Here is a 288,358-nt window from a genome sequence, read left to right as displayed (position 1 = left end):
TCTTTGGTGTAATGGGGCGACGTTTGGTCTCTGGCTACTTCCTGCTGTACGGGGGCGCCGGAAGGGAGTCAGGCGGCCAACGGTCCGGAGGTTAGGGGAGGGCGGCAGCGGGGGGTTCTGTGGGTAGTAAGGTATATGGGTGGAGGAGCATCTGATTCACTGCCACCCAAGAGACTTCTTGTATGCGACTGCGGAGAAACCTGAGGAAACGGGGGGCAAGCATGAATAGGATGCAGATAAGGATTAAGGGGCCTAGGATTGGTGTCAGCCAGGACTGCCACCAGTCGGGGATGGGGGAGGTGGATTGTCGCTGCCTGCGTTGGAGTTCTTCTTTTAAGCATCGGAGAGCATCTACATTGTCTTCAACGACCCCTGTCTCGTTGATGTAGCAGCAGCACTCTTCCTGTAGGAAGAGGCGGGTACCTCCTTTGTCGGCTGTCAGAAGGTCCAGGGCGCATCGATTTTGGAGGGCAACTCGGGCTACTGAGGTGATCTGGCACTGGAGGGAGGTGATGGAGGCGGCAGAAGCCTCGATGGCTAGCTGGAGTTTCTGTTCTAGGTCGAGGGATGTTGAGACACTGTGTGTTAGGGCCCCTCCCCCAATGCCCGCAGCAACGGGAGAGGAGGCGAGGGAAATGACTGCGACCATAGGGAGAAAGATGGCCCTTTTTTGTCGGCCAAAAAGTTGTGTGGTAAGTGAGAGAAATTCGGCTTGGCCATATAATGTGAGTTGTGGAACAAGGGTGACGGGGATACATGGGAATGGGGAGGAAGAGTTGACCTCTTTTGTAAGGGAGCCATTACACCAAAAGAACAAGCCTGGTGAGGACCCCATTGGCATAGTTACAGGGAGGGATGAATTGCAAGGGAGTGCATCATTAGTTAAGTTTGGGCGGCTGCCATAGCAAATTGTGAGGTTCTTTTTTTCTAAATCAAGAAATATGAGGACTCTTAAAGGGGGAAAAGGTAAGTTTGGGGAGGAATTGAGGAGGGTAGAGGTGAAGGGCTGGTCGAGTGGGACAGCAGTTAATGGTGGTCTGCCAAGTGAGGAACATAGAAAGCAGTCAGAGATGTTGCCTATCCTGGTGTGACTAAGCATTTGCACCCCCTGGCAGATGAGGGCCAACCGAGAAAAAGGGTCCGTCTTGTGGTCAGGGTGGGGTAGTTGGCGTTCTAGGGCCTGTTCCATCTCCTGGACCATGGTGGCCTGCTCGCTTAAGTGCTGGATAATTTCAGGTATCACTCTGACGTATGGGCGGAAGACCCTGATAGAGCCCACAGGGTAGGCATCAGTTGCCCACTGGTAGATTTTTCCTTGTACCCCTTTTACCATCTTGTGTCCCAGGGATCTTTGAGGTTGATGAATAATTGACCCTTGCCATTTGTGGTGAGCAGGTGGGATTGTCGGAGCGAGCTCCTGGTATCTAGTTTTGCCACATGGATGTTACATGAGTGATAGGGGCACCCCCCATAGGTCTCATCCCACCATTGACAGTAGTCTCGGGTCTGATCATAAGTGAAGCAGACAGTGGGGGTGGACCATCCCAGGGGAACACCTTCTATGTTAGAGATGGGGATCTGGACTGTTACCAGGGCCTGGCACCCATCTGGTTGGCAGTCTCCTGTGCCCAGGACTCGGGCGTGGGTCCGACCTTTAGCTTGCCATGTCCCGTGGACATGGAAGTGCCATAGGGACATCTGGTGAGTCCTGGGTGGCCCAGAAAGGAGAGAATCTGGTCAGCTGTCTCTGGAGGTTGGAGGTCGCGGATGGCCTGGGTGCGGTCGGCTGTCAGGCTCTTTGTTGTGGGGGTAAGGTGGACTCCCAGGTAGGTTACTGAGGGTGTAGGCAGTTGGGCCTTGGTTGGAGAGACCCGATAGCCGCGAGAGCCGAGATAATTGAGGAGGTCAGCAGTGTGTTGTTTTGAGAGACTGAGAGATAGGCTACAGAGGAGGAGGTCATCCACGTATTGGAGGACTATACTGGGGGTGAGAGGGCAGGAAGCGAGGTCCCGCGCCAGAGCCTGGCCAAAGAGGTGGGGGCTGTCGCGGAAGCCCTGGGGAAGAACCGTCTAGGTAAGCTGGTGGGAAGCCTGGGTATCCGGATCTGTCCAGGTGAAAGCAAAAAGGAAGTAGGAATCAGGGTGTAGGGGGATAGAAAAGAAGGCGTCTTTGAGATCTAGGACCGTAAAACGGGTGGTGGACGGGGGAATATGGGAGAGCAAAGTGTATGGGTTTGGCACTACTGGGTGGAGGGGAGTTATCGCCTCATTGATCAGTCGGAGGTCCTGGACCAGGCGGTAATCTCCTGAGGCCTTGCGGACAGGCAGGATGGGGGTGTTGCAGGGAGAGTCCATGGGGACGAGGAACCCCTGGTCTAAGAGTCTGGTGATAATAGGCTGTAAGCCCCTTAGATGAGTCTCAGAGATGGGGAATTGGGGCCTGGATGGAAACTTGGAGGGGTCTTTTAGACAGATTAGGACGGGGGGTGGTGTGTTGCAATTAAGGGTTTTGATGTATCCCAGACCTGGGGGTCTATCCGGTTGGGGGAGATGGGTGGAGGAAGAGAGGAGGGAGAGGGCTCCGCTGCCAGACTGAGGAGGGGGAGCAGGAGTTGAGAGAAGGAGGCCTTAGGATCAAGTCTGGCAAGTTGGAGAGAGGCCCCTAAGTGGAAGAGAACATCACAACCTAGCAGAGGAACCGGTTAGGACGGTATGACTAAGAAAGAATGAGTGAAAGGGAGCCTCTTGATGTAACATGAGAGGGGCCCAGTCTGGAGCGGGAAGGACAGCTTACTGTCGATGCCCATAACCGAGATCTGGGAAGGAAAAACTGGCCCGGAATATGTAGGCAAGACCGAATAGGTAGCCCCCGTGTCCACCAGGAATGAGATGGACTTACCCGCTACCTGTAGCGTCACCCTGGGCTCGGCGAGGGTGATGGGAGTCTTCGAGTCCGGGTGATGTCAGTCATCAGCCAATCCCAGGAGTTCGAGTGGTAGAACCTTTGGGTCCGTTCGCCCTCCGCGTGGAGGCGCTGAGGAAGGGCCGGCCGTAGGGCAGTCACTCTTCCAATGGCCTGTTAGCCCGCAGCCAGGGCAGGGCTTGGAAGGAGGCCGGGGATTGGGACATTGGCGAGCCCAGTGCCCTTCTTTTCCGCATTTGAAGCAGGCCCCTAGTGGGGTTGCCTTTGGCGGGTCCCGTGGATGTTGTGCAAGGGAGATGGCCGGCCGCAGGGCGGCTACGAGGGCTTGGGTCTGGAGGGCCACCTTTTGGTGCGTCCGAGCCTGTCGGCTGGACTCGGCCAAATCTTCACGGGCATTGTAGACTTTAAAGGCTATTTTTACCAGGTCTCGGATGGGAGTCTGGGGGCCGTCCTCTGCCCGCTTAAGTTTTTTTCTGATATCAGGGGCTGATTGGGTGATAAAGTGGGTGGACAAGACCGTTGCGCCTGCGGGGGTGTCAGGGTCCAAGCGGGTGTAGAGAGTTAGGGCCTCTGTAAGGCAGTTGAGGAAAACGGCTGGATTTTCATTGGTCTCTTGGGTTATCTCTTTTAGCTTTTCGAAGTTGACAATCTTGTGGGAGGCAGCCCGCATACCAGCCAAGAGGCTTTGGATCGTTAGATCGCGTTTGCGGCGACCGTCTTGGCCGTCCTGATAACTGCAGCCCGGATCGGTGCCAGGAACGGCAGTGGCTCCGGCGGGCATAGAGTTATCAGTGAGGTGGACCTGATCTGCGTGGTTTTGGGCAGCAGTTTGAATTCTTTCCCTCTCGTCGGGGGTCAGAGTAGAAGATAGGATCACAAAGATGTCGTGCCAGGTTAGATCGTAAGTTTGAGAGAGGTAGCGAAATTCTTTGATGTAGCGGGAGGAGTCGGCAGAAAAGGAGCCTAATCACTTTTCTATTTGAGAGAGATCTTGGAGGGAAAAGGGAACATGAACCCTAACTAATCCTTCCGCTCCGGCCACCTCTCTTAAGGGACAGAGAAGGTTTGGGTCTTGGGAGTCGTGGTTGTGAGAGCGAGTGTGTGAGCTGATAGGCAAGGAGAGGGGCAGGAGAGAGAGGTGGAGGGGGAGGAAGCAGAGAAAGCAGAAGCCAAGGGGGAGGTTGCCGGGGGCAGCGGTGGGGGGCGCTGGGGTGGGCTCAGGAGGGAGAGGGGCCTCAGGGTAGGGTGGGGGTTGGAGAGGAGCTCTGGAGGGGGGAGAGGCGAGAGATTCGGGTGGGTCGGCTAGTGGAAGAGGGGTCATCGTCAAAGGAAATTAGGGGCTTGGATATAGGAGATGTCTGTTTGGCAAGAAGGATCTGGGAAGTGGAACAATCGATGCAGAGGGAAGGGCGGGAGCGTAAATACCAGAAGGCCTGGACGTAGGGTACCTCGGACCATTCACCCGTCCTGCGGCAGTAGTTATCTAAATCCCGGAGGATGTTGAAATCGAAAGTCCCTTCAGGAGGCCATTTAGATTGATTGTCTAGAGCGTACTGTGGCCAGACCTCGGTGGAATAAACTATGAGCCGCCTGCGGCGGAGATCTTGAGAAAAGCCGAGTTTTGTAAAGTTGGCCAGGAGACACCCCAGGGGTGCCTTAGGATCTGGTTTGGATTCTGAAGTCCCCATGACCTCCGGTCTGTCCCTGGGTGAACAGAGAAAGAGAGAGATGTCTCTGGTCGGTCACGGCGGATCGGAGAGCAGTCAGGCGGTTGGGACATCTCCACAATCGCCCAAGGCTCGGAGGGAGGATGGAGGAGTCCCTGACGCGGCCGCGGTTAAGGACAGGGAGTCCGGTGGGTAGGGACCCCGGGGGTCGAGGGGAACGAAGGAGGAACTTACCCCGCTTCTGCCGGATCGGGTGGGTGAGCAGAGGTCCCTAGTCGTCCCCTGAGGGTGGGGAGGGGTGGCCCCGCGGTAATTTGTGGGGCTGGGTACCCCTCTCGGGTTTCGGCACCAAATGTAAGGAACGGCACCAAAAACGGAGGAGAGCTTAAACAAGCTTTATTTGGGAACGCTCCCGGGCCAGCTTCACTGGTCCGAGAGAAAGGGGCCAGAGGAGTCGCGCCCGGGTGTGGGCACGAACAAAATTTATAGGGGTGGACGCAGGGGAGGCGCTTGCTGTGTGAAGCAGCCCCCTTTTTTGGTAATCTTTCGGGTGTTGTGGCAATGTCAGGTGTCGGTTGCATCAGCCTCAGAGCCGTTGGTTCCGCCCCTTGAGGAGAGGGAAGACCAGGGCCGAGTGGAAAGTCCCGGGTCTGTTTCCTGAGCAGGTGGAAAGTCCCAGGCTGATACCACTCGTGGGTTCGGCTGCATCAACCACCCTGGCGGGGGTTCCGTCTGACTCCCTGGGCCCTTCCCCGGACCTGCTGGCCTTACAGTGGTTCATACAAAAATCTGTTTGGCAACAATATTCTACCCAAGTATTTTAAGCCACTGAGGATGATTCCTAATTATCAAAACATTTTGATTAATGATCTGGACTTGATTTCTATTACAGCGGCCATGCTTACTGATTCTGGTGCTGTCATTTGTCCCTCTTTCTGCCTGAACAGTGGGAGAGAGAGATATCAAGGAATTGGCTTCCATGATTGGAGGGCTGGAAAGTCTGAGATCTGCAGGGCAGGCCAGCAGGCTGGCAACTCTCAAGCGGGAGCTAACTGCAGCCCATAGATGGAATTTCTTCTAACTCAGGGACACCTCAGTTTTGTTCTTTTTTACCCCAGTTTTATTAAGAATTAATTGACACACACCACTGTACAAGTTCCAGGTTCATGGCATCATGGTTTGATTTACATATATTGTGAAATGATTACCACAATAGATTCAGCTAACATCTGTCATCTCATGTAGATACAATAAAAAGAAGAGAAAGAATAAAGAAAAAAAATTCTCCTGTGATAATTGTTAGGATGACTCTCTTAACAACTTCCTGTATTATATCATACAGCAGTGTTAACTATAGTCATCATGTTGTACATTAAATTCCTAGTACTTATTTTTCTTATAACTGTACGTTTACCTTTTGACCACCTTCCTCCAATTCCCCTCCCCCAACCCTCAGCCTCTGGTAATGCCAAGTCTGACCTCTTTTTCTATGAGTTTGTTTTGTTTTTTATGTTTTTAAGATTCTGTATATGAGTTCATACACTATTTGTATTCTTTCTCTGGTTTATTCCACTTAGCATAATGTCATCAAGGTCTGTCCACACTGTAACAAATGGTAGGATGTCCTCATTTTTATATTCCATTGTGTATATATACAACTACTTTATCCATTCGTCCATTGGTGGATACTTAGGTAGTTTTCATGTCTTGGCTATTGTAAATATAATGCTGCTATGAACAGAGGGGTGCAGATATTTTCATGTTAGTGTTTTTGTGTTCTTTGGATATATACCCAGAAGTGGAATTGCTAAATTATACAGTATTTATGTTTAGGCATTTTTGAGAATCCTTCATATTATTTTCCATAGTGGCTGTACCAATTTATATTCCCACCAGTGGTACACAGGGTTCCCTTTTCTCCACATTCACGCCACCATTTGCTCTCTTTGTCTTTTTGGTGATGGCCATTCTAACAGGTGTGGTGGTTTTAATGTGCATTTCCCTAGTGACTAGGGATGTTGAGCATCTTTTAATGTACCTGTTTTCCATTTGTATGTCTTCTTTGGAAAAATGTCTATTCAGGTCCTTTGCCCATTTTTTTTTTTTTCCTTTACCCATTTTTAAGTTGGGTTGTTTTTTGCTTTTTTTTTGTTATTGAGTTATGTGAGTTTTTAAATATATTTTGAATATTAGCCCCTTATTGGATATATAGTTTGCAAATATTTTTTTCTCATTCTGTAGGTTGTCTTCTCACTTCGTTGATTATTTCCTTTTTTGTACAGAAGCTTTTTAGTTTGATGTAGTCCCACTTGTTTATATTTGATTTTGTTGTTTGTGCTTTGTGTCATATCCAAAAAAATCATTACCAAGACCCATATTGAGGAGCTTTATTCCTATGTTTTCTTCCAGGGGTTTTATGGTTTTAGGTCTTACATTTAAGTCTTTAGTCCATTTTAAGTTAATTGTGGTGCGTGGTTAAGATAGGGGTACAGTTTCATTCTTTTACATGTGAATATCCAACTATCCCAGTACCATTTATTGAAGAGACTATTTTCTTCATTGAGTACTCTTCGCTCCTTTGTCAAATATCTGTTGACTCTCTATGCTTGGTTTTATATTTTGGCCCTCAAATCTGTTTCATTGGTCTACTGTTTTGATGACTGTAGCTTTATAGTATAGCTTGAAATTAGGAAGTGTGATGCCTCTGGCTTTGTTCTTTCAGGATTTCTTTGGTTATTCAAGGTCTTTTCGGTTCCATATAAATTTTAGAAGTGTTTTTTCTACTTCTGTTAAAAAAATGTCATTGGAATCTTGATAGGGATTTCATGGAATCTATAGATAGCTTTTGATAGTATTGATATTTTAACAATGTCAATGAATAGGGGATAACTTTTCATTTGTTTCTGTCATCCTCAGTTTCTTTTATCAATGTCTTGTGTTTTCAGAGTAGAGATCTTTCACCTCCTAGGTTAAATTTATTCCTAAGTATTTTATTGTTTTTGATGCTATTGTAAGTTGGATCAATTTCTTTATTTTTCAGAAAATCTGTTGGTAGTGTATAGAAACACTACTGATTTTTGTATGTTAATTTTATCCTGAAACTTTAGTGAATTCATTGATTAGATCTAACAGTTTTCTGGTTGAGTTTTGGGGATTTTCTATATATAAAATTATGCCTTCTGCAATTCTGATGCCTTTTACAACTTTTTAATTCTTTTTATTTTGTTTTTTTCCCTAATTGCTCCAGCTAGGACTTCCAGTACCATGATGAATAGAAGTGGTGAGAGTGGGCACCCTTGTCTTGTTTGTGATCTTAAAGGAAAAGCTTGCAACCTTTCACCATTGAGTATGATGTTAGCTGTGGGCTTGGTTTGCCATTTATGGCCTTTATTATGTTGAAATATATGTCTAATATATGCCTAATTTGTGAAGAGTTTTTGTCATGGATGAATGTTGAATTTGAAAACTTCAAAAGCTTTTTCTGCATCTGTTGAGATGATCATATGATTATTTTATTTTACTAATGTGATGTATCATATTAATTGATTTTGCATATATCAAACCATCTTTGCATTTCAGGGATTAAGTCCCACTTGATCATGGTGAATGATTCTTTCAACGTGCTGCTGAATTTGGTTTGCTAGTATTTTGTTGAGGATTTTTGCATCTGTATTATCAGGAATATTGGCCTGTAGTTTTCTTTTCTAGTACTGTCCTTTTTGGTTTTGGTATCAGGACAGTGCTGGCCTCATAAAATAAACATTCCCTCCTCTTAGATATTTTGGAAGAGTTTTAGAAGGATTGGTGTTAGTTCCTCTTTAAGTGTTTGGTAAAATTCACCAGTGAAGCCATCTGGTCCTGGGCTTTTCTTTGTTAGGAGATTTTTGATTAGTGATTCAATCTCCTTACTAGTAATTGGTATATTCAGGTTTTTAATTTCATCTTCATTCAATCTTACTAAATTGTATGTTTCTAAGAATTTTTCCTTTTATTCTAAGTTGTCCAGTTTTTTGTAGTATAGTCATTCATAATGGCCTCCTGTGATTCTTTGCACTTCTTTGGTATCAGTTGTATCTTTTTTCATCCATAATTTTGTTGATTTGTGTTTTCTTTTTCCCTTGGTTAGTATAGCTAAGGGTTTGTCAATTTCATTTCTTTTTGAATAATCAACTCTTTTTAAAACATTTTTTTATTGGAGTATAGTTGCTTTACAATGTTGTGTTAGTTTCTGCTGTACAGCAAAGTGAATCAGCTATATGTATACATATATTCTCTCTTTTTGGGATTTCCTTCCCATTTTGGTCACCACAGAGCATTGAGTAGAGTTCCCTGTGCTGTACATTAGGTTGTCATAAGTTATCTGTCTTATACATAGTAGTGTATATATGTCAATCCCAATCTCCCAATTCATCCCCCCTTTCCCCTCTTGTTATCCATACATTTCTTCTCTATGTCTGTGTCTCTATTTCTGCTTTGCAAATAAGTTTCTATGTATCGTTTTTCTAGATTCCATATATAAGAGATATTATACGATATTTTTCTCTTTCTGACTTCACTCTGTATGACAGTCTCTAAGTCCATACACGTCTCTGCAGATGGCACAATTTCTTTCCTTCTTATGGCTGAGTAATATTCCATTGTATATATATGCCACATCTTTGTCCATTCCTCTGTTGATGGACATTTAGGTTGCTTCTATGTCCTGGCTTCAAATAACCAACTCTTAATTAATCTTATTTATTGTTCTTCTGTTCTCTATTTCACTTACTTCTACTCTAATCTGTAGTGTTTCCTTTATTTTGCTAACTTTGGGCTCAGTTTGTTCTTCTTTATCTAGTTCCTTAGGGCATAGAATTAGGTTGTTTATTTGGGAATTTTCTTCTTACTATGGATGTTTATTTCTCTGAACTTCCCTCTCAGTATTGCCTTTGGCTGTATCCCACAAGTTCTGGTGTGTTTTGTTTGTCTCAAGAAACTTTAGAATTCCCCCTTTAATTTCTCCTTTGATCCATTGGTTGTTCAGGAGAGTGTTAATTTCCATGTGTTCATGGTTTTCCCAGCTTTATTCTTGTTACTGATTCTTGGTTTCATGCTGCTGTGGTCAGAGAAGATACTTGGTATGATTTCAATTTTCTTGAATTTGCTAAGACTTGTTTTGTGGCCTAAAATATGATTTATTCTAGAAAATGTTCCATGTGTAGTTCAGAAGTGGGATAGAATGTTCTGATTATGTTTAGTCCATTAGATCCATTTGGTCTATAGTGTTATTCAAATCTACTGTTTCCTTACTGATTCTCTGTCTGGATGATCTGTCCATTGTTAAGAGTGGGTATTAAAGTTCCCCAACTAATACTGTATTACTATTTATTTCTCCTTTTAGCTCTGTTAGCTTTTGCTATGTATATTTAGGTGTTTTGATGTTGAACACATAAACATTTACATTGTTAAATCTTCTTGATGGATTGACCCCTTTATCATTATGTAATGACCTCTTCGTCTCTTTTTACTAGTTTTAGTTTAAAGTCTATTTTGTCTGATTATAAGTACAGCTACTCCTGCTTTTTTTGGTTACCATTTGCTTGAAACGACTTTTTCCATCCCTTCACTTTCAGTGTGTTTATGTCATTAAGGCTAACGTGAATCTCTTTTGTAGGTAGCATATCATTGGATCTTTTTATCCATTCAGCCATTCTATGTCTTTTGATTGGAGAATTTAACCTGTTTATATTTAAAGTAATTATTTATAGATAAGGACTTATTACTGCCATTTTGTTAATTGTTTTCTGGTTGTTTTGTAGATCCATTATTCCTTATTTTTTTAATATTTATATATGTATTTATTTGTGCCAGATCTTAGGTGTGGCATGTGGGATCTTTAGTTGCAGCATGCAGGCTCCTTTACTTGCAGCATGCAGGATCTAGTTCCCTGACCAGGGATTGAACCTGGACCCCCCTGCACTGGGAGCGTGGAGTCTTAACCATTGGACCACCAGGGAAGTTCCCATTATTCCGTATTTCTTATCTTGCAGTTCTTTTTTTTTTTTTTTTTTTTGATATCTTTTGGTACTGGAGTGCTTTGACTTCTTTATCACGTTCTCTTGTGTAGTTGCTACAGGTTTTCCCCCTGTGGTTACCATGAGACTTACATAAAATATCTTAAAATTATAACACTATTTTAAGCTAAAAAAACTTAACTTCAATAGAATTCCTAAACTTTACGCTTTTACTTCTTCTCATCCTCCTCATATTTTAGGTTACTTCTATTATTACAATATTCATATTTTTATGTTGTGTAATAAGATTATTGTTGTTATGGTTATTTTTACATTTATTTTCTTAACTTTTAAACTAGAGTTGTAAGTTAATTATGCTCCACCATTACCAATTTACAGAGTCTCACAATGACTATATTTACCATTACCAGTGAATTTTACACTACCTTTTCCTGTCTTTATTATGTTAATTGGTGTCCTTTTACTTTTACTCAAATAACTCCCCTTAGCATTTCTTCTAAGGCAGGTCTAGTGGTAATGAACTCCCTCAGCTTTTGTTTGTTCAGAAACGTCTTTATCTGTCCTTCATTTCAAAGGACAGCTTCACCAGGTGTAATATTCTTGGTTGACAGTTTTTTTCTTTCAATATTTTGAATATGTTATCCCATTATCTCCTGGCCTGAAATGTTTCTGTTGAAAACTCTGCTGCTAGTCTTGTAGAGGTTCCTTGTGTGCAATTTTTCTCTTTTGCTGCTTTTAAAATTCTTTCTTTGTCTTTGACAATTTAATTTTAATGCATCTCAGTATAGACCTATTCAGTTAAACCTGTTTTGGTCTTTTGGGGCCTCATGGATCTGGATGTCCATTTTTCTCCCCAGGTTTTCAGCCATTATTGCTTTATACATACTTTCTGTTCTTTTCTCTTCTCTTGGAATTCTCCAATGTAAATATTGTTTCTTCTTATTGTATTCTGTAAGTCTCATAGGTTTTCTTCATTCTTTTTTATTCTTTTTTCTTCTTGCGCCTCTGACTGGATTATTTCTAATGTCCTATTCTCCAGGTTGCTAATTCTTTCTTCTGCATGGTTGAGTCTGCTTTTGAAATTCTCTATTAAATTCTTCAGTTCAGGGCTTCCCTGGTGGTGCAGTGGTTGAGAGTCTGCCTGCTGATGCAGGGGACACGGGTTCGTGCCCCGGTCTGGGAAGATCCCACATGCCGTGGAGCGGCTAGGCCCATGAGCCATGGCTGCTGAGACTGCACGTCCGGAGCCTGTGCTCCACAACGGGAGAGGCCACAACAGTGAGAGGCCCGTGTACTGCAAAAAAAAAAAAAAAAATCTTCAGTTCGTTATTTTTCAGTGCTAGGATTTCTGTTGGGTATTTTGGGATGGTTTCTATTCTTTGTCCAACTTCTCATTTTGTTCATACATTGTTCACCTAATTTTTTTTAGTTGTCTGTCTGTGTTCTTGTAGTTCACTAAACATTTTTAAGAGGATTATTCTGAATGCTTTAACAGTACAGATCTCCGTTTCTTTGAGGTCAGTTATTAGAGCTTTATTAGTTTCCTTTGATGGCATTATATTTACCTGGTTTTTCATGATCCTGATTCCTTATGTTGGTATCTGTGTATTTGAGCAATTGGGTTCCTCTTCCATACTTTACAGGTTTGCTTTGACAGAGACAGATATTCACCAGGCAGCTTGGTGTGGGTTTCTGGGCGTGTCTGCTGGTAATGTTCTTTAGCAGGAGGGACCTGCTATTATGGTCTGTTTTGGGGGTGTGGCAACTGTTTAAGCTCTCAGGTTGGGGATAGGGGTGGGGCACTGGCTAAAAGCAGTTGGATAGGACTGCTAACTTGGTCCCCTACCTAAGTGAGGCCATAGCATGGGCTCCACAGTTGCCTGGATTCTCTGCTCAGGCTTACTAGATAACTGAGGGTGGGTACTATATTCAGTAGTAGATGGGGCTATGAATTAGCTTCCCTGCCCTGGCAGGACAGCAGGATAGTACTCAGGGCCTGTACGTCTCATTGTTTGGGAACCTGAATTAGGCAACAGTGTACACTTAATTCCCTGGTCAGATGAGACCACTGGTTTTGCTCTGCAGATACGGAAAGGCACGGGTTGTGCTGTTGAAGTGCTACTATAAGCAGCATTGTTGAACGGGCTACGCAGCTTCCCATGTGCTCTGGTTAGGTTCCCTGGTCATGTGGGCTGAGAGTGTATTCAGCTATGAATGTGGCTGTGAATTAGTTTCCTTGCATGGGAGCAGTGGGAGAAGCAACTTTAAAGCTGGTAAAGCTCTTTGCTGTCTTAAGCTGATCCATGCCCTAAGCTCCCTTGCCAAACAGGACCACTGGCTATGCTCTGTAAACCATTGACTCTGTCTTCCCTTTTCTTGGCTTGAGCACCCCCTGGGTGCACAGCTTCCAGGTGTTCTTGAGAGCCCTCTGGTCAAATGGGGCCAGGAGCCACAGGGAGTGGGGCTGTGTTTCAGCTCCCTTGTCTGGGTGGAAAGGGGAGGGTCCACTCTAGGCAACTCTCAATTTCCCAAACAGGTTCACCAGTTGGGAGGGGCTGAGTGCCAGCCTTAACTCAGCTATGTTGGTTAATTGGCTGTGAATTAACTCCCCTACCTATTCACAGCAGGGGAACTCTCCACGCTCAGTATTGACTGCTCTGGGAGCAGTCAGCTCTGCCTGCCCACCTCTTGGTATGAGGGTTACTGAAGTACAGAGCTTCCAGATGTTCCTGCCAGGCCCTCTAGTCAGATGTGACCTGGAGCCACTCTGCACAGCAGCTGGAGGTGTGATTCAGCTCCTTGCCCAAGGCATGGCAAAACCAGCCTCTAGGACCAGCAAAACTCCTTATTTGAGAATCCAACTCAGGCAGATCTGCACCCTGCTGAATTCCCTGACTCACAGTGTGCCACCAACTTGGTTTTGTGGATGAGCAAATCCTCTGGTTTGGATCTACTTAGGCACTGCAAGTGTGAGCTCTGTGTGCTGGTTTGTTGCAAGTCCCCTTCTCTATCCCCGTGAGATTCCTAGAGGCTGGGCTCCACAGATGCCCCTGCAATCCCCATGGTGAAAGATCAGAGTAGGGCCTCCCACAGGATAACCCACAGTGCTGGAGGGGGCTGATGTCTTTTCTCACTGGAGGAACCAGAGGCTCAAGGGAGACTTTTCTGCATGGTGCTGAGCTGGCCCGGCGGAGAGGCAATGCAGTCAACGTGTAGGCACTTCTCTTACCCATCTAATGCAGTATGTTTTAGACTCTGTGGTTCGGTGGGGGGTTCAGCCCTATCCCCGTGTTGTAGGATTCTTTCCGTGGTGTCTTGTTCTTTTTTTTTTTTTAACATCTTTATTGGAGTATAATTGCTTTACGATGGTGTGTTAGTTTCTGCTTTATAACAAAGTGAATCAGTTATACATATACATACGTTACCATATCTCTTCCCTCTTGCGTCTCCCTCCCTCCCTCCCATCCTCCCTATCCCACCCCTCTAGGTGGTAACAGAGCACCGAGCTGATCTCCCTGTGCTATGTGGCTGCTTCCCACTAGCTATCTATTTTACGTTTGGTAGTGTATATATGTCCATGCCACTCTCTCACTTTGTCCCACTTTACTCTTCTCCCTCCCCGTATCCTCAAGTCCATTCTCTAGTAAGTCTGTGTCTTTATTCCCATCTTTCCCCTAGATTCTTCATGACCTTTTTTTTTTTTTTAAGATTCCATATATATGTGTTAGCATACGGTATTTATTTTTCTCTTTCTAACTTACTTCACTCTGTATGACAGACTCTAGGTCCATCCACCTCACTACAAATAACTCAATTTCGTTTCATTTTATGGCTGAGTAATATTCCATTGTATATATGTGCCACATCTTCTTTATCCATTCATCTGTTGATGGACACTTAGGTTGCTTCCATGTCCTGGCTATTGTAAATAGAACTGCAATGAATATTTTGGTACATGACTCTTTTAGAATTACGGTTTTCTCAGGGTATATGCCCAGTAGTGGGATTGCTGGGTTGTATGGCAGTTCTATTTTTAGTTTTTTAAGGATGCTCCATACTGTTCTCCATAGTTGAGGTATCAATTTACATTCCCACCAACAGTACAAGAGGGTTCCCTTTTCTCCACACCCTCGCCAGCATTTATTGTTCGTAGATTTTTTGATGATGGCCATTCTGACCAGTGTGAGATGATATCTCATTGTAGTTTTGATATGCATTTCTCTGATGATTAAGGTGTTGAGTATTCTTTCATGTGTTTGTTGGCAATCTGTATAGCTTCTTTGGAAAAATGTCTATTAGGTCTTCTGCCCATTTCTGGATTGGGTTGTTTGTTTTTTTGATATTGAGCTGCATGAGCTGCTTGTAAATTTTGGAGATGAATCCATTGTCAGTTGCTTCATTTGCAAATATTTTCTCCCATTCTCAGGGTTGTCTTCTGGTCTTGTTTATGGGTTCCTCTGGTGTGGAAAAGCTTTTAAGTTTCATTAGGTCCAATTTGTTTATTTTTGTTTTTCTTTCCATTACTCTAGGAGGTGGGTCAAAAAGGATCTTGGTGTGATTTATGTCACAGAGTGTTCTGCCTATGTCTTCCTCTGAGAGTGTTGTAGTGTCTGGCCTTCCATTTAGGTCTTTAATCCATTTTGAGTTTATTTTTGTGTATGGTGTTAGGGAGTGTCCTAATTTCACTCTTTTATATGTAGCTGTCCAGTTTTCCCAGCACCACTTATTGAAGAGGCTGTCCTTTCTCCACTGTACATTCCTGCCTCCTTTATCAAAGATAAGGTGACCATATGTGCATGGGTTTATCTCTGGGTTTTCTATCCTGTTCCATTGATCTATCTTTCTGTTTTTGTGCCAGTACCAGACTGTCTTGATTACTGTAGCTTTGTAGTATAGTCTGAAGTCAGGGAGCCTGATTCCTCCAGCTCCGTTTTTCGTTCTCAAGATTGCTTTGGCTATTCGGGGTCTTTTGTGTTTCCATATAAATTGTGAAATTTTTTGTTCTAGTTTTGTGAAAAATGCTGGTGGTAGTTTGATAGGGATTGCATTAAATCTGTAGATTGCTTTGGGTAGTAGAGTCATTTTCACAATGTTGATTCTTCGAATCCAATAACATGGTATATCTCTCCATCTATTTGTATCATCTTTAATTTCTTTCATCAGTGTCTTATAATTTTCTGCATACAGGACTTTTGTCTCCTTAGGTAGGTTTATTCCTAGATATTTTATTCTTTTTGTTGCATTGGTAAATGGGAGTGTTTTCTTGATTACACTTTCAGATTTTTCATCATTAGTGTATAGGAATGCAAGAGATTTCTGTGCATTAATTTTGTATCCTGCAACTTTACCAAATTCATTGATTAGCTCTAGTAGTTTTCTGGAAGCATCTTTAGGATTCTCTATGTATAGTATCATGTCATCTGCAAACAGTGACAGCTCTACTTCTTCTTTTCCGATTTGGACTCCTTTTATTTCCCTTTCTTCTCTGCTTGCTGTGGCTAAAACTTCCAAAACTATGTTGAATAAGAGTGGTGAGAGTGGGCAACCTTGTCTTCTTCCTGATCTTAGTGGAAATGCTTTCAGTTTTTCACCATTGAGGATGATGTTGGCTGTGGGTTTGTCATATATGGCCTTTATTATGTTGAGGAAATTTCCCTCTGTGCCTACTTTCTGCAGGGCTTTTATCATAAATGGGTGTTGAATTTTGTCGAAAGCTTTCTCTGCATCTATTGAGATGATCATATGGTTTTTCTCCTTCAATTTGTTAATATGGTGTATCACACTGATTGATTTGCATATATTGAAGAATCCTTGCATTCCTGGAATAAACCCTACTTGATCATGGTGTATGATCGGTTTAATGTGCTGTTGGATTCTGTTTGCTAGTATTTTGTTGAGGATTTTTGCATCTATGTTCCTCAGTGATACTGACCTGTGATTTTCTTTCTTTGTGACATCTTTGTCGGGTTTTGGCATCAGGGTAATGATGGCCTTGTAGAATGAGTTTGGGAGTGTTCCTCCCACTGATATATTTTGGAAGAGTTTGAGAAGGATAGGTGTTAGCTCTTCTCTAAGTGTTTGATAGAATTCGCCTGTGAAGCCATCTGGTCCTGGGCTTTTGTTTGTTGGAAGATTTTTAATCACAGTTTCAATTTCAGTGCTTATGATTGGTCTGTTTATATATTCTTTTTCTGCCTGTTTCAGTCTTGGAAGGTTATACTTTTCTAAGGATTTGTCCATTTCTTCCAGGTTGCCTATTTTATTGGCATATAGTTCCTTGTAGTAATCTCTCTTGCTCCTTTGTATTTCTGCAGTGTCAGTTGTTATTTCTCCTTTTTCATTTCTAATACTGTTGATTTGAGTCTTCTCCCTTTTTTTCTTGATGAGTCTGGCTAATGGTTTATCAATTTTGTTTACCTTCTCAAAGAACCAGCTTTTAGTTTTATTGATTTTTGCTATTGTTTCCTTAATTTCTTTTTCATTTATTTCTGATCTGATCTTTATGTTTTCTTTCCTTCTGGTAACTTTGGGCAATTTTTGTTCCTCTTTCTCTAATTGCTTTAGGTGTAAGTTTAGCTTGTTTATTTGAGATGTTTCTTAAGGTAGGATTGTATTGCTATAAACTTCCCTCTTAGAACTGCTTTTGCTGCATCCCATAGGTTTTGGGTCATCATGTTTTCATTATCATTTGTTTCTAGGTATTTTTTGTTTTCCTCTTTGATTTCTTCAGTGATCTCTTGATTATTAAGTAGTGTATTGTTTAGACTCCATGTGTTTGTATTTTTTACAGATTTTTTTCTGTAACTGATATCTAGTCTCATAGTGTTGTTGTCAGAAAAGATAATTGATACAATTTCAATTTTCTTAAATTTACCAAGGCTTGATTTGTGGCCCAGGATATGATCTGTCCCGGAGAGTGTTCCATGAGAAGTTGAGAAGAATGTGTATTCTGTTGTCTTTGGATGGAATGTCCTATAAATATCACTTAATTCCATCTTGTTGAATGTATCATTTAAACCTTGTGTTTCCTTATTTATTTTCATTTTGGATGATCTGTCCACTGGTGAAAGTGGGGTGTTGAAGTCCCCTACTATGTTTGTTACTGTTGATTTCCCCTTTATGGATGTTAGTATTTGCCTTATGTATTGAGGTGCTCCTATGTTGGGTGCGTATATATTTACAATTGCTGTATCTTCTTCTTAGGTTAATTCCTTGATCATTATGTAGTGTCCTTCTTTGTCTCTTGTAATAGTCTTTGTTTTAAAGTTTATTTTGTCTGATATGGGAATTGCTACTCCAGCTTTCTTTGGATTTCTGTTTGCATGGGATATCTTTTTCTATCCCTCACTTTCAGTCTGTATGTGTCCCTAGGTCTGAGGTGGGTCTCTTGTAAACAGCATATATATGGGTCTTGTTTTTTTTTTTTCCAAATCAAGAAGTTTGTTGTTTTGGGAAGTTTTCAACTATAATCTCCAAATATTTTCTCAGTCCCTTTCTTTTTCTCTTCTTCTTCTGGGAACCCTATAATTCGAATTTTGGTGCATTTAATGCTGTCCCAGAGGTCTCTGAGACTGTCCTCAGTTCTTTTCATTCTTTTTTCTTTATTCTTCTCTGTGGCAGGTATTTCCACTATTTTATCTTCTAGGTCACTTATCCGTTGGTCTGCCTCAGTTATTCTGGTATTGATCCCTTCTAGAGAATTTTTAATTTCATTTATTGTGGTGTTCATCACTGTTTGTTTACACTTTACTTCTTTTAGGTCCTTGTTAAACGTTTCTTGTATTTTTTCCATTCTATTTCCAAGATTTTGGATCATCTTTACTATCATTATTCTGAATTCTTTTTCAGGTAGACTGCCTATTTCCTCTTCATTTGTTAGGTCTGGTGCGTTTTTATCTTGCTCCTCTGCTGTGTGTTTTTCTGTCTTCTCATTTTGCTTAACTTACTGTATTTGGGGTTTCCTTTTTGCAGGCTACAGGTTCATAGTTCCCATTATTTTGGTGTCTGCCCCCAGTGGCTAAGGTTGGTTCAGTGGGTTGTGTAGGCTTCTTGGTGGAGGGGAGTAATGCCTGTGTTCTGGTGGATGAGGCTGGACCTTGTCTTTCTGGTGGGCAGGTCCATGTGTGGTGGTGTGTTTTGGGGTGTCTGTGTCCTTAAGATTTTTAGGCAGCCTCTCTGCTAATGGATGGAGTTGTGTTCCTGTCTTGCTAGTTGTTTGGCATATGGTGTCCAGCACTGTAGCTTGCTGGTCGTTGAGTGGAGCTGGGTCTTGATGTTGAGATGGAGGTCTCTGGGAGATCTTCGCTGTTTGATATTGCGTGGAACTGGGAGGTCTCTTGTGGACCAGTGTCCTGAACTTAGCTCTCCCACCTCAGAGGCAGTACCCTGACGCCTGGCTGGAGCACCAAGAGCCTGTCATCCACACAGCTCAGAATGAAAGAGGAAAAAAAAGAAGGAAGATAAAATAAAAAAATAGAGTTGTTAAATAAAATAATTATTAAATGTTTTTTAGAAAGTAATAAAAAAATTAAAAAAAGAAAGAAGAGAGCAACCAAACCAAAAAAACAAATCCACCAATGATAACAAATGCTAAAAGTATATTTAAAAACAAACAAACAAAACCAACCAAAAAAAACGGGCAGACAGAACCCTAGGACAAATGGTAAAAGCAAAGCTATACAGACAAAATCACACACAGAAGCATATACATACACACTCTTAAAAAGAGAAAAAGGGGAAAAAAAAAATACATATATATATATATATATATACTTGCTCCCAAAGTCCACCTCCTCAATTTGGGATGACTCGTTGTCTATTCAGGTATTCCACAGATGCAGGATACATCAAGTTGATTGTGGAGATTTAAACAGCTGCTTCTGAGGCTGCTCGGAGAGATTTCCCTTTTTCTTCTTTGTTCGCACAGTTCGTGGGGTTCAGCTTTGGATTTGGACCCGCCTCTGCGTGTAGGTCACCTGAGGGTGTCTATTCTTCACTCAGACAGGACGGGGTTAAAGGAGCAGCTGATTTGGGGGCTCCAGCTCACTCAGGCCAGGGGCAGGGAGGGGTACGGAGTACGGGGCGAGCCTGCGGCAGCAAAGGCTGACATGATGTTGCACCACCCTGAGGTGCGCCGTGTATTATCCTGGAGAAGCTGTTCCTGGATCCCGGGACCCTGGCAGTGGCGGGCTGCACAGGATTCCCGGAAGAGGGTGTGGATAGTGACCTGTGCTCGCACATAGGCTTCTTGGTGGCGGCAGCAGCAGCCTTAGTGTCTCATGCCCGTCTCTGGGGTCCATGCTGTTAGTCGCGGCTCGCGCCCATCTCTGGAGCTCCTTTAAGCAGCGCTCTTAATCCGCTCTCCTCGCGCACCAGTAAACAAAGAGGCAAGAAAAAGTCTCTTGCCTCTTCGGCAGCTCCAGACCTTTTCCCGGACTCCCTCCCAGCTAGCTGTGGCGCACTAGCCCCCTTCAGGCTGTGTTCACACCCCCAGTCCTCTCCCTAGGATCCGACCTCTGAAGCACGAGCCTCAACTCGCAGCCCCGCCCGCTCCGGCGGGTGAGCAGACAAGCCTCTCGGGCTGGTGAGTGCAGGTCGGCACTGATCCTCTGTGCGGGAATCTCTCTGCTTTGCCCTCTGCACCCCTGTTGCTTCGCTCTCCTACGCGGCTCTGAAGCTTCCCCCCCCCCGCCCCCTCCCCGCCACCAACTGTCTCCACCCGCGAAGGGGCTTCCTAGCGTGTGAAAACCTTTTCTCCTTCACAGCTCCCTCCCACTGGTGCAGGTCCCATCCCTATCCTTTTGTCTCTGTTTATTTTTTCTTTTGCCCTACCCAGGTACGTGGGGACTTTCTTGCCTTTTGCGAGGTCTGAGGTCTTCTGCCAGCGTTCAGTAGGTGTTCTGTAGGAGTTGTTCCACGTGTAGATGTATTTCTGATGTATCTGTGGGGAGGAAGGTGATCTCCGCGTCTTTTCCGCCATCTTGAAGCTCCCCCCTGATGTCTTGTTCTTGAACAGTTATTAGTTCCTCTTCTTGTGAGGTAGAGTGAAGTCAGGAACAACCTATGTCACTGTATTGGTGATGTTGCTGTCCTCCAGTTTTGCTCTTAAGGCTTTCATCTGACTGGGTGAGGCTCACCCAGATAATCAGGATTAATCTCCTTCACTTAAAGTCAACTGATTATAGACATTAACTTCATGTACAAAATCACTCAGGAATAGTGTTTAATTGAATAACTGAGCACTATATCCTATCAAAACTGACACGTAAAAATAACTACCACATTTCTCTCTTGGGGATCCATCCACTCAGTGAAATAAGTCAGACCATGTAAATGGCAGCATTTACCACATTAATGCTGGCCTGTAAGGGACAGTGTCTACAGAGCTTTATGATAATCTGGTACTTCTCTCAGTTATGCATTTCTCAGTGCTTTGGTGAAGAGTGTGCTTTTTGGGTTCTCCTACAGACGTTAATTTCAGTTTGAATAAGTAAGCTATAGATAACAAATCTGCTCTATCATTCTTCTTAAATCTTTACATTCTTCTTTCTATAATACTGAGAATTTTCTGGAATGTATATTTCATTCTACATAAGCCAATCTTGAGTCAGAAGCACTCCCAGATGCTTGAACTAGCACACTGAATTACAAATCTCTGGAAAATGTACACACATTGACAAGTTAGACCTAACCTAAAAAATTGAAACTCTTTTCCTATTTAGGACCTCAGGAATCTATTCTTGAACAATTTTTTTTATATTGATGCCAAATAAATTAACAAAATCTAGAAAATGTTTGTTGTAAAGCTATCTCATCCCATGCTGGGTTTTGGTTTTGGTCCCTGGGTATGCAGAGTCTGACTATTCTAAGTCAAGAGGCAATGATTTTGTAGCTGTGTCATAAGGAGAGTGGGTGTTTGCTTACAAATTATCAATAACTGCCTCATGTGAGGACTTAACAGGATCTCCAAACAAAGTAGAATCAGCTTTATAAGACTGGAAGGAGAGGCTGTTTCTGCTGACATGGGAAGATGAGTAGGTTTGGAGGGCCAGAGAGCTCAGATTCCTTTGAATCCACCTAAGTATGTTCATTCCAAGTGGGAGAATTTTTTTTCTGAAAACTTGCGCTAAATTGTGTAAGAGAGTTGATGACACTGTACTTCAATATGTATTTTAATTTGGTAGCCTACATGGTCAGCTTGTGCCTTTGATTTTTAGCTGTATCATACTAATAAGGGATCATTTTGCAGCAGGCACAGACTTCTTGATAATACCATTACCTTGAGCAAAGAATTTAAAAATCTTGATTTTTGTCTTTTTCTTCAAAGCATCCTCCTTTTTCCCCTCTATCCTTTGTTCTGTCTCTCCCCGCCTCTCTTTTTCCTCCCTCCCTCCCTTCCCATTTTCCTCCTTCTCTTTCCCCTTCTCCTTAATCTATATCTGATGGAATTACGAACTGCCAGTCCAAATTACAGTCTCTGTATGCCTTTTTGTCTCTGTCACAGCCCATTTTAGACACCTATTGTTTTAACAAAGTCTAGTCTTTATTTCAGGTGACACTGTATACTAATTTCAGTAACTTTCTTGGTCATTCATGCACTTTATTTTGCACGTTCCCATTTTCCAATGACATCATGCCATTACTGCCTTTAATCCAAACCAGGTAAAATAATCGCAGATGATCATATTAAGTGTTAACTTCTTACTCCAAATATTTTATGTGTTGAAAAAAGAAACCACTTATATTCAGAAGAAGAAGTTTAATATAGAAAATTAGGTGGCTAGAACATCATTCAAAGGGCTTTAGGAGAAAGTTGTAGGTTTGGTCTATAGGCTGACTTTCAGATATATACAGGACTGACTCACAAAAGCATTATTTCACTAGAGGCCAATACTAGAGCTAAGAGTTCAAGAACACCCTTGGGGTTCTGATTCGGGCTTTGTAAAATTGGAAATAAGAAGCTGTCATGGAAACCCTACCTTAACATGGAGGAAGAAAGAGAATAGACACTTAAACATTGCTTCTTAACACTGCCTCTCTTAAGCCTTCCAAATATTAAACCAGTTCATATAACAGGATCTAAATCAGATAAAGAATCTAAGTTGCAACGGAGTCTGGAAAAGAGAGTTGACACCTTTCCAACCTAATAGGATGGTCGGTTAGAGGATGAGTAAGCCCTTATTCAATTTTTATCAGAAGTGGAAATCTGGATGTCACCAAGATGGTGACATAGGAGGTTCCTGAATTCCCTCCTCCCATGGACACATTGAATATACAGCTTCACACAGCAGTTCCTTCTGAGAGAAATCTGGAAACTAGCTAAGTGTCTCCTACACATCAGGCAACTGAGAAAAACCAGTATCAAAACAGGAAAGTCTGAGACACACTCTCAACAAAAACCCCACCCCAGTCACAGTGCCATAAAATTGGGAGGGAACTCCCAACTCCCAGCTTTTCCCTGAGGAGTGAAGGGTTTGGGCCATACATCTAAAGCCCCAACTTTTAATGCTTCCTCGACCCAAGAGATGGGCCCCCAAATCGCCTAAGTCTGAAAGCCAACAGGGCTTGCATTCATGAGTCCCATAGGACCATAGCAATCAAAGAAGCAGTTGTTAACAGGCATGGGTGCACTGGCCGTGGCTTTCCCCCCAGGGCTCAGTGCAGAGAGAGCAGGCAAAAACATCCATCTCCCAGTGTTTTTCTGGAAGGAATTTGATTACATACTTACCAGGCTGGTAACTGAGGGTTCAGCTTCTAATCAGACTTAATCTAGCTGCAGACTGTGATCCTTCCAGGAGCCCAGAGGAGTCAGTGTACACTTCCCCTGCCTTCCTCTGTCTCCCTTCTGTCTCACTCCAACCATAAAACCAAGACGTCACCTTCTCCCTGGAAGGAGCTTGTCCACACATTTGATGTTCCAACTTTTGAGGCAGCCACTCCACCGAGGCCTGCAAGTCACCAGCTCTGATAGCCAACAGGGCTCAGCCTTCACAAGCACTACAGGACCATATTAAACAAAATAAAGCAATTTTCAAATGGATAAACAGACACTTCCTGCAGCTGTCCACCCAGGGCTAAGCACAGAGGGAGCAGGCAAAAATATTCACCTCCCAGTTTGTCTTTGGAAGGGATTTGACTGCATACCTCCCCAGCTGCTGCTTGAGGTTCTGGCTTCTAATCGCTGCGTGTGCTACCTGGGATCCTCCAAGGAACCTGAGAGAGCTGGTGGGCACATCCCTTGATATTCCCCCCCAGCTTCCTCCAACTATAAAACCAAGTGTCCATTTTCTCCCTGGAAGGAGCTTATCCACATATGTAGCACCACAACTGTTATGGCTGTCACCCAACTCTTATTGACTCCCAAATCTAGCACTAGGAGCTGACAGGGATTGGCATTCGTGAGTCCCAAGGGACTACACAAAACAAAAAAGCAGTTCTGTTTGGGCACATAAACAATTCCAGAGACTATTCCCTCTGGCTCAGCACAGAGTGAATGGGCAAAATACCCACCTTCCAGTTTCTCCTTGTTAGAGGCTGGACTGCATATTTAACATCCTGACTTTCCCAGCTGCTGCCTGAAAGTCGAGCTTCCAGTTAGTCTGCATTGGGGAGCTGAAGGACCAAGCAATTATTAGTCATCCTGGAGCCTGAACAGGCATAAGGACATTTCCCACGCCTTTGGGAAACTGACAGGTCTTGGCATATCCTCAACTTCCGGGAGCCACTAATTACCAAGACGGTGCCTTAGATGATCACAGAGGTTTGAGAGGCAACAAGGAGCTCTGGTCTGGCTAATTGACAAGGTTCATCTACACAAGGCCAGTTTGACAAGATGGAGAGAAGTTCCTGTTTTATCTAATGTGCAGAAACCAACACAGAGTTAAGGAAAATGAAGAGACAGGGTTATATGTTCCAACCAAAAGAATAAGATAAATCTCCCCAAAACCAACCTTAATGAAACAGATAAGTCATTTACCCAATAAATAAGAATTTAGATAAGAGTTCAAATTAATAGTCATAAAGATGCCCACTGAGGTAAGGAGACCAATGCATGAGCAAAGTGAGAATTTCAACAAATATTATTTGAAATATAATTTCAAAAAATATTAAAAAGTACCAAATAGAAACCATAGAACTGACAAATACAATAACTGAACTGAAAAATTAAGTTAAGGGGTTCAATAACAGACTAGATCAAATTTAAGAAGATTTAAATCCTGTCATGCATCTTCTGCTATCACAAAAGTATGAAACCAGAAATCAATTACAAGAGAAAAACTGGAAAATACACAAATGTGGATATGAAACAGAATGGCTCCTGAACAACCAACCAATCAAAGAAGAAATCAAAGGGGAAATCAAAAAATAACTTGAGATAAATGAAAATGGAAACAAACATTCCAAACTTACAGGTTACAGCAAAAGCAGTTCTAAAAGGGAAGTTTATAGTAATAAATTAAGAAAAAAAGATACCAAATAAACAACCTAACTTTAAATCTCAAGGAACTAGAAGAACAAACTCAACCCAAAGTTAGTAGAAGGAAGAAAATAGCAAAGATCAGAGTAGAAATAAGTAGAGCCTAGAAAGACAATAGAAAAGATCAATGAAACTAGGAGCTGTTTTTTTTCTTTCCTTTTTTTTTTTGGAGAAAATAAATTGACAAATGTTTAGCTAGATGAACTAAGAGAAAAAGAGACAAATAAAATCAGAAATGAAAGAAGAGACATTACAATTGATAACAAGAAATACTAAGGATCATAAACTACTATGAATAATTATATGCCAACAAATTAGATGACCTGGAAGAGATGGGTACAGTCCAAGAAATGAACAATCTACCAAGACTGAATCATGAAGAAATAGAAAATCTGAACAGATCAATTACTAGTAAGGAGATTGAATCAGTAATCAAAAACCTCTCAACAAAAGTCCAGGACCAGATGGCTTCACTGTTGAATTCTACCAAAGATTTCAAGAATTAATGCCAATCCTTCTTAAATTCTTCCAAAAACTAGAAGAGGAGAAAATACATTCTCATTCATTTTATGAGGCCAGCATTATCATGTCACCAAAGCCAGACAAAGACACTAAAAAGGGAAGAAAATTACAGGTAAATATCCCTAATGAACATAGATGAAAAATGTCAACAAAATATTGCCAAAGTTCAACAGTACATTAGAAGGATCATACACCATGGTCAAGTAAGATTTATTCCTGGGGTGCAAGGGTGTTTCAACATAAGCAAATCAATAAATGTGATACATGACATCAACAAAATAAATAACAAATGTTATATGATCATCCCAATAGATGCAGAGAAAGCATTTGACATAATGAAGTATCCTTTCATGATAAAAACTCCCAACAGATTAGGTATAGGTAGAATGTGCCCCAACATAATAAAGACCATATGTGACAAGCCCACAGCTAACTTCGTACTCAAAGGTGTAAAGCTGAAAGCTTTCCCTCTAAGATTAGGAAAAAGATAAGAATGCCTACTCTTGCCATGTTTATTCAGCATAGTCCTAGCCAGAGCATTTGGGCTAGACAAAGAAATAAAAGGTATCCATATTGGAAAGGAAGAAGTAGAATTGTTTCTCTTTGCAGGCGACATGATATTTTATACATATATATATATATGTGTGTGTATGTGCGTGTGTGTGTGTGTATATATATATATATACACACACACACACACATATATAATTCTAAAGACTGCCAAAAAACTAATAAAAAAATTCAGTAAAGTTACAGGATACAAAATCAATACACAAAAATCAGTTGTATTTCTATACACTGACAAAGAACTATGAGAAAGAGAAATTACGAAAACAATCCCTTTTACAAAAACAACCAAAAGGAAAAAAAAAATTAGGAATAAATTTAACCAAGCAGGTGAAATATCTGTACATAGAAAACTATAAAGTATTGATGAAACTAATAATATATAAAGAAAGAAAGCAGAAATAAATGTGTTTATTGTGTTCATTGACTGGAAGAATTTATATTGCTTCAATGTCCATATTATTCAAAGTGATCTACAGATTCAATACAATGCCTATCAAAATTCCAGTGGCATTTTCCACAGAAGTAGAAAACAAACTTTTCTAACATTTGTGTGGAACCACAAAAGACCCCAAATAGCCAAAGCAGTCTTGAGAAAGAACAAAGCTGGAGACATCCCACTTCCTGATTTCAAACTATATTACAAAACTATGGTAATGAAAACAGTATGATATTGGCACAAAAACAGACACATAGATCAGTGAAATAGAGCAGACCACCCAGAATAAATCCATGCCTATATGGTCAGTTATCAACAAAGGCACCATGAATATACAATGGAGAAAGTATAGTCTCTTCAATAAATGGTGCTGAGAAAACTGAATATAGACATGTAAAAGAGTGAAACTGAACCCCTACCTCATACAACACACACACACACACACACACACACACACACACACTCAAAATAGATCTACTCTTGAATAAGACCCAATACCATAAAACTCCTAAAAGAAAACATGGGGTAAGAGTAAGATGCTTGCCATTAGTCTTGGCAGTGAATTTTTGGATTTGACACCAAAGCAAAGACAGTAAAGCAAAAATCAACATAAAAAGCTTCTGCACAGCAATGGAAACCACCAACAAAATGAAAAGGCAGCCTACCAAATGGGAGAAAATATTTGCAAATCACATATCCAATAAGTAGTTAATATCCAAGATAACAAGGAACTCATACAATTCAATTAAAAAAAAAACTATTTAAAAATGGGCAAAGGAGGACTTCCCTGGTGGTCCAGTGGTAAAGAATCTGCCTTCCAATGTAGGGGACGCAGGTTTGATTCCTGGTCGGGGAACTAAGATCCCACATGCCACAGGGCAACTAAGCCCACACCACAACTATAGCTCACATGCCTCAGTGAGAGAGCCCACGCTCTCTGGAGCTCACGTGCCACACCTAGAGAGAGAAAACTGCATGCCACAACTAGAGAGAAGCCCGAGCACCACAACGAAGAGCCCATGTGCTGTAATGAAAGATCCCACATGCCTTGATGAAGATCCCATGTTCTGCAACTAAGACCCGCTGCAGTCAAATAAATAAATAAGGAAAAATAAATATTTTTTAAAAAAATGTGCAAAGGACCTGAATAGACATTTTAACAAAGAATACATACAAATGACCAACAGGTACATGCAAAGGTACTCAACAACAGTAATCATCAGGGAAATGCATATCAAAACCACAAGACAGCACTTCACATTTGTTATGATGGCTTTTATCAAAAAGACGAGATAGCAAGTGTTGACATGGAGAGAAGGGAAATCTTTTGCACTGTTAGTGAGAGTATAAATTGGTACAGCCACTATGGAAAATAGTATGTAGGTTCCTCAAGAAATTAAAGATGGAACCACTATATGATCCAGCAGTCCCACTTCCAGGAATATATCCAAAGGAAATGAAATCATTATCTCAATGAGATATCTGTACTCTCATGTTCATTGCAGCATTATTACAATAACCAAGGTATGCAAACAACCTAGGTGTTCATTGTTCATTGATGGATGAATGGATAAAGAATATGTTATGTATATGTATGTATATATACATACATATATATGACACATACATACACACAGTTATAAATGCATACAATGTTATGTATATACACGGTGGTATGTATATCAGTATATATACACAGACATGATGTTATATGTATATATATGTATATACATGCAATGTTATGAATATTATGTATACATATACACACACAATGGAATATTATTCAGCCTTAAAAAAAATAGGGAAATCTTGCCATTTGGGACAACATGGATGAATCTGTAGTGCATTATGCTAAGTGAAGTAAGCCAGACAAAGACAAATACTGAATGGTATCACTAATATGTAGAATCAAAAAAAAAAAGTCATAGAAACAGTGAATGGTGGTTTCTGGGGCTGGGGCCAGGGCCAGGGGTGGGTGGGAGAATCAGGGAGATGTTGGTAAAAGGGTACAAACTTTCAGTTATAAGATGAATTCAGTGTGAGGATCTAATGTATAACATGGTGAGTATAGTTGTTAACACTGTTTTGCATAATTTAACCTTGCAGAGAGATTACAACTTACGTGTTCTCACAAAAAAAGTAGAAATTTATGCAGTGAAGACACGCCTTGTGAAGTTGTTTCGTTAAGGATTTGTCCTGCAGCCTTCAGTCACATGTGGAGTCATGTGTTGTTAAAATCCTACAATTTCTGTTGTAGATTACAGGATGCCTGGCCCTCATTCTGACAGTGATCCGGCTCTGTCTGTGCCCAGGAAGTAGGTGACCAGTAGACTGGAGACAGGACTGCTGTGAAGGGCACTGAGCTCATTCTCAGGACCTGTCTGATGTACCACCCAGATGATTAGCCTAGACAGGCCTCCCTATTTCATAGTAGGGATACTGACCATAGATCTGGCACATTAGTCATCCTATGCCTCATATATGACACAGGACCCTAAGACACTTAAAAAAATTGGGGGCACCTCTACAGTGGTGGGATGGTAAAATAACTCTGGGGTTGGAGGAGCCCTGATTTGTGCATTAAGTGTTTTCAGAATGTAAGTTCTCCCTCTGAGATCATGGCCAGCCGATGTGGAGCTACCAACATGATGCCATTGAAAATGGAAAGAGATGTGCATAATCAGCTCTTGAGGACCTTCCAGGGAGGGCTCCGGCACCTCAGCCTTCCTAGCAGAGTGGACGAAGTATTCACTTAGGTACAGCTTTGGCTTGCCCTGGAGGCAGACTGAGGCCTGTTAGGACACTTGCTCAGTGTGGTTCTGAAGCTATTACCACTACTGGGTAGTTTTGGAGTAAAGGGAGAGGGTTAGAAGGCTAGCAGTGGTGTTTGATTCAAGGTGTTTGGTACAATCTCTGTGACTTCTGTCTGAAGAGGGATAGAGGGTGTGTCAGTCTGGGGTTCCCAGACTGGCTGGTTGGGCCACCTTTAGAAAGCTGCTGAGTACACACCCGATGATCCTTAAATCTAGGACAGCTTCTTTCCTTCTCAGAATTTACGTCCGTTCATTATAGATATTCATTAGCATCTCTATCTGTGCAGTGCCTTTCCATGAAAGAGCCATGAATATTTGAACCCTATATGCTTTTGCTCGTTATTGTGTTCCCAATATCTAGTAGTGGCACCCGAGACCAGCACATAGTGGGAATTTCCAAATAAATATTTGTTGAATTAATGAAAAAGTAAAACTGTGCACATTTTGAATAGAAATAAAGTGATGTTTGACGTCTTTGAAAAGTATAAAATGGGCAGAGAAGTTCAGTTCTGTCTAAAAGCAGTCTACCAATTGCTTGATTCACTTACATGCCCATGAACTGCCCCCAGATGGTCCTGGATTATATTACAATAAAATAACTAAATTATCCTTTTGGATTCCTTGTGAGCAGTGTTCAAATACAGATATACTTTCCATTTGTTTTGATAAATAGACAAATGTGTACCTTTTAAATCTTCCTTATAAGTCAGGTGCCTTTATATCCCTCTTCTTCAGATATTGTGCAACCAAATATTGAATGCAAAGAAATCTATCCTGGGTCTCAATAAAGTAATATTCCTTTCTTTTATTTATGATAAAGACCTTCATATTATTCACATCTAAGAACACAGTAAAATCTCAGAAGAATGAATAGTGAGAATTAATAATAATAACTATTATTTATATAAATGAGAAGTATTTTGGGTAATTCTTCAATTGTGGAAGGATTCAGAGGTGCCTCTTAGTGAGACACTGAACTTGAGAAGATGAAATCTACTTCAATGACTTTCTGCCCCCATTTCTAAATCAACCTGCCAATTTCTTATCTACAACTGAGATCATTCATTCAAAAATGTGTTATATAACTACAGTCTCAACCTGCCAATTTCTTATCTACAACTGAGATCATTCATTCAAAAATGTGTTATATAACTACAGTCTCTGAAGTCCTCTTTGCCCACCTTTAAATTGCTGTGATGCATAGACGGCTATGAATTTCTTCAAGGGAGATAGAAAAGAAATCTAACCAAAAGATAAGTGAAAATTAATTTCTAAAACACTTAGTGCAAAGAGCCAAAACTAATAAAGAACTCTGGAACAGTAGATGACAACACCTTTTTGATTGATCACAATTTAAATATTTTAAGAAAAATTCAAAACAGTTTTGGAAAAAAATTTAGCCTTACACACTAGATCCATGCCACTCGTTTTGTGGTCTCAACAGTCTCTTTCTTGTGCTGTGTCCCCTACCAAAGATAGTAGTAATTGATTAAGAAACTTTTCAGCTGGAGAAAAACTGTCAAAACAGGTGAAAATCTTACAATAAAGGTTGACCTAAAATGGAAGCGAAGTTAAACTAAGGCTGGATTTCCACCAGACGGGAATATTGGGGCAATATTTTTACATATTAGATGAGGAGTTGATCTAAATGATTTATAAAGCACTCTTCCTCCCTAAAATTCTGTCTCCACATACAAAAATAAGTGATGGATGTTTCAGTCAGTGAACTGTATCATAGAACCCAAGTGTACCATAAAGTTACTTGTCTACATGTCGTGATGTCACTTTATAAGCTTCACAGAGTCATGGAATATCCAACCCTCTATTTAACAGATGAGGAAACTGTGCTTACTCCTGCTTTGTATCACCATAAAATAAAATACCTAGGAATAAACCTACCTAGGGAGACAAAAGACCTGTATGCAGAAATCTGTAAGACACTGATGAAAGAAATTAAAGATGCTACAATCAGATGGAGAGATATACATGTTCTTGGATTGGAAGAATCATTTTGTGAAAATGACTATACTACCCAAAGCAATCTACAGATTCAATGCAATCCCTATCAAATTACCAATGGCATTTTTTACAGAACTAGAAGAAAAAATCTTAAAATTTGTATGGAGACACAAAAGACCCCGAATAGCCAAAGCAGTCTTGAGGGGAAAAAAATGGAGCTGGAGGAATCAGATTCCCTGACCTCAGTCTATACTACAAAGCTACAGTAATCAAGACAATATGCTACTGGCACAAAAACAGAAATATAGATCAATGGAACAGGATAGAAAGCCCAGTGATAAACCCATGCACCTATTGTCAACTAATCTATGACAAAGGAGACAAGGATATACAATGGAGGATATACAATGGAGAAAAGTTTCTTCAATAAGTGGTGCTGGGAAAACTGGACAGCTACATATAAAAGAATGAAATGAGAATACTCCCTAAACTCTAAATGGATTAGAGACCTAAATGTAAGACCGGACACTATAAAACTCTTAGAGGAAAACATAGGAAGAACACTCTTTGACATAAATCACAGCAAGATCTTTTTTGATCCACCTCCTAGAGTAATGGTAATAAAAACAAAAATAAACAAATGGGACCTAATGAAACTTCAAAGCTTTTGCACAGCAAAGGAAACTACTAAGAAGATGAAAATACAACATTCCAAATGGGAGAAAATATTTGCAAATGAGTAAACGGACAAAGGACTAACCTGCAAAATATATAAACAGCTCATGCAGCTCAATATTAAAAAAACAAACAACCCAATCCAAAAATGGACAGAAGACCTAAATAGATATTTCTCCAAAGAAGACACTCAGATGGCCAAGAAGCACATGAAAAGCTGCTCAACATCACTAATCATTAGAGAAATGTAAATCAAAACTACAATGAAGTATCACCTCACACCGGTCATAATGGGCATCATCAGAAAATCTACAAACAACAAATGCTGGAGAGGGTGTGGAGAAAAGGGAACTTTCTTGCACTGTTGGTGAGAATGTAAATTAATACAGCCATTATGGAGAACAGTATGGAGTTTCCTTAAAAAAACTAGAGATAGAATTACCATATGACCTAGCAATGCCACTACTGGACATATACCCAGAGAAAAACATAATTCAAAAAGACACATGCACCCCAATGTTCATTGCAGCAGTATTTACAATAGCCAGGACATGGAAGCAACCTAAAAGCCCATTAACAGACTAATGGACAAAGAAGATGTGGTACATATATACAGTGGAATATTAATTAGCCACGAAAAGGAACGAAATTGGGTCATTTGTAGAGACGTGGATGGATCTAGAGACTCTCATACAGAGTGAAGCAAGTCAGAAAGAGAAAAACAATACTGTATATTAACACACATATGTGGAACCTAGAAAAATGGTACAGATGAACTAGTTTGCAGGGCAGAAATTGAGACCCAGATGTAGAGAACAAACGTACGGACACCAAGGGGGGAAAGCGGCGGTGGTGGTGGTGGAGGGATGAATTGGGAGATTGGGATTGACATATATACACTAATATGTATAAAATGGATAATAAGAACCTGCTGTATAAAAAAATAAATAAAATTTGAAAAAAAAATTGCTGTAGAATTTCCCCCTTGTTTTGAAAACTTCTGAGAGCAGTTTACAAAGTCTGCCAGTAGTTGAAAGATGCTCTTTAAATGCACTTAAAAAAATACAGTGCACTTAGAATTAAATCACCAGGCAGCTCCCAACTATACGGCAAATGAAACTACACATTGCATTTATAGGGTACATTGTATCCGGAGGAATCCCAGAGCACTTTATCACCTGCTTAGAAAACATCTAGGAATCAGCACACCTACAGTGCTGCCTGTGGGGCTATCTGGCAGCTCTTTAGCAAGACAGCCGAGCCACACTCAGACAGCGGCAAGGAGGCCCCAGCCTAACCAACCGCATGTCGATTCAGTGCTGTGAAGCTGGTATTACAAAGCATGGTCTTTACACTGGGACCAGCCATATGGGAAAGTATAGTATTTTTCTCTCATAGCACAATGAATAAAGCATGGGCTTTGGAGTCAGACCATCCTTGGAGCAGAACCCAGTTTGACCATTTTACTAGCTGTGTGACCTTGGGCAAGTTATGTAACTGCTCAAAATCTCAATTTCCATATATACATTACTTTATATAGTAAATGAGATGATATAAGACCTTAGCTCAGTGCTTGGGACATAGCAGATGTTCAACAAATCTTCATTTTCTTCTTTTGCTTACTGATTAGAAAAATCATCTTTTCCTTTTAAACAGTATTTTGTGCCTAAATTTGCTTTCTTATGCTCACCACCATTTTAGATACACCCATATACACACATAGTATATAATGTACATGTTATATGTATATCAGGATACTATTATTTTATTTTTTTAATTAATTTTTTTGGAGTATAGTTTCTTTACAACGTTGTGTTAGTTTCTACTGTACAGCAACGTGAATCAGCTATTCGTATACGTATATCCCCTCTTCTTTGGATTTCCTTCCCATTTAGGTCACCACAGAGCATTGAGTAGAGTTCCCTGTGCTCTACAGTAGGTTCTCATTAGTTATCTATTTTATACATAGTATCAATAGTGTATATATGTCAATCCCAATCTCCCAATATTTGAATTCATGTATATACATAAAATATGATGTGCAAATATGTACATGGAGAGACTTTCATTTGTTACTATTGCCCCGCACCCTGCCATTGTTAGAGGAAGGCCTGGAGAGAGAATGAAGCCAGCGAACGTGTAGAGGATGGCTTCCCTTAGGAGAAGGGGAGCCTTCTGCCTTGTCAGGTGAGGAAGCTGAGTGCAGGCGCTCATAGTGGGTGCATGTGGTAGTGGGAGTCTTAGAGAGTTTTTACTGATTGCTTCAATTGTCTAATTTTTTCAGTGAAGTGGAAGCAAAATCAGCTGAGAGTGAAGGTAGAAGGTTTGGGATGTTTGAGGAGAGAAGTGGGTAGAAGAATCTCCTAGACAACGGTGGGAATAAATGGCCAGGGTAGATATGGCAGGATTTCCGGCCAGGGTTATAGACTGTCTCGAGGTTCGTGGTCATGACTCTAAAGTGAGACCAGTCAGAATGTTTGTATTTCTCTTTTGCCATGTTCAGCTTCATCACTGCAAGCATGGAGTAGGCAGAGAACTTGATTTAACCTGGGCTTGAATTTAATCAGGGTTTAGTATGGCCAAAAAAATATGACAACAAGAGAGGAGCAAGGGAGTGGAGAGTGTGTGCAGGGATTATAATAATTGGCCTCGAATTTAAGCTGTGACAGGAGGGGAAAGAGGGCACCAAGCATATGAGGGAGAATGACTAGATGGCAGAGTCAGTAGATGGGAGTCACTGGTAGGGTTGAGGGGTCAGGAGTCAGGATCCTAGGGGAAGATAATGGTCAGATGCCTTGCTACATGAAGTTGAGAGTATCGAGGGTCGCAGTTTTAGCCCTGATGAGGTTTCGGGTATGCCCGTTGGAGTGAGTGGCTGAGATGGAATAGAAGACAAGATAATTGGAGGGGAGAGGGTCAAAGTGCTAGGACGCTACTCTGTTGGAAGGATTGTTAACTTATGTATTAAAATCACTAAGATTTACATCAGTAATAGTGTGAGAGAGAATTTTATGCATCTAGGACTTATATTAAGAAATGATGGGGAATGACCCAGGAGCTGGTAAAGGACTGCAACAGTAAGGGGGTGTCATCGATTTAATAAAATTCCATGAGAAGCAGAGCTTGTGGAATCTGATGGTCCTTCTTGACCTTTGTTGATGAAAATAAGGAGATCCGGGGGGAAATTAAGAATAACACATGATCTCACCACCCGGAGGTGATAGTATTTTAGAATCTGTTTCTGCAGATTCTTAAAGATACTTATCCATACTGAATGGAAGGAATACTAGAGTCAGTAACATAAAGAATCTGTGCGTCTGCTGCCCTGTTTATCTCACTGGAGGCATCTACTATTGATGTGAGGAAAACAGTTACGGAGTGATCAGATAGAAGAGGAGCAGGGAAGAAAGGTTAGGCCACCCTCTCCCTCAAGGAGTTAAACATGGAAACTCCAGAAAAATTCATCCACTTTCTTGGTGCAGGCACAAAAATTATGTTCTGGAGCCAGTCAGAGCACATAAATTGTGGGAATTTGGGACTAATGTCCCTAGATATGGACTGAATATTCTTCTGCTACCTGTGACTGCTGATATTATTCTGCGTTATCAGATTTAGGAATTTTATCTGTTGGAGCTTTCATTCCCCTCGCCCCAAGTTCCCCCCACAGAGGCGGAGACTATTCAGTCCACTATCTCACATGGTGGAGAGCAAACTGGCTGAGGAGTAAAGTCATGTTCCCCAGTCAGCTCTATCAGTAATAAAACCGATCTTTTGACCTCCATCTCATGAGCCTTATTCTGCAAATCGTTCTGAAAAGTGGGAAGGGAAAAGAGGGAAGTTATGTGTTTGTCCATCCATTGCACACACACACACACACACACACACACTTTCTCCCTTATGTTTTCTGGCTTTAATGTCTGGTTTCAAAAGGTCTTCCCCGGGACTTCCCTGGAAGTCCAGTGGTTAAGACTCAGCACTCCCACTGCAGGGGGCACGGGGTTTGATCCCTGGTCAGGGGAAGATCCGCATGTTGTGCAGCACGGCAAAAAAAAAAAAAAAAAAAAAAAAAAAAAGTCTTCCCCAAAAGGAGATAATATATTTTCCCACAATGTAGTCTAGCACATTTATGGTTTCATCTTTCATATGTAAGTCTCTAACCCAGCTCAAATTTCTTGTATGAGATAGCAACTTAAATTTATACTTTTAAAATCCCAAAGCCATTTTTGGTAGCCTGAATTTTCCCCACTGGTTCAAAATTACAACATACATAGCCCAAATATTAGAAAAGGTCACCTTATCTTTTGGACATCGAATGAAATGGTGTTGAACTGGAAACCTGGAATTCCTCTACTCTTTGGATATTCTTGAGGAAATTTCTGTTCTTCTAGTCATCTTGGGCTTAAATTGAATGGTGTCAGCTTTTGTTTGTCTAAAAGAAAATTGTATTTAGTTTTCTTTTTTTTTTTTTTGGAGGTTGCAGATTCTAGTTTGAGATTTTTTCTTTTATCACTTTAAAAATGTTATTTTTCTGTATGTAATATTTCTTTTTGGACAGGGAAGGAGCTACTGCTAAGATTTTTCTCTCAATATTTGTCTTTTGGAGTTGAAAATGTTGTGATTTGGTACGGTATTCCTAGTGTTTATGTTAGGATTTGTTGAACATCTTGAGTCAGTGTCTGTAGTATTTACCAAATTTCAAATTTTTCAAATAACATTTCTCCACGTATTTTTTTCTATGCCCCTCTCTCCTTTCCTCTTGATTCTTCAATCATATACATGTTAGAACATTTGGAATTAGATCACAGGTCAACTGATGCTCCTTCTTTTCCAGTCTATTTCTTTATGCCTCATTCGGATATATGTTGTTGATATTTCTCCAAATAATATGTTTAATTTGCTGTTAAGCCAGTTCAGTGATATTGTCACTTCGGACATTGTGGTTCTCATCTTTAGAAGTTCCTTTTATTTTTTAATATCTAACATTTCTCTATCTAATTTTATCCATGTCTTTCTTTAAATACTTAAATAATGTCATATATAAATTTGTGATATACTTTTATGTTTTTTCTGGCATTTCTGTATCTGATTCCATCAATTGAATTTTTTCCTGGTGATGAGTTACGTGTTCCTGCTTTTTGGCATATCTAGTAATTTTGACAGGATGCTGGACATTATGATGATCACTTTGTTGAAGGTCTAGATTTTATTGTCTAACTCGAAGGGCTGCTGGGCTTTCTTTTAACAAGTAATTAAGTTATTTACAGATGAGTTTGACCTTTTTGAAGTCTTTCTTTTAAGCTTTGTTAAAGTGGGTCCAGAATAGCCTACACTCTGGGAATAATTCTGTCCTACTGCTAAGGCATGATTTAGCTGGGTCTCCACTGAATGAGCTGATGACCACTGAGGACTTTCCACTCTGGTTGCAACTGAGATAACTCCCTACCCACTGTGAGCTCTGGGAATTGCTCTCCTTACAAGTCCCTCATCATTCTTCGTTTTATGTTGTTGAGTTTTACTGTATGCATGTGAGGCATAGTCCTTACCAAAGATTCAAGGAGAAGCCTGTGTAGATATCGGGGGCAATTTTTCTGCATACTTCTCTCTTTTTCTGGAACTCTGTCCACAAATTTCTCTTGCATTGGTCTCCCTTAACACTGACCTCCAACTGATCAACTCTATAAGATGCTACATACTGTTTAGTTTTTACCTCTTTCTGTCCCTGGTCTGGAAACTGCCTGTTGCTCAGTGTCTGAATACAGTTGTTTTTCAAACATTTTTCTGGTTAAGTCTTGTTCTTGTTATGTCTTCATTGCTGGAAAGAAGTCAGAACTTTTCTATTAGTCTGCTTATTTATTTGTGTGTGATCTTTCTGCTGTTTTTGCTTTTCAGCTTTCTAACATGGCCTTTAGGAATTTCACTATAATATATTAGATCCATCTTCTAGTTATTCATTCTTTATATCTAGGTGTTCTAATTGGTCCTTATTCAAATTTTTATTGTTTTTTCATCTTTATAATTTTTTCTTTACCACAGTAAATATTATTCATATTTATTTTGTGCTGTTTTTCACGTTATCAGTTTAAAGATGTTGTAATTTCAAGATGTAAATATGCAGGAGTTTTCAAAACTTAGCTCTCCAAATTTTCAAATGATACTTATTTTCTATCTATAGTCTAGGTCGATACAGGTAAGCTTCCTTTTCAGTTCCCTGGGTTTATGTGCAGAGTTTTTAATAATCTGCCTTTTGCTGAGTTTTTAGCCCTTTGAGATCCTAGCTTTATGTAGGAGTCTCAAGTTTTAGCTCCTACTTTGCAAGGGCCCACAGTGCTATCAACTCTCTTTGCATGAACTTTATACAATAAGTCCCTCCATGATTCATTACAGTAACAGCCGCTTGGGCAGCAACAACATGAATTCTCATAATTATTACCTTAGTTTTCAGTTCACTATTTTTTTCTTACACCTTGAGATTTTCTTTTCATCCTTGCAAGCCCTGTTATGAATTCCAAATTATTTTTATTTTATTGTGTTCAGCATCTCTACTTACTTTGAGGAGGAAATGTTTCAGTTCCACAGTCATGTTGCCTGACCAGAGATTCTATATTATTTTCTAAAGCATCAAAAATGAAAATTGCTTCTCAAGGAATCACATATAAAAATGAGAGCCAGGGGCTTCCCTGGTGGCGCAGTGGCTGAGAGTCCGCCTGCTGATGCAGGGGACACAGGTTCGTGCCCCGGTCCGGGAAGATCCCACATGCCGCGGAGCGGCTGGTCCCGTGAGCCATGGCGGCTGAGCCTGCGCGTCCGGAGCCTGTGCTCCGCAACGGGAGAGGCCAGAACAGTGAGAGGCCGGCGTACCGCAAAAAAAAAAAAAAAAAAAAGAGTCATAATGGTCAAGAAAGATTTCCTAGCTCTTCTTTATCTTTGGAATTATCTATTAATTTTATTGGGGGAGGAATATATTTCTTACCTTTTTTGACTTATAAAATATTTTACTGAAGTTGAACATGCAGGGGTGTTCTGTGTTCAGTTTTTGAATGGCACTGTGCGAATTAAGGAGTGATAAAATGTAATTCCTAGTTTGAAACAGTGGTTTGTAAACCTGGCTCTATGTTAGAAAAATTTTTAGAGCTTGGTGAACATAATCTGAGATTGTGATTCAGTAAATCTAGGGTGCAGCCATGTATAAATGGAATTAAGTCTTAATCCTACTTCAAACATGTCCTGAAACTCATGGCCTCAATAATCTTGTGCCCCACCGAGTCTAAAATGTAGCTAACCAGCATCCAACTAGCCCTAGAATTTGTTGATAGCAAACAGAAAAATAACCATAATATTTGAATCATAACATTTTTATTTAGGGCATGCAAACTAGTGTTTTCTGTCCTGCTACCCTATGTGGTGGTAAAGTGCAAGTTGGCATCATTTCATTTTTGGAAGATACAGAAATTTAAAATTTTTATCCTGCTGCTATCTGGAGCTAAATGTCCTGCTTGTTTGTTTTATTCACTTCAGCTTATTTTAAATGGAGAAAAGTTTAAGCTCAATATATACCTGCTGAGTTCTACTTTGTACTTCTTTCAGAAATCTTATTTTCTAAATTGCTGTATAGTGCTTGAATTTTTATTTACAATTTTCCATTTAATCTTTTTTTCTCAAGAATATTATAAACTTCTTGGGGGTCAAATACCACGAAATAAATAGCCTTCAGTTTTACCACTGTGTCTAGTAGAGGACTAATACACAAGTACTCCATACATGTTTGATTTCATGGTCTTTATTTGACGTCCATTTTTCACATAATTACCAACTCCCTACTCTCCTCTCATTTCACTTATTCACTTTTTCTCACTGTACACTTTCTTAAAACCCTAGATAAATGTCAAATCTGGGGGAGACCACACTAATATATTAAAAGTAGTAGCCCAGAAGTAAGTACCTGTTCTGTTTATGAGTGAGTAGTTGGTATTGGATCAACCCATTGGCCAATAAACAACAAATAAGAAATGGAGTGCGTGTGTGTGTATTTAATGGTACTGGAGAGGAACTAAGCAGGAGAATAGAGCACAAACCAAAACACTGATTTAAATGGGCTGAGGATACCCATATGAGGGCTGCCAGAGGGGTACAATCCTAGAGAAAGTGGAGCCGTAAAGAAGAGAGGATAAAAATTCGTGTATAATTTTACCTTAACTTACTCCTAAACTGCATAAACATAGAGAACGATTTTACAAAACCAAGAAAATAGCAGCAGCTGGTACTTGAAGAGTTTAGTGGAGATCTCAGTGCTATTCAGGGGATATACAGATGTATATTCAAATCCTGTCAAATCAGAGCGTCCCAGTAAACAGCCATCCCCTTGAGGCCCCAAAAGGTCATATCCTAGGGTTAAGAGCAAAACTGAAATAGTCCAGGCCTATCAAAGACTAAAACTAACCTTAAAATATTAAGTGATCCAAAAAAAAAGAAAGAAATATTAAGTGATCAACCTGAACTCCAAATACGTTTAAAAAATATTTTAATGTGGGGCTTCCCTAGTGGTGCAGTGGTTGAGAGTCCGCCTGCCGATGCAGGGGACACGGGTTCGTGCCCCGGTCCGGGAAGATCCCACATGCCGTGGAGCGGCTGGGCCTGTGAGCCATGCCGCTAAGCCTGCGCGTCCGGAGCCTGGGAAAGGCCAGGCTTTCCTGGCCAAGTTCCCTCCGCAACGGGAAAGGCCACAACAGTGAGAGGCCCGCGTACCGCAAAAAAAAAAAATTCTTTTTTGGAGAAAGAAAATATGAAGAGCCTCTACAGTTTCCCATCCACAATGTCTAGCTTCCAATCAGAATTATAAGCCAAAAGAAAAAAAAACCCTAATAGGAGATACAGATATGATTCAGATATTTATATTTTTCAGAAAAGGATTTTAAAATAAATGCAGTTAATATGTTCAAGAAAACAGAAATGTGTTTGTAGGTTCAGAATATTCTTGGATTTTATAACTGTAAGTCAAAGAGAAATTCAGTTTTAAAACAGAAAAACATAACTTTTGTAATTACCAAGAGAATGACTGTATCATTACAACGGAATAAAAAATTGGAATTATTTTTAAAAGTTTGATTTATGCAAAGGAAGGTGAAAAATGAAGAAACACACAAAAATATATGAAAACAAATAGCAAAACCATAGACTTAAACCCAAGTGTATGAGTAATTAATTGAAATTCTTTTGGTCCAAATACTCCAATTAAAAAACAAAGGTGAGTTTGCTGGCTAATAAGATAATTTTATATGTTTATGGGAAATAGACTTTAAATATGTAGAGAAGGAAATGTTGAAAGTAAAAGTATTGAAAAAAAATGTATCATGAACACATTAACCAAAACAAAATAGGTGTGGCTTTATTGTATAAGAAAAATAGGTTTTAAGGGGAAAATATTACCAGAGCTAGTGAGCGATATTTCATAATGACAAGTCAATTCAATAGGAATGTGTAACAGGTAAAATTTACATGCATCTAATACTATAGTTTCAAAACATATAAATAAGGTTAGTAAAACAAAAAAGGAAACAGAAAAAAACATAATTAACTAGATATTTTAATAATCAAAAGTGTAAATACATATAAGATGAAAAAAAACATGAGTAACCAACTTAATTGGCACCAGTTACGTTTATAGAACATTGTAGTATGCAATTGCAGGATAGACTGTTTTCAACTGTACATGGCATATTTATAAAAATTGGCTATACACTGGCATCAAAGCAAATATCAACAAATTTCAAAGGAGTAAAATAATTCACAGTATATTTTCTAACTACTTTAGAATTAAACTAGAAATAAAAGATAACTAGAAAATTTCATTTTTTGTAAATGAAGTAATATACTCCTAAATAACCAGTTCCACTCCAGAAAAATGAATGCATATGTTCATGAAGAGAATGTGTAAGAATGTACATAGCAGCTTTATTCATAATACCCCCAAACAAAAAATAACCCAAATGCCTTTCACTGGGTGAATGAACAAAATATGGTATATTCATACATACCAGTTAAAAAGAACAAACTACTGCAACATGGAACCTACCAGACAGATGGATTTTGTAGATATATTGTTGACTAAAAGAGGCCAGACACAAATGGGTACACACTGTGTAATTTCCTTTATATGAATTTCAAGGACAGGCAAAATTTATCTGTCATTATAGAAGTCAAAAATAGTGGTCACTTCTGGAAGAGGACATAGTAATGATTGGGACAGCACATGATAGAGCATTTGGAGTGAAGGAAAGATTTCTATATCATCTTCTAAGAGTTAGTCACAGATGTGTGTGTGTGTGTGTGTGTGTGTGTGTGTGTGTGTGTGTAAATTTACTGTAAGCATGTTATACCCTCTGTTATAGACTGAATTCCAGCAAAACTTCACATGTTGAAGTCTTAACACTCTCAGAATGTGACTGTATTTGGGGACAAGGTCTTGAAGAAGGTAATTATAGTTATATGAGGTCATATGAGTGGGCCCTAATCCATTCTAACCAGTATCCTTATTAGAAGAGGAAATTTGGACATGCAAAGAGGCACCGGGGTCATGTGTGCACAGAGGGAAGACCCTGTGAAGAGGTGGCAAGAGGGTGATCATTTGCAAACCAAGGAGACAGGTCTTAGGAGAAACCAACCATGATGGCATCTTGATCTTGGAGTTCCACCCTCCAGAACTGTGAGAAGATAAATTTTTGTTGTTTAAGCCATTCAGTCTGTGGTGTTTTGTTATGGCAACCTGGCAAACTAATACAATCCCCAAATAGAAAATAATAGCTAACATTTTAAGTGTTTACTAAATGCTCATTTAATCCTCTCAACTTTTCTATGAGATAAATACAATTACATATTATCTTTATTTTACAGAAAATACTTAGAAAGGATGAGTAACTTGTCAAAAATCATGAGGGTAGTAAGATGCAGTCCAGTGACTGGACTGTATGTTTCCTGACTCCAAGTCTATATGTTTAATTCCTAGATTATGGGTAAATTTCTAGATCACATTCCCAGATTACAATATGAAGTTTCTCTTATGTAGGTAAGTAGTAGACAGCAATGGTTCTACAGAAATTTCCAGGAATGTTCTTGGACATGGGTACCGTGGAAGAGAAAATTCCAGAGCACAGGGGATTGCCAAAAAGAAGTCAAATCAAAAAGACCTCTAGCACTGAGCTTGTGGGTGAGGATAGCTGCCCTGAGGGTACCCATCCTCTGGGTTAAGTGTCAGCAATAACGGAGAGACTGTTCACACTTGCAAGTAGATCCTTGATTCATTCCATTCTAACTCGTTATGAATGTTTCCCACCATATCCGCAGACCTTGAACTTGAAGTAAGGACTGTGTCTCATTTCCATTATCTTATATGGGACACTGGGTAGACGCTCAACAAATAAATGAATGTTGAATTAAATGGAAAGGGCTGACAAATCGTCCAAAATGACCTTGCCCTCCTTTACACTTTTTCCTTGAAACTAGTCCTACTCTCTCAAATCTCTCATGGTGGAAAATAAATCACAGGCTCACATCTTACTTCAAAAATTCTGATGTTTTATTTATTAATGCTCATTAAATATGCTAAATCTGCCAAAGGTGCCTGTTGAAAATAAAAGCGTGATTCAGTAGTGAATTTTTGGTGCCATATTTTCTCTGTCCTTCTAATATCTTTATTCTCCTTTAGAGCTTTGTTTTATCTCTGTGTCCTGCATTCCCTTGCTCCCTTTCTCTCTGTGCAGTTGTCTCCTTGTCTTTTTCTTCCAATTCTTTTGACTTACTCCCTTTTGGGGCGACTGTCACTGGTTCAGCAGCTAGAGATTGATAGTAATGTTTTGTTCCTGAACTGTAATTGCTATGTCAAGTCGGCAGGTGTAGCAGGTTGTCACAATTTTAACGCCGACTAGAGAGATTTGCTGTGTGCCGATTAATATGGGGGGTGGGTGGGAGGAGGGATGCCTCAAGTAAGGGTGTGACTGTCTCTCAAATGCCTCCTTCCCTCACTTTAAAGATGGACTCACTAACCATACACGAGCACACTTATTCACAATGGTCAAAGCAATGTATCCTTCATGATATTATTAATTGATTTTGAATAATCTTTTCAGAACTTTTCAAGATAATGCTTATTTAATTTTTACCAAGTTATTTTAAATGAATAAGGGGCTATAGTACTATTTTTCCTTATGGATAAGGAAACTAGGTCACAAATATTTTCAGTGATCTTTCTCATCATCGTGTAAAGAATCATGGCACAGCTAGTATTTCAGGGTATTTTCCATTAAATCAATTTCAGACTGTATATCCTTTCTCAACACACACACACACACACACACACACACACACACACACACACACACACAAACAGTTAATTGATGTAAAATTAATATAGAGAGGGGCTTCCCTGGTGGCACAGTGGTTGAGAGTCCGCCTGCCGATGCAGGGGACACGGGTTCGTGCCCTGGTCTGGGAAGATCCCACATGCCACGGAGCGGCTGGGCCCGTGAGCCATGGCCGCTGAGCCTGCGCATCCGGAGCCTGTGCTCCGCAACGGGATAGGCCACAACAGTGAGAGGCCCGTGTACCGCAAAAAAAATTAATATAGAGAGCTTACAATGATTTGGCTCTAATATTAAAGTTTGTCAATAAAGATCTTTAGTGTGGAATTTTCCGTTCCATTAGGCAGTGAGTCCCTAAGGTGGATATTTTTGAGTAAAGCACTGATAATATTTGACTTATAGGGAGCCAGAATATATATTTTAACCTAAGGGAAACTTAATTGTCTCTAAATATACTTTAAAAATTTACATATGACCAGAAGTTTGGGCAGTCTTGCAATATGTCAAGAATATGTCTTTGCTTTCAATTTACATAACTGAAAAATATTGTGAAGGCTATGAATTCCCTCTTAGAGTTGGAAGGAATGTTATGAAATGATCAAGAATAGCAAACAGCTCTTAGTCAGAAATCCAGGCAAGCTTGGGTCTGGATGGTACGTGGTGTGCATATCTCTTAAGATAACGAGGACAAAGCAATGATGTCGGGAAGTCCAACAGGATGAGCTCTTGAGGGCCCTTCCAGCTCCATCCATCTATGAATATAGCTTGTCAGTAATGCCTCAAATAAGTTCCCATTTAGCACATGGGCTTTAAAGATTTCTTCAAGTGGGTAGGTTTTGCAGTATGTGCTGTGGGTGTCTTAAGATAACATGAGAAAATGTAAAGCCCTCAGCCACTGCTTATCTCTAGGCTCCCAGAATGTAACACTTAGGGATTTATAGCAAGCCCACTGCCCTAATGGAACAAAAGTTCACTCATCTTGCTCAGAACTAAACCAGGAAGTGCTTAAAGTTAATCTCCCTAATAACATACCAGAGGTGAACTGAAAGCTGGTGCAGAAGTCTCCCAGCAGTTCTGCCTTAAATTGTGTTGGCTTCCAAATTCCTGAATTGCTGAAGTTCAAGGAAATATACCCTTGTCTAAAAAGCGTCATGCATATTGCTTGTGGATTATTATTCATGGAGGTCCCAACAATCAGATTAGGTGTCTATGACTCATGGGTCATTAAGCTAGCTCTACCAGTTCTCCAATGTCAAGGAAATACAAGTTTTCAAATTCAGAGAAATGTAAGATTTGATTGTCTTCACAGTCCTGATCAAGAGGTTAAGTAGTTTATATAGAATATTTTTGCCATATAGCTTTATTTTTTTGTGTGTCTATTTTTTAGCTTTATTGAAGTATAATTGACCAATAGAATTGTAATATATTTAAAGCATATATCGTGATGATTTGATGTACATAGACCTTGTGAAAGCATTCCCACATCAAGTTAATTAACACATCCATACTTCACATATTTACCTCTTTTTTTGGAGAAAACACATCTACTCTGATAGCAAATTTCAGTTATACAATACAATATTATCAACTATACTTACAGCCCTATTTAGCTTCTAACCAGAAGTTTGTACCCTTTTATCAATACCTTCACTCCTCAGGGAGAAGCTAGGAGTTGGGGGGGGGGGTCCCTCTGGGATTGAATGGTGCTGTGCTGGTGTGGGATTTATGGTAAGAGTGTGTATTAGCTTTTCTTACCTGTTTAGATGTGTTTAGATTTTGTCAATTGTCCAATGTGTAGGAGTCACTTAACTAGTTTCTGGATTTCTCTCAGAGAGAGATGATCTGTGTGTTGCTGTATACTCAGTACATCTGTGGGAGGTGGGACAATCAGGAGCCTCTTATGTTGCCATTTTAGTGATGTCCTCCTCCCCAAGTAGATTTAGATTTGAAAGAATCTGTAGAAAAAATTTAGTTCAAACTTGATGTGTTGCAGGCAAGGAAATGAGCCTGGAGAGATGACATGACTTGCTTAGTGGTTCAAAAACAAAATGGCGGTCACTGATCTGACTTCAGTGAGAGTAGAACATTTCTCCTGTGTCTTTATGTGACAAGAAAGTTAATAGTAGAATGAGATCATGGACTGATGACTTCTGAAGTTATGGATGAACAATGTTAGAGGCCACAACTCTTTCTGGGGGGTTTTCCCATTGAGACGACCAAGTTTCTAGAATTTCCCCCTAAGAACTGGGATGAGATGGAACAATACGTGGAGGCAGTATATTAGCGTGGTTGGGAAAAAGTAGTCTATAAACAACCAGTGAAACAGAGTTCTGGTTCCTGATCTTTGTAAAAAGTGTAAATGATGTAAGAATATATTCTTTCTTTCTCTATTTTATTTACTTATTTGGCTGCACCGGGTCTTAGTTGCAGCATGCGGGATTTAGTTTCCTGACCAGGGATTGAACCCAAGCCCCCCGCATTGGGAGCGCAGAGTCTTAACCATTGGACCCCCCAGGGAAGTCCCAAGAATATATTCTTTAAAAAATGTAGAGAGAATCACCAAATCCATTTAAAGTCTTTTAAACTTGCCCATAGATTTTTACGGTGTCTTGTGGCACATATTAACTCTTCTCTCTAGGTGAAGAAATGTGGACATGAAATAAAGTCTGAGGATGCTACAGTTTCACTTAGCTAAAGAACACAAAATGAGAGCATGAACACTGCTAAACTGTGCTGTGATTTAGCATTTTATCTGTGATGTTTTATCAAATCCCTGCCATTCTCATGAGTAAATGAAAGCTTGAGTCTCCTTACTGATATCAGAACAGATTTTAATCAACAGTGGAGGGTTTGAATACTTTTGAATTTTCCAGGTGGAGTGGTAGTGTGTGATCTCTAAAGGGAAGCAAGTGCTCTTGTAGCAGTCTTCAACTCCAAGTCAGTTTAATTTAAGGGGTTAATATCACAAAAGATTGAGAAGTCATGCGCTGAAGTAGTAGTGGTCCTCTGAGAAGATAACAAGAACATTGGTCTTCTCAAGGCGCTGAAGTGATGATGAGAGGCATAAGTGTCCTTACATGCTATTAATGTGAAAAGCAAAGTATATTTAAGCTGAATTTGCAGTGTCCTTAACATGACAAGTTTATAGCCTCTCAGAGATTAACAGCCTGGCGGCCAGAAGTGCTTCTGTGTTACACACTGGAGCTCCACAAATGAAACAGTTGCTTTTTTGATTTAACCTGTGAGAATGTTAATTTGTTCCCTTTCCCTGTTTATTGGCTTTTCACAGAATCAAGCAATTAACCATGTCTGCTGAGAAATGGCAGGATGTATCTTTTTCTCTGCCTCTTTTTAATATGCACAGTAAATTACTAACAAAATAAGTATTTTATACACATCGAAAATGGCTAGCTGGAATGACCCATAGTGCTAAGCCACTTTGGAATGCAGATTAAGTTCTGCACATTTTCAAGCTGCTAATCACTTTGCAGAATTTCCAGTGCACAGTGCAGCTTCAGCTATGTGATTCTGTTTACTTTGTTGATGGTGTTTACCAATTACCAAACTGTTCTTCATAAAAAAACAACTGGTCAGGAAGCTAACGTGTTTATCGTTCTGGCGCACACCTGCTGCAGGTACGAGGTGAAAGTAACTTGCTCATTTTTAGTTCCTTGTCCACAAAAGGATTGCTTAGATCTTTGCCGGATTGATTTTAGGTCTGTTTTTAATATCTAATGTGTAGATTGTTTTTAGGTCTGTTTTTAATATCTAATGTGTAGAGTGGGAATAATTGATGGATTATAACTCTAGCTCTTCTTGCGAATTGTCCAGTGACTCAGGGAAAGTTATTTTTGTTCTCTAGCTTATGAATTCTGTGTGCGAAGAGAAGATACCAAGTATATTGTACCCATTTCAACATAACCTTGAAAACAAAATATAAAATTTTCCCAAACCCAACGTGCTATGTAAATGTTTAATGATGTTAGCACTGATTAAAAAGCCCAATAGAGATACATTAGTCTTGCTTTTGACCATCTAGTCTGCCTTATTTTGCAAGAAATTCCAGATAAATAACATTGCCGATCGCTCTTGATTAGACATTTATACAAGTAAGTACCTTGGTACCGCTGTTTGTGATTCATGTCTGAGTAGCCTTAGGGCCTAGGTATCTGTGATTAATTTTCAGCAGAGATACCTTGTATATTACATTGGAACATTTCTTCAGGGAAACGTACGGTTCCTTTTGAGAGTAATTTCACCACAGTCACTGATATTCTGGGTAAGTTGCTGCCAGATGTTGCATTTCATGCCCCACATATTTACTCCATAAACAAGCTAACAAATGAGGTTTGAGTAGTTTACTGGGGGAGAAGGAGTGTCTACTGTGAAGGGAGATTTGGGGATGAGATTGGACCCTAAACTGTTGGGTGACAAAGAGGAGAGGATCTCTGATGAAGAGACTGTTGGGGATGGTGGCGGTTAGAGTTTGCAGCATGAGGGCTGGACAGATTCCAATTGCCAGGCAGGAAGTTTTTCTAGAGAAAGAAAATGGATCTGCCCAGCTCCCACAGCATCTTCCTAGAGAAGGATCCTCTAATGATGGCCACCTGCCTTTGAATACTTTTTTTTAAGTTAAGGACACCACCAAAGTCCATTTGAAATGAAATGATATTTGTTTTATCTTTAGTAACCCATTAACTGAACACTTTGAAACTAATAGTCTGCCAAGATAATAATGTATGATGTTTTTTCTCTAATCACTAGTTTTGATGATTGATTCTCTCTTTTTTTGTCTGGTCACCAGCATTCTAATTCAGTCTAACCTGTCCACTGTCTCCCAGCCCCGGCCAGGCTTCAACCTCAGGGCTAGGAGAAGAGAAGGTGTAAGATCTACTCTTTTCTACTACTCCTATTCACACTTATGTTTCTGATTCTTCAGGATTGGGACAGGGGAGGAAGAGTTGAAGGAAGCAAAATTATTTTTGCTTCACAAGTGCTATTGTAGTACATTTTTTATTTATTTCATCTGTGTGTTAAGTCCCTAAATGTAAACACTGTCATTGAGTTAATGTGTGTAAACACTGTCACTGGGTTATTGTCTTTTTTTTAATGGAGGTAGAGTTGACAATATTAGCTTTAGGCGTTTGACATAGTGATTTGATATTTTTATACATTACAAAATGATTACCACTATGAGTCTAATTACTGTCAGTATACCAAGTTATTATTCCCTATGCTGTACATTACATCTCTGTGACATTTCTTTTATAAATGGAAGTTTGCACCTCTTCATCTCCTTCACCTATTTTGCCCGTTCTTCCACCCCCATCCCCTCTGGTGACCACTAGTTTATTCTCTGTATCTGTGAGTCTGTTTCTGTTTTGTTATGTTTGTTTAGTGTATTAGATCCTACGTATAAGTTAAATCATATGGTATTTGTCTTTCTCTGTCTGACTTACTTCACTTAGCATAATACCCTCTAGGTCCATCCATGCTGGTGCAAATGGCAAGATTTCATTCTTTTTTTATGGCTGAGTAGTATTCCAGTGTGTGTGTGTGTACGTGTGTACACACACACACACACCCCACATCTTCTTTATCCATTCATTTATCAGTGGGCACTTAGGTTGCTTCCATACCTTGGCTATTGTGAATAATGCTGCAATGCACATGGGGGGATGCATATATATTTTTGAACTAGTGTTTTTGTATTCTTTGGAAAAATACCCAGAAGTGGAATTGCTGGATTGTGTGGTAGTTCTATTTTTAATTTTTTGAGGAGCCATCATACTGTTTTCCACAGTGGCTATACCAATTTGCAATCTCATCAGTAGTGCATGAGGGTTCCCTTTTTTCCACATCCTCAGCAACACTTGTTTCTTGTATTATGTATGAGGTGATATCTCATTGTGGTTTAGATTTGCATTTCCTTGATGAGTAGTGATGTTGAGCATCTTTTCATGTACCTGTTGGCCATTTGTAAGTCTTCTTTGGAAAAATGTCTATTCATATCCTCTGCCCATTTTTAATCAGATTTTTTTTTTGATTATTGAGTCATATGAGTGCTTTGTGTATTTTGGTTATTACCTCTTATGGGATATATCATTTGCAACTATCTTCTCCTATTCAGTAGGTTGCCTTTTTATTTTGTTGATGTTTTCCTTTGCTATGTAAAGGCTTTTTAGTTTGATGTGGTCCCATTTGTTTATTTTTGCTTTTGCTGCCCTTGCCTGGGGAGACAGATCCAAAAAAAATATTGCTAAGACCAGTGTCAAAGATCATACTGCCTATGTTTTCCTCTAGGAGTATTATGATTTCAGGTCTTACATTTAAGTGTTTAATTGATTTTGAATTTATTTCTGTATATGGTGTACAAATATGGTCTACATTCATTCTTTTACATGTACCTGTAGTTTTTCCTACACCATTTATTGAAGAGACTGTCTTTTCCTCATTGCATAGTCTTGCCTCCTTTGTCATAAAATAATTGACCACATAAGTGTGGGTTTACTTTTGGGTCTCTAGTCTGTTCCATTGATCTGTTTGTTTTGATACCATACTGCTTTGATTACTATAGCTTTGTAGTATAGTTTGAAATCTGGGCGTGTGATACCTTTTTTCTTCATTCTTTAGATTGCTTTGGCTATTTGGGGTCTTTTGCGATTACATTAAAATTTTAGGATTATTCTAGTTCTGTTAAAAATGCCTTGGGTATTTTGATAGGGATTGCACTGAATGTGTAGATTTCTTTGGGTAGTATGGGTATTTTTAAAATATTAATTCTTCTGATCCATGAGCATACTGTATCTTTCCATTTACTTGTTTGCCTTAAATTTCTTTCATTAATGTCTTATAGCTTTCAGAGTATAGGTCATTCACATCCTTGGTTAAATTTATTCCTAGGTATTTTATTCTTTTTGATGCAATTGTAAACGGATTTTTTCCCTAAATTTCTCTTTCTGATAGTTTGTTATTAGTGTATAAAAATGAAGAGATTTCAGTGTATTAATTTTGTGTACTACAGAGTTGCAATGTGGTAATTATTTTGTAATGTATACAAATATCAAATCACTATGTCAAATAAATGTTATTTATTCTAATAGTTTTTTTAGTGGAGTCTTTAGGGTGTTCTATATATAGTATCATGCCGTGTACCAATAGTGGCAGTTTTACTTCTTCCCTTCCAATTTGAATGGATTTTATTTCTTTTTCTTGTCTGATTATTGTGGCTAGAACTTCCAATACTGTGTTAAATAAAAGTAGTGAGAGTGAGCATCTTTGTTTTATTTCTGATATTAGGGAAAAAGCTTTCAGCTTTTCACCATTGAGTATGATGTTAGCTGTGAGTTTGTCATTTTGTTGTGTTAATGTGGTGTATCACATTGATTGATTTGTGAATATTGAATCATCCTTGGATCTCTGGAATAAATCCTACTTGATCATGGTGTATGATCTTTCTAATGTATTCTTGAATTCAGTTTGCTAATATTTTGTTGAGAATTTTTGCATCTATATTCATTAGGGATATTGGCCTATAATTCTTTTTGTGGTATCTTTGTCTGGTTTTGGTATCAGGGTAATGCTGATCTCTTAGAATGAGTTTGGAAGTGGTCCCTCCTTTACAGTTTTTTGGAACAGTTTGAGAAGGATAGGTATTAACTCCTCTTTAAATGTTTGGTAGAATTCCCCTGTGAAGCCATCTAATCCTGGACTTCTTTTCTTTTCTGGGAGTTTTTTGATTACTGATTCAATTTCATTACTAGTAATTGGTCTGGCCAGATTTTCTATTTTTTCTTGATTTAGTCGTGGCAGATTGTATGTCTCTAGGAATGTATCCATTTTTCTAGATTGTGCAGTTTGTTAGCATATCTGTGTAGTAGTTTCATGATTGTGCAATTGACTTTTGAAAAACACTGGTTTGAAATGCATGGGTTTACTTATATGTGAATTTTTTTCAGTAGTAAATACTACAGTACTACATGACCCACAGTTGGTTGAATTTGTGGATGTGGAACCACAGATATGGAGGAATCATGTATAAGGAGGGCCAACTATAAGTTGTACACAGATTTTTGATGATGTGGAAGGTCAGCACCCTAACTCTTGCAGTGTTCAAGGGTTAAATGTATTTCTGCAATATCAATTGGACCTTCTGCTCTTTTGTTTGTAATTTTATTTGGGCCCTCTCTTTTTTTTCTTGAAGAGTCTGTCTAAAGATTTGTCAGTTTTGTTTATCTTTTAAAAGAGCCACCTCTTTGATATTGTCTAATTTTTTTTGGTGTCTATTTCATTTATTTCCACTCTGATCTTTATTATTTCCTTGTTTCTACTAACTTTGGGGGATTATTTGTTCTTTTTCTAATTCCTTTAGGCATAAAGTTATGTTATTTGAGGTTTTTCTTATGTCTTGAGGTAGGTCTGCATCTCTGTGAACTTCCCTCTTAGAACTGCTTTTGCTGCATCTCAGATTTTCGAAAGTTGTGTTTCTATTTTCATTCATTTCGAGGTATTTTTTTCATTATTGTTTATTACAGGATATTGAATATAGTTCCCTGTGCTATATAGTAGGATTCAGTCATTTTTCTATTTTATATATAGTTGTTAGTATCTGCCAATCCCAAACTCATAATTTATCCCTCCCACCTCCTTTCCCCTTTGGTAACCATGTTTGTTTTCTATATCTGTGAGTCTGTTTCCGTTTTGTAAATAAGTTCATTTGTATCATATTTTAGATTGCACATATAAATGATACAATAATTTCCTTTCTCTTTCTGACTTACTTCCCTTAGTATGATAATCTCTAGGTCCATCCATGTTGCTGCAAATGACATTATTTCATTCTTTTTTAAGGTGGAGTAGTATTCCATTGTATGTGTGTGTGTGTGTGTGTGTGTATGTACACACACACACCACATCTTCTTTATCCACTCATCTGTCAATGGCCATTTAGGTTGCTTCCATGTCTTGGCTATTGAAAATAGTGCTGCTGTGAACATTGGGGTGCATGTATCTTTTCAAATTACAGTTTTCTCCAGATGTATGCCCAGGAATGGGGTTGCAGGATCATAGGGTAACTCTATTTTTAGTTTCTTAAGGAACCTCCATACTGTTTTCCATAGTGGCTGCACCAATTTACATTCCCACCAACAGTGTAGGAGGGTTCCCCGTTCACCACACCCTCTCCAACATTTATTATTTGTAGACTTTTTAGTGATGGCCATTCTGAGTGGTGTGAGGTGATATCTCATTGTAGTTTTGATTTGCATTTCTCTAATAATTAGCAATGTTGATTATCTTTTCATTTGCCTCTTGGCCATCTGTATGCCTTCTTTGGAGAAATATCTTATTTAGGTCTTCTGCCCATTTTTTGATTGGGTTTTTTTTTTTTTTTTTTTATTGAGTTGTATGGGCTGTTTGTGTGTTTTGGAAATTAAGCCCTTGTCAGTCGCATCATTTGCAAGTATTTTCTTGCATTCTGTGGGTTGTCTTTTTGTTTTGTTTATGGTTTCCTTTGCTGTGCAAAAACTTGTAAGTTTCATTAGGTCCCATTTGTTAATATTTGCTTGTATTTCTATTGCCTTGGGAGGCTAACCTAAGGAAACACTGCTACGATTTAAGTCAGAGAATGTTTTGCCTATATTCTCTTCTAGGAGTTTTATGGTGCCGTGTCTTATATTTAAGTCTTTAAGCCATTTTGAATTTATTTTTGTGTAGGGTGTGAGGAAGTGTTCAAACTTCATTGATTTACATGTGGCTGTCTAGCTTTCCCAATCACTTGCTGAAGAGATTCTTTTCTCCACTGTATATTCTTGCCTCCTTTGTCAAAGAGTAATTGACCACAGGTGTGAGAGTTTATTTCTAGGCTCTCTATTCTGTTCCATTGATCCATAGGTTTGTTTTTGTGCCAGTACCACACTGTTTTGATCATTGTGTCTTTGTAGTATTGTCTGAAGTCTGGGAGGGTTATGCCTCCAGCTTTGTTTTTTTTCCCCTCAGGATTGGTTTTGCAATTTCGGGTCTTTTATGGCTCCATATAAATTTTAGGATTATTTGTTCTAGTTCTGTGAGAAATGTCATGGGTAATTTGATAGGGATCACATTAAATCTGTAGATTGCTTTGGGTAGCATGGCCATTTTAACAGTATTAATTCTTTCAATTCAAGAGCATGGGATATATTTCCATTTCTTTGAATCATATTAAGTTTCCTTTATCAGTGTTTTATAGTTCTTAGCATATAAGTCTTTCACCTCCTTGGTCAGGTTTATTCCTAAGTATTTTGGTTTTTTGGATGCAATTTTAAAAGGGATTGTTTTTTACTTTCCCTTTCTGGTATTTCATTGTTAGTGTAAAGGAATGCAGCAGATTTCTGTAGGTTAATCTTGTATTCTGTTACCTTGCTGAATTCATTTATCAGTTCTAGTAGTTTTTGTGTGAAGGCTTTAGGGTTTTCTATATATAGTATCATTTCATCTGCACGTAATGACAGTTTTACCTCTTCGCTTCCAATTTGGATACCTTTTATTTCTTTTTCTTGTCTGATTGTTGTGGCTAGAACTTCCAATACTATGTTGAATAGAAGTGGTGAAAATGGGCATCCTTGTCTTTCTCCAGATTTTAGTGGGAAGGCTTTCAGGTTTTCATTGTTGAGTATTATGTTGGCTGTGGGCTTGTCATAAATTGCTTTTATTATGTTGGGATATGTTCCCTCTATACCCACTTTGGTGAGAGTTTTTATCATGAATGGATGTTGAATTTTATCAAATGCTTTTTCTGCATCTATTGAGATGATCATATGGTGTTTGTCTTTTTTTGATGTGATGTATCACACTGATTGATTTGCATACATAGAGCCATCCTTGTGACCCTGGAATGAATCCAACTTGATCACAGTGTATGATCATTTTTATGTGTTGTTGGATTCAGTTTGCTAATATCCTGTTGAGAATTTTTGCATCTTTATTCATCAAAGTTATTGGCCTGTAATGTTCTTTTGTTCTTTTGGTGGTATGTTTGTCTGGTTTTGGTATCAGTGTAATGGAGGCTTCATAGAATGACTTTGGGATGTTCCCTCCTCTTCAGTCTTTTAGAAGAATGAGAAAGATCAGTATAAGTTCTTCTTTGCATGTTTGGTAGAATTCTCCACTGAAGCCATCTGGTCCTGGACTTTTGTTTGCAGCAAGTGTGTGTGTAATATATATATATATATATGTATATATATATATATATATTTAAATTACAGATTCTATTTCACCTCTAGTGATCAGTCTGTTCAAATTATCTCTTTCTTCCTGATTCAGTTTTGGTAGGCTCTATGTTTCTAGAAATTTGTCCATTTCTTCTAGGTTGTCCAATTCTTTGGCGTTGTCCAATTCTTTGGCGTATAACTGTTCATAGTATTCTCATATAGTTTTTTGTACTTCTGTGGTATCTCTTGTTATTTCTCCTCTTTTACTTCTTATTTTGTTTCTTTGGGACTTCTCTCTTTTCTTTTTGGTGAGTCTGGCCAGATCTTTATCGATTTTGTTTACCCTTTCAAAGAATCATCTCTCGGCTTTAACGATTTTTCTATTGTTTTATTAATCTCTATTTATTTCTTCTCTGATCTTTATTATTTCCTTCCTTTCACTGACTTAGGTTTTTTGCTTTTGTTTCTTCTTTTTCTAATTCTTTTAGGTGGTAGGTTACATTGTTTATTTGAGATTTTTCATGATTTATGAGGAAGGCCTGTATTGCTATGAACTTCCCTCTAAGGACTGCTTGTGCTGCATCCAATAGATTTTGTATGGTTGTGTTTTTCAAGGTTTTTTAAAATTTCCTTTTCCATTTCTCCAGGGACTCATTGTTTTTTCAGTAGCATGTTGTTTAGTCTCTATGTGTTTTTGTCTTTTCCAGTATTATTCTTATAACTGATTTCTAGTTTCATACCATTGTGGTCTGAAAAGATGCTTGGTATGATTTCAGTCTTCTTAAATGTATTGATAATTATTTTGTGGCCTAGCATGTGATCTGTTATGAAGACTGTTCCATGTGTACTTGAAAAGAATGTGTGTATTCTACAGTTTTGGGGTGGAATGTTCCGTATATATACATATACATACATATATACATACATATATACACATATACATATATGTATACATATATATACATACATATATATATACACACACATGTACACACACACACATATATATATATATATATTTGCTCTAGTGTATCATTTAAGGTCAGTATTTCCTTATATACTGTCTGGATGATCTTTCCTTTGCTATATGTGGAGTGTTAAAATTCCCTATTACTGTATTACTGTCAATTTCTCCCTTTATGTCTGTTAACATTTGCTTTATATACTTAGGTGCTCCTGTGTTGGGTGCATAAATATTTCTGAATGTTATATCCTCTTCTTGGATTGACCCCTTTATCATTATGTAATGCTCTTCCTTGTATTTTCTTATAGTCTTTGTTTTGAAGTCTGTCTAATATAATATTGCTACCTCAGCATTCTTTTTGTTTTCATTTACATTGAATATCTGTTTCCATCTTTTCACTTTGTGTGTTTTTAAGTGAGTTGTAAAGTGAGTGAAATGAGTCTCTTGTAGGCAGCATATAGACGGGTCTTGTTTCTTTATCCATTCAGCCAACCTGTGTCTTTTGACTGGAGCATTTAGTCCATTGATATCTAAAGTGATTGTCAATAGGTATGTTCTTATTGCTGTTGTGTTCAATGTTTTCTGGTTGCTTTTGTAATTCTGTTCTTTTTTCTTCTTTAAATCTCTACTTTTGTGGTTTGATGACTCTCTTTAATGTTATATTTAGGTTCTTTTATCTTTATTTTTTAATGTATCTATGGTAGGTTTTTGCTTTGTGGTTACCATGAGGTTCACATCTGTTTGTTTTAAGCTGGTAGTCACTTAAGTCTAACATATTCTAAAAGCTCTAGGATTTTTTTATTTCCACCCCTCCAATATTTTACGTTTTTGACATATTTTATATCTTTTTTATTTTATATATCCCTTAAATTAACTATTTATTGTAGTGATAGCTGATTTTTTGAATTTGTCTTTTAACCTTCATACTAGCTGTTTAAGTGGTTGATCCACTGCCTTTACTATGTATTTGCCTATATCAGTGATATAGAGATTTTTAAAATATATTTTCTTATTTCTAGCTATATCCTTTTCTCTTTCCCTTAAAGAAGACCCTTTAACATTTCTTGTGAGGCTGGTTTAGTGGTGATGACTCTTAGTTTTTGCTTGTGTGGGAAATTCTGTCTTTCCTTCAGTTCTCAAGTGATAACCTTGCTAAATAGGGAATTCTTGGTTGTAGGTTTTATTTTCTTCTTTTTAGCACTTGAAGTATATCATGGCACTCCTACTGATCTGCACAATTTCTGCTGAAAAATAAGCCTTATGGGGGTTCCCTTGTATGGTTTTCTCTTGCTGCTTTTAAAATTTTCTCTTTTCACTGGATTACTATCTGACACAAAAGATATTCACTGGCAGGGTTCCCTCATGCCTGGTCCAGTGGCATACATCTAAAGTCTTTTAATGCTTGGCTTATTGTGCCTGAGAGGCAGCCTTCTTGTGTCAAGATGGCTTAAGGTCAGCTGCCTCAACAGGGGTCTGCTTGTCTTGTAAGAATGTGTGTCCTTGCCCTCCCAGTGGTGAGGCTGTTTCTCAGGTCATTCATTGCAAGTCCCTCTTGACCGTTTTGTTTTCACTCTGCTCAAATACTCCCAGATGGCACATCAGTCCACGGTGTAAGTAGGCATTCAGTAGAATAAAATGAGTTTCTTAATCTCTGTAATTGACTTTTTTCTGCAAATAACATTACTTGGATTAGGAGAGGTGGATTCAGTCCATAACATTCTCACCCATTACTCACTTCTCCCAGGTCAGTCATCTTCTGTGTATATATTTTGAAGGCTGTGGATGAGAGTTCTGCTACCAGCTTCTCAATGAGTCCTGCAGAAGTTCGCTGGGTGGGTTTGTAGAATATAGAGGCATTTAGTTAGTACCTGTGGTTTTCAGCATTGGGGCTATAGCCTCATTTTAGGGAAAATCTTCTTCTACCTCTGGTTTAGTATGAAGTGACTAAAGGAACCCAGTAGTTATGCCACTTTTCTCTGTATCGCAAAGACAAAATTATTTGTTGTGCTTGAACTAGATTTTAAACTTAAAAAAAAAAAGCTTTCATCTATTAATAAAATAGCTTCTGAGTATTTGGTCTAGGTGGTGGTCAATGCGGAAGAAAGCAGCTCTGGAGGAGCCCAGACTAACGTTGGTGATCTAGCCATCTCACCACCTCTAATCTCTACCTTCATTGTATTGGGCTTTGTGTAGCAACTACAGAAGAGTGCACGATGATAGTAAATGTTTTACATGAAAAACTCAACTTTGCAATTTGTCAGTAGAATGTGTAGCTCATTACCTTTCAAAGTTTTAAATTTTCTCAGTTTAGCCAGAACAAACTTGTTATACTGTTGTCTACCTTTTGCTATGTGAAATGAAAGGATAAATCTGACATGCTTTTCTTTGCCATCTACTCTGGGGGTCCTGGGAGATGAAATGTGGCTTAAGTTCTTTAGGGTATGTGGTAATTAGAGCTGCCATTTATTGAGCATTCAATGGTACTAGACATGTTCTAAGTTCTTTATCAGTATTCACTCACTGAGCCTCCTATAAATCCTTTACGGTGGGTTTGGTTGCTATTCTTATTTTACAGACGAGGTAACTGATGCACTAAGAGGTTAGGACACCTGTCTAAGGTCATATAACTTGGAAGGAGCAGATATAGGAATTGATCTTAGGCAGTCTGGCTCCAGAGCCTGCACTCTTAACCACTCTTACATTGCCATGGGAATATGTGAGCAGTAGTCTCTTGAACAGACATGTTTGTCATAACCTCTTTATGAAGAATTAAGTATTCTCTTAGCCTCTCAAGTTACTAAAAGGTAGAATAAATTAAAAAAAAAATCTTCAAATTTTAAAACCTCCTAGCTTTTACTTTGTGAATGATTTATTTTTGTTATGAAATAACTTTTGCTCCCCATCCAAACAGTGAAGAAAAACTAAGGCATCTACTGTAATCACATTAGTGAGTAGGCTTTTATATTTCCTAGTCCATGGGTGGAGAAAGACGAATCAAAGAGATGGCATTCCACACAGGTAGCTAGTTGCAGAGCTTTACTAAGCTTTCAGGACTGTTTCCACTGTTGGCTGCTTATGAGTGCCATTTTCGTTTATTCGAAACGTTTTATTAGTTACTATGTGCTAGGCTCTATATTAGGAGCTTGGGACACAGACATATATTAGACTAAAGAAGTTCAGTCTAGTTGGGGCCATCTGTAGAATGAAGTAATTGCAAAAACTACATGGTAAGCATTAGAATATTGGTGCCGTGTGAGATGTAGATGACATGCTCAACTTGACATGTGGGATAAGATAGGAAATGCTTCACAGAGGAAATGATTGAGCTGGGTTTTGAAGAATGAAGAGTCCAGGCTGGAAAAAGGGAAAGGAATATTCAGACGGACTAGCAAGTACAAAACATGGAGCTCATTTGGGCAGTTGCCAGCTCAGCAGAAGTGAAGAGGGTCTGGAGGGGGAGATGAGTAGAAAGAAGAATGCAGAGAAGGAATCCCTACCATAGAAAGTCATCAGGAGTTTTACATTGGCGTAACACTGGATTTGAATTTCAGAAACTTCATTCTGTCTTGCACTAGAGCCATAGAGGTCAATTACAGGCTATTTAAAATTCTAGGGCAGTCAAAATTCAGACCCAAAAGAGGGTGATGGCAGTAAGGATGAAAAAGAAGCAAAAATAGGTAGTTAAGAATACTGCCCAGATTCCCTTGAAAAAAATCAAACAAAAGAGGGACACGAAAGAAAGCCATGAAAATTAAATTCCCCTTAGTTTACTGCCTGATTATTTGATGTGGCAATTCCTGTTAGACACACCCTAATTTCTCTGGGCATTTTCATGGATATTAGCATCTCTGACCTCCAGCAAGTGATTTCTAATCCTATGGTTCCTAGGATCTGAGAGTGACTGGCATGGTCCTTCACCTTCAGACATCAGTATACCCTCCCTAGTCTCTTCTGTGTTCCGTAGGCCCTACTACTTTGCCTAAATAAGTGTTTTATCATGTGTGCTGTTCCTGTTTGAAAAGCTTTACCTCCAGGGTTCTTTCTTAACAGCAAAAACCTTGCTTCTCTTTCAGGCTGACGAAATGCTAATCAGCCTTATCATTTGTCTAGCTTACCAGAAGGAACTGCATCATACCCTGCTTTACTTTCACAGTCCTAGAAGAGGCATGTGGTAGTTGAAAGGATTAAATGCTTTATTTACTTTCTTTTTCTTGGTCTCCCTCCCTCCCACCCTCCCTATCCCACCCCTCTAGGTGGTCACAAAGCATTAAATGCTTTGATACTAAGTTCCTTGCATATGTTAAGGGCCCAGTATAGTTCTTCTGCACTTACCATGAGCACATAATGCCAGTACAATGTGATAACTTATGTACAGTACTTATTGTATTGGAATTAAGTGCTTGTATCTTCCATTTAATTATGTGTGCTTTGAAGCACTACTATGCATGAGTTTGCATGTACCAATGATTTTCACAACATTCTGCTATGGTTCCTGATATAAAAGCACTTATTAACATGGTTTATCGCCATTGTTCTCTCCCTAATATGTACTGGCCAGTAACAAATGATTAGAAAAATCAATGTAAAGAATAAATGTTACTGTTGGTTAAGAATGAACAATTATATGGTATGTCATCAGAAGACCGTCAGCCTTTCCCAGATATGATGTTTCTTACTCAGAACCTTAATATAACTTTGACTTTCAGTTCTAAGACATGGGAGTAGCTTATCTATGTGAAATATCTTTAAATGATATGTTTTTGGTATTTAATAACTAAATCATCTGGGATGGGTACTTTGTACCACTTTGGCCAGTTAGCTCTTAAGTCAAATGTCTTTTGCGTAACACGAAGAAAAAAAATACAACATAGAAGTGCTGTGAAAGAAATGTTTGCATTCATTTGAAAATAAAATACCAACTCTGCTTTTGTTAACATTCATTTTATAAAATACCTTAAAAGAACAGATAAAGTACTGGCGTTTACATAATAACCAGAATTGAAAAAGGATGAATAAAATATAAATTAATTGAACACATAACTATTTTGCCATATTAGACAAGTTTAAAAAAGGCATTAAAAAAATAAAATAGTAAATTGGGAAGAAAACCCTTCACTCAACTGCTGTCATTTTCTGGAAACTTTTCCTAGAAGCATTAAAATTCCAGGTCAACAGGCAGTACCTGTATTGTTGAAAACATACTGTAATTTGCTTCCAAATCTGTCAGCATAAGAGAAAGATTAAATTTTTAACCAGGTTAGATAATTCAGTGCAAATTAAAGCTTCAAGTTGAAGATCCGAGAGGAAAAATAATGTCCAAACTGTGGGAAATGCTTCTGGAACTGAAAGAGAAAAAATTCACATTACGAAAAAATCTTTGCAAGTGTTCTTGTGTGTGAAATATTGAGTTAACCAATGGGCCCTTTGAAGTTGCAGTTAGGGCTCTACTACTCTTTGCAATATAGGCAAGGGAATATGGATGGGGAGGGGCTCAAGGTCATCTTTGTGGAAGGAAGTTCAAGATCACCGTAAGCACTGCTGATTCAATTCTAGAAAATCTGGCTAGGATGGATATTACAGACATCAAGGGGAAAAAGAGATTGTGGAGATTAATTTACTGGACTGTCTTTGAGGATAAGTATTTCTACCCCCAGAATATGTTGGGGGACAGGGGAGAGCAGGTTAATGTTGGCCACAATCTGTTTTAATTATATGAATTATATATCATACTGGCTTTAAAAATAATCATATTACCAAGTCTTGAGACATGGGAGGAATGTCAAACTTCTTGGATCACAGTGAAACCAAACCTGGTTCATTTCCAACCATTAATGGCTAGTCACTTTTATAATTTAAAAATGTATTTTGGTTTAATTATTTCCTAAAAAAAAACTTTTGAGTTTGATAAGTCATAGGTAATAGGTAGCAATAGGTTTTTCATGATAATGTTTGATAGAAAGTTTCGCTCTTTCCATTCCATACAAAATTTTGATTCGTTCTTTTTAATGATAAAACTAATTGTTGCTATTGAGTACTAGATACAGAGAGATTTTGGTGGAGGCTAGTAAGTTTTCTTTGCAAAATAGATTTTTAAAAATTCAGGCCTAAATTTTCTATATTGTCACCAGTCTTCTTCTAATCCTCACTGGGAATTTTCACATTTTTGAGAATTGTTTGAATGAGAATATACTATACTTCCTAACATTCGTATTTTACATCCTTCCCTAATCTATTAAGAATGTTATAACAACATTATCACAATGAAGTGGCAACTTTTGGCTTTTAGACTGTACCTAAGATCAGCAAGTCATAAAAAAAAAGAACCACAGTGCTATTCCAACATGACATCAGAAACTAATAAATGAAAAATCATGATGACATAACATGGGGTTCATAAAGCAATGGAGAATTAGCCAATGCAGTTTTTAAAAGTGTAAAAAACTGCCCTCATATACCTACTTACAGGAAGAACATCTAAAGCAAATTAAAAATTCTCTTCCAGGGACATGAACCAGCTCAGAATCAGCTGAAGAAATTAAAATATAAGCACAAACTATCCAAGGCCTGTGACTCCTCAGGTACCTCATGTCAGGAGATCAAACTGTCAAGTAAGGGCACATGTCAGCTCACAAAGGAATGCGTTAGTTCCCTCCCCAGGTCAATGCAATGACTACACAAGTCTTGACTGTTAATTTCCTTTGGCTCTGCCACATGTTTGGTTACATGCTTTCAAATCCTGAAGGAAAGACTCACTATGAGATGCATCTTTTTACATCACACTGTGTGAAGTTAAAGGAGTGGCAGAAACGTGCACAAACCTGCAATCAGTCCACGTTTAGGAAGCCTTCTGTGGGTTCAAGCATTTAACACAGACCTGGTTTTGTCTAATTTCTTCACTAAATAAGAAAAAAAAAAAAGCAGATTGCCTGAAAATTCTAAAGCGCTGGTGGAACCCTTCCAGGCTTTGTCCAGCAGAGACACTTTCACCATCAAAAGGGCAGATAAAGGATAACAGAATATTACAATGGAATCAGTTTGTGACGGTTTGTGCTTTAAGAACACAGTGCCTGACAGCGTGGAGCACATCATAGATGCCCAATAAATATTTGTAGGTTTATTAAAAGTAATAACACGGTTTCTGAAGAACCAACCTCCATTTTGCAAAAAAGGCAAAACTATATAAATGTCTTATACCTGACTGGATGGAGCAATGTGGAGCAATGAATGAGAGAATCGAAAAATTAAATACGAACTCTAATTTGATGGGAGAGAGAAAATTACTAAGAATTTTGCAAAGGAAAAATAAACAGTGCCACAGTAGCATTAGCACTTAACAGTGCGTCAAAGATGTAACGTTTCCACTGCAATATGAACTGGTTCCTAAACTTTTTAGGTACCAGAGTGTAATCACTCAAACAGGAAATGAACTCTATTCCACTTCGGGAAAGGTATGGTGATAGTTTTATCTGAAAATTATTAATGTATTTCTGGGAGACGGCCCTCTTATTCAGCATGCCTCAAGGTAATGCGGCATAAATATCAGGGGACCTCATTATACAACTTCAATACGGCATTGTCATGCGCAAGCGTATTCTCCCACCTCTGCGGTAGTTGCTTTCTAATATTGTAGGTTTTTGTTTTTAGAGCCGTGACACCCCTGGGATGACAAAGATGAGAGTGTGGAAGATCACAAAACTTACACAAAAAGGGAAGCTCTTCTATATTATATGAAAACCCCTTATAAAAGGCATTCATTGACCAAAAAATGCTTTATACATTCAGATTTTTACCCATCTCTCAACAGTGATGGTTTCCAAAGAAAAGACTCAGTAGTGAAGGCCACACACTTTTTTTGCATTAATTTGATACGTTGAAAATCAGAACCTTTAAAGCATCTTGTAAATGGGAGAAATGGAACTGGACCTGGGTTTGGGGGTGGGTGGGTGGGATGGGAGCGATCAAAATGAATATGTGACTTAGCTGTTGACGCAGACAGCAAGGGAGTTGGTAGAAAATGTTACAGCAGACCTGACCACTGTACAGAGGGTCTATCAAGAACACAGTACAGGTATCAAAAAAGTCCCCAAACAAAACTAAAAAACAAACTGCAACTTTGCCAACTTGTAAACAAGGAAAAGCATTTCACAGATTCAAAGTTCAAGGGAAGTAAACGTCTTTAAATTATTTTTGTCAGTTCAACCCTGATTTAAAAGTATGGCTAGCAAAAATAAGGAAGCCGTGGCCATTGGCATCCTGAGCAAGAAGCTGTCTTCTGAGAAGCAGCACTTCCGAGCCTTTCTCTTCTCAAGATGCCACGTGAGGAGGAGACGTTCTCTCTTGAATTCCATCTCACTTTTCTCCTTTCCACACATCTGGAATATTCAGCAATTGCTTTGTGTTCTGGTGTTTACAGTCCTGGCTGCTATAGATTTAGACGTGGGGAGACGGGAGGGGGGAAGGCAAATTCTCGGAGGATGCTACGGGCCACTTCGACATTATTCTGGGCTATCTCTAAGGCTCTCTTAACTTCTTCAAAGGCATAACCCTCTCCCATGAGTTTTGCAATTTTTGCATCGACATTTTCCAATGCTGCCTCAGGCCCGTGGGGTTTTCTGTGGTGAATTTCTGGTGCAGTCCTGCGGGGTCGTGGTTTAGGAGGTCTGGCTGGTGCTTGTGAACCATCTGCATAGATTTTTAAAGAGATATTTAAATGATGAGCTAAAAATAAAGATATTATACATTAGTATGATCTCATTATTTTATATGAAAACAGTTTTTCATTGTTTCTACAAAAACCATTTTCCATTTTGTATATACTACGGTTGGATAGGTTATATTGTCCCCATTTTGAACGTCAAGAAAACTAAGGTAGGGTGTGTTGGAAATTTAACTGAGAAATTAACACAAAATTTTTCCCAATTCTACATATTGTTCTTTAAACCATATGAAATAAAAGATACAGAAGGAAAAAAAACAAAAATAACTGGAAAAGAAAAGCTTTCACTTTGGCAATGCAGCTCGCCCTTCTCTACTACGGTGGAGGCACTTCCTTGGGAAGTTTCTACCAGAGGAAACTGTTAGAAGCTCGTGGATACTCCTGGCAGAACATCCCCACCAGGCCCTACACCCCACCCATGTCAGAGCAAAACTCCTGAGAAATATGCTTTGTAGCATATTTTTCAAGTTAATAATGCTGTAAAGTGATACCTTGCTGATGCTAGGGGGGAAATAATGAAATAGTAGATGCTTTGAGTCTGCTATTAGTCCATAGGTTGGACAGAAGTAAACTCAGTGCTTTGCTGAAATACTTTATCCAGATTCCAATGTAGAACGCTTAGCCTGAGAAAAAGCAAAGCCAGCAGAAACATTAGTGGAGAACTCGGTTCCAGATCAGTCCCCTGATAATAGTTTCTCAAAGTTAAACCCAATGACACTGGTATCCATGAATGGAAAGTAATCTTATTAGGAGAAAAGAAAGTTAGTTAATAGACCACCATCCCATACAGATCACCAGGAGATGGGCTAGTAACTTGAGGTGGCACTTTTATCATGGATTTCCATTTATCTGTATCTGACTTAATATCAAAAGCCTAGATTTTTAAAAGAGGTTAAAAGTTGTCAAATTTATTCCATGAAACATTTATGGGTTTAAGATACAGTAGACGCCAACAGTTATTTAATGTTTTTCTTCTTAGACCACTGACAGGTGCCAAATTCAAGGACACAAATAAATGAAGAAGTGAGGCTAGAACCCTCTTGACTCCTGTCCTCATCCTGTCCCTCTGGGTCTCTGCTCCCTTGCCAACTTTCCTGATGGCCTATGGAAATATTATAAGATGATACTTTCAATAATAATCAAATGTAAATTATAAAGAATTATCTGATACATTATTTCATATTTTTCTCATAAGTATGATATTTTTCTCTGAGGAGGTAACTTGTAAAAAAAAATATATCATCCTGTTTGCAATTCTAGCAATATCAATATAACATACACAAAACAAAAGCCTCCAGGATGAAAATATTTAGTTCTACACAAAATTGGATGATAGTCTTATTTCTAATTGTTCCTTTCTTACAGAATGATATCCAGTTTGAAAAAAATATTATAGCTGTAGATAAAGCTTACTCTGGTCATACATAAGAACACACATTAGTTTCTGGTTCTTGCTAAAGTCTATACTGTTTTGTGTATCTGTAACTAAATATCGCAAATTATTATGGTCTAGTCAATTGCATTTCTTACTGTTTTGAGATTTCATTTATTTTTCTATTAAGTATTTCCATTATGTCATGCAGAGAGGGATAATAAATTATGCTTTGCTTCTAATTACTTCCAAAAACTATTAGAGATTCTAGCAAGCTTTCCTTTAATCAGTTACCACAGAATTTATACATTGAAATACTGTCTGTTCTGACTTACTTTTAGGTGAGAAGAGTATCTAGAATTAAACACAAGTTTAAATTCCTTGTATTCTACTGGTAATTGTCGAAGAACTTTTCTAATATTGTTATTTTGTTTCTGTCTGAATACTGAGAAGGGCACATAGCTGAAAAGTACAGCTATGAATACTACTAAACTGGGAAAGATGCTGTGGCAGCGAGAGACCCATCTAATAGCATAATTGGAAATTAAGTCTTAAGATTCAGAGCTTCTAGATGTAATAAACATGTGTCTTTGATCTTGGCAGATGGCACCTGTCACCAGGAAAACCCCCCAAGAAATCTATCCACTCTGTGAGGCTGCTATAATTAATACTGGCCAAATGCAATGGAATTTGCAGATGATAAATTTTATTTGAGAAAGCTATTCTTTTCTTGAAAAAAAATAAGTACTAAACATAATTCAGGAAGGCTAAGTTAGGTTAAACCAAATGTTAGGGAAAACACACACACACACACACACACACACACACAATGATTAAATCAAAATTATCTAGCTAGAGGAGTGAAGGTATCTCTGATCTATTTGTAATACCAACTAGAGGAAATGATTCAAACCATCTCTGGAAGGAATCACAATAGATTTTGAAGATATTTTCAGTAAAAAAAGAAAAAACTTTGAAGCAAAGATTAATTTTTCCAAAAGATAGATTTTTTTTCCTTTTAAACACAAAACTCATATATCCCAACTCATTTAATCCTAGTCCTCATTGCCCTAACTCAAAATCTGTTTCCCTGAAACAGTGCTGACATCTCTTTGGAATCTTACAAATGCCCAGAGTTGAACTGTATCATGTATTAGAGCCCACAAATGGAAGTAACGTGGAAGCTTTGTTGCAACTTTTTGCCACCTGTTATATACATTTCTATTTATTGCTGAATATTTATTCAATTTGGAACGTTTTAATTTTTTATTTGTTTTAATTGGATAGTGTAGCTCTGCACCAGGTAACTGACTGACAGCTACAACTTTTCAAGATGAGGATGTCGGTGACGAGCACCGAGGTTGGTTAGATGCATCTCAGTTTGGCCGCTAAGATTTTGAGTGACTTTGAGTTAAGCAGTTTACTTTCATAATTCTCACTCTCCAAATCTACTAAGTATTATTTGTAATGATAACCACTATACTACAGTGCTATAGAACAGCAGTTACTATGAATTAATAGGAATTCAAATGTGGAAGAGGACAAAAACCTGGAATTTGTAGTGAGTGCCTAGTTCTGTATGAAACTTTTAAGCAAGATATTAACAAGAAAGATCTGTTACAACCTGAACTAATAGTAAAAGCCGTTAAAAAAAACAGGCAATTTTCATGCTGATCATTACAGCAAAGCACTTAAAGCCAATCCCTCTTTCTAGACACCTCTTCTTAAAACTCATGAACAGCCTTCACTGTTTCCACTTCTTCTTTCTCACAATGTCTAAAAGAGGAGATACCAGGTCCTTATTCACTTTGTAATGTGTAGATGATGATGCAAAGGAGCAATGAAGCAGCAGATGAACCTCTCTCAGAGTTCTCCCAAAGCTGCTATGTTGTAGTTTTGGAGTACACTGGAATGACTATGAATTTTGCCAGCGCTATGGGGACTTCTGTACCTGAATACATGTCATCCTTAGAAATGTGATTGATTGATTGGAAGGACATGTTTTATTCTGGTGCTGCTGTCCGTGCTCATGGTATTTTTGAACTCCTATGAGCAAGGGCAACAACATCCAAATAAGTGCAAGAAGGTGTGGAGCCATAGGCTATAAACAGTACATCTTCCTGGAGCACTAATTCGACTCAAGGATATGAGAGAGTTAATATTTTTAAATATGAAAATAAATGTAGATATACCAAGTAAAATGCAAAATTTCTATAAATTGTTGAAATAATACAGACTTCGAAGCAATTTCCTGCATGTGATTGTCCACTTTTAGTTAAATCTCTAGTCCCCATGTCATTCGGAGTTAGTTAGCTCTTTGGTGCGGAGAAAGATTTGAGAAGCAATAGTTTGACAGCATATAAAAATGGACTATCATACAATAATTTAAAATGACGTTAAAAAAATTTAATGATGTGGTAAGAAACTTATGATACTATGTTGTACTGTGGAGTATGATCTCCACTGTGTGAACATGTGTATGGACAGATCATTAGAAAGAAGGACTCCAAAATGGCAATAATGTTCCTTACTGATGACAGGGTTCTAAGTGACTTTTCTTGTTTTTTTTTTAATTCTACTTTGTTCTCTAATGTGTATGTACCACTTTCATAACTTTAAAAAAAGCCTCAGATCCCATCTGTTGGTTTTACAGGTCTGAGCTGCTCAAGAATCTAAGAGATTGATTTTGCTGGTATAAAAAGTACAGAAAGTATGCAGTGGCTTCCTAAATTCATGTGAAAAATGATCACAATCCAGGTTTTGAAATCTCTACTACAATTTTAGAATTCTTAGTACCCTCTTCTATCACTACTCATTTGGTTTTATGATTGGCTATCTATCTCCAAACTCAGCTTAGCAATCACTGTTACATGAATGTGTGAGTTAAAGTTTTTCTTTTTTTTTTTGCCATACGCAGGCCTCTCCCGTTGCAGAGCACAGGCTCCGGATGCGCAGGCTCAGCGGCCATGGCTCACGGACCCGGCTGCTCCGCGGCATGTGGGATCTTCCCGGACTGGGGCACGAACCCGTGTCCCCTGCGTCGGCAGGCGGACTCTCAGCCACTGCGCCACCAGGGAAGCCCGTGAGTTAAGTTTTTAAACCTAATTTTTGGCCTGACTACTGGTGGGATTACAACATAAACTTGGCTAACAACAACGTAAATGGGTGCACAGCCTACTGATTCAAATCCTATCAATCAATCACTTACTAGCTGTGAGACCTTGGGTAAATTACTAAACTTTGTTGTGTCTCACTTACTTCTATAAATTGACATTAATAATACCTATTTCAGAGGGGTTGTGGGAAATAAAATTATGACTAGATCTGTATTGTATAGTAAATTTACATTTATTTATATTTTATATATAACATTACATTGTATTATATAAACTACTCAACATTAATATATAATATATAAACAATTATATAAAATGTTTTGTATGTGCAACTATAAATATAACAATGTTAGGTATTAAATTCTCTGTTGTCTATATTTAAAACTGTATGTAATATTTTTTAAAGTCTGAGACATAATCTCTAGTAATTCAATAATACTTGGGATGGACATCAAGACTCTTAGATTACAGATATGTTCAAGTATAACAATATCTGAGAATTAGACTACAGATATGTTCAAGTATAACAATATCTGAGAATTAAAAGAAAAAAATATTGGAAGAATCAATATTGTCAAAATGACCATACTACCCAAGGCAATCTACAGATTCAATGCAATCCCTATCAAATTACCAATGGCATTTTTCACAGAACTAGAAGAAAAAAATCTTAAAATTTGTATGGAGACACAAAAGACCCCGAATAGCCAAAGCAATCTTGGGAAAGAAGAACAGAGCTGGAGGAATCAGGCTCCCTGACTTCAGACTATACTACAAAGCTACAGTAATCAAGACAGTATGGTACTGGCACAAAAACAGAAATGCAGATCAATGGAACAGGATAGAAAGCTCAGAGATAAACCCACACATGGTCACCTTATTTTTGACAAAGGAGGCAAGAATATACAATGGAGAAAAGACAGCCTCTTCAATAAGTGGTGCTGGGAAAACTGGACAGCTACATGTAAAAGAATGAAATTAGAACACTCCCTAACACCATACACAAAAATAAACTCAAAATGGATTAGAGACCTAAATGTAAGGCTAGACACTATAAAACTCTTACAGTGTTCTGCCTATGTTTTCCTCTATGACATAAATCACAGCAAGATCCTTTTTGAGCCACCTCCTAGAGAAATAGAAACAAAAACAAAAATAAACAAATGGGACCTAATGAAACTTCAAAGCTTTTGCACAGCAAAGGAAACCATAAACAAGATGAAAAGACAACCCACAGAATGGGAGAAAATACTTGCAAACAATGTAACTGACAAGGGATTAATCTACAAAATTTACAAAGAGCTCATGCAGCTCAATATCCAAAAAACAAACAACCCAATCAAAAAATGGGCAGAAGACCTAAATAGACATTTCTCCAAAGAAAACATACAGATGCCAAGAGGAACATGAAAAGATGCTTAACATCACTAATTATTAGAGAAATGCTAATCAAAACTACAATGAGATATCACCTCACACGAGTCAGAATGGCCATCATGAAAAAGTCTACAAACAATAAATGCTGGAGAGAGTGTGGAGAAAAGGGAACCCTCCTACACTGTTGGTGGGAACGTGAATGGTTACAGCCACTAGGGAGAACAGTATGGAGGTTCCTTAAAAAGTTAAAAATAGAGCTACCATATGACCCTGCAATCCCACTCCTGGGCATATATCCAGAGAAAAACATGATCCGAAAAGCTATATGCACCCCAGTGTTCCTTGCAGCACTGTTAACAATAGCCAGACATGGAAGCAAACTACATGTCCATCGACAGAAGAATAAGATGTGGTACATATATACAATGGAATATTACTCAGTCATTAAAAAAGAATGGAATAATGCCATTTGCAGCAACATGGATGGACCTGGAGATTATCATACTAACTGAAGTAAGTCAGACAGAGAAAGACAAATATCATATGATATCACTTATATGTGGAATCTAAAAAAATGATACAAATGAACTTGTTTACAAAACAGAAACAGACTCAGAAAAAACTTATGGTTACCAGAGGGGAAGGGTTGGGGGAGAGGGATAGATTGGGAGTTTGGGATTGACATGTACACTCTGCTATATTTAAAATAGATAATCAACAAGGACCTACTGTATAGCACAGGGAACTCTGCTCAATACTCTGTAATAAACTAAATGGGAAAAGAATTTGAAAAAGAATAGATACATGTATATGTATAACTGAATCACTTCACAGTACACCTGAAACTAACACAACATTGTTAATCAACTATACTTCAATATAAAATAAAAAGTAAAAAAATATTTTTATTAGACCTGTATCTTATAGTAAATTTACATTTAAACTACTCAAAACATTAATATACAATATAGACACTATTACATAAAATATATTTTACATGTGCAACTATAAATATAATAATATATGTTATGTATTAAGTTATCTCTGTTATCTGTATTTAAAATACTTAGCATAACATTTGTCCCATAGTAAGTGCTTAACAAATTTTAAAAATGATTACTACATACAATTTGAGACATAATCTCTAAAATTATTTAGTAATTCATTGACTATACTTGGGATGGACATCAAGACTCTTAGACTACAGATTTTTTCAGATTTTTTCAAGTATAACAATATCTGAGAATTAAAAGAAAAAATATAAATTAACTTATCAAGGCATAAAAGAAATCTCATACACATCATCATTATGACTTTGCTACTCTCCTGTAAGTTGGAACAATTATTTCTGGAACTCATTTATGTAAACTTGAATTGCTTCCACTACAGATATACTATTTAATTTTAGAAGGACATGTTTTTATACTACTGAATTTTAGGACATGTTTTAATACACAGTTTTCACTAAATTACAAATAAAATATCTTCACATACACTAAGGTAGGTAATTATGATTGTAAGGGCCAAGGTTATGACATAACTTTTTTAATACATCCAGAAAATGGTTATAAAAGAACTACATTAGTATTAGATTTGTAAGAAAACTGACCCCATGTTCAGTGGTTTTAAAACTGAAGCTGTATGTAAGGAAAAACATTTTAGGTAGTTGAACTATGGTAAAACTCTGTAATGCAGCAATTTCCTTTGTTGAAACACAAAACAAAATCTTAAAAACACCGTTTATCTTAAAACATCACTTATAACAATACACAACTCCCACTCTTATGTGAAATGAAGCCGTGATTTCCAGTTGAGGTCTTAATATAAAATTCATTCAACATCTGGGCACTTTTCCTTTAAGCTAGTAAAGGAAAAGTAGTATTGGAATTAATTCCTTTTATGAGACCTCCTTTATTTTGTAGGTATACTTGGCAATATCTGTTACCAGTTATAAACACATTTAATACAAGTCATATTCTGAAATTCTAGTGTTATTTTTAAGTATTACCTTGAACGTCCTTTTAAATACTAAGAATATTAAAAAAAAATCTCAAGAGCTCAGCTGTACTTCATCAGCATGAGCACAAACACATCATCATTACGACTTTGTATTCTAATATAAGTTGGATTCCCTGGGTTTTTAAAGAATGGTATTCAAACTGTAGCACATTATATCTTACCACAAGAGAAAAGCAAACTTAAAAATGTCTAAAAACTCATGCATAGCTAGTACAGACATGAACCCTATGTGAAGAAATAAGCAGACTATTAGCAAAAACATTTGGCCCATATAAGGTATATGTAAGTTTAACACACGCCGGTAAAATCCACATATTCTGATTATCATTATGACATATTCATATCATTAAATATTGTTACATCTACAAACTTCAGAAAATTATAAACTTTTATGGGGGGAGGAATAAAACATTTGGAAGGCTCTTTGTATATGTAGACATACATTTACATGCACACATCCTTTTTAGAGAAAGGAAAATATTTTTAAATCAATTAAATTTTTTGAGTTATTTTCATAGAAAGCTTATATACATAAGTAAGTCACCATCAATTATTTACATCACCATAAAAAATAGGAGAAATGGAATTTATAAGATGTGGCAGTTATACCAGAATCCTCAACGATTGTCTTAAAAAAGCCTTAATATCAATAAAAACGTTACTGCAAAATAAGCACTATTAGTACCCCAAAGGCACACTGCATAGTCTTAAGTTTCTGATGGAAAGATCTAATCCAGAAGGCAAGCTGAGTCCCTCTCCTGGTGTGAAATAAACTAGTGGACAGCTTGGTAGCCCTGTGAAGCAGCATGTGAGCAAATATCTTGTTGGAAAAAAGTATCTTATTTTCTGTGGTTTGACTGTGTCTGTAAAGAGAGTTCAGGGAATAGGCTGAAATAGTTGATGTTACACCTAGCTGAGGCCCTCAGAGGTAATAATCAGGACTATTTTATCACTCAGGTAAAGCCAGTTTAGGTTTCTGGTAAATGCATATTTGGGGATGTTTCAACAGGGTTTGTGACTTAAAAGTTCTTCCTTGAAATTTCTAGTGTAATACTAACTGGAATTCCTACCAGTTGAAATCATATATGTGAATGATGTCCCTCTGGGCTCAACAATACCTGCATGTTACGGTGCAAACTGTAAAGAAGCTGTGAAAATAGAGCATTTAGGCCACAACTCTTCTCATAACTTGAGTATATGTTTCTGTTAATCCAGAGCTGGTGGTACTGAATGCTATTTTAAATCAGTCATGGCACTCTTCTCAAAGTTGTATTTTAATGTTATTTCCTTAAGGGATTTGCTTCCTTCTCCTATATTGTAAGGTACTGTCTCTCTCCTTCTTCTTGACTTTCACATTTTTTCATCATTCTGGAAATCTACCCTTTCAAATGGAAATACAGTGTTTCAGTGGGTACCCATGGATATATCTGAAATATTGGAATGACTAGAAGTAAATTGGTAAAAACAGCACAGACCAAAATTTGAAATGGTTAATAAAATTTTCTGTTTTTCTGAGTTATAGTCAAGTGTAAAAACTTACAAAACTGCAGAGGGATTTTTGCATCTCCCATGCATGTCATCAAGTACAGAACTACTGTGCTGATAATTCTCAAAGCAGCTAAATAATTATCTTGATTCAGAAGTTACAGAATGGACAGCTCTCACTATTAACAAATCTGTGAACTGAGGTTTGAGCTTAAAAGCAAACCAAATCCAGCAATACATAAAAAGGATCCTACACCATGATCAAGTGGGATTTATCCCAGGGTTGCAAGGATTGTTCAATATCCATAAATCAATCAACCATATTAAACTGAAGACTAAAAACCATATGATCATCTTAATAGATGAAAAAAAGATTTTGATAAAATTCAACATCATTTATGATAAAAAACTATCCAGAAAGTGGGCATATAGGGAACATAACCTAAACACAATAAAGACCATATAGGGCAAACCCACAACTAACATCATACTCAATGATGAAAAGTTGAAAGCATTCTCTCTAAGACCAGGAACAAGACAAGGATGCCACTCTCACCACTTTTATTCAACATAGTTTTGGAAGTCCTAGCCATGGCAATCAGAGAAGAAAAAAATAAAAAGAATCCAGGTTGGAAAGGAAGAAGTAAAACTGTCAGTTTGCAGACCACTTGCTACTATACACAGAAAATCCTAAAGATGCCACCAGCAAACTACTAGAGCTCATCAATGATTTCTGTAAATTTGCAGGATACAAAATTAATATACAGAAATCTGTCTCATTTCTATATATTAACAATGAAATATCAGAGAAATTAAGGAAACAATCCCATTTACCATCACATCAAAAAGAATACAATACCTAGGAATAAACCTACCTAAGGAGGCAAAAGACCTGTACTCTGAAAATTACAAGACACTGATGAAGGAAACTGAAGATGACACTAACAAATGGAAACCATGTTCTTAGATTGGAAGAATCAATATTGTTAAAATGACCATACTACCCAAGGCAATCTACAGATTCAATGCAAGCCCTATCAAATTACCAATGGCATTTTTCAGAGAACAAATAATTTTAAAATTTGTATTGAAACACAAAAGACCTTGAACAGTCGAAACAGAGAAAGAAGAACGGAGCTGAAGGAATCATGCTCCCTGACTTCAGACTGTACAAAGCTACAGTAATCAAAATAGTATGGTACTGGCACTAATATAGACACATACATCAATGAACAGGATAGAAAGCCCAGAAATAAACCCACACACTTATGGTCAATTAATATATTGGGTTGGCCAAAAAGTTCGTTCAGATTTTTCTGTAAATGTTATGGAAAAACTTGAACAAACGTTTTGGCCAACCCAATATAACAAAGTAGGCAAGAATATACGATGGAGAAAAGACAGTCTCTTCAATAAGTGGCACTGGGAAAACTGGATAGCTATATGTAAAAGAATGAAATTAGAACATTCTCTAACACCATATACAAAAATAAACTCAATGGATTTAAAAACGTAAATGTTTTTAAAACATTTTAAAACATAAAATGTTTTATAATGTTTTAAAACATAAAAAATGTTTTAAAACATAAATGTAAGATCAGATACTATAAAACTCCTAGAGGAAAACCTAGGCAGAATGCTCTTTGACATAAACCACAGCAATATTTTTTGGATCCATCTCAATGCTCCTTGACATAAACCACAGCAATATTTTTTGGATCCATCTCCTAGTGTAATGGATATAAGAGCAAAAAACCAAATGGGACCTAATTCCTGTGTTGTTGTTGTTTTTGTTTTTTTTGGCTGCACCACATGGCATGTGGAACTTCCCCAACCAGGGATTGAACCATGCCCCCTGCAGTGGAAGCACAGAGTCTTAATCACTGGACCACCAAGGAAGTCCAAATGGGACCTAATTAAACTTAAAAGATTCTGCACAGCACAGGAAATTATAAACAAAACAAAAAGACAACCTACAGAAGGGGAGAAAATCTTTGCAAATGATGTGATTAACAAAAAGGGATTAACTTCCAAAATATACAAACAACTCATACAGCTCAATATAAAAAAAAAAAAAACCCAATCAAAATATGGGCAGAAGACCTAAATAGACATTTCTCCAAAGATGACACACAGATGGCCAAGAGGCACATGGAAAGATGCTCAACACCGCTAACAGAGAAATGCAAATGAAAACTACAATGTGGTATCACCTCACACCAGTCAGAATGGCCATCATCAAAATGTCTACAAATAATAAATGCTGGAGAGAGTGTGGAGAAAAGGGGACCCTCCTACACTGTTGGTGGGAATGTAAATTGGTGCAGTCATTATGGAGAACAGTAGGAAGGTTCCTTAAAAAACTAAAAATTGAGTTACCATATGATCCAGCAATCCCATTCCTGGGCATATATCTGGAAAAGACAAACTAATTCGAAAAGACAGATGCACCTCAGTGTTCATAGCAGCACTGTTTACAACAGCCAAGACGTGGAAGCAACCTAGGTGTTCATCAACAGAAGAATGGATAAAGAAGATGTGGAGGACGAGGGGAAGATGGCGGAAGAGTAAGACGCGGAGATCACCTTCCTCCCCACAGATACACCAGAAATACATCTACATGTGGAACAACTCCTACAGAACACCTACTGAATGCTGGCAGAAGACGTCAGACCTCCCAAAAAGCAAGAAACTCCCCATGTACCTAGGTAGGGCAAAAGAAAAAAGAATAAACAGAGACAAAAGAATAGGGACGGGACCTGCACCAGTGAGAGGGAGCTGTGAAGGAGGAAAGGTTTCCACACACTAGGAAGCCCCTTCGTGGGCGGAGACTGCGGGTGGCGGAGGGGGTAGCTTCGAAGCCACGGAGGAGAGCGCAGCAACGGGTGCGGAGGGCAAAGTGGGGAGATTCCCGCACAGAGGATCGGTGCCGACCGGCACTCACCAGCCCAAGAGGCTTCTCTGTTCACCCGCCGGGGTGGGTGGGGCTGCGAGCTGAGGCTCGGGCTTTGGTCAGAGCTCAGGGAGAGGACTGGGGTTGGCGGCATGAACACAGCCTGAAAGGGTTAGTGCACCACGGCTACCCGGGAGGGAGTCCTGGAAAAGGTCTGGATCTATCAAAGAGGCAAGAGACTTTTACTTCCCTCTTTGTTTCCTGGTGTGCGAGGAGAGGGGATTAAGAGCGCTGCTTAAAGGAGCTCCAGAGATGGGCACGAGCCGCGGCTAAAAGCACAGACCCAAGAGACGGGCAGGAGACGCTAAGGCTGCTGCTGCCGCCACCAAGAAGCCTATGTGAGAGCACAGGTCACTATCCGCACGTCCCTTCTGGGGAGCCTGTGCAGCCGGCCACTGCCAGGTTCCCGGGATCCAGGGACAACTTCCGCAGGAGAACGCACGGCGAGCCTCAGGCTGGTGCAACACGTGCCGGCCTCTGCCACCACAGGCTCACCCCTCACTCCGTGCCCCTCCCTCCCCTTGGCCTGAGTGAGCCAGAACCCCCGAATCAGCAGCTCCTTTAACCTCGTCCTGTCTGAGCGAAAAACAGACAAGCTCCGGCGACCTACACGCAGAGGCAGGGCCAAATCCAAAGCTGAGCCCCTGGGAGCTGTGAGAACAAAGAAGAGAAAGGGAAATCTCTCCCAGCAGCCTCAGAAGCAGCGGATTAAAGCTCCAAATCAACTTGATGTACCTGCATCTGTGGAATACATCAATAGACGAATCATCCCAAATTGAGGACCGTGTGGATGAAAGGCTCTCGGTGCTGCAGCCAGGAGTCAGTGCTGTGCCTCTGAGGTGGGAGAGCCAACTTCAGGACACTGGCCAACAAGAGACTTCCCAGCTCCACATAATATCAAACGGCAAAAATCTCCCAGAGATCTCCATCTCAACACCAGCACCCAGCTTCACTCAACGACCAGCAAGCTACAGTGCTGGACACCCTATGCCAAACAACTAGCAAAACAGGAACACAACCCCACCCATTAGAAGAGAGGCTGCCTAAAATCATAATAAGTCCACAGACACACCAAAACACACCACCAGACGTGGACCTGCCCACCAGAGACACAAAATCCAGCCTCATCCACCAGAACACAGGCACTAGGCCCCTCCACCAGGAAACCTACACAACCCACTGAACCAACCTTACCACTGGGGACAGACACCAAAAACAACGGGAACTATGAACCTGCAGCCTGCAAATAGGAGACCCCAAACACAGTAAGATAAGCAAAATGAGAAGACAGAAAAACACAGCAGATGAAGGAGCAAGATAAAAACCCACCACACCTAACAAATGAAGAGGAAATAGGCAGTCTACGTGAAAAAGAATTCAGAATAATGATAGTAAAGATGATCTAAAATCTTGGAAATAGAATAGACAAAATGCAAGAAACATTTAACAAGGACCTAGAACTAAAGATGAAACAAACAACGATGAACAACAAAATAAATGAAATGAAAAATACTCTAGATGGGATCAATAGCAGAATAACTGAGGCAGAAGAACGGATAAGTGACCTGGAAGATAAAATAGTGGAAATAACTACTGCAGAGCAAAACAAAGAAAAAAGAATGAAAAGAACTGAGGACAGTCCCAGAGACCTCTGGGACAACATTAAACACACCAACATTTGAATTATAGGGGTTCCAGAAGAAGAAGAGAAAAAGAAAGGGACTGAGAAAATATTTGAAGAGATTATAGTTGAAAACTTCCCTAATATGGGAAAGGAAATAGTTAATCAAGTCCAGGAAGCACAGAGAGTCCCATACAGGATAAATCCAAGGAGAAATACGCCAAGACACATATTAATCAAACTGTCAAAAGTTAAATACAAAGAAAGCATATTAAAAGCAGCAAGGGAAAAACAACAAATAACACACAAGGGAATCCCCATAAGGTTAACAGCTGATCTCTCAGCAGAAACCCTACAAGCCAGAAGGGAGTGGCAGGACATACTGAAAGTGATGTAGGAGAAAAACCTGCAACCAAGATTACTCTACCCAGCAAGGATCTCATTCAGATTTGATGGAGAAATTAAAACCTTTACAGACAAGCAAAAGATGAGAGAGTTCAGCACCACCAAACCACCTTTACAACAAATGCTAAAGGAAATTCTCTAGGCAAGAAACAAAAGAGAAGGAAAAGACTACAATAACGAACCCAAAACAATTTAGAAAATGGGAATAGGAACATACATGTCGATAATTACCTTAAATGTAAATGGACTAAATGCTCCCACCAAAAGACACAGATTGGCTGAATGGATACAAAAACAAGACCCATATATTTGCTGTCTACAAGAGACCCACTTCAGACCTAGAGACACATACACTCTGAAAGTAAGGGGATGGAAAAAGATATTCCATGCAAATGGAAACCAAAAGAAAGCTGGAGTAGCAATTCTCATATCACACAAAATAGACTTTAAAATAAAGACTATTATAAGGGACAAAGAAGGACACTACATAATGATCAAGGGATCAATCCAAGAAGAAGATATAACAATTGTAAATATTTATGCACCCAACATAGGAGCACCTCAATACATAAGGCAAATACTAACAGCCATAAAAGGGGAAATCAACAGTAACACATTCATAGTAGGGGACTTTAACACCCCACTTTCACCCATGGACAGATCATCCAAAATGAAAATAAATAAGGAAACACAAGCTTTAAATGATACATTCAACAAGATGGACTTAATTGATATTTATAGGACACTCCATCCAAAAACAACAGAATACACATTTTTCTCAAGTGCTCATGGAACACTCTCCAGGATAGATCATATCTTGGGTCACAAATCAAGCCTTGGTAAATTTAAGAAAATTGAAATTGTATCAAGTATCTTTTCCAACCACAACACTATGAGACTAGATATCAATTACAGGAAAAGATCTGTAAAAAATACAAACACATGGAGGCTAAACAATACACTACTTAATAACGAAGTGATCACTGAAGAAATCAAAGAGGAAATCAAAAAATACCTAAAAACAAATGACAGTGGAGACACGACGACCCAAAACCTATGGGATGCAGCAAAAGCAGTTCTAAGAGGGACCTTTATAGCAATACAAGTTCACCTTAAGAAACAGGAAACATCTCGAATAAACAACCTAACCTTGAACCTAAAGCAATTAGAGAAAGAAGAACAAAAAAACCCCAAATTAGCAGAAGGAAAGAAATCATAAAAAGCACATCAGAAATAAATGAAAAAGAAATGAAGGAAACGATAGCAAAGATCAATAAAACTAAAAGCTGGTTCTTTGAGAAGATAAACAAAATTGATAAACCATTAGCCAGAGTCATCAAGAAAAAAAGGGAGAAGACTCAAATCAATACAATTAGAAATGAAAAAGGAGAAGTAACAACTGACACTGCAGAAACACAAAAGATCATGAGAGATTACTACAAGCAATTCTATGCCAATAAAATGGACAATCTGGAAGAAATGGACAAATGCTTAGAAATGCACAACCTGCCAGGACTGAATCAGGAAGAAATAGAAAATATGAACAGACCAATCACAAGCACTGAAATTGAAACTGTGATTAAAAATCTTCCAACAAACAAAAACCCAGGACCAGATGGCTTCACAGGCAAATTCTATCAAACATTTAGAGAAGAGCTAACACCTATCCTTCTCAAACTCTTCCAAAATATAGCAGAGGGAGGAACACTCCCAAACTCATTCTGCAAGGCCACCATCACCTTGATACCAGACAAGGATGTCACAAAGAAAGAAAGAAAACTACAGGCCAATATCACTGATGAACATAGATGCAAAAATCCTCAACAAAATACTAGGAAACAGAATCCAACAGCACATTAAAAGGATCATACACCATGATCAAGTGGGGTTTATTCCAGGAATGCAAGGATTCTTCAATATACGCAAATCAATCAATGTGATAAACCATATTAACAAACTGAAGGAGAAAAACCATATGATCATCTCAATAGATGCAGAGAAAGCTTTCAACAAAATTTAACACCCATTTATGATAAAAACCCTCCAGAAAGTAGGCACAGAGGGAACTTTCCTCAACATAATAAAGGCCATATATGACAAACCCACAGCCAACATCATCCTCAATGGTGAAAAACTGAAAGCATTTCCACTAAGATCAGGAACAAGACAAGGTTGCCCACTCTCACCACTCTTATTCAACATAGTTTTGGAAGTTTTAGCCACAGCAAGCAGAGAAGAAAAGGAAATAAAAGGAATCCAAATCGGAAAAGAAGAAGTAAAGCTGTCACTGTTTGCAGATGACACGATACTATACACAGAGAATCCTAAAGATGCTACCAGAAAACTACTAGAGCTAATCAATGAATTTGGTAAAGTAGCAGGATACAAAATTAATGCACAGAAATCTCTGGCATTCCTATACACTAATGATGAAAAATCTGAAAGTGAAACCAAGAAAACACTCCCATTTAGCATTGCAACGAAAAGAATAAAATATCTAGGAATAAACCTACCTAAGGAGACAAAAGACCTGTATGCAGAAAATTATAAGACACTGATGAAAGAAATTAAAGATGATACAAAAAGATGGAGAGATATACCATATTCTTGGATTGGAAGAATCAACATTGTGAAAATGACTCTACTACGCAAAGCAATCTACAGATTCAATGCAATCCGTATCAAACTACCACTGGTATTTTTCACAGAACTAGAACAAAAAATTTCACAATTTGTATGGAAACACAAAAGACCCCGAATGGCCAAAGCAATCTTGAGAACGAAAAAGGGAGCTGGAGGAATCAGGCTCCCTGACTTCAGACTATACTACAAAGCTACAGTAATCAAGACAGTATGGTACTGGCACAGAAACAGAAATATAGATCAATGGAACAGGATAGAAAGCCCAGAGATAAACCCATGCACATATGGTCACCTTATCTTTGATAAAGGAGGCAGGAATGTACAGTGGAGAAAGGACAGCCTCTTCAATAAGTGGTGCTGGGAACACTGGACAGGTACATGTAAAAGTATGAGATTAGATCACTCCCTAACACCATACACAAAAATAAGCTCAAAATGGATTAAAGACCTAAATGTAAGGCCAGAAACTATCAAACTCTTAGAGGAAAACATAGGCAGAACACTCTATGACATAAATCACAGCAAGATCCTTTTTGACCCACTTCCTAGAGAAATGGAAATAAAAACAAAAATAAACAAACGGGACCTAATGAAACTTCAAAGCTTTTGCATAGCAAAGGAAACCATAAAGAAGACCAAAAGACAACCCTCAGAATGGGAGAAAATATTTGCAAATGAAGCAACTGACAAAGGATTAATTTCCAAAATTTACAAGCAGCTCATGCAGCTCAATAACAAAAAAACAAACAACCCAATCCAAAAATGGGCAGAGGACCTAAATAGACATTTCTCCAAAGAAGATATACAGACTGCCAACTAACACATGAAAGAATGCTCAACATCATTAATCATTAGAGAAATGCAAATCAAAACTACAATGAGATATCATCTCACACCAGTCAGAATGGCAATCATCAAAAGATCTAGAAACAATAAATGCTGAAGAGGGTGTGGAGAAAAGGGAATACTCTTGCACTGCTGGTGGGAATGTGAATTGGTACAGCCACTATGGAGAACAGTATGGAGGTTCCTTAAAAAACTACAAATAGAACTACCATATGACCCAGCAATCTCAATACTGGGCATATACCCTGAGAAAACCATAATTCAAAAAGATTCATGTACCAAAATGTTCATTGCAGCTCTATTTACAATAGCCCAGAGATGGAAACAACGTAAGTGCCCATCATGGGATGAATGGATAAAGAAGATGTGGCACATATATACAATGGAATATTACTCAGCCATAAAAAGAAACGAAATTGAGCTATTTGTAATGAGGTGGATAGACCTAGAGTCTGTCATACAGAGTGAAGTAAGTCAGAAAGAGAAAAACAATTACCGTATGCTAACACATATATATGGAATTTAAGAAAAAAATATGTCATGAAGAACCTAGGAGTAAGACAGGAATAAAGACATAGACCTACTAGAGATTGGACTTGAGGATATGGGGAGGGGGAAGGGTGAGCTGTGACATAGCAAGAGAGTGGCATGGACATATATACACTACCAAACGTAAGGTAGATAGCTAGTGGGAAGCAGCCGCATAGCACAGGGAGATCAGCTCGGTGCTTTGTGACCGCCTGGAGGGGTGGGATAGGGAGGGTGGGAGGGAGGGAGACACAAGAGGGAAGAGATATGGGAACATATGTATATGTATAACTGATTCACTTTGTTGTAAAGCATAAACTAACACACCATTGTAAAGTAATTATATCCCAATAAAGATGTTAAAAAAAAAAGATGTGATATGTATGCAGAATGGAATATTACTCAGCCATAAAAACAAATGAAATAATGCCATTTGCAGCAACATGGATTGACCTAGAGATTATCATACTAAGTGAAGTAAATCAAAGACAAGTATCATATGCTATCACTTATATGTGGACTCTAAAAAAATGATACAAAGTTATTTACAAAACAGAAACAGACTCACAGACATAGAAAACAAACTTATAGTTACCACAGGAGAAAGGAGCAGGGAGGGATAAATTAGGAGTTTGGGATTAGCAGATACACACTACTATATATAAAATAAACAACAAGGACCTACTGTATAGCACAGGGAACTATATTCAATATCTTGTAATAACCTATAATGGAAAAGAATCTGAAGACGAATATATATATTCAGTTATATATATATATATATATATATATATCAGTTATATAACAATCACTTGGCTGTACCGCTGAAACTAAAACATCATTGTGAATCAACTATACCTCAAAAAAAGTCAAAATACAGTTAATGAAAAAAATACTGATATAGGACAAAAATCTACATAGGAAAAACTTCTGATGTTCATAATTATGAGACAAATGTATTTTTTCAGTTGCTCAAAATATGTGTATGTTCACCATAACACAGATATCGGCGACTCTTCCCTCCTCCCTTCTACCCCTCCACTCATCCAAGGAACATGTGCTAGGCCCTCTTCTAGACACTTGGGGATAAAGCAGTGAACCAAACCACGTGTGTATATTCAAAGCAGTACTCTAGCAGATGAGATAGACAAGCAAATAAATGAATGAAAGGTGCTATGAAGAAACATAAAGCAAAAGAGGGGGATAGAAAGTGACTGTGTCAAGTAGGGGGAGCTATTTTAGATATGGTGGTCGAGGAAGACCTCCCAAAGAAGCAAAGCAGCAACATTCCATTAATAATGGTTATGAGTACGACTTGTATTTACTAAAATGGAACAAGCTTCTACTTGATGACTGGCAGTAGAGCACTGCATGATAGCCCTAAATAAGCTATGAAAATGAATAGTTTGGTGCTAATACTAATTCTAAAGAGATTTCTTCCTTTAATGGAGAAATAAGAGAATGCAGCAGTTCGGTATATAAAGACCTCAATCCCATTTCTCATGTCTGATAAGGCAAAACAAAAGTTAGAGAATGAATAGATTTTGAATCACAGAACATGCTTTACTGACATATCAAAGTTAATATTAAGGCTTAATGTTTTCTTTTCCGTGAGACAATTTTGTAGGCATTCTTCTCATAATACATGCTTTATAAGCAAATGCAATGGTGATAAAAATACTTTCTTAGGCTGGCGGTGCTCAATTATACACTGAATAAAAAGGTGCTCCGAAAAGCACTGTACAAACATAAGGTATTATTATTACTATTATTAGCCAACTCACCTGAAGATGAAGGAAGCTGATCATAGTCCTGTGATGTTCTGTTGGATTTGACATTTTCACCTGGTAATCTCCTAGCAGGAGGCAAAGGAACCTGGCCACTTGCTGGATCAAAGAAGGGATCTTAAAAATAAAGATAATTTTCAGATTAAAACTATTATCTCTGCTAACTGGCTAAAGAAAAAAAATAGAAATTCTCTATAAAGATCAACTTTTGAAAATAAAACATTTCATGACTGATAGTACCACTTTCTAATTTGCATATTTTCTAATTTATTCATCACTTGCTCAAATATGCTTTTCCCATTTATTCCTAATTAATACACACTACTAACTTTGTAGTTTTCAGATCTCTTACTTGATGGTAAAATTGTTGATGGCAAAAACTGCTTCTAATTTTAATTTTCTGTCCCAGTCTGTCCTGTACAATGAATAGAAACTGTTGTCAAAGAAAAAAATGGGTTTTGAATTTTGCCTGTAAGAATATTATATCAGTTAATCTGTCTAAGCATTAGGAAGACATAATCTGTAAAATGGACCTGACATTTGGGATTTGTGAGGATTAAATGAATTCATGTCTATGAAATCTCCTGTACATATAATGTGCCTTTTAAAATACTACATTGAGGGCTTCCCTGGTGGTGCAGTGGTTGAGAGTCCGCCTGCCGATGCAGGGGACACGGGTCCGTGCCCCGGTCCGGGAAGATCCCACATGCCGTGGAGCGGCTGGGCCCGTGAGCCATGGCCGCTGAGCCTGCGTGTCCAGAGCCTGTGCTCCGCAACGGGAGAGGCCACAACAGTGATAGGCCCGAGTACCATAAAAAAAAAAAAAAAAAAAAAATACTACATTGGGCATCCTATGCAAAAAATTGTTAGTTGGCTCACTGGACAATAAATTCAATTATTAAAAATTATGCTATTATTAACATTAAGGTTTGTATAAGTAATAAAATGTGTTGTTTTTTTTTAACCACCTTGACAGAGAGGGGGAATCTGAAATAGTGAAAAATATGAATTGCAGACAAATTAAAAATTATTGTACTTCTTAATTATATTTATTAAAAAAAGAATAATGGCAGAAGCTAATGGCAGAGCTAATGGCAGAAAAAGATTGTATCAGTGCTACTATATTAAATCATTAGGACCATAAACCTACCTGGTTTAAAATTAGTAGTATATGAGTTTAAATCCATAGAACTGATTCATTTTCTGAGTAGATGAACATACCTCTGCAACCTTTGGTTCACTAATAATTTATCATCTGCCACCACTGCCATCTCGGGTTCCTCTGTTTCCCTCTCTCATAACACTTTCTTTTATGTCTGCCCGTATCTCCAAAAGTACTGTAAGTTCTTTTCAGGGCAGGGACCTTATCTTACTCAATTGTGTTTGAATTGTATCTCCTAATAGAAACACAGTACCAAGCATACGGCTTGGTAAATAGCCTGCACTTCACAAATATTTACCTTTAACTACCCAAATTAACTCATATTCAGATTTTTCATAAATTCAAATTCTGTGAAATCTGTATTGCTAACATAAGGCTAAAATTGTAACTATTAAAGAAGACCTGATAAATATTTCATTGTTTTAACTTCCATTTGAGTTTGATATTAAAAATATGTAACACTTTGATTATTTGAGAAGGAAATACATGCCTATTTATATTAATTTTGACTAGTTGAAGTCATTATTTCCTTCCCCCTATTTGCGTACAATAATTATCTCCAGCTTTACTGGAGACTTTTTATTTTTTAACCTAAGCAAGGCTACTTAATTTGCTTTCATTAATTTTGAGATTAAAGTAAGTCTTAGATTCTGAGTTTTCAATAATTGAAAAGTCAATGGTTCAGCCTCATTAATTTTGTTGAAACATTTTAGGAAGGAATAAGAAGATAAATTCCATGCAACAAATGTTAGTCTTTTGATTTGGAAGGCTAACCAAAGGAACCAAATGTGGTGATTTCTGCATAAATTTAGAAATTTCCCAAAGATTTACAGCTAAATTTTCAATAAAATTTACTTTCAATTCTTGTTTATTCTAAAACATCACTGATATAATATTAGGTCAGAGAAAAGACTGTCTTTTATAATTACACTTTTTTATTTCCTTAGGGGTAAATTTATAGGTTTGTTAGATATGCTATTTCTAATCATCTATTTATTTAAGAGTAAACATTAGATTCTGGATACATTATTGAGTCATAAATAGAGTACAAAATATACAGTTGTATGATATTGCTCCATTAATCTGTTGCACCTAAAAGGTCACTAGGTACGCTAAAAATATTACCAAAAATAGCACGAAATACTTAGTTCAGTTCTGAACCACTAAAATGCTTCATGTTAAGTTTGGCTACTGGTCAGGTATAGGGTAAACCGGGCTTCTGTAGCAAGTTATAAAGTTGGAAGCATTCCTGCTTCGATGGGAAAAGATATTATATATAATACAATTATTACAGAGAGTACAATAATTACCAAATTTGAAAATCAATAAAGTTTTTAAAAGTAAATTCTTCAAAAATTCCTTAAAGTAAAATTTTATATCCAGACTTAGGATTAAAACATACAAATTGAAAATGCCATAGCCAATGTACCATTTATATAGTAATACACGTTTGAGAAATGAATGAATGAATGAACACGATGGGTAGTCCACTCTAAAAAGCAAAGTACAAGTGCCTGTGATTTACAGTATGGTAATGCTAAGTTGAAAAATTTTAAGACTTATTTTAAGAGAGTATTAAAAACTAAGGAAACACTGGGAGGGAAAGGTTTGCTAACTATGAAAGAAGTGGGGAAATACGCATCAATCAAAATTATGCTGTGTAAGGAAACCTATCAAGTGGTTATCTCTGGGAAGAGGCATTATGGAATTTTCTTAATTCTTTTTTTTCCCCCACTATCTAAAACACTTCCAATTTTTTACTCAAGCATAGGAAAAGAGGCAAATAAAATTGAACAGTTAAAACAGTGGCGTATTTCCTCTGGGGCTGTCCAAAAGCCATCTGAAAGATTTATCAATTATTCTGAAAATTTTAAAAGAATATCAATGCTAGATCTAATTGATAGAAGAGGATTTGAAGACCTATTTAGGTGAGACAAAGCTCCTCACTCTTTAACTCACATTCATAACACCCCCATATGTAGTGATCTGGTCACTGATCAAGTCCTCAAGCGTTAGAGAACTCACTACCCCTCTGAGATATAAGAAGTATTAATAATCCAGGAAGCTTCTTAACAGGACTGAAATTTCCACTCCTAATTCTTCTCACTGGTCAGTCTTTCTTTGTCTCAGGAGACATGGAAGAAATCTAATCATTCTTTTACAAATACTGTGGTTGAAAGCAACTCTAATACATACTCAAGATCTTCTTTTCTGTCGGTTAAACATCCTCAGTTCCTTTAATCTACCATAGTTTACATGGTGTGATTTTACTTCCCTTTCCCATCCTGGCTGCAGTCCTCCAGATATAGCCTAGCCCTGGGTTTCTCCAACTTGAGCATGCATCAGAACCACCCCCAAAGGCTTATGAAAACACAGATTGCTGGGTCCTACTCCCAGAGTTTCTGATTTAGTAAGTCTTGGGTAGGTCTAAAGAATTGGCATTTTTAACAAATTTCTAGGTAGTGTTAATGCTGCTGGTCTCAAGACCACAATTTGAGAACCACGGCTCTACCCATCAATCCTTCAACACCTGAACACAGTAGTCTCCACACTGGCTGAGCCTGGGGGAGGACCTTGCCTCACTCGATCTCTGATTTGAACTCTGTGAGTGCAGCCCTCAGAGGGCATGAGAGTCCCTGGTAACTACGTCATGAGTGTGCTTCATAAAGGCCACAGTCAACCAAACCCCTAGAAACCCTTTCCAATAACTGCTACTAATGATGCAAGTTTTCTTTGTATTTTACTTATGCAACTGCATTTCTGGATCCCGTGGAAAACCTTCCTTCATCTCTAATAAAGTCAATCTGGCTAGCTTTTAGAGTTGAATTGTGACTTTAAGATTGGATAAGGACTTCAAAAGAGATTCCAGGTTAGAAATACAGTGAGAAAAAGGTTCAGTAAGGGCTGCCAAATACGTTGTGTATTTTGTGCACTGCACAAAGACATGCAGTAATGGGACTGAGCAGACTTAAATACAGCCTTGGCTTTGTTCCTGGAGCACTGGCCCTGGCACAAAGCAGAGGGAGGGGTGCCTATTTCAACCCACCAACACAAAAGAAATGCCTTTTTGTAATTCGGACAAAAGCACATATATGCTAGCAGTAGCCCTGGGTTTGGAGACAGTAAAGTGTAAAGCTTTTTTTGAGAACTCTTCAGGTTTTGTTAAGATATGACTGGCCTGTCCAGAGTAGATGGCTCATGTACAGCAGTGGGCATTACTATTTTGCCAAAAGAAATCTTGCATGAAGGCCTAAAATAGAAAACAGATAAAAGCAGCATCAGAGCTGTGCCCCTGCTTCGCTTCCCCCGCTTGATCATACAGGAGTCCTAAGGCTCCTTTGCAGAAACACAGGACCCTGTAGTTTGAAAACCACTACTATAGAGCAGCCACTGGGCTATAAGGCTGGGAAGGTGGACCCGACTCAGGTGTGCAGGGCACTGAATGCTGGAATAAAGAGGTAGGTTTGAGTAGGTATTTAATACAACATCATGGGGATATCCAACCTTTGTCTTTAATTAGGGATAATGACTTCCTCAAGGAAACCAAATCTTCATAATGCCAGAAAAGGCTTATCATTACACTGGACTAAAATTCTACAGATTAAACTATAGTGAAAATAATAGCAGTAAAGTGCTCATATAGTCCATTTAAATTTAGCAATCACCATTGTTTACCTTGTATGGTTCTACAGCTATTAAGTTAAACTTTTGTTTAGCATTTATAGAGTATTCTTTCATGAAGTTCAGTTCAGCATGAAGAACTGCTTTTGTAAATTTTCTATTACACTTCTTTAGACAGCGTAATGTGTTGAATACTTTGCAAAATGATACAGTCAGGTGCTTATTTAAAGCTGAAAGAAACTTTCATGTTCTACGATATCATTATGTTAAGAAGAATTAAAATATTTCTTTTGAAAAAGATGTGGTCTATACATGTGGCTTAAAATTGAATAAAAACAGTTGACTCATTGGATCTCATAAAGGATCTGACAACAGACTAGAAATTTGTCCAGTTAATTATATGAGACTGGAAAGGGGGGAAAAGTTGCCATTTGTTTCTCAGAAGTATTTATTATCGAGGGATATCAACATTACTTGAATGGAATTAGAGTACTTCCATGCATAAAAGGAGTTCAAGAGAGAGCCAACAGGTTCAAATGACCCTACTCTGGTCCCATGTTAGCCTCACACCACAGGTTAAGGATAACTGCTACTGAGCCTACCTGGCAGCCAAGCAAAGCTAAATATGAAATAAAACAGTTTATACAACTTTCATTCTAATAAAAGGGGGCCTTTTTATTTTGAAGTGACTTTTTTAGTAATCTTGAGAAAAAACTTTTTGAAGATGTTTACAAAAGCAATATGAACAATGAAATGATGATAAAGAACTGAAATATTTTACAATTAATTCATTTGATAAAAACAGGTTAAAGTGTGTGTTTGTGTAAAAAAGTGTAAGAATTAAGTCAAGCCTGGAAAGCTTGACTTAATTTTAAAAGAAGGCACTACATTTAACTTTCATTTAATGGGGCTTAAATTACATATATAAAAGGTGACAGGTACCTTATAGGAATCTGGCTAGAAATTATCCAGAAGTTTGCCTTGGGCAAGGTTAAGTTTACTAAGATTTAGAGAGATTAATTTTTTTAAAAAATTTTATTGGAGTATAGTTGCTTTACAATGTTGTGTTAGTTTCTGCTGTATATATTCATTTTTAAATGTTAATTAAAGTCCATGTATAAAACAAAGATTTGAATAAGTATAAGCGAAAAAGAGAGCAAAATGTTAGTGTGTATATGTAGCTGTATGAATAAGAGCCTAACAATTATCCATGCTTTCTGCTTGGATTAGAAGGGTTATGAACGTTGCTCTTTGATTGGTAGCATTCAGTGAATTAATCTGATCCATGAGGGCAGGGAGGCATCTCACAGGCATCTCACAGAGTGGGTGACACAGAGGACAATTCAATATTTACTGACGAAAAATTATTCCTTGAAGATAAACTACTTTTAGAAACTGAAGCTATATATTCCAAGTTATATGTCTATAATTTTGTGGGTCATATCTACAAACTGCCTCAAACTTCTGAATTATCAAACCAAATGGAAAAAAAATGAGAAAAATGTTAAAGGTGAATGATAATGGTTAAGATTCCTAAGTTTTCAAAGAAGCATGTAGGTGGCCAAAGGACAAAGTGAGCACTCTTAGAAGGCTTTCATGATTTATCTCATACACAAATGTAAAGCAGTTGTTTAAAAAAGAAAATCTTTACCCTATGTTTAACCAAACCAAGTCGAGGAGGCAGACATTTCAGAGTACAGATCACAGTATCACCAGTAGGACTGATGGGAACAATTAATATCAGCAGATTCAACATAACTGAATTTAGTTTTTCCTGATAATTCTGACTAGTGGAGTGGATGGTTTATTAAGTCTTTTTATTTCCACTCCTCACTTGAGTTCTTTTTTAAAAACTATTAATTTTTCCTTGAAGACCAATAATTTTAGTAGATACACTGAGGCATTAAAAATCAAAACAGTAACAAAACAATAAAATGCAGATATTTCAGAAAAACATATCTATTAATGTTACAACAATATAATTTACCAAGATATTACATTTTTGAATAAAATTATGACCCTAAAGCATATTTAGTAAAAATTTTTAAACACATTATTTGAAAAAAATATTGCACTCAGAATCAGGAGAAAGTCTAAATTTGTCCCCATCACTTTTAGCCCAAACACAGAGCACTTCTGGTTCTCACCTTTTGTAACATACAGGTGTTATTTGATAATCTCTTCAGCGCCATTTCTGAATTCTACGATTCCTTGTTGCTTTTGCCATTTTTGTAATCCTTTTGCCATTAAACCAAACAATTGACAGACAAACCTATCCAACTGCTGTTTTCCCCACCCAGGGATTTTTCAGCTTGGGAGCTAGAAACCAATGAATCACTAATGCTTATTTGACAGTATCATCTTAGAAATATTTTTGCTTTCAGTGAAAAGGTTTGCTTGGTTTTTCCCTCCTACCTGAAGGAAGGAGGAAAAGGTCCTGTCCTGAGGATGGTCGGCTACTGGAGCCAGGAGGTTTTGAATGTTCGATGAGACTATGCCTTGCGGGAGGTGGGGGAGGTGGGAGGGACGGGGGGAGGGCATCAAAAGCATCTTCACCTGCATTGAAAGAAAGGTCAGTTATCAACAGCAGAACTTCGTTAATCAAAACACAGTATCAGGCAAAAATAATGATTTTCTTTTGCTGCTTTATAAACAACTTCACCTCCAGTGTTTACCCAGCAGTTCACTGACTTTGTCAATGGGAGCTGATTATTTTCTAGGAGGTGTTTGGAGAGAAACACAGACACACAAACACACGTGTGTGCATACAGACTTTTTCGATCTCTCAGCCCTTTCTATTAAAAAGCAGTATTTCAGGTTATGAAACAGCTTATTATTCACTTGTAACCTTTATAATATTAAGACATTGGAGGTCTGAACTAAATATATTACAGATCACATCATCAAAACAGAATTTTTGTGTAACAATAAGAGTTCACAGCCTCTAATTAGAAAATCACACTATGCACAAAAATTTAATGTCACAGAATAGTTTAGATTATCTTTTAAAAGTTTGCTCCACGGCATTTTAATTCATTTAAACTAATGCTCCATATATTTCATTGTCAAAATATACAGAAAATGCACCTGCAGTAGAGGAATATGATCTTTTTCTACTTACCAGATATCTCTAGGGAGAAACAGTTAAATATATCAATAGAACTACCTCCTGTGGTGGTCGCAAAGCTAGTTATTTATATTTGCATAGTTCCCACCTTTAGTAGCTGTAGAATACTGCAGTATGCTTTTATGTCTACTTGTGTTTCCCCTGCCACGTCTTACTATCCTATTCATATTTTCCCTCATCTTGATTCTTTAAAAAATAAAATTTCAGTGTACGTATTTTTGTAAGCACTCACAAATACTTTGTGAATGAAACAGGGTATAAATACCTACATCTTCTAGTAATAAAAATTCTCATGGATTTAAATACATTGACTTAAATATAAAGGTATATTTAAATATAAATGGTTTCACCACTCATCCAGCTTGCCTTGCAAAAAGTATTCAAAATTTTTTCTCTAATGATCATCAATATTTTTCTAATGTAAAATATATGAAGGTATAGGAGAGAGAAAGAAAGAGCTTTGTTATCATTCCAACCTTCAGCTATTTCCTACATTATCTCATTTATTCAAATCCTTTATCAGCCCCTAAATGTCAGGCACCATGCTAGGCACATGGGTAATGTGAAGATCAAAATCATAAGTCCTTGACCCCGAGGAGCTTGGATTCCACAATGAGACCTAAGAAAAGTTCACAGAAGACTCACAGGTGAATAGGTCCCAGAGGGAGAGAGAGATGCATTGTAAGAGGGAAGAGGAATGCAGAAAGTGGCATTCAGCAAGGTATTACCAAGAACAGGAAGGCCTGGGATATCAGGGCCTCAAAAACGTTTGTTCATCAAATACAGGGATGGTGTCTACTAGGCAGAGTGAATAGCATAAATAAAATATGAGATGTACATGAAGAGCCAAAGGAAGGATGAGTTAAAAAGGTTGGAACATTTATCTGCATTGTCCAATATGGTAGTAACTATCCACATATAGCTATTTAGTTTAAATTTAAATTAACTAAAATTCAGTTCTACAGTCACACATATAGGTCTTTTATGTCACCACATAAAGTTCTATTGGATAGTGCTGATCTAGTCATAAAGACTTGGGTAATAGGTCAAAAACAGCATACAGGAAGAAGTGGAAGAGAAAAAGACTATAGGTAAAGAAGGAAGTTGGGAGGTGCTTGTAATCCACGGAGGTGAGAGTAAAGCACTGAACTGAATGTCTTGCTCCTGCAAGATATTCAACTGTATAACTGGAAACACCAGTTTATGGGGAAAAAAAATGGAGAGGTTCATTTCTAGTAGCCTAATGATTCAGATAAGCTTATAAATGAACCTTCATTATATATTATTTTATGCTATGGTGACTCATTATTGTGAAGCCTTAACTTGTGAAGGTTTCTTAATTGTCCTCCTCTAAAAATAGGGTGAGAAGCTTCCTGCCTAGAATTAATGAAATAAACAGACACCTGCACCGGCCAATTTTAACATAAATACACACCTGTGTGTACCTTCACACATGTACACATACACACACATTAAGTGTACTTCATGGTAAAATTTGAAACAAAGAAACTGAGATTCTTTGGATGTGTTCTAGTTGCAGTGATTATAAGACAATTTATTTTCAGCTCTCTACAATAAAATATATAATTTCCCATAATGTAATTAGCTAAGTGGAAGTGGGTCATTTTATATTGAAAGAAAAAGGAAGTACGCATTCATTAAGAATTACACTTAAAGAAAATCTCAGATGAATACTCCAAATCTACTAGAACGCAAGCACCTGGGGGAATGAACAATGCCCTCATAAGATTTTGTAGACTGCATTTAGTACATGAAGAGACAACTTGATAAATCCCTAACTGATGCCAGCTATTTACACCACTGCTTCAGTCATCTAAATGGAATAATGGTCACATGAACCGAGAGCCACTATCACCTGGAGATTCCATTCGAATTCAGACAGATTCATAACCTAGTGAGTCTACATTGCACTGAACTAAGAATTCTGATAATTCAGATATTAATTGGAAGAGGTGGCAGGGAGGCTTGCTTGAAATTGTTTGAAAGGTTTCGACCTAATGGAGGGATGAGAAGATCATAATCAGAGGGCGTCCTGTTGAGTGAAGAACCATGCTTTGGATTGTCCCGAGTTGGAGGCCTGGCAGGTGGTAATGGCACTGGATCAGAGGCTGAATCAAAAACATCTCCTAGAGGATAACACAAAATCTTAATGTATTTTCAGTACAACAATGGCATGGAATTTTGCCTTTAAATTCTGACCATTAAGACATAGACTACAAAGAGAATATGTCTTATACATACCCTTTAAATATATGCCTAACTCAGGGATGTTTGATTTCTTCATCTCTGAAGACGTACCGTGTGTTCCATTCAATATGCAGTGACCGTTATCACAAGACCTAAAGCAGAAATCAAAGGACAAAAATCATAAGGATAATTACTTTCCATTTAAAAGTCATTTGGGGGTGGGGAGATGATGGGAACTAGCAACGCTGCTCATGTAATAAAGTTAGGATATAAATATAATTAATTTCCTTTTCTAGAGAAAGTAAAGTAATATTATCTAGATACCTGAATACTTTTACAAAGCAGAAGTAACCATTCCATGGAAGACAAAGGTTTTTTTTCTTTTTTTAAGTGAAACTAAGAATCACAAGGGCCACAAAACTGCTGATACCCTAAACACACCTGTGGAATTAACATATCATTTTGGAAGATTTCAATATTACCTTATCAAGGTTTTGAAGAAGAAAATGTAATATGCAGGCAAAAAATATGTAAAAGTCCCAATGACATCATTACTGGTTAATGGTACTTAACAGTATATTTTTATTTCTGTAAGTTAAGCTTTCCTTATCATAAACTAGAGCCTGTCAAGGAAGGAGAATTATTAAATATTCAGAAAGTCCATTAAAATTCAGATAGGCATATTCAAAGACCTAGAGTCTGGAGTATAATTTCACCACTGCCATGAACAAAACTGGCACTTCTGACAACTGTGGAGAAATGACTTTAGCAAAGGCCTTGGGTACACAACAAATATTTTAATCTGGGTGTCCGTAAAAGGATAATACTAAAAAAAGTGTTTTTTTTTTTTTGCGGTACACGGGCCTTTCATTGTTGTGGCCTCTCCCGTTACGGAGCACAGGCTCCGGACGCGCAGGCTCAGCGGCCATGGCTCACAGGCCCAGCCGCTCTGCGGCATGTGGGATCCTCCCAGACCGGGGCACGAACCCGTGTCCCCTGCATCAGCAGGCGGACTCTCAACCACTGCGCCACCAGGGAAGCCCTAAAAAAAGTGTTTTTATTGTTGGTATTAATGCTTTCGAATCATACTATGAATGTAACGCACAAATCCGGGGCACAGGAAGGTAGCAGCAGGAAGAGAAGGCACGGAGCGTATTTTGTCTTCAGAATATAGCTGTGTAGCAACTGACTATCTGCTCACCAAGTTACTGTGCTCACAAAGAGCTACAGAAGGCAGAGTTTATATTTTACTTTCCCCTGATTTACTCTGAATTCTTGGGGCAAAGTAAAAGTACATACATAATGGAGGAGATATTGGACATTTGAATAGTTATTGCAAAGTGCTTCATCTGAAATTCATTTCCATTCTCTCTGGTGGCCACATCTCTTTAAGGGGCCAGAGATGGTTCATTTAAAAATAGTTATCATGTATTGAATTTTCATAGTAATGATGGACTTTTACTGAAATGGAATTATTCATCTATGAATAATATGGTTTATGAATCTATGAATAATATGGTTTAACTTTTTCCATATACTGACAATTTACTTCTCCTAATGTTCCAAAGAGAGGAAAAACACAGAAGGAAAGGATGTGTCTAAGTTTAAAGAGTGCTTTGTAGAGGACCTAAGAAGATACTTCATCCATTGACTTTCAAGAACAAATTAGACAGAAAATTCACTCCAATTAAGATTAGGGATTATCAACATTTATTACTTCTCTGTAACTGTAGAAAGATGGTAATGGTGGTCATAAATCAAATTTATTTTCAGGATTTCGGAGGCCTGCCACCAAAAATCTCATCCAGTATGATGTGACAATTAAAATTTAAAGTATTAAAATTATACCACTCACTTATCCAGTGGTGAAAAAAAATGAGAGCCCAAGGAGACCAAAAAAGCTCATCTTATTTCAGTTTTTTAAAATTACTACACATTTGTAAGAGCCAAGGGAACTGAAAATTGTAAGAATTTATACTTGATGTAAAGGAATAACTTTTTTCTCCAATAACAATAGTAGACATTTGGTTCTTCTAACATTACAAATTATTATCTCTCAGTTATTTCTCTGTCTTCTCAATGTTACCAACAAATGTCCTAAAGACCAGCAATCAGCAAAGAAAGGTTTGGTTCTTGCTTTGAAATATGAAGCCCTGGACAGCAAAGTGTTAATAACCATGGTTAATAATTCTGCATAGTGTTGATAATTCTAATCTTGTAACTCACTAAGGCAGATCTCTGGTTTAAATGGAGTTTTGCTTCTCTTTTCCAAGTACTGCAATACAATACTTGAAGAAAGGCATTAAAACATTTTTTAGACTTTTCATCTGAAAAGAAAGGAACACTCCACTCATAAAATGCTTTCTGTTGATTGACTTGACCTCAAAAGGAAATGGCACACTAAGTAAAGATGACATAGATGACTGAAGTGTTAAATAGCTCTCCTATTCCTCAGTCAGTAAAGAGATACTGAAAGGCAAGAAGGCTGGGCCACCAGCAGTAGCTGAGCCCTCTTCTGTATGTGCCAAGCAGAGCTCCAGGGATGTAATTAGACAAAGAAAACTGGAGCTCAGAAAATAAGTCTGAAACTGAGATTTGACTTACTGAGTACTTCATATATGTCAATTAGATTTAAAAAAACAAAAATAATATTAAATTATGATTTACTAATTCAATTATATAAACACAGAATTGTCCTTCTACTTAAAGACAAACTAATGTTTCAATACACAACACCCATTTTCAATAACTCCTATACTTCCATGGGGCTGCCACTTCAAAGACCAAGGATGTCTCCATAACAGTGAGAATAAACAACTGACAAGAAGAAAACAGAACACAATTCCTCACATTCTTGTTTGATCCAAGGAAAAGTAAAATAGTACCTGATAAAAATAGCTAAGGGAAATAATTTTTTTCAATTCTTCGAGATCTGAAAATCAATATAGATTATACTAGTCCTTACTTCATGAAGAACAATTCTAAGGAAGGTTGGTATAATACCTTATTTTCTAAGCACTAATTTTTCTTCATGAGATATGTGCTTAGAACTGATAAAATGCATTGAAAATAGCTTACTGAAAATTCATGAATTAATCACCACTATATGTAACCTACAGCAAAGTTTTACTACAGTACAATTTGTTTTTTGGGGAGAGGGGCAACAAATTATTCCATTAGACTTACCAGTCAACTAATTTAGTCAAAGGACTTCCTAGTTAAAAGAAATCTACATCTTTTCATTTTCTCTGAAAGGCCATGGAGGAAAATAGTATTATAGGTAGAGGAGGCTTTGAGTAAGAAATCAAGGGTTTTTATTAAACAGATGTGATTCAGTTGTTTAAAAACAAATGCCATAAATGATAATGCTTACTGCAGACGTGAGGTGATGATAAATGGCCCATATTCTTACCTAGGAGGAGGTTTTACATTATGACAATGAGATGGTTGTGAATTCAGGGAAACAGGATGGGATGAAGGAATCTTGTATTCATCGTCTTCTTCCTCTACTGGGTCTCTTGTTTTCTCTGAAAGGGAATTTGCTAATGGACCAGTACACCTACCAGAGGGGGAAAAAAAAAAAATCCAGTCTAGTTTTAGCATAATAATTCAGGACAGGCAAGTCTGATGTGACATATTCAAATCAAAGAAACTACTTTGTCACTTGTGTTCATTTTTCAATTACAGGGTAACATCAGAAGGGCTGTTCTTATACTAAATACAAATTAAAAGGACTTTTAAAACTCTTGATGAAATAAGAGTTTTCATACTTATAATTTTAAAATGGCACAATAAGAGAAGCTAGTAACCTGTCAAATAAAATAAAAAGGTCCTGGAGTTGTAAGTGAATGCATAAAATTATTTACACCAAAGCTATTAAAATATTAACATTTTGTTCCTATTTAACTTAAATTGGTAAATTAAGATGATACATATGCAAGGTTATTTTATATATTAATGAAGTATTTATAGAAAGTTCAACTGTCTCTTATGAATATAACTTATAGTTGAAAAAATCCAGTTAAGTGAAACAATTCTTTCTCCTGTGAAGTTACAATTCAGATAGTTGTTGTTGGGACAAAAATTAACAAAGATCTAAAAATGACTGGAACAATCAGAAGTAGATAATAAGAGAACTTTATAAGTCTTTAAGGTAGAGGCCATTATTTTTATGGCTTAAATTCCCTGGCTAAGTAAAAAAGAATGCAAATATGTAAAACAATTACCTAATATCAAAAGAAATTCCCAAGTATTTTACTCATCCATTGAGTAAACAGACAAAGCCAATTAATAACAAAACGACAAAAACGTACTTTTTTTTTTAACAGTTGTTGCTAATGGAGTTTATCCTAAGCTGATGCCACTGAGAAACACCAAAGTAGAAACACACAAACCTACCCTGACCAACTTTAGGACAACCAACCTGTTTGCAGGACACTGGAGGTACATATGGATCCAAACCTTTTTTTAAATCATGAACCTCAAGACAAATCTGTTTTGTTAAATTTTTTTTTTTTTAATATTTGTGACTGCAATTTTGAAGCACCTTCTGTAGAGGGAGCAAGAGGCCTTTGGTATATGAACCATCAAGACTGAAAAAACTTTTTCATTTTTATTTCTCCTAACTAGTTCGAATGAAAAGAACTTTAAGGGCTTTTCTCTGTGCCCACTGCAAGAAGACATTTTGAAAAACCTAAAGGTTTTCAAATTTCAACTATATATCTGAGTCTCTAGGAAGTTCAGAGATGAAAGAAAAAATCTCTCCTAAGATTTTTCAAGTGTGTTTTTATCTGTCTTTGAAGACTTTTTTCAATACCGATTTTTGAATTCTTGTTTGTTTGAATGACCTTGGAATTCAAATGACAGTTTATGGTGAAATGAAAGCACAACGATACAGTGACAGGAAGTCCACTGTCACCACCCAGAGCACAAGCTAATAACCTTATTAATAACTTAAGGGTTACACCTACCATGGTGTAACCTTGGAAGATGTACATCCCAAATGAAGGCCAGTGAGTACACGGACTGCAAAATGGTGATTTGATGGGAATTACAGCAGGGATTTCAAACATTACCTTTTCATAAATTCTTATAAACATGGATATAAATTTAGCTAACTCAAGGGCCAGAGTGGGTTCTGTTAGCAAAAGAAATGAGAAAAATACACATCCTTTCTATGTCCTACTATATTGTCATGTACAAGGAATTTTTTTTCCTTTGCAATTTAAGCATATACTGTATAAAAGAAAAAGACTTACTGACCAAATATTCAACAACCACATCAATGTCAGGAATGTTCTATCTGCCTGTTGCAGCTTAGTTCCAAAGATGTAAGAGTTTTCAAAGAAGCACTGCACTATGACACAAGAATGGGTGATTTGTGAAACCACATTTGTTCTGGCTGATTCTATATTTTATCTTCAATGATAAAGAATTTAATCAGGGTAGCTTCCCCCTACTCTTTAGCTTTGCTGCAAATCAACAGATGGAGTATCCTGAAGAAAATGAAAAGCAAAGCTTATCTAATATTTTATGGAATTATAGGGGCTTACTGCTAAAACTTACTAGTCGCAGGTAATTAGCTTAAATGGATTTTAGTGAATTATACTATAAGTGAAGAAAGCCTTCGAGTGGCATTTGTTGCCTATCTAAATCTGAAAAAAAAAAAGCCTAGATATCTTATCACCATTTTAATACAGTTCTAAAGAGTCATATTTTATCTTATTATATTTTAAAGCAAACTTTTTATATTAGTATAATATTCTAGTTAAAAATAAGCCAATTTATAAGAATCTCATTCCAGTGCACTTTATTCAATATTATATAAATTTTTATACAAAATTGATCTTATTCAATTCTGAAGGGAAAAATAAAAGCAATTTCTATCATGTAAAAAAGGGAATGTAAACTATGAACTTTGGGTGGTTATGTATAAATGTAGGTTCATCATTTTTAACAAATGTACCACTATGGTGGAGGATGGTGAAAATGAGGAAAGCTAGGCATGTATGGGAGCCAGGGGTATATGGGAAATATCTGTACCTTCTCCTCAATACTGCTATGAATCTAAAATGGCTCTAAAAAAAAAGTCTTAATAAAAAAATAATAAGGAAGGTACAAATAGATGAAGAATTTGTATATAAAATAGCAAAAGGGAAAACTCAATTTATGTAAATAATTACATTATTTGTAATTACATGCGGGATTTTTTTTTCCCCTTCACAAACTCATTCAAAAAGTAGGTTCAGTTTTACTTGCAACTAGATAAGTGGTAAAAACACAGAATTTTCATTAGCAATCATGTATGTTTACTTTTGGTAGTAGAGAAAATATCTCACGGGACATAGGAAAATGTTCAGTCATTGATTTAGCTCATGGGAAATTTTTAGGATACCAGAGGAATAAAATAGATCAATTTTATTTGGCTGGTTCCACGTTAAAACTGCCAAGTAAACCATCCCACCATTTACACCAGTACTTCATTCCCTTTATATTATCATCAGACATTCACAGAGTGTTCTGCACTGCGGCTGTCATTCCTGAATTAATACACTGGTAATGTAATGCACAAGGACACATAGTCTTAAAGATACACAGCCATCCTCCCCACAGCCTTCGCCTCTTGTTAAATTCAATGTGTGTTATTTAAACTTTAATGAGGAATACATCCACTATCTGCATGTGCACACTTGAAACAAACCAAGAATATATTTTCTAATGCTCTTCTTAATTAGTGATTTTTGCATTTTGAAGATGAAGGCTCACACATACAACCCTCTACAGCCTTCTACATTCCTGGTGTGAGAGGCATATGATCAGAGGCATGACCTTCTGCATATCCCACTGGCTTTTCCTACATAACATACCTCAAACATTACCCTTACCAAGTACTTTTCTTTCCCTCATTTGAGCAATTCCTGATACCTTGATTAGTTCAACTTTTCCAGAAATAAAGCAAAGTAGAAATATCCATCTTTACTGTCTATAGATGAACCTCCTGTGACATCCCACAAAACAGTAATTTTCTTTGAACTTTAATCTTTTATATGTATTTGGTAAGTGTTCATACATTGACATTGTGTTTTCTATATATTCATCTATGTCTTTCTTCTATTTCTGTCTAACTGCAAAATGCTTAAGGGCAGACCCTGAGTCAACCAAGGCCTGGCATGGTGTGTGTCCCACGGAGCACTCACAGCTTTTAGACAAAAAGAACAAGAGGCTATTAGAGAAATACATGACCAAACTGATATGGGAAAGAAAATCATTTTTAGGATACTTTCATAATGTAGAAAAATATTTAAAATATATTATGTTGCTTGCCTTCTACATGTAAAATCTTATTTAATAATCTCTGAAAGCAAGGCTTTGAAAAATATCTTTTATTAAAACTGAATCTTCAGAGCCTGCCATATACATTAGTCCATATTTCTTGTACTAACTATCCTAACAGGCAAAACACCCAACTTCGAGAAATCATAGCCCAGAGAAGTGGTAACAAAATCTAGCTGTATTTGAAATGAGGATTGCCCGTGTGCCACCTGTAAGCCATTTCCCCAGCATCTCAAGAGTGGGTTTTATAAATATACATACTAATTTTGAGGATTCTTTCATGACATCCAGAAGAATCAGGTGGTATATTATTAGGCTGAATATAAGCTTTAATTTTAAGTTTTCACTTTAAGTATAGTTTACACTTTAAGTATAGTTTTCACTGACTTGTTTTTAAGCTGGAGAAATAAATTTGAGGTTAATTTTTAAGTTAACTTATTCAAGGGCAATATTCATTTCTAACACTTTTAGGGGACTGCTTTAGAAATCAAAAAGATAGATGTCGAGGAAACTCTTTTTTTTTTGAGAATCTAATTTTCCAATACATGTTGAACATTAAAGACTTCACGGTGATATTAAATGTGGCAGTACTTATAATCGCCAATAATTGGACACAACCCAAATGTCCCTTAGCAGAGGGATGGATAAACAAACCATAGTGTGTTTTACAATGGAATACATACTCTGAGCAATAAAAAAGGAACAAACTATTGATACTCTTGACAACCTGGATGAATCTCAAATTCATTGTGCTAATAGAAAGAACCCAAACTCAAAAGGCTCTATACTATATGATTCTATTTATATGACCTTTGGGAAAAAGCAAAATTATATAACACAAATCAGATTGATAATTTCCAAGGGTTTAGGGTAAAACTGACACAGGCCTGGGGGGTGTTTTTGGAGTAAAGGAACCGTTTTCTATCTTGACAGTGGTCGTGAATACATGACTGTGCGTTTACCAAAACTCATAAAACTGTACATTAATAAAGCAGGGTGAATTTTACTGTATGAAAATTATGCTTTAATTTAACAACTGGAAAATTTTCATTTTAAGGTTGAAAATTCATTTTAACTCATTTAAGATACTGCAAATTATCATCTTTCACAAACAAATATGCTTAATATCCCTAGTGGCCTTCAAATAACTTATCTAATTCTAATTTGAGCCTACAGAGAAATGTGGACAGAAACAAGGAATGCTTGAATATGGTGGAATATGTCAAGATGCTCTCACTTAATGTGAAAATAGAATCTCATTCTAACTCTATGCATTTTCGATGAACAGATCAATATGTTCATGGAGAAGTGGAGAATATATAGCAAATTATGCCTCTATGGGACAAAAAAGAGACAGTATAAGGAATACAATTTAGATTGCGTATTTAAATAGAATCCAATGGCTCACAATTCTGTGTAAGGCTACCTAATTATTTGTGATCATAAATCAGTTGTTTGGTAAATTACAAGTAACAGATTTGTCAGACTACTGGGATTAGTGTTAATATCAGTATTCATCTTAGATTTTAGTCAGAGAAAATGAAAGATTAGTGGAATTAGTTGCATTCCCACACCCAGATTATAGCCATCTGCCAAATGCCATTTTCCCACAAATGATGAGAGAGGGATTCTATCTGAATTTAGAAATTATAATACTAAAATAAAAAGGAGAAAAATAATACCCATAGTATTTATTTTGTACACTTTCGACACACTATTTCTCTTTCTGTTGAGACTAGTTTAAAATGATATGCTTGCAGCCCTCAATTCTTGTCATCAGTGTGTCAACAAGCAGGTTCTAGGGATTTACCACAAGACGTTAGAAAACCTGCGTTAGGATGGTCAAGCTGCTTCACGGGAGATTTGAACAAAATTTATAAATCAATAAGAATATGCAGAAAAAATAAAGTCTGAGTTTCAAATACTGAGTCACATCAATAGGTCAAAACCAAATGCACAAACATTTCTACATGATACACAATGAGAGAAGAATGCCATAGTGATCATAATGAATAAACTGAAAAGATGGACCCATCCCACACTATCCCATACACATCATGTCAATTGTAACTTACAAAGGACTGCCATCTTCAATATTAGTTCACCTTTCTATCTACCCAAGGTAAAATAAGTAAAACTAGTGCAACATCCTGACAAATCTTGAAAATATTTTAAGGTATTTGAATGAAAGCTGGTTCAAAAAGTAACAAAAGAGCATCACTGTTCATTCACTAGGGTTAAGAAAAGAGTAGCTCTTAATTACAGCTTGATCTTCCATTTAAAGTTCTCTACCATATTTTCTTTAAATCAATGAAATTAATTTCTGATCATTGAACATAAACAGGATTAATGTAAAACTGAAGTGTGTATTGTCTATACAAACCCTCAGGTGAACAATAACAGAACATGTTACCCTGCTCTTTCGCCATTAAGCATAAACAATGAAGCCCGGTATGCACAGTATATAAGAGGAAAATTTTCCATCAAGCTTCTTTCTCTTAAGTTTTTAAAAATTACAATGTGATGTTTGCTTTAATAGCTCCTGTGGCATACTGCTTTTATCTCTTCTTTCTGTTTTTCACTCCCCAGTCAGTCAAAAACGAAGCAAAACAAAACAAAACTTCCCTTCTCCCATGAATTTGACCACCATTTCAGTCAAACTGGTCTAGTTTTGTCTTTTGCACTTTTCTATCTACAGACCATTTTGGCCACTATTTATTTAAAAACAACCACTCTCACATACACGCGGGCACAGATGCTGATGCTGTTTGGTGGTGTGGACCTCTTAGATCACTCACTGGAAGGTGGCAGTAGTTGAGGGTGCATTCACAAATCCACATTTCTAGTTTGTTTTAGATTATGATAATAATAGATAACGTTTATTATAATTTTTACCACACAGAAATGTTCTAAATACGTTTTCTACAATATCAACATTTCAGGGGTAAATGATATAGTTTTTTAAGGTGATATTTTCATATATAAGTTCCTATATTAGAAAAAAACTTCTAGGATTACATTTATATGTCTAAGAGTATAACGAATCTAATTAAATTTGGGCACTGGTCATGTAGAAATCATTTTATCAGCTTTAGATAGTACCTACTGAAGTATTTACTTGAATATAATATAAAGGTGAAAGCTTAGATGGTATGTCCGACTGTCCCCGCAACATCACTATTCGGATGTGTGTGTAATCGGCACCGAAACCCAACAGATCCTTAAGTCTTAATTTTACCACCCCTGCCCCCTTCCCACCCCTGCCCTTCTCCAATTTCCCTCCCTCTGGTAAATGGCACCAACCCATTCACCCAGTTTCGTTAAGCAAAAACCTATATAAAAATCAATCATCCCTATTTATTGTACCTCACAGACATCTGATTTATTGACAGGTACTGTTGGATCAAAATACAACCCAAAGTGGACTGTGTAACTCCATCACCATCACCCCAAAGCCCTGACCATCTCTTACTGGTTCACCACATCAGACGACTACACTCTCCATTGGTGTCACTTCAGCTGTCCTAAAGACAATTCATGTAGCAGCCAGTGACCCTCTTTAAAAACACAAACCAGCATCATGTCATCATGTTGATCAAAACCTTCGATGGCTCCTAAAACTAACCAAACCAAAGTTCTTATCATGGCCTTAAAGGCAATATATGATTTAGCTCCTATATACCTTATTCAACCCCAGGCCTACTGTCCCTCTTGCTGTTCTCCAGATAAGCCAAAGGGATTCACTTGCCTCACCGTCTAGCTTTTATGCTCTTCACCTAGGCAGTCTCATGGCTTGCTCCCTTCTTTCAGGTTTCTGTTCAACATTACCTTTCCTAATGACCTCATCTGAAGTATAAACCTCCCTATCACTGAGTATCCTTTTCCCTGCTTTACTTTTCCTTCTAGCACTTACCACTACCTGACAATATACTATGGTTATTTGTTTACTTGCTGTTCTCCTTACCTAGAGCACAAATTCCAATGAGGATGGGATTTTATCTTGTTCACTCTGACTCTCCAGTTAGTATGCAACTGAATGAAAACAGGATAGTTAGGCAAAACCTGGATACTCTATTCACTGAGCTTAAACTATTAGCACCTTATCTGTTTAGAAAAAAATCTATAACAATGATCAAGACCACCACCTCCAACAACAAAACACCCTTTTTACAAATATATTAAGTAATATTGATTCACATATATTTGAAAGTTTAAGATTAATATGTCAAAAGTACAAAAGGTCCATTTCTAAAAGACAAGGAACAAGAAAAATATTCTTCTAAAAAATGACATTCCTCTGCATTCCAGAACATTATCTTACCTGAAGTAATTATTCCATTATTAGAGTAATTCCTTTGCTTATTGGCCAACATCTTGTGTTAAGTAAAGTAAGTATTTTTAACTGTTTCAGGTTTCATTTAATTTTGAAAAATCAAATTATTTCAAGATAAAAATAATTTAGTGAAAACTGACACTACAATAAAAATAATCCACATAGATTTTTTCATTCTTCCCCTAAAAAAATTATGATTACCCATATTTCAAGCTTTTAAGAATTTATATTTATAGCTAAGTGTCAATCATCTTAAGTAGAAACCATTTAGGAAAAAAAATAAGTAAACCTATATGCACTAGTACAGTTTCAGCTTACTTTCATGACAGAATATGCTTTCAAAATAAATTCTATATTCTTCTAGGTCTCCAGATAAATTACACAATAAAAGTCATATAATTGCAGTCATACTGTTTTACAAGAAAGAAAACACTATCAGAGAGTAGCCTCTTCCACCAATTTAATGGGAATCAGAGTAACATCATATAATTTAACAATTATACTTCAGTAAATATTAATAACAACACAGTATAGCTTTAAAGGTAAATATTAGCTTTGACATTACTGAATTCAACACTGGGGCTCTCAACATTTGTGAGAACTATCAAAGTCTATGATGGGTAGCAATCTGTTATTTTGCTTTGGCCTAATTTTGAAACATGTACTAAGACGCTGACACGGAAACAATACACTTGAACATCCAACATCCCTATTTCCCTGAGTGACATTTTGCTAAGACCTGTATTCTATGCCTCTCCAGAGCTGAAGATCTATTCTCATTGTACTCTGGTTATACACTCTAATGAAGGTGAAGTAGACAAAACAAAAAAACAAACAAAAAACCCAGAGCAGTAATCCAAGTTATACTGGCTTCAAAAATGGGATGCAACCAACCAATTATAAATGAGCATTCAAGTTGCCAAGTATTCATATGTAATTAATACTACAAATGAGTACCCCTTAAAAAAACATTGCATGGAACCTAAAAGGTTGAAGCTCAAGAGAATTTTAGAGATCATTTAAGATAAACAGATCCCTTCATTTATCAGATGGAGAAAGTGAGGCCCAGAGAAGTTACCTTGTTCAAAGACAGACAAATATTAATACCGGAATCATGTCTGGGACCAAGTCTGATTTTATTTTAATGGTCACTTCAGAATTCCATGCTGGTTCCATGATAAATATAGTACAGCATAAATGATTAAGAAAAATGCTTATTAAAATATTAAGTGACAAAGGAGAGCATGAAATTATCTCTACAATGTAATCTAAATCATGTAAAAAAAAAAAAAAGGCTAAAAAGAAAAAAAAGTCAGAATGTTAAAACTCTGGGGAAAAACTGGACAGCTACATGTAAAAGAATGGAATCAGAACACTCCCTAACACCATGCACAAAAATAAACTCAAAATGGATTAGAGACCTAAATGTAAGACCAGACACTATAAAACTCTTGGAGGAAAACATAGGAAGAAAACTCTGACATAAGTCACAGCAAGATCTTTTTTGATCCACCTCCTAGAGTAATGGAAATAAAAACAAAAATAAACACATGGGACCTAATGAAACTTCAAAGCTTTTGCACAGCAAAGGAAACCATAAACAAGATGAAAAGACAACCCTCAGAATGGGAGAAAATATTTGCAAACGAATCAACGGACAAAGGATTAATCTCCAGAATATATAAACAGATCATGCATCTCAATATTAATAAAACAAACAACCCAATCCAAAAATGGGCAGAAGACCTAAACAGACATTTCTCCAAAGAAGACATACAGATGGCCAAGAAGCACATGAAAAGCTGCTCAACATCACTAATCATTAGAGAAACGCAAATCAAAACTACAATGAGGTATCAACTCACACCGGTTAGAATGGGCATCATCAGAAAATCTACAAACAACAAATGCTGGAGAGGGGGTGGAGAAAAGGGAACACTTTTGCACTGTTGGTGGGAATGTAAATTGATACAGCCGCTATGGAGAACAGTGTGGAGGTTCCTTAAAAAACTAAAAATAGAATTACCATATGATTCAGCAATCCCACTACTGGGCATATACCCAGAGAAAACCATAATTCAAAAAGACACATGCACCCCAACGTTTATTGCAGCACTATTTACAATAGCCAGGTCATGGAAGCAACCTAAATGCCCATCGACAGACGAATGGATAAAGATGATGTTGTACATATATACAATGGGATATTACTCAGCCATAAAAAGGAACGAAATTGGGTCATTTGTAGAGACGTGGACGGATCTAGAGACTGTCATACAGAGTGAAGTAAGTCAGAAAGAGAAAAACAAATATCGTATATTAACGCATATATGTGGAACCTAGAAAAATGGTATAGATGAACCGGTTTGAAAGGGCGGAAATAGAGACACAGATGTAGAGAACAAACGTATGGACACCAAGGGTGGAAAGCCGCAGTGGGGGTGGGGATGGTGGTGTGCTGAATTGGGCGATTGGGATTGACATGTATACACTGATGTGTGTAAAATGGATGACTAAGAACCTGCTGTATAAAAAAATAAAATAAAATTCAAAAATTCAAGAAAAACAAAACAGAACAAAAACTCTGGGCATTGATATCTGGGGTACGTAAACGCTTATATTTATGTATTTGTTTAATTTTTTTCTTTTATATATTTTCCATATTTTCTACAATGAACAACTGCTACCTATATGTCAGAATAAAAAACAAAATGGAGAGATAAACATGCCATTAAAAGCCAGCACTTGTAATTTTAACTATGGTTAATTTGCAGCATGCAAAATAGAAAACTAATTTGCTGTTAAGGATGCATTGTTAAAGTATTTCCCTGGTTAAGTAAAGCAACTGCATTGTTTGAGGGAAAATAATCAAGAGTAAATGGGGTGAAAGTATATCCAGGTACACATACAAACTGAAGTGTTAGAAAAATATCAATAGAAGGCATTTTACTATGAATTTGTTGTTCTTTATTTATAGAAAAACAAGCACTTAACACTAAATATAGATGAAGCAAATGGTGACCTCTGCCTTTTATCCCACTTGCCAATATGAATTTAATAAACAGAATGTAAAATTTTAATCTCTAATTAGCAAGATTTCATGTACTTCGTTTTTTGATGTTCTCTGAATTAGAGGTAATTGAGCTTAGATGTTTTAATCACATATACAAATATCCAGAGTTCATTTGGTGCTACAATATCATATGTTATTACTGATGTACAACCTACTACACAGAATATATATATTTGCTTCTAACTTCTAAGTCTGCTACATATCTGCCAGCTCCAAGAAAAGTGGCCACTAAAGAATGGTCCAATGCTTAGTTTCCCACTGCCCCCTAAATGATGTCAAATTTCATACTCATGCTTTTTCTCATGCACATCCCTTCCCAATTGTGCCCATCCTCCATGACTCAGGAAATTTCCGTCTTCTCTATAAGACATCCTTGACTTACAAAGTCTATAATAGTCTATTCTCCAAGCTTATATAAAAACTAACAAGTTAGATGCATACAGTTTAGTGCATAATGTTCTCTTGTGATTTCATGTACGTTAACTTTATTTTAAAGTAGATGGTAAATATCTTGGGAGCTGGTATCTAGCTTATGATTCTTTTGCATCCAGTGACCAGCAGAGGAAGGAGTGAAGATGCTCTAAGACTTTCAGTTAGAAATGAGGACCTTAGCAGATGATAAAGTCAATCCACCAAGCGACCAAGTACTATCAGTATACTCATTAAACAGCAAACAGTAAGGTGTTAAGGGAGAAGCAGAGATTACGAGAAAAGGTTTTTGCCCTTAAAACCTTATAATCTTTTTAATGTGGAGAGGCACTTTAGTATTAGAAAACAGTAGAGCAAAGTACATAATTAAATGTGTAGAAAATAAACTCTAGGAGGAGGAATGAGAATCAGTCTTACTACCATCATTATGACTGAAGTCACAGAAGTTTTCATACAGAAATAGAGCCTGAGACATGGATCTTCAGAATAAAGATTCTGAAAACTTGGTGCACAGGAGGGAACAGCATGAAAGACTCATAAAACCAGGAAAAAAATCAAGACAAGATTAGAGGGCAAGCATTAGAATTCCTGAATGATATTTTAATTGGGTAAAATTCTGTGGATCTTACTGATATAGCAGAAGAGCACAGAATTAATTTAGAAGGAAAGAAAGAACAATGTTGGGCTTTGAGTAGGAAAGTGATCTGGGGAAAGCAGAATTTAAATTAAATCAGCTACCTGAATAAAATATACTGGAGGAAAGACAGGTAGCCTGATTTAATATAGAGTAGGGAAATGGCCATCAGGAGACTTGGTTTTATCCAGGTTTGATTTGGATAGACACCATCCCTTAACTGTCTGATATGCTTCTTGTGTCCCCATTTTTTCAAATGAGACACCTAGTTTAACTCATTTTTCTAGCTTTAAAATCCATTGATATTCCATTCTGAGATCATATCGTATGATCAGGTAGAAGGCTCTTTCAGTTGTCCCGTTATAAGCCAGAACTAGGGCAATGGGGAAGATTAGCTGAATATGAAAAACTTTAAAAGAACAATCAACAGGACTTAGTGGCGGGATGGATTTGAGAGATGAGAAAACTGGAGGAACCAAAGATTATCTTATCATGTCAAACTGGGTAGTGGGATAAACGTGATACCTCTAAGGAAGAGACGTGAATTGGAAAGGAGAGCTCATTGTGCTACTTGAGCCTCTTCCTGGATGCAGGAAGACTTAGCTTTTTCTCTGTTGCTTTATGTGTAATCTCAGAGTGTAGGTAAGTCTCAAAAATGCTGTAGTTATCAGCAAAGAATCAGAAAGGATCTCGATTTCTGGTACTTTAGTTTAAAAATCCAGCTGGTTCATTTTTATTGATGCATATTCACCCCTGTACTTTCTGTACTAAGAACCTCAAAACTACTCTTTATAACAACTTTATGCATGGACAGTTGATCTCCAGATTCAGTAAAACTCACTTGATGCTGGGGAGAAGGGTGGCAGCTGGAGGGGGAGGAGAAAGCCGGGGAGGAACATCATATTCTTCACTTCCCAGGTGACCATTGGAAAAGACCTGAAAGGAAATCAAAGGGTTAGTTTAGAATTTAACTTCTGGAGGACCTTAAAACAGTAACAGTTCTTAGACAATCTATAATTTTGAAGAGAATATATAATTTCAGTTTATTTGAACAAGTGAAATACCATCTAATTTACTTAGGAGTTAGGAGCACCATCGTGATTATTTACCACCGCCCGAAAGTAGCACCATTTTTTATGTGAAAAAATAAAATACAACCTGATTCAACCTCTCTTATATTGAGAGGAGATGCTATAATTTCTATAAATCATATAGATAGCTAGGTAAATAGTAAAAGTCCCCAAACATGATCAGTTTTTATTGAAAAGCTAGCATTCTCTGTAAGGATTCAGTAAAGAAAAAAGCAGCACCGGTGCAATTCTTATTTCAATTCCTCCCAAATAAAAGTGTTCTAAATTATATCTCTCTGGGGTTAACAGAACATTTCTAAACTTCTTGATAAAACAATGCATGAGTATAATCAGAAACGCCTTTGTTCTTTGAAGGCCGAAGCTTTAGCACTACTGGTAACTAGAGACCTGGTCTGGCTTTCAGAGTGCAAGCAATTTTAAATATAATTTTTGGTGTGTGAACAACACAAACCAAAATTGTTACCTTGCTCATAAGGTACCATAGAGAGCCAGTGTTTACTCAGAATTCAGAAATTCTGGTTTCCAGATTACTCAGTTACATATGGGAACTGTCTAACAACTGCTCTTAACTAATCCAACAACTTGACATGACAGCAACTTAAAAGAAAAAAAGAGTAACTTTGCAAAGACAGATTAAACATATTTTAAGACCTTTAATCATTAGGGTTTTATCATGAAGCTCTTTCCCAAACTCTTTACTAGTTCATATTTAAGAGGTGTAGGCTGGTTTGTAGCAAAAAGGATGTGATGTAACTTGAATAGTTCTAGGTAACCCAATCAATGACCTACCAATTCTTTTTTCACCCCTCAGTTCTAAAATGGTGTTGAAGCTTTAGATAAAGTGCAAAATGGAAAAGGCCATACCCTTCCCTAGCAACTTAAGAAAAGGAACATGTTTAAAGAATCCATTTGAAATATATCAATGTTTGCAATTTAAAGCTACAAAATATAAATTTTATAGCATTAAAGTATCACTCTAAAAAAAAGTCCTGTGCTATATATAGCTTTGATTCCTCATTAGATTCAATACACTAGAGATACACTATGACAAAAATATCTCTTTGGGTTTCTGACTATGGACCGAATAACAGAACAAGGCAGAGTTTTTTCGATTTTGCTAGAGAAAAGAAATGTCTCAGTAGATATTAATTATTATACAGTTCAATGAAAACCCCTAACATAAAAAAATCCCTTGTAACCAACAAATACATGTGTCAAATCACAAGTGCTCATTGTATAATGGGCATATAAAGTCATCCTTAATTTGAGTCCTGTGCAATTGTTGCCAGAATGGATACAATGTATGATTTCTGCAATCAAATCTCCTTGATGTTTCTGTCATAAACACATTTAAAATTCATTCTGGGAAATGTAATATGGATTTATATGCAATTATTTGTTTTAATAGGAGCAAGTATCTAATGCACTGTTGATACCTAGTAAAATTTCAGCAATTATAAAATAAAAGGGAGCTATGGGAATAACAATTTCTGTTGTATTAGTTCTACGTGAATCTTTTTCAGGACAAAGACTCTGATTTCCTCATTTTATAGGACATTCCTTCAATGCTTTACACACAGTAGGGCTCAAATGAACATTGACTGCTGACTGACTTACATTACACTACATATGTGCATACACACGTTTGTAAAGGACCTAAAAATGCAGGTACTAAAATGACGTTCATGTTTCTGTTCATCTAAAGCGACTGGATGGCAAGATTTACGATTATTTCATTCTGAACTCCATGTTCCCACCTGCATCCGTTTCATTAGACAAAATCATTTTATCTAAAACTACTTTAGAGACTGCAGTAAGTCACAACTTTTTGAGCCAAAAATAAATATTTTACGTCCTCTGGAAATCTGCAAAGCCTTTTGCAAATAGGAGAAAACAGTAGTTCCTCAAATGTGTAGATTGATAGTATCAACTGAAGCAGTTCACACTGAAATCTCACTGATTCAGGCCTTCTTAAACTCTCAACTAAGGAAACATCTTTTTCTTCTGCCTTCCTAGTTCACTGTTGCAAATTTACCACAATTCCATCGGACATGCTACCAACTTAAATATTCTGATCCTATCATTCCTCTGCCAAAAAAGTTTTCAAAGCTCTTTTTTGTCTACCAAGTTAAAGATAACTTGGTATAGAATATGAGACACTCCACTCCGTAACTGCTTTCAGTTTATATTGCCATAGTTTTACCTACCATACTTACTCTCTCTGTATGCCCTAGAGTCTGTCCAAAATTGACTTCCTGCACTGTGCTTACCTTCCCACCTCCATGCTATTCCTTCCTGTCATGTCTACAACACCACCACCTACTGATCTTTTTTTTTTTTTTTTTTTTTTTTTTTAGCGGTACGCGGGCCTCTCACTGTTGTGGCCTCTCCCGTTGCGGAGCACAGGCTCCGGACGCGCAGGCTCAGCAGCCATGGCTCACGGGCCCAGCCGCTCCGCGGCATGTGAGATCCTCCCAGACCGGGGCACGAACCCGTGTCCCCTGCATTGGCAGGCGGACTCTCAACTGTTGCGCCACTAAGGAAGCCCTACCTACTGATCTTTTAATGTCTACAGATCCGTCTTGCACGAAGCTTTCTTTATTCCTTCTTTTACCCTGCATCTCAATTGGAATGTTTCTCCCCCTAGGGCATCCCACATTATATATTCTGGATGCTTCGCCTATGCCTCATCCCTTAATTATATACCTGTCTCATCCTCACTAGACTGTGCTTGATTCATTTTGTATTCGCCACAGTGTCTTGAACATCCTACTCGTTTAACTGAAAGAGGCTGAATGAATAAGAATACATTAAGGGGAATTTATACTACCTGTGGAAGAAGTATAATCTGAGTTATCACAAAATTTATTATAAACTCTAGGTTACTCTAGGTTACCCTGTATTAATATTTTTCACATGCCTCAAGATAACATTTCATCCTAATTCTTAAGTTTGAAATATCTTCCTATGATTCAGATATTGTCTAAAATTTAATGTTAAAGCATTTGGGACCCTTGAGATGTAGGGAAAACAAACACAATTGTGATAATCTTAGCCCAATTAAGAAAAACCTTTTTAATTACAAAACCCAAAACACAACCCCCTTCCCCCATCCCACACATGTAAGAGCACACATACACTACACCAAAAATATCACTGTAATTTATCCTTCAGAAACATTAGATTAAAAATGAAACCTGTGTACACAGAGGACTTATTTTCTGAAAGACAGCACCTGAGATTCACAGATAAGTTTAAGTTCATTCTTATAAACATGTGCCTCTCCACCAAAATAGCAAAAGCCACAATCTCAAAAAGAGGAATCATTCTATGTATTTATCTAGCAACATTTTCAACAGATTATTGTACACAAGGTCATTTTAGAATAATGTCACTTGAAGTAACATAAGTCAGAGATCGTTTTTATCACATAGGAAACAGTAGCATTCTTAATCTTTTAAGAGGAACAAATAAAGAGAGTTGGACACAGTGTTAGTATCTAGATATAAGGAGATACATTTCAAGTCTCCAATGATATTTTAAAACATTTTCGTGCAATAAAATAATTAAAACAAACAAACCAACAACAATAACTAAATATCTAGCCAACAAAGTATTAAGTAAGGAACAGGTTTATAATGTGGCTAGAATTTGAGGGAATGGAAACAGTCCTATAGGAAAGAAATCTCTTACCAATAAAATAAAACAAGGTAAATAAACGTAACAACTCTTAGCTTTCAGGTTCATGTTAAAAAGTAAAGTATTAATTTAGTTAACTTGATTATGCTAGGTGGGAGGGAGAAGAGAAATGGGAGTAAATTAAAGTCACAGAATTCTTACACTTCATTTTAATTATGAATTAGAGGGCTTTTTTCCTTAGAGCTCTTTACAGTTAGCAAATAGAGTAATTAGAATTTAATTTATCCTTGCTTCCCTTACCATTTATCTAGGAAAGATGCAAATAAAAAGGGCAAATGGTTCTAATGGATGATGGGAACTGGCACACTGACATAGGACACACAACAAAGGGCAGCAAGTCCTCACTCTATAGAATGTTTAGTTTCATGAATTCCCCTTATGGTGTTACATATGTACACTTACTGTTAAACTTTTAGTACTCATCTAAGTTTTCTTATCTTTAAAATGGGCAGATGATATTTAATTTGAGATATTTCCTTTAATGAAAACAAGTCTGAATGATAGTTGTTACTCTTTGACACAGAAATGTATTTGCTTACATTTGGAGAGACTGACGGGTTATGTGAAGATAACACATCAGCCTCCAAGTATCTAAATCCCTATACCCTTTATTCGCATGATAACATTTTTAAAAAAAAATTTTTAAAGACTGCACACTAGGTATGGAGGGTGAGAATATATTGTAACACTTACCATTTTCATTAATATACAAGTCTTTTTAAATCAAAATCATTTCCCCTTCTTCAACCCTTCTCCCTTGTTTCCCTCTTATTGTGAATATGTGATCTATCTATAGAAAATGACTACTTCTCTAAAAGAGTAAAAAATCCTATTTTAAACAAGAAAGTTACATTTTACCTTTGGCTGAAGGTGAGTGCTGGAAAAATACATTAAAAAAACTGTCTACGCTCCTAGTGTACCATAGACATCTTCTTCCTCCAAGTCCTTTCCTGCCCTACCCCTGCCCACCTCCAACCCCAGCATGCATATACTCTTTCCCCCTCTGTCATCAACCTAACTGTAATAACTCAGCAACCCAGTTATTGAGTGTTTGCTGAGAATTCATTAGCCACTATGCTAAATAAAAGCAGAGAGGAAGGGGAGAAAGAGATAATGATTTTGGTTTTAAATTAAAAAAAAATAAGGACAACTATTTTAAATGAAAATGAACTGTTACAACTTATACTAAGACTCCACATCTAGTTTGGTTTTATTCCATAACCAAGGGATATGGGGGCTTAGATATTTGGAGGGTAACTATTCTCCTAGAAAGTAGGTCCTATTATTATTTCATTTCATAAAGTAAGGGAAATAAGTGGAATTGGGGGCATAGATGTAGTAAGTTGCTTGCATCCACAAAGCCAGTGAATTCTAGAGCAGGAAGTAAAACTCAGGTCTGATTCCAGAGCCTGGTGGATCTATGTTGATCAGATTTTTAGTTTTGTTAAAATGCAGCTATCAGGTTTGCCTTATCATTTTTACTTCTGCCTAAAGGAGTTGAACAGTTCCTCTTCTATAAAAACATTTTGTTAAATTTGAAAGGGGAGAGAACATTGGGATTCTGGTTATCCTGAACACTAGGAGAGTCTTGTATGTAGAAAGTGCTTACAAATACGTAATTAAATCAATCTGGATTGAGGAACTACAGAGACGTAAGTTAAGAAACAAACTCCAGGGCTTCCCTGCTGGCGCAGTGGTTGAAAGTCCACCTGCCAATGCAGGGGACACGGGTTCGTGCCCCGGTCGGGGAAGCTCCCACATGCCGCGGAGCGGCTAGGCCCGTGAGCCATGGCCGCTGAGCCTGCGCGTCCGGAGCCTGTGCTCCACAACGGGAGAGGCCACAACAGTGAGAGGCCCGCGTACCGCCAAAAAAAAAAAAAAGAAAGAAAGAAAGAAAGAAAGAAACTCCAACCCAGGATCATGCAGAGACTGAGAATTACAGGATCCTAGATGGACACAGTTTTCCATCGGTTGAAGCTAGCCTCTAAGTCTCCCAACAGTGAAATAAGAGGAATTGGGCTTTTTCTACTTTATGTCAGTTGTGATATACCTTGTGGTCTACTGAAGTAGACCTTCAAAAGATAATAAAAGAGGAGAATAAGGGGAGACATGGTCTGTTTTATAGCATTTAATACATTATGTATGAATCCTTCTTTATAATCTGCCTTAAAAGTCAAACAACTATACTGAAATGAGAAATATTAGATGTCTAATTTTGGTAAAAATGTTAATCTAGTTGTAACTTGAAATTAACTTTGAGAATATAATCATTGCAATGCTAATACACACAACATATGAGATTAGACCTTCATGAATTTTAATGAGCCTAACTTAGATAGAGTTAAACAAATTCAGCTTTCAATAAGACATAAATTTTGTACTTTACTCAATGTTCTCTGGGATATTAACATGTATCAATGATCAAGACATGAAAGTTCACATAGAAAACATGTAAAGGAATCTTTATAACTTAAATCACTACTAATACTAATAACTTATATTATAGTTAATAAAAATAAAATTTCATACCTATAACCTAAGAAATTATAACCCCAATTTAAAACAACCACCATCCATACAAAAATTAATAGCCTGTATTCTAGGGCTTAGAAGGGCAGGTTTATTTAGTGCTAAGACTGTATAACATATTATCTAAGAAGAACCCTGAAACAAGAGGTCTTCAGTGAATTGCCCAAGATAATTATTATATTTTAAGTATTTCTAAGTCCATTCAGGAAATAAATTGTAATATGTTGCTAAGATATAACTATTCATGTCGGAGCTCTTCTGAACACTCTCCTTAAGGCAAGTGTGATCATGTATGAATGAAAAGTAATAGAGACTAAAGGGAAGAAAAAAATCACTGGAAAAAAAAAAGGCAGGTCCTTCTGATCAAGATTCTAAGTTGTAGAAACATACTTTTGAAGATAAGCTCTCCATTTTCAGAGAACATTATAAAAATGCTTTTATTAGTGCCTTCTCTTCCATTTACATCACCTTTGCATGACCTTGAAGAAAACCTTTACAGATCTTCATATTTATAATAGATGAAAGCCTGCAGGTACCAACAAGACACTAACAAAGAGTTACGGCAAACCACCACGACTCTTCCCCTGTGTTTTGAATGCCTGAGTAGACAATTTTGACTCTCGCTATCCTGGCTACCCTAGAATATCACGAATAATTAAATCTTATACAGAGTTTTCCTTCACACATGTGCACGCATGTGTGTACACACATACAGGAATTTAGTACATTAGTCATTCTTCACAGTTCTTTGTTTCTTGATTAACTCACCAACTACAAACTATTATTTTGAAGGAATAGTCTACTCCCCTAAAATAACAACTTAAGATCAAGAGAGATGGGAACACTTAAATATTACAGTCTTCAAAAGAGGCAAAGCCTCCTTCAGCTGAAGGAAGATGGTGATGATCTGATCTGAGTCAAAAATATCGTGGACACAAATACCAGAAAACATTACAGAACAGCTCTGCCAGGGGCCCACTGAGGGTTCGAAACTCAATGATTTCTGCTGCTGCCTCTTAGGTTCCCTGTATGCTTAAATTCTTTTCTGTACATATAAATGACAGTGGTAATATCCTTCATGTTAGAACTCAACATGTGTGACACTCTTTCAGTTTTATAGAGAAAGACCTTGCTTTCCAACAATGAACTGGACCTGGTATTTTTATGTATGTGAGAAGTTCATTCTACCTGGCTGCCTAAGGTGTGCTGTCCCAGGCAACAATAACTCCAATGACTGATTGATGATATGCTATAACCATACAACTTTCTTTTCAAATTAGATAGAAGTAGGAGAGTTAAATAAAAAAAGACTGCTGATTCTCCCATTGACAACATTAATAGGAAAAAAATTTGCAGATGAAATAAGGGAAGGTGAACTAAATCTCTGGCAAATTGTCTGGTGTCTTCATATGAAAATTAAATCATTACTTAGAGCCTTCTTCCTGACTTCTGTTAGGTTCAAATTTTAATGAGCTTCTGATTATTTACAATTTGCAGATAATTAAAGACCTGCAGGGAAGTGTCACACTAGGCGAAAAAAACACCACTCAACCTTTTATACTACCTCTTATCAGAAGACTATAAGCAGATTATTTAGCTTCAGCTTTGAGTATTTCTTACCTTGGCTCCTTCTAAAGGCAAATCATGGCGTCTGTGTTTCCGCATAAGCACTGGGTCAGAGCCCATTCTACTGTGCCTTCCATTTACATTTGAACTCGCTGTGATTCCAGGCTTTGGAGAGGCATCCCCTAGGAGGCGACATCCCACTGACTGATTAGTCCCAAGCACATCCCGAGGACACCAGGCTTCCAGAGGCATCGGCTGGTCTCTGGAAGGCACACTTTCCATGTGAAGGAAGTGACGACTCAGTCTATTGTCAGGGGGGATTGGGGGAGGTCTCTCAGGTGGAGGAGGAGGAGGGTCTCTTAAGGGAGGTGGTGGTGCTGGGAGTGGTTTGTCTTGTTTTCTCACCATGCAAGGAGAAGACTAAAGAAACACAAGAGGAAAAACATTAAAAGAGGTTCCATGCACTGAAATGACTTCCAGACTAGTATACTATTGCTTTTGTTTTCTAAGTCATAGTAGGGCTATATTAGATTCCTGTGCCATCGTTTAATGAGTTTATTTTATCACCAACTAATGAAAGTTTAAAATATTAATGAAAAACTCAAATATATTAAGATTTCTGTGTAGAAAATGAATACGTAAACTCAAATGTTAGGATTATAAGGACTACAGGGAAACGTAGCAGAATATCAAAATTATATGGTGATTTTGACTGGTTGACATTAAAATAATAATGTCATTAATTATTTTATTTGCACATTTCTGTGATTTAGGAGAAACAGCAGAAACCATCAAAGTTGTTGTTGTTTTACTTTTTAAAAGAGCACCTTGATTTGTAATATCTTTGGAAGACTGAAAATGTTGGTTTTGTTATTTTTGTGTTCACCTCTATAATACAGAGCAAGTGACAAGGGGGAAATGTGCTCCGGTTCTTTAATAGTTATTAGCAGAATAGTGAAAATTCGCAAATAATAGAGCAGCATTATTTACAGACCTTACTTGAGTTTTATGGATCTTAAAAAAAAAAAAAAATCAGTTTGATTCTTATGTGGAAATACGAAGGTATAAGCTCCTGAACTGAATCTATGTGACTTTCACAGTTTTTATTTTCATTTACATAGTTCATCTGATGAATGATTTGTCCTTTTATTGTTTGAAAATATTAGCAAAAAAATGTGTGTTTACATAATTCTGACTAAATAACATCCTAAAAAGTCTTAATATGATCTTAAAACCATGTTAATTATAATGTAGAAAAGTCTAATACCATTAAAATACTGTGCTTCCAAATAGTTTTAGACCGTAACACATATTACCGCATGGGATTAATATTTAAAATCTTATATTTAATAAAGCAAAATATTCCCTTTTCAAATTTGGAAAAAAATCTGCACAGAACTAAAACTGTGGGCTTAGATGTACAGATAGAATTATGTCTTTAATATTAAACAGTAATGCAATTAGTTTGCAAATACTGTAATTCTTTGTAATTAATTCCTTCAGGTGTAAAAGGTACATATAATTCCCTCTTCTGAGTCACCCTGAAACTTGGGTGATAATCTATCACATCTTAAGCCCTATGCAAATATACTCTCATAACATTTTTGTCAAGACACTATGAAAATGAGTGTAAAATATCATTTAATAAGAGCATGCAATTTATTTTAATACATGTAATGACCTTTTAAATCCATTTTACAGAATAACTATACTTACTTTGCTGTTTATTTTAGCAAATCAGGGGGCTGTTACAGACATGTGCCCTCTCTGAATAATTATGTAACTTTTATAGCAATAAAGCAAGGAATATGATAGTGGACTCACTATAAACAAAATGAGAGACCCATCAAATTTGTTCATAAACAAGAGCATAAGAAATATGAGTAACGGAATTTTAAAAACCTGAGCAATCAATAATCATCACATAAAATTATTATCTATGTTTCTAATAAAATTGATTTACCTTTGGTGAACCAGTTGGGCTGCCACAGGGAGACCGAACTACGCCTTTCTGAATTAGATCCAGGCGAGGAGGCACTGGTGGCAGGCTTAAATGTGGGATCTGGAGAGGGTCTGGATGTGGCTTTCTTCGCTGTGCAAGGGGAGAGGATCCCGGTGATGTGACTGGGGAATTCTGCCTGTCAGTGCACTAGAATATAAAAAGAGAATGATGTTTATTTGAGGTGTAAAGTACATACCTTTCAGTTCTTAAGACATTTGGTTTTGAGAATGTATCTGCCATTGCACATCTGTTAAAATAAACTCACTTAGTTTACTCTGATTAATAGATGGAAGGAGCTCACATTGTCCCTCAAGAGCAGTATTATGTAAAGAATAAGTGGATTAGTTTCTCCTACATATTGTAGAAAGGGTCTAGGAAAAAACCAGCAAAAGGGTAGTTTAAAAACAATCAAGGGCTTCCCTGGTGGCACAGTGGTTGAGAGTCCGCCTGCCGATGCAGGGGACAGGGGTTCGTGCCCCGGTCCGGGAGGATCCCACATGACGCAGAGCGGCTGGGCCCCTGAGCCATAGCCACTGAGCCTGCGTGTCCGGAGCCTGTGCTCCGCACGGGAGAGGCCACAACAGTGAGAGGCCCGCGTACCGCAAAAGCAACAACAAAAAACCAATCAAATGCAGGCATTCTTCTAGAAACCTGTCTACATTTTATAAGAAACATGCAGTGCAATAACGCACATTGCTCTTGGTTATCTGTATTATAGAATTTTCTTAGGTCTTTGGGTTTATAGTACATTCTAGAACTTAGAAATCATTTTGTTCCGTATAAAATACGTATCCAGTGCATAATCTACTTTCCTATAAACCAATTAAATCAGACAAGGAGTTTTAAAAATTTGTGTACTTAAAATAAACAGGTTTAAGACCAGATATTTTCCCCCAAGCCTTCACATGGAAAATAAATCCTCAAGTTAAATGTTCTTCTTTAAAAACAATTAAATCTAGGAAAGTCTGTACTTCTAAAACTGTGATAGATTTCTATGCTATTACAGGGTTTCCATGTTATCTGGTAGATAAAAGAGCACCAAAAAGCCATCAACAAGTACTTTGATTTGTACGTATGTGTGTAACCCTTTCTGTTTCAGAAGTGTGTGTGTGTGTGTGTGTGTGTGTGTGTTTGACATAACCTGATTCCTATTTGATATAAAAGCCATCCTAATTAACCAGATAGCCTCACTAGGACAACAATATTCTGTTCTGAAATATCAAGCAGTTTCCTTCTCAAGGCTAAGTTACTACCTACCTCTTTGGAGACCTAGGCTTAATTTTTATACCTACTACATTAATCTAGCATGCTTTGATATTCATCTATTTCCTAGTGCTAGTATTTATAAGGAGTTTTAAGCTTGTTTTTAAGCCATTTCCCCCTAACATTACTTACCTTTGTAAGAGTAGTCAATGTCAACTGACAATTTAATTTCAATTCTAGCAATAGTGAGAAAGATTTAGCCATTCTGTCCTTAACTGAGATGTGATAATAAATTTGTGTTCATGTCCACACTTAGTTACATCATGGAAGGTCTTTTTTTTTCTAATTTACTAAAATTGTGGTTTGTCTGATGTTTTTCTCATGATTAGACTAGCATTGTGTGTTTTTGGAAGGAAGGCCATGTTGGTAAAGTAACACTTTAACCACATCACATCAAGGGTCTACACTATCAATGGGATTCATCACTGTTGATGTTGACCTTGATTACCTGGCTGAGGCATTGACTGTCAAGGCTTCTACACTACAAAGCTACTTACTTTTTCTCCCATTTTCCTTACTGTACTCTTTGCCAGGAAGTTACCATGTGCAGCCCACACTGAAGGAGTGGGGACTTATGCTTCCCCTGGTAAAGGCTTTTTAAAAATAAATTTGAGTGTCTAAGCAGAAGCTTCTAGACCATACCTCAGGTATACTGGAATACTGCCATGACATTGCTAGACTGTCAATTCTTTGTCCCTCTCGATAGATGCCAAATAACTTAAAATAGGTCAATAAATTCAGATGCACTTTCACAGGTAAATTTTAAGACCCCTTTCTTATTAATTTCATGATTCTTTTTTATATCTCTTACCTACTTAATTTAAGGGGAAAAAGCAGAAACTGTAGAGTCATAAGCTGATTTTCATGCAGCCAGTATTCTTAATAAAATAACATGACTTTTACCCCAAAAGTCATGGAGCCTCACGTGGTCATGAATTTGAACCTTACGGAGTAATACCAATCCAAAAATGATCACGGACAGAATAGAAAAAACTCCTCGTGTCAAACTAAGTGCATCACAGTTCGTAGCAATCAGATCAGGAGATGTCACAGGACATCTAATTCTCCAAATTCCCATTAAGGGTAAGTTACATTCTCTGAGAACTAGAAAAAATGTTACCTGATAAAAATCCTTTATTGATCTGGTTATTATTCTTTACAAAAAAAGACTCAAGAAGCAAAGCTATCCACATGGTTCCTATCCTGTAAAGAAATAATTTTTACATAGATATACAGAGAATACATAGCACTTAATTGTTTCATTTACTTGCAGAGAAATTTTTCACTGCTTGTTGCATTTACTGCAAAGACCTATGCTCCTCCAAGCACTCCACAACTACCTGCCTGCTTCCCTAATTACCTGGAACAGGAAGGAGAATCCTGACAGATCCAGCAGCCCACCATCATCATTAGAACTTGACTTCTGGTTTAACTACTGATTTAATATTTAAGTAGTTACCATATTCCTAGTGTGTTTAAATAATGGGATGGACTTGATTTGAAGTGGGTGAACTGTTAAGATATTGAAAGGGTATATTGAAAATCTTTGGACAGACATCCAAACCACTGTGTGTGCTGCAGAAGTAACCCTGAACTTCTAGTTACCTCCAGACAAGCATACTCTCTACAGCTTTGTGAATGTAATCTGAAGCAGAACTTGCTTAAGAAAATTCATAATCCATCTGCCAATGCAGGGGACACGGGTTCGAGCCCTGGTCCGGGAAGATCCCACATGCCACAGAGCTATAAGCCCATGCGCCACAACTACTGAGCCTGCGCTGTAGAGCCCGTGAGCCACAACTACTGAAGCCCGTGTGCCTAGAGCCCGTGCTCCGAAACAAGAGAAGCCACCGCAATGAGAAGCCTGCGCACCGCAACAGAGTAGTCCTGCTCGCCGCAACTAGAGAAAGCCCACGCACAGCAACGAAGACCCAATGCAGCCAAAAATAAAATAAATAAAAAATATTTAAAAAAGAACAATTCATATTGCATTCTCAAGGTGATTTTATACTACCCTCCCGAAAGACTAATTCATTTTGAAGCATTACAGTAACTGTAAGTTGGCTTAGTCAGAAGGATTTTATGGAGAATAGGTGAAGAGTATGTGAAGAAACAAAAAATATTTTATCTTTATTATGTGGTCTAAATTCACCATAGCTTATTCACTTTCCAGAGTTCTCCTAAATTATAGTAAAATCCCCATGTAAGAGTAGATAATTTAACAGTGCCCTTTAGATAATAATGCATTTTTCTTTGCTGAAGCCTTTTTGTTGTCTCTGTGAACAATTCTGCAACTAGAATATTGAAACTTTGCATTAACCTTCATTGCTGGTAAAATGCAAATGCTAACTGTGAACATTTGTAAACATTTTTAGTAGATGGTCACATTAAAGGTCACTTTTAATTTATTTGAGTAATCACCAATTATATTTTTTCCCTTCCTATTTGAAAGTCTAAGGAGAAGAGAAGTCTCACACAATGCTTCACATGCCCACTCATGTTATGTTCTTTGTCCCATTATCTACCATATTCTTTTATTTACCCCTCATTGATTTGAAAGAGCTCTTTATATATCATGATAGTGAACCCCTATCTTTTTCATTTGTGGGGAATAATTTTTTCTCAGTTTGTCTTCACTACTGCTCTTCTGGTTTTAATCTTCTAGAGAATAAATACAATTAATTAGTATAATAAAAAGGCATATTAATCAAGGGATTCTTAAAAGGATCATACGCTTTTTGCCACTGCATTACATGAAATCCTTTCTTTGTCACTCCTTCATCTCTGTCTGTCCACTCTATTAGATTAGGACAAGGAAATGGAAAGCTAAGAAAAGATTACCTAGGAAAGCATAGGAAGCAGAAACTAGGATGTGGACACAGAATTAACTTTACAGAATTTATTGCACAATATAAAGAAAATCATTTATATAGAGGTAACCGCAAGAACTGGGAAGGATGGAATCATAGTTTCAAGTTATAGGATAGCTGATCTGAATAATTCCTTTATCTTGATTTTAGGTAATTCTCACTTTTTTCTAGTATTACACTTGCTCTCAGAACTTCAGAATATATGATCTTTTTTCGTTTCCGCACCTTTCAAAATACAAAAGCTGGGCGCCTTGATTCCTGCCTGTATTATCATCACACCAGCTTATCTGTCTAACTAACAATTTCTCTTAACTTCTTTAATGCTGGTTGTTGATAAGTAAGTTCAACAGGCTGAAATCCTGGTGCTCTAGAAATTTAAAGACCACATTTGATTCTTTTATGTCTACATATTCCCCAATTTTTCCAAACCCTTTGCTTCATGAAATGAATAAATGCTATTCTTTATTTTTTCTGACAAAATTTACAGAATTCTTTAGCATTTAGAATAGGAGGCGAATGACTACCATAAGGAATAGAGAAATCTGAATTTGCAATTTTAACAGAAAATCCTGAGAGAAAAGGCCCAAGAAGTAAGTAGTCAAAAGCTCATCTCAGCAGGCTCCGCAATTACCAATAATAATCAGGGACTCATTCTATTTTAGTCACTCTTCATTTTATCCATACCTTTTAAAGAGCGATTTTATAACAGCCTTAATAGGATCCATTATTATGGAAATGGAAAAACATTTGGTAAGAAACTTCAAACCCTGCCAGGCTATTATTAAAAACAGGACAAGAGAAAACCTCTCCAATTACTAATAAGATGAGAGTTCTGACAATCCCAGAGATAATCAAAGTCAATTTTATAATATTTCTAAGAAGATTTTTACTTAATGAATTTTCATATCTGAACAAGGTAGATACATGTATTATAAGGATGATGAAAAGGACGACATTTCTCTAAATGCGTGAAAATTAATGAAGGACACTGATAAAACTTTTATCACATAAAATATATTCTAAGTAAAACATTCTAATAAAATAGAATTAAAATAAAATATTCTAATATTTTGCTGCTACTAACTATCCTCTTGGTTCTTCTTCTGCTCATATCCATTTGTGAACATAACAAAATCAAAAGACTTTAAAATAATATCCTATGCAGAATATTATTCAGAAGGTATCCATTACAGAGCCATTTACATGTACACATATTCATGTGTAATTTGTAATATAAGTATAAATGATTTATGTTGTCTATTTTGGAGTACTGTACCATTGTTCCCTTTTAGATAACAAATGCTTATATGAGGAACATGGTGTAAGAGTAGTACAATCATTTCATACTTATCCACAGTCACACTTCAAGAAGTCTCAATATGTAGGAATTTAGGGAGAAGCTTGGAGTGAAAAAGAAAAGTTCTCCCAACTTAATCTACAGATTGAATGCAATCCTAATTAAAATTCCAGCAAGTTATTTTTTAGATATGGTCAAACTGATTCTAAAGTTTAGATGGAGACAAAAGACCCAGAATAGCCAAAAGGATAGTTAAGGAGAAGAACAAAGTTGGAAGACGGACACTACTTGACTTCAAGACCTACTATAAAGCTACACTAATCAAGATTCTGTGGTTTTGGCAGAAGAATAGACATATAATACATCAATGGAACAGAAACAGATCCCCCAAAATATAGTCAACTGATCTTTTGACAAAGGAGCAAAGGTACACAATGTAGTAAAGACAGTCTTCTCAACAAATGGTGCTGAAGAACTGGACTGGACATCCACATGCAAAAAAAAAAAATCTAGACACAGACGTTATACCCTTCACAAAATTAACTCAAAATGGACCACAAACCTAAATGTAAAATGCAAAATTATAAAACGCCTGGAAGATAATATAGGAGAAATCTAAAAAGTGACCACCAAACACAAGGTCTTCTAGATACAACACCAAAGGTGCCATCCATGAAAGAAATACTGGGCAAGCTGGACATCATTAAAATGAGAAATTTCTGTTCCGTGAAAGAAACTATCAAGAGAATAACAAAAATACAAGCCACAGACTAGAAGAAAATCTTTGGAAAATACACATATGAGAAAGAATTGTTCTCTAAAATATAAAAAGAACTCTTAAAATTCAACAATAAGAAAACTAACAATCAGATTTTAAAATGAGCCGAAGACCTTATCAGATACCTCACTAAAGATATACAGATGGAAAATCAATATATGAAAAGATGCTGCATATCATGTGTCATCAAGAAAATGTAAATTAAAACGAGATACCATTATACACCTTTTTGAATGGCCAAAATCCAGATCACTGACAACATCAAATGCTAATGAGGATGTGGAACAACAGAAACTCTTATTCATTGCTGGTGGAAATGCAAAATGCTACTGCCACTCTGGAAGAGTTTGGTGGTTTCTTACAAAACTAAACATACTCTTAACATACAATACAGCAATCATGCTCTTTGGTGTTTACCTAAAGAGCTGAAAACTTATGTTCACACAAAAAACTGCATACAGATGTTTATAACTGTTTTATTCACAACTGCCAAAACTCGTAAGCAACCAAGATGTCCTTCAGTAGGTGAATGGATAATAAATAAACTGTGGCACATCCAGACAATGGAATATTATTAGTGCTAAAAAGAAATGAGCTATCAAGTCAAGAAAAGACATGGAGGAACCTGAATGCATATTCCAAAGTGAAAGAAGCCAGTCTTAGAAGGCTGCATACTGTATGATTCCAACTATAGGACATTCTGGAAAAGGCAAAACTATGGAGAGAGTAAAAAGATCAATGGCTGCTGGGGGTTTTGGTGGGGGAGATGAATAGGCAGAACACAGAGGATGTTTAGGGCGGTGAAAATACTCTGCATGATACTATACATGTCACTATACACTTGTGCAAACCCACGAATGTACCACACCAAAAGTGAACCCTACCGTAAACTATGGACTTTAGACAATAATGATGTGTCAATGTAGGTTCATCAATTACGACAAATGTATCAGTCTGGTGGGGAATGTTGGTGATGGGGAGGCTACACGTGTGTGGAGGCAGGGGGTGCATGAGAAATCTCTGTACATTCCCCTCAATTTTTTCTGTGAACCTAAAACTGCTCTAACAGTCCTAGAAAACAAAACCAAAAAACCAACCAACCGAAAATAAAAAAAGAAAAGTCATCTCAATGGAAAAATTCTGCTGTATTTCTCCCTCTAGGAACAGTAACAAGGAATAAGCACCTTGCTAGCTTACTAAGAATATGGATATTAACTTTGTGTGTAAACTGAGGTTCATTATTTTAAATTATTATTATTGTTGACATTCCACTAATAACTTTGGTAAAATTTTTAGATACTACAAATTCGAAGCAATGAAGAGAAGGAAAATGGTTAGAAACTTACATACGGAGTAAGAGCTGACTGGAGTAAGAGCTCTCTTTGAGGTTTGACAGGGAGGTGGTCAATAAAACTGCAATAGGGTCTACTTTAAAGAACTGCAAACAGCCTCGCAAGTGGAATAACCCCAAGGGCCCTCTCCATTAAAATGTTAAACATTATTAGCTACATAGAGCTATACTGCTTTTCCCTGAAGTACCTTTTATAAGAGGGACATAATCTCCTAGCCTGTGACCAGCCTCTATAAACCCTGAAATTTCTTTTGAAGTTTCATATTTTACTTTAAACATTTATATGAGTTTTGCATTCTAATCCAAATATATATGTGATTTTAATTCAAAGTTATGTTTCCCCTGTCTGCATGCAACCTCCCCTTAAATTTTTTTTTTTTTTTTGCGGTACGCGGGCCTCTCACTGTTGTGGTCTCTCCTGTTGTGGAGCACAGGCTCCGGACACGCAGGCTCAGTGGCCATGGCTCATGGGCCCAGCCGCTCCGCGGCATGGGGGATCCTCCTGGACCGGGGCACAAACCCGTCTCCCCTGCATCGGCAGGCGGACTCTCAACCGCTGAGCCACCAGGGAAGCCCTGCCCTTAAATCTTGTAGCAAAACGTAAACCTGAAGAAGTATGTCACATTGATTATAGTGGCTTCTTATGCCCTTTGGTTCATTCAGCCGCATAACCAATTTTGAGAAGTCAGGGAAGAGTGACATATAATTTAGAAATATTTCCATAAAAATGGCTGAGAAACAAGAACATCCTGGGAATTAAGGGAATTATCTTTAGCCACTGAAAAATGCCCTCATGTGAAAGCCCTGTTGCTGGCAAAATACCAGTTACAGTAGCTTTGAACAATAAGCAATTGCTATTTAGTTACTTAGGTTCTTCACCCTACTTTAGAGAATATATACTTAATCATTTTTTAAATTAATTTTTATTGGAGTATAGTTGATATACATATATCCACTCTGTTTTAGATTCTTCTCCCATATAGGTCATTTACAGAGTATTGATTAGAGTTCCCTGTACTTAATCATTTTAATTTACTTATGTAGAAAATAAGACTATTGTAAGCTTATCTAAATTACATAGTCCTTAAAATAATATGCCAGCAGACATGTTGGCAATGTTGCATTTTCTCTGAGTTTTAAATCTATAAGATAGTTGTACAGTAAATTTAATGTGGTCATGTAATGTAATCATAATTATGTATACATTAATACAGTAAAGAAACACAACCAATTCTTGCCAAACCAATCCAGTTGTGGTGTCTATTTCTTCCTAAACAATGACAGGTAATAGTACCTAAAAGAAAAAAATACTTCCATAGACATCTCAAAAATACTGATATTTAATTCTCAGAAGCAGAGCAATATTGTAGGAGTCTTAAATAACACTATATAAAAATAATGCTAATAACAACTGATACTTAACATTTACTATGTACCAGCACTGTTCCAATGGCTTTACATTCATTAACTCATTTAACCTCAACTCTCAGAGGTAGGGTTTCACAGACAAGGTCCCTGAGGCACAGAGAGTTAAATAACCAATGCAGGCACATAGATACTAAGTAGCAAAACTAGAACATGAACTCAGGTTGCTAGACTCTGGGGACCATAGCTCTCTGAAGAATAGTACAGTTAAGAACAGTGTCACCACTGATCATTCAATGAAAAAAAAGAAAAACAAAACTTTCTCAATGGCATATAACATAGGTCAGGCACTATGCAAGTCTCTGAGGAAGAGCAAGGCCCACCATGAGCTCACAGTCTACACCACAGGAGGCCAACCCAAAACTAAGTACAAGAGTTCAAGTGCTAGCTTCTCCTAAACTACTACATATTCAAACTATTTTTGAGGAATATGTGACAGTGTCTTCAAGGTCCCCTATATCAGGGGTCCCCAACCCCTGGGCCGTGGACCGGTACCAGTCCATGGCCTGTTAGGAACTGGACCCCACAGCAGGACGTGAGCAGTGGGCAAGTGAGTGAAGCTTCATCTGCCGTTCCCCATCGCTCGCAGTACCACCTGAAACCATGAACGCCCCTGGCCCCGGTCCGTGGAAAAATTGTCTTCCACGAAACTGGTCCCTGGTGCCAAAAAGGTTGGGGACCGCTGCCCTATATCATCACATTGCACTTGGACAAGGTGGTTTTGTTTTTTTTTTTTTGATATTCACGTACTAATATAGAAAATGCTACTATTCTGCATGGAGAACTTTAAGAAAATCAGTAAACAAAATGCAATTAAATGGCAAACAATGAACCTGTGACTTTGGATTGCTCACTGTCATCCACGACTCTGCCCGTGTTGCACAGCGGGAGAGGTGAGGACCGTTGACATGTGGTCCGAATAATTCTTCTTAGGTGGGACTGTCCCACGGTTGCAGGATGTTTTGCATCTCTGACCCCATCCACTAAATATCAGTGGTTCCCTCGACCCTTCAGTCACTGTGCCAACAAAATATGTCCCCACATATTTCTGAATACCCTCAGGAGGTAGAACTGCCCATACTTGAGAACCATGTTCTACATTTCAAATGCCTTGTTATTATTTTCGAACTTCACTTTTGTTGTAGATTTTGTCCTTACTGCTCCAGCATGTACTTGAGCCCTGTGGTTGGAATCTAAGTCACGTTAAAAAGGTAACAGTCGCCTAAGAACACTGCAAAAACACTGTGATCTATACACATGAATTCCTTCCTCAGGATCAGGAGTACTACGGATCCTTTCCTCACACATTATTAGGAAAAGCAAGAATTAGATGATATATTGTTTTCAATCAGCAATATGTATTTTAATTGGTGATGGCAGCATTAGGAGAATGTATAAAAAAAGATAAAGGAAGGGGCTTCCCTGGTGGTGCAGTGGTTGAGAGTCCGCCTGCCGATGCAGGGGATGCGGGTTCGTGCCCCGGTCCGGGAAGATCCCACGTGCCGCGGAGCGGCTGGGCCCGTGAGCCATGGCCGCTGAACCTGCGTGTCCGGAGCCTGTGCTCCGCAACGGGAGAGGCCACAACAGTGAGAGGCCCGCGTACCGGAAAAAAAAAAAAGATAAAGGAAGAATAATTCCTTTGACCTCTGGTCACACCTGTTTTTCCTCTTATATGGTCATTCATTAAAATTTTAAATATTGTTTTAAGAGCAAAGGAATTATTGTTTAAGAGCAAAGGAATTAATCTCAGTTCATACACTAGATCAGCCTGTCAACACATCTTGTATCAAATCTTCATTTGTTTGTAATTTATGTGTTTCATGAATAACATTTTCTATCAAAGTAATTGCTAAGGAACTGCTGAGATTCTGTACACCTTTGGCAAAATGAAACAAAATTCTGAATAGCAATAGACATGTTTTCTTAGCTTTGATCTGACTGAAGTCAAAGAGAAGGATGTGATCTTATTGATCACACCCTGGACTTCCTCTAAGGGCTCACTCAGATCCAATTATCCTAGCAATTCTGACAGCTTGAGAACTCAGGCAATGGTACAATTTCAAGCAAAACCTGCAACACCTTCTAGTGAAACTCATAAAATAGCCTATATCTAGAAAGGCAACCAATACACTGTATTATGGATGTATAGGTTCTATTTGCTTCTGTATGATTAGCATTACTAAATAAACTTATAAAACAATAAAACTACATTCTATATGTTCAGTATGCTACTATTTATAAACTCCAGCTGCAGGACCTCCCCATGGCAACAGGAATATACAAACAGCTCAGTTCTCTATGCTATGATGGAAGCATTACTAATTTAAAGAATGCAATATGCTTAAGACAGACTGAAACAATTTCACAATATAGTCATCAACCTGCTCATAAAAGAGGAGAAAGATAGAGATGAGTATTTGACATGGCAGATAAAAGAAAACTGATTCCTTTTGCTGGACCATGACTGACAGTCACTCGTGGAGTTGAGAGAATGAAATGTTTTTAAAATGAATGAATGAATGAGGCAACAGAATCACTGAAAAAAACAGAATGGAAGAAAATCAGGTAGAAGAGCTACTGTGTCAAAGTGATCTGTGATATTTGTTCATAGCCTCATCTATAAGACAGAACTGAATAGAATCTATAATTTGGTATTTTGTAACAGATATACTCAGTCTTCAGATTGGAGTGAAAAAGATGCACAAAATCAGGCCACTGCCCTCACAGACCATGTGAACATGCATGTGCATTTGTTATTTCACTTAATAAATGCTAGGTACCAAGAAACACAAAGATAAATAAGATATTGGCACTGGCCTTAAGAATTAATAGTCTAATGGAGAAGACAGTCCTCTAAATGAAACGTAACAAGTTAGTGTAACTCCTGAAGTAGAAGTACCTATAGAGTATTATGGGAGCATAATACCATAGCAATGTTTTTCCCAATTATTCAGAAAGAATTGATGCTTGTATCTACAGTAAAATTTAGGTTTTATTGAAAGTTAAGTGGCAGTGATTTACAAAATATTATAAAATTCACAATCTGTTTAGAATTGTCTAGAGGCAGATCAGTGCACATAAATACATTTAACTGAAATATGATCCCTCAACTTAAATGATTACAGGTTCTTTAAATTTCTCCAATCTCTAACTGTCATAAGAAAGTATGGAAATGACACTGACTCGAGTGAAAGCTCTGTTAAATGACACTGCTGACTGCTGGGACAATAATGTCTGAGAGCAGCACCAGCCTTCTCCTTTTTGGGTAAACTAAAGAGAAGATCGTTGTCAAAACCTCTCAGCTCCCTCAAAAACAAGCTCACCAGTGTGCCAGAGGGAACACAACATGCATGGTTTGAGAGTGCGTGAAAGATCAGGGAAAACCACCAGTCACCTTTGAATGTTGTGTGTTCATTTTATGTTACCAGTGATTGCCTTCAATTGTCAGCGCTACTACTGAAGCAAAGCTCAAGCTTCAACTTAAGTCAGTGGAAATCAGGCTGAAACTGCAACCTTTCCCAAACTCATATAGAGTAAACTCCATTTTCCCCAAAGCAGTAAGGTGTACCAAGTTCTTGAAAGAATTACTCTTAAGGCCCGGCTCCCCGTCCCCTGACAGCAATCACTGAAGGAAGAAAGCCCATTTAGTAAAGAAAATTGAAATGCTTTTTTCCTAGCTATAAAACATTACCACCTCATTCACTGGAACTACCTGAGCTGTTGTATGTTTCTCAGAGACTTTTCTGTCATTCCCTATTATCCATGCATTCAATAAGCATTCTTTAAATGCTTTAAGGTGCCCTAGACATGAGGACTGAAATGTTTTTCTTCAAGGGCCAGATAGTAAATATTTAAGGCTTTGCAAGCCAAGATGCAAAATCAAGGGAATTATGTAGGTACTTAAAAAATCAGTTAAATATATAACCATTTAAAATGTAAAATTATCATTAGCTCACAGAAAAACAAAAACAGGGCACAGATTGCTGATTTTAGTGCTAGATCACAGTCAAATATTCAGACCAAGCTAAGACTATTAGGTTACTACATTAAAAGAAAAGGTTTTTTGCAACAAAACCTAGCTGCTTCTAGTAAGAACCTGCAGGAATGATCTAATAACGCTCTGTCCAATATAATTATCTACTGGATATTAGTTATTTCTATTATATCTATCTATACTAGATATTTCAATACCTACAGAAAATGTTCCACATCTGTACAGTTCAACAGGGTAGCCACTAGACACAAGGGGCTGTTGAGCATTTCAAATATGTTGAATGGACTAAAGAATAGAATTTTAAAATTTTATTAAATCTTAGTTATTTAAAATTTACATTTAAATAGCCACATACAGCTAGTATATGGAAAAACAGATGTAATAGTTTTTTTAATATCTCAATTAGCAGGGCCTAATTGAATTTGCTTGGGTTTTTGGTGACCAATTAGGGCATAAATATCTTTACAGGTTAATACCAACAGATCACAGTTCAAATTGTTCTTAACTTCTGGTTAACATCTCATTGGGAGTTGGTAACTATTCGTGATGTACATTATATTACAGAACTGAAAGGACCTTCAGAGAACACAGACTTGTACTCTATGAAGTACAATGTGTGCAGCATGTTCCAAAGAGGGCAAAAGAGGTGTATTGCATGACGGCTCATAACTACAGTTTTGAAGTTAGGAAAAAAGCACCAGTTCTGCTTCAGAGTAGTACTGGGATCTTAGGCAAGTTATTTTACCCCTTTCTTCTTCAATTTCCTCCATTGTAAAACAGGACAGTAATAGGAGCTTCTCTACTGGATTGGTGGCAAGATTAAATGAGATCAAGGACTTAAGAACACAGAACACTGCCAGCTCACTGAAATCATAAACGTTACTACTTTATTAAAATAACGTTATATGACAAGTATTTTGGGATACAGTCCACAATCTGACTTGGTAGAAACCATTTCATCACTCAGCATGTAAGGAAGCTACATATGGAGTGTTGGATATATCACTGTTATTTTTATCCAGCAGACACAACTCTGAATTCTGGCTTTACAACCTCCTAATGTAGCCATGTCACATGACTAGTCTGAGCCTCATTTCCTTATCTGAAAATGAGAAGAATATTTACCTCTTCAAGTTGAGAGAATAAAATGTGAGTTTTGCTCATATACATATTAATGTTGGTTACTGATTGAGTTCATCTTAAAATCAAGTCTCAATTCTCTGTTTCAATTTGAGATTTTTTTTTCTTGTTCATCCTTTAGGGTTACTGAGGGATAACTACTTCCTTTCTTCCATCTCTTGGGCCAAAGGGATCACAAACTTCAAAAGTAAAAACTGAATGTAGCTGTCAGCATTAGAGGTTAGAATCGAGAGTAGTTTCTCTTGAGAGAAACTATGACTATGAGAGTTAAATTATGACATTTATAAAAAAACCAATGAGGTGAATAATAAAAATCACCCCAGACCAAAGTAGAATTTGAGAGTAGCCATGTTGGTGGTATTAATATATCTCCATATGTAGAAATTTGTTAATTAAAAATCCTAAGGATAAGTACCTGGTGAGCATGGAACACTGGAACACAGAAGATGCAGGAGGCCAAGAAGTAAATTTTGACACAGCCGTAGAGAATGGGTAACCCCCAAATCACCTCATCTGTTTCCTGCACCAAGTGTTTCCCTACCACAGAGATGGACGCATATGGCAAATACAATCTTCTGCCATTACACTTTATCATCGTTCCGCCTAGATGGCAAATAGGCTGCATGTTACCTGCCAAATCCTAATGAATTGCAGTGGGGGTTCTATAAGGCTGTGCAGGCCACGTCTGAACTCAGCAGGAATGAGAACCATGATTGATTAGCCATGCCTGCCGTCAGAAGGAAGGGGGGGGCCCCTTCATACTGTGTGTGCAGATGCTTTCATAACACTCGCTGCCATTTCTCTGATTTTAGGAGCAAAAAACTTCTGAGTGTAATCTGAATTTCATGTATCTTTTTGTACAGAGAATAGTCTGACAGCTTAGAGTCCAGCTCTCTTGATTATTATGTTTCTGGTTCGTTAATTACTCAACTGGCATTCTGGTTCATTGACTAGTCTCTTGTGGGCTTGGTTGCATAAACTCCAACTGGGCAGCGGCATCCATTCCCAGTGAACTGACAAAGTTAATTTTTTGAGTCTGCAATATTGATAAGCAAACCCCAGACTATGGTAAATTCATAAAGGTAAATCTTATGTGACATCTTAATAGCCAAACAGAAGGCTGGCTTTCCTGATAAGAAGAAGAACTATCAGACACTTCTTTTAGACTTCAACAAAGACTATTTTTCATCAGTTTCATCACTGTTAATTTTAATAATTTTCTTTCTTAAATTTTTCTTTACAGATGTGCTATTGCTAGTCTCAGATGATGTTTTTCTCTATACGAAAGCTCTCACCATCTCTCATTTTGGAGTTTAAAACCAGCGAAAGCACTCTGATTAGTCTAGTTCTTTCTCAGCCTATGATTCCATCAGCCTTTCAACATTACTTATATCTTCACCTTTCTTTTGATTCCAGAATCTTTCTTTCCCAAACCCACACGCCGTCAAACCCAACTTGCGACAGCATCATTTCTTTTTCATGTCCACACAACAAGTGAAAAAATCCTATGTTTTCTAGTTTTACCTTTCGAACATTTGCCAACCGATTCATCATCAAGGACTCCTCTCGGTCATCATCATCATCCAAGTCCAGCATCGGCATTCCGAAGGGGTCGATGATGCTACAGCACCTGGAACCTTCATCTCTTGGATCAAAGGGGTCCACGATTATGGGCTCCGTTCCTTTTATTTCGCAGCGACAGAAGGGGCAGCCCTGGCCATCTGACTCCTGAACAAACATAAAAATTGTGCTGATTGGTCTTTGTTCAAATAAAACACTACTGAGAGGGGCCAAAGTTCTACAATAAAAAGAAGTTGCAAAAAATAGGTTTTCAGGTAGGCAGTAGGGGTGGAGGAAGATCTGCCTTGAAGGTGGTAGAGTAGAATGGGGAACCAACAAAATATATGTTCAGTATTTAAAATTTCAAATTTTTTAAGAAAAATTTCTTTACAAAAACCTTTGATTTAGGATAAATCAAAAAGTTAGGAGCTTAACTTTATTTTACTGAATGTTCATTTACAATTTTAATGTATCAAAACTTTAGAGTCCTGCAGAAAACTGGAAATTAAATGTCCCTCTTTACCAAAAGGCACCAGTGCTAATTAAACATTCTATAAAAAGGACATTTTGATAAAAATTCATTATAAATAAAGTAATAGTATCAATTAGAACAATCCATTTCAAAATCAATTCTGGAAAAGTTCCTGTGCACATAACTATGGCTACATATTTCCATTTTAATTGCCTAGGTCTTTTAAAGCCTTGGTTTATAAGCAATCAGTGGGAAAAAATAAGTTTATTTTCAGAAATCATCATCTATCCTGAGAGCCTGTCATCCTGACACAGCTCATATGGAATGTAATAATATGTGAGATACCAAGTTTTGCACCTCATCTTGCTTTCAAACTAGATACTGCAAAGGGATTTGTGCAAATACTTTTGGGCCAGAAATTCATTTACTGGTAATTACTGAAGTTTTCTGAAAATCTCCCAATTCTATTTCTCAAAAACTAACTACATTAAGAATTCACAGTTGGGAGGGAAACAGGACAAGACTGTTTTCTTGCCCTGCAGATAAAGCTGACTTTTAGAGATAGATGGTATATGACATTCACCACCATATTTTTGTTTCTCCATTATACCCTGACTTTACTAGTATGTTATTTTAAAAAATTATAAAACTTATAAGATCATTTTAAGGCAGAAATCGCATGAGAGCATCATTTTTAGAGATGAGACTATGAATGAAAAGAGCTAACATCTTTAAAGAAACCATTCAGTACTTAAGATTGTCCCATGCACTTGGTACGACGGGAACGAGGTGATCTACCTGCCCTCCAGCGACACTCTGATCAGTGGTGGAGTAACACTCTCCTTTCACTGGACAATTACTTAGCATACACTCTGTGGCAGATTCTGTGGTACGTAGTTTATTCTTTCCCAAGCATCACTCTGATTAACAAAGTGAACATCTCCTTTGCCAAACAAATTGTCAAAAAAAGAAAAACAAATGCTTTCTGGATTGGTTAATGAAAAGAAACTGCAACAATTCCTTATTCATCGACTGCTACATAATTTGGGAAAGAAACTTGGAATGGTAAAATAGTTGAACTAAGGTGGTATGAAGAGATACAGACAGGCTAGTACAAAATCCTTTGATGTTTACTGCCACGTGTGCTCAAGTCTGGTGAGCTTCAAGGCAACTCAAGTATTTGCTCCATCATTTTACAGATGATAAAACTGATACTTAATTCTCCCATCTTACACTGATATTTTCTAACACAGTAGCAAATATTTAAGGAAAGTTAAACCTTTCTCCTATCTTTGATAACAAGAACATTAAATGTAAGTACATTTTCAATATAGGTTGTCATCCACGTAAAATCCCCTTATTATAAAAGTCAAAATGGACCCATACTGTGTGTCTGCAGTGAATTTTCCTACGGATCTACATAAGATAATTTCAAACAGATAGTTTTAATATATAAGAGCAAGATGAGAAAGAACCAATGTACCCTGCATCTTTAATGCATGAAGAATAGAAAGTGGTATTCGTGGCCCTAAGCAGAGCAATAACAAAGCTATAGTAATTAAAACAGTATGGAACTGGCACAAAAAGAGACACAGATCAATGGAACAGAATAGAGAGCCTAGAAATGAACCCAAGGATATATGGTCAATTAATTTACAACAAAGGAGCCAAGAATATACAATGGGGAAAGGACAGTCTCTTCAATAAATGGTGTTGGGAAAATTAGACAACCACATGGCAATAAATAAATAAATAAATAAACTGGACCATTATCTTACACCATACACAAACATTAGCTTAAAATGGATTAAACACTTGAAAGTAAGAACTGAAACCATAAAACTTCTAGAAGAAAATATAGGTGGTAAGCTCCTTGACATAGGTCTTGGCAAGATTTTTTGAACCTGACACCAAAATCAAAAGCAACAAAAGCAAAAATAAACAAGTGGGATTATATCAAACTAAAAAGTTTCTGCATAGCAAAGGAAACCATCAACAAAATGAAAAGACAACCTGCTGAATGGGAGAAAATACTTCCAAATCACAGACCTGATAACAGGCCAATATCCAAAATACATAAAGAACTCAGACAACTCAACAGCAAAAACAAAAACAAAATAACAATCTGATTAAAAAATGGACAGATCTGAATAGACATTTTTCCAAAGATACATATATGGCAAACAGTTACATAAAAAGATGTTCAACATCACTAATTATCAGGGAAATGCAAATCAAAACCAAAGTGAAATTATCACCTCATACCTATTAGAATGACTATTATCAAAAAGACTAGAAATAACAAGTGTTGGTGAGGATGTGGACAAAGAAGACCCTTGTGTACTGTTGGTGGGTATGTAAATTGGTGCAGGCAGTATGGAAAACATTATGGAGGTTCCTCAAAAAATTAAAAAGAACTACCATAAAATCCAGCAATTCCACTTCTGGATATTTACCTGAAGAAAATGAAAACACTAATTAGAAAAGATATATGCACACCCCATGTTCACTGCAGCATTATTTCCAGTAGCCAAGATATGGAAACAACCTAAGTGTCCATCAGTGGATAAATGGATAAAAAATTGTGGTACATATATACAATGGAGTATTATTCAGCCATAAAAAAGAATGAAATCTTGCCATTTGCCACAACATGGATGGACCTCAAGGGCATTATGTAAGTGAAATAAGGCAGAGAAAGACAGATAGATACCATATGATCTCTCTTACATGTGCAATCTAAAAATTAACTCAAAACAAAAATAAGTTCAGATACAGAGAACAGATTGATGGTTGCCAGAGGTGTGGGAGTGGGTGGTGGGAGAAATGGGTGTACAGTTTTTTTCTTCAGTTTTAGTAAGTTGAATGCCACTAAGTAAAAAATTAAAATGTAAAAGAGCTGATGTTCCCTGTGTCTTTAATGCATGAAGGATGGAAAGCTGTACTCTGGGCCCTAAGTAGACACTTCATGCATTTATACATTTTTTTAAAATTATTACATAAATTTTCAAACATAAACAAAAGCAGAGAAAAAAGTGTAATGAATCTGCATGTACCTATCTCCCAACTTCAACAATTATCAATTCACACCCAATTTTTTTTGAATTTTATTTATTTTTTTTATACAGCAGGTTATTAGTTATCCATTTTATACATATTAGTGTATATATGTCAATCCCAATCTCCCAATTCATCACACTGCCCCCGCCAATTCACACCCAATCTTGTTTCAGCTATATGTTTACTTGTTCCCTCCGTCCCTGGATAATTTTGAAGTACATCCTACACATTGCATAAATTCATCTGTAAACATTTTAGTATGTGTACCTAAAAACCAGAAAATCTTTTAAGACCTAAGTATAATACAGTTATCATAACTACAATTAATCTATTCAATCTAAATAATTAAAGTCATATTATTTTTGAGTACAGTGGCTAGAATGCATAAGCAACTGTATTCCCCTTCAAAGACTTCCTTAGAACCTCCAGGGTCAGTTTGCATGTTGTTTGGTTAAGGATAACTTCTGGTTTATGTGATCTATTTCCTGATAAGGGGTAACTGAAAAGACTGTGTTTGGAAAGGGAAGGAGGTGAAAGGCAATAATAGCATCTTGATGGTACAAGAAAAAGACTGGGAACGGTTCATCTAAAACTGAATTTAGGTTTTTCGCCATCTCTCCTACCTTAAAGTTTAATGCTATACAAATTACTGATGTGAGAGTAGCTGCTTTATGAGTATATGTCACAAAATATATTTTCTGTTAAGCTTTATCTTTGTTGAGCGTTTACATTACTTACTAGGATCAAAATCCAGCTGCAATGTACTTCCATTCTGATTTGCAAACAGAGATCACACAACATGCCTCCTCTAATATGACTTCACCCACCACTTTCTCTGTAAACTATTGTCATATGCAAATTAAGTTTGACCATATTGTCAAATTTGGTACTCATAATCTCAAATTTTGGTGCTGTTTTGGTACTCCACCTCATTTCTGTCAGATAGTTGATTAAACACATATGAAGAATGTCTTCGATAGATACCTAACTCTTCAGGATTGTGCCTCAATAATTAAAATAATGTTTCTGTCAATATACACTTAACGCAAGATCACAGAACATATGTTAATGAAGAAGAAGGACCAATACATAATTCCTTCTCTAGTCCCCAACATATTCACATTCTGAGAAAGTTAAGAGGAAGTACTTGGACTCCATCTGTTCTAATTCACTCAGTAGACTTCACTTCCTCAAATAAATCCTCCCAAACCAAATGAGACAGAAGTTATCAGTGCGTTCTACACCATCTGAAACTTAACTATGTAATATGCTCATGATAAAACTACTCAGACTCATTTGGCAACCATAAATACTGCAAGTTAATGATATTAAATATAACTTTAGGTAACCTGAGAACAAATTAATATTGACAGAGAAATAGAAAAAAAAAATTAAGTTCCCCCCAAAATTCCCATTCCCCAATAACACCCTATGTAAAAATCCAAATAAATATTGTCACTATCATCTCATCATCATCATCATCATCATGTATCAGTCACCTTCCATAGTATTTCTGTTTAAATGTTGTCCAGATCAATATTATCTCTTAAATACTTTCTTTTAATGTTTTAAAAGATAAACATCATATATAGTACAATTTCTTTTGCTCCCAAGATGATTAATTATTTGAAGGCACACTTTAAGTTCAATCATTTCATGCCTTCCCACAAATACAATATAAATGGAGGGCCCTAGAGAATACATAAGACTTCATGAGTCTCATATACTCATTTCATGAGTATATTTTTACTATAGGTGTGTTTCCCATCTCAGTAACTTCTAATGTACATTACCTTGCTATACTTCACACAGATTTGAAGTTACCATAAATCTCTTTTTCTAAACATGAAACAATTATAGATAAATAACTAGATAGATACATATACACATACATATACTGAGAGTAGCTTGGGTCCATACTAGGCATTTTCAGAGCACAATATATCCCACAAAAACTTAGTAAATTCTTGCTATAAAGAATGAATGATGATAGTTAATAGTGATCTTAGAATAAGTAACAGAGAGAGAGATCTTTGGTTTTGATGTTCTTTTATGGTGGGCAAGGGAAGATGACATTGACAAATTTAGACTCTTCTAGTTTTAATTTGGAAGGACCATGAAAACAGTGAATCAGGAAAGAAGCATAAACATTCTGAATCTGGAAGCTTCGATTGGAATCCTATACCCACCAATTGCAGCTGTGTGACACTGGGTAAGCCATTTCATCTTCTTTGTAGGGTATAATGAGAGAATGCACATTTTAAGGGATATCTTAAAGATAAAGTGAGATAAATTAATTCAAAGCCTTCCAAAGTGCTACTTAAATTCCAGTTGGTATAATTACTACAAAAATAGTCTCAAGAACAAAGAAAAGAAGTAAGATAGCTGAGGAAACATACCATAGCCCTTACACGACTCTCAAAGTGAAAGAGGAGCTCCAACACTTTATCACATTTATACAAAAAGACATAACATATAATCAAGGACAAATACTAATTTATAACATTCTTAAAGGCAAATATTTTTTTATTTGTAGTACTAAGGTTATGAAGCTTCACTGAGGCTAGAAATTTAAAGGCTGGTTGCTTTTGAAAACAGATATATTAAGATTACTTCTTAGTGCCTTGAATGCGATTCTTTGAGCTGGCTTCTCACCTCTCTTAGACAGTTACACATGTCTTCCCCAGTCATGCTCTCTAAATATGGTACACCTATAATCTCTTTAATCACATGTCATATTAAAATCCGAGCTTATTAATTTTCATCTGCTGACTTTTTGCTAAGTATTTTGAATACTCCAATATCTTTCCTTTAAGTTATTTTGAAAAAATATGCAGGAGGAATAATCAGAGGAAAATTAGCTTTGCCTTTAATTGAATTTGAAAGTCCTTGGCAATAATTCAAACAAAGGCTGCATATCCAATTGGCATATGTGTATCCATTTTTATTTTAGAAGAAAGATTTGAAGAACACAGTTTAGAGTCTGTATGCAGCAGATATTTTCTAGATTCCTGGAAAGAAAGAACAAAAACAGTTCCTTACTTTACACCTTATGTGATCACCCTGCAATATCACTGATGCATAATATGTTATTACAGAAAAGGAGACATGGAGGAAGTAAAGAAGAACATGTTTTATTAATATTCATGGAATAGTGTGGAAGTGAAAGAAAACTCTCCAAGGATTGCATTGCCAAGGATGGAACAGAAATGCCGAACCCAGACTTCCCTGGTGGCGCACTGGTTAAGAATCCGCCTGCCAATGCAGGGGACATGGGTTCTAGCCCTGGTCCGGTAAGATCCCACATGCCATGGAGGAACTAAGCCCGTGCGCCACAACTACTGAGCCCGCGTGCCACAACCACTGAAGCCCGTGCACCTAGAGCCCGTGCTCCACAACAAGAGAAGCTACCACAATGAGAAGCCCGTGCACCGCAACAAAGAGTAGCGCCCGCTTGACGCAACTAAAGAAAGCCCACGCGCAGCAACGAAGACCCAATGCAGCCAAAAATAAATTTATTTTTTTAAAAAAAGAAAGAAATGCCGAACCCAGAGTGATACTACTTCAAAGAATGCCTCTAGAGAGGTGATTACTCATTTTACTTAGTATTCTGTGCAAACTCAGACTTGCCAGTTCAATTTATTAAATAACAGTTTCAGAAGAAGAAAAAAGTATCTGACACCTCTTCAGAGGCATGACTAAATGGGCCATTATGACAGCAATTAAAGAGTAACCACTTGCAGCCCATAATAACTAACTGACACCTCTACTGTGCATTTCTTAGGGTTTCCGTTAATTACAAAGTTTAAGTCTCCAACGAATTTCAATTAAACCAAAGTAGGGCATCAAATGGAAGGAAAAGTTGGTGAAGAACTACTTGCTAAAAATGCACAATGGTTGAACATATAATATGTTACAGTCAGGGTTTAATATTTCCTATTGGACCTGATTTATCAGAGCTTCTTGGCAGACATGCAGCCTTTAAAATCCTTTTCATATCAGCATGCCCAACCAAAGTAGTCGAAAGTAACAAAAATGTTTCACATCCATAATTAAATTTGAAAGATAACAGGATATTCATTTCAAGTGATTATTAGTACCATGCCCCTCGATAAAATTTTTAGATTTAATTTTAACTTCTTGAGGGTAGGGACTGTGTCTTTAGTACAGAACCTGGGAAACAGAAGCTGCTTAAAGAATGTTTGCTAAATAAATGAAAACGAATGGATTTGAGATCTTGGAGCCTGACGGATGAAATATTCTATGTCAGCTTCTACCAAGCCAGTTAAGGGAAACCAAATTATCCTTGTGCACAATTACGTTTGAAAACTCAATTTTTTCTCTGATAGAAAAAACAAGCAAGCATATAAAAACAAAAACACTGGCTTTAAAGTTAGAAAACAGACTCTAGCCTTTTACCATTTTGAATAAGGAAGAAGTTGGAAAAAAAAGACACATATTACTACATGTACTCATATCCAGAGACTTACTACTCACATAACATTTCCAATTACATCTACAAGCTTAGATACAATGTTTGACAATACAGTGCAGAACTATGGAAATGTTCCATAATTTTGTTTCTTTTTGTCCTCATATTGACCAACAATTAGGTTAAGTCCAGTGAGCAGCTCATTGGGGCTACGATGTGAGGTTTTTAGTATAGCTAATGTTTGTTAACTGTATTTTAAATGGATTAATAATTTCATAAGACTTATTTTTATTCAATAACAGGGGCATTTTGCAATAACGTATTTCAATGACTGTCAAATACTGCTGTTTGTACAAAAATATGAAAACTGCCAAAACAGATCTGTTGGTTGGCAGGAGGCAGCACAGTGTGAAATCTATATGAAAATGTAGAAATATTCAGTTTATCCAAAAGCAGAAATGTTCAAAAGTTGAAGCTTCTCTAACCACTAAAATCCCATTGAGATGTAGAGACTATGGAACATCACTTAGAAATTCTCAAACACTGACCTAACAATTTTTTTCAGGGTAGAGAAAACTTGAATCAGGGATCACTGTGCATGTTTCTCAGTGTAAAAAAGCAATAAATAGAAACTTGGTCTTCCTGCCTGTAGGTTAGTGCCAGTAATATTGCAAGGAATTAAAAAAAAAAAAGTGCAAAAAAACCAAAATGTGAAAAGTTGAAGGGAATCACCCAGCAGCTACTAAATGGAACAAATGGATCTGAGGTTTAAAATTCTCAGGAATCATTCTCGGATCTTAAACATGATAAAAGGTCTTTGAAAAGTCCACTGATACTTTGCAGAGGAGAAATGGACAGAACTGAGACATTACAAGGGCTTTTCTCAATTGATCCATAATATCAGTGTCTTTTTATTTGTCGTACTCTTAGCCCTATTCTTCTCTTTCCTTTACATTATCTAGTACACGGTCTACAGATATTTACCGAATAACTACCAACGTGCAGGTAGCATGCTAGGGGAGAGGAATTCTAAAACAGGTAAAGCAATCCACATCCTAGAGGCAAAAGAGGTAAATATGTATTGTAAATGCTTATAATACAAATACAAGGAGGTAAGAGCTTACAGGGACATACACAAGATGTATCAGAAAAATATTTACTGATCATGAACTGTCTTGTGTGAGAAGAATTTTAAAGAGGCTGAAATAATGCCTTTGCATATTTTTCATTAACTTATATGCCAAATTCTATGATTACATTAGGATAATAACATTATTCACTAGTGACATGAGTGTGATTTATTTTGATTATTTCAACCTTCTAAGCACTTCTGAATTTGTCAGTTTTTTACTACTTAACTTGGTCAACTATTACTCTAGTACTACTTTCTCAGACAGCTTCTCCTAAAATTTTACTCACAGACAGTTCTTAGCACTTGGCAATTTATGCACTTCCTCAATCTCTAAAAGTAAAACTAAGAAGTACTGTACCTCAGACTAAAAAAGAGAAAGAAAGAAATCGCAAATGTTAATTTACAAATATGACTGGACACTATCTTAATATAAGGCCATTAGATCAACATGAAAAATCATGAAGAGAATCAAGGAATTGTTTAGCTACAGGCAAGAGAAACTGCACCATTTGGAGACTACAGAGTAATATATAGAAAACCTGTGGTGATGTAAAGGGCAAAGGGTTAATAACATAGCCATGACAACTGGGAAATACTCCTGTGTGTTTTGCACATACCATACCTATTGCAAATAGTTCACAGACTTATTACTAAATTAAATATATAGCACTGGCCCTAAAGTTTTAAAAGATAAATTTCATTTAAGAAGTATACAGAAAGTAAAACCTCCTTGCTTTACATTCAGCCTTACTCTTTCACTCACCCTGAGCTACAAGGTAAACGACTACTTTGTATGACACTATAAACAATAATCTTTACTAATCAAAGGTTCTGCCAACCAAATGGGAGCTTCCGACTTTTAACCCTCTTAACTTCCAAATGCTAGGTAAGTTTCAAGTTGAAGATGCCAAGTCCTGCAATATGTATGTATTTGTATGCTCCAAGCCGGGGGCCCCCAGAGAAGGGGCTGAAATACACAGGCCATGTACGGAGGTAGAGTCCTGGAAGTCTGTACCAGCCTAAAATTCTGGTTTTCTTTAGGGAGAAAAGCAAACTTTTAGTTTCTTCATATCTGTGAGAACCATACTACCACACTGAGGACATAAGTCAATCTAAATGGGTGACATACACATTTGGCCCCTATCAGTTTAATATTTACCCTGAAATAGTTAATGGGTTTCAGGTACAACAAATCATCCTAGAGTAGTCCCCTCCCAGTCAGCCAGGCACTGAGTCAATAACATCTCTATAATACTTTCTACTGATACATTTGAAACCCACTTGCAAACCGACAGTTTTGTCTTCTATCAGCGTAACTAAATTTATTGAAACTCATTTATAAAAAGACACTGCTACATATGCAGTACTATTATTGCTAAGGTAACTTAAATAGCAATCACGTGATTATGCTGAGAGTTTGCTGATGCCATACTTAGCATCCCTTTTCCTCCAACTTGTGTAGTACAACTCCCTGTACTACACAAAATTCACAAGCATCATGAAGGGATAAAGGGAAATTAGGGCAAGGATAACAAGGAAAACCTCAGGTAAAATATAAACCAAATGCATACTGAAAGAGAGAAGTGTAGGGATGTTGAGCAAGTTTTAGCGAGGTAGCAGAGATGTCTGGGAGTACAGAAATGACTCTGAAAATGTAAATCAATTGTAATTCATTTCCTAGTTCTTCCCCTTTTTTTTCATCCATTTTTAAAATGTCCCCAAAGGAAAAAAGAGGCCCTCTTTATAAGACTGTGAAAATGTGAAAATCATTAACATTTTATTACCAAGTAATGAGCTCAACAAACATCAATGCTCCTATGAGTCTGCATTGCCCCTTTGTGATCCTCTGAAGCCATCCTTCCTCAGGCAATGCACAGGTTCTGGGTTGGAGAGAGGCTCAGGAATATGGTAGGGATGCCGATGATACGCTCAACTGAAAATTTTTTAAAAGGCTTGAAATTTTAATTATTTGTTTTCTAAACCCAATCAGCAATACTGACTTCAATACTGACTGTGTTAAACAGAGCAATTTAAAAATGACTTAGGGCTTCCCTGGTGGCGCAGTGGTTGAGAGTGCGCCTGCCGATGCAGGGGACGCGGGTTCGTGCCCCGGTCCGGGAGGATCCCGCGTGCCGCGGAGCGGCTGGGGCCGTGAGCCATGGCCGCTGGGCCTGCGTGTCCGGAGCCTGTGCTCCGCAACACAGAGGAGGCCACAACAGTGAGAGGCCCGCGTGCCGCAAAAACAAAAAACAACAACAACAAAAAAATGACTTGAGCAAAATATTCTGTGAATCCTCTAAATATTCAAAACTAGAAATCTGTCCAAAGATCTATTTTTAAATCTCCAAACTTTATTACAGATAAAGAAATATTTAAAAAAAAATAAGCCCTTGGGGAAACCAATTATTCCCTAGGTGTTAATTTAAAACCTCAAATCAATTTATATTTATTGAATGCCTACAGAGTGGAAGGCAGCTCACCTTAAATTCTGCTTCTGTAAATTGGAAAATTTAGTGCCTGTTTCTGTGGGAACTAAAGGTATTTGGGAAACTTTTTCTGTCTGATTCTATTTTAGCCTTACAGAGCAACTGTAGACCCCCATATGTGAGACAGAAGGCACATCTTCTCAGGAGAAGAGAGGTGTTGAAACATCAACGTAAGATTTATCTACTAGGGTTTATTGCTTGAAAATCTGACCTACTATAAATAGAATCTGACCTATGATAAATAATATAAATATGGTTAGTTGGTAACACTGATAAGTTACATTCTGAAATCAACAGTGTTACAGAAGTAGAACTACTTACGATTAATATCATAAAATTAAGTTATACATGCAAAGCAAACATAAAAACAAAAAGAAATCAAATCATATAAATGAAAGATTCAAACATGAGATTTTTTTCTAACAACCATTCAAACAAAGCACTTATCAGTATTACTTCCTGAATCATTAAGATGAAGAAAACTGAAAAGAGAAATATTCACAGGGAATATAAGGAAGACATCAACGTTGCTAATTAAATCTTGATTATACCTGCCAGGCTGTAAGGCAAGAGGTACACATCAAATGCCCACAAGGCTCAATCTTGACATCTTTGTCGTTCTCAGCACAAATTTTACAGAGCTGAAAAGTGGAACCCATTTCACAATATAATTCATATTGTTCCTGGAATTTGGGGGAGAGAAAAGGCAATGTTAATGTATTTTTAGTATGAAGTGATAATACTGAATTTTCTTAAATACAATGACTTACAGTAAATTCCTCACACTTGATCCTGTCAGATCATGTTGCCATTTAAGACATGTTTTAAATTGGTCATCACAATTTGGTCTACAAAATTAAACAGATTTTATCAGCAATTGCATAAGCTTTTTGAATACTTTGGATTATTTAACATTTTGTACTGTTCCTTTAGGAAGGTACCTGCATCAACAGAGTGATTTAAGAGACACAACTTATGGTTTTAAAAGGCAATAATAAATAACTTTATTTTCTTTGTAAATGCCACATACTCATCTAATTTTAATGTCAAATTGCAATATGGCTGATCATTAATTTTATTTCTTAGATAGCTATCTGTAGAAATTCCAGAATGGAAGTAAAGCAGCATTTGCCAAGGCCTTTCTGCATGCTAGGTACTGTCGTCCACATTTATTATGTCATATAATCTCCAAAGTATAATAAGGTACACTGAATTTTAAGAAAAACAAGTAAAAATGAGGGTAAGTTTAAATTATTTCCTTCAAATTCTATAATAAATCTCTAATTCGCATACTCTTTTCCCAGTCTAACACCATCAAGAAATCTCATCATTTCGGCAACCAAAAATTGTTTTATTCAACATTCTCTTGATTTGCTAGTTTAGAAGCTTTTGGCACAGTAAAACTTTCAGTGGTCAGATAATGAAAAGATCTATGTCACAAAGAAGATACAAACATATTGGTAAGAATTTAAAAAGTATGAAAAAATAGTGTTATTTAATAGGGATACAAAGAAAAGGAAATATAGAAATAAAAATTTGTTTAAATAAGGCAATGTTTTAGTCTAGTAAGTACCTACTACATGCACGGCCCTGGATAGGATGAATAAATGACAATATTTAATCCTTAACCTAATGAAAGATCTTACAATCTCGAGAAAAAAGTATATCTATAAACACATACACAGATACACATACACACATATACCCACACATTCACATATAAATTGTGTCTACCATGATATATGTATGTGTGACTATATAAATAATCTTAAAATAAATTAAGGAAAAAGACAAGAAAATGGATCAAGATGGAAAAGAAGTCTAACGTAATCCAAAATAAATTATATATCACTGAAATCCCTAAAATAATAGACAAGTATCTATATTGGTTATGAAATCCAAAGGGCCAATTTATAATTATAAAAAAATTAAAATAGGTTAAAATCACAGCTGCAGAATTCAATACAACCTAAGATGTAAGCTAATCAAATATTTATGAGTAATTTAAGAGAATGATGCTACTCCTGAATATGAATTTTTAAACAATTTAAAAAAAACAATGGATTTATAATGAGGAATTACCTCGTGTCTTTTTACATATATTAGAAAATAGAGAATCACTAAATACTTTTTTAAATGGCTTTCATATATTAAATTTTAAAAACTGCCCACACACAGTACCCATGTCAGGAAGTGTGTTTCACCTAATAATATCAAGACCACTGAGACTGAAATCTGGAGAACCAGAAATAAAATTAAAAATTATCTGTTGTCTTCCCCAAAACGTATTATTTATTTTTATTACAGTCTTATTATTATACAAAGCACAAAATATCTAAATTATAAAAATTTTTAAACTTAACTACATGTAAAATAAAATATTCAAGTTCTCTCTCAGTTAAAGACTGTTGCCAGATTGGTGTTTTTCTATTTTTATTCTTTAAAAGCACATTCATATGTTCATATATGGTAATTTCTTATTTATTTACAAAATTGAACTTAAGTAATATAATTTTACAAAATAAAATGTTACATAATTAAGCTTTACATAACTTTTTCACATAAGATGCAGAAGTTCCCATGTGAATAAGTAGAGCTACCTTCCTCCTGTTAAAGACTTTATGGTATATGCAGTATGAGTATACAATGGTATTTAACCTATGACTGAATATTTTGGTATATTGTAATATTTCATTTTTATGAAAAATGCTAAAGTAAACATCCTGGTGTATAGATCTTCTTGTGTATATGCAAGTGATATGCATATGGAATCTAGAGTCAAAGATCTTTAGATTTTGATAATTATTGAATATCACCCTCAAGAAAGGCTTTACCAAGTTATACTCCCACTCATAACCTATGAGGCTGCCAACAATGGATTTATAAGAATATAATTATTGTCTACAATAGGCTTCAATTACTCATTTGACTCTAAAAACTAATGCATATAATTAACCTAATCTTCTTTGGAGTTTTCTAAAACTATAGCTCTCCCCTCATATCCATCTACCTACCTATGGGTTTATTTATCTATCTCCCCACATAAATGCCAATATTATATTGGAAGCAAGAATATTAAAAGCAGAACCTTTTATCAAAAAAATGCAGAAAGTAATGTAATTTCTTTTCAAACACTCTTAAAATTCCTTAAATATCTTTTGCATTAAATACCTGCACATGATTTTACCTATAGTATAAGAATCTTATTTATTTCAAAGTCATCATAGATACTTATTTTTTTTTGGAGATACTTATTAATTATAAATATGTCTCCAGAAATTGTCCTTACCTGTGTAACTTTTATATGATCATGGGGTGTAGGTTCACATAATCCAGTTAAATCAGGATTATAACTCCTCCCATCAGGATAAAGATAGCTGGGTTATAAACAGAAATTTTATTAACATAAATATACAAGTCTTAATTGCATTTAAAGTTATTTAATCAGATTCTTCTATATTCAAACAGACATTTGGATGTTTCCTTTTTATGTAACTTACATCAAGAACTTATTCTATCACTGTTTCCATAATACTACAAGTTATTTTTAGGACAGTTAAAATCTAGGAATCTTTTTCATAAAGGAAATATACAATGAATATGGACTCAGCCATTAAGCAATCATTTTCAATTAAATACCTTTACTATATGTATAGGTAAGTTAAAAATTTATTTTCCTGGTTACTCATATTCTATTCCAAAATACTTTGAATATACACCTATTTGCAATTATTACGTCTTTCATCTGAAGCACAGTTAACATTAACTGTATCATTTTACACAATGCTTAGTACCACCAGGAAAGAAAAATAGAATTAAAGCCCACAATTTTCCAACAAAAGTTATTCAAACACTTCCGTGGTGTTTTCTTTCTCCAGTTTCCCATCCTCTTTCTTTCTGTTTCACCTTCCACTTATCCTGACACATATACACATGCGCACACACACATACACGTTTACTGCAGAAATTTAAAAATGTTACAATTCCATGTTTCACTTACTTCAAATCAAGGTACAAACAGAATGGTTTATAAACATAAGGTTCCATTATTAGAGAGAATTAAAATAAGAACTAAAAGTTATAGTGCTGTCTTGCTGTACTAAACCAGCTTTTACTCATTCAGAAATTCATTAAAAAATGAAGTTTACTGTGTTGGCAAACACATATTTTAGATTAAGAAAGCAGTAATATTACTGCTGGATTTCATCAATTTATTAAGTTACAGTTGGTTTTGTTTACTATCTTTCTGTTCTAGATTTTTGAATGAAAAATTAAGAACATAATACTACAGTGGTGAATATTTTAAAGGGCATAACTATACTAAAACTATTCTGTGAAGTAACAAAAACTATCTATCCTTAAATAAAGAGTCTATAAGAATGTTAGTAAGTATTTTAAATTACACAAGTGAACCAGGAAAAAATGAACCTAGAGGATAGATAATTCTCACATGGTAAGGAGCATATCAGTGACTGTCTTTTTTTTTTTTTTTTTTTTTTTTTAAGATTTAGGAAAAGGAGTTGACTACATCTGACTATGATACAAATTTAGAATGTCATTATAGGGTTGCGATACAATTCTACAAATATTGAGTGATAAGCAAAAGTTGGTAACTCTTTTTTTATACCCTAAAATGGCCAGTTTTAAATATTATTATGTATTTTGTTCATCACACTTCAAAAACGTAGAATTCTAGGAAGAACTCAGAAATGAAAGATTACAAAATGACAATAAGGTTACTAGAGGAAAGGTTAAATGGTTCTATTTAACGTATAAGGAGCATTTCAGTGATTACTGTCCCCAGTACACTGGGGTGCTACTGCTGAGCCCTTTCCAATGGCAGTGAAGGAATAAGGAATCTTGGCTAGTTATCAAAGTAAACTTCTTGATCACCTATGTCCTACAATATCAGATTAACTATACGGAAAGGAGAGCTGTCCCTGATAGTTGGACCAGATGATATCCTGTGTTTTTACTGATCTTAAGGAAAAAAAGCTAACAAACAAAAAACCTATCTAATTAAAATCCTAATATTTTAATCTAATCTAAAACCTAATCTGATCAGATTTTAATGTAATCTATCATTAAATTTCAAATTCAACTAGCTAAACCCCTCTGAAGATGTGTGTTGTGTGTGTGTTTGTGTAAATATTAACAGGTAATTTGCACAGGAGTTTGGAGGCTAGACTACTGATTATGATATTATAATCTGTTAATTTTGATTGACTTTTGAAAAATAGATGTAAAGCATTATAACAATATAAATAAGCTATATCACTAATCATTAGAGAAATGCAAATCAAAACTACAATGAGGTATCACCTCACACCAGTCAGAATGGCCATGATCAAACAATCTACAAACAATAAATGCTGGAGAGGGCATGGAGAAAAGGGAACCCTCTTGCACTGTTGGTGGGAATGTAAATTGATATAGCCACTATGGAGGTTCCTTAAAAAACTAAAAATAGAACTACCATACGACCCAGCAATCCCACTACTGGGCATATACCCTGAGAAAACCATAATTCAGAAAGAGTCATGTACCACAATGTCCATTGCAGCACTATTTACAATAGCCAGGACATGGAAGCAACCTAGGTGTCCATCGACAGATGAACAGATAAAGAAGATGTGACACATATATACAATGGAATATTATTACTCAGCCATAAAAAGAAATGAAATTCAGTTATTTGTAGTGAGGTGGATGGACCTAGAGTCTATCATACAGAGTGAAGTAAGTCAGAAAGAGAAAAACAAACACCATATGCTAACATATATATATATGGAATCTAAAGAAAAAAAATGGTTCTAAAGAACCTAGGGGCAGGACAGGAATAAAGACGCAGACGTAGAGATGGACTTGAGGACATGTGGAGGGGGAAGGGTAAGCTGGGATGACATAAGAGAGTGGCACTGACATATACACACTACCAAATGTAAAATAGCTAGCTAGTGGGAAGCAGCCACATAGCACAGAGAGATCACCTCGGTGGGTGCTTTGTGACCACCTAGAGGGGTGGGATAGGGAGGGTGGGAGGGAGACACAAGAGGGAGGAGATATGGGGATACATGTATACATATAGCTGATTCACTTTGTTATACAGAAGAAACTAACACAACATTGTAAAGCAATTATACTCCAATAAAGATGTTTAAAAAAAAAAGCTATATCAAAATTACTCCATTTACAGATATACTCACTCATAACCTCTTTTTTATAAATTAAAACTCTGAAGCACATTTTCTTCAAAACAAAAGTCCTCTTATCATAGTGAATAGAAAGCTACACATATGAATCTTTGATGCACCAGAGGTAAGGTATAAATGACAGAATAGCAAATTTATGATCATTTAAAAAAAAGAGAGAAATAGACATTTGGTACCAGTTTGCCATACAATTCTTATGTAACTATTTCTTGAAAATTCACAACTTTTATCTCTTCACATAGATCTCATCACGTTTTCTTCTTTCTGTTTTTGCAATTACTTTGGAAAAGTAAAACTTTTTGCTATTGGAAAATTTAAACTATTTGCTCTTTCTGGTGGACTTTCTCTTGCTAGGCTTCTATCACAGTCCATGCCGCAGCAAGTAGGAGCAGCACATATATCTCTAAGTTACTCAGCAAGGCAAAGGACAAGAAAAGTCGGTGAGATGGAGATGACACTGAAAATACCACAAAAGGGTGAAGGGAATGGCATATGACTAAAATGAATGAAAGACATATTTACTATGAAGGGACCCATCAGATTGTCTAAACTTTATGTATGGAGAAGAAAGGCAATCTTAACCTAAAAAACAAAGGAGAATTTATCTATTTCTAAATTTAAAAAAAAACAGCTTAAGATAAACTGAACTTAGCTATTAACATACAATTCTGGAATATGGATTTATTATTGATGTGAGTAAAAGAAGGGAGACATGAAGAGAAGGGAAGGGAAGGGATGAGAAAAGGATAAGAAGAAGAAAAAGAAAATGTGGTATTACCAGTGAACATAAAAAGTAGAACTAGCAATTTAAGGGTTACATGAGGCAATAGGAGTCAATTATTTTAAAGAATTATCCCAATATATACCGTTTTACATCTAATTTTAAACTACCTTTAGTTAATAAGTTCTTTTCCTGTGAAAGATACAAAAACTCATTGTAATTTGATGTTGGAATTTATTTGCTATGTTATACACTTAAATTCAATGATAGCAACTATAGGTGGAATCTAAGAAATACAACAAACTAGTGAATATAACAAAAAAGAAACAGACTCCCAATACAGAGAACAATCCAGTGGTTACCAATGGGGAGAGGGAAGGGGGGAGGTGCAATATAGGGGAAGAGGAGTAAGAGGTATAAAATAAGCTACAAGGATACATTGTACAGCACAGGTAATATAGCCAATATTTTATAGTAACTATAAATGGAGTATAACCTTAAAAAATTGTGAATCACTATACTGTACACCTGTAACATATAATATTGTACATCAACTAGACTTCAATTTAAAAAACAACAATAACACAAAAAAAACAAAGAACAGAAAGGACGAAAGAGAGGGAGCAACAGAGGGAGGAAGGCGGAGAGAAGGAAGACACGTTTCAGTGACACACCAGCACGGTGCTCCCCGTGGAAATGAAGTCCCAGGCCCATTTAATAACCAGTTGTATTTTTCTGAGAGAGAAGAGCTGATGGATGGCTCTTTGGGGGGTTGCTTTTGTGAGCTGTCTGCAGCAACCCCATAAACAGGGGAACCCTTTGCAACTTCACCAATGGCCCCAAAACAGAGCCTGTCAGAATCTGCTCATGATCCCAACAGGATTCAGAGGCCCTACACTGACTGGGAGTGCAATTTGGGAGCACAGGAGCAGAGCTAGGTAGGGAACAATCAAATAATCATTCCACTGAGTCCATTCTCCAACTGTACCTATACAACTGTATACTTCTAATATTTGTAAGACAATATTGAGACCCGAAGATTGTTTAGACCATGCTAGAAAAAAATATATCAAATAATTAGGTTACCTTAAAATGACTATTTTAAGAGATGAACAATAAAAACTAAGGAACATCCATTTCTTAGTCTTGAAATAAAAACCAGCCTGAACATCAGCCTCACTACCCATTCCCTCCATCGCAAAGCGGTCTCTATCTTCCACGTCTGTGAATAATAAGCACCCCCAACTCCCATGTCTCATACTTACAATCCTTCCCTGCTGCCGTCGATCAGGGCTTGAAATAAGGGCTTATTGTGCGGTATGGTCTGTAAGATATTTCCATCCCCTGTCACATAGCCGATGGCCCACTGTCCCAACCTAGTGCAGCTTAACCGGAAAATGTAGCTGTGAAACATAAGAAAATTACGTTTAATCACATTCAAAATGTAAGCTGACTACTACCAAACAATCTGTTAGATTTTTCTTAAGTGAAAGAATAAACAGAATCATTTAGAATTTCTATCTTCAAACTTATTTTTACACCATTTTCCTTCTCCATTTTTTCATCTGTAAAACAAGCAATGATAATAATTCCATTTAAGTGGTTTCATCCTTGAAGAAAACTGGGTTTTTAAAGAAAGGAAGAAGTTGTGATTTTTTTTTGTAAATAAATTTAGTTATTTTATTTATTTTTGGCTGCTTTGGGTCTCCGTTGCTGCATGTGGGCTTTCTCTAGTGGCGAGGAGCGGGGGTTACTCTTTGTTGTGGTGCACGGGCTTCTCATCATGGTGGCTTCTCTTGTTGCAGAGCACGGGCTCTAGGCGCACGGGCTTCAGTAGTTGTGGCACGTGGGCTCAGTAGTTGTGGCTAATGGGCTCTAGAGCGCAGGCTCAGTAGTTGTGGCGCACGGGCTTAGTTGCTCCACGCCATGTGGGATCTTCCCACACCAGGGATTGAACCCGTGTCCCCCGCATTGGTGGGCGGATTCTTAACCACTGTGCCACCAGGGAAGTCCCAGAAGTTATGATTTTTAAATATTAAGAACTTCATATTGGTTTTGGAAATTTTGGAAAGGACTTTTCAAGAAACTCTAAAAACATATTCTCCTAGAAAGCCGGAAAATAAATATCAACCTGTCCCTTATTAGGATCCTTAATCGTAATCACACAAATTCCACACAGACTTATTATGACTATCAGTTGGATCCCAAATAAAGTACATCCTGAAGAACTCAAATGTCCTTGTAATAGACCCAACTATTTTCTTTACCATGAAGCCAAAGAGATGAACCACTTTCCAAGAGAAAGGACCACTTAAACACATATCCAGCAAATATTTGTCAAAATCATTTGATTTGTTCACTGAGTATTCCTAAACACCCCATCATACCTTACCTGTAACAGTTTACCACAGTCTAATCATTTTATCTTTAACTACCTAAAACTTAGAAGAAATCATTGTTACAGGGCAAGAAGGGAAGGAAAGGAAAACATCCTTTCAGAGGGTACTATCTTAAGAGAACTATTCCAATAGCAATGAGACCTGGCTTTTACTTCCAACACTGCCATTAATTATCTCCATGACCTTGAACAAGAGAACACAAAAGGGATTCAGTTACTTTATTTATTTAGAATTGGACAAGATAATTTCCCAAATGACGTCTGTGTTAAATTTGCATGATTCCGTGATTCCAACCACATTACATCTTTCAAATCATACTCCAGAAGCAAGAAGATACTTTGATGCCAGTGAAGGGTGTAAAAGTTATGGAAAAATCTGGTTATGAGAGATCCCTGAATGAAACAAAGTGACTCACCTAAGCCACTGTCAATGTGCACAATATCTGGCCTGCTCTTGTGGTCACAATGAGAACCAGCTCTCAGTCTAAACCAACGACTCCACAGGAGCCACACTCTTTTCTGTACCCATTACCTCCTTCTAATATACCATATAAATTTTTAAAAATAAAAAAGGTGGAAATTTTTCATTATGGCAGAGAAGAAAGGAATCATCAATAACTGACTGTACTCAAAAAGACTTTGCTAAAGGACAAATGACATTTGCACTACAAATCAAATAAAACGATATTAGAAGAAAAAGGTAGATTTAAAAAACCACCGAATTCATTCCTAAAATGAAATGACCCGTATGTGAAAGTCAGTGCACTCACAAACACTGGGATGGTGTCTCCTACTAAAACATGAGAGTGAAGGAGGGCAGATCTCCACTGTCATTAGTGTCGCACCCAGCACACTGCTTGCCACAGCACGAATGTCTACTATGTGCCTGGTGCATTTCTAGACCGCATGTGGGGAAAATGCCTGCACGACGGGAGAGACAGACTTTCTCCCGCCCAGATTCACCATTAATAAAGTGTGCTCTCTCGGTCAAAGCCAGAGGGGCTGATCACACAGCCAAGCTCTGAGTTTCACTCAATTTCAACATCAAGCATGAGGTCTTATGGAAGACGTTCTCAAGGACATGAAACTGGTTTGGATTGTTAACAATGGGCTTATATGTCTATGTACTTACATGTGTTTATCATGCATGTATATGTACACTTATATGTACTTGCATGCATTAATATGTATTTATATGTAATTATGTGATTATCATAGAACCAAATTGAATGTCTTGAAAAAATACCTTAAAATAATGAACATGAAACTGATTTATTTTGTCATTAGCACAATATTCAAGTATTTAAATATACACATCTAATTTTATACATAAACATGTGTCATGAAAACAGTTAATATGCTAATATCCTACTCCAATTTGAAACTCTGAGACTTACTCTCTAAATTCATCAAATTACATACTACCATATCCTCTTTCACTTTATGAACACTAAATTTCAGAACAAGCATAACGTACCAACTTAAAGAACTGAATTAAGAAGCACTGTTTTGGTCTATTAGCATTTCCCTCCCCTCATCCCCGTGGGTGTTACTGATTTACTTAGGAATGAACCACAGAGGACTTTTCATCTTTACAGATATCACATAATATTACTGCCAAAAAGTCTTACCTTCCGGGTTTAGTGCTGTACTTCTGTAGCCGTGCTTTTACTTCATCGTACGTGAGAAATGCCATGTAACCCGGATGTGTTACAGCTAAGAAATTCCAATTCCGTAAAATAGAGCCCCAAGGCTAAAAATATAAATAAATTAAAAGATTACCTAGAGAATATCAACTATCAATTACACAGCAACCCATCATTTAATACACATACTAAAATTCTCCTGGATATTTTTTAAGTGAATATGAGCTTACGGGGTTTAGGCCAAATTCTAGTACCTAACAGCAAACATGCAATTATATATTTTCTTTTTGGAGAAATATGATTATGCAGAAAACAGATTTCTTAGGAATAAAATACAGAAAGCAAAAAGGAAAACCACATAGTCTCTTCTCTACAAATTCAATTCCCAATACAGCAGTTGTGATCAGTTTGAAACATAAACCACATCAACTCTTCTGTTCAAAACTCTCTAACTTTGAGTAAAAGCCAAAGTCCTTATAAATGGCCTAGAAAGACCTTTGCAGGGTTGAGCCCCAGTTCCCTTTGTGTCCCCATCTGCTGTGACTCTCCCACTTTCTGCCTTTCCTCTAGACACGCGGGCCTTGTTGCCTGCTGGCCTGAACGTAATTATATTCTCTCACCTCAGAGCCTTCGAACTTGCTGATCCCTATACCTGAATTCTTTCTCCAAATATCCATGTGACTGCTTCCTCTCCAAATGTCATTTCCTCAATGTGGCCTTCTCAGACCACCCTATTTAAAACCACTAACTCTCATCTCATGCCTCATCTCCCTGTGTGTCTGTTTTGTTCACTACTCTGCATTTAGACATCTCACTTTGTAGAACAAAAAACTCCATCATGGAATGTAAGTGATTTGGCCAAGTCTACACATTGGCCATAAGCTACGTGAGAACAAGGAACACGCCTGTCTTGCTTCCCAAAGGGAGACCAGGCACTAATGCACAGTGTCAGAGCATAGTGATCAGGCTGGGGGAAGAGCTGAAGAGGTCCTCTACTGAGTGACTTGTCTGCGAGGCCTCGACTCCCACGGTAACAGACTACTGTACTCACATTTGGTTTATCCGTGTACAATCACAAACTCAGAAAAGTTTATGGTTTAGAGGTGAGCTCTGTAAAAATCTTTTGCAGAAATAAACACAAACACACATGCACGCACACATAAAGGGTTTGTATCGTTGTCTCTTTAATAGGATTAGTTGTCCCTCCAGTTACCATGGCAAGAGAAAAAAGGCAGTCAGTAATAGACAACTTTGCTTGAGGGTGTGAATGAATCATCTCTGCCATATCTTTAAGGCTGAAGCTACATTTGTCCAAAGGAATTGGCAGCATACTCTATCTGATGTGCCAGATTATTAACTCAAATCTTCTACATAAAGGAAAAAAAAAAGGTATTTTGTGTTGCCAAGTGATAGTTGTTGAAATAGTCATCCTAGACATGATTATTGGTGGAGGGCTCCTGCTTTTGTCTGTTTTGAGACTTGTTCCTTGTGATTGTTAAGCAAGTTTCACATTTACAAGGCGCAATTCTTTAAGGATTGTATCCCTTGAGATGAGGATAACAAAGGAAAGAATGATTTTGTAATGAAGAGTTTAACCTTTTCCAAAATAACAAGAAAAATCTTTAGGGTATTTCCCCACCACACTAAAATACCTAACTGGGGAAAAATGAGCTCTGGAGACACTTATTATGAGAGGTTCTGTCTATGTACTTGAAAAAAACAAAAACAAAAAACATGTTTTTAATTTTCTTCTTAAGGGATGACTAAAAATTACATAAACAATACTTGGAAGAGTATTAGCATACGTTTAGAAAAACCGAAAAATTACTATTATAGTCACTGAGTTTTGTTTTGTTTTGTTCTGTTCTACTTCCTCATCTACAAAGGACAAGGATGAAAAAAATACAAATATTTGGGTCACTTCCATTAAAATCCACACAAATTAATGAAAGAGTTGTTTTACAAAACGCTGAACTTTATAGAGAGCCAATGCACAGATCAAATACAAGCGAAAAAAAAAATGAAACTGGTGTTTGGAGCCAAATGCTGCAGTATTTAGCAACCATTTCTTAGTAATAATCCAGAGGGCCAGATTCTAACTGCAACAATATTTATGTAATAGAAAGAGTCTGTGTACTATTTTTCTTAAGAATGCAACCCACAGTCAGAAACACCTGTGTTTAAAGTATTTTGCCAACTAATGGCTTAAAGGAGGCAAAACAAAGTGATGGGAGAATGGTTGTTTTCACAGTTTGTTTTTAGGTTATAGGAAATCTTTTCTCACACACCAACACCAAGTTATTTGGAGATTCTTAAATGACTACAGAAATTAATAAAGTGAATTAAGAAGACCAGTCCCTCCATTCTCCCAAAAGCCACTGTGTTCACCATTTACCGACTTACAACCTACATTGGAAGTAGGGCCTCAGTTGGTCTGCCCAGATACTCTCTTAATCCTCACTACAATAGATGAGTTTCTTATTCTTCTTTTTCTCCCTGTTCCACAATGCTATATATTCCACAGTCAATAGTACATTGCCCCAAACCACTCATTCCTTATCCTGCACCTACTCATCCCATTTACTGCCCCATTTCTCAACAACCCAGTCTTCTCTTACAGTGGGGAAATGGAAGGAGAAGGGAGCAGCAGCCCCAGGGAGACGGAAGAGGAAAGCAAAAGCCCTGTCTTTCCATTCCAGGACTTGAGCACTTGCCGATCCCAGCATCTCTGAACTACGTGGAGGGGAGAGAGATAAGGTTTAATGTAGACAGAGGAAGGTGGCCATGCAAGACCTTTCCAGTGACTCCCAGCACTTGTTCAAGTTCTGGCAAAACATGAGGATGAGGGAAGACAGGAAAAAGGGGAAACCAGAATCCACCAGCTTCTTGATTTCATTTCCTAGGCAAGTCTCAACTTCATCTCCTCACCTCCACCGACACCTTCTGCAAACCCTTAAGCTAGTTTTCTATGTCAAACCTCAATCCTGATGGTGTACCCTGCCCTCTTTCAGATGCCGCTCTGTTAAATACCCTATTCCCAACGATTTAATGCTAGAAGGAGTCACTACCAATTAACCACCAATATCACAGCTGCAGCAGAATATATGTTCATGCAGTTACAGTAGCTACAAAACTTACATCTTTCATATAGAATACACAACTATAACAAGAAAATATTATTCAATTGTTAAAGTTATGTAAAAGTAAAAGATCAGTAAAAGTTAATACATGTACTTTCTGTGCACACAACCAATTTTATTGTATTTTAAAGCACATATATGATTACAGTCTAAGCATAATGAAATCAGGAGAGGTGAAGAATCTGAGAAACACACAGGGGCTAACAAAAGTTCTTTAGCTACTGCTGTAATTATGAGTTTTAAAAGACACTAGGCATTCTTTGGTCCGCTAGTAAGGTTTTGGTTTTGTTATCTAATACTTTTCATAGTAGCTCTACTTAAAAGATTCTTTTCCTCTCCCATCCCCATGAGCATAAAGAAGATATATGTGCCTTAGAGTGCTGAGATTACTTGGGCTGTTTTAAAGTGAAACAGCTTATAAGAAAATATGTACACATATTAAGCAGCTGTTTGGGTAAGTGCTTAACCAACATTAAGCTGCCCTCATACCTTTGATATATAACTCTGAGGCGTTCTAGTATTTAACATCCTCACTAAAAAGTCATCTAGGCTCCCCACAGAAAATACACTCTTCCTAGAATAAACAGCTAGGCTTAATGTATGAAAATAACTTTTGTTCTCTTCCTTCTCAAGGGGAAGAAGCAAACCATCTACTATTAGACTGTCTTGGTATCATGTTAAATAAATTAAGTATTTGTAAAATTATCAGAAATTTTTTTTTTTTTTTTTGGCTGTACGCAGGCCTCTCACTGTTGTGGCCTCTCCCGTTGCGGAGCACAGGCTCTGGACGCGCAGGCTCAGCGGCCATGGCGCATGGGCCTAGCCGCTCCGCGGCATGTGGGATCTTCCCGGACCGGGGCACGAACCCGTGTCCCCTGCATCGGCAGGCGGACTCTCAACCACTGCAACACCAGGGAAGCCCTATCAGAAACTTTTAAAGAAAGGAGAGGTTCCATTATAAAATAATCAGTATCAGATAACACAACCTTTTCCTAAAATGTATCCTAAAGTCATTTGAAAAACATTAACTGACAACGTACATATACCAAGGGAATAATAATGAAACTACTGTAAACTGAAAATATCCAAAAGCATACTTCCTGCAGTCATTTGTCTCATTTCCTATTCTATACGTCTAGGTAGAATTATGATTATAAAGTTGTAATAAAGTAAAATGTATTCTATAAGTATTGTTGGCCAGAGTTAATTTGCCCTATGTTAATGGATTCTTTCATAAATTAAAAGTTAATCCCATGCAATCTTGTTTTCTTAACATAATTCAGTTACCCGATCTTTGCGGGTGAGTACCAAGCAGGGTCATAAATCAGAGAAGCAAAATTCTTACAACATGAGAAACATGAAAACCAATATTATACTCTAACATTTGTTGAAAGCCTGTTTCAAACAGAATAAATTTTACTGAAGACTAAAATAATAAAAAAAATTGTCAGAATATAAGCAAGCCTGGTTTTTGATCAATTAACATCACTTGCTATATAATTGATATTATTAGAATCATAAAGATTTTAGGTGGGGTTCTCACTTTGTGACTACTTGAAATGAATCTCATAGATGATATGCAATTTAGTGGCAGAGGCAAATTCAAAGCATATTTCAAGTCTTCATGTTTAGGGTAATTCTATCAACACATACAAAAATACAAAATAATGGCACCCAGCTTTTATTATGTGACACCTGCTTCTGAATAGCTATGTGAAGACAATTATAAAAGAATGATTAAAACCCAAAAACAATAAACAGGACAAGAAGGTTAATCTCAAAGTCATTTATATTAGGGGAAAAAAAACCAGGAAAACAAATCTAAATTTCCCAAGTGAGAGATTTGCTAAATTAATGACAGACTATTTTGATGGAATATTCAGTAGCAACTGAAAATTGAAAATTATATTGATGAAAATACTTACTGACACGGAAAAATGTTTGTGATATACAGATCAAAGAGCAAAGCAAGCTGTAAAAACAGTACACATCACAGTAATCTCCTATACAGAAAAGGATGAGTTTGCTATTTATTTCCAGGTTCACTATTTTCCCTTCTCACCTAATGAATGTGGGAGGCAAAGGGGAGAAGAAGTTGGGATACAACCTCAGCAAATGCCCACCTATAAAACCTGCATTCTGGGCTTCCCTGGTGGCACAGTGGTTGAGAGTCCGCCTGCCGATGCAGGGGACACGGGTTCATGCCCCGGTCCTGGAAGATCCCACATGCCGCTGAGCGGCTGGGCCCGTGAGCCATGGCCGTTGAGCCTGCGCGTCCAGAGCCTGCGCTCCACCAATGGGAGAGGCCACAGCGGTGAGAGGCCCGCGTACCGCAAAAAAAAAAAAAAAAAAAAAAAACCTGCATTCTATCAGTTACTGGGCTAAAATGAACAACAAAGTAAAGTGAGAAACCAAATAGGGACTTTAAAGCTCCTTTACATCATTCTTCTCAAAGCTAATAAGCAATCTCCAGGCTCGGAACACCAGATCCTCCAAACTCTAACTCTAAACTTACAGCAATGACCAAAAAAACTTGCTTTAAAATTGCAGACTACCAAAAATGAGACCATTTCCCATATATTTGTATGTATGCATGTGTGTGTGAAAAAGAGACACATACACACACACAGAAGGGAGGGAAGTGGAAGAGAGGGCAGGATTAAGCAAATACAAAGCTTACCTGAAATAGCCTGGTAAAAATATCAAATTCAAAAACTGAAATGTAATCATTACAAGTTAAATCAATTGTTGATTTTAGAGCCATTGCTTCCAGACCAGAGCTAATTTGATGGACCTCGTGAAGGCACTGTCTGAATACTTTCCATGGTACAATAGTTCTGTGCAAGAGAAGAAGAAAAAAAAAAATTGAATCAACTGTCATTTAAGACATACCTTCCATTGAAACAGCACAATTCAATCATACCATTAATATAATTGCATTTGTACTAAAAGACAAACAGTTGAGAATACTGTTCATAATTCAGAACATATGTAATGGGTTTTGCTAACCAGATTATTTTCCATTTGCTAAGAATGTGACAAAAATGTAAATCAATTTTTCTCTCCTTGCCTATCAAGATACTTCTAAAAGTACTTCAGAAGAAGGTATTAGATCAATGTCCTGTAGGTCTGACCTCTTCATTTGTGTATGCAAGGTTATGTAACTTTGAATCAAGTTAAATTCTTCCCCTCCATTTATTTTCTTAAAATAATAACAAGATGATGGATTCATGTAACAGTAAGAATTCTTTGTTCACTGCATAAGAAAGTTCAGGTGGAAAGTCATTAAGACATTTCTGCCACCACCCCAATAATGTTCTACAGAGATGGAAAGCCATTTTATCTAACCTTTCATATTAATGCAAAGGGAAATTTTAATAACTTTTAACAAACCCCACTGGCTATCATATGGAAACTTCTTTATTCAACTTATTCATTAATTTAATCTTATTAAATACCCCATATCAGCATTTTACTACATAATGCACTTACAGGGTTCAAAAATTTAGAAGAGCATAGAATGGTACCCAGGGGAAAGTCTTCCAACCCATCCTCTACCTGACCAGTTTCCAACATTCACCCACCTCTTCCCCACCATGAAAATGAGTAACATCCATTATTCGTTCCTTACTTTTCCTCCTTTTGGAATGTTAAATGCCTATTCCTGAACAGGTGGAAGAAAGCAATCATTTCATATTTTAAACACTTTAAGCTGCAGTTTTCATAGTAGGACAACATAAAAGCTATATACACCCTCTTCTAAGGTTGCAAATATTTAAATCTTAGGTTTTTCTTTACTTGTATCTCTTGAGAAATAAAACTCAGGCTGAATGGACAAAATTGGCCCCATCTGATACTAATCCTCCCAGTGAAGCAGCACCATAAATGTAAAACTTTCAGATTCATTCAATAATTATCTGCTGCAGTGGCTGTCAAACTTGAGCATGCATCAGAATCACTGAAGGGCTTGTTAGCACAGAAATTTCTGATCCTCAACCCAAGATGGCCTGATTCAGCATGACTGGGGTGGGGCCTTGGAACTTACAGTCCTAACAAGTTCCCAGGTGATGCTGATGTGGCTGGGCTGGGGGCAACTCACTGAGCGTCACCAGTCTATGTGATGTATTCATTGCTAAGGCAGGACACTGTGGAGAAATACAATTATGGATATACGAGATACTATCTCTGCCCTTGAAGAACACACTCTTTCAGGGCAGAAATGAGAACTGTGATGCTAAAGAATACAGAAAGGTATCTAAGGAAGTGCTGGAGGAATTCCAGAGAAAGAGTGATCTGTGGCAAGATGAATAAATGAATGGTGAAACAGGCTTACAATGCTGTGCTGTATATATAAGAAAGTTTGTGTTTGATATGCTATTAAAAGAAAAAGATTATGAGGCTGAATACATCAAAAGGCTTTTCTGTATGTATGAAAAAAACAGGAAACCACAGAGAACCGAAGAGAGACACCACATCAGAAGCCATTTAGAAGAAACACACATCAGGCTCTGATTAAGGTTAACAAGATGCTGCTGTTTTAAAGTAACAATGAAAACTTTTGATAACATTAGAAGGCTATTGATTTATGGCAAAGTGTAGATATGCAATTATGTCCAGCTTCATTATAGTTACCTTGGAAGTAGTGCCTAAGAAGCAGTTGGCTTTTCCAAATTAAAATTTCAAATATTCAATACACAAAAGAGACATGAACCATAAAACTCAAAGTAAAAAAGAAAACCCAGTAAACAAAGAACTACTGATTTAAGAAGGGTGTTTTCTCTTTTGTATAGAAATGTTTAGAGAATTTTGTCTTGTGCATATATTAGAAAAAGTAAACAGACTGGCTAAACAGACACCTTTCGATACCCATTACCATAAAAATTACCCTCATCCTAATATTTAAGGTGCATGCAGATCAAAAGTCTTCTGAATAACCAGTGATTTCCCTGAGCAAATTATTAAAAAATGAACAAACTTCTAAAGTTGTAGTCTAATTTAACACTTTGGAACGACAGTTTACAAAGGGCAAGCTACATTTGCACAGTCCTTGTGCAAATAAGACTTTCCCCCAGTTCCCTTGTGATAAACCTAACGTCCAAACAGAACCTTAATTAAGGGTAGTAACAGGGATTAAAAAGAAAGGGCATTATTTGGTTAACTTACTATATATAAAACTTTGTACAACAGATACCCTTCCCTTGATCAGCTGAGCCAAATACCCACCATGGGAAGAAGGTGGGAGCAACGGTGGGGCAGGCAGGTTCATGAGTGAAGAAGAGAAATAGAGTACAATTATTTCTGGAAAAAAAAAAAAGTTCTACAACTGTTGCACTAAGGATCTAACTTTTTAAAGAGGATTTCAAGTTGCTACCACATACTTTCCTGAGGTTTGTGGGTGGAGGAGGAAAGGCAGAGGATGACTGTTCACACCTTTAACTAACTGTAGCAACACCACAGAGTGGTGGTTTCTATAAGCTCTTCCCCTAGATATGAACCTAGTGAGAGAAAACGTTAATGGCAAATTGTTTTACAAATATGTAGGAACTTCAGTGTGCTGGCAGAGATCTAGGAAAAGGAAAGAGGCAGAGAAAGAAAAGGAATAGAACATAAAAGGTCCAACTAAGCTTCAAGCTCCCACCAATCCAGAAGTATTTTAATTTTTCCTTTTGCCACTTACAATTATAAATCACTTTAATTACATGTTGAATTAACTTTAAAATCCAGTGAAAAGCTCAAGTAGCCATCAATCCACAAAGAATTGAATAAAAGACCAATGGGTAGCCTGGCACCTATAACAATAATGTGAGTTCAGGATCTTTAGACTTCCAATAGGAAAAAAAAATGAGAGCCGCCATTTATTGATGACTTACATCTGCCAATCACCAAATTAAGTACCGAGTTTGTCATAATAACAGTGTGAGGCAGATAATATTTTTATCCTCAAGATAGAGATGGGGAAACTGAGGCTTAACGAGGTTAAGTGATTCACCCAAGAAAGGCCGTATATGTGCCAGGCATTGTACTAGTTTCAGAACAAAAATCTAAATAAAGCCACAGTCTAATAAGTGGAAAGATTTGTAAATAACTTATGTTGTGTCATGTGCTCAGGTTATCACAGAAAAAGATTCATGTGCTATGGGAACCCAAGGGGATGGAGATCCTTGCAAACAGGGACTATCTTATTCATCTTTGCAACTAAAATTTGTGTAATTAAACTCTGTCTAGGGAAGGCAAGGGAGTGTTTCACAGAGGAGGAACCTAGAAATTTGAGTGTACTACCACTTTCCTACTAAACAGAAATGGTTTGATGACTTAAAAAAAAAGCGATAGTGTATTCACACAATGTCAGGAGAGATAACAACTTGCTAAATTTTAAAACCCTGCAGTTTTAACACAAAAGAATAAGGAATTGAAGACAAAAATGTAAGGCAATTGATACTCAAAAAAAGGGCAAAACATTTCCATGAAACCACAAGTTCTCATGAAATGCTATATAGGTTTTATTTTTAACTCATATGCAAAAAGAATCCATATAATAAAGGTGTGAATCTCAACAAAGGCTAGGATGTTTGGAAACAGGAACTTTTGTGTACTTCTGGTGTGAATGAAAATTTACACACTTCTAGAAGGCAATTTGGCAGCAAGTTTCAAAAACTATACATTTTAACCCAGAAAGAGCTTACTTCTAGGGATTTCAACAAGGAAATTATGTCAAAAAAAAAAAAAAAACAACACAGCAATGCAAAGACTCATCTATGTCTCTTCAACAGTGTTGTTCATAAAAGCAAAAAATTAAAACAAATGTTTGATAGTAATAATGACATATCTATAGATTAGAATATTTTACAGCAATTAACAATTGTATACGGAAAAAATGTTTGTCATGGAAAAGTGTCCATGGCATTAAATGGCATTTTTAAAATTGTATGTCCTTGGGAACTCCCTGGCTGTCCAGTGGTTAGGACTCCGTGCCTTCACTCCCAAGGGCCCCGGGGACCCTGGTTCAATCCCTGGTTGGGGAACTGTATCTCACAAGCCGCGTAGCGTGGCTAAAAACAAAAGAAAAATTGTATGTCCTTTATGATCCAATGCTGAAAACTATCTGGAATGTCTGGAGAGATCAACACAAATTTTAATTGATGACATCTAGATCTTGGTAGGATTACAAGCAATTGCTTTCAGAATATTTCTAATATGCTCTAGTGGCTTAAAGGAGTAAAAGACATACTAAAACTGTTTCAAGTATATTTTGCAATCACAGAAATAACCAATTAAAAACAAAAATTAGAATAGTATTTGCGTATGAAATGGTTTTCTATCTAGGAAATACAAAAAGATTTACAGATTAAACTATGAGAAGAAAAGAGAATTCAACATGGCTGCTAAAGACAAAATATGCAAAAATCAGTTGTAGTTCTATATATAAGCAATACATAATTAGAAAATAAAACTTAAAAAATTTACAATAGCATCTGAAAATATCAAATAAATGGGAATAAAGCTAACAAAACACAAGCAAAAACACAACATAAACACACAGACATACTTGATCAGAGATGTAGAAGACATAAAGTGATATAACGCTTTAAGGGACTGGCAGACTCAATATGGTAAAGGTGTCAATTCTCTCCAAATTGATTCTTAGATTTATTACAACCCCAATCAAATATTCCAGCAGACATTTTCATAGTAGGAACTGATAGGCTGATTCTGAACTTCATAGGGAAATGCCAAGAGCCAAGAATAATCAAGCCGAACTTCAATAAGAAAAACACTGACAAAGTTATACTCTTCACATCAGTTAAGACAGTGTGGTATTGGCACAAGGAGAGACAAATAGACAATAGAATAAAACAAATTTTGGAAACAAATGCAATCATATCTGGACACTGGTTATGTAACAACTATATATAAACAGCAGTAGGGAATGGATGATGTTTTCAATAAATGCTGCTGGGTCAAATGAATATACATATGGAAGAAAATGAATCTTGACCCTGAACTAATACCATATGCAAATCAATTTTAGATGAACCTTTTAGATGACCTAAATATGGAAGATAAAGCAATAAAGTTTTTTGGAAGAAACAGAAGAGAATACCTGCATTACAGGCAAATAATTAAAACAGGACCCCAAATGTTCAAAGGATAAAGGAAAAAATAAATTAAAAACCTGTGTTCATGAAACAATGTTATTAACAAAGTGAAAAAGAAAGCCACATATTGGGAGAAACCATTCACATAAATATAATCAACAAAAAATTCACATCTATAATATATAAAAACTTCTAAATATTAATAATTACTACTCAAAAATTGGGCAAATAATTTTCACACTCACACAAAAAATCAAAATATTCAATAAACACACAAATATACACTCAACTTCATTTGTCATCATGGAAATGTAACTTAAGAACAAAATGAGATTCCACTCATCCCCACCAGAGGGGCTTATTAACAAGTTTTAAAATGACAAATGATACATAAAATGTTGGGAAGGATATGGAAAACAGGAACCTTCAGGCACTCCTCATAGGTGATTAAATTGGCAAACCACTTTGGAAAACTCTTTGGTGGTTTACTAAAAGCTACTAAAGCTAAAACTATGCATAAACTAGGAGCCAGCAATACCACTCCTAGATATACATACAACAGAAATGTATACATATGTCTTTTTTTAAATGTACAAAAAGTGTTCATAGCAGCACCACTGATAAAAATCCAAAGGAGGAAGAATCCAATGTCCATCACCAATGGAATGAATATGTAAATTGTGGTATAGCCATACAATGGGGCAAGGAGAATGAACAAACTATTGTTATATGCAAGAACATGGATGAATTTCATAAACATAATAGTGAAAAAAGCCAGATTTTTTTCAGAGTATAATTATATGATTTTAATTATGTATGATTTCATGATACTAGAAGTTAGGATACTCAGATTAAACAAGATTAGTAAGTTATACACCCTAAAATTAGAAAGTTCTGCCACACATCCTCCTTTTAGCATTAAGAGCCCAGCCTGTCCTACAAATTAAAATGTCTGTAATAAAAGAAAATTCCCCAGAAATCTCTCTACATAGGTCAATTACATTAACAAGCAATGGGTGAAGTCTGCTAGATATGTAAGTTAAATTAAGGCAAAAAAAATATACAATTTCCAATAACTAAAGCCTCACAGGAGAAACTACGTACATACTATTTTGCATAAGTAGATCCCCCAAAATTCCTTTTTATTAAGAGAAACTACTGATGACTGCAGATAAACAAGGCAAAAACAAAGCTACAAAGAAAAACAATTATTGTCATTTCCTACTGATAATCAACATTCAGAATAAGGAAAACAGGAAGATGAAGCATTAGCAGTCTATTAATGAAAAATAAATCCTAAATATTAATTTTATGAAGCTTTATTTACTTTGCTTTTAAGTCACAATTTCTCCACCAGCAGAACATGTTTCTAAAGAACTGTGAAAATCTGAGATTCTACCCTATTTGCAAGCTAACAAGTTAGCCTATCACAGTTGCATGGATGCTGGCAGAAGACAGAGTATTTGTGGGTCAGGGCATCAAAGCCAAAGGACTTCGTTACTCACAGGAAGCAGTGGTCAGAGTAACACCATTTTCTTGGAACTTGTTCCCTGAGCTCTAATTCCCACAGGATGATGCAAAGAGCGTCAGGTGACACCTACACACACAGTGACTTTTGTAACTGTAGAGGAATGTAGGGCTTAGGGAACCCAAATATTTTATAATGGTAAGTATGCTTGTCCTTGGATATGCAGAGAAATACTATCTTTACATTACAGGGTTGTAAACAAGCATAGTCTTTGCTTCAGAAGGAGGAAGTGCCTCTCTTCACCTACCAAGGTAGAAACATCCCACAGAGAAAGGAACAAACGTGCTTTGATTCCAGGGGCACGTTATTAAATACTTAATAAGAAAATAATTATTTCTCTGAATACAATATAAGAACTTCTGAGAATGGGAATATAAGTGGCTTAAAAACTGTTTTAATTAATTAAATCAAACTGATCAGCTGACTAGAACTAAGAGATGGAGAAATGTGAAGTCTGCTTTTTAAAAAAAAACAGGGCTCTGCACAGGAGAACTTTTTAAATGATATTTTAGAAACACAATTTCTGGAAGTTTTAGTGATTGGCTTAACATTCCAAATTATTTAAAAAACATTAATGGTCTCAAGAAGTAGCATGAAAGTATTTTCCTCATTTGGTAGAGTAGCTAAAATAAAACAAAACAAAAACCAATTACTTCTCAAGATGGGGAAGTAAAATAAGTAGCCAAAATCTGGATACAAACAGGTTAAACTTTAGAGGACAAGATCAGAATTTTATCTTATCATTAGGGAGCTTAGAAACTTCAAAACAAGAAAAGATATTCTCAGACTACCACCTAGATGGCTGGTTATAATGCACCACAAGTCTTGGTGGAAGGCCAGACACCTTAATGTACCTACTCAGTGTACAGCAAAATCCAACGCACCTATGCAGGGTACACCAAAAACTCAACACATCTATTCAGTGCAACGTGTGGAGCCTATTAAGACTGGTTATAAAGGAGACTTTCAGAATGTTAAAGAGAAAATAAACTAAGTTATGAAAGCCTGTTGTACCACATCTGATGAAATCTTTTAAGTCTTTATCTAATTGATCTTTCAATACTATATTCTGATTCATCTCCCTCTTTCTTTAAATCCTATCTTCCTTTAGCAACTATAATACCACACTCGCCAGGTTTTATGCCTACTTCCCTGGTGATGCCTCCATTCCTTAAATTTCCTCTGTGCATACATCATTCATCAGAATTCTTTAAGGATCTGTCCCCTTTGTTCTCCCTGCACATTCTCCATGGTCTACATCAATCAGTCCAATGGCTTCACACAGCTTTTAGAGATTACAAACTCAGATATCTGGAGACCAGGCAGATAATGTATATGAGTAAAGAGGTCCAGGTAAGGACTGCAATCAATTGGAGGGGACACATCTAAACTGGGCAGCTGGCACCCAGGTCTAGCCAACTGTCGCCATGTCAGAGTTCATATCTAGTGTTGCCATCACTTCCAATTTCTCAATGAAATTCAATACAATATTTTTGTGTAAAAATCAATAATTTTAAAAGTTACCAGCTAATTTTTTAACGTAAATACTGTCTGAGGCCAAGGAAAACATTCTACAGGCTGTCAATCTGCAAACTCATAAATGTACTGTCAATCTCTGTCTTTAATTCTATATTCTTTTCCTCAAGGTTGTATATCTAATCTACTAATAAATATCACCACATGGATTTGTCTGGACCCACCAAACTGAACATATGCCAAACTGAATTCATCTGACTGCCAAATCTCTTCTTCCTACTTTTCCTGTCTCAGTAAATCGTACCCAGTTGTTCAAATCCCAGATTGAGGCATCACATTTGGCTCACTTTTTGTACCTCATATACCTTAATAATCAAGTACAGTTAATTTTATCTTCATATAATTCTCAAATTCACGTACTTCTATTTATTTATTTATTTAATTTATTATTATCTTCACCTAGTTTTCTATAACAGCCTCCTATCTCTCTCCTATTTCTCTCCTAATTTATCAGTTTCTAAAGTGGGAAGTGGAATGGGGGGGGTGGGGGGCAGGGCAGTCACAGACCCCGGGGGTATACAAGATGACCCTATTTAGGATGAGAAGAAAGCACTGAAATTCTACTTGCATTTTTAATTCAATTTTAAAAATTTGTATTATAATGTGTCCTTTATATTATATATGAGAATACACATTATTTGTATAGTAATATGTATTTTATACATGAGTATGTAGATGATATACATAGATGATGTATGCTCAAAAAGTAGTTAGTAATAAGGTAGTAATAAGGAATATGATTGAATGGGTTTAGAAACCACTGCTCAAGTTCATTATCCATACTTCAGCAAGAGTAGCCCACCTATGATCCAAGTGTGACCACTTCCCTACTTAAAACCCATCATGGGCTCCCATTGTTCTCAGGGCTCCAAAGAACAGAGTTTTAAAAGTACAACTTTGCATATGGAAAAAGAAAGTCCAAATGGCCAAAAATGGACAGAGCTTTCAAAGCATAGTCCAAGAGAGAGAATAACAATTGTAAGTACTTTGGTCCTTGAGGCAGGGGAATTCCTATAGTGGGTCATAAACCACCACCCCATATTTAGATTCCATGTTCACTAAGGAATGTTCTGGATATGGTATAGCTCCACATATAATTTACCTAACAGTGACGAGAGCATTCCCATCTGCTTGACAGTAGCATTAATCATTGTGAATTAATAAAACCACTATTCTGGATTATAGATCAGTTTGTGAGCTCAGTAAAGTACGCTCAGTCTCTAAACATATGGCTCTAATGAAATCAGGTTTCAAGGCTGAGAACCAGGACCTAATTCACGGTGATTTCACTGAAGTAAATGTCACTTACTGAGGAGTTCAACGTGAAGAAAAGAAGGAAAAAGAGAACAAGAACAAAAAAAAAAAATGCCATTTATGGAACCTTGAAGTTACTCTGCATCTTTCTTTGGAAAGACAGCAGACGCCATGAGAATTCCATCCCTCTCACAGTATTCTCCCCTGTGTACTCCTTATTAACACATGTGCAACCCATACAAAATACCAATTCCTCCATGCAGCCTGAGTGTTCCTCTGATGGCCCTAGTAAATAATTCACTTACTATTTGTGACATTCCTTAAGCACTTCTGTAATGGGACAGAACTGATTTTAAATATTTATCATCTTTGTATATACTGCCCTCCCCAAATTGAATACATACTGCTTAGAGGTAGAAAATTATAATTTCACATCTTATTTGCTTTTTCTGTCTTGGATCTTGTTGCAGTGAGTTGAACAAAATAGCCCTGTCATTTTATTTTCCTTATGAAATAAAGATACTTTGCTTTTTCGAAACAGGCAGTAATAAGAGTTGACTAAATAACAGAAATATTAAATGGTAATTTTTTTAGTTCTATTTCAGTTCTTTTTTTTCTTTCTCTCTAGATCTCCTGCTGCACATTTTTCTTATAAATGTTCTTCATTTCTATTGTGCATCCTTTAATTAAATATGACTAAGTTGCCTTTTCTTTGATTAGAGGGAAAACTGATCTAGCTAATATGCTAAAAAAAAATGTATGTTACTCACTGCAAAGGTAAAGAAACCACTGGCCTTTGTTTCTTATTAAAAGTGAAAACACAGGAAACCTAAAAAGGTCCCTACCACTTCCCCAGGAAATCAAAGGTAGATGTAATGAACTGAATTTTAAACAGATCATTTTTTTCCCCCCATGGTCAGCAGGACAGTTTCTTATATTCCACCTCACTTTTACATAGGGATATACACAATTTTAGAAAACTTTTATTAACTTTTTCTGGATTTTGCTTTTAGATTTCTAGGGACCGTGGAACCTCTATCATGCAAAGTTGAATATTAATGATATTATTTGTAGAATTAATAATAAATATATTCATGGGGCTTTGAGCAAGATTAAAGGTTTAAACTGGTTAATTATTCCACAACACAGAGTGCATACAAAGTGCCAGACACTGTCTTACCTGCCTGAAATGTAGATTTTAGCTCTTTTAACCTTTGCAACAACCCTACACAGTAGGTATTCTTGTTATTACCATCCACATTTTACAGATGAAGAAACTGATGCATGAAGAAAGCACGGAGCTTGCCCAAAGTCACAGAGCTAGTAAATGTTGCAGTCAGAACCTGAACACAGATGACCCGCCTGCGAAACTGCACTAAGCATGCTGCCCCCAGAACAAGCAAGCAAGCAAACGCTGTACACGTCCCACGTGCGCACACTCACACACATGCCTCTGCTGCTCAACTCATTTGAATTAAATGAGCAACAGTTCCTGAAAGTCTCCAAATGAGACACTGTGCTGATCCACCTTGGGAAACACAAAGATTGATTAAATAAGCCTGATTTCATGGGGCTTATAGTCTAATGGAAAGATAGCTAGACAAATAACTTTAAAAATCAATGAAAACTAATAAATATGGAGGATGAGCAAGAGCTTATGGGAGTTTAAGAACTAAAAGATTCAGTATAATAATAAGGGCCAGAATCAAGAGCAAGATGAACGTTGAGGGATTAGTGAGAATTTTTTTTTTTTTTTGCGCTACGCAGGCCTCTCACTGCTGTGGCCTCTCCCGTTGCGGAGCACAGGCTCCGGACGCACAGGCTCAGCGGCCATGGCTCACGGGCCCAGCCGCTCCGCGGCATGTGGGATCTTCCCAGACTAGGGCACGAACCCGTGTCCCCTGCATCGGCAGGCGGACTCTCAACCACTGCGCCACCAGGGAAGCCCTAGTGAGAACTTTTATACCAGAGATAAAAATCTTCAAGTGGAAGGAACAATGTGGGCAAAGACATAGAAACCTGTAGCTGCTAAGGTGTCAGGAAAGAGCCAAATAATCCCACTTGCCTGAAGAACAGGACATAAGTAAAAGAAAAGAGGACTAAAATGGTAGAAAAATACATCATGAACTCAACCAATAATTACTGAGTGTCTGTTATGTATACAGTACCCAAAGGACTCATCTGATAGCCATTTAAAGAATAATGTTCAAACTTCGTACTGAAAATGGAGCTAATCTATGTGAAAGCATTTGACATATAATAACTCTAATAAATGTACCTGTTTTTACTAATTTTTGGATAAAAAGTCAACAGGAGCTTTATTTTTGAGCAGGAAAGACCCACGTAATAAATACATTTGATAATATAAATATATTTAAAATACAACATAAACACAAAACATGGGGTAAAGTTGAACATGTGGGAGGGTATATATTAGAACCCAGAAAAGAAGACTTCTGAACTAGACTTAAAGGAAGGGTGCCAAGATTCTGGGACTGTAGAAAAGAAAGAGGAGGGAAGAGGGGCATGCCAGGGAGAACTGTAGGAACTGATGACAAAAAAAAAATCAATTTGTAGATAATAAGTTATTGAAAATTTTGAGCAGACAATAGACATCATCCATCCACTCACCCATCCATCCAATTATTCATCCAGTCTGTTAACACTTGTTAGAGCTCACATATTCCAAGAAACACACCAGGCTCTGAGAAATAAAAATCAAGGAAGCTTTCTAGTCCACTGGGAAACGCAAGCATGTCAGCAGTTCACTGCAGTCTAGTGTGCGAGATGTGAGCTCAGGTACTTGGAAGAATAGAGCAGGCATGCCCACCTTAGGTTAGGGTTACTGAGGAACGCCTCCAAAGTGGCAACACTGGGTAGGGTGTGACACTGGGTAGGGTGTGGGTAACCGGTTTCCCAAGAGGAGGGTGCAGTTTAGGGAAACAAAGACAATGAGGTGTGGAAATAAAAAGCATACTAGGAAAGAAGTACAGACTATGAGGAGGTTGTTTCTTTGAGGATGAGTTGAATAGAGAGATGAAGCTAGAAAAAAAGTTCCTGAAGCTTGTCATATTAATGGGGTTATAGACTTTAACCCAGATTCGGTAATGATGCATAGAATGCACAGCGTCTCAGGCAGAAAAAATAAATAGAGTAAAGAGTTCTGCTTTTTGGAGCTCACTGGCCTCCTCAAGAAAATCGATGGGATAGGCTGTTATTGAAGGTAGGGAGACCAGACAGAAAGCTGTTGCAGTAGTCCAGGGAAGAATCTGAACTCGAACATGAACTGATGAATAGAACTGGAAGTAAAGTAAGGATGGGGAGAAGGGACATACAAAGATTCAGGAGTTAGAATGGTTCTTGTTGAATTATAATTTGGTTGGAAACACATGTCTAAATCTCCTCAACATCAAGAAATGCTTAGTACAAGGAGCCTAGAAACTGCTACCTGACTTGCTGATTAGAAAAATGACTGTCACCGAGTCTAATCACATGAATGGGTCTTTTTTGAACAGTTAATAATACATTCTTTGAGCCTCATGCTTGAAGTTTCTGGATTATAAACTTCACCCTCTAACCCAGAGTTTGGTATTGGTCTCATTCGGCAGAATTTACGTAGACACATTCACTCAAAAATGCCACTCCTCTTTTCCACATATTTCTACCATCTCCTGGTCAACAGACTAAGAAAGCAAAAGCAGAACTCAACTATTAAAACATTCAATAACGTCTCATAAAAATCTACCAACTACAGGACTTCCCCAAATCTAACAACTACAGAACTTCCCAACCAGTTTACCCTGGCACATGATATGTTATTGATCCCCTAAGGCTCCAGACAGGCAGAACCTCCTTCGCAACTGGGCTTGGGCCTTGAGCAGAGGCTGGCCCTGCCATGACTTCAAAAAGGTTGAGAAGCACAGAAAGGAAGCATTAGTCACATGACACCTAAAGATTTTTGTCTGCTGCCTGTTCTTTAGGTCTGAATCCTAAGATTGCCTTTAGGAGTTTTATAAAGTCCTTTGAACGATAACTATTTCCCAATTTTAACTCAATACTAATATTTTTTTCTTACTGACAGTTCTTTTTGGGAAAAATATCACAATACTACTCCTTATGTTAAAACCTGCTTTATAAAAATCATAATCTGTTTGGCTGTTTTTAGAACTAACCGCTCAATGGTTCTGTTTTTGGAAACAATAATGCATTCAAGTTTAAAGTCACCGGTTAGGTCACATGAAAGCATTCTCATATGCCCTCAATATGTAGATAAATAACAGGAATACTTCTGTATGAGAACTCAGTTATGCAAAAATGCAAACTAGTATGAGTATAAGGAAGAGAAAAAAATTCAACCTTTTAAAAGGCTACATCATTCGTCCATTCATTCAATAAAATACTATGGAACTATAAGGTGAAAACCCACAGAGAATATAAAGATGGTTTCTCCAGTGATCTAATAAAAGAAGCATTACTTTTGATGACTACAGAAATATGTCTGAGTTCCAGAGGGAGCTTTACCTTTGGCTCTCATCCCCAAAATAAAAATCTGAAAGACCAATTAAGAAGCCTTCTCAAGTAAGCAAAGACAGCAGACAAGGGTACAAGGGTTTAGGAGGTAGGGAGAGCGTTTAATCAGAATTTCAAGAATCCCCCATTTGATTTAGTAGTGGTTTCACTCACGTAGCAGTTGGACAGAAATTTCAGCCCCTTAATGTCTATGGTTATAAATAAAGGGAAGTAACGATGTCTCAAATGCATAATTCTCTGTGGTTTGAGGTGCCGGCAAAACAAACTCCTCTCTTGAAAAACATGTGAGCAATCTTTTGTCAAAAGGTCCATTTTTTACTGACCTTTTGACAAGCAAGCAATTTTTAACTCACCAGAATTTTCAGTTTTCAAAAAGAAATACTGCAAGCAACTTCTCTGATAGATTTTCTTAAACTTTTAAGATAGTTTATTTTGAAGGTTACCAACTCTTTGCATTAGGCTCAGAGTGTTAATATATGAGCTGTAGCTTCAAGACATCCTCAGCTGTTACTCCCGGAACTCTGCGGTCCCTTTCTGCTTTCTACTATTCACAAATATTTAATCCGTACACTCCTGGCTGTTAGTCTAATTCAGATGAGGATGAACCTTTTCTTTTTTTAAGTCCTCATTTGTGAATAGATATAGGAGCATTACAAAGAGCTAGATTTCTGGAACACAGAATGTCTTGTGTTAAAAGCAATAACAGTATTTCCTCCTGTAGTGCCTAAAAATAATTAAGAATACATTTTATTTAAGAAGTGGGAAAAAGGCTTTAACATTTTTGAAGTAAAATAATCATGCATCTGGGCTTCCCTGGTGGCGCAGTGGTTGAGAGTCCACCTGCCGATGCAGGGGACATGGGTTCGTGCCCCAGTCCAGGAAGATCCCACATGCCACGTAGCGGTTGGGTCCATGAGCCATGGCTGCTGAGCCTGCGCGTCCGGAGTCTGTGCTCCGCAACGGGAGAGGCCACAACAGTCAGAGGCCGCGTACCTCAAAAAATATATATATATATATGCATCTAATCAAATGTGCATTGCTCTGTGTATGTCCTAGTCATGTGGTAGCTATAGATAAACACAGCACGTCATAGAGAAAAAAAAAAAAAACGGGAAACCCAACATTACAGTTAATTCACCAGTGTCAAAGGACTCCAGATCACTGAAAGTGTGTGCCAACATTTTACATCGTATTTCATCAGCTAATGTATAAATATAGAATTTAACTACAGGATGAAAACAATAATCTGTGTGTAAGCAATCACTCCTCCTTAATTCTTAGCTACAGTTCTGCCTACATTCAAGGACATTCTGAGGGTGCTCTCTCATCAAAGGGGACCCTTAAAAGGAACTGAAGAAACCATCTGCCGCCTGATGCTCAGTTCTTAAGCATCTTACTAAGAGATTCCTGATAAAAGTTTTGCACGTTTTATTTAAGTTATGCAGACTTCAGATATTTAGTTCCTATTATTTGCCAAGCTCACCTGGGTTTGTGTCTGGATAGGAAATACCTAAGGAAAACATCTTTAGCTATTTTTGTGAGATAATGCAACTCTGTGATAACATTACCCTCCTTTCTGTATCTTGTTTACACGTGCATACTTTCTGTGCAATGACACAGAGAAAACCTGAATGCCAGTACTGAGGCTTTTTCCCACTTCAATTTCAGATCTTCGTCAAGCTTATACTCTACCTCCTAGTATAGAAAGCAGTCTCCGATGCCTGCAGTCCTCAAGTAAGTGTCCCCCCTCTGGACTGTCAGAACAATTTATTTAGGCCAATTTTTAAAGTGTCTTCCCCTTTCTGCCTTTTATTTTCTATATGTGTTTTATGTGTACACTAAGTTATAAAAAGTTATGGGCTTCTCATGTATACTCTTACATACATCTGCTTCTTAGAGCTAACTATTTAACTCAATGAATGCTTACCAAATAAATAAATGTCATATAATATTTACTTGGTAACAACAAAATTATTCAGTTACTGAGATATACTTCTGGTGGCTAAATAGAAAAAATAGCAATCAAAACACTTATCAAAAACACTGCAGTATATTCTCAAAATACTCAGGTAAAATCTACACCATATGGAACTGGAGGCAGGTCTAAGCCATTCTTCAAACATGGATCCAAATTTGTACTTACTTGTCTCCAAAAAACTTTCTCCAGAATTCAGCAGCATCTGCTTTCGTGATACGAAAGTTATCTCCCTGGAATTGCCCATTGGGAAAGATAGCTTTGATTTCTGCCAACATGTGACTGAAGATAAGGGAGAGTTTTGTAAGATTTCGTCTGTAGATACAAACAGGGAAAAATGAAGGAAAAAGTAAATATAAGGCATGTAAGATTTAATGGGAATATACTATGAAAAATGAAATTATCAACCTAGGTCAACTCAATAAAGCCCTTAAAAACAATGTTCATAAAAACTGTACATTTAAATTCCTAACAGGGATTCTATTAGTCGTCCATGTACTCATTTAATATAAACGTGAACAAGATGAATTACATGAGGTTTAATGGGGGAGACGGACACCTAAAAAACTCATAATCAAATATAAATGTTAAACAAAAAAAACAGAGTGCTTATTTCTACACGGGGAATAAGGAAAGATGTGTCATTTAAGGCGAATCTAGCAAGATAAGCAGTTGTTCAACAGACGAAAGACTTAGAGTGGAGAGGAGGGGAAGGAGGAGAGGTTAGGAATAGAACTATTTGGATAATATCTAGATTTAGCATGGCTAGAGAAGAGCAGAAAGAGAGTGGAGGAAACGGCTTGAGACAAGATGAGAAAGTTTGGTTGGGACATGACAAAAAGAGGCATCTGAACCAATGAACAAAGTTTTTGCCAAATACACTTGTCACTTCTATCTAAAAATCAGAGTTTCTGATAAGTCTCAGATATGTGCATATTTTAGAAGCTCCCTGGGTAATTCTAATGTAGTCCATAAAAAGCCACTGCAATAAGGAATGGGAAGCCAAAATGGACTAAAAAGATTAAGGAAATGATCAAATCTCGGTTTTAGAAAGAAAAAGTTATGGCAGTATGAAAACAATGGTTTGGAAGGGAAGGAAATGTAGGTGTTGTCTCTATTCTAATTTCCATGTTAAGTTCTGGGAATTCTGACATGATTTAGAACAGGCTTCAAACCATGACTAATACTTTAACAGTATCATCTACATTCCTTCTTAGCTTTTCATAAGTTTACAACATTAATTATGTTAATCAGCCCAAAACTCTTAGTGATAGATAGTAAGGAAGCAACTGGAAGATAAAATACTACAGAACTTTTCAGTTTTGAGGTGATCTTGTCTCTTTATATTCCTGCTTATTCAGAATCACCAGAACACAGCAGGCACATACCTACTATGGTTCCATTTTGAAGTCTTAACTGCTTTGTGTGTGTGTTGAGGGGTCAGGGCTGGGGCTGGGGAGGAGGCACTTGAATTAGCACTCAAAGTAAATACAGAGGAAAACTAAAGAAAGCCATCAAATCTGCAATGCATATAACACCATACAATGTTTCAGCAGGACTTTGACACTGAAAGTTGTGTTTATTTGCCTTTTTTTTTTTACTCATGTATCTGGGTTTAATGACTCTCAAATAACAAGCAAAAAAACATGTTAGGTACCAAAAAGATCATAAAACATGCACCTCTCCGTAAAGTCACTGAAAGGAAACATGTAACTTCCTATATTATATGAATACGTAATAAATAAGGTACTTGTGATAAAAAGTGGGAAAAACAGGAATGAACAGAAAGCAATAAAGTATAAAGTAACTGACATCTCAAAAAATTCATCTCTACTAGAAAACCAAAAAGTCCCAATTTCCATAACCTTTATTATCCATGAGAAGATTTATGGGAAAGAAGGGTCAGAACTTAGGCCTTATTTTAGTGCTTGACTGGCAACAACAAACAATCTCATTATGGTTAGGTTATGCAAAATGTTTCATCATCTTCTTAGATTCAGCCACACTTCTGCACAACTCAGCGTAATTCCAAGGTAAAACTTCTTTAATTAGCTGAATCTTTGATCTTCTCATTTATGTCAACACATCCTCATTTAGGTGATGGTAGATTTAAGAAATCCAGTCTTAGGAAATGAAAAGTAAACTGATGAACTATATCCAAGGAAAGAATTGCAGCCAATACAAACTGCAACTGACTTTTGAAATCTGAGTTTAAGGAAAAACATAAAGTCACTTTTGAAAATCTGCAACGAATTTATTTCTATAATTAGGCAAACAAGTTAATTTTCTACCAAACTTCCAATTGATACATACAGAAGAAAAAAGAAAAGAAGATGGCTGTAATTAGGGAAAACCAACTGTTCCTTATTTTCTGAATTGGTTGCTCTCCATCCCCTTGTTTCTCTGTTCTTTAATCATATCCAAATGTTTTTCATTTTTATTTGTTAGATCTAAAGCCTGAAGCACAATACCAGTGATTACCCATCTTGGATTTTTGATCCATTGGCTATGTAGGCACTAAACTTTAAAACAGAAATAGTAACATTTTATCTTTATAATTTACAGTCTAGAAGCTCTAATAATCACTATATAACTAATCACTGTTAAATTATAAACTGTGTGTATAGTCCAATTTTCTTGTTCCTACAAACAGATCACCATATTTTTATTCAACTTTTTGCATAAACTAAGGCAATGAAAAGATTTATTTTGCCTTTAGTCTTTAAAGAAACACAAATTCAAGTTGTTAAAAACATGTGAATGCAACAGTTTTGTGTTACTTTATTTTTCACATATACCAGACGCATATTTATATTTATTTTATATCTAATTTTTAAAAACACACACCATACATATGTAAATGATTATTTTGGAAACACTTTACCTGAAATATCGATTTACAGAGGTTGCAATCCACAACAAGAAATGAAAAGAACTTATAGCTAATTCTATTTCTCTGATGTCATTTAAATTTACTGTCATAGCAAATAGGTTTGTTTTTTATATGACTGTGTGGGAGTTTTTTGTTTACTATATTTTGCTTTACATCAAGCTTTAGTTCCCCACCCCACTCTGCACTCTTAGATACCCATTTTAAAAATAAATAACCTCCAATTTTGAAAATAAAATCCAAGGATACAGTCATCTCTAATCATCTAGACATAGAGGGAAGAAAGGCAACAACTCCACATCTTCTTTGTAGATGAATTTTTTTTTTCCTATCTTGATATTTTTCCATACTTTGCCAATTTTCCCTAAGCCCACCTGATTGCCGCTCATCATAAGACCAAAAATGATGACTGGACTGCTTAATAAAGGATTTGAAGCATCCTATATTAAGATATGTATCTATTACTAAATGCCCTACCCCAGAACTAAGGAAATAAAATTTATCTACAAAGACTCAATAACCTTAAACATAACTTAAATTTACAAGAAATTTTCCAATACTTTCAATAAAGGTATACTTTATTTTGACTAATTACTATCACATTATCTCCCATTAACCATCAAAAGCTAAGCCATTTTAAAAATTTGTTTTGTGTGAGATTTTGTTTATAAGAAATAATTTTGGAGTAAAAGTATTCTGATACACCAGGTAAGCAAAAAGTAACTTCTAGATGTCAATACTGGGTAAACCAGTAAAGATGTTAATATATAGAGGAGCCTTGAGAAGGGGGAGGCAGAGAGGAGCAAAGACAAAGGAGAGGGAGAAGATGAGAAGGAAAACTATCTGCATTTAAAAAAAAAAAAGTGTAATGAATGCATCAGCAATGTCAAGAATATCACCTAAGAAGCAAGGTGCCTCTTTTATCCTGAATTTGATCACCTAAAACTGTCCTTCTTTAAAACGGTATGAATCAATTTCTCCAAAATTCAAGTTACATTACTGCACAGAATGTGAGGTCAGAATGATGGAGCATCACTCTTTACGAATAAGTCTTAGTAGCTTAAGTGGCTATAGCCAGCATCATCAGGAGGCTGAAGGTACACAAGATTTGACGTAGGATGACACAATCCTACCCTTAATAAATTTATCACATAGTAGGGGAGAAAAAGACATGACTACATTATTATCATACAATATAGTGGGGGCAATGCACCAACGATAGCCATCTTGAGATGAGGAATTTGAAAAATGAATAAAAAATACATCAAGACTTGATTAGTAGCCTTCACTAAATGTAGGAGACACACAAAGAGAATAATCTAATTAGATCGTATGGAGTCCTTGACTTTTCTCACTTCAAGAAACAGCTGTGTCATATATCAAGGAGGAAATAAAAAGCTTTAAGTGCTGAATTAGTGAAAAACTTTAAATGACACTTCATATCAGTGAGTTCCAAAGTTTCTGAGAATGTACTGCTTCTGGTAGAAGCAATGGGAGCCCATTTTTTATCCAAAAACTATTAATAATTCAATTTTTACATTTAAAAGCTAGAACATGTGCTTCTTAATCTTTACAAGGTGGAACAAATTCAACATAAAGAGAAAGGCAGAACACGAAGAATATAAACAGTGGCACTGAAAATGAGACTCACGTCCAGTTAAAGAGCAATTACCATTCACTCTATTTCTGATGTAGTGCCTTCCAAGATGGGTTTAGGGCGTTACTTCACACTGTTTTTGACCTTGGGAACATTCTGATTCCTAAGAAAGTGAGGATACTAGGCTGATGCAAGCCTTGCCTTTCATTTCCCCCTCTTGGGAATAGAGACTATTATTAAGATGACTCCTGGGAGTCTCAAATAAAACTGGATCTTCTCCATTCTCTTGTCTAAGTGCTTTAAAGTTTTCCATACATCTAAGGGGAATACGAGGCAGATTTTTTTTTCAACTGAAGTATAGCTGATTTACAATATTGTGTTAGTTTCTGGTGTACAGCAAACTGATTCAGTTATACATATATATACACATCCTTTTTCATACTCTTTTCCATTATGGTTTATGACAGGATATTGAATCTAGTTCCCTGTGCTATATATACAGTAGGACCTTGTTGTTCATCTATTTTATATATAGTAGCTTGTATATGCTAATTCCAAACTCTAGTTTATCCCTCCCCAACCCCCTTTCCCCTTTGGTAACCGTAAGTTTGTTTTCTACGTCTGTCAGTCTGTTTCTGTTTTGTAAATAAGTTCATTTGTGCCATATCTACTTTTTTTTTTTTTTTTTTTTGGCAGAACGCGAGCCTCTCACTGCTGTGGCCTCTCCCATTGCGGAGCACAGGCTCCGGATGCGCAGGCTCAGCGGCATGGCTCACGGGCTCAGCCGCTCCGCGGCATGTGGGATCCTCCCAGACCGGGGCACAAACCCGTGTCCCCTGCATCGGCAGGCGGACTCTCAACAACTGCGCCACCAGGGAAGCCCTGTGCCATATTTTAGATTCCACATATACGTGATATCATATGGTATTTGTCTTTCTCTGACTTACTTCACTTAGTATGATAATTTCTACTGCAAATAGCAAATAGCATTGTTTCATTCTTTTCTATGGCTGAGTAATATTCCATTGTGTATATGTACCACATCTTCTTTATCCCTTCATCTGTTGATGGACATTTAGGTTGCTTCCATGTCTTGGCTATTGTCAACAGTGTTGCAATGAACACTGGGGTACATGTATCTTTTCGAATTATGGTTTTCTCCAGATATATGCCCAGGAGTGGGATTGCTGGATCATATGGCAACTCTATTTTTAGTTTTTTAAGGAAACTCCAAACTATTTTCCATAGTGTCTGCACCAATTTACAAGGAATAAGAAGCAGATCTTAAAAGTCCAAATCCCAATGAAGACTCAGAGTCTACCCCAAGTCATAAGAGAAGTAAAGTGTGAACAGAAACATTCTAACCTGAGACACAGGCAGCAGGACAATTTTTTAAGCTGCTCCATGTTACTCCATTGAACTGCTCACTTTAAAAGAATTTAGGAAACTATGTCAGTCCAAAAGCTGCACTAAAATAGGTAACCAAGGAAGGTCTTTTTCCTTTCTTAAAGGACAAATCATCCACCACTAACAAGGCTAGGGAGACCAAGTGCAAAATTGGGTCTGGGAAAGATGAACCCTGGGCATCCTTTGATCTCTGCAGTATACTCTCAAACGTGTTGCCCACAACGGTCTATTAAGAGCAGCAGGCCATCTTACAAAATAAGAACGATGCACTCAGGGTAAATAAATTTGCTTTCTAAAATAAACAGTTTTGAATGGACAATTTACAAATGACTTACCTAAACACAACTAAAACATGAAATATTCCTATCACATTCAAATGTAATATCCTTTGACAAGTTCCCAGAAGATATTCAAAAGATATTCTGCCTAATTCTTCAACTGTTGTGTATTAAAGAGATTGGCCCTGACATTTGATAGTACATATTGGGTTCATATCCTTACTCTGCTGGTAGTCTTGAACAAGTTACTAAACCTCTCTCTCTGAATCAGTTTCCTCATCTCTAAAAGTTTTAAATAGAAATGCCTGTCTCACTAAGTTGATGTGAGGAGTAAATAAGATATGAAGGTAAGAGCCTAACACAACTAATTTTTAAAACTCTCAATAAATAAGAGTTATTATTAACTCTACCTGCCACTTCTGTTTAAAAGTATAAATATCCTAGTAGTCTTTCTTCGTTTCCCCATATAATACTATTGTTACTTAAACTGATGGCCATCTTAAGGCCATCATTCTCACCTTATTATCATCAATTGTCATGGTGCCCTCTTAAAATTCCACAGCAAACAATGGGCGAATATTTGATTAATCCATTCATTTATTCTGCATACCTTGACTGAGTGTCTACTAGACTATGTCTAGGTAGGCACTGATGATACAAAGGTGAAGATGACACAATCCTACTCTTAATGAATTTAAGGGGCTTAGGGATTGCCAAAGGTGTAGAACAACATAGTGGGAATAAAACTGAGATAGAAGCAGAACAAAGGTGGTAATCAGTGAGAGAGACAGAGGAGTCTACAATTTTGGGGGTGATGGATGCAGTTCTGACCAGAATATGGCCCTGCAACGGGTAGGAACAGTACAGTGAAGATGAATTAGGTGAGGAATTAAAAAACTCCAAGGGTGAATGGGGTCCTTCAAGTGGATTTTGAAATTTCCTACGATTATGACAGCAGTTTGGATGAAAAAAAGGACTACAATAAGCCTTATCTCAGTACATTCAATAAAACTTCCCAAATAATCTTTTTAAATGTTAGCTATTTAAACTTTGCAGCAATGCAGAGTAGGATTATCCCTTTGATGATTTCAACAATTTTTTTTTACATCTTTATTGGAGTATAGTTGCTTTACAATGGTGTGTTAGTTTCTGCTTTATAACAAAGTGAATCAGTTATACATATACATATGTTCCCATATCTCTTCCCTCTTGCGTCTCCCTCCCTCCCACCCTCCCTACAACAAATAATTTTATATGGAAAATTTATTATGAGAAACTACGACAGTATGATATGATCACTTGTACTTTCATCTGGTTTAAAAGTTTAACAATATCTACTTCAATAAAGAAAACACTTTTGTCTTCAGTGTTGGACTTCTTTTGATTTTTAAACCTAATCTGTAACAAGTATCCTCTTATAAAATAAACCTTAAAAATGTAGACCAGTCTATTACTTGAGAGAGAAAAGAAAAAACTATTCCTGCATTCCTGTTTAAGATAAAATATCAATACAATAAAAATTCTGTGAACCATGTGGAAAGTTGCCATTGCAATGATTCAAATAGAAGCAGCCAGAAGTAATCATAGTAGAACTTGGTTTTCTTTGAGTTTCTTTGATAGGTTCTTTTTCAAAAGAAAAAGAAACACTGGAAGTTTAAACTATACTTTTATGACCCGGGGTACTTTGATAAAAGAAGAGTCTCTTCATCAAATAGACAAACTTGACCCTGAAACAATTTTTTTTAATCTAGATTCATTTTTGTTCTTTGCAATTCCCAGTAGATCGCCATAAGAAAAATTACAGTGAAGTAGCAATCTGAATTATGTCAATTAAGTCAGTACTTATTGCTTCTAATGAAAATTCTTAATTATTTTTACTTGCTACATTCCCTAGTCCACTATTTTTATTTTTTGTCACATTTACACTTCAGAGATAGCTTTTACTTCTACTCATTAGAATATAGTTCAAATTTTTCCTACAGTATTTTCTTCGAGGATTTCTCCTGTCCATGGGACCAAGCTACCTTGCACCATTTCTCACACCACTTCTCTGTTCTCTCCTCGAGCATTTGAATGGCCTCTTCCTGACCTCTCCTGCTCTTAACCTCAGGTTAAGCCACATCTCCCTCCTTACTGATTCAAAGTTCCAATGTCTCAGCCTGTTGAACTTTCACCTGCACCAGTTTTATGTCAAAGCACGGCCATGGTATCTTTTCCATCCCCCTTCCTGGATGTCATCTATCAGGCTATTAAATGCCACCACTTCACATTACCTGCAGTGGCAGGAAGTTTTTTCTGAAGAGTACCACAGCTATTGTATAAACATATCGCACTTCACCTCAATCAGAGCAAAAGTCTTTGTTGGGGAAGAAAAAGTCTTATTATACCTGTAACAGCTTCTTACACATAATAGATACCCAATAAATGTTAATGTCAATGACCATGAAAATATTTAAAGAATAAACACATAAGAATTTCCTGACCCGAACAGTGCTAATAAACAGATCGATAGGAGCAGTACATAAAACCAGTTTACAGAAACACTACATAGTGAGGCATCAACTTTCCAAACTTTGATGAAAAGGAATTTTACCAAAAGCTGCTTTAAGAGAGAAGTAAAAATCTAGTGTTTGACTCTAAATAAGAAAAAACAAAAATCTTTGCTCTGTGAGTTGTAGTATCTTTTCTCTCCCTATCTATTTTTTCTTTGTTAACTGCAAAATATAACGACAGCAATGAAAGGAAATTAATGCTGTATGCCCCGTGTGAAGTTTCCAGAATCTCAGTAAACTGAACACATTTGTCATACTTTCTGAGGAAGCATAAACATAGTTTCCATCACATTACCTGTTCCCTGACAGTTACTTCCTCCTTTTGACTCTGGAAATTTTCCTCATTGATACCTTTGTCCCACTTCAACCCTGCTCCCCAGGAATGGAACAAGTGAAAAACAAATGAACCACAGAGCAAAGAGATAGCTCAGCTCTCTGGTGCTCATGTTCTGCATTACTGACAAGAAAACTAAAATCATGACATTTATTCCACCTCTTCCCTGGGGTTAAAATTACTTTATTCAAACGGTTGAGGCAAATATAAAAATAAACATAATTTGGCCAAGCAACTCTCATTTATTTTTGGTATAATGGACATGGATGCCACATTATAACATAGAGAGTGTGTGTGTGTGTGTGCATGCACACACACAAACGTGCTCAATAAAAGTGTGAAGTGAAAAAGGCAAGACAATAAATAGTATGCCCAGTACTGTCTTAGTTCTATTAAAAAGCTAAATATCACACTACAGACAAATAGAAACCAAATACAGGATATACACAAAAAGACATAAACAGTAGTAATCTCTGGATAGTTTATAAATGGTTTTTCTATTTTTTTCTTTAAATATTCCTATTTTCAAAAATAGTATTGACAAGCCATCATACTGACCTTCTCAGGCAAACCTGCAATGTGCCTGAAGGAGAGAGAGTGACTAGATTTCCACACCCACTGCAACAGCCCATCCTCTGACAGGCCCCAGTGGCACCCAGGTTCCCAAGCTTGGCTTTCGAGTCCAGAAGGCATTTCTGGTGCAGTCACCCCAAACCTTTTACTTGACCACTGAGTCCCAATTTTCTACAAAGCAGTAGCCCTTCCACCATAGAACATTCACCGATGGCACAGAGTATAGTTTCACTTTTTTAGGATATAAAGCAGGGAATACAAAGGTCAAAGAGTCCAGTAACTGATAAACTGAATGAGGAACCATCTCATTCTGCTTACACCTCATTATCCTTAAAGCTAGTTGGTGACATTATCTCCTACCGTTACAATAATCTCCTAAAAAAAAAACACACAATTAAATTGAATTATTTTTAGGAACAAGAGAGTCCCTGATAGTTATTATAGATAAATTAGCACATCACATGTATTCTTTGTCATACAACAGCATAAAAGAAATGTATAGTGACACATGACCAGAGTAACCCACATTTTCCCTTCAGCATACCAGATACAGATATGACATATGATAATGGGTTCAAGACAAGTGGGCTAATTTAGATGTCTGCAGCCTCAGAAAGAAATGCTAGGTTTTTTTAAGCAGTAAAGACTTACTTTTCTTTCAAAATTGGGATTTTATTTTTCTTTCAAAATAAAAAAAAGGTAAAATAATCATAAGAAAACATGGCTGTAATAGTTGTTAGCAGTACAATTTCCCTGGACCACTAGAAACTTCTTAAACTTTCTGAATGTAGCAACAACAGGTATATTTTTTAAATTTGAAAAAAGGTCTAAGATTTGCTTAAACTGGCTAAAGTTAAACTGGATGTAGCTTATTCTGTAGCCGAGTGGTGGCGGCAGGACCTTGTAGACAATTGGTTTCTCCATTTCCCATATCAAGCCTCATGAAGGAAGTACTGGGATATGGTGGAGGAAAGCATGGCACCGGGAACACAGGGGTCTAGACACAGTTCTGCCTGTCTTATTACTCCATGATAAGAAAAGAGCCGAAAGCTTCTCTTATCCAAAGTTTTGTCCTCTATAAAATGAGGAGACTGTGGGTACATAATTTGAGGTCCCATAACATTCCATGAAGCTGTCATCACTTTTATTTCTGGCTGGTAGGAGGTGACTAGACAGCTCAGGCACTAAAAAGCCCATATGCTTTAGGGAAAAATTATGAATCCATTTCACAACCTAAAAATCAATATGAAGTAAAAGGTGCTATAAAATATTTTCAGTGTACAGACTTTCCTCAATATACCTCAATCTGAGACTGCAGAAATCCTTAAGTCAGGATAGAAAAATCTAACATTGAAAATTGAAATTACAGTAAGTATAAAAATTCATTAGTATATTTGGAAGCCTTAATTTTTATTTTGTTTATTACCATAAAGGCATCTCAGACTTTTTCTTTCCTTTTCAACAAAGGAAAATCCCTGAATAACACTCTTTCAAATCAAAACCACAAAGCAGCAGAAATAACAAAAAAGTAATAAAAGGCAACTTAAAAACTCTGTTTTTCGTGTTAATGAAAAGTAAACACTAGAACATATGAAAAACGTAGACTACTAAAGCAAAGTATGCTCAGTGGGAAATCTATGGTTTAAAAAGTTGATTTTATTTATTTGTCCTTGGTAAGGAAATGTGCTAATAGTAAGCATAGGACATTATCACATCTAAGAGTGTTAACTTTCATCTCAACTGAGAGTTTAGAAATATCTTAATTTAGGGAGACTGTAATGTTTACCACATGATGGCTGATCAATAACATGAATCAAATCCCTTTACTATTTTAGTCTGATTGCAAATGATATAAGCTGCACATCAATAAAACCACCCTTAGACACTGGCTTTGGAGTAGAAAGACAAACATATCTAATCTGCCCACACACTCAAGGCCAAATATTTCAAGTTAAAACTCCAGCGCTAGAGTCAAATTAATCTAAACTTGAGCTTAAACCACTTAGTAACTGAATGACTTTAGGTACTAAATTACCCTCTAAGCCATAGTTCCCTCATCCCCAAAACATGAATTACAACAGTACTTAAAGAATTCGTGGAGGATTAGAGATGGCCAAAAATTCTTTGCCACTCTTCCCATCATGCAGTGGAGTCTATTCCCCCTCCGCCTGTACCTGGGCTAGGCTGTGCGTTGCTTTGACCAGTAGAATGTGGTAGAAATTATACCGCATAAATTCTGAGGCTAGGCCCTAAGAGATCTGTGCTCTCTGCCTTTGCACCTTGGAAAATGATCTTGGAATTTAGTGGTCATGCTGTGAGGAAGCCCAAGCAGTCATGCAGAAAGGCCCTAGTGGGTCCCCAGCTGCAAGGGAGCAACAAGCGCTAGGCATGCGAGGGAGGCCCAACACCCCAGCCAATACAACATAAAATAGAAGCCAACCCACAAAATCATAGCAAATAATAGTTGTTGGTAAATTAAGCCTCTAAGTTTTATGTGGTTTGATACACAGCAGTAAATAATTGGCTTGGGAAATTGACACACAGCAAGCATCTGATAAATTTGTATCATTATTACCAGTATTATTAGTGCTACTAGCTTACTATTATTATCATTATTGTCATCAACAGTAGCAGCTGAAAGGCTAGGGCCCTCTTCTCTCTGTCAATATGAATAAGTAAATAACTTATGGATAAAGGATCAAACACTATTTAAAACTACTCTTCCTACTTAAAGCATTTTTACACTGGAAATTATAAAATTTACATCTTCTGTATTTTCTCTGATACTAAAACAAACTAACCAAAAGAGGTTTTTAGGAGAAATCTGGACTATACTAGCTGGAAAGTAGTCTAACTCAGATTTGCGTCAGAAGGAATTTAACTTCCAAAACATACTTATTTAGATAAGCATACAATGAACTGAACTGTGAAAATACCATTAGGTTAATCCACTGAGAAATGCAAATCAAAACTACAATGAGATATCACCGCATACCAGTCAGAATGGCCATCATCAAAAAATCTACAAACAATAAATGCTGGAGAGGGTGTGGAGAAAAGGGAACCCTCTTGCACTGTTGATGGGAATGTAAACTGATACAGCCACTATGTAGAACAGTATGGAGGTTCCTTAAAAAACTACAAATAGAACTACCATATGACCCAGCAATCCCAATACCGGGCATATACCCTGAGAAAACCATAATTCAAAAAAGTCATATACCACAATGTTCATCGCATCACTATTTACAATAACCAAGACATGGAAGCAATCTAAGTGTCCATCAACAGATGACTGGATAAAGAAGATGTGGCACATATTACAATGGAATATTACTCAGCCATAAAAAGAAACGAAATTGATTATTTGCAGTGAGGTGGATGGACCTAGAGACTGTGATACAGAGTGAAGTAAGTCAGAAAAAGAAAAATACCGTATGCTAACACATATATATGGAATCTAAAAAAAAAAAAAAAAAGGTTCTGAAGAACCTAGGAGCAGGACAGGAATAAAGACGCAGACATAGAGAATGGACTTGAGGACACGGGGACGGGGAACTGTAAGCTGGGACGAAGTGAGAGAGTAGCATTGACATATGTACACTATAAAATGTAAAATAGCTAGTGCGAAGCAGCTGCATAGCACAGGGAGATCAGCTTGGTGCTTTGTGTCCCCCTAGAGGGGTGGGAGAGGAAGGGTGGGAGGGACACACAAGAGGGAGGGGATATGGGGATATATATACATACAGCTGATTCACTTTGTTATACAGCAGAAACTAACACACAATCGTAAAGCAAATAAAGATGTTTAAAAAAGATATTAAAAAAAATCCACTGATTTATACCGACAACAGACTTAATTTCTACAAGTCTTAAATGCTCAAAGGTAGAGAATACCCTTAATATTATATGTACATAAAATGTAAGCAAAGACCTGAAATGTTTATAGACTGTATAGCAGTCTTTTAATTGAGCTGCCATTTATATCACATTTTCTAAATACGACTTAACGTAACTAGATTTGAAATATGTCTAGATAAGAAATCCTGGATTTTGGCTTGTCTATTTCTATTCACTGAGGACTCTGTTTAAAAGTCAATTGCTTTGGGTAGTATAGTCATTTTCAAAATATTAACTCTTTCAATCTAAGAACATGGTATATTTCTCCACCTGTTTATGTCATCTTTGATTTCTTTCATCAGTGTTTTATAGTTTTCTGAGTACAAGTCTTTTGCCTCCTTAGGCAGGTTTATTCCTAGGCATTTTATTCTTTTTGTTGTAATGGTAAATGGGAGTGTTTCCTTAATTTTTTTTTCTGATTTTTCATTGTTGGTGTCTAGGAATGCCAGATTTAGATGCATTAATTCTGTATCCTGCAACCTTACCAAATTCACTGATTAGTTCTCGTAGTTTTCTGGTTGCATCTTTAGGATTTTCTATATATAGTATCATGTCATCTGCAAACAGTGACAGTTTTACTTCTTTTCCTATTTGTATTCCTCTTATTTCTTTTTTTTCTCTGACTGCCGTGGCTAAGACTTCCAAAACTATGCAGAATAAGAATGGCGAGAGTGGACATCCTTGTCTTGTTCCTGATCTTAGTGGAAATGCTTTCAGTTTTGCACCACTGAGTATGATGCTTGCTGTGGGTTTGTCATATAAGGCCTTTATTATGTTGAGGTAGGTTCTCTCTATGCCCATTTTCTGAAGGGTGTTTATCATAAATGGGTGTTGAATTTTGTAAAAAGCTTTCTCTGCATCTATTGAGATGATCATATGGTTTTTCTCCTTCAATTTGTTTATATGGTGTATCACATTGATTGATTTGCGTATATTGAAGAATCCTTGCATCCCTGGGATAAATCCCACTTGGTCATGATGTATGATCCTTTTAATGTATTGTTGGATTCTGTTTGCTAGTATTTTGTTCAGGATTTTTGCATCTATGTTCATCAGTGATATTGGTCTACAATTTTCTTTTTTTGTGATATCTTTTTCTGGTTTTGGTACCAGGGTGACGGCGGCTTCGTAGAATGAATTTGGGAGTGTTTCTCCCTCTGCAATTTTCTGGAAGAGTTTGAGAAGTATTGGTGTTAGCTCTTCTCTAAATGTTTGATAGAATTCACCTGTGAAGGCTTCTGGCCCTGGACTTTTGTCTGTTGGAAGATTTTTAATTACGGTTTCAATTTCATTACTTGTGATAGGTCTGTTTATATTTCTTAATTCTTCCTGGTTCAGTCTAGGAAAATTGTACCTAACCCTACAATTCGTATGGAAACACAAAAGACCCCTAATAGCCAAAGCAATCTTGAAAAAGAAAAACAGAGTTGGAGGAATCAGGCTCCCCAACTTCAAACTATGCCACAAAGCTACAGTAATCAAGACAGTATGGTACTGGCACAAAAACAGATATATAGATCAATGGTACAGGATAGAAAGCCCAGAGATAAACCCACACACATATGGTCACCTAATTTATGACAAAAGAGGCAAGAACACACAATGGAGAAAAGACAGCCTCTTCAGTAAGTGGTGCTGGGAAAACTGGACAGCTACATGTAAAAGAATGAAATTAGGACACTACCTAACACCTTACACAAATATAAACTCCAAATGGATTAAAGACTAAATGTAAGACCAGACTCTATAAAACTCTTAGAGGAGGGCTTCCCTGGTGGCGCAGTGGTTGAGAGTCCGCCTGCCAATGCAGGGGACACGGGTTCGTGCCCCGGTCTGGGAGGATCCCACATGCCGAGGAGCGGCTGGGCCCGTGAGCCATGGCCGCTGGGCCTGCGCGTCCGGAGCTTGTGCTCCGCAGTGGGAGAGGCCACAGCGGTGAGAGGCCCGCGTACCGCAAAAAAAAAAAAAAAAAAAAAACTCTTAGAGGAAAACATAGGAAAAACACTCTTTGACATAAACCACAGCAAGATCTTTTGTGACCCACCTCCTAGAGTAACAGAAATAAAAATAAACAAATGGGACTTAATTAAACTTAAAAGCTCTTGCATAGCAAAGGAAACCGTAAACAAGACAAAAAGACAACCCTCAGAATGGGAAAAATATTTGCAAATGAAACAACAGACAAAGGATTAATCGCCAAAATATACAAATAGCTCATGGAGCTCAATATCAAAAAACCAAACAATCCAATTAAAAAATGGGCGGAAGACCTAAATAGACATTTCACCAAGGAAGACATACAGATGACCAAGAGGCACATGAAAAGATGCTCAACATCACTAATTATTAGAGAAATGCAAATCAAAACTACAATGAGGTATCACCTCATGCAGGTCAGAATGGCCATTATCAAAAAATCTAGAAACAATAAATGCTGGAAAGGGTGTGGTGAAAAAGGAACTCTCCTGCACTGTTGGTGGTAATGTAAATTGATACAGCAACTATGGAAAACAGTATGAAGATTTCTTAAAAAACTAAAAGTAGAACTACCATATGACCCAGCAATCCCACTACTGGGCATAGACCCTGAGAAAACCATAATTCAAAAAGAGACATGTACCACAATGTTCACTGCAGCACTATTTACAATAGCCAGGACATGGAAAGCAACCTCCGTGTTCATCAACAGATGACTGGATAAAGAAGATGTGGCACATATTACAATGTAATATTACTCAGCCATAAAAAGAAATGAAATTGAGTTATTTGTAGTGAGGCGGATGGACCTAAAGCCTGTCATACAGAGTGAACTAAGTCAGAAAGAGAAAAACAAATACCATATGATAATGTATATATATGGAATCTTAAAAGAAAAAAATGGTACTGATGAACCTAGTTGCAGGGCAGGAATAAAGATGTAGACATAGAGAATAGACTTGAGGACACGGGGTGGGCGGGGGAAGCTGGGGAGAAGTGAGAGTAGCATTGACATATATATACTACCGAATGTAAAATAGATAGCCAGTGGGAAGCAGCTGTATAGCACAGGGAGATCAGCTCGGTGCTTTGCGATGACCTAGAGGAGTGGGATAGAGAGGATGGGAGGGAGGCTCAAGACGGAGGGGATATGGGGACATATGTATACATATGGCTGATTCACTTTGGTGTACAACAGAAACTAACACAATATTGTGAAGCAATTTACTCCATTAAAGATCTATTAAAAGAAAAAAAGTCAAGAACTATTAATAATCCCTTACTTATCAACACTGAAGTGTACACACTGATTTTTTTTTTAAGCATAATTCTTTTGGCTTCCAGCTGTACCTATACCATCACTATAATAATCTTGAGAAGACATTTAAAGGTACTGTTGATTATTGTACCTGTCTATCCATGTAAATAAATTTACTGAAATGGTTATTCAACAGATATATTGCTATACCCGAGACTTGTAAGATTCAATTTATACACTTAGCATGAGAATCAATCATTATTCCTCTCCTGGTGATACCTATCATTTAAAGCTTAATAGAAATAAGAAAACCCAAATATTTAAAAAGAAACCATTTTTAATATTTCAGTTAAATTTTAGAATGATGAGCGAAGGATCATTATTAACTTATGAAAATTTTATTTCCTGCTTATTTCCTGCTTAATGAAGTATTTCTTAAGAAATCAAATACTAAGAGAGAAAAAAAAGCTACAAATAATCCACAAAGATCAGACTGTAAGAGCAGCACCAATTAATCTTTTCACTTTCTGGCATATCTTACTTATGATGGAGCTCGCGGCTTTTCTAAAAGTCTAGCTTACTTGCACAAAAGTCAGTTCTCCCTGTTTTTCAGAATAATTTCATATGCATAGAAATTGTGATCTGCATATATGAAGTTCCAGTGACTTTAAAATAAAGTTTATTCACTCAGTAAATATTTCTTGAGGTTCTGTTATGATCTGCCACTACACTAGGCAATGGGGATAATGAGATGAAAACCAGCTACGTCCCTGCCCTCCAGGCGTTTATAATCTAAGTGGGTAATCAGATATAAAAACACACAGCTACAATGCAGTGTTAACTGTACAAATGAAGTACATTCAAGGTGCTTCAGCAACACAGGCGCCCAGGGGGAGAATGTATTCAACTCTGGGCCTCTTAAAAGGCGTTCAGACAAGCAGGGTAAAGGGAAAAGAGCATGCCAGATAAAAGCAGCAAGGCTGGTAGACACAAGTATGTGGGTGTAGATCAGCCTGGCCATATGACAGACTGCAGGGTCAGAAGTGATCTGTATTCACGGAAGAGACCGCAAGGGCAGCAAGACCACACTGCAGACACTAAATCGCCTCGCTCTGCAGGCCTGCCCATTATACCAGCACAGTCCCACCACCTACTCAGGCTGCTCAAGGATGCAGAAGCTTAACATACCCAGCCATGACTCCACAAGGGAGCACGATCTCCAGGGGGAGTTTGAAAAAGAAAACCAGTTTCAGTAAAATGCATCACAAGCTATAGCTGAATAACTAGGAGTTCTTAGATCTTCATCCAAATTTAAAAGCTTTCACTGAAGACTTCTCTGTTGTAAGATAGTAATTGAATTTTGAGGGTTTCTTCCTTGTGTCCTTAATAGAATATAATCTAGATTTAACAAATTGAGAAAACAAGCAAAAGAAAAGCTCTCAGAGAGGAATGCTCTAGAAGCCTATGTCTTAGAAGCAGATGTTCTCCTTTGGCAAGCTCTCTGCCCCTGGTGTATTACCATTTGAAACCCACTCAGAGATCACGTTGCGAATGTACATCTGAAAAGATGTGCTTCCATTTCAAAATACCACGGTAATTCCCTCACTTCCAGAAATGATTCAGCAGATAAATATTTAGTGTAGTAAAGAAATATATCCTTTTTCCATGATCTAAAGTAGAAAACTGAGCTGACCAACTCCAACCCCAAACACAACATTATCAATAACCCATCAAGGACCATCACCAGGTGACATTCTCAGAGTGAATTCTCTGGCTAGGGAGACTGCCAAGGCTCTCAAGTATAAGACCCATTTGATTCCACTGAAAGCACTGCAATCCGTTCTTTAAAAATGGACTGTAAAAAAAAATAAAAAAGGACTGTAGTTAAGCAATACATTTTTCCATTAAGTTTTATGGAGCCTGACGCGTTTCCTGTGTCAAAATCTGTCACAAAAATCTGTTTCTCAGGCATCTGTTTGGTACAACACACATGTGAATATGGTACTGCATGGAGATGTCTGCAAATAGCAATGCGTAGCCTAGCATTTGGTTTCTGATCAGAAAGAATTTCCAGTAGGTTGGTTGGTGGATTTAATTTGGATCCTATTAATATCTATTATTAATCACTGTTCTTCCCGTAATACACATATTATACATACCACCGGGAATAATAAAGTATTATCTTCTTCACTGTGAATAGCATTTTCATAGTCAACTGTAAAGGAAGACTAAACATGAAGAAGAATTAATGATAATAGTGAGCCTTAGATTTCAGTTCCGCAGTCAAGACCCAGGGCAAGAGCAAAAATAAATATTGCTATCTAACAATTATACTCAAAACCCAGTCCTCGGACCAGCAGCTTAAAAACGTCACCCCACAGCTTGTCAAAAATGCGAACCCTCAGGCCCCACCCCAGAACTGCTGACTCAGAATCTGCACTTTGATAAGCTCCCCAGGTGATTCACGTGCATGTTTAATATCTGAAAAGCACAGGGTTATTAGCAGGAAACTCAAGAGGTACTTTATTTTTCATTGTTCTGCCTCTAGGTAAAACTGCATCTAAGGCAGCCTCAAGATCTAAATACGTTTTTAAAGTGGAATCTGCAAAAGAGATTCCACTCTGTTGTCCCACACCACATACTATCCATCAGTCCCTCGCCTGATGCTGCCAACACGCTGGGAGTCACAGTCATCATTACTGGGCTGGAACATCATTGTTTAAGAGTGATTTAGCTTCTCTTCCAGGACAGACATCAAGGTTAATTGCTGATGGGACTTTTCATTTCTCATCCCTCTTGCTCAATAACCCTAAAGAACTCACCCCTAAGTCCTTGATGGCCCCAACCTGGGACAGCCTGTACTTTTCACATTTGTAAATATCAACATCAGACTGATAATCACCTCATCACCATACCCCAGCTCACCCCCCCTCATCTCTACCCTGGGAGAAGAACTAAATTCTTCTGATTGGTTAACACACTGTCAGAGGTCAGGGAGTGGGCTTGCTTCCTCCTACTACAGGAAATAGAAGACGACCGCACACATCACTGGTTCAGCCTAAGTGTGGCTCACCTATGCCTACTCTGAGAAAGAGCAGTTCTCCCTTCAATAATCTCCCTCTATCACCAGTAAACTTTGAGATCCCTAAATGCAAGAAATTCACCTGCTATGTTTGGTTCGACCTCCTTAAGAACAGCAAGGGGGGGGGCGGGGAGTAAGACCCACCAGCTGAGAAATAACAAATATCTTCTCCAAATGCCACTAAGGTGCTATTTCCTCCTAGAACTTAGTTTTCCCACTGCTATATATCTCCTTGTAACTTAATAATTAAAGAGCAATCAGGGCCTGCCTGCCTACCCACCAGCATAAATATCCCTGGAAAACGTCAGTCAAGCCCGGCTAACTAATGTTATCATGAGAACCTCTAATCAGGAAGAGAAATATCTTGGCACAGCCTGTGGTGGAGTGATGAACGCAACACCAGAGGCTGAAACAAGGCCAGGAGTGTCGGAATTTGAAAGGAGCAGCTGCGGAAGCCTAAGGGTGATGCTGCTCCATTCTGGCACCTGAGAAAAGGAAAGTGAAAGGCAGAGAGAGACTCTCAGTAGAGCACGTTAGCGTGCCCAGCACCCTTGAGAGGCCAGTGAGGAGTAATAAATCAAGGATAAAGTTAACGAAGGGGCTCTGAAAAACTGATACAGAGAAGCTGGCCTTCTCAATATAAAAGGGTTGATGGAGGAAGGTGTTCTATAAATGGTTGGTTCCTAGATGCTTTTATTTAAAAGAATAAATTTTCTTGAAATGTTTAAACTGAAATGTTTAACAACGCTCAACAACAAAAATAGGGGAAACTAACCTCGGATTCCTATTTATTTCACCAAAAGGGTATTACCACCAAACCTATCATCCTTTTGACATTAAAAAATATTTTCACACCACAAGAACGAGAGGGGCATAATTTCAGAACAAAAAGAGTATTCCTTTAAACTGGATAAATTTAACTTCCTGAAAGACTCACTGAAATGCCTGCTATACCTTCCAGTTCCACAGGTAAGTCTGAGGAACCCTGTCAGGAGCGGTCCAATCATGAAGAGTGTAAAGGTTTCACCCCATTGTACCTCCACATGGCTCTAATCACAGCTGAAGAACTGAGCTGGGGACACACTACAAGCTTTGAAAAAAAAATGAAACAAAAAGTGAAAAAGAAGCTTCTCATAAAAATGAATATGGACTGCTAATAAGTAGTTATTATTCACCTATAAAATATTAGCTGATTTTTTTTCCAACTCTGGACATGACTCGCAAATACAGATTACACATGGGAAAAGGCCATGAGGAAAATGAATGGACTATTAAAATACACAAAGCCAACCTTAAAAGTAAGACTGAAGACAACCATTCCCATTTAAGTCATTTGATTTGAATGAAAGTTTAACATAAAATACAAAGATTCTATGGACATGAAATTCCAGGTTATCAAATTATTTGGAGTAAAATTTAGTGCTGTAAGTTAATTTCAATTATTCTGTTAAGCTTTGTGATAACTGTTACCATGTTAAACTAATGATTTTTCTTCCTTCACATGGGTCTTATGTGAATCACACAGGCGTCCCCAACCCCCAGGCCATGGACTGGTACCAGTCTGTGGCCTCTTAGGAGCCAGGCCACACAGCAGGTGGTGAGTGGTGGGCAAGCGAGCAAAGCTTCATCTGTATTTACAGCCGCTCCCCATCGTTCGCATTACCACCTGAGCTCTGCCTCCTGTCAGCATTATGGTGAGTTGCATAATTATTTTATTACATATTACAATGTAATGATAATAGAAATAAAGTGCACAATAAATGTAATGCGCTTGAATCATCCCGAAGCCATCTCCCCCACCCTGGTCCATGGAAAAACTGTCTTCCACAAAAAGGCTGGGGACTGCTGAATTAAGACTATTACTGAAAGTCATCCCTGCTTACTAAAAAACCCAAATAGATTTCTGCATATCCCAATACTACTTAAGTGTTGTGAAAATGATATAATCAGACATTAACCTTACTGGGTAGTTTGTTTTTTTCTGCCTGAGTTAGCAGCTATCACAAAAGCACACCTATATAACAGTCTTTTAGGACATTTCAAAATAATCACAGATATGTAGAGATGAAGGTACCTTAGAAATCATATAATTATTTCTACCTTCTCATTTATAGAAATGGAATTGCAACTTGAAAAGTCTGTGACAGGCCCAATGTCACAGACCAATTAGGGGCTAGAACCGAATCTTCAAACTCCTAGCTAAATGAAACCACACATACATTTTCCCCCAATATAAATAGGCAATACTTTCTTGTGAACTAACCAATTAATCAGCCATAACTCATTTTTAAATGACCAAAAAAGTTAATAACAGCTACCACATAAATATATTAAAATATGTTAAAAATATACACATAGGGCTTCCCTGGTGGCGCAGTGGTTGAGAGTCTGCCTGCCAATGCAGGGGACACGGGTTCGTGCCCCGGTCCGGGAAGATCCCATGTGCCGCGGAGCGGCTGGGCCCGTGAGCCATGGCTGCTGAGCCTGCGCATCCGGAGCCTGTGCTCCGCAATGGGAGAGGCCACAACAGTGACAGGCCCACGTACCGCAAAAAAAAAAAAAAAATACACATATATTCTACTAAGACAGAATTCATGCATACCCTATGACTCTGCAATTTCACTCTTTGGTATGTGTATCCATCAGAAATACATGCATATGGTACACCAAAAGACATGTTCTAGAACCTTCACAGCATTACACTAAAGCCAAAACTACTCAAAGGACCATTAATAGCAGAATGGATAAAGTGTGAAACAGTCGTAAAATGGAACACTAAGCAGTAATGAAAATGAACAAACTGCAGCGACATGTAGTAATAAGGACGACTCTCACTCATAATGTTGAGCCAAAGCAACCAGACCCGAAAGTATCTACCATAAGATTTCACTTCTTAATATTTACTTATTTAGATTATATAGGGATATATTACCAACTAAGGGATATAGCTATCCATAAATATGTGAATAGATATGTGTTGTGTATGTAAAAAATATATATCTATATATCCCCCCCCTCCGTTCTCTGCGTAAAGGAGAAAGAGACTTCTGCTCTTTTCTTTACATTCACTCCCTGAAATGTAAGTTTATAACCTCCCCACTGGCTACTTTCCAGTCCAAGCTTACCCCCTGTTAAAAACAAGACAACAGGCCCAAAGTGGAGTCACTTATGCTAAATTCCAGGTCATCAAACTGAGACAATTACAGTTTTTGGCTCTCCCAGGAATGGAATCTTAAACCAGTCAATCAGGAATCACCTGATCAGCATTAGTTAGGTCCTCTGCCTGGTAGACCCCTGCCATCCCTTAAAGGAAAGTAACCTTGCAATAACCAACTCACTTTTTTTTACCTAGTATAACTTCCTTGTTCCTGCTCCCATCTGCCTGTAGAAGTCCTTCCTTCTGAACAGCTCCCTGGAGCTCCTTTCTTTCTGCTAGATTGGATGCTGCCAGATTCGGATTGATTTTGCTCAAATCAACTCTCATAAATTTTAGTATGCCTCAGGTTATCTTTCAACACCCCTCAAGCTAACTATGGAACTGCCAGAGTCCATAAACTGAGGCTAATATCAGAAAGAAAGCTGTCTCACCATTTTTTCAACCTGTTATTGGGGGTATCATAATACTTTTGTCTATTTGTTTATGACAAATCTTCCTTCCATTGGAAAACCCAACCACCAATTTCACATAATAAATTCAAGATTTCAATAAAAATTCAGTTTTCCCATAAAATGTTTTTGAATTTCTAATATAAATAGGCAAAACACTATAGGTAAACTTAGGCCTAATTTAAGTTTCTAATTTATAAATTCAGATATCAGGACAACTGGATTTTCTTGGTATGAATCCTTCCTCAGGTATCCCCTAACGCTGTACATTGAAGCCGAAAAAATAATGCAGAGTGGAAGCCTTTTCCTTTTCATCAAGCTATTGAAGCTCGAGCAAGGCAGTTCCCCGGTTGTACCCACTGCAATGGGAAAAGTGCAGCAAGGGCTAATTGTGGAGCTGTGCTCAGGTGCCCGCTCAAAAGCAGATCCAGACCACCTCATTTTGGTTGTTCCAAATTTTAAGGTGACACCATTATCAGGAGCAGGCACACATTCAGTTTTTGTAAGATACAAGCTAACCTCCAGAGTAATCTCAGGAAATTATAAAACATTTCCTTCTCAAAAATGTGAATTTAAACTAGTTATATCAAACAAAGAGATGTAAAGTGCTAGTTAAAATTTTTTAAAAAGTGGAGTTTTCAAAATACACAGATATTCCATAGCACTGTTTGAAATCTATTCATGTGAATGTGTTACCTATTCAAAAGTTAAGATACATTAAAAAATAAAAATAAAATGCCTTCAGATGAATTAAACATGTCTGGTTTTTGTTGTCTGTAAAACAAGACAGAAGCACATGGAGTTCAACAATAATTTCTTTCCTTCAAAGTTTCACTAAAGGATGATTAAATTTAACCCTATCCAGAGATCTGAAATGTTGGCATGTTACATTATAAACACTCAGAGAAATAAGGTGTTAGGCAAAACCTTCAGATCTCCCGTTACAAGTCATTAACCAAAACATCTGACCCTACAGATCACAATAAAAATAGAAATGTTATCACAAATCAAACTGCTTGGGGGTTAAGAGCAGGCTGAATGGGGAGTTAAGTCTCTTTTTTTTTTCCCCCATCTGTAGTCAGAACCAAATGTTAGAGATTGAGATTAGGGCTAAGGAAGGAAACTTCCCCTTTTAACCCAAGAACTACCCTTCCTCCCATCCCCGCCCCCACCCTGTACTGCTTATTTTGAGTGACATGAGTTTATGCAAACATACAAGGTTTCAAATGAAAAGTTGCAGCCTAGATGTCAAAACTTCCTAACTGTTAGTGAATGTGTGTATGTACGGAGGTCAGGAATTTAAGGAGGCATTTATGGTTTGATTTCGTTTTGTTTGGGGGATGGTAGGGCATCACAAGAAAGCCGAAAATTGATTAAGCTGGACTCCTCAAAAGAGTACCACATAGTGGTAGGGCTAAGCAGCAAGGAAGCACCCACTTCCTTTAAAAAACAAATATATATATATATATATATATATATATATATATGTGTGTGTGTGTAAGATTTTATATATATATATATATATATATATATATATATAGTAAAAGATAAAATGAGAACTCCAGGGTGATTATTTGTTGCTACTCTGTCAAGGTCTAATAAACAACATGACTAGATGGAAAAATGAAATGTATAAAAATGACCAGAGTAATAAAGATGGAAAAGTAGGAAAGAAGAACAGCAGTGGGAGAGAGAACACGTGACAATGAGCAAGAACAAAGAAAGAAAACAGTCCCTGCAACTGAGACATTGAAAAAATAGGAAAAACACCAAAAAGGAATTGACAAAATAAACACAATAAAGGGTAGGGAAAAACAAACAAGGATTTAATGTAGAAGTTATCAAAGAGAACATTTAAGCATGAAAAAGCTAACTCTTGACGGTCTTTCCATTTTTATTAGCTACGTAAAATAGGCATATTGGTACCCATTTGTTAAATAGATGAGGCAATAGTTGCATCATGAAGCTTTAGTATCTTATACAGACTAGTCTCATCCACAATTAAAACACGTGAATAATCAAAAAAATAAAAGGCATTTCAGCGTTTGATCACAAATAACATTTGTGTTCTGTTATCTCTGGGTCGTAAGATTACATACACGTGATTTTATTTTGTTTTGTTTATACTCACATTACCAAATTTTCTATAATGAGTATGTATTCACCCTATAATCCAAACAAGAATCAAATATACTTTCAAACGTTCAGTTCCGACGTCTGAGGTGGCACCACATGAAAAAACGTTCTCTTAGCAACTGAGACTTTACTACATACCTTGAATTGGTGTCTACACCAATCACCCCTCCCCTCAACCAACTTGGAATCAGGTGCATATAGTCTTAAGGCTATTGTTATGACTGATAAACCTACTCCAAGGAAGATCCTCACCAAGACTCCAAAATGCACATCCATATAATCATATTTTTAAAAGAAAAGAAGTATGCTATATTGAAATATTTCAAAATATGAACCTGACATTTATTGTACCCATTGTTCTTACAGATCCACAAGTTTTTAAAATGATGTCCACAAGACCTTATTTCTGTAGAAGGCAGGAATAAAACAGTTCTCCATTATAAAAAGAGCAAGATGCTAACAAATAATCACAAATTCTTCTAAAATGTCCTTTTTGCTTTCAAAGTATATCTATCTTGTACCTTTAGACCATTAATAATCCATTAAGATTAATAAGACCATTAATATAAATAAGAATGTTAGTAATAACATTACTAACTAAATATTTACTGAATTACAAAGCAGCTACAAATTCCTCATTCCGATATGCATGTACCTTTGTGATGCGACCACTCCTTCCACAAGAGGGGAAATCTTTTCCTCCACCCCCTTTTTTGGTTGTTGTTGTTTTGGGTTTTTTTTTGCGGTACGCGGGCCTCTCACTGCCGTGGCCTCTCCCGTTGCGGAGCACAGGCTCCGGACGCGCAGGCTCTGCGGCCATGGTTCACGGGCCCAGCCGCTCCGCGGCATGTAGGATCTTCCCGGACCGGGGCAGAAACCCGTGTCCCCTGCATCGGCAGACGGACTCTCAACCACTGCACCACCAGGGAAGCCCTCCTCCACCCCTTTAACAAGGCTTGGTCATGTGACTTGCTTAGGCCAATGAGCCATTAGTAAATGCAACAGGGCTGTAAGCTCCTGTGAATTGGTGGGTCCCTTCTGTTGATGCTGGGAACCATTATGCAATCATGTGATCATGCCCAGGCTATCCTCCTTGAGGATGAAAGACACATGAAAAGAAGCTCCAGCCATCCAGCTGAGGCCCCAGACACACAAAGGGAGGCCATCCTAGGCCATCTAGCCTCAGCCAAGTAGCCCAGACCACAGGAGTCATCCAGCCAAGCCTAAGAGTCATGAGAAATAATAATCATTCTCTTAAGCCACTAGATTCTCTACGCAGCAAAAAGCAAACCGATAGAGCTACTAAGTACTGAACACCCTAATAATATCTATAAAGCATCTAACATAGTACCTGGCATCTATGATTGCTTTACAAATGCTACCATCTTATTCTTTATTCTAGGTCCTTCCAAGAATACAAAAAGGTTTGGTAATCCTCACCACATAACGGGGAACTTCAGAAAATCTGGAGGCTTCTTAAATCACTGATGACTGAACTCCACTTCCAGAGTCTCTGATTCAGTAACTCTGTGGTAGAGACTGAAAATCTGCCTTTCCAGCAGGCTTCCCAAGAGCTGATGCTAATTCTGCATGTCTGCAGATCACATTTTGCAAAACACCACCCTAAGAATTTACAGTCTCCAACATTCATTTAACAAATACTTCTTAAACACACCCTATGATCATGGAGGTGCTAGGCTACAGACTACAGAAAGACAACAAGTGTAATAAGTAAAGGAAGGTACAGGTGTCATGGGGGCTACAGGTGCACCCAGTGAAAGGCTTGTTTGTGTGTTTGGCAGGTAACTAGATGTGGGCCAAAGAGTAACAGCCACCTTAACACCCTCCCTCTGCCCTAAGAGTACCAAATACACATGTGTTTCTCAAATATATGAGACTATACAGTTAGCCTATATTTTGCCAATATTTCTTTTTCCCTTCTGTGACGTTCTGAAAATTATATTTCTAAACCACTGCTCTAATCTTTACCTTTGCTATTAACATTACTAACAAAGTACCCTTCGTAATGTATATTGTAGTTGTAACTCCAACCATACAGGCCTGCACAACCTTCTCTTAAAGAATGACTCATGTTATAAACACAATTATCTATACCTCCTGCTACAGCAATAATGACATGGGGTTAACCTGGCCTAAAGCATTTTCTGTTGGATTATCTCTTTGCCTAATTTCCTTCCAGATAATGTGCACAAGTTCTAGGATACATGAATGTGTCTAATTCTTAGCTCTTCATTTCTCTTATGGCATAACTGAGGTAATGACTGAAGCTTGGCTATGAACTTCCACATTTCCAGTGTTAAAATAGAGAAAATATTTGTCATTTTCTGGACTAATTAGCCAAGGCACATAATTTTGTGGGTACTTCTGACATACCAAAAACTACACTTCCATAAAAATATGGGATGTCCTGGAAAAAACATTTGACTCCAAGTCCAAAGATCAGAATTCTGGTTCTGTCCTGTGGATCTTGGACAAGTTACTTAATCACTTTGGTATGAGCCTCAGATTCCTCATCTGAAAAAAACGAAAAAAGGAGTTGGTGATCAACGGTTTGCATTGTGCCTTTGTGTTACAATCACCTGGCTGTTTTATAAAAGCCCATGCCCCAGGCAATATCCTAGGACAAATCAAAACTTCTGGGGGTGGGACCCGTATATCAGAGTTGCTTAGGGCTCCCCAAGTGACATCGATGTGCAGCCAAGGCTGAAAACCACTGAGTAGGAGGCTCTCGAGGTGCCTTCTAACACTCAGTGGTTCCCAAGGTGAGCTGCACATCAGAATCACCTGAGAAGCTCGTAAAGCCTGCCTCTGCCAGGGCCCACTCCAGGCCAAGCCAATCAGAGCCTCAGAGAATATCAGGCACTGGTGCCGCTTTTAAAGCCCTGCAAATGATTCTGATGGATCACAGCGGTTGGGATTCACTGTCAAGACTCACACTTTTAATTTACAGAAAAATTAGCTCTAGAATTCTTTAAATGGCAAGCTCTCATCTGATGATAACAGGTGTGTGGATAAAAACCTCGAATTACGTAAAACTTCTAGGAAAAGAAAATATACATAAAACCACTAACCCCAATCTGAAACTATGAGCCAAGTAATATCCTTTGGACATCTACTGGTCATTCTGAAAGAAATCCCTGATACGATCTGACTTACTGGGAAATTACAATTATAGCATATTGGCCTAGAAACAAAAAGAGCAAGTAATTTGGCTTTAGAAATAATTTGGGCTTTAGAAAACTGCTGCACAAATCAAATTTAGTAAATATATACAAAAACAACTTGTGAAAGACAGTCAAATGCATACTTTATGAGAAAATAATGTTGACCCATTTGGCTTATTCAACGAGAGAGAGAGAGAGAGAATGCTACCTCAACATGTTAAAAAAAATCCTGGGAAGAGATTTAAAACATTTAGACTTCCTGAATGTGTGACTAATGAGTTTTCATGAAAAAAAAATTGTTTTAATCACTCATGACTTGAGCAGGTTAAAAGCTAAATTTTAGAGAGGATTACCCTCTCTTTGGCACTGAAATATTGGGTTATTAATAAAAGTAATCTTTAAAACACCCAGGCAAATAACATAAGAAGAAGCAGCAGCCAGTATTAACGCATAAAAAGTCTGTAACTTTAATAGCTTGCAAAGCCCAGGTACAGGAGACTAAATGATATTCAATCACTGTATTAAATACCATATTTATAAAAGGGGAAAAAGTTATTTTTAATGAGAAAGCATATCATATTTTTAATACTTCAGTGTATTACAGACATTTAAAATATGTTTAGCTACTTAAAGGATAATGAACTCAAAGGTTAAAAATGAGTAATCCTTTAACAAATGGCTAGTCAAATTAGTCAGTTAGCCTTTTAACTACTTATTAAACATTAAGACAGGTCTGAACAATTCTAATTTTCATTTTATAAAGAACTGTGTTGTGCTTAACCACATCACTTAGTTCATTTACATGAAATGGTCTTCTTCCTCTACCCCATGTAGTACGGTGAAGAGCCAGGGGACTTCCTAAGACAGGCTGGGCCTGGCCCACTGCTCGTCTTGAAGGTGCCTTTGCGGTGTGTTGTTGTTCGGGAATAGCTAGACACAACTCTAAGTTAACCTAGTGCTAATGACAACAACAACTTGTTAAAACTCCTAAAGGTAAGAATTAAAAATAGCATTTACTCAAAAACATGTTTCAGAATGACAACAAGCTCAGGACTCCACCTCTGTCAGCAAGACACCTTAAAGCTGTAACCGAGAACAGAATCCTGAAAGATGCCAGGGATGTCTGGAATAAGATGAGGAGGTTGCCTGGGTTGTAAGAGGGAATAGAAACAGTTTTCTTCAAATATATAAAGGGAAACATACATATCTGAATCAGAGATGATAAAAAAAGCAATTTGCCAAAAATAACTAGCTGAATCATATTAAGAATTTTCAAGATAATCCTGTAAGCAAGCCACTAATGTGATACAACACCTCAAGGAGAAACTCCCACACCCACAGACGCCCACATCAGACTGGATGTCAGATTCCTGCTTGTCATTGTTTGGCCCCTGACTCTAGCCTCATTCTTCACCACAACCCACACACACACAGACACACACACACACACGCACGCACACGATTTGCAGTCATCTAAATGGTTCTGTTTCCTTCTCACATCCAGTCCTCTCCAGCTGAAACAGTTCTCAGTTTGCTTCTTAGTCTCACTAATTCCTCCTTGGCCTTATGCAAAATTGTTCATGAGCTTATATCCAGCTTTGGGGGAAAAAAAAAAGAATCCACAGGTCTCTACTAGAGTTTTAAAGGTGTCTGTGAGCCAAAAGAGGTTAGGAACCAGTGCTCTTCAGAGCTGTCAACTAAAAAGTTAAAAAGTTTTATTATGTTCAGGTGCCAAAATACCAAATTAAAGTCCCAGATTTTAATGTTAATGTCTGTCACCAGTGTAGGTCCCACAGAATTTCCAAGAGGCTCACAGCCAGGACTAAAAGATGAAAAAAATGTTCAAATCCCAACAGTCTACCAATAAAAATCATTCCCCTGTCCTTCTGTTTTGGGAGGGAAGGTCAGAGAGAGGCAAGAGGGAGATGGTTAGCTGTCTCCATGTAGACATACCTTCAATCACACTCCAGGACGCATTTGGCCCAGCTGAAGTAGCTCAGACGTTTTATAGTATCAGTGGATTTTACTATTAAATCACTTGCTTCCTAAAACATTTAGAAGACACTAAAGTTTGCGTTTAATAATGGAAAAAAATTAATGAAGGTAGCAAGTATTAACAGATGAATGAAGAAGTTAATATTTTCTTGGAATTTATAAATATATATGCATATATTTTAATATAGTATTTGATGTCACCAATTTAACTGCTTTATTCTAAAAACAAGACAATTCATTGGCTTAGATACTCAGGCAGGTTACATTTAAACCTGTAGTGCTGATGAAAATTAAATTAGAGAAATCAGCAAAGTCTTCACATCAGCCAATGCTAGCAAGCCCTCCATTGTAAGTAGCACTCACGCATAGTCATTTGATGTACAAATTTCGGTTACTGAAGATACTCACTGAGCAAGCAATTCCAGGTAATTTGCTAGTTGTGATTATTGCAATGTGTAAGTTTTAGTTGTGATAATTACCCAAGAGATTTAGAATACACAATTTGTAGAATAATTATGGAACCTCTATTTATTCCTTTAGGCTCAGCATTTGAGGAGAGAAAATTTGAGGCCTGAGATTTATTTTTCAAGCCCCCACTGCGATACCTCTGTATGTCAGTATGTATGTCTCTTGACTCTCCCCGCTAACTGCTATTTGTTGTTAAATACAGCTACTTTCAAAGTTCCAAGGTACCATAAAGACATTCAGAGTTTATTTTCATGCAGTGAACCACCTCCTCAAGCTTCTCAAAGCTCGGAATAAAGGAGCCCACCTCAAAGCACTCTGTTCACACCTTCTATCTTTCTGGAGTGGAAGGTCAAGTGGCCCACAGTGGACTTGTGGCTCAGCTGTGCCCTCCTCAGCTGAGTCCTAGAATTCTTTCAAGTGCTACTTTTTATTACTTGTTCTCTTATTCCAGTGGGTTGGGGGTGGGGAGCAGTGGATTCTCGGTGGAAAATAAAATTAAAATAATCCGGAAGTTGATTTATACGACAAAGTTAGTATTAAGTTGGGTATATATTCTTAAAGATAATGGAATAAACTTAAATTTATGATGTTATACCCCTCGAAGTGGCCACTTATTTTCTCATTATACTTTTTATTAAAGTTACATTTTCCCCTGAAAAACATATTGCTGATCCCACTACTGGGCATATACCCTGAGAAAACCATAATTCAAAGAGTCATGCACCCCAATGTTCATTGCAGCACTATTTACGATAGCCAGAACATGGAAGCAACGTAAGTGTCCATCAAAAGATGAATGGATAAAGAAGATGTGGCACATATATACGGTGGAATATTATTCAGCCATATAAAGAAACGAAATTGAGTTATTTGTCATGCGGTAGATGGACCTAGAGTCTGTCATACAGAGTGAAGTAAGTCAGAAAGAGAAAAATAAATACCGTATGCTAACACATATATATGGAATCTAAAAAAAGAAAAAAAAAGGTTCTGAAGAACCTAGAGGCAGGAGAGGAACAAAGATGCAGATGTAGAGAATGGACTTGAGGACACAGGGAGGGGGAAGGGTAAGCTGGGAGGAAGTGAGAGAGTGGCATGGACATATATACACAACCACATGTAAAATAGCTAGCTAGTGGGAAGCAGCCACATAGCACAGGGAGATCAGCTGGTGCTTTGTGACCACCTAGAGGGGTGGGATAGGGAGGGTGGGAGGGAGACCCAAGAGGGAGGAGATATGGGGACATATGTATAGCTGATTCACTTTGTTATAAAGCAGAAACTAACACACACTTGTAAAGCAATTATACTCCAATAAAGATGTTAGAAAAAAAAAAAGCAAAAACTGGAAACAACCTCCCCCACAAAAAAAAAGCATTGCTGGCTTTAAAATATTTGAACCCAGGAATAGTTACTGGAACTAGCAAGATATTCAATTACAGGAGTACTTTTTAGGTTCATGCTGGAAGTTTCTTCCCTTCATCCAAGAACCACTGTTTTTTCTCTTAAGTTAAACTTTACTCCATTATATTAATTATTAATTAGAAACGAGCAGTTCTCACATAGCACTCTGGTCGCACACTTTAAGTCCCTGCCTCCAATATTGTTAATATGTATAAATTGCAGATGACTTAAAAAAAAAAAAAAAAGGGTTTCCTAAACTTTCTCTATCCTATGGGGACAGTCAACTAGGCACACATGCTATTCAGCACTTCAGGTGTGGTTAGTCTAAATTGGGATCTGCTGTAAGTGCAAATATGTACACACTGGATTTCCAAGAATTAGTATGAAAAAAAGAATGTAAAATATTAAGAATCTGTTATATTGATTACATGTTGAAATGATAATATTTTAGGTTAAGCCAACTGTATTTTTTAAATTAACTTTATCTTCCTTTTACTTTTTTAAATATAGCTACTAGATAACTTAAAATTACACATGCCTTGCATTATATTTCTATTGGACAGTGCCGTCCTTTGAACTCATCTGCTCCCACCTTTTGTTATATCTATTGCTTTGTTTCCATTTTTCTTTAGTTTTCATCTAAGAGTCTTTGAATCCACTTAGATATTCCTCTACTATAGAACAGCTGTTCCTCTATCCTCACTCCATAGTGAGAGAGCGTTTCATCTCTAATACCCTTTCACTTCCAATACCTAAAAAAATCACCACCACTATATTCGTCAGCTGGGCGTCCTCACCACACCGTAACTTCCATATCCACCACCACAATGGTTCTTCAGAGGTCAGACATCTCAACTCTCATCCAAACGACAGTCATGTACCCACTGGTTCCCCTGCCTCCAATCTACCCCCTCTGGTACATTTGCATACTTTCCCCATGATTATCTTTCTAAAGCACAGGTCAGATCACTTCATTCACCTCCTGGAATAAATGTCAACCTTATGATTTTTATTTATTTTTTGCGGTATGCGGGCCTCTCACTGTTGTGGCCTCTCCCGTTGAGGAGCACAGGCTCCAGACGCGCAGGCTCAGTGGCCATGGCTCACGGGCCCAGCCGCTCTGCGGCATGTGGGATCTTCCCGGACCGGGACACGAACCCACGTCCTCTGCATCGGCAGGCGGACTCTCAACCACTGCACCACCAGGGAAGCCCCAACCTTATGGTTTTTATAAAGTCCACATTTCTGAGCATGACATTCATTCTCTCTAGCCTGAATGGACAATCCTAGCCCCATTTTTCATTACATCTCTTCTTAAAATATTTGACTGAATTTTTTATATTATTACTTAGAATTCCCTGGAGTACCAGGTACATTCAAAACCCCTTATCTTTACACAAACTTCAGTCTGCAAGACCCTTCCCTCACATGGGTGCTGAAAAATCCCACTCATCCCTTAGTGAAGCTATCTCCAGTGCCCAAAGCTGTACTTAATCACTCTACACTCTAAAGCCCCATACCCCTTTGCTAGTATAAACAGTACAGCATTTATAATTTTTCTTCCCTTGAATTATATTCACGTATCTGTCTCCTCTGCTGTGAGTCTTTAAAAAAAAAAAAAAGAAGAAGAAAAGAATAAAACAGAGGGAGGAAAGGAGGGAGAGAGAGGGGAAAAAAAGAAAGAAAAAAACGATTATGAAGGATAGGAAGCAGGTCATGTCAACCACTATGTTCCTATAGTACCTATTCCTATGATCTGCACATAGCAGGGACACAATAGGATAAATGTTTGCTAAATGAAGAACAATATGAATGAAATTTCTGATTTTAAAAACTTAGAAATTCGAAGAGATTTTGAATTCTCACTTTAACGTGGCATTCTCTACAGCATGTGTTGAGTCAATGAATAAATAAATTAGCTTCTCTATACGCTCAGGTAGACAGACACCTTGTACCTAGAAAGGTTTCAACAAACATAACCATGTTTACTGCACAAATGAAATTTTAGGACAATGAACACAGTCCTCCAAGGGAAGCTACCTATATTCTCAAATATCCACCAACTCCACTTCAAAGTAGAACTTGATACTTTATTCATATGGTCTAATGAACTGACTCATTAAAACATCTCACAGAAGGCAGAGATAGAAAGTCTGAGATCCCTATCTGTTATCAGCAAGCGGATATTCTTTTTAAAGGTCATAAAGATGTGATAAGCCTTAAAACCCTCACTAAGTTTTGCCAAATAGCTGGCTAAAAAGCAACTCAAAAAAAAAAAGATATGCCACAGGAAATAGCACATGTTATACCAGGGTGTTTTTAAGTTAAAAATTAATGGGTAGAAATTTCCAAAAAAGAGATGCAGGAAAAAAAAAAAACCTCAAAACTGTTTAAATATAAATCAATAATACAGAATTGTTTAGAAACTACATCTTAATTTACCAGAAGTAAAGAAACTAAATATGGATTTGTGTAAAACATTCAGTCATCTTCCCCAAAAATTTTTTAAAACCCTATTTTGAAGCAGCTCATGTTCATTACAAACCTACAAGTGGAACCATATGAATTACTAAGCTACTTTTTGAGCGACTCAGAGACACAAATCCAGATTCTTTTAAGCTTACTCACTAACTACAACGATGAATTACTTTGGTTAAAACAAATACCGAACTAAACATTTAAGTTAATTAATACTTAGAACAGTCCATCATACATGTATCTAATAGAATACCATTATACAAAGAGAAGCTTTACCTTTTCTAAGTAAATTTCTATTGATACATCTAAATTTCACTGAAATAAATTTCACCAGATCAAATTTTACGGAAAGATTAGTCACTTTTTTGTCCTAAAGATTCTACTTTTCATTAACAAATTATGAAGGGTAAAATATTTTCCATTATCAGTAATTCAATTATTGTGCTAACTTGCAACATAATCTTATAAAGAATCCTGAGGATCTGGCATATGTTCAGTAAGCATTTTTAATAGTTCAATATATAGTTTTATTTATGAAATAACAGTGTTCAGAGAAACACATAAAATTAAGGGAAAACAAAGTATAGATAGATAAATAGATTGCACAAAGCATAATAAAATTTACAACAAAGACAAAAAATCGTATTTGTTTAAAAAAAATTCGCAGGATTTTTTTTCTCAGGATTATGCTGTTAATTCAAAGATTATTCGGAATAACTGCTTCTGACTTAGACTATAATAAATCAATATCGATCTGGAAAGGATTTTGGAGATCATGTGGTACAACTCCATGATATAGATAAGTAAAAGGGCCAAGGACACTTGCCTGACATCACACAACTACTTGAACTGGAATGCGAATCTCAAAACAGCTCAGTCAGTACTTGTTCATTATACTTTCACTGTGGATATAATAAATATGCCACTGCTTTATGTAGTAAAATCAGAAAACAAGTCCCCAGGAAGGAATCTCTGTTTATAAAACTTTTCCCAAAAGAGATTATTGATCCTTTGGTCTGTTTGACCAGTTTGGCTATTTAGGTTTCTGTACTAACATCTTTCTTCTACTGAGTCTTCTAAAACCAATAGGAAAAGGATTTTTCATACAAATTTAAAAAGAAAAAATTTAATTTTCCGTCCCTTCTACAAAAATTATTAAAATTTCCATCTAAAATGGTGTTTTTGTTAAATTCTTAAGAACCCTAAAAAAGAAAATTTATTTAAACGACCTTACCTTAACATGAAAACTATAAAAGACTAAGCTAAATTACTAATTTTATTCTCCCCACCTCAGCTTTATGTCCTGCCCAATCCCTGTCTCATACGCTTTAGAAACACTTGTTTCTCTGAGGATCAGTATGTGCATTTGTCTTGCAGTTTATTTTGGTGGTAAATTGTTCAAGTAATCATTCATTCACCAGAGATCACATTAGGGCAAACTTTGTGTTTTCATAATATAAACTTTGCATCAGTTTCACGGTGTACCCTATCCGACTATACTCCGAAGTTTCATGAAGGAGTCATAATCTCCATTTCTTTTGTTTTGCCCCACATGCTTTGTACGGGGTAAATGCGCACTAGCTGTTCTTAGTGAAAAGTAACAGTCTATGACTTAGATTGTACTCTTTGGGCCACCAACAATAACCCATTAGTTTAAAGTACTTTAAAGGTAAGAACAGCATTAGTAGACATTACTCATTGCCAATATTTCCAAATATTAAATTATTATTATTTGTGGCTATTTATTTCGTTTTATTTTCTTTAAAGAAGTTAGTAACTATCGATGCAAATGCTTTCATGTAACAATTTAAAAAATCATTTTAGGACAAATTCAAGACTAAACTATACTCCAATACTAGGCTCACTGAAAATAGGCTAAGAAAAATTCCTAAAACTAAGTAACGTATTAGCTAATGTAACTGTAGCTTTTAGACTATAAGATCAGAATCAATCCTATCTGCCAGCAGATAAATGAAAACACAAAATAACCCACCATTTAAGTAGATTCTTTGACTCACTCATCAAATATTTACTGAGTTTGGCCATCTGCCAAGCACACTTCTGGGCAATAGTGATATAGCAGTGAAAGTACATAAGATAATTGGATAAATGAATGAATGGAGAGTCAGATGAAAACAGACAAATAAAACATAATTTTGGTTTTATTATACTGCTACAACAAAATCAGAGGTAGTTAAAAAAAGAAATATATAAGTAACACATATCCATCTACAAAGAGCTCAGGACACAAATATATACAAAACATGAATTCAATTATAGGAGATTATTAATATAGCTGGATGACATGAACAGAGTACTGTTACTTGAAAACTATTACTTGTGTCAATAGTCATCTGACTTCTCTGTGAAAGCATAAAGGCTGACAGCGTTAGCAGGAGACCATACAACCAGCTCAGTACCATGTTTCTGTTGCATAGCCATTCGTAAGCCTATGTACAGTGCGTTCTGACTTTTTCTTATTTTTAAGCATACACGTAGTCTGTCAAGAATAACAAGGCAAAAAAATCACCTATGGCAAAACTATGGAAACAGTAAGAGATCAGTGGTTACGGGCTTCCCTGGTGGCGCAAGTGGTTGAGAGTCCGCCTGCCGATGCAGGGGACGCGGGTTCGTGCCCTGGTCCGGGAAGATCCCACATGCCACGGAGCGGCTGGGCCCGTGAGCCATGGCTGCTGAGCCTGCGCGTCCGGAGCCTGTGCTCCGCAACGGGAGAGGCCACAACATTGAGAGGCCCGTATACCGCAAAATATATATATATATATATAAAAATAAAAAGAATAAAAAGATCAGTGGTTGCTAGGGATCTAGGGGTTGGCGGCCCAGGAGTGGCGGTGGAAGAGGGGATGAGTAGGCAGAGCACAGATTTTTAGGGCAGTGAAAATACCCTGTATGGTATCATAATAATGGATACATGTCATTATACATTTGTCCAAACCCAGAGAATGTACACACCAAGAGTGAACTATAGAATATAAACTATGATCTTTGGCTGATTATGACATGTCAATGTAGGTTCATCAGTTAAAAAATTGTGCCACTCTGGTGGGAGATGTTGATAATGGGGGAGGCTGTGCATCTGATAGACAGGGGATACAGGGGAAATCTCTGTAACTTCCCCTCATTTCTGCTGTGAACCTACAAAAGTACAGTCAATCAAAAAAATAATAACCTCACCACTGTCTTGTATATTTTTTAATTCCAACACATTTAATTAAAAGGTCTGTTTTATGCTCACTGTTGTTTACAGTTACTAGAGTCATAAAATCAAGGACTGGGAGATAGGAATGTGTACAAATCCCAGGCAGACCCAGCAAACTGCCAAACACTGTTCTTATTGTTTTCTTTGCAAATCCTGGGTGGTTAACTGCTTTCTCAAACAGATGAGGGGTCAGGTGGGGCAAAGGCCACATACACTGTTTAATGGTTTGTAGCAAAACAATAAAGCAATAGTAAACTACACATGTGATTTTAATGCCTCATTGTTATGCACCTGAAATGAAGAGATTCAGTAAAAAAATGAAGACGGGACATTTAGAGACGGAACCAACTGTCCCTAATAGCAAAGCATAAGCTAGCATATCAAAAATAGCAAGTCTAAAATTCCTAAAGAAACATGTTTGTAGATATTTGAAGAAAAAAGAAACTTTTAAAACTTGCACTCGCTTCAAGAAGAAGACATATGTGCTAATGCTACACCAAGTACAGAAAGCATACACCCAGAAATATACTTTAAGTCTTGCTGGGAGCTCTACAAATTAAGCAACACTGGTTTTGCTATAGATTTACGCCCATTTAAAATCAATGATTGCCTGGAAATAGTGTCAATCCAAAGACATTTTCTTTTCGGAAATGTTTTTCCCTCATTTTTATTCAATGAAATTAATGATACAGTATATATTTCTAATTATATTCACTATAGCATTCTCTATTTTATTACTAAAATAAAAGTTTCTTAGCCCAAAATCTTTAAAATGTTTTTCTTATAAAAAAGTAAAACATTCAGTTAAAACACCCAGAATTATTTTTTTATGAATCAATTTAAAGCAGTTTAATATTTTTATTTTAAATTCGTAAGAATCATACATTTAAAAAGACAAGCTGTATTCTATAGTCCACGAAGGAACCCATCCTAGTGAAATTACAAAAACAAATCAGAAGCTATTGTACAGGTGTAACTTGAACTTAGGGGAGAAATAACCAAACCTGGTAAAACTTTATTTCTAAACCTCAAAATTGAAAATCAGGGGAAGCTTAAACATTGTGTCTATCATACCAAATGGCTGAAAACTTAACTACCCTAATCAAAGATATTCCAGTTTGACAAAATAATTCATAGTTATAAGCCGTTGTTTTTTTTCTATAATCATAAAATGTAGAAAGGATTAAATAGAATTGCTTGCAACACTGGAAGAAATTTGATTTTATATCAGATTCCAACACCAAATCAAACTCATATTCATTTCTTTATACTTCCTGTTAGGATTAAAGACCTGCTACTTCCAGGAAATGCTGAGGTTGCCCACTGATCAATTTTAAAAATTAAGCACTTCACAGGTATAAGTTTAAAACACTGCTTAATGCATTAAATATGTATTTTCTATAAAATATATAGTTCAGAAACCACATGTTTAAAACCCATTAAGCCTCCACTTTGATTACTACTTTATATTATCAAAGCAATTAGTTACCAGAAGAAAAGCTTTAGCAGATATGTCTGTGATTAAAAACATTTTTTTATTCTAATCCAAATGATTAAAAAGTAGTTTGAGGAAACCTTCATTAGGCCTTTCCCTGAATATTAGAGGACTCCTGCTGGGCAAAAATAAGAGTAGGACTTTAATTCCAATTTTTGACATAGACCCAAGTTGATAAAACTAAATGTTTTGAGTCTGTGTGAATATAGTTGGCTAAGAGGCATAGTTAATATCTTTCAATATAGGAAGATTAGTCCAATTCTGGCACTAATGCTAATGAACAATCCTGATACTTTGCAGAATTCTATGACAGAACTCATAACCTGGTGGATGGATAGCAACATGGAGTTTAAGAATTATTTTGTCTCCTGGCTTGGTGACCTTGAGCAAGTCACTGAAACAAGTCTATAAACTCCTATTTTCTCATGTTAAAAATGACTTGCCTCTGCATGTGCATGCATACGCATGCACAGACACGCACACACACACTCGAATGAGTGTGTGCGTAAGTGAAGAAATTTGAATGAGCTCCATGGATGATGCCAATTTCCTGCTATTGATATTGTGCTGCAGTTATGCAAAATGTTAACATTGGGGAAGACTGGATGAAGCTTCAAAATAAAAATTTGGAAAAAAAAATTTGCCTAGATAAATTCCAATATTCTACTTAGCTCTGAAATTCTGTAACCTTGCAAAAACCACTTCCTTTTTTTTCTACTTGGTTGCCCTCCCTTTCTTCCATTCCCCTTTCTTAAACTTGTTTGTTTGTTTGTTTGCTGTTTTAACTTAAGCCTACCAGTAATATCTATACTACTACTTTGCTGCTAGTGGCACCCAGAGTAAAATAGGACAGTAGGTAAAAGCAGAAACTGACAAAGATGACTCGTTGATGATAAATGTTAAAAGACTGTGGTGGGGCTTCCCTGGTGGCGCAGTGGTTGAGAGTCCGCCTGCCGATGCAGGGGACACGGGTTCGTGCCCCGGTCCGGGAAGATCCCACATGCCGCAGAGCGGCTAGGCCCGTGAGCCATGGCCGCAGAGCCTGCGCGTCCGGAGCCTGTGCTCCTCAACGAGAGAGGCCACGACAGTGAGAGGCCCACATAACGCAAAAAAAAAAAAAAAAAAAAGACTGTGGTGGAAATAATTTCATAAACCCATCCACTCATCCAACAAATACTTACTGAGCACCCTTTATGTCTCAATGTCTGTGCTAGTCAATGCAGTGTAGGAACAGACCTAGACATATCACAGTCTTCAAAGAACTAACAGATCAGTATAAGAAAGGCAGGAGTCAAACTATCAGGCAAATGAAACTAACTCTGCAACCACACCAAGGACTATTCAAAGGAATTCGACCTAGTGAAGTCTGAAACATCTTTCCTGAGAAAGATCAGATCTGAGGAAAAAATTGGAGTTACTGATACTGAAAGGAAAAAATGACTGCTCCAGGGAGACATGAAAGCTCTGTGGTAAAAGGGAACAGAGCAATTCCAAGGGACTAGACAAAAGGGTCGGTGTGGATGCAGCAAAGAAACAAGGGAAAAGCTGGTGCGAGATGAAGCTAGAGGGGTAACAAGGGCCAGACTTGGGAGGCCCTTACAGGTTATGTTTAAGATTTGAGACCTATCAAAGCCCTTGAGAGCCCTTCTTCCTCTTTGTTCTTCCTATTCCTATAAAAATTTTATGTAGAAGACTGCTAAGCTTCCCCTTGACAACTGGTTTAAATAAAATCAATATCTTAATTTCAGAGTCCTAATCTCAACTTAGTTATCTTACGCAGGTCACTTAAACAGTCTATCAATTTTCCTATCTATAAAATGTAAATAAAGTCACCAAGCCCATTTATGTCTCAGAGATACTGAGAGAATTAAATGGAAAATTGCACTTTAAAGGATGAAGCAAAGAATAAAGTAGTGTACGAATTCAAAAATATTTCAAATACTATTAAAACTAACCTACCGGGCTTCCCTGGTGGCACAGTGGTTGAGAGTCCGCCTGCCAATGCAGGGAACACGGGTTCGTGCCCCGGTCCGGGAAGATCCCACATGCGGAGGGGCTGGGCCCATGAGCCATGGCCGCTAAGCCTGAGCGTCCGGAGGCTGTGCTCCGCAACGGGAGAGGCCACAACAGTGAGAGGCCCGCATACCGCAAAAAAAACCCCAAAAAACAAAAAAAACTAACCTACCAAAACAATATTTTTAAATGGGTAAAACTCAGCTAACTCAGCAAATTCAAGAAGGAAACAATGGTAGGTCATTTTCTATGGAAGGAAGAAGGATGATAAAATGATTAAGAAAAAACTCTAGAGAATATTTCACTATATAATAACACATTCTTTCTGAGTAACAGATATAAACATAAAACAGGAAAAAGTCAAATTAATTAGATCAAACAAAATCCCCAACATGGATATCTTGGGGCTTATCTCTGTTGGCTTGTTTCATGGGGGAAAATACTTTAAAATATTGGTAATGACAGTTATGGGAACAAAGGAAAACTTGCAGACGATACCTATTGATTTTTCTGAGTTTTTACTAAATACAAGGTAAGTTCTCCTTAACCACTTTATTACATTTACAACATAATTTTTATGCAGAGATTTCCTGAGTAAAATTATAAAAAGCCATCATTTCTCCTCCTCCCAAACATTAGCATCTTGACTATGAAAATATTAGTCCAAATAACAATTACAAACTTGTCTTTCAAGGTCTGTAAGGTTGTGTCCCCAAGGGCCAAAAGCAATATTGCATTTATAGTTTATCATAGAAATATTAGAGAATACATAATTTTGTGAAGAAAGACTCACATCTGAGGCACAAGTAAGCTGCTATACATACAGAACCAATTATTGGAGGATAATTGGTAAGCCTATATCAAAAAAATTCAATAACGAGAACTCCAAGTTGGGTATTACTCAACTACTTTTAGAAAACTGTAACTGTTTGCTTGTCTTCCCCACTCCTGGGAAATATGTTTTTTTCCTCCTTCTCATCAATGGCAGCATCTCAGTAAAGAAAATCTGCCTTATATGCTGACTGCAAAGCCTATTAGACTCCCCCATGAAGAAAGATCCTAGAATAGAAAAAGCTGATTGATGGCATATTGAAACTTAAATGCAGTTTGGCTTAAAATGCAGTTCAAAGAAGGACTTTTTATTTTTTTTTTAATTCTCTCTAATGAAAATGAAAAGAAAGATCATCTGGATTTCAACTCAAACAGTCATACCCCAGAATTTGAAAAATAAAGGAGTGAGACTCAAAATCAGAATAGGGTTTTGGACAGGATTAAATTCTCTCAACCAAAGCTTTTATGTGCTTTATATGTTCATAAAAATAATAAGAAAAATGTAATTTGATAAAAAACAAAACATTAGATAGAACACAGATATGAGGACTTGTCAATATATCTAAATCAATTAACAAGCATCATGGAGGTTAAGTAAACTGTTGGTTTCATTTAGTTTTGTTTTATGCAAAGTAGCATATTTAATTTGATTTAAAATTTTTAACAAATCTGATCTAAGTTACTTATCATGAGACTAAACAGACTTTGATGCTATTAGTATAATCTTTTAATCAATGAATTATCTTCCACCACTGGCCACATTTGAGGAGAACAGTATAAATGTATAATACGTGCTGAAAAGCCTAAATACTTTTATGGAAGCGTAAAGGGATGTGGCAGCAAATTTCGCTGATTTGTCTGAAATCACTCTTGTGCCCATTCCTTCTTTACCGAATATTCTCATTGCCACTATTGTAAATTTAGGCTTCAATTATGTCTTATTTGTACTACCACCAACACTGTCTATAAATGTGCTGATTACCAATTTCATCAACTCAATGTATTCTGCACAATGGTGTCAAATCTTCATAAACACACCTCTGGTAATGTCCCTGCTCTTCAATTATTCCTCACGTCCTAATGAATATGAGACGTCTTTCTTAGTCTAAGATTCAGGGACCTCCAAGATTTGGTATCAGCCACCTGCAGAGCCAAATTTCTTACCCCTCCCCACAGGACCACCACAAACCTTGTTTCTGCTGCACTTGTGCCCTGCACAGTTCAGTCCCTCCATCTCCCATTCTCTACCCACTAATATCCCATCTGTTTCTGAAGATGAAATCAAATGCTCTCCACAAAACTCTCCATGATCAGGCCAGCCTAGCACAAGAAATCTGTCCTTCTTCAGGAGTTCTTTATTTATATTTCTTTCAAATCCATCTCCAGCACCCTTCTCCACAAAATCATAATATCTCTTGTATACCTACATTATTTCCCTGATTTGATAACTCCTTCAGGGCAGTCTGAGCTTTAAATTTAGGGAGAATGCCTCACACACCCAGAGGCACCTATGCCTTTATTGAATGATTGAGAAAAATATCCTTTTTCGCTTTGAGTGTAGTAGTGAAAAGAGAGATAAATAAAAGCATCCATCTCATTCAAAGGATGACAAGAAATACCACAGGAAGAAAGGCTATTAATGGATTTATATTAAAATGGAATATCAATGCTAACTTTTATCAGTTCCACTGAAACATAAAAAGGTTGCATGGTGTCATCTGACTTAGTCTTGGTTTCCACTTTGCTAAACTATAAAATTAAAAAGAGCAAGCTGACTGTCTCAAAGCTACTTGAAGCAAACCTGTCAATTAATTTCATCTAAACCGTTGAGACAACTAAGTAGGTTTGCCAGATCTTCATATTTAGCACTTAAGCTTTTCTTCCTTCAAAATGTAATTTGCTATGTTAAGCTCCTTAGTACACCTAAGGTTCCAAGTGCATTAACGGAACTCTTACAAATACTATTCATTATTCCCTATGCTAAAAAACACATTTAAAAAATATAAAGGCACTCCAGAAAGTGGTCTTCAAAAAAAAAAAAGAAGAGGAAAGTATCTTTTAGAAGTAGAGAAGTATATTGTGCATAAATTGAATTCTACTTGTATGTGTTTGCACATGGGCTGTTACCCAATGTCAAGCTAAGTGCTTTTAAGAAGCAAAGTCTGTATTTGAATGTTGAATAATCACCTCCTTAATCAATTCAATCAACCATCAAGTTTACTGAGTACCAAAATATGGACCCAGTACTACTGAAGGGGATACCAAAAATAAATGATGTTCTCCAAAGGGATCCAAATTTCAGTTGAAGTGACAAGTCTACCACAACTGCAAGCAATGTAAAACAAGGTATACTTTGGCAAACATCAGTATCCAGCTTTTAAGAGCTAAAACTGTTTCAGAAAAAGGAGAAATCAGAAGGGTCTAAAGACTCAAGGAAGAGTTGGAACAGGAACGGGGTGGGTATGATGAAGAGATTCCAGATGGGTGGGAAGGGAAATCATGACCAAAGGGATGGAGACAAAAATTAGCATGACATGTTTCTAGGATCATGAGCAAATGAAAAAGAGATGGAGACAAGTCTGAAGTAGTGAGAAATGAGATAGGATATGTAAAGTAAACCAGCTTACAAAGAAGATGTTTAATCTTCTGCAACAAAGGCAAATGACTCCAATGGGGAATGAAGTGTTAAAAAAGACTTCTTTAGCTTTAGCGCAATGGAGGAACAAGATATTGGAAGGCCAGCCATCAACAGTGATCTAGCCATGAGTGAAGGAAGGCTGAAATAGCTGCAAGAATAGGGAACAAGAAGCAGCAGCAAAGAGTATTTTTAAAAGAGAGGATTCAATAGAACTCGGGACTACATGAAGAGGGGAAATAGATGAAAAGGATTAGTAGTCATAGATGACGTGAAGCTTGGTAACACTAACAGAAGCAAGGATGTCAGGGTGTAAGAGGAGGAGTTCAGGCCCATTCATTTGAGATAATCTTATGATTTCCAAGCATACATGTTCATAGGCAATATGGAACTAGAGCTAAGTTGAACAGAAAGAGTGAGAGACAAAAGACCCATAAGCATGACAAAGGTGGTTGAGAGTTAAATGAAATCACCAAGAAAAGGGTAGATTCGAGTCAAAGACTGAGCCTTGGGGAGTACCAGCATTTAGGAACCCAACAAAAGGAATTGCAGATGGAATAGTTTAGAGTTAAGAAAGGAATTGAGACAGATAAACATTACTGAAAACCAGAGACGTGAATATTTCAAAAAGCAGTAGGAGGTGCTGCAGAGGCCAAGCCACTGAGTTGAACCATAAGGTCAAAGGAAATCTTAGAACAAGTTCTGAAAATGGGAATATACCGAAGCCCAAATCCAAGAAATAACAGAAGACATTGTTTACGAAAAATTAAAGAGTTGTGTGCACCACTAGTTTGGCAATAAAGGCAGGCAGAAACGTGACTAATGCAAGTTTTCAGGTTGATGTGAGAAAGAAAGTGGTATTTAATAAGCATTGTGGATGTCTGAGGTACTACATAAATATACATAAAGCAAGGAACACAGTCACAGCCAATAAAAATCTAATTTGCCTTATTAAAGTTTTATGTCTATCAGTTTATCATTTTAAGTTATTATGCTGAAACTTGTTTCCAGGAATAAAAATACACTTGTGAAAATAAACAATTATTATTTCAAAAGGTTTAATTAAATTATCTCTTGTTTAAATATTCTGGTTTCCAGAAATCCATGGGCTTTCATTTAAATATGTCACAATACTACTAAAGTGGCTTTTTAAAAAATACCACAAACTTTGTCAGAATTAGCGAAAACTTGTTCTGAAAAAACTTCAGACGATAATTATTCCAAAGAATGGCAACTAATAAATTGGTAATAATAAAAATGTATTTACAGGTATAATCTTGTAAAATCAGACCCTAGACTTAAACAAACACTTAATTCCATAATAATTCAATACAGAAAATAAGCCATTAATTTTAACAGTTCACCATCATCATCATTTATTAAGATTATATTCCCATACTGACAAAAGTATGGCTGAGACATAAAATCTCCAGGTATTTACAATGTAGTTAGGGAAATTGGAAAGACATTAAAAAGGTAATGGAATGCATTCATGATAATAGTATTCCTTATTGAAAGAAAGCAATTTAAAAATAAAGCACAATGATTACACAGTTTTTGTACATCATAAAAATGCTGAGAAACAGCACTGACATTTTTGAAATTAAGGCAATAAATTAAAAGTCAGATTTAAATTAAAAGCAAAAAAAATTAAGTATGATTTTGATTACTGTTGATAATAAATATACCATAAATTCAACTGTGCATTACCACTGAATTTAATGCAAATACTGTTTAAATAATTCTAAACACAACAGAAACTAAGAATTCTTTAATAAATTAAAATATGAAAAGCCTATAGAAGTTTAGAAAAATGGATAATTGTGAAGGTTAGTTTTATTTAAACAATTATAAACAATGAAGTATACAGCTATTTTAAGCTACTCTATCCCTTTAAGAGCTTTAGTAGTTCATGAAGGATAGGGTAAGGTATAGAAAAATTAAAGACTAGAGCTTTAGATTTAGAAAAGTGAGGATCAGCCCGGTGCTACTGACTTGTAAAAAAAAATTCTCAGAGAAACCTGTTATGTTCGTGAGCAAAAGGAAAATGAAAAAGTTTGTTTCAACTTAGCTCTGACTTAACTTCATAACTGCACCTGTCAATCTGCAAAACAGGAATCCTTCTACTTACATGTAACCAGTAACTCCATTATGCTTTCAACATACTGGGCAAAATGTTAGATATAACTTGACTAAGTCTAGACTCATATATCAGCTAAATACAGTCAGCCATTATGAAAACCACTTGAAAAGTATAAATTTAAATATTTAAAGTAGAGGCATGAAGTTTCTCAGAAAGTCAAATTAATAGACTCAAAAATACATAACGGGGTGAAAGTAGGTAATACTACTTGGTTTCTACACTCCTGAGGGGTTTTACAACTCAACTTCAGAACTAATCAACAGTATAGTTTTTTGTTGTTGTGTTTCTTGTGTCTTTGTTTCCTTGCTCCTGAAAAGTTTCAACTTTCATTTCTAGAAATACAAGGTCATTTTCACTAAACGGCTATACTGCAAAATTCTTTAAATGGATACCATGTTACCTTTCAGTTTTACTCACCCTACCTATAGAATAGCAAACAATTCCAAAATTCTGTTGATACACTATTTTCCTATTATTACATAGAAAAAATATTCCTAAAATGAAAATGTTATCTTTATACATGAAATCCACTGATGCTAACTATCTTAGGGTTCAGAAAGAAGCAGCCAGCAGAAAAAGTTTAAAGTAGTAGAAGCAAGATTGGTGAGGGGGGGGTGGGAAAAGTGACATTTAATTTGACTCTAAGAAAAAAAACTGTCATATATAAACGCATGCTTAAGATATCAAAGTTCATCGTCATCAATCAGCAGTTAGTTCTCTCCGCGATGCCCCGACTCACCCCCTTCTTTGGTCTTGCAGTAATGCAGGAAAACAACCTACTCCAGCTTATAGAGAGAACATCAACGCATTTGTTCTAAATCTGTCATCATAACTAAGCTATATGACTCTCACACATACATAAAATTTAAAAATGTGAAACCTCAACAAGTACAGAAAGAAATTCTTTAGGATAATTTTAAAGAATTTTGTACCATAAAAATCAAGAAAATACATACAGAAAAACCAGACTTTGCCCCACTAAGAAACTCAACAGAACTGATAAGATGAATATTCATATGGCTTAAAAAGTCCCAGAAGGTTTGTTTTCCATCTTTGTTACTCCCCATTCCATTTTGTTCTTTAATAGGGGAAGAGAAATTTTAACTTCAGAAAACCAATAATCCAACTATTTTAATAGAGGTTCATAAGATCCGGGTTAAAGTTTACCTATTCCTTAAAGGTAGGACATGAAGTGATCACCAGCATTTAAATTTTTATACAAATGCCAAATAAGAAACTAAATATTCCATTGTTTCTATTTTCTTAATTTTATGGGATTCAGAAAATTGATCTGGGTAGTCATTCTGTCCCTTACATACAAACACAAAATAATTTAGGTGCCTCGTTAACATTATTCAAAATCCTAGTCCCTTAAAGATCAGTGACACATAACCTACTATTCAAATACTAGATATCTGCCTAAGAGATCCGTCAATATTTCAGAGCCAAACAGTTCAAAGGTTTACACATTCACCTTCCTAAAAGCCAAACGCCAGAGAAAATGACTAGCCAATAAGCCCTTTCTAGTTTTACCAATAGGCAGTATCCTATCCCAAAGAACAATCTATAGACAGGATGCTGAAATTTCACAGAGTACAGATTCATATAAATGTTACTGCAAAGGAAGAAAAGAAAATTTCTGCAAGGCAGGTAGAAAAAGAAACTGATTTACAAAGGTCAGTAGCACTTCAGCATGCTAGTATGTGTTTGTACTCTCCTCCGTGAACATATGAGAAGGTGCTGCAATCATCTACCTGATGACACTGTTTTCTCTAGATTCCCAGGAATTAAAATGTGCATTAAAAAAAAATATATATATATACACACACACACACAGAGACACAGGATTTGTACTAACTTCCCTTCTTTTATTCCTCAACTAATTTTTCAGTATTTCAGTATTTCTCTATCTTTACTCGACTTCTTCTTCCCTCCTAACTCAGAGGAAGAAACAGAGCTTCTCATTTCCATCCCTTCTCACCTCTTTTCATGGGCCAAATATAAAGAAGCATAGATGTGAACCTGTCTGTCTGTATACATATTCCTGATCATATCACATCACCATACTAAACACATTTGTCTGCATCTTGTTTCATTTTCTTTTTATTTCTGTAAAACCTTTAAAAATTGTTCTATACCAGCAAATATAGATACAACTCTATTTTTTATAAACATAAATTTCCATCGTATTGACGGATAATTTCTTTAACTGCTTCCTTGTCATGTGCTACTATAAATTACAATTACAACTTTTATTTATAATTGTTTTTATTTGCATGCATTTACATATGAATAGTGTGTGCGCAGGCACGTAGTCACAGGTGTTTGACCTATTTAACAACAAATTACACTTTTGAATGGGATAACGTAAAATATTTCTAAACGCAAGAGGCACAGGAAAACTGCTCAAGAAAAGCTGGTAAATACGAAAGAAATAAAATGCCTTAAGAGTTCTCAGGCCTACTAATTCTTTAACAGCTCCAATAGCTCAGGTCCTACGCTCAGGATGAGCATGTGACCAGGCAAAGATGCTAAGTCTTTCCATGGTTAATTTTGGAATGAACTGGGACTCTCAATTTTGGGTACCCTGAATATCTCCTCCCCTTGAGAGTGAACTAAAATAATGTTCTCACTCAGTTACATTTGCTGGGGGGGGTGGTATCTCTTCAAGGCACACTCAGAGCCAAAGTAAACAAACAAATTAAATCTAAAATAGAGGGAGAGGGTAAGAGTAGGACGCTTTCAGAGGAGGATGGAAAAATAAACCTCCCATGCGATAGGATTTAAAATTCTCTTCAGAGTCTCCTCTGCTATTCTTAGTACCCAAACAATTCTATCCATTTTGTTTTGCCTCTCCATCTTGTGGTTTCTTTAAAAAGCAACATGTGTTTAATCGACCTCTAATATTTTTCATATATCATCACCCCGAAGCACTGTCTGGAGACCTGACTAATGGTGGTTAGGTACCTCGGCATTTTCTGATTTATAACTTCACTGCTCCTTAAATCAAAGACAACAGAGCTGCTTCCCCAGACTGGAGCAAGGAAAGCTCTCCTGCCTTGTGGCTCTCCTCACATCCCCTGTCTTGCTGACATGCTCTGTTTGTGCTGCTTGTGTTCCTGTTTATGGCTCAGAAATGTACTTGTTTATAGAACCCGTTCAATGCCCTATTCATCTCCAGAAGCTAAGTGTGTTGAAATTAAAAGGCTGTGCTTGAATTTGATAAGTGAAATGATAGAGGACAGAAGGTCTAAACAGCTTTATCTTAGGCCCTTATAAAATGCCCTAAAATTCAAACATCGCCTCTGACATTCTTCCTGCTTCTACCAAAAATAGATGGCGAGTTTGAACTTCACTGAAACAGCTGTTTCTGGCTATGATCAGTGTCACTGACAAATAAAGCCACACAGAACAGAAGGCTCCCTGGCCTGATCTCATCTCTGCTTCTCTTGGAGACCTTCCATTCACACCACAAAGGGAAAAGGGCGAGAAGGACGGTTTCCCCTCCAGACAGAACCACTAGGATTTGCATTTCTCTTGCTACCCCAGGCCCCCTTCCAGGCCACAGGAGTTCAATACAGACATTTTCAGATCCACAAACTACTTTTACGTTACAAGAAAATCTTGAGTTCAAAGTAATCAGTTTAAGAAACACATGGAAGGTTTCATGTTACGTGATTAGCTCGTATCCTACTTCCAAATCAGTCAGTCTGTTCCAAATCCCCCCATTCAGCTGCCTGCACACTTTGATAAACAGGTTATTACTGCCTTTCCTACTGGGTTACTCTTTCACTGCCCAACACGGAGTGAGCCATGAACCTCAGTGATCTTGACCTTTGAAAGGAGGATGCTTTTCTGTCTTGGTCACAATTACCCTCTTTGTTTCAAGTTGCAACTAATCTCCTCCTGTGCTGAGCTCGATAACTTGCCAAGGTCTCCTAAACTCTGAGTCCAGAAATTCTCCCCAGCTCAGGGTGAAAAGCACCCTGCAGGGTGCCCTTGAACTTCCACACTCATCATTTCTCTATTATTCACCTTCTTCAGTGCCTCCCCCACCCCAAATCTGGCCCTACTACTAATTCTAAATAGCTGGCTCTCCATCTCCCCACCAGGCTTCACTTTCTTCTTTAAAAAGAAACAAGTAAGCTTCTTTCTCCCCATTTCTCCCCATATGGTCTCTGTTCCTACTTTACCTTTTGAACTCAGAGGTTCCCTGAAACTTCCCCTCTTTCATAACTCTCCTCCCCATCATCAGTCTTCAGAGGAGTATGCAGTTAATTGGGAATCTGAAAACTTAAGCCTACAGGTGTTTTCTTCCTGTGTTCCCCAAACTCCAGATTTGCGGGTTGTCAAATCCACTGGAACTCCCTCTACAGTCCTGCTCACTCTTCAGGGATGAATGTGAAGTAGCTCCGATCTTCTCTCTTTAAAAGGCAAGTTTATGTGTAAGGGGCCTTGCAAAGGGTACAATTTGTGGAGGCTGTAACCACAGCCTTGAATTCAAATGTCAAACACCTCCCTGCCTATGCCTGTACAATGGACAACAGGCTGGTGTTCTGCTATCCAAGCAAGGCTACTGTAGTTAACAAACATGTATCTAGAACCTAAACCATGCTGTACAGCAGGGACTGGCACAATATTGTAAATCAACTATTCTTCAATAAATAAATAAATAGAAACTAAACCAACTGCCACATATTTCTGTCACCTTAAGAGGGTTTAATAGCACAAACACAGCCTTGGCTCAGGGCAACTGTGAAGTAGACTCAGGCTGTCTTTAGTGAATTCCACCCTCCACTCTCTGGGCCCCTTTCTTCTTTGTACCCTTCCCTGCTGCCCATCACCCAGCCCATTCTTACTCACAACTGGCTTAAGGTAATAACAATTTAAAAGAGGATTTTTATACCAACTGTGGACGTCCAGGTGGTGGAAATGGAGAAGCTGACAGCTCAGTCTGATACAGTAACCCTGATGGGGTAGCAAGGGCACTGAGAGCAGGGGCAGCCTCCAATGTCCTTGCACTTCACACCACCCCTGAGAGGGAGATTTCACTCTTCTACCTTCTCCCTCTCAGACTCACAAGAAGAGGACCTATCCCTACACTGGGGAAAATGTTAGGAAATGACAGAGCCACGCCCACAATCCTAGAGTATAACCATCTAGCCCCTTATCCTAGAGATTACTCTTCTTCACACAACGTACCCCTAACTGAGATTCTAGCATGTTATGTGTGTTGATTTCGTGATCTGCCTCCCCCACTAGAATGTCTACTCCACGAGGATGGGAGCCACAATCGGTTTGTTCACCAGTGAATCCTAGTGCCTGGAATAACGGGTGCCCTGAGAGCCCTCACCAGGCAAGAGCTGGATGAAGGGACCAATCTAGTCATGGTCATCTCTTCATTTCAGTTTTGCAGATAATGGCTTATCAGACACTATGCCGAGATTCAAACTCATGGCGGGAAAATAGTTTACTTAAATCAATCTTCCACTCCAAGTTCCCATCTCCTCATCTCCTTGAACCCTGAGATGGGGAAGAAGGGAGGAATTGAGATGGAAAGGAGAAAGAGAAGAAGAGGGCAAAGGGAAGAAGGAAGAGGAGAAGAAAAAAACATTCAAAGCAAAATGCAGATACAGTTTAGTTTTCTAGGTATTTTTCTGTCTACTGTCTAATCCATATGGAAGAGGAATCAGGCTCAACAATTCATAATTATCCTGTGTAACTAAAACAGGGCCAGGACAGAGAAGGCGCTCAACAAATGGCATTGAAGGAACCAATGAGTAAATAAATGAATTCATAAAAGTTTGAGAGTAAGGTAAATTAACAACAGCAGATTTTACTGCCATGTATCAACTCAGTTTTCAAATTAAAAACAACTCCTTAGTAAAGTGTTTTAAAGGTACAAAGTACTTGCCATTAGTTAAAATTCTTATCTGTTTCTCACTGACTGTTCCTGATGAAAATGTGTGAAGACAACAGTATAAGAAGGTATGTCACTAATCCCAGGCTGATGCGAGGCATTCACTCTCCAGTATAATAAACCATGTACCACATCATCAAGGGAACCCCCATCTTTCCACTCATATTTCATTTCAAATCGGAATGGCACCATTGAGAGTATTTTGGTAACATATAAATTCATAGAAATTAGACAAGATCAATTTAATAAGACTGAAATTCCTGAGGAGACTGCTTCGATTTAGCACCTAAACAACAAATCCAAATGCTTTGGAAATTTAAAGCCAAGCACTTTGGGCTTTTAAATGGCTCCAGCATGACCTGTCCCCAGTTGTATCTATGGAGACTCAAGTTCATCGTACAACTCAATTAGGGCAACAAGAGAGTAGATACTTCGAAAGAAATCCGTTATCTCCTTGACTACAGAAATAGACTCACATTTACTGCACGTGTAAAATGGTCTCTACTAAGTCATTCATAAAGAAGTAATAAAGCCACGTGGTACAAAAGGTAACAATACAGTATAAAACATGATCTAAATTTTAAAAAGATAAAGTATGAAACAAGATACACTAACCTGGAAACGTCACAGCTCCAGTATACAATCCAACAAATTGCCTACTCTGTTCTCTGGTCTTCATCACAATCACACAGACTGTTCTGGAGTGACCTTTCACATGAATTTTAAATGGTGCCACGTCACTGCTGAAGAACCTACAATAGTTCTCCACAGCGTTTGTAAAATCAAATCTATATTCCTTCACTCTCCGTTATTTTGTCCCCAACTTCATTCAGCTTTTCATCAGCTTTTATCATTCTCTCAAATAATATTAAAGATAAAAGCAGCCCACATTAAAAACAACTAATGGCCTTGAACTATATTAGGCAACTAACCAACATTTTTCTATCTATACACTATACTTTCAACCACTCCACAAGATGGATATTATAATATCCTTCTTACAAGTAAGAATATTGAGAGACAGATAAGTTAGGTAAATTATGTAAGTTACACAATTAGTAACTTGGAGAGCTAGAGTTTGAACTCATATCTGTCTGGCTAATGATTAGTGGAATCCAAAACGGGTATGGAAATGAATGAAGCCTGAAGACAATCAAGAGACCAGAGAATGCAGTAGGAGTAACAGAGAATACGAGTGAAATTTAAGAGCAGATTTCATGGGGGTGTGCTTGCAGAATGAGATTTTGGAATTAAGGATTCCTGAGGGTAGCATGACTTGGCCAGGGGTACACATGGCTGAGTGGACTAATGATAAGAGCGCCTGAGAATGAAGTCAACCAGGTGAGAATTACAGCTGCCTAGAATGAAGGTAACATCTGAAGTGCAAACAAGATTATGGGGCAAAGTTCCCTTTAAACAGTGTGGAGTACGCTATGAAGACGGATATTGACATCTCCAAGGCTGTGCCTTCAATGGAAGACTGCGGAAGCCTTGACAGGAAACCTGTTTGAAAGTAAAAAGCGCAATGGTCTGTAAGTGGCTCCAGAGAAACAAGAGGTTTTCAATATTGCTCCAAGGATCAGGATATAGACTATAGTACGTGAAGGTTTTTATAGATTGATATGGAAGGAAATGTTCCTTCTTTTCCATTCACATATAAAATGAATTCCAAAATGTGAATGAATCATAGGCAAGTAAGATAACATGTGGCCATTCCCTGGTTTTCTTTAAAATGCAAGATGCCTGGTATTTGCATGCAGTTATAGATACGCATACAGAATGCGATGGAATCTGGCACGGCCATAAATATAGAGACTGGAAAGGACATTGGCAGAAGGACTTGGGTCGTTCTTATAATATAACACTGCCCTCCTTTCAGCTTTGCCCACCTAGAACTTCACACGTAATTTATGATGATTCTGCACGGACAGAGTATTTTAACATAATGAAACATAACTAAATTGCTTGAGACTGAACCAGATCATTCAGTGAAGCTATATCACATCCCCAGTAAGAGGATGTAAGTTGCCTTTTGGACTGAAAATGACAAACCAAACAATGCTTTCTGAAAATTTCTCACTCATCATTTTGAAACTTTTTTTCCTAGTACTCATCTCCCACACAGAAGGTGGTTCCTATAACATTGACAATTTCTTGTAAGTGGTATTATTTAGTCTAAAAGGTTGTAAAGCACGGGGCACTTTTCCATCCATCACAGTATAAGCCTGCAAACCCCCCAAGCAAGTAACTGAATTTCACCAAGGTGTGTGTGTTCAGAAATAGGGCCAGGCACCTGGTCTCTATTAAGATCCTACAGCTCTAGTGAACTTGGCCAGGCAGAGCTGCACCAGAGCCTCCCCGGACACCAGCCAAATGGAGAAGGGGAAGAGAAAGACTTGGGGACACAGATAAAGGAAGGAAGGTATAGTAAAGCAGACGCAAAGACAGAAACACAGGAAATCTGGACCATCGACAGACAATATCCTGTTTAAACCTCAATGCGTCATAAAACCCAACACAAGGATGGTCATAAATTCGTTTAACATACAATAGAGTAAATATATAATATAAATCACAACAATATAACATTAAAGAGTCTTATTAGCATGAATCCAGCGCTTGCTTTTAACTAAGCAAAGCACAGTTAATAAAGCTTTATTTCAAATGGCCATGACTTCACTTATTACTATTAAACAAATTTGGAACTTAAATCTCAAAGTAATGCGGCAGAAACAGTGAACACTTTCAGCACGGAGGTGACTCTTAGCATACAGTTTTGGCTGGGTGTGACAGAGATACAGAATAGTAGCAGCTTCCACTGATGTTCCTCTCCCTCTCACCTAAAAGTATAGCAGCTCTAGTCTACGAGGTGGTGAATGACTGAGGCTCCTTTTTTCTTGGAGTTCGGCCATTCCTATGCCATAGCTCTCCTCCCCGTGGCCCAAGATGACTCATAACCACTGCAGTCAGCAGGGAGCAGGAAAAGCGGGGAAAGGAGGGCATGTGGCCTCCCTTTAAGGACATGATCTAGAAGCCTCACTTCTATTCACATCCAATAAGTCAGAACTTACTCACAAGGCCGCATCAGGTCCACATGAGCCCAGGAAATACTCTTTACTATGGGTGGATAAAAATGGGGGAACATACAACGAGAGAAAGGAGCAAAATGAATTTTCGGAACACTTAACAGTCTTAAATAGAGATGACAATGGAAACTACAAAATGATTTTCATTAGATATTAATTGAAGTTTCACTGAGTGAATTAAGCCAAATTAGAACATCTTTCCTTAAAGGAAAAAAAATATTAACAGAGATGCCAAACTACATTAAAGGTAGGATTGTATGAAACACTAAACATCTTTTAAAACTAAACATCTTTTAAAACCACCAAAATGGATATTTTCCCATTTTATTTTCAAGCTCTTTTTAGCATAGGATAGAAAATATACAAATATGCATCAATAAGCTTAAATAACATTACTCTTGACCCCGGGGGCGAAATACCCTCTACCTTTCTTTCCGTGATAAATTTAGAAGCAAAAGATGATTATACATAATACATAAATTGAAGTTTCTTAAATAAACTTTCTCATCTGAACACAACCTACGTGGATCTTTAAAAATAAGCAGCAGGTCTAAGGTATCTTAGCCCTGAGTCCAGAAAAGGTCAAAGGAAGTTTTACACCACTTTCTCCAGGCACATTTCAAGATCTCACCTACATCAGCAGTAATGAGGTAGTTCAAAAAGGTGAGAAAACATTTCAACCACAATGGAACAGAAGCTTCTAGGGAACTTCTATGCCAAATTTCTAGACCAGAAAATTTAACATGAACAACGTGCTGCAATTCTTTTTAAGTTATAGTCTTCCTGCAAACAAAGAACAATTTAAGTAACAATTTTTTCTCCTATCCCCCTATATAGTAACTGCTAAAGAGACATTGTCATATCCTCTAACGTAATGATAAAATAATGTTTTAAAACATCATTTTTATAAAGCTCATGAAATATGCCTACTTCAGGAAACAGAGGTAACTTTTTCAATCTGGTTCTGGAGCTTATGACAAACTTTAGCATCAAATACTCAGGTGAAATAGATATAATGAATACTGTTTGTCTACACGGTTGTTTTCTCATAGTGAAGGCAGAAGATCAACTCCTACACACAAAACTGCAGCTGTCTTCATGATATGGAAGATATCCTTCTAAAATCAAAATTCTTTATCTCTTTCTTCTCCATTTCTGTGGGAATAAGACCCAATATCAGTAGTAATTCCTAACCCTGTGTCACTTCACAATTCTCCCAACTATCTTTAGGGTGAAACTAAATTCTAAAAAGAAAAATCCTTTCAAAGTTAGTTAGCATTTACTTTAGTTTAAAACTTCCTGTCACTTAGTCTAGCATAGTACATAAAAATTTTTAAGATACATTATTATGATTTTGGCAATATTTCTTCACATTTATTGATCGTCCCCCTGTAGGAGAAATTCCTGCTATTGAAAGCCGTTACAAGAAGGGCAAATTATTTATTACTGCTGAAAATTTAAATCAATGCAGCCCTAATAACAGTATTTGAAATGCTATCTTCAAATACTGACATTTTTGACTTAAAGGGATATCTCCTTTCATATGTAATTATGTAGTTAGCACACCTGTAAACCCAAGAACCCTAACAATCAAATGTAGTTGACTTGCCTCCATTTTCACTGGAACACTTACTCAGGAATTCTACTGCTTTAGATGTTAAGAAACAAATAAGAGAGCAACAGTTTACAGTTATAATCTGTACTTTCTACGCCTCCGCCATAATGCATTGTTGTCAATATCAAAACAACTTTTAAGACTGACTGTGGTATGATCACTGTATAATTCGTCAAAAATCATGATGGGAAAGCCTTCTAATAAAGCCATTGAGGGCTTCCCTGGTGGTGCAGTGCTTAAGAATCCTCCTGCCAATGCAGGGGACATGGGTTCGAGCCCTGGTCCAGGAAGATCCCACATGCTGCGGAGCAACTAAGCCCGTGCGCCACAGCTACTGAGCCTGCACTCTAGAGCCCATGAGCCACAACTACTGAGCCCGCGTGCCACAACTACTGGAGCCCACGCACCTAGAGCCCGTGCTCCGCAACAAGAGAAGCCACCACAGTGAGAAGCCCGTGCAGCGCAACGAAGAGTAGCCCCCGCCCGCCACAACTAGAGAAAGCCCACACGCAGCAAAAACACCCAGCACAGCCAAAAATAAATAAATAAATTTATTAAAAATAAATAAATAAAGCCATTGAATACGTGTCCAAAATTGCCTAATAAGGTTGGCCCTTGTCTATATGACAGACATTTAGATCCTTGTACTTCATTTCCTAGAGGAAGCAAATTTCCTATCAAAGGCTTTTCCTCTGTATGTAATACCTCCTCTGAATCAGCAATACAAGGATCTGGATGTTTTTCTTCTGAGAGGGAATGTGATGGTAACCTTGATACAGCATCAATCATATGAAGCATCACGTAATAATAAGAAAGATCAATCAGATCTTGATGAGAGAGAGAGAGGACACAGATAAGAGCTACATTTTTTTTCTTTTAAGGAACGATCTCTGTCACTAAAAGTTTGTTTCAAAACAAACAAGAAAACAACCCTGCAGTCTAAGATTAAATTTTAATGTTGAAGTTATAAGACAGTAAAATACCTGATTATATCATTTCAGAGACAAAATCATGTTAGGGTAGCAAAGTAAGACACACACCTGCATATAATCAAACACTTATCTCAGGAGCAGCCTAATGGGAAGTGCAACGTCTACTGGACATTCAATTAGGGAACAATGAAGAAAACTCACCAAACTTAAAAGTCAAACTCTGTTCTCAAAATCTGGGTCGATTCTTTTAGGTGTTCATTGAGTGCCCAGTGTGCATATGGCATGTGCTCTAGTACAAAGCTAAAACAAGTGAAGCACCAAACGTACTAATCAGTAGCACCAAACTTCAAAATGAACAGCTAACAGTGAATATCCAAAATGCAAAACGTAGTCATTTAAATATGAAATTGTATGGTACACTACTAATTTCCATTCTTTCTTTTCTTATTGATGTATACTCTCCCCTCTCCCCCTCATCAGAAACATAACCGTGATAACGGTTGAAAAATCAGAAGAGAAAAAGAAAAGTATAAAAACTTAACCAAAATCACCAGGTTCCCACCCTGCTGAGATACCTAATACCTCAGAACCCCAACACAATATGCTTTCTCACACTCTCAGCTAGGTGTGACCTCCCACTCCTTTAAAATGTCTTCCATGACACACTCGCCCTGCCTGTATCTAACTGCTACTCCTACATAACTCTCCACCCTAGTCTTCCCTGACCCCTAAGTCAGCTCAGTGCCCTCCTGTGAGTCCAGAGGACCCTAAATGTCCCTCAACTAGATACAGTACATTGAAGAACCAAGACAGAACTCTGCTTCTCCATTACCAACTACCATGTTCTGACAAACAGTAAAAGCTTCTTCAAAAAACTCAAATTCTAGCACTCAATTATTCAGAAAATGCTTCAGGATTAAGAACTTCAATTATACCTTGAAAGATAGGTAACACACTTGGGAAAAGAAAGAAACCATCAGCAAACATTCAAAATACTAATTGGGTGAGAAAACCTATTTTAGATTGGGTAGGCAAATAAGACCCATCTAAGGAGGTGATACTTACACTTGGATCTTTGCCCCTCCTCTAAAAATGTGAAGACTCAGAGGAAGAGCTCTTCAGGAAGTGGAAGCAACTTGAAGAGGCAACAAAGTAGGAAAGATCTTGGCACAATCCAGGAATTGAAATCAGACAGTAAGCCTGAAGTTTAAATGTTATTCAAGAGTAAGCAAGAGAGTAACATGATTTTCTTTTTAAACTGTTTCAAATTAAGAGAACCAAATAAACAAAATTATAAAGAGGGAATACTGTATGAGATACTGAGTAATGGTTGGAGGTACAAGAATATGGTTCAGAAAACTAGGAGGAAACTAAAAAGCTAGTCAAAGTGTTTCAGGTTGATATACCTGGAAACAAGGAACCGGTAAAAAAAAAAATATATTAAAAAAATAATCTGGCATGATATAATTATTTTCTTAAAAGATGGCAATTCTTTCAAAAAGGTATAAAGTAACACTTGAATACTATTCACGTGTTTCATGAAGAGAGGTGTGTGCCAAAGACTCCTGTATATATTCATAATATTATGTTCATTAACTTCAGAGTTATAACCAAGAAATTACCCCATAGTGCTTTTGTCACAGGGATTTTGAAATTTTATTTAATTTGCATTAAGAAGAAACATAACATGGATGCATCAGGTTCCAGTTTCATGCTTCTCAGTAAAACTTTTAAATATGCTAATTTTAAGCAGTAAAGTACAACAAATAATTAAATATGTGGAAAGTGGTTTCACTTGTAAATCTGATGTTTTTGTGCTATTTGGATCTATGCTAAAACAGATTCTGGACCCTGGTTCTAATTATGGATCAACAGGCAAAAAGAGTGATGCATGTGGCTCCAAGGCCCTTTTCATCATTTCTAGAATGTCACATGAAAATATAATCCTCAACTGATTAAAAGAAATATTTCTGGACCATACAAGATTAACAAGCCCAATTTAATTCAATTTCTCCAGCTTAATAACTATTAAATTTCTCCTTCCATTACCAGAAAGAAAATAAAACTAGATAGAATAACAACAATAAAAACCAATGCCAAGGGCTTCCCTGGTGGCGCAGTGGCTAAGAATCTGCCTGCCAATGCAGGGGACATGGGTTCGAGCCCTGGCCTGGGAAGATGTCACATGCCACGGAGCAACTAAGCCCGTGCGCCATAACTACTGAGACTGTGCTCTAGAGCCCGCAAGCCACAACTACTGAGCCCACGTGCCACAACTACTGAAACCTGTGCACCTAGAGCCCATGCTCTACAACGAGAAGCCATGACAATGAGAAGCCCCCGCACAGCAACAAAGAGTAGCCCATGCTCACCGCAACGAGAGAAAGCCCACGCGCAGCAACGAAGACCCAACACAGCCAAAAATAAATAAATAAATAAATGTATTTTAAAAAAAAAAAAAAAAAAAACCAATGACAGCTCCTGTCTGAGTATAGGTTTAATGATGCCTGCAAGTTTCATAATGCTGCTTAAATAGCATATAGGTTGAGATTAGTGTACATTCACCCCTCATTCCTTTAATACACAGGTATTGAGTACCTACTATGTGTAGGAACTGGAGTAGGCACCAGGGAGAGAGTGGTGAAGAAAAGAAAGAACCTTATACATAGTTTATGATAGGATCTGGAAAGAAGAGAATAGAGAACCATGACAGAAAATAATGTACAGAATAATTTAGAGTGATCAGTCAAGGAAGGCCTCTCTGAGGAAATGACATTTAAGTTACAATCTAAAGGATGAGCAAGAGTTAGACAGATAGTGGAAACCATTTCAGGCAGATGAAGCTGTGGATGTGGAGCCTCTACAGGCCTGAAACACTGAAAAATGGTAAGTGGCCAGAGCAAAAAGACCTGAGGGAGACTGATTTGAGATGGGGCTAGAAAAGCAAAGGATGAAGAAATATAAAAGATAAACCACTCATATGAATAAACAGTGCTTTGCGTAGTGTTATTACTCAAGGTTATAGCCATCAGTTTCCATTCATTTCCACCAGACACTCTTGTATAATGAGAATAGATTTTGAGGCCAGCTAATAAAAACGACAACTCATTCAGCATGATGGTTCTGGAGAACGTTCCAGACTCTTGCTTCAAGAAGAATAGTGAAAGCAGAGCAAACACCTTTCTCTGGGACAAATAGGCTTATTAACTTCCATGACCAGTTAAAACTAAAGACAAAATTGGAAACTTTAATGCAAGATAAAAATTAGTGATTTTTACTCCTTTTACAACTAATTTGGCTTTCAAACACTCAGTAGGATATTTTCTTTCTGCTTATAACCAATATCGTTTCCTAAATAAGAAATGCTGTTAAGATCTGTTTTCGGTATTGTAAGTATATATGTTTGAGTTTAATTCTGATTTTTAAAAAAAGTAAGACACATTCTTAGCATTTTCCTTACAATTCAAGTAAGTTTATTATTCATCAAAATTTCAAAAATCTGATATGTTTCTCTTTTAAATCTACTGACATCAGTAATGAACAACTCAGAGATAAGTTTTCTTTTTAAATCTTGGAGCAGCATAAATTTTAAAATGAAAATTCTACGCTTTATATAAGTTTCCTCTGAAATAGTTAAACACTCACTAAAGACCAGTATCCCAAAAGAATTACAACTTGATAATTAAGTGAAACCTTTAATTAAAAAAAAAACTGAAAAGTTACTATTTTTCTAGATCTTAAGATTACCAGGTCCAGAATAAACGGGCTTCCTCAAATTACCCATTAAAATAGTCTTTCTGGTTTACTACTGATTTTTTCTCTTTTTTATCACAAAAGAGGTCTTTAACTCTACTTCATCATAAACTATATCAACCAAAACACCCTCATTGTACATTAAAATGAGCTCAAAAATTTGAAAACAAAACGTTAAGGACTGGGTTAACCTCTAATGATAAAAGAACAGACTACATAGGGAACATCAAGCCTAGAATGTCAGGACTCCGCACTTCTTTTACTGTATTGACTTCATCTGGAGAAATAGTTCTTAAAACTCCTTAGTATGCAATGGTACAGCGGACCTTCTGATGGTAATTTTCCAAGGCTTTCACTCAGAATCCAAGCCACTATTTCCTACATAGTCGTACACAGTAGGTGACACTATTCAGATAAGCAATGTTAAGTGCTACTTAAATCGACAAAAGAGCTGAAGGAAGCATAAATATATTCCTAGCAATTGAAGAGAAACCAGGAGGTTAATATAACTAAATGGGAGGGGGGTGCTACATAATATTGATATCATGCTGTATTTACAACAAACTTTAGCACAAGATTCTCTATATAAATTAATTACAAACCCAAAATGAGAAGGAAACAAAAAGGACTCAATCATGTTAAAAAACAAAACAAAACATATAATGTATGCAGTCTTTTTCAAAATTCTTATGTTTTCTCTAAGTGTATACCAATTAAAGAAAGTCACTTTTCAGTTTTAACTTTACTACTACCATATCAAGAGAGGCTCTACATTCTTCAGAAATGCTGTCCTCTTGAGGGGAAGTCATCTACTGGACCTTTCATTGGAAGCTTTTCTTACTCACCAAACTGAATACTTGCTCTCCCCAGAGCTGGTGAGTTGTACACTTTGTAACATTTTGCAACTTAAGGACAGTCTGCCTTCTGCATATCACTTGTTAACCTCTTTGAACTATCAGCACCAGCTCTTTATTTTTATTTTAATGGTGAGAAGCAAATGTTTATCCAAGATCTTCATATTATTTGTACAGATGAAAAGAAATAGGTAATTCTACAAAGAATAACCTAAAAAGGCATCATATATGAATTTATTTTCCTATACCATGAATAGCTCTAAAAACTAGCTTCAATCTAAAAAAAAAAACCTCTTTAGTCACATTTCACAGAAATTCTTTGTGAAAACTGAAGAACTGAATTTTGAATTATCTGTAACAACTACTATCTCATAGTGAAGAAAATCTCCAGTAGAGCTATGGGAAATTAAAAATAATCACCATGGGGACCTCCCTGGTGGTCCAATGGTTGAGACTTCGCCTTCCAATGCAGAAGATGTGGGTTCGATCCCTGGTCAGGGAGCTAAGATCCCACATGCCTCAGGGCCAAAACACCAAAACATAAAACAGAAGCAATATTGTAACAAATTCAATAAAGACTTTAAAAATGGTCCACATAAATAAATAAATAAAACAACCTGTTTTAAAAAATAATGATAATCACCATGAAGAAAAATGAACATGAGCTTACTAAAAAAGGAGAGATAAGATATCAGTAGGAATTTTAAAATGTTTAAACCAACTTAATTCTGAACCCCAACTAGGAATTTTAAATAATATTATTTAAAATTACATAGAAAAATAGTTTTATTCTAAGGCACACTGGGACCCAGAAAACTTTTCACACTCTTAAAAATATAACCTACTAATTCCCCATGAACTCTCAACTACATGCAGTAGATTCTGCTTCTGTCAAAGCTTCAATGACCTGTAGTGAATTGGAAACTTCCTAAAATAACATATAGTTAAAATTCTTTACAGTAGTCTGAGATTGTAATACAGCAAATAAAGTCCCGTTCTCACCTTGTTTACTTGCCATCTGTCTCTTTCTTAAATGTCAAGTACTGAAAATACGAAAGAATTCTACTTATTTTACTCCCACATAAATGACAATTTACAATAAATGCATACTAAGAAGACATTAACTTGCTGTGGGAACGATGCCACACGTATAGCAGAGGAAGTAAATAAAGAGCAGTTACATAATGGAAAGTTGTCAGGGACAAAAGACATCCACACTGATCTTTAAATGTAATGGGTACTTTGGGTGACTAGAGGAAAATATTGTTTGCCTTTTGTGTCTCATCTACAAAACTTTTCCTTCCAACCATAAAGTCCTGCCAAAGATGTACTAGGACCACCATGTTGCACAACTTCCTGGAGTGCCATTTCTCTAAGGAGACAGTAAAAGGGTCAAGACACATCTGCCTAGGCCACCTTCCCTCTGTCAATGGTTTCTGAAGTCAGAAGACCCATTCAGATGCTACCAAAGACTTCCTCATCCCCGATCAAAAAGATCTACTGTGGTTATCTGTGGCTAAAACCACCTCCCTGGAAATGAAACGTAGATTTGGGAGTGTCCCCAATCTTGCCAAAATAAATAACATTAAATTTTATTATGTAAGAAGAACTATTAAGATAAATTGAAAAGAACAACTCAAGGAGGGAGGTTCCCAAATTAGTTTGGGGAGATATCATGAAGACATGACAGAGGCAACACGAAACAAAAAAGAGGATATAATCTTAAGGACCGGGTTTTGACCTCCACAGTTATAGGAAGAGGAAAATTATTTGGCAAAGATTTCCGGGCAGGTTTCAGCATTAAAATATGGCCCGAGAAATGGCTGGATCATGGCCAATCAAAATGGTAAAGTTGAGATTACTGACATCCCACACTAGTTAACTTACAAAAACACACAAAACCACCCCCACCTTGGTTTAGTGAGTCAAAACAAACTGCTGACAAATCCTCACAGCTATGTGAGGGGGTGTAACAATGATACACAGTGAGAACACACATGTCTCTGTTTTCCTTTAAAGTCTGTTTCTAAGTCTGTATGGTTGATGTAAGAGAACAGCAATTCCTTTCTTTAAAATCCCTGTCTACATATTCAAAATGTCTCAGATGTCCCTCAGAGCTGGTATGCTCGTGCCCCGCCCCCCCCCAAAAAAAGTTAAAAAAGCTTTCAGCTTTACAGCAAGAATACCAGATCTAACTGTCCAACCCTGTCTTTTAAAAGGGAAGAAAAAAAGATGGCGGTTAAGGAAATACACAAATACCAAAAAAAAAAAAAAAAAAAAAAATCTTAGCTAAAAATTGAAAACGAATTTTCAAGTTTGAAAATCCTTATCTGTAACAGGGAACTCCATCAGTAACAACACAAGATGATCACCATAATGAGACGTTTTTTCATTTGTGCACACGTATCTATACACTCCCTGAAGAGTCATGAAACGATATAATGACGATCTGCTGCACAGAAAGTAATGAAGACGACGAAGCACTTCTGTCAATAATATATACCAAACGAAACTGGACTATTCATGTCGAAAGCATAGAGTTTTGGAGGATTCCCCAGTTGCTGAAAAGTTCTGTGCATTCAGGGTCATAAATACAACACAGCATAAAAACAAAAGCAGTCTTTGAAGAAATGTTAAAACAAGAGGAAGTGAAAACATTCAGAAGAGCTCAGATGGAAAGCTAGTATGTCAATAGGAAAGCTGCAAAATATGTTCACTGCCGTGTGTGGTTTGTAGGAACAGGCAGCATGGTGGCACTATGAGTTTTTCAGGGGGTTATTTCATAGGTACGAAGGATAGCCATAAGGACACTCCATTAAAGTGATTCCAAATCGGAGTAATTTCACCAACTTTATCCAGAAATGTCACTACATTAAGGATATTCTGCATACACAAAGAATTAAAAATTGGGAATTCCCTGGCGGTCCAGTGGTTAGGACTCCACGCTTCCACTGCAAGGTGCACGCATTCAATCCCTGGTCAGGGAACTAAGATCCCACAGGCCAGCCAAAAAAAAAAAAAATTAAGAATTCCTGTAAAATATAACCATCCTATGATCAATCATAGTGGTATTACTGTGCTTATGGACATTTTTTTCCTTCTAAAATCAATGGCACTTATTCCCAAATCTGAAAAAGTTGATATTCAGAGTTTATCTACAAATTCTAAAAGCTAATAAGCCTTTGGACACTTCACCAGACACTTTCCCATGTAACGCTTTCATTTTCTCGTGTTTCTAGGCCTTAGTAGCTCCTAAACGAGGAATAAATCAGAATTTTCAAATAATCCTACAGTAATTCTAGAGGAACAATCCTATATTCTCGTGAGTGTTGGCCACCTCTGAAGCACTGTTCTTGATACTGTGGGAGATACAAAGAAGTGATTTTTGCCTTTAAACAACGTACAATGAGACATTTAAAAATGACCTGTCTTATCACCATTTTAAGAAGATGGCAATATCTGACAATATACAGTTGGTTAAGGGTCACTAGAAAGGTCTTGATAAATGTCAGAGGGAAAAGAGATATTTTGGCTGGAGTGATCAGAAAATGCTGAAATTACATATGAATGGAGCAGAGTGGGAGCTTCAGCTATACCAATAATAGGAAAGAGGGTCTGCTAAATGGGGAGGAGGGGACATGGGAAGATGAAGGGGAAATGGCAGGCTGAAAGGTTGGCATGCAAAGGTAAATTCTAAGGATAGTGATTAGGCCAATCTGAAAAGAATATAAAAAAGAATTTCATTCCTTCTTTTCCAACAAAATTCTTCCAAAAGCCTTTCAGAAACTTATCTGTCTTGGGATCCTTTAAAATGACTTACAACTGGGAGTGGTCACCTACCTACAGTGGTGATAAAGGAAGCTTAGAAAAATGAAAAGAGTTCTGAACAGATCTGGGCTTTCTAGCCTCACCGGTGCCATTTCAATGATCCGAGGTGACTGTATACATAAAATGAGATGATTTGACTTGCGGATTTTAAGAGCAGGCAGGACAGCAGAAACAGCTAGGGTACTTTTAAAAACGTGGAAACTCACATCCCAACTGGTAAAGGCAGAGGTATTGTAGGAAGTCAGGGACCTATACTTAACCATTCTAGAGGGTTAGAACGCATCATTTGGTCCATGGGCTATGTACAGAAGCCCTTAGATTAGATGATTGTCAAAGACATTAATGACATATTTTGTTTACCTTGTGTTTAAAAAAAAAACCCTACAAAAAAAGTTTAAATTTATCACACTTTAAAATTATATACAAATTAAATACATCATACTGACACAAGGTAGAAAATAGGGGTCTAATAAAGATTTAGCTCTCAATCATTGACTCCGTGCCATTAACATTTTATTGTCCTCAGAAGATCACAATGATCAGTAACTCATAAAGCATCACTAGCAGAACAGAATAGAAAATCAACAGGAAGAAAATGTTTATGTTAAAAATGCCAAGTTTCTAAGACTGCCATAGAAGATTATATCAATAATGCAGGGGTCAGTAAACTTTTTCAATAAAGGCTCACATAGTAAATATTTCCAGCTTTGTGGGCCATATAGTCTCTGTGGCGACTACTGACGTCTGTCACTGTGGCCACAGAAAGACATGTCCAAGTACCACTGAAATTTTATTTACAGAAAGAAGCACAGGCTGGATCTGGCTTACAGGCTGTAGTTTACCAAATACTGGTAAAGTGGGTGAAAGATTGTGATAAATTACCAACTTTACGGCTTCAGTTGCTTTATAAAAACAAAATTTTTACATATCCAACTCTGTGGAGAATAAACTAAAATTAGAATTATACAGGGGAAAAAAAATTGGTAAGGAGAATTCTCTGTTTCTTAGGACTTGAATCCGTGCAAACCTACTTTAATCGGATAAATGAGATCTGGCTGACAAGAATAGAGATCTTTAGTCAAATTAAATTTTTCTCGAAAAGAATAAACTTGACAGCTCCACATGCTGTTACAACCATAGAAAATCAATATACCCCATAAAAAACCTTTAGAACAAAAACTGAAATGTTCGCAGTATCTGCAAGATGAGTTAAATTTTATTTTCGTTAATATATCTCAGCAAGGAAATACTTAGGTAACCTCTCCCATTTCCTCAAAGGAAAAGACTTTGCTCACCTGGAGAAATTAAAAGTTTTAAAACTCTCTCTCTCAAACACACATGTAAATACAACAAAAAAGCATGTTTCAGATAAACAGTCCTGAACTTAACTAATATAAGCTGTCTTGCAAAAAAAACAAAAGTTCCTTTTACTGACCATCTGACATACGATATCAATACTGGTTTAATGAAGATGAGAAAACACCTCATTTTCACAAGTATAAAACAGGCTAATTGCTCGAATGAGTCTTCCTGAGACAATAGCCTTCAGCTGCCAACAGCCGCAGGCTCACACATGCCGACTGGTAAGAAGACATCATTTAGAAATACATCACACGTGATATATAAAATTCCTGTCAAGTCATGTAACCTCCAATTTAGCTTCTCCAGATAGAAAATGGAACTGGAATACCTACCACACATTTCTGAGGTATGTTTGATAACAAAGATAATAATACAAGGCTTATAAAACATAATTTCAATCTTCCTTACCTATTGAAACTAATTATTTGCTTTCAATTACTTGGGTCTGAACATAAGTTTCCAGTCATCAAAGTTTAAGAGAATGAGGTATTATTCAATGAAAAAAGGAAACAGAATTGTTTTCTCTTTTAAAAGATAATGAGTTCAAGATGAAACTGTCTCAGTAAATTTGTTCCTTCTTTTAATTTTAAATATTTTTCCCTAGAAAGCCAACAAGAATAGAAAAAATTTATATCTAAATGTTTTCACTATTGTTCTGGATATCACACTTTTCACGCCTAAAAAGACCTAAGAGAATCTGCTGGAGGGAACAAGTTGGTAGAAAGGTTCCTGGACAGCTTTTTGATCAATAATATAAAGAGGACAGGCATACATAACTGTTGCCCTTCTCTCCTCAGTCTTGTAGCCTTAAAAAAATATGGACCTGCAGCAGGAATTCTACAGACATTAGGTGACTAGAGTGAGGACAAACCCAACACACTAAGGAAGGACATTACAAAGTCAGAAAGAGCTTAGTCTCTGACAGCACTGCTGAGAATTATATATCCCTATATATGTAAACTACAGTTGCTCAGGTATTATTACTTTTATCCAGACACATTCCTAGTTTATGCAATTTATATACTCAGCCCATGTTGATAAAACACTTTTAAAATTGTACTGTCCAAAATTTAGATGAATACTTTAAGGCAACAGTTGGCAAACCACAGCCCCCAGGCCAAATTTAGTCTACCACAATGTTTTTCTAAATAAAGTTTTATTAGAACACAGCCATTCCAATTTATTTACATACTGTCTATGTCTGCTTTCCTACTATAAAGGCAGAGCTGACTAGTTACCAGGGACCTGGCAAAGTCTAAAATATTTACTGTCTAGCTCTGTACAGTTTGCTGACCCCTAGTTTAAGCCACTCAACATGCCATGTTCAGAAATAATTTACTCTTGTTTTCTAAAACCCTTGGGTTGATTCTCTAAAATCTTAATTTGAAATCATACTTATAATACTTTATATCTTAATAGTAAAGACACAAAGTGAACGTGAAGTGTAGTCTCCTCTATGCCACCAACATGGAAAATACCTCCCACATTTTTTTTTTAATTTGCAATACAGAAAACTTTGTAAACATAGATTTAATGATGATGATGTAAGTCGTAATTAACTATTTTAATTAATCATCCAGAGCTTATCACAAAAATAAAAGAATAAAACAGGGATTCTTAATCAAAGGGTAATCAGGGCTACTAGTAATATTGTAAATTAATTAAATATACATATTCATAGTACTAATAATTTCTAAAGAGATGGCATTTTATAATTTTATACATTGAAATCAGTAAGAATGTTATAACAAGATACTTATAAATTCATTTATTTCAATTTATATAAAAATTTTATTATTGATGAAAGTCAATTTCACCATGCTTTTCAATATATGTGTAAAATTTAACCAATAAATTAATTCATCGAGCTTTTTATTATAAACCTGAGAAAAAAAACTACAAAATTATTTGAGCTACAGACCCTTCAAAAAATAATTTTAGGTAATTTGTTTAGCATTATCTTCTACTGAGCAAAGTTTTTCACACTTTCATGACATATACTCTATTGAGTTTCAATTTTCTTTCCCTTCCATAGTATAAATTGTGCTGTATTCAGTCACTGTTATGGGTGAACTGTGCCCCCTAAAAAGATATGTTGAAATCCTAACCTTAACCCTACCTAGGAATGTAACCTTATTTAGAAATAGGGTCTCTGTAGATGTCATAAAGGTAAGATAGGGTCATTAGGTTAGGCCCTGAGTCATTATGACTGGTGCTCTCCTAAGAGGTAAATCTGGACACACACACAGAGGAGAACATCAGGTGATGACAGAGGCAGAGATTGAAGTTATGCTGCCACAAGCCAAGGAGTGCCTGGAGCTATCTATCAGAAGCTACAAGAGTCCTGAAAGCATCCTGCCCTGGAGAGCTGGAGGCAGCATGGCCCTGCTGACATCTTATTTCAGACTTCTAGGCTCCAGAAGTGTGAGAGAATCAACTTAAGACAACATAAACTTCAGGTTTGTGGTAATTTGTTACAGCAGTCCTAGGAAACTCATAGTCACACATCTATGATTACATGTGATTACATCACATGATCAGATGTTCAAAGTAACACATTTCAAAAATAAATCTAAATTGTCTCTCAGTTTAATCTGTTCCTCAGTGATTCTACCAAATAAGACAGGCAGCCTCGATCTCTCTTTATGATTTAAATCTATAAATGGGTACTTTCTGTAATGACCTATGCGTATCCTCCTATAATTAACACATCTATAAACAACTCATGTATAAATGCAAACTCGAATAAGAACTCATGCTCTGACAATAATGAGCTTAAAGAGACAAAGATTAATATTAAAATGGGTTTAGAAAACTGAATATTCCTGAAGCACTTTATTTCAAAACTGTGAGATATGAGTACTATTTTATGACCTACCCAATTAGTGCTGGATGCTAATCTGTTTGGATTCCAGGAAACTCCACTTCTATGTTAAATCACCAGGAAAAAAAGATGCTTCTTGGACTAGATTTCCAAGCATTCCTCAGGCTATAGAATTATCACTGCAGCTTGTCTGTTTTATAAACAAACTTCAATTTAGATTCGTAAAAATCTGCCAAAGGAGCTCTCTTTAACTAAATAACAAATCTGCCACTTGAAAGACATCATTCATCAACCTTCTTTGTGGGAGTATTGTTATTATGAAACTGAAAACAGGCATTCTTTCTTGAGTGCTTCAGGATTTTAATTATCAAATTTGAATGTCACCAGATATTTACTGAAAGGAAAACATCAATTTTAATAAACTGCCTTAAGACTGAAAAACATAAAAGGTATTCAACCATAAAGTGCACTTGAGTCTTGTGAGTTGGCTTACTGTCTTATGATACAATGGTTACCACTCAGCAATTTATGAACCTTTAATCAACTCTCAACTGCAAGGAAAAAAATTCTCCAATTTTAAAATCAAAATATCACGTGTATATAATACATATTTTGACCTGGAAGGAATTTAAATGAATTGCAATAAAAGTTTTAATACTTAATAAACCAGGTGTTAGAGACTGAATGGTATTAACACAGGGTTGGGGAAAAAAAGTAAATAAACAGCAAATAAATGGATTAACTGTAAACACTTTATTTAAAACTTAAAAACAGGGGACAGTGGATTTAGTCTTAAATCTGAATATCTGAATAGCAGAATAATTTGTGTTCTTTCATATTTTGAAAATATATCCCAAAGAGGAAACTGCTAGAGAAACCCTTCACTTTTGACTTACATGAAAATCAACACATAAATTACTTTGTATCCAGTTAGCAAAGCAGCATGGATGTAGTTGGCCAAAGTCCTTAAGAGTCAAAGATTCTGCAAGCTCTCACCTGCCCACTCTGACAGACTCCCTTTGTTTAACTTTGAAAACATTTGTCTAGAAAACTTTCTTGTGGCCTCTACTCTCATAGTGTGTTAAAGAAATAAGCCCCTTCATTTCCAAACTTTAGAAAAGTATATTCACATCTCTCAGATGCTTTAAATATGAATGAAAGCATTCTTATCAAGACTAAATAAACTTTCTATTCATTCGTGATAAATTAATCTCAGGAAGATATTCACTTTTCCTAGAGAAAATTCCATTTCCTACTTGGCAGACATATTTCTACTTAAAAGGATTGATTACTATTTTCCTCTGAATCCAAATTATATATTATCATTTTAAAATGTCACAAATTAATCTTCCACTTCCTCTGTTCTTCCACTGAAAAGAAAAAAAAATGCCTAGAATGCAGATACATATAGAAAAAATTAAATAGCAACTGAGTATGTTTATATTAAAATAGTTGTGTTCAAACCTATCAGTAACCTATTTTGACTTACTTAGAAATCATATTTTTCTACTTGCAACTTGTCCCTTGTCCTCATGAAATGCAAAAGAACTGCAATTTTCACCATTAGTAAATAAAAAGAGAAATAGAAAGATTAGGTTAATATTTAAAATATAAAATTGTTTTTTTAAAGGAGTATAAACCATTCCTTCTCTTGCATCATTAAACAACAGATACTTCATAGAATAAATGCAATGCATTCAATACTGTACAAATTATTTATAGATAACATAACTTCCCTAAGATTAATTCTCCTGCAAATGGTTACTGTAATAATAAAAAAAAAAAAGTATTTTTACTAGAAACTACTATTAGATTTGCAAAACTATTTAACAGACTGATGGAGCAACAGTAACATTTAGTCTGAAACAAACAACATCTTCATTTGTTGATGCTGAAATGTCTTAGCCAACAAATATTGTGAATATCCAGAAAATAAGTTAAAGACTGAAAAAACACTACTGGAGTCAGGAAACCACCAAGGTTACAAAGAAACCTTGGAGGAGAAATGGCATCACACCACCAGATTCCTGCACTCTTTCTTCATGTCCTTCTCACAATGTACAGGGCTGCCCAGGAGAAAATGTGGAACTTGATGTGGGATTATAAACAAGGCCATTAACCTGTGAGATCCCATAATAATTAAAACTATTCCACAGAACCCAAACTGTGTACACAGGTCAATCTCTTCCTATGGTTAAACTGAAAACCCACAAGGAATTTCAAAACTGCTTCCATGACCATGTAATCAACAAGTACTCATGTTTATACCAATTTAAACATTTCAATTAATGCATTACTCTTTGGCCAAAGCAATGTTGTCATACAGCGGTATGAGGAATGCAAGCAGGTTGGTTTGCAGCTTTGTGTTTTGTTGTTGCCCTTACTGTTATTATTGTTGTAGCTGATGTTGTTTTGTTTCAACTTTTAACTTAACCATTTCTCTTTAGTATATCAGTTTCAAAATGTTCTTGGTACACTATCTCATGAATGACAACACAGGCATAAACAGCAAGTAGAGTGATTTGTAGCTCTTTAGAGGGAAAGGCACTTCATTAATGTAGCAGGCTATACGTTTATCTTTGTTCAGCCAAAATAGTCAATAAAGAAAAAGATTTTGCCTGATGCTCCTGAAGGATTTTAAATAAAGGCTAGCATCTTCTAGAACTAATTTTTTAATGTCAAAATACTTTTTTTAAAATAATATCATTTAGAATGAGTATTATTATACAGGCTATGTACACTATGATTTGTTTTCTACAACACATGTGCATAAAGAATGGTCCAGGGGCTTTCAAATGATATTAATAATAAGACAACATCTGTGTATTACTCTTTGTCATGAATTTTTTAAAAGCCTTTATTTTTTTCACAGATAGGTTATCAAACTCAGAGCTATTTTTCCACCTCAGTTGACTTCTGGTTTTGTTCCAGTGATTGCAAACCGGAGTGTGGGAGGGAAAAATGGGTTGTAGCACTCTGGTTCACTGAAGCAGTTCTAAAATAGGGAAAATCTGATTATCGTTATGCCATCACCTCTGGGTGCTCTAAAAAAACAGTGTCCAACACCAGGGCTTGAAGAACAGGAGATTAATACATAACTTTTTATATAAAAGAGTAAATATTGTTCTATTAAAATGGTCAACTGACGAAACTGCCAGCCACATCACTGAGGAAAGGCATCTCCTGTCAATTTCATATTTGTCACCTGTAACTACCTTCACACCCACTTTGACTTTTGCCACTAAAAATTTAAGCAATATGTTATAAAGTTTCTCCTCTTCTCTGTGCATGAAACTATAAATTGTCCCTTCTCTACATGATTCCTGAAGCCCACTCCACACATTCACTTGAAAACGTTATGTGTGCCAGAAATCACTGAATTACTCTTCCCAGAAATACCAGCTCAGAATGGTTTAGACACTGCTGGAGAAGCACCAACTCAGTGTGAGGTTCAGCTGTTTGGGGGGGAGGGGGAACTGGGGAAAAAGTGATACTGGAGAAGGAAGAGGTTTACTATAAACGTCAAGCGAGGCATGCAGGCTGCCTCTACCAGAAATCATTATTCCACCCATTCTCAAAGCAAAAGGCTTGCATTACGCACTCTTAATATCTATTTCCACAGCAAATAAACTTACCTAACTATAATTTCTACCTTTCACCCGCTACACAGGGAATACACTGCATGCCACTTGCTATATCTATTTATTTTTCTATTTATTATATTTATCACATTTGTGTGAAATTGCCTTAAAAATTCGGGCTACTCATATTTTAGCAATCAATCGAAGAACAGCTAGTTCAAAACTGATGCCTGATTTTTTTCCCACTTGCCCTTACATTTAAAACAAAGAAGTTTATTTTTGATACAAGAACATTAAAATAAACATTTTGATTCATGTACTCATAAGGTACAGAATCAGGGAAATGCTGGTTTAGTCAATGAACTCCAAATTACTATTTCTAGTATTACTGTCCTTCATTTTCAGCTTAAAAATACTAATGTCCCGGGCTTCCCTGGTGTCGCAGTGGTTGAGACTCCGCCTGCCTATGCAGGGAACACGGTTTCGTGTCCCGGTCCGGGAGGATCCCACATGCCGCGGAGCGGCTGGGCCCGTGAGCCATGGCCGCTGAGCCTGCGCATCGGAGCCTGTGCTCTGCAACAGGAGAGGCCACAGCAGTTAGAGGCCCGCGTACCGCGCAAAAAAACAAACAAAAAATACTAATGTCCCTAGTGACATTATATACAGAATAAAAAAAAAAAAGATTGTTCAGAGAATTTATAATATTCCCAATTATCAGTGTGTAATACATGTTAGATAAGAGTCATACTACTAAAAAGAATATTCAATTGCTTACCAACCCTGAGAACATTCTAAGGAGTTTCTTTTATATTCTATACAGCAAAACATCCAGAGTTCCGTGTACAGTGACACGTTTTAGCCTCAGTTACATTTGGAAATCTAAGGGAACACAGAAGTGAACGTTTAAAAATATATTCCTAGGGCTTCCCTGGTGGCGCAGTGGTTAAGAGTCTGCCTGCTGATGCAGGGGACACGGGTTCGTGCCCCGGTCCGGGAAGATCCCACATACCGCGGAGTGGCTAGGCCCGTGAGCCATGGCCGCTGAGCCTGCGCGTCCGGAGCTTGTGCTCCGCAACGGGAGAAGCCACAACAGTGAGAGGCCCGCGTACCGCAAAAAAAAAAAAAAAATATATATATATATATATATATATATATATTCCTACTAAAAGAAACATAAGTCAGAAACATAAATCAAAAATTTATGTCTTGTTACAGTGTACCAAGAATAGTACATTATTATGAATTATGATCATTTATCGAATGTAAGTTTTGCATAAACACAGTGGCCACTGAACATTATCAGAAAATTGAACATGGATGAAAGAAAAATCCAATTAGAAATATGCTATACCATCACAGAAGCTAATAAACTTTATTTTACAATTGAATTTAGGACAGTGACAAAATTTACTTGGACACTTAAAACAGAGTTGCCTCATTGTGATCAGTTAGCATTATGCAGTCTGTCATCATCTATGGAAATCTACACACAACCAAAATTTATAAAGATTCCACCATGATATGCTCCCACACAAAAAGCCAAAAAAATCTGAATTTATTTATGAAATGGTAGTTATAAGACATTTCCTGAGTTAGAAATGTTTCAAGTGTCTAAAAAAGATGTAAAAGTGAGATACAAGTTTACCCCATCATATATTACTACATCCAATTGAAACACACGACTCAAATTCCTAGTCCTAGAAGTTACACACCTTCTCACTGATCTAATAAGCTAAAAAGTAAAATTTCATGGATTACATTGCTATATCAAGAAGAATCTCAGGGCTACCAAATGTGAGAAAGAAGTGTAAAGATGTTTCTAAAACAAGTTAGTTTTATTAGATCTATGTTAAAACTACAAGGCGAAAATACAGTTTTAAACATGAACATCTGGCTTCCCATAACCTTGGCCATTCTTGGGAAGTCTATAAGAAGAAGCAATCACTATGATATTTCTATTCCTTACTTCTGGAACCTTGTGGCAATTCAAAATGCCCATTAACAGTCCTGGAGAGGGTCTTAGAGCTTGAAGCTAAAAGGCAGCTAACTAGAAGGGTCACCACCCTCAAGATGTATAAACTGTGGTCCAAGAATATTAAGTGATGAGCCCATAGTTACATAATTGGTTAGACTCCTATGATTATGTTAGGATTCATCACTAATTTAGAGAGCAAATGATAAACATTTATGCCATTTTACCTTTGGCAGAGGGTTTTACTATGCTTGAATTTGACGGTTTTACTCACTCTGGGTATTTCTTCGGCTGCTACTTACAAACAACTTCAGAGTCTATATACCTAGATAACTGAACTTTCTGTTACACAATCCTATGTTTCATTAGACTATATGAGACTACTGTTTCAGACCTGAAACATTAGAGATTTCTTAGAGGTCTTTCCTATATCTAAGAAAACTAAAATCCAGAGACGTTAAGAGTCTTAAACTAAAATTCACCTCAACTACGTTAAGATATTATATATTTTAATTAATGTTTATTTTCCAGTCTGGAAATCTAAATAGACTATCACTATCGGTGAACATTCTAGATAGAACTTAAATGTCCCAGAAGTGGAAAACTCTATCATTTGCTCTATTTAGTTTAAGATAGATCATGAAATTTAACGTTGAAAGAGCCAAAAAACAAACTTCAGTGAAGAGTCTCTAAGTCAAAAATCCTGGCTATAAAATAAGGATTCAGTTGATGTCACTTCAGTCATCACTGCCCCTGCTTCTCACTTAATAGTCAAAGTATAGGAACTGAAGTTACATCTTCCACCCACATCTTACACACCTACACCTCCAATCAAGACTACGTCCTGAAGACACTGTCCAACACCAAATGCTGGTGGAATGGAGCAACAGGAACTCTCACTGCTGGTGGGAATGCAAACAGTACAGCCACTTTGGAAAACAGTTTGGGAGTTTCTTACAAAACCAAACATAGGCTTATCATAATATCAAGAAATCATGCTCCTAAATATTTGCTCAAATGAGCTGAAATCTTATGTCCACACAAAATCCTACACACCAATATTTATAGCAGCTTTATACATAAGTGCCCAAAATTGGAAGCAACCAAGATGTCCTTCAATAGGTGAGTGGATAAACTAACGGTGCTACATCCATGTCATGGAGTATCATTCGGTAATAAAAAAAAAAAATCAACTATCAAGCTATGAAAAGACATGGGATAACTTTAAAGGCATACTGTTAAGTAAAAGAAGCCAGTCTGACAATGTTACATATTATATGATTTCAACTATATGACATTCTGAAGAAAGCAAAAACTATAGAGACTTTAAAAAGATGAGTGGTTGCCAGGGCTTCAAGAGGTGTATGGTGGAGGCAGTGGGGGAGGGAAGCAATGAATAGGTGGGACACAGGGCATTTTTAGTGCAGTGAAACTATTCTACATGATACCGTAATGGTAGATATATGACATTATTATACATTTGTGGAAACTCTGAGAACCGTGTAATACAAAGAGTGAACCCTAATACAGACTATGAACTTTAGTTAATAAAACTGTATCAATACTGGTTCATCACTGTAACAAAAGTACCACCTTTTGCAAGCTTTTAATAATCGACGAAACGGCAAATGGCGGGAGGGAGTATACGGGAGCTCTACTTTCTGAGTCATTTTTCTGCAACCCTAAAACTGCTCTAAAAAATAAAGCTATTAAAACAAAATAAGAACACTGTCTCATGAACTAGCTATTGACACAGAGAAATTTGTGTTAATCTTGTGTAAAACTACAAGGTTTAAATAATATGAAAAGCGAATACACAAATGCAATGATATTTCCCCCAAAACAAACACATGGTAACATTCATCCTAACTGTGAAACAAAAAGCAACATAAATGACCTTAACCCTGAGAAAAATAAAATCTGAAATATTCTTACCTGTCCTGCGACTGCTCTTCGTACATCCTCTCCTTGCCTTCTTTAAAGAGTCTTATTGCTCTTTTTGACTTTTTCATTAGACTATCAATGTAGATTTTAAAATACTCATTCTCACTGAGTTGGGCAAGTTTCTGGTTGTCGTCATATTTACTCAATATAAGTCTCAAATGCTGATATGTGTCAGGTAAAATATCAAGTATATACGGTGGGCTATTCTTCAACTGAAGTTTGGGATTTTGGCACAGTCTGACCTAAAAGAAACAAAGACAGAAATAAAACACTTTCATATGAACTGCAACACTTTCTTTCACAGAAGAGCTGAGAAAATTATCAAACTATGTACTATTTCTTTGCCTTGCATAATATACATTTTGATTTTAAAATTATCATCAGCAATCTACAAAGAATCTACATTCCCATCTGTTTTCATACAATTAAATACTATTCGCTTCTCTTCTCATTCAGTTTTTCTATGTCAGACCTTAACTTTCAACCCCGAAAGTTTTCATTCTCTCTTCAACATCCCATTGTTCACGGCTTAACAGAACACCTATGTGCTAATTATTATATATCACTAACAGTATCTTTTTTAAACAAAAATGAGGGAATGGGCCTCATCTGCTGGCCCATTTTAACATCTCACATTCAGAGATTATTTTCCCAGCTAAAGCTCTTTGATAGATTTTAATTTACGTTTTGGTGTATTGTGCCCGAACCCTGAGAAGTACTAAAAACAGGTGCTCTTTTAATAACTGAATTATTAAGTAGTAAATGGGTGTCAGGTCAGAACAAGTCTTTTCCACCTCTTCACATTACATCCCAGGCCTAGAAACACATGTTACATAACGGTTCAGTCATTCCATCAGGTGCCACCCAACGACTGGGGCGTTTAGGGCTGCCTGCATAACCATACCTTCTGCTAGCACGAAAAGGTAGTAATTCTACTACTACATACACTTCTTTCTACATGTTCATGTGATTTAGTCATAAGTAATTTTACCCATCTCTCATTCTTACCCCTCCAATCACAGCATAAAGAACCATCCAATTAAACGACTGTTTAAATAAACTCATTGGGAATTGCACAAGTGTGTACATAGTGTAAAGGCACACACTCTTACAAAAGGCAAAATGTACACATCAAAGCAGAGTTACTGAGAAGCTCATGAAGCAGAAGCTTGAGGGTCCCTCAGACACTTGGCCCTCTTCTAAAGGTCTCGTCATACATTTTTTTTGTAAAGTTTTCAAGAGCAAGATATTTTACACACAATTAGTTAAGATTTCTGTATTTTTCCCAGTGCAACATCCCTTCTGTCAAACTTAACCTTCTGCTGGGTGGCACTGAAGGAGCTGGGGGCATTTCTGGAGTCTGGCTAATGGGAATTTGAGTTGAAATACACTTAGTTTGGCTTTAGTGGAAGGTACATGTAAGGAACGCAGTCACTTCTGGAACTAGTTAAATCACTGTCAGCAATTGTGATACAAGAATGGCTTCAGGAATATTTCAAGTGCTCATGGTGCTGACCAGCCCAGCACAGGAGCAGGAAGGTCACGTTTAAATTTCGTAATTTGAATGTGTCCAATGGTACCCAGAATTGGAGGCATACGTGGGCAATGGAAGAGAATCAAAGCATAAAGTGTACAGAGGGCTTCCCTGGTGGCGCAGTGGTTAAGAATCTGCCTGCCAATGCAGGGGACACAGTTTCGAGCCCTGGTGCAGGAAGATCCCACATGCCGCGGAGCAACTAAGCCCGTGCATCACAACTACTGAGCCTGCGCTCTAGAGCCCGAGAACCACAACTACTGAAGCCCGCGCGCCTAGAGCCCGTGCTCCGCAACAAAGAGTAGCCCCCGCTCACGGCAACTAGAGAAAGCCCACGCGCAGCAACGAAGACCCAATGAAGCCAAAAATAAATAAATAAATAAAATAAATTTTAAAAAACAATAAGTGTACAGAGTCTAGATTATTTCTCTGATGTTTGTGGACTTAACCATTTTTTTAATGGTCTTTCTTTTCATACCCAATTTTGTATTTGTACTTTTTTCTTTAAAAGGACCACTCTAAATTTCAGGTTCCACAAAAACATGGATACACTTTTGGGCACTCAAAAAGTGCCCCGGCCAAATGAAAAAGAGTTGACATTAATAATTTCAAGAACCACAAACACAATAAGTCAAGGAAATGACAAATGAAAAAGTACTCTTAAACTTACTTTCTCACTTGCTTCCTTTGAGAAATGACCATATCTTTTGTGGGGGAAAAAAGTCTGGCTCAAACTATCAAGCATCAGCCCCTAATTTAAGACAACCATTTCTCACATTAACTAAGGGCGTTCTATCTCCCTCCACTTTGTACACAGTGCCTAAAGCAGAACTGTCTAGCATACAGTACAGAACTAATAAATGGACGTATAGATGATTGGTTGATTGATTCTGAAATTCTTTATATGTATTTTTACACACAGATGTTATTATATTACTTCCTTATTTTCATGATTGAACTATATAATAGTATTTTCTCCCCTAAAGACAGATGAAGTCCCAAATATATCAATGATTTAACAAATCTTGCTTGAAACAAGATGGTTTTTCAGTTCTTAAAACTAAAAGATAATATCACGAGTACACACAAATTTCAAAAATATCACCACCAACATCCTACAGCAGGCAGTTTAATTTCAGCAACATAAAACTTGGTACAACATGTCACAGACTGATAAATTATTAACTTGTAGTTAGGGGGGCTAGGCAACTTTAAAATCATTTCCTCCAACTGGTGAATTTTTTAACTGATAAATAAAAAAATTTCAGACATTCCAAATCACTGTTCCTTAATAGATTCTTTTAAACATTACAAATTTTTAATTTACTATTTGCTATGTGGCCTTTTTCTCATTTGTTTTATTTAAATTATAATTCTATCTGAGTATTGATTTATTCAGTAAAATTGTTTGAATAACTACTATATACCAGGTACTGAGCTTAATGCCAGGAAATTACAGATGACTAGAGCATACTTCATGCCTCAAGGACTCTGGCAGAAGAGACCTAGTTCTCTATAATTAACTTAGGAGCAATGTAATTCTTGCTCTAAGGGATCTTAGTGAAGATCCTGTCCAATCCATTCATTTCTCAGATAAAGAAACTAAGAACTACAAAGATTAAGGCGACTATTGAAAAATCATTAATCCAACACAAGAGTTTCCATCTTATGAATCTCAGCCTGATCTTCTTTCTAACTATATCACAATTTAATTAGAATTAGGCATATAACTAATGATCCCTGGCTAAACTCATTTACATTTTTATTTTACTCCATTTGCAAATTTACAGGAACTTGAGGACCCATTTGTTAATTCTACAAACGTTTGTATGTCAGGCATTGTTTCGGGCCCTATGGAGTACAGCAATGAATAAATCACACACCTGTCCTCAAGGAGTGTTCTAGTGAAAAAGACTGGTGGCCCAGAAAAGAATGACAGGAGAATCAGAGTGCTATAATGGAGGAGACTACAAAGCGCTAGAGGAGGAATGAAGCAGACACATCTACGTGGCAGGGCCATGAAAGGCATACCTAAATTTGCAAAAGGAATATTCCAGGCAAAGGGATGTGCAGAGGCTTGAGAGGCCCCAGAGAGTAGGGTGTGTGAAGAGCAGTCAGTGCAGTCATTCTAAAAGGTGGGGGCATAGGAGCCCCTGGGTGAGTGGAATGAGGAGATCTTCAATAGGCTAGAGTCAGTTCATCAAGGCCTTTGTAGGCCACACAGTTTTCTAAATCTGCACTTGGGCAAGTGCAACATAAAATGCTGAACTACTACTGCATGCCGCTGACTGTGCAGTTCATCAGTTGGATTAGTATTAAACTGTGATTTATGTCAACTCTTGCCGAAAATTGCCGAAAATGAATAACCCTATGCCAGGACTATGACTTCCTAGCAGGTCTAATTCAATTCAATTCAATAAATATTTATTGAGTGCCTGCTATGTGCAAGGAACTGCGAAAGCCAGGGTGAGAAAAATTGCTTTTCTAAAACCAGTATTTTAAGGAGAAAAATCAAGCTCACCATTTAAGGTTCAAGTTCAGATTCGAATGAGTCAGACTTCTAGAAATAACGAAGTCACTCCCTAGAATGAAAGCGGGTCCCAACACAGGAGAGCTTTCACAAAGAACACATCTACAGTCACATTATACACTGATGGACTTTTTAGGCCACAACTGGTACATTAAAGGATTGGTTCATTACTCTTTGCTTTTGAACTAAAAGGTAAAACATTTAATATTGGAATTGGGCTAAAAATTCCATTATAGTCATTGGCTCAAAGGATTTTAGAGTTAAAGAGGACCTTGGAGGTCACCAAGACCAACTCCTTACTTGTTACATAACAATACTTAAACACAGAAATGGAACCTAGTTAAGTTTACTGCTCAGAACCCTGCTGTCTGGACTTACAAGTCAGGCACTCTCTCCATAACAGTAGACAACTGCCTGATGTATTTCTTGAAAATGTATTTAAAGATTTTTAGGGCTTCCCTGGTGGCGCAGTGGTTGAGAGTCTGCCTGCCAATGCAGGGGACGCGGGTTCGTGCCCCGGTCTGGGAGGATCCCACATGCCGCGGAGCGGCTGGGCCCGTGAGCCATGGCCGCTGAGCCTGCGCGTCCGGAGCCTGTGCTCCGCAACGGGAGAGGCCACAACGGTGGGAGGCCCGCGTACAGCAAAAAAAAAAAGATTTTTAAGTAGTCCTCTCTGTATATGTCTATATATGCATCGTCTCACATACATAAAAAAAATATATTTTATATTTAATATGGCACTACATGTGTATTTCAGTAAATACATGAATATGTATTCACATATATAAAATATATATTCAACCATATCAAAGCAAAGGCACAAATATAAACACAGGATTTACTAGGGCTACAAGAATCTTCAAAGCCATTAATTATTCTGGAACACTCTTGCATTTAAACAGTTTCCTGACTGTGCTTTAATTAAAATTTCCAGCCAAAAGGTAACAAAGAAGTATTAGGTCAGCTAACATATTTTCTGCAAACAAGGTTCAAACCAGGCCCTGAAACCTATGAAAGAAATTCTACTGAAGCAAATGGAAACTTCAACAGTAAGGAATTGTGCGCATACCATAGAAGACCTTCATTATAAAACACACCTCACCTCATGGAGCATTCAGTTATATTAAATCATGTATTGTACCTGCGAAATGAAATATCCCATTTTTTAAAGATAGTATGGGAAGCCTGAAAGAATCCCTTGTTTGTGCTCCTCAGGTAACTGCTGTAAGAGATTCCTTATTGCAGTTACTTAAAAATATGTCATTATGACAAAAAGGATCTGTGAGTTCTTTGGGTTCTTTACAGTTTAGTTCAGCAAATCACACCACTAAGTATATAAAAGCATAAAAACTTATAGAGCATAAAATTTTAAAAAATAAAACAGAACTCTTTCTACATAGAATATTAATCGGGCAAAACAAGAAGCTTAGCATATAACTGGTTATGAGTCTAGAAATTAATCATAGCAGGATTCGGGGGAAACTACCAATTCTTTTATGGTTTTCAAAGAAGGTTTCTTTAGAAAGACACCTTTAACCTTTATAACCTTTTATAAACTTTATAACCTTTATAACCTCTTTATAACCTTTTTATTGTTATAAGAAGCACCATTAAATAACTGACTAGTTGTAATTAAGATGTCAATTGTGTATTCATTTGTTCACATATCTATCTTACTGGTCTATCTCCATCACCTAATGTAGGATCTTGCATATAGTAGATGCGCAATAAATATTTGATGGAGGAAAGGAGGAAAGGAACAAGTTAAGGAGGAACCTCTCAGAAGTAATATTACAAACAGGATGTCCATACCTATATTGAATAAACCTGTCTACATATGAATACAAAGCTTGGGAAAGAAACTTGATCATTTCAAATATAGGGGGTAAAGATCCTTTTGATTTACTTCTCTTGGAAAGAGGAAGATTCAAGCAGCGTGCTTGAATCTTCATACTATAAACATAGGCATCAGAACCAAACAAACCTGGGATCTAGCCCTGCCAGTTATTAGCTTTACAACCATGGGCCAGTTTCTTCTTCTGGAAACCATGAAAACTTCTAAAGATGTTACAAATTCTCAGAAGAGGAAATGTAAAGTGCTCTGCACAATACCTGACACATACTGGGCACTGGCAACTTTTTAGGATTTCTTCGCCTTCCATATTATACCACAACACGGCAAAATCCCTGCAGGTTTTGCAAAGATGTGAGAATTAGACCACGGGCACTGGCCGCCTTGTTGGAGATCATTAAGAGTTCTTTTATTTAGTTCCTAAAGTCTGTTATACTACCTGAAATCCTTAAAAAGTCTCCTGTTTTGTACAGAATAGGAGCAGATAAGGCTAATAAGCCCAGGTCTCTACTGATTTGGAATCAGTACATAGGTACTCAACTGATCTGGAATCATTTGAAAGGTAGAATACTTAAGAACTATTTTTTGTAATTCCTATTAGAAAACAGTGTGAGCTTAACAATTATTTAAATGTTAATATGTTAAAAAGCTAAAGATTTAGTGGATATTTTCAAAATGCTTCTTTAATTACTAGGAGAAAATCAGCACTTACAAATACATTTAAAAATATCTTAAATATATGCCCAAGCAGAGTAGATAAAAACAGCATCGTGGCATCATCTAAGTCACAGCATGTTTTTAAGGTGATCTTAATATAAAGGCTCAGGACTGATTTCCATTTCAATTTTTTACTTATTTATGCACTTCATTGCTATAAAACTAGTTTAAATATATATTGTTTATTCTATAATATATAATTTTAAAACATGATTTAGACATTACAAATGTTACAAGTTAAATCACTTCTTGACAACCCAACATAAAATTTAAAAATTCCCCAAAACTTCTCTGTACATTTCCTTACTTCCCTCTTATCTAAGTGGAAGTTTCAGTTATCTACCAAGGATTACCCTTCTACTTGTTCTTAGCCTCTCCTTCTCACATTGTAATCCAGGATGCCACTTCATCAATTATTTCTTCTTCCCTTACATCTTAAATCACTCCCTACCTACATTCCTTCCCCTAAATCCGTGAACTTCTCCAATAGCACCTACACACAAAGTTATGCTCTGCTCAAACCCTCAAGCTATCTATCAGAACTTTCTTTCTTTACACTAGTAGTCCCAGTTCTAGAACAATTTTTAAATAATCCACATACTCGTTTTCATCTAGCTGTCACATAAGCAAAACTACACTGAAAGATCAACAATGGACTCGACTCAAGACATTCAATGACTTCTTGAACTTTCATTCGGCTTGGTTTTCTCCATTTGAACTTGGTTTTCTCAGACTTTGAAACTAGATCCTCATTAAAGCTATCTCTACTCAGGAAATCAGTATGCTCTCATTCTTTTCCTATCTGTCTCATCACTGTTCTTTGCAGGATTCCCTTTCCTTCACTGCCATCTAATTATAGATACACACCCGATACAGCCGAGAATTCCAATCTCTAACTTTTTCTCCACCTCTCACCTTCTATTCTGCCCTCCAACTCTCTTGTTGTTCTATAGCTTGAAATGCTGCTTCTATGGGCATATCTACCAAACATATGTCTCTAGTTTCAACTTCTCTCTTTAACTGCACATTCAATTTTCTGACTTCAAAATGGATTTCACTCTGGCAAGTCAAACTCGACATGGCCAAAACACAAACTTCTCATGCACCAGCCCCCAAGCTTCCTCTTTTTCTTCCTATGTACCTTATCTCATTAAGGGCATCACTGCCTTTATAGTCAACTAAGCTGAAAACCTCAAGAATCACTTTCACTTCAACTTCTTGTTCCTCCTCTATCTCTGAAGGGTCACCAGGACCTTAGATTTTACTCCAAAATGCCTCCCACGTTTGAACCAACACTTGCTTAATCTACTGTCAATTCTCTAGCTCAGCCCTTCATTATTTCTTGCCCAGTCTGTTTTAATTCCTCTTGATCATTATTCCTACTTTTAAGGGTTTCTTTTTGTCTCTTAATTCATCCTTTCTAGAGTCAAGACAGTAATTTATCACAGCATAGCCTTGACTTTCTCTCACTCTGCTCAAACATCTCAGTGTTTCTCGGCCTACCAAATAAAGTCCAAATTCCTTGAAAAAACAGTCCAAGCCTCTTCATCTTTCTCCAACCTTCTTTCACTCAGCAATCTCCCTTTACTCATCATTCCTTCTGTCTGATGTGTCCTCACTTCACTGGAATCCAAAGCATCCTCTAAAAAATAGCTGGATAATACCTCCACTATGCTGCATTCTACACCAACTTTTCACCCCAGCAAGCAACACTCACATCTACCAGACGCTGTGTTACAGCACTTTATTTACACCGTATTACAGCACTTAACTACACCCTACAGGATAACATGGTTATCTATGATTCTCTATCTTTCCATACTTAGGACATGATAAATGAATGATGAAATAAATAGACAGCATAGAAAGCAGCTCTGAAAGAAAGTAAGAAGTTGATTCAAAATCTGAATGGTTAAAATTCTATAGGATTTAAAAGATAATAACTGATTAAGGCTTCTGCTAAATGTGTGCTCCACATCACACAGATAAAAAGCCAGGGAACTCTTAGGAGGATTCCTTTAACTCTTTTACTTTATCCAAAAGCTTTACCTAGAAGTGACAAGAGGCAAACTTTGGGATCACTCCATTTATCTAAGCACAAATCAGAATCTAACTCAGTAGTAAACAAAATAAGCCAGACACGTAATGTGTTACCATATCAAAGTCTACTAGGGCCCATGATTCTGCTAATATAGAACAACCTAACTAAGGAAAAAGAAATACGTGAAGAATAATTCAAATAAATGATATTCCCTGTTCCAAGGGCCCAAGGACAGTGATATTCTCAAACCGAACAAACATAAACAATAGGCATCCTAAACCTAAATGTTATTCCACATGCAATATTTTTCAGAGGTGTGAGTAATTCAACTCAGAAGAGAATACTTACTCTTATATTTTAATAGCTGCATATAATTTAAGCATTTTTGATTGACAAACTTTAAAATATATTATGGTTGAAGGGAAATTATAAAGATAGAGAATAAATTATATTCCAAGCTTGGCAAGTGTACTAAATGTACTGAGGGTTAAAAGCAGGAAAAGGCTGTTTGGTATCATCACTTTTTAAATGCTTTTAAAACTCTTTCGGTAATGTAATTTCAAATGAATGACAAGGACAGCAAGACAAAAACGTAGGCAGGTACTCAACTTGCTTTGCTCTTTAGCATCAATTAATTACTCTTTAGTTTCCTGAACATCTATGTACGCTCAGTACATTTAGTATCTATTAGATGGAAAACTGTTTCTTCCACTTTCCATCACCTGGCTAAGATGCTTGTGAAAACCATGCGCAGGAACCTCACATTAATAAATCATCATTCCTACCATACTGATTAGCAATCATTTCCTTACCCTCACCACAGCATTTCCAACAAGAGTACAGTAATGCTATTCCTGAAGGCAGTGGCCAGCAGAATCCAGACAGACAACGGTCTGAGCAGTGGCCAGAAAAACAAGACAGATGTTCTCGACTGCTCCCACTGTACTTTGTATAGGTCTGTATTACAGCCCCTTCCATACTACATGGCAATTATCCACTTACATGCCTGGCTCTGATGCTGGTCTCTGAGCTCCATGACAGGTCAAGGGCAGAGTTATATCTTGTATAGCTTTGCATCCCCAGGTAATAAGCACTTCATAGAAACACAGTAGGTCCTCAAGAAATGTTTAAGTGTTTAAGAACCTCCATCTCTGTAAGAGCTTTGTAACAGACTCCACATTTCAGGTGTATCTGAACCTTGCTGTGTATTCATGAGTAATAGTTCTGTCACTATATCAAACAGGCATCTACTGACCTGAAGAGTTTGGGGTCAGCTATTGACTTACACTGACATGTAGAACTAAAACCAGAAAATATGTCTAAATGAGATGCTTTGGGATATGCTACTATTCTTTTTCTCAATAAATGCACTCTGCTAAGTCTGTGCCACTGATGTTTTCTTACAAAACACTTTACATCTTACAAGGAACACAGCTGAGCAATTACTCCCTCCCACTCTCAGTGACCTTGTATAGAAAGCCTGCCCTCTGAAAACATAACAATTAGTTGGAACTGGAATTTCAGTTGACTGTTTTAAATTCTAGAGGCCAGGGAATGGTGTAACTACACATTTCCCCTACAGTCTAAGACTGTTTCACTGCCCTGTGAGATGTTATTTTGCTTTATAAGTGGCTGAGACAACATACTGTACTTTTTTGTTTGTTTGTTTACAATTTTACACTTCTAAGATTTGACCTTGTTGCAGAGGCTTCATAAAGAAAAAATGCCAAATGCTTAACCTTGCCTTTTACGTAACTACCAGTTAGATTTGAAAGTTACTATTTTCCGTTATTCAGAAGCTAAACTCCCACTATTGCAGTTATTTTACAAAACAGGTAATGTGTCAAGGGATTCACTTTTCGACTAATAATAAAGTTCCTGATGTAATCACCAGGACAGTGTTGATATCATGAACCACTTCCTTCAACACTGACAAGGAAGGAAAGACAAACACATGTGGGTGATCCTTCTGCATTACACAATTAAATAAAATAGACTTTCCAAATAGTAATTATCAATGCTTTTTTATTACTGTGAGATAGAGTAGCGATAAACATACTGAACTCTTTTAAAATGATTTATATGGTTTCCCTCCACAAAGCCCACGAATGCATTCATAAATGAACACAACAATTTTCAGCCTTGACAAATAATGAAGACAAATAGGGAAAGCCACACAATGCACCTCTGGCCAACACTGATACCCGCATTCCACTAAGTAGAGACTTTAGGTAGTAGATTTCCTCGTGAGTCAAGTTTCTCAGTTGGAGAGGCTAAACACAAACCCACAAAAGGGTTAACAAAACAAACAATGGCAGAAGCTTAACTATCAAACAACCATCTATTTTACCATAACCCATGGTGAAATAATTAAAAGAGGAGAAAACTTAGGTTAACAATCGGTTACAGACCAAAATTACACACACATTTTTTAATGTTTCAAAAATAATGACTCTATATTACCTACAGTTTACCACTTCTTATATAAATCTTTTTCATTTGATGTTCTAACATTTACTCACAATTGTACAAATTCTGACAACTCAAAGGGGTGGGGAGAGAGGAGCAGCTCCCTGGTAGAATCTGACCCATTTCTGCCCACTCGTATAACAGATAAGTTAAAGAAAAACCTTGAATCTCCTCTTATGCCCAACTAATGGTTCAGGCATGAGAGTGACCTTAAATTGCTTACTCCTTAGAAAAGCAAAGACAGCTAGTATTGTGCCTGTCAAATATATACAATTTTTCCAACTGCATGCCCCTCATTCTTAAGTATCCAATGTTAAAATCAAAACCTGACCTCAAGCAGCAAGTTGCAATGTTCTGACACTATGACATCATTCTGTCTGGAGCACTTTAATATCACAATTTGAATAAATTGGCAGAAGCTTAAATAGGTCACACTGAATCCTAAAACTAAGGATATTTATCTAACAAAAATATTCTGGCTCTGCCTTTAGCATCACCAGCCATATAATGCCAGGTCTATTGTTCATCTACCCATCTGTGCTTCTCATAAGGAGAAATGAAAATAAAGTAAGTCTTATCCCCTTCCTGTATTGTTAATACCACTGACAGTGGCTTTTTGCGGCAAATATTTGAACACTGTTACGAACCAAAGTCAAGTTGACTGCTACCATATGACTTTGTGAAGGCTTTAGCACACACCTACAAAGAAATATTTTTTTTAAACCTCCATTTCTGCAGTTATAAAGACATCAAGAGCCCTGCATCAACTAACTTTATAATTAGTCCCAAATATGTATGAAATAAAACCATAAGGTGCTACAAACATTTACCAATATATAGGGTACAGTACTACTGCTTCAAGAGCAAAACTATTAATTTTGCACAGCAGCAAGCTACAACTTAATTACATTTATTTCATAATCCTACTTGGTAAAATAGGACACAGCTACAGTTTTCTCCATAGACCCTTGTGAAGTATTCAGGTTGCCTAGACTTCTCTGGGCACTGACAGCCAGCATTATTTCTTCTTGTAACATTGTAGTTCATCTGAAAGCAACATGCAGAAACCACAGAAGTTTCTGATACTCTCAGTCCCACCACCTCCATCATAAATTTTCCTTTCATAATAAACAATGTGCAATCAAAAAGGTTTCCTGTTTCAAAATGGAATAGATGAAAGAAACTGTAACTCTTTCATTAACAACAGCAAAAAAGTTCCTCAATGAAGATGAATTCTCAAAGATGAAAATGGAAACTCTCAAACACTGCTTCCTCACTTAAGGACTAATCTGGTTCTTTCCCCAGTTATCATTCTCAGCAGAGTGTATACACTCTTTTGTTATCTAACAGCAAGACAACCTTACATAAAATGTAACAAACACATCCAAACTATTCTATGCCATGCACCAACAAAGAGCAGCCAACAGTAAAAACTTTGCATGTCTGAGTCATGTAGAGGAACTTTGAACCTTGAAGAGTAGGACAAAAGGTAAAAAAACAAATCTTAGCTCTGAACCCAACTTTTCTAAACACCCAGAGCAGATACAAGAAAGATGGTCAATCCAAAGCAAAAGATTGTTGCTACAACAATAATTATTATTAAGTAACAGTACAAATAAAACTGGAGAAACCAGCCACATCCAGGGTCAACCCTGCTGTGTACAGACATGGTCAGACAAAACTTACCACTTTGTCCATGAGTTTCCAAGTTTTCTCCACAGTCCTGCGATCTGCTGCTGCTTGCTTAGGGGGTCCAACTGCATCTTGAATAGCATCAATAATACCCAAAATTCGTCCTTTTCGGGGGTTTCCTCCTCGACCACCAGGGTTTCTGCCATTCATAGAATTTGCCATCTGGAATCTTAGTTCTCTGAAAGGGAAATTAAAAAAAAAAAAAAGTTAGTTGGTCATGAAAATATTTACCCAACAGAAAACAGGTTAACTTGTACACACTACATACTCCTCCATCAGTGAGAACAAAATCCAGGGCCCCAGATTCAACTTTTCAATAGCGTGTGAATTTACACTCTCAATCTTTACACACAGCAAACAGGTTAAGTAGCAATGACCTTAGATTTGTTTTTGGAACACTAAGAGTTAAAGATGCAAGTAATGAAGGCTTGATTAATACCAAACAATAAAAACTTATATAGATTTCCTCCAACTAGATAAGAACACACTGTTCTGTTTTTCCCCTCCCTGCCTTAATCCCAATTCAAAAGACTAGAACTGAAGCCCCCAGAAAATATTTTGGGAGCCTCCCTCAAAAACCGCACTTTCACTCTGTTAGAATTCGTCAAGTTATATAAACGTAAAGATACTTCTACAGGAGCTTAAGGGGCACGTCTGCTGTCAACAAAGGCTTAGGACTTGGATTTTACCCGCTAAAACCACCAACTACGGACTCATGAACATGGACACACGAACACACAGTTCTTCAGCCAACGCGGTTGAGGAGTTGCGCCCAAGTTAAGAGCCATATAAACCAACATACAAATAACCCATTTTAAAAGAGAGTGAGAAACTGACAAGAGCGGGCACAGAAAAGAGGAGAGAGTTCACTTCTTTCGCTCCTCGCCTCTGGTCTCATCCAAGTGGGGTGGGGGTAAGGGGTCCAAAGCTTTGTTTCGGGACATCTGTGCCTCCTCCCGGCTCAGGCCCCTCCCCTGCCACTCTCGGATCACAGCTGGGGGAGGAAGGTGGACAGAGAAAGGACAAAGTATCGCCTCGTGCCTACAGCGCCCACAGCCCGGTCCGTCTCGGGCGCTCTGCGCTCGGCTCCCCGGGTTGCCTGCAATCCCAGCCGCCCGTCTCCCTTTACTCCCTCTTCCTCCCTCCCTGGCCCTGCCCAGGTCCGGTCTTTAAATACCCCTCTTCAAACTGTGACGGCGGCGGCGACAGCAGCTGGAAGCCGGGGCTGTCCCCTCTTCCTCTGTGGCCCGCGCCTGGCTGCCCCTGGGCCCCCAAGGCGGAAAGCAGCGTCGAGCCTCCCCCGCGCCCCCTTCGCTCCAGGCCTCTCGGCGCAGTAGCTGCCCAGAGACACGCGTGTGCGCGGGTCTGACTCTACGCGCACGAGCCCAGGGTGCGTGGGCAGCCCGGGCAGGGAGTGTGTAATTGCCGTGAAAACCCCGCTCCAGAGGAAGGAGTGACCCAGAGCACCGGCCATCGAGACAGGGAAACGCAACAATTACCGTCAAGACCAGTCCACGCCCGCTTTCCCCTCCCGCCCGACTCTCGGGGAGGCCGCGGGACGCTGCAGCAGCACTAGCCGGAGGGAAGAGACCACTCGCTGGCCACCCCACCCCTGTAGGATACACACACAGAGAGCCAGGGGCGGGGCGGGGCCGGGGGCGGGGCCGCGCGCGACGGGACCAATCCCGAGCACCCGTACCCTGCCCGACAGCGGGCGGTGCCAATGGGCGAGAGGCGCCCGTCCTCCTCGCACTACCACCCGGTCCACGTCTCCCACAGTACACAATGGCCCCAGAGGAAGGCCGGTTCGCCGCACGTCCTAAATGGAAAGGGATTCGGAGGGAAATGGCGGGACTGGACTCACCCGAGAACGAAAGTGGAAAAGGGAAAGGAAATGAAAGAAAGGATGCAAGGCACTAGGGAATTGACCAATAAGGAGTGGGCGGGTGGGCGTGAGCGTTGGGAACCGGAGCCAAAGCGGACTCCGGCTAAAAGGCGGGACTTCCTGCTTCGCTCACTTTCCTAGTCTTTTGTTTCATAGCAACAGAGTAGTGGTTGAGAGGGTGTTGCTTCTTTACTCTGGGCGGATCCGAGGCTGAAGAATTCATCTCCCTAGGGCTGCCAAACTCTTCTACCCAGGACAGCAGCCAAACAGGTCTAAGGCATGGCTTCTTGTTGACTGTCGAAAACAGAGCAGACACTCAGCCTCTAAGATGAAGTATAAGCCTTTCATAGAATAGACTAGACTAGGGTTGACACCTGATTGCCAATCAAAACTTCCTAAATTTCTGAGTGTGTTTCCCTTTTACTGTTAGTTTTAAAGAATTGCTGATCAAACATCAGGTTGATGAAAAAGTAAATAGTTGACACCGCTGGCCAAATTGTCTCTGCTAATCGTGCCAGGGCAGTGAAAGAACCAGACTATGTGGGTTGCTAATGTATACAATGTACCTTTTTATTTAGTGCAAGTTGTGTATAAATGACTGAAAAGGAAACAGCTTTTGTATTTTGTCAGTCACCTTTACTCTTGTGTCTGCCATTCTCTCCCAGCATTTGTAATCTCTCTGTGGCTCCATCCTTATGTCTTTAGAAACGTCCACATCTGGCTAATCTTAAAAGGAAAAAGCTGCTGTGCTGGGATCCTCCTTTCAGCAAGATCATATATTAAACAAATGCCTTCTATTTCTTTCTATTTAACTTCAGCCCCACCACAGGTGCTACTAACAATTGCTCTAGATTGTCATTCTTTGGAATTTTCTTTCCACCTCAGTTGGTAGTGTTGAATACACTTTACACCTTGGGCTTCTCAGGTGTTGTAATAGTTTGTATTCAAAAAATATTTCTTTTAATTCTTTCTCTAATCAGTTAACCCGATAAAATGTTTCTTAATGATTCTAACCACTTTCTACCTAAATAACCATTTTAGTACTGTGGTAATTACTGTCAAGGATCATGAGCTGTTATAAACATTCTTTACAGCCCTAAATTCAGGTGGTTAAGATTTTCATTTGATTAAAACAGGCAAAACGTGCTCTTTGCAACTAGTCAGGTGATAAAATGTGGTTCAGGAAGTAATTTTGTTTCTTTGCCATTTTTTCTATGCCAATAATTAAAGAGTAGGTCCTTGTTTTCACATTGCATTTATCTACATAAGTACTGGCCTCTCCATATCTCCCCCACCCATGCCTATCTCTTTTACTCATAGTAACAGTAGCTAAATTTACTAAAGGAAGACTGCAAAAGGAAAAAACTTATTGGTTCACCTTTTAAATAAATCCAAAAAGAATATATGTATAGAAGGTTTTTCAGCATGTAGGAAAAGAGTAGCTTAAGGAAAGATTACAACTAAGTACATTACTCATATTCATATCTAGATAAATGCAGAATAAGTAAAATACATGTTATAGCATGTGGCATTCCTTTGATGTTAGTTTTGCAACTGAAAGAGATGACTTAATGAAAAAATAGCACTGCCTATGGTATCAAGCATATCATATTGAAACAAATTACAAGTTTTGTGGGATATAGTTTTATATATATGTGTGTGTATATATATACATATATATATTAAACACATACACACACAACACACATACGTATATATATAATACCAAGAATTTACAGCTTCATTCTCCAGTAGCTATTTTATCAAAGCTATCTTGAATCCAAGTCAAGTTCTGGTGTAGTAGAGTTCCCATTTGAACCCTACTAGGATTCAGCATTTGCTTATGTCTGATGAACTGAGGGAGTAGTAGCCCTCCCTGCAAACTATTAACATGAGTTGATGTGTGTGGGAGAATAAATACCTGTTGGGATGAACCTTCATATCCCAGATGCTTCCAATGAAGACACAAGATATAAAACATAATAAAGGACTGCATGCTGAGGGCTATAAATAAAAGCACAAAGAAGTGTTTTCATAGGAGACTTTGTGATACTCAGAGCATAAGTAGTAGTACTTCAAGGTGACAGAGTTGGCTAGAGAAATACTCTCCTCATTTCTGCATAGAACAAGTCAATCTCCAACATGGTGCAGTTTAAGGTGAATGCAGTATCCTTCAGCAGCATGGTAATTTGTAACCTAGAGGGAACTTGGGTACGACACCTTTATAGGAGAGGAGTGTTCTCCTGGAAGATCCTGGCATGAGGGAGAATGGTGAGATTCCTAACAAAGAGCTTTCCAACCACCATAACAGCCAGTAAGTGAATAATATAAACAAACTGATTATAAGTTTATGTAAGACCCCTCCCTTAGGACTCCCAGAACAAACTGGGAGACTTTGTGGCAGGGGTACTGAGAGATTTTGTAATGGCAGATATGAACGATTGTCATCTGAGCATTAATATTAGACCTTAATATATGTAGTCACAGGCTGGTGCCATTTGAGAAAATGCAGATTAGAGTCCTGTCTTTAAACACAGGAAAATTTTTTTGAAAAGAAGACACCTATTTGGGCAAATATTTATACTTTTTTCATTCAGTTCAATTTTTCTTCTTTTCTTTTTTCTACTTTCTCCAAATTCACAGGTGACCCATGTGATATTAGACTAGTTGACTAAATAACAAAACCTTCCTGTAACTTACTTGATCTTTAAATAGCCACTCAAAAAATATTTGTTGAATGAATGAATTGACTGTTTGAGGATATTGTATAGGAAGTATAAGGTTGTCCCTGTTTCTGTGCAATGGAGTGTCCACTTTATTCACAATTTCAAGCAAGATGTTACTTTTCCTACCAGGTAGATTTACAATGCCCCTCTAACTCAAAATCAGAATGACACAACGCAAAACACTCATCTCCCAGGGAGACTGTGGACACAAATTCACAGGTTAGAGATAAATAAGTGGATTATTACCTAGTCATATTGGGATATAACAAGTCATCCCTTATTAAGGGTAATAGATTTCCATCTTTCCTTAACAACACATACCAATAGCTAGCAGTGAGGTATGCTGATCTATGGGTTCACCAGATAGAACCAGAATCTAAGTACTAGTTTGGGATCAACTGGAATTCTTGCTTAACAACAAAAGCAACAATAAATAACAATGCCTTAAACAAGATAGAATCTTATTTCTCTCACACGTAGAAAAAGTCTGAAAGTAGAAATTACAGGTAAGAATGGTGGCTCCACAATTTTTTAAGTCCTTTTTCAAAAACTTTTTTCAAAGAGTTCCTATCTTTCCTCTGTATCATCCCGGCTCCTTTTTTCTCACCCTCAGATCACCTTATGTTCCAAGACAGCTATTGGTGCTGCAGCTATCATCACTTATTTTCAGGTTAAAAGCTAAGAGGAAAGGTAGAAAGGTATTACAAACTTCTCCCTGAATCCATTTCCTTTAAGTAATTTTCAAAGAACTCCCACAAATATTTCTCTTAATAGCTCAAGGCCAGGACTCAGTCTCATGGTCAAACTTAGCTGCTAAAATATCTGGAAAGCAATGTGCTTTTTATTATAGGAAGCAATATAATCAGCTAAAAATTTGAGTTTTGTTTCTAAAGAGAAAGAGGTGAATAGATCTTTGGCAAGAAACCAGCCAATACTATCACAAAGGTCTTGTTCAAGAATTAAACTTATGATTAATAAATCAGTCCTTGAAACAAAAACTAGAGATTGCAGGTGGTATGAGATAACAAAAATTTGAAATACCAGATACCAGATAATATATATGTGTTTTAATTTATTTATTTATATATGAGATATTTATATATATGAGTTACATATATGTGTGTGTGTATATATATATATATATACACACACACACACACACACACACACACACACACACACACCCCTATATATATATATTCCTTAGAAGAAACCAGCATCTGCTATTTGCTATTACTGGACACAAATATCATTAAAGTTTATTATATGTAAATAAACATAGTAAATTCTCATTACAACATGTGAGTCCAGTAATCCTGAACGATTTCAATATCACAGAGTGCAGAATGAGCAAAATTAAGTAAGCAGCTTCCTTAATACATTTCTATCCTAAAGTTTATATCAGATTAAATAGTTGCATATTTGGAAAAAATAACATCTGCAAAATCACTTCCTTGTGATTTTCTTTCCCAGGCTATTGATTCTCAGATTAATTATTTTCCAGACTGTGATTTATTTGGCAGTTATTCTTTGTAATAAAATGGGTTTATACCAAAGTGTTAAATATAGCTACTTTAAAACTTGGCATAAACCTACTACTTTGTCTCAGTTCTGTATTCTTTTGTACCCCCGTTGCATTCTTTTTATTTCACAGTACATTTTGCATGTTCCCTAACATGCCTTGATTCAGAAATATATTGATAATTTTCTTTTCCCTCAAGAGTTTGTGTGAAGAATGTAAAATGTGATAGAATCTGTCACAATAATTTATCTATAGTCCCTACATATTTTGATTTATGCCACATTAATACAACATTAAATTTTTATTTTTCAGTTAAGCAAAATGTAAATTCAGAATTTCAAGGCTGAAGGGCATCTCATTACTGATCACATCACTCAGTTTGGCAGATCTGGAAACTGAAAATTTATTCAAGGTGATTGGACCCTAAAAACATATAGACAATAAACTCAAATTCACAGGAGATTAATGTGTAGTATAAAAACCATGTAATTAGACGAGAAATATAACTGCTAATGAGACCAGTATTAATATAGACCAGTTATATATTCATTTTTCTTCTCAAGAAGCCAAATTAAGACCAGAAAGTTCCAAAATGAATGTATAAATCAGAAGCAAATTACCTGCAGGAGTAAGTCTAATAATGTCAATAAAGATCTAATATATTCTAGACCTACAGAAGGTCTTCTCTACTGGTTTCACAGTTTCCCATTCTCAAGGTACAGTAATTATCCTTTTCTCTTGATTGTTTCAGGACACAACATTTATTAGTATCCATTTTTATTTTACCAGCTATGACGTCTAACTGCTCATTCACTCATTTATTCAACAAACCTTTTCTGAGCATCTAATATATGCCAAGCATTATGCTAGACACCAGAGAGTACAAAGATGACCAAGCACCAGTCATTGTTTCCAAAAAGAGAGCAGGCATATAAAAGATCATTATAAACTTAAGTGGTAAAAACAGTAATTTCTTTAGGCAGAAATCATTATGAGAAACTGAGGAAAGGCACTTAACCCAGCTTGGAAAAAGTGATTACAAAGCCAAGACTTATGAAATGAATAGGATTAACAGTTAAACACGAAAGGGTCATTCTAGTCAGAGGTGACCTCATGAGCAGGGGCACAAAAGAAAGAAAACAAATATGTATGTACAGGGAATAAGTGGGTCCATTTTGTGGGAAGAAGAGAAAGGTAAATAAAAGGCAAAAAGTGGCAAGTGATAAGTAAATTAAAATAAGGCCTCAGGTGCCCAAATGAAGAACTTGGATGTGATCCTTTTTTTTTGATGGGAAGCCATTAAAGTGTTTGAAACCAGGGGAGAGTCTTCTGGATTAGAAAAGTAAGGGAGATGACATTGTAACATATTTCCGAATGATCACCCTGATGGTCAGATTGATAATAGATTGCAGAGGGATGAGACTGAGGCAGGGTGGCCAGTTAGGACGTATGCAATAAGTAATGATGAGGACCTAAAATGAGGCAGTGGTACTGGAGATAAAAAACAAGTGATATATTTGAGAAATATTGAGAAAAGTAGTTCCCATCTTCCCAAATTTCACGGCCCCACTATCAGAGATTCTGCTCTGATTGCGCTAGTATAGCATTGAAACTTCCCAGGTGATCCTAATTAGCAACTGAGGCAGATTAGTTAATTAACCAGATTAGTTATCTTTGTAGTAACTGATAATTACAGAAATATGAAAAGTGCAGAAAATGGAGGAGTCAAGAATGATGGTCAAAATTCTAGCTTTAATGACTTGGTAAAAGGCTCAACAACTAGCATAAAGAATATCAAGGGACAGTCTATTTAGGGAAAAGGAAGATTTAATTTGCTTTTTAAAATTCGAAAATGTAAGGCATCCACTGAGTAAGCAGAAGGATATTTTAGTTAGATAATGGGACATATGTGATCATAGGTTTGGCAACACTGACAAGTGAGAAATACCTGAGAGTTACAAAGTCATAAAGAGAGATTATATGGAATAAGAAGAGTTGAGAGTTGAACCCTGAGGATCAACATTCAGAGAAAAGCAGAGGAAAAAAAATCACAAAAAAACAGAGGATCACAAAGGAAACTAGTTGAGTGTGGTATGCTGGAAACCAGGGGAGTACAGTATTTCCCTGGAGCAAACAACAATGCAGGAGAGAGGTCCAATTAAAAAAAAAAAAGATTACAAAACACCCTTTGGAGTTAGCAGTTGAGAGATCATTTGGGACCTTGGTGGGAACGACGTCAATTAAAGAATGGACTGACAGGAATGGGAGATGAGGAACTGAAAAGCAGAGATTAGTCTATTAAGAAATCTGTATAAGGATGGAGAAGAGAAATGACAGAAATTTCAGCATGAGTGAATAGGCTGAGAGATAAATTAGAAAGAAAGACATTAAAGGACACATTATCCTATGAGAATGAACAAAAAAAAAGACCTCTGAGAACAAAAAAGGTGGAGATAGGGAAATATATAAATAATAATATCTATAAAACTATATACACATAGTTTTATTATGAATACATTTCTAGAGATGATTAGAGGTTGAGGTCGATCATGCTTCATGGTTTCCAACTCTTCTGGATGAAATAGTAGACAAAATTGTCATCTCAAATGGAAGGGAACTTGAGGAGAATGATGATTTTGAGTTGAAGAAAAGGCAATGGACAAGAAAAAGAAAGACTGAGAATCTATTCTGAATACACAGTGGAGGTTGGAGACGATGCATTGGGTAGTGGTGCCAACCTGGCAGGATCTGGAAGTTTCTCTAGCAGGGCACTGGGGTAGTAAGGTTGCCGCTTCAAAACACGTTTGTGTTTTGATTGAGCAGGTGCTGCAGAAATACAATGAAAGAAGTCAAGGCTTTTGGTGAAAGAATAGTTCAGATGATCAACTATGGGACTCAAGATGGGTCAGGAAGGAAGCAACAGCACATAGAAAAGAAAAGAAAAGAAAGTTATCTTTTTAATATGGTGCATTAACGTGCCTCAGCCTACCAGGAAAGCCATGTTATAATAATCCAATCCCAAAGAAATTATTCCACTTGTCATGCATGTGTTCATGTGCTTGTGTAAAATTTTTACATAGCTATGTATGGCATTTTATATTATTTGATATACTTTTATGTATAGTTAGATGTATCTAATACTACATTTCTTTTATAGAAAATTTTATTTTCCAGTAATCAAAGTGAAACAGGAAATAAGATACTTTCTCACATTAATAAAATATTGATTTTAAATGTCTGAGGTAATATATTTTTCACAAAATAATGAAACATTAAAACACAAAACCATTAAATTCACTTTACTATTTGTAAATGTATGGGTTGCCCCAGATTACAAAAGAAATTTTAAAAACCCAGGAGGGTTATTCACTTTTTATCCATTTGTACATTCTAACTGCTACCTAACTTTGTATGTGCCCTTCACGCTATGTGAAACAGTAATCATCTAAAAAAGAAAGTGGCTTCAGAAGATGATATACAGAAACAGAGGACACACCAAGGACAACTTTCTCGACTACTGCATGCCCTACTACATGACATTTTAATTCCTTGACCAATGAGTAAAGGGCGTATATTCATTAGCAGGATTCATTTCCATTAACTGAGTGCTGCATGTTGAAGAATCAAAAGGGGTACTAATCAAGCCCCAGCTTTCTCAAACCATCATCTAAAAACATCAACGGTATTAAGTCCATCATCAAAACTCTTCTTTCCATCAGCTGTCTGCATTTCTCAACAGGCATGTTATCAGACTATATCAGACTACACCACTTGTGAACTAGATTTCCAGTGTTTTCAATCAGAACTGGAACTCGGTATGATGGAAATCATCTGATCACTTTCAATGGTTTCCCATTGAGCACTTCATCCTAACTTCATAGTGTTACCCCCTTCACATTTGCCTGAATCACACATAAACACACACACACACACACACACGCATGCACACGCACACATCTTTAGGTGTGGCCCAGCTGAACGAGCCTGCTTTACTTAACCAATCTCAAGTTTCTAGGACTCAGCTATCTGTGCTCTTTAATGTCAGTTTACCTCCATTGTACACATTGTATTCAGATTGTGTTCAGTTTTTTTTTTCAGGAAAGCTCCATTTCTCTCTCTCTCTCTCTTTTTCCTTCTCTCTCTTCCCCCTTCTATGCCCTAATTGCCTGGTGAAAAGCTATGAGAAATTTTCTCACATAGTAGCGCAATGTGTTATCTTTTTCCAAATAATTACATTTATTTCAGGAAAATAGGATGTCTTCATTGGGTAGTGTTTTATTAAGTGTCAGGATTGGGTAGGGTTGATGATTTTGGTTATATGCCCCTCACCACCACCACATCAGACACCTCCCTAGCAGGAAGTCACTTAGACCACTTACACACACTTTGTTTTCCCTGTCACATCTTGTTTTGGTTTTGCTTGTGACTAGAAGAAAGCGTCTATTTCTGATATTAAAAGGGAAGATCATGAAGGCTTCACATTGCTATTTAATCTTTGTTGTTAATGAAAAACCAGACGTATTTTTAAAATATGGCTTCGTGACCAGCAAGCAAGGACGAGAGGCAGAGACTTCAGCCAGGAGATATGTGCAGCTTATATTTTCTATACTAATGAAAAGGAATATTCACATGAATAATACTTACCTATGAAATATAGATCAAAAGCTCTCTTACCAGTTGCAGGTGCATCTAAATAATGAGGAAAAATGAATTCAAAAATAAAAGGCAGAATTTTGGAAGGCATCCTCTGGGAAGTGACTAAGGCAATGAATACAATTGATTTCCTACTTTTCTTCCCCCTGTGCCTGCTCTCCCAACGACCTCTTTCCAATTTTTCATCTTACTCTCACAGGTCACCAGAAGATTGCTAAGAAGGCAATCAAAATTGTGAACATTGATTTTTTTAAATGTACAAAAAAGGATAAATGATAGGATTGTTTGAATTGAATGTCAACAGCAGAGAGAGAGAGAGAGAAGATGTAACTACCACCTGCCAAAATTAGTGTATTTCCTAAAGAAGCATTAGAAAAAAATGTTTATAAAAATTCTTAGGGAAAATAACCACTTCATTTCTTCTCAATGGCTAAATACTGACCATCCTTTTTACAGTTACAAAAAAAGAGAGAGAGAGAGGAATGAAGAAAAGCAAAGCTGTAAGTCTATTTTCTTTTTCTCATGTTCTTCCTTACTTGGTTTTTAAAGCATTAAACAATTCTACTGTTACATCAGTGTATGTAAAAAATAGCTAGAGAGTCTTTGCTCTGGGTCAGGTGCAAGGTTATTCTTGCATGAAATGAGCTATTCCTTGGCAGATTTAAAAATAACAATTTGAGATGGCTCATTCGGCTTTCAAGCAAGCTTCTTATCTAAATTCTGATGTAGATAGCTTATCCTGTGCCTCTTAGCCATAATGCACCTGATGGAAACATTTTCTCCTACCTATGGATATTAACAGAGAATTATCAAATATATTTTTCGTCTAATGTAGGAAATCAATGTTATTGTGGAATTCAGATTACAATATGCACAATTAAGCCATTTTATTGGTAGAAAATGAACAGGACTATATTATGTATCTGGAGTTTCCCTCATACACACTATAAATTGGCTGCTACTAGTTTGATCAACAAGTACTTTATATAAATATATGACTACAGTGCCTACTACAATAGTAAGAAAAAATGGGTGTTTAACTTGGGTAAGAAAGGGAAGGGAATGCCTTGCAGAGAAAGTAAGCTAGATCTTCCTTTGAAGGTCATGTTATGGAAGGAAGAACATACAAGTTGGGAGGTAAAGATTATAGGGTGGGAAATGGAGCATACACAGGAAGCATAGCAATAATCAGATTTCTGTGTCCAAGGGAAAGAAAAGTATCAGCCCCTATGCCAGAAAGTTCACATCAAAAATGACAAAATTCAACAGATATCAAAAACTAAATTATGGAAGTTTTAAATGATATAATTGGGAGTTTGTACTAATTCTGCAGTCGAAGGTAATTTGAAAGGTTACTGAAGAGGGTAAAGAGAAAACAAAATCAGTATCTGACATTATTGTGAAATGAGGAGACTAGTAGCAAGGTTCTTGTTAGGAGGCTGTTGACCTGGTTTGGATGTGTCCAGTTTAGAATCTGGTATGGTGTGGTAGCTCTAGCAAAAGGAAGAAATTAGGAGGAAGAAGGTTAGACATAATTTAAAGAAGAAGAAGGATCATGACCTTTGACTCTAATTGAATATGATTTTAAAGGGAAGTTAAAATAACATATCTGCACATACATGTATTTGATAAAAGTAGAGAAGTCAGGAAAGGGAATGGACTTGGGATTAGAATGAGTCCATTTTTATACATCTAGGCTTGAGGCTATCGTAGGTGATAAAAGAGGTCTTTTTCATACATGCACCCCTATGTTCATAGCATCACTATTCACGATAGCCAAGTCACGGAAACAACCTAAATGTCTACCGACAGATGAATGAATAAAGAAGATGTGGTACATATATACAATGGAATACTACTCAGCCATAAAAAAAGAATGAAATAATGCCATTTGAAGCAACATGAATGCAACTAGAGATTATCATACTAAGTAAAATAAGTCAGAAAGAGGAATACAAATACAATATGATATCACTTATATGTGGAATCTAAAATATGGCACAAATGAACCTATCCACAAAACAGAAACAGACTCACAGACATAGAGAACAGACTTGTGGTTGCCAAGGGGGAGGGAGGTGGGGGAGGGAAGGACTGGGAATGTGGAATTAGCAGATGTAAACTATTATATATAGGATGAATAAACAATAAGGTCCTACTCTATAGCACAGGAAACTATATTCAATATCCTGTGATAAACCATAATGGATAAGAATATTAAAAAAAGAATGTCTATATGTGTATAGCTGAGTCACTTTGCTGTACAACAGAGATTGACACATTGTAAATCAACTATATTTCAATTTAAAAATTTAAAAATTTTTTTTAAATTTAAAAAATTTTAAAAAGGGTCTTTTTCGTAGAGGTTCACTGTCTTCTTCTATTGATAAATCATAATATCTACCAATATCTGCCTAAATAGTCACCAGTTTGATAGATGGGGAAACATCTTATGACAGAAGAAATCTCTGGATTAAGAAGATACAATGCTTCACCTCCATATACACAACCCCACTTAGTGATATAATAAATAGCCTTTAGTTAAACATACTAAGGCAGAATTCCATTCCCATGCAGACACTTCGGAATGTGAAGAAGAAAGCTTTTCCTTACACAGGGCCCAAATCTGTGTACCCTGAGATACCTCAGTGACCTCAGTCCTGCAATTTGGGACCGTAGAGAAAAATGCAAGTTTCCTTTTGGTTGAAAGCTCATCACAGTATATTAATTTGACAACATAGAGTCCCCTGAACCTTCTATTCTTTAGGATAAATGACCTTAAACTGGTCCTCAAGTTATCTGATTTTTATCCTTTCAATTTTTGGTGTTTCTTCTCAGGCCATCCTCCACTTTATTTTTTATCTCTTAAAATAATAAATATATGTAAATTGGTAAAATATCGTGGTAAACTATGGACTTTGGGTGATTATGGTGTGTCAATGTGGGTACATCAACTGCAAATAATTTACCACTCTGGTAGGGCATGTTGATAATGGGGGAAGCTATCCATGTGTGGGGCAAGGTGGCCATATGGAAAATATCTGTACCTTCTTCTCAATCTTGTTATGAACTTAAAACTGCTCTA

The 288,358-nt window shown here is 37.1% G+C and overlaps 2 protein-coding genes across 3 annotated transcripts; both read right to left on the bottom strand.

Annotated features, from left to right (window-relative positions):
* Window positions 1-91: 91 nt before the first annotated feature.
* LOC307186384 (endogenous retrovirus group FC1 Env polyprotein-like) lies at window positions 92-1,333 on the bottom strand (the record flags this gene model as incomplete). Its single annotated transcript, XM_079921439.1, has 1 exon — window positions 92-1,333. The coding sequence occupies one exon, from the start codon at window positions 1,331-1,333 to the stop codon at window positions 92-94; it is 1,242 nt and encodes a 413-aa protein (XP_079777565.1).
* Window positions 1,334-61,436: 60,103 nt separating this feature from the next.
* On the bottom strand, window positions 61,437-276,117 carry CBLB (Cbl proto-oncogene B). Of its 2 annotated transcripts, none has more exons than XM_079921619.1 (19): window positions 275,987-276,117; window positions 274,482-274,665; window positions 261,644-261,894; window positions 182,693-182,839; window positions 166,286-166,442; window positions 160,451-160,572; window positions 157,687-157,824; window positions 152,778-152,865; window positions 150,040-150,171; window positions 137,871-138,074; window positions 122,190-122,375; window positions 120,281-120,646; window positions 112,183-112,277; window positions 98,953-99,099; window positions 95,595-95,692; window positions 95,348-95,479; window positions 92,621-92,761; window positions 85,420-85,539; window positions 61,437-65,236 (listed from the first exon to the last, which is right to left on the bottom strand). In XM_079921619.1, exons 2-19 carry the CDS (start codon window positions 274,647-274,649, stop codon window positions 64,977-64,979), a joined length of 2,952 nt encoding a protein of 983 aa, XP_079777745.1. In that variant the 5' UTR covers window positions 274,650-274,665; window positions 275,987-276,117; the 3' UTR covers window positions 61,437-64,976. The 2 variants fall into 2 exon arrangements, with proteins under 2 accessions (XP_079777745.1, XP_079777746.1); XM_079921620.1 differs by lacking the exon at window positions 275,987-276,117 and adding an exon at window positions 275,325-275,921.
* Between the last annotated feature and the right edge of the window lie 12,241 nt (window positions 276,118-288,358).

This window comes from Stenella coeruleoalba (assembly GCF_951394435.1).
Source record: "Stenella coeruleoalba genome assembly, chromosome: 5".
NCBI lineage: Eukaryota > Metazoa > Chordata > Mammalia > Artiodactyla > Delphinidae > Stenella > Stenella coeruleoalba.
Note: the sequence above shows the minus strand (reverse complement) of the source record. Positions and strands in the feature narration are given on the sequence as shown.

Excerpts from the sequence above, each read along its gene's own strand:
- CBLB (XM_079921619.1), bottom strand. The coding sequence starts at position 274,649 with ATGGCAAATTCTATGAATGGCAGAAACCCTGGTGGTCGAGGAGGAAAC. Across the intron at positions 182,840-261,643 it reads GAAGAGCAGTCGCAGGACAG|ACGAAATCTTACAAAACTCT; the intron begins GTAAGAATATTT and ends TTGTATCTACAG. Across the intron at positions 138,075-150,039 it reads CTTGCCTTACAGCCTGGCAG|GAGTCAGATGGCCAGGGCTG; the intron begins GTATAATCAAGA and ends ATGTTTGTTCAG.